Raw genomic sequence first — 288,358 nt, 5'->3', positions numbered from 1 at the left:
CAATCATTATAAGTAATAAATAATCTATTTTTCTCTTGATTACATGCTTCCAAATATTACTTTAAACTTTTCCACATTACATTTAAAGCAGTCATATTGTTGTTGTGGTGACTCCATCTAAAAATAGTAATATTATGTTCCAGATGCTTTTGAAGTATACAAAATAGTTTAGAATCAATTGCTTAAAAAATAAACAAATTATGACAATTTTCTACTGTGAATTCAAAAGTCATTTTAAATGAACCAGGATTTTATGAATTATAACAAGATATTTATACATTTAGTGTAGTAATATGCATATATAAATATGTGGGAAACATACTATTTATTTATCTACAGACTCATATTTGGAGCAAATGTTGCTTCCTGGACACGTTAGATTCCAAACAACTGATAAGCGTATGGAGAGCAAATGAAACAATAGGGTGTGATCAGGGAAAGAAGAGTGGTGTTCACAACACGAAGTAGGTCAAAGGAGGTAGAGATGGTCAAATTCCTCTGTAATAAGAGATGCCGGCTTTTGTTCAGGAATCCACACACCCGGCATTCCTCAAATTAAGAATGCAATGGACATTCCAGATCAAAGGAAATGCTCTGGTAGTTAATGTGTAGCTATGCATTCTAACTTGTGTTTGTGGATTCCCTGTCACTGGATGGAAACAGACATTGCAGCACTTTTGCAGATACGTTATAAATTTGATCAGAGTTTGTGTTTTCTCTTCTGGTGGACTTTTTACTAGAGTTAGCCTACCACTAACTGAACTGACCGCAACACTATGCTGCATAGCACTGAAGGACATATAGCACAATTAGTAGATTTGTGGCACCTCCATGTAAAATCCAAGGAACTCTAGAAATGCAGCCAAGTCAAACAACATGAGTTGTGAATGCTATGTGAAAATAATTCCTCAGACCATTGAATGCTACTTGGCATTGAATAGCAACGATTTGCTTTATATTGGCTTTATGTTTTACAAGATCAAACTCCTTTTTTAAAGAATTTTTTTTTCAAATATACTTTGAAGAACAATAAGCAATATTTTTAAATTCACTGAGGAAATGTTGGAATAGCTCTTGTGCCAAACTATTCAAGGCAAAGGGTATAAGCTTTTTTCTGCTTTAGACTGTTTCATGCTTTGATCTCAATTATTTTTTTCTCTCTTAGGCATTTAGCCGAAAAAGGATTTAATTACCCCACAATAAATAATGTCCCTATCTCCCTGAAGTTTTCAGATACTATTATTTTTCAATTTATTTCTCTTAAGAAAGATATATTCTGATTTACACATGATAGGGTGCATTTAAAACAAGATGATGAGGGATAGTTTAAAGTGGTGGAGATTGGGATAATCTTCCCAAATTCTGTCTTCCCTCCACCCCTAGTCTATTCTAATTATATAGTTTGGATGTTTTGTCCTCTCCAAATCCCATGTCAAAATATGATCCCCAATGTCAGAGGTGGGGCCCAGTGGGAGGTGCTTGACTCATGGGGGTGATTGCTCATGAATGGCTTGGTGCTGTATTCATAGTAATAAATGAGTTTTCATTCTGTGAATTCACAGGAGATCTGGTTGCTGAAAAGAGGCTGGCATCTCCTCTCTCTCTCTCTCTCTCATTTCCTCTCCAGCCATGTGATGCACCTATGCCCCTTTTGCCTTCTGCTACAATTGTGAGATTCCTGAGGTTTCACCAGAAACCTGACAGGTACAGGTGCCATACAGTACAGTAAGATGAATAAATCTGTTTTCTTTAAACATTACCCAGCCTCAGGTATTTCCTTATTGTAATACAAAAACAAACTAACACATCTAACATACATTTGAAGAACTATTGATTGGCTTGGCTGTGTCCCCACCCAATCGTATCTTGAATTGCAGCTTCGATAATCCCCATGGGTCATGGGAGGGACCCGGTGGGAGGTAATTGAATCATGGGGGCAGGTTTTCCCATGCTGGTTTTGTGATAGTGAATAAGTCCTACAAGAGCTGATGGTTTTATAAAGGGCAGTTCCCCTGCACACACTCTCTTGCCTGCCATCATGTAAGATGTGCCTTTACTCCTCCTTCACCTTCTGCCATGATTGTGAGGTCTCCCCAGCCATGTGGAACTGTGAGTCCATTAAACTTCTTTTTCTTTATAAATTACCCAGTCTCCAATATTTCCTCATAGAAGTATGAAAATAGACTAATACAACTCAAATATTAGATATACATTTTATCAATAATATAGCATAAGGAACACACCTGCAAAATATTTAATTTAAAATCTAGAAAAAAGTTTTGTTTAATCAAGGTGAACAGGTATAATGCTGTGCAGTAGTCTTTAAGGAAAAGGAAATAGGTAAGATTATGTTTAAAAGCTTTTTAAAAATAAGAAATGCTATATAAATTTTGAGAACCACTAGGGTTTTCTCTTTTAAATATTAAATTAACCTCATTTAGTCAATGTGACATATGGGAGCAATTTAAAGCTGAAGAATCATAAAGTATAATATCTTGCCCTAATATTCTCTGCACCCAAGTCCTTCCTCAGAGGAACATATTGTCAAATCTTTTAGCTATTTTTAAGACATTTCCTTTTGTATTCATACATGTTATGCTACTACTATTATTACTTGATTTATCGTGTGTGTGTGTGTGTGTGTGTGTGTGTGTGTGTAGAGAGAGAGAGACTCCGTCTTGTGATATTAATAATTTAGACCTGTTATATAGACCTTCATGTTAGTTTTCCATTCTCATACAACATTTTGTATGTTCTGGAGTTAATAATTACTCACTTCATCTGGTGTTTAGTTGTCAACATACCAATCTCTAATATTTTCTTAAATGTTCCTATATCAATCTCTACTATTTTCTTTAATGTTCCTTCTGATGTGTCAAATACTTATCAATAAATATACTGAAAGTTCAAACACATTGAATTATCTATTAGTTACATTTCCTCTCCCAACCCCCAACGAGAGTTTCTCCTTCCAAAGCCTTCTGCTGCCCAGTTCAAAACAGAATTACTTGTTTCTAGGAAAGAAAATAATTCTTAAACCAGGCATGCAATCCCTATCTGCAAAGGAAAATGTTAAAAAATTGGACTGGAATAAAACCAAAAATTGTTTATCAAAAGATAGCATCATGGGCTTAGACAGATAAGAGACATATTGGGAGAAAATATTTGCAGCTTATTGATTTGACGAAGAATAGAAATAAAGAATATTGAAAGAACTTCTAAAAATAAATAAGCAAAAGTTAGCACCTCTAACAAGAAAACAAACAAAGACTTGAACAGGAAGACCACAAAAGAAGACATCTAAATGATCAAAATACTTATGGAAAGATGTTCAACCTATTACTCATCAGGGAAATGCAGATGAAAACCACAGTGAGCAATACCACTGCAAATGTACCAGAATGGAGTTGCCAAATTTAGCAAAGAAAAATATAGAACTCCTAAATATATTTGAATTTTAGACATAAAGTGAATAATTTGTAGCATAAGTATATCCCAAAAATTTCTCATGTAAGTAGGCAGCCTGTATTTTACATCTGGTAATGCTAGCCAGAAAGTATGAGATTGAAATAATGAGCAACACCAAGTATCAGTGGCAATGTAGAACACCTGGAACTTTCAAAGACTGCTGAGTGGAGTGGCAATTGGTGCAATGCCATTTTGCAGAACTATTTGGTAGTATTGCTTAAAGTGGAACATAGTAAATCCTAGAACTCAGCAATTCCTCTCTAAAGGTGTACGAAAAGTCATGTAGAAGGATGCATACTATAGCACTCTATGTATTAAAAGTCTTTAAAAAGATGTTCATGTTAAAAAGTTCATTAATAATGTAATAAATAAATAAATGTGGTGTAATCATATGATAGAAGATCAAATAGCAATAAGGAAGAGAAAACTGTGTCTATACTCAATAGATTCATGTCACCCTGAAACATAAGGTTGACTGAAAAAAGGCAGACACAAAATAGTACATTTCATATGGTTTCATTTGCATAAAGTTTAAAGATAATCAATCTACAGTGTTAGAAATTAAGAAAGTGATTACCATGAGGAAAATAGTAATTGAGAGGAGGCATAGTGAGAGTTTTGATAATGTTTCATTTCTTGACTTCGATATCGGTTGCATGGGTGTATTTGTTTCGGAAAATCATCATGCTGTACAGCTTTTTTGTTTGTGCACATTTTGTGTATATTATACATCAATAAAAAGTTTGTTTAAACAATTATTAACAAACAGTACTTTGTTTTCAGTTATATGATATTATTTGTGATTCACATGACAATTGATTTTGACTGGTGAGTCATGATGATGCATTTGAGGACAACTGCTGTGAAGAGCTCCTATGTCTATGCTCAGGAGCAGAGCGTCTTGACATTCTTCCTGTTGCAACTGGGTACGAGCAAACAAAAATGACCGTTCTGGGAAAATACACTGAGATGCATGTGTTAGCTTTGTTGGGAACAACTGTTCACAGGCTCAGGGCATTTTACTCAAGTCTTTTCTCTCTTACTCACTGTTAAACATTGCCTCTCTGGTAGACTATCTCTAATATGTATTGTTTGTCCATCTTCCTAGCAGTTGGCTGGGATTTGGCTTTGCTTTAAAAATTAAATGTTTCCTCTTCATATGCCATTAGCTTCATGCTTCATATTTTCTAACACTTAGGATTATCTGGACCAATAATACCCCATGCCTTGCCTGGATCCTGTGGCTTTGGATTGTGTTTTGTCTAGGATGCAGATAAAACTTAAAGCATTTTATTATAAAGAAGTGACATTACTGTCTAGCTATATGGCTGAGGGGTTCCTTTATCTCAGAACAGGAAAGTGAGAAGTTACCCTTGAGATTCATCTATATTTATCATTATCACAAACAATGATAATGATTACATAACTCAAAGTGTCATTGTTCCTGATACAGGGGCTTGGCCTCTTGTCTGGTTGAAGACAAATTCCTGGTCTCCTGTGGGTTCTTCTTAAAATACCCTAGACTTTACTATTATTTTTAAACTTAGAAATGGACCCCTAATGTTTTATGCTCTCCATGACTCTTTCTTGATATTCTGTAAACTTGAGTACAACTCCTCTGGAACACATACATGTTCTTTCGTGTGGTGGAAAGAATGCTTTGGAGTCAGACAGACTTAGCTTTGTACCCAGGCTGCGCCACTTACTGGCTGTGTGAACCTAAGCATGTTATTCTCTGAGCCTCCGTTAACTCTGAAACCAAAGACGATATTGTTGTCTAGAGCCTAGAATTATGGTTAGATTATATGAAGTGTGAGACACTTATCACTTTTCTTAGAGTACAAGAAACTTTCAAAATATACTAGTTTCTTTCCTTTCTCTTCCATCCCTGCCATTACTTTCACAGTTTACCATGTCCTTCCTAAATTAGTTGATCAAAGATCCAGAAGTGCATCAATTGTGCTTGCATAACATCACCACCATGTACATATCTGTTTGAACATTTATTTCCTAGAGGAATATCAGAATGATAATCTTTGAATATCTTCATTGAATCCCATGCAGGAAACATAAGCAAACTGCAGTTGACTAATATGATGAGAAATATTACAGACAGTTAGATCATGTGGCTGATGAGGACACTGAGTGATGCAGGGAGGAGGAGGAGAGGTCAAGTGAGTGCAAACCTATCCCTCAGGAGGGTAGTGTGAAGTATAATCAACTTCCTTTTTAGCTCTTCTTAGGAACTTCGTAACTATAGTTTCATTTTCCGCAAAAACTCTCCTCTTACTCCCTCTCTATGACAGAACAAACAGAAAAATTATAGATAAGTAATCAGTTTTATTTGTTGACTGAGTGTAATAAATGAATGCAATAATGAGCAGTACCATGTATAAAGAGTATAAATTTTGGTTCAAGACAGCACAGTCCCGAATCCATGATCCACCACTTACTAGCCACGTAATGTTGGAAATTTAATTCAGTTATACTCTGAAAGACTCAGTTTCCTATCTGTCAAATGGAGATAATATCTGTCTCATAGGATTATGCTAAGAAGTAAGACAATGTTTGTATGATCTTCAGTGCATTGCTTGATAATGTTTATGATTAATATTACTATCACTCTACAACTCCTGTTACTGCTACCTTATTTAAATGTCTCATCCAGACATTTCATGTCTTACGGTCAACACAGTCCCATTCTTGCATATAAAGGGCTCAGAGGCCCCAGGCTTCAATTCCAGAAAGGACACTAGGTTGCTTTTCAGAGATACATGCTCCCTCCCTCTGCTGCTTCCAAGAGTCCAGGTTTGTTGCCCCTTTCCACTAAGAGAGTTGTTGGAATTGCAGCTTCTCTCCATCTCAAGCTTCTGGGATCACATAAGTCTTCTCCTCTGGAAAAGTGGAACAACATTCTCCTCTTTCATATTCAACATTTGTGCCCATGACATAGTGGATTTTACTGAAATAATTTATATACCTTTCAATCTATAGATGGAAATAATAAACACTGGCAGGTCTGTTCAGTTATCCAACATCAAATTCCCCTGGGCTATGAAAATCAGATGTCTATGTGCTTTATTTTTGTGTAAATAGATTGTAGTTTGTTCCTGAAACTTGTTTTTAATGGCTGAGCCTCATCTTCCATCACATTTATATAGGGTATATGTTTAATAACAACTGTGGTATTGTACACAAGTATTTTTTAAAACCAGAACACGTTTTCTCAAAATATATGCCTCCCCTGATGAAATCTTCTGTTGCATTTCACAAAAAAATAAAAAATAAAAAAGGAGCCTTTGCAATAAAATCTGTCTAATTGTTTGTAGTATAAACCCTTTTTCTCTTTTTATTTTTTCCCTTATTTGGAATGCTTTTGTTGTTGTGTAAATGCTTGTGCAACCAGTTTATTGCATCAGCAGGATTTCAATAGGCACAAACATAAAGTAAATTTGTTCCTTCTCCCTAAATGCTCCCTTTGACTTAATCTGCCAAATTGTTCTTTTCTATCCATGGATATCCATGGATGAGGATTCCACAGTTTTGTCAGCTACTCTCTGGAATTAATGAGTAGTGTCAGTTTCCAGCATAGAAAGAGCAGCCTAATAGAAAGTGATCCATATGTGATCAGATTTCTTTCTTTTTCTTTGTTTTATTTAAGACAGATCTTGTTCTGTTGCCCCGACTGAAGTGCAGTGGCATGATCATAGCTCACTGCAACCTCCACCCACCAGGCTCAAGTGATCCTCTTGCCTCAGCCACTCAAGCTGCTGGAACCACAGCCACCCACCACCATGCCCGGCTAATATCTGATCAGATTTAAATCTCCCCTTCCCTAGCTCAGTCCTGCTTCTGGAAAATCTGCAGTAAAAAATAGGTTTTGTTTTTGCTCTCTTTCTTCATCTTTTTCTTCCACTTCCCCTGTATTTACTATGCAACTTCTGACTAATGGTTGGGTGTGAGAGTAGAGATTGGTTAATGGGGAAGTGATACAGGGCACAAAACTTCTTGCATGACTGGCATAGTTATGATCTCCTACTGGAGTCCTCTGACATGGCAGATTCCAAATGCTGATATTTATCTCATAAGGCAATCTGTGGGTTCTTTGAAGTTCCCCTGCTGGGAAGCCGCATGGGCAGTTCCTGAGGTAGGCCGTATGTATCTCAGCTGCCCTCTTATGACTCTGACCTCAGTCCTTGACTTCTGTTGGCCACCTACACTGACGCCATCTGTTGGGTCAATTGATTCTATATAGTACTCTCAGATATACTCTCCTTTTCAATATAACACAATCCCAGATCCTTTCCGCGGGCCCTCCTCTGGCCTATGGAGAACATGACTTGCAGCCATGGAACAGCAGACCGTGCTCATAGCACCCCCTTTGCATTTTGCCACAGGTTGCTCTATAAGCCTCTTGCTTCTAGACTTCTCAAGCATGCATCGGGTAGCAGACACTGCATTTCTCAAATCCAGAGCTCACCAGACCATCCTCCATTCATTCCTTTCACTTAGCTTGGGGATTTGGTACAAAGACCCATTCTTTTTTTCCCCAGCTTTATTGAGGTCTGATTGACAACATTGTATAAATTTGTGGTATACAATGTGAAGATTAGATAGATAGATTGATCATTAGGTAAATAGCTAGACAGATATATGATAGTGAAATGATTACCACAATCAAGATACTTACATCTATCACCTCAGTTACTATTGTTTTTTTTTAATGCTGAGACAAAGACTCTCTCTCTTATACAAACTGTAGCCAGGCTTCTCTGAGCCCTCTTCTTAACTAGACTTCAACCTTGGCCTATTAAGACTTAAACAACACTCATATAGTTTCTAGAAGCTCAAATTCGCATCTGCAAAATAACCTTTGTCCCCCTTAAAGTGCGTGACTGAGAAAATTCAAGGCTGCTGAAAAAATGTATTATTTGTTCCAGCCAACACCTGAGAATAGGGTCTCTGTCTCTGAGTCTCTTGGGGAGAATAGACTCCTACCTTTGATAATTGTCAGTTAGTGGACACAGCTGGCATAATGACATTTACACTAACTCTTTGTAATTTTTGACTTCCATGACTCTGCTAAGCCCCCAGTTCCGTCTCCTTACTCATTCACTCTCCCTTTAAAACACTTGTCCATCTCTGTACAAATTGGAGTTCAGTTCACTCTGGACCCTTTTTTCTACTGACATAGTTATTACCGATGAAAATCTGTCCTTACCATTTTAACTAGTGTCTAGGTTTATCTTTGACCTTGGGGCTGGGAGTAGGAAAGGAAGTCTCCAGGATGGTCTTTATCTCTTGACCTCGTGATCTGCCTGCCTTGGACTTCTAAAGTGCTGGGATTATCACTGCCCCCGGCTGAGATAATTTTTTAAAAGGGGACAGCATTTTGGGAGGCTGAGGCGGGTGGATCACGAGGTCAAGCAATAGAGACCATCCTGGCCGATATGGTGAAAGCCCATCTCTACTAGAAATACAAAAACTAGCTGGGCATAGTGTGGCAGGCGCCTGTAATCCCAGGTACTCAGGAGGCTGAGGCAGGAGAATTGCTTGAATCTGGGAGGCAGAGGTTACAGTGAACTGAGATTGAGCCACTGCACTCCAGCCTGGTGACAGAGCGAGACTCCATCTCAAAGAAAAAAAAAAAAAAAAAAAAAAAATTATCTCATTAGCAAGTTCCACATAGATGCTGGAACTTCTCTTTAGATTATATGGGTTTTTACAATCCTTTATTCTATGCAATGGATGCTCAACTGAGAGTAAGACAACAAAATGTGTTGTATATTTATAACAAAGTTGTACACCATGAATAACATAAGAGCTTATAAACAGTTTCTGATAGGTAGCACATTAACTAAAATTTATTTTTAAACTTAATATTATAAAAGGAATATTAAACAAATTGTGGAGGTCTGAAAGTATTGTTGTTTGATATACCTCATAGTAAGCTCATATTCAATTGATATCACATGATACTATCACATAATGTGATAGTAATGGTATATCAATTGAATATGAGCTATACTATTTTCTTTAAAGTGTGAGGATCTTCCTTTTCTATTAATTTTGCCTATTTATGTGGGTATCTTATTTTTTTATGATGGGATGAAAGTTATTAAGCCAAGGCTTCTATACTAGCTGTATTTATCAATGATATGAAAACACTCATTTTTGAACAGTATAAACATATTTCAAAAGCAATCTGTAATAACTTTAAAACAGATATGATCATTAAAGTGGTAAATGTTTATTGTAGCAAAATGAAAAATACAAACATATATGAACAGATAGAAAACACCAATAATTGGTGAAAAATCATGGGTATCTTATTTTAAATTTTGATGTATATTTTCTAGTTTCTACATCCAGAGTGCATATTTTGTTTCTACTAATGAGATAGTTTTGTGTATTTGCAGTTTATCCTACTTTAAAATTTAGTATATATCAGAATTAACCAATAGTATTTGAGAACATGGCAAATACGTTTTAATGGCTGAATAAAAGTCTATCATGTAGTTATAACATCACATATTTTATTGTGTGTCTACTATTGCATATTTACATAGTGCCCAAGTTTTATTATAATAAGTATATCAATACATTTCTTTATATATAAATCAATGTATAAAGCTCCTTTTATTAGAATGTAGATCTGCACTGACTGAATCAAAGATCAAAGTTTGAACATTTTGCTCTTTTTGAAAAATATTTACAGTTTATTTTCTAGATTCTGTTAGTAATGTATGAGTGCCACTATTATCAGATGCTACTAGATTGAATATTGCTTTCTAAATATCAATGCTTTTACATGTAAAGATGGTATTTTATTATTTGCATTTTTGTTTTGCTGATAATCATGACTTTTAAGTGGGTTTCCATTTTCATGAATGTCTAAGCCAATTGAAATATTCAATCTGAATATGCCTTACTCAAAATCAGATATTTAATGAGAATATTTTCTAGTAGTGAACAAATAATTTCCTTTTCACCATGATGGTGGACTGGTAACTCTGTGTCTGGAAATCTGGGCCAAAACCATGTCAACTATGAGTTCTGTTCTAGAACTTTGTAGCCTTGACTTTTCATTTATTTTTTGTGTAGCAGGAAACCAAACTACTTTCCAAATGCAATTCTGGCCCTATTGTCAGCCCAGCCTACATCAGTTCTATGTAAAGTCAACCCTTGCTTTTCTCGTGAGTGTCATCCTAATGGCCCTTTTCACCCTAGTGACGCAACACTCCTGCCTCCTCACAGCAGGAGCTGAATCCAGTTTGCAGCTTCCCCAACACTTGCTAAACTAGCTCCATCACATCTCATCTCACAGATTTTGGCACCAGCCAGCAGGCAGCCTGTCAGCCAAAGCTGGAGTGTCAAGCCCAAGGAGCCCTTCTGCAAGCTCTCATGCACCATCGTCAGTTGAGCTGCAAGCACTTCTAACTCTGAAGTCCGAACTTAACCTTCATGAGGTTGCTCCAAGTTTCTAGGTTTTAATAACATCAGCCACTTCTCTCTGTTTCCCCAGCCCCAATTAGCTATTTCCTTTAATTGTTACTCATCATGGTCCCTTTCAATGCCCCTTTTATCCTTTTGCCACCTTGTTAATAAATATATATGTAGTTAAAAATTCTGTATATTATTTTCTCTTTAAATAACTGATGAGATTTCTCTCTCAACTGAACCCTGAGTGATACACTTAGATAGAGGCAATAACCAAAAATACAGACTTAGTTCCTTTATTGAAAAGTATAATGCCTATTATGAAAAGGGCCAGACTTTTATTAATGTTCAGGAACTTTGAGTTATATTCAGGTTGCATAGTTTGAGATATGTAAAGTATTATAGAACAACACCTTTTAAAGTTGAGTAGATGAAAACGGGAAAACTAAAAAATTAGGGCGTTTCATAGGACAGAATATTTTTCATCCACTTTGAGATAAATTATTAAAATTAGATGGTTTGTGGATAAAGAAATGGATGAAAATATAATTTTTCAGGAGAAATCTAGGGCAAAATAATCATTCTCTGTGCTCACTGGTTCAGATAAATTCTATGCTCTGGAATGCCAGAAACCTAAGTGATTCTTATAGCTGGCAGTCATCAGTTTAAGACACAATGACATTTCATTCACTTATAAAACTGACACCATTGGCTTTCTGATACAGTTTGCCAGGAGCAGTGTTGAATTTTCCCAGATGAAGTCTTACTCTTTCGTATGACCCAATATACACTAATAATTGGTTGAAGAACAAACAGAAAAGAGTTATTTGATCAGGACCAGACTGAATGTGTAATTTTGCTATTTTAGTATTGTGCCTTATCCGATGTAACTATTTTAACATTAACTCATAGAATTTTAGTACACTGAAGGACCAGATCAAATTTCTTGTATTGATTGATGTTTGCCATCCTAGGAAGGCATGTTTAGTCCCAGAAGAATGAGAGACAGGTTAAAATAACCTTTTAGGTTGACAGTTGACATAAGCCACTGCCCATTTAAGAAATAATAGAAAATAAAACATGTGGAAAGAAGTATTCCTAAGGGTACTGTTGCCCAGAAACTATGTAGTGACCAATCAGCACAGAGGAATAGAACTCAAAAAGCTATACAAACCTGTTGAGGGGGAAACGTGAAAAGCAATTCTTTAAGTAAGAACAGGCAGCTTTTATAAAATGTTTGATAAGAGAAAATAATATGTAAATGGCATAGAAACAGATTAAAAATGAACAAACGCATTTATATTTGTAATGCGTTCTCATTTCCGAAAACCAGATGATTTGTGCTGTGGATGGCCCTCTGGCGAATTTTGTTTTGCTTTGCTGCTGTTGTTGGTTTGGAGGTAGGGGTAGAGCAGGACATGCAGAATGTGAATTTGCAGCTGTGAGTAGCCATTTTGTTTTTCATTTTTATATTTACATGCATGTTAAGAGTGAATATATGGTGTAAACTGTAAGATGACTCTATTTGTTCTTATACTTGAAATAGGTAATTTTCCACTTTTTTATTTCCAAGAACATAACTACAGTTAGAGCTATTACTTCACAACTCCAGAGATGGAGAAACACGGAGATGAAATGATGCAAAAATAGTAAAAATATTCACATAGGAGTACACGTGGTTCACAAAAGCTTACATTTTGAGTGGAGTTTTATAAAACTAATATTTTACCTATTAAATTTTTTTCAGTGCTCTCTAACCTATGATATCTGTGAGTCAAAAATCAGCATGCATGATACAAATATTATTTCTGTAACAATTGTATAACAGCTATTTGGCAGAGTGAATCACTGATTATCTTACTTTAAACTGCTACCGGATTCAAAACCATAGCTATTACCTGCTCCTTAGTACAGCACAAACAGAAGGAGCAATATTGCTATTTAAGATTAGATTGAGTCTAGAACCTTTTGTGACTGGACAGTTATTCATTGTACAAAAGCCAGGTGAATGAAAGTTGCAAATTTTAGAGTCAAAAGTGAAGGAGTAAGAAAGACTCAAGCTTTCCTTCTACATTGCATGTTCCAGTTGCTGAACTGTCAGCAGAGCTGGTTTTCAGTTGGAAATTATCAAGAAACTCTACCCAAGTTTTGGAAATCCTTAGGATCATGGCATCCTCAAGTTACACAGTAGAGTTACATGGATTAAGAAATGTATAAATACAAGAATATAAAGTTTATGTTTGATCACTACTTGTTTACCTGAAGCAAGTAAGCAAATGCATTATGCATACTAACTGAAAACTTATGTGATTTTAAAAAATCTTCTTGAGTGAAATTATTAACCATTTGATCTATCTAATGTATAAATACACAGAATGAGTTATCCTTCCTATTTGTTTTTCTGCTTATCAATAGCAAAACAATACAGAATGCTTAAAAATTAGGAAAAAATTATAAGCAATCAATCCTAAAAACTAACCTATTATTTTGTTTAGTCCCTTAAGGTTGTGTGTGTATATATATATTATATATATATATATATATATATATAATATATGTAATTTTGTTTAGTCCCTTAAGGTTGTGTGTGTGTATATATATATGTGTGTGTATATATATATATATATATATATACACACACAATTACTATATATATAGTAATTGTAATATTAATGAAAATGGCATTTTTCACTGTAATATTTTATAAATTATTATTGGATAAACATTTTATATATCATACTAAAGACAATATAACATGCTATAACTATATACTATATGTTACATAAATTACATAAGAATAATATATGTACTACATATTCTATAATAATTACATACTCTAATGTAACTATTTCTTGTTAGAAAACAAGGCTTCTGATCTTTTTTTCTATTAGAAAAATTGTTTTGCTTATAGACCTTTTGGGCTTACACTTTGAATTCTACCTAAGATGGCAATGATAAAAGGACTGTATGGGAATGAAGCTGTAGCTTGGAACTCATTAATGCCGTAATCTCATTAGCCAATGTAAATTAGCCAGAGTTGCTAATGGATTCTTCAGCTGAGCTGATGCTTTCTTTAATATGTCCTTCCAAGAATTGTGAAAAAAAGAGCGGGAGGCACTTCAGAGCGATTCTACTTCCTGACTCCAATTTGTAACTCCCAATAGTTTATCTTTTGGCTGAAACGTTTTACCTGTGGGGAGAATCCCAGATAAATATGGAAATATCACTGTGGAAAATGAAAACATGGCAATGGTAGACTCTGAAATTGGTGAATATTTTGGGGTAGGATACTAGTGGGCTCAGTTATGAGCTCAGTGTGAATGGGAAAGGAAAATATAAATAAACAAAATTAAGAAATTCTAGCCAAGATAGAGAGTCCACCTTAAAAAAAAACAAAAAACAAAAAACAGATTCTATGAGTTTTTTCTTTCCCCTCAGAGACTCTTAGATTTTATGACCAAAATGGTGTTAAAGGAAGAAAAAGAAGAAGAACATTACTGGTTGCATTGTAGCATATCCAGCTGCCATTGAAGTATTGAGCGTGTGGAAGGAAATGTATTTTGTCTAAATCTAAGAAAAATTAATTTTGATTCAATAGGGACTATTTAAAACAAATATTTGGCTACTTCATAGTGACCTGGGACTAACAAAATCTGTTTTTGCTAGTTTATCATAGCTCAACTTGAATCAAGCCACCAAAATGTTATTTTAATGGATTTTATTGGTCAGTTTTAACTCTTAAGTATAAACACATAAATTCACTTAACCTCAATCTAATCTTATTTATAGTATACACATGGCTAACATAGATTTTTTAAAAAGCATCTTCTAGTCACTGAATACATATTTAAGATAACTTAAACTTGTTGACTAGATTTTTCCAAGAAGGGTGTCCATGGATTTTTGAAAATAAATATGCCCTCAAAAATAGGACATTATTAAGATATTCTTCCTGATCCTCTCTTGACAATTTCCAAAACAAAAATTGAAACTTAGCTTGACCTCTTGTACCGTACTGTTTGCCATGTATTCAAAAACCAAATTGTATTAACATCACAAAGAAAACATTCAATGAAAGAGCTGCCATGGAAAACTGATTTTGAATGGGACATTCCAGAGTTTAGCATTATCTTTAGCATCAAAATCATACAAAACTTGAGCTGTCATTGGGTGTTTGGTACTCAAATGGGCAGTTTTTATACATTTTTGTTTTGTTTACAATTTTATGCTGATTAAAATAGTATTACTTAATTCAATACAAAATAATACCACTTTGTTACTTAAGTGGGGTTATGACTAGAATATTTTTCTAGTGAGAGAATCTAGACAAGAATCCTTTTTTATTCAATTTATACTGCAGAGAAGATACTCTAAACTGACACAATGGAGTCCTGCAAATTTTAATTTGATTCATAAAGAAGAAGCCCTTTTTTGATATAATATTTAGTTTTTTGAGCTGGCTTTAATTCCCCCCATGCCACTACCCTGCAATTGCAGGGAGCAGACTTCATCACATCACACAAAACCTCCTTGTCCCTGCCCTGGCACTCGGGATGCCTCTAAGGGTGGGATAGCTGTCCTCCTTGCAGCTCTTACCTATGGGAAGTCATAAAACCAGGTTGGAGCAATTAATTCACTGAGGCAGGATAATAGTTTTTTGCATTTGTTTTTCTCACTCTTCAGTGATGGGATAAAATTATAAACAAGAGTGTGTCTTTTTAAAGGGTTGTAGAAAGACACTGATAAAAAGTTCTTCTAAATTTCTTGTATCTTCCCAATGTAATCAGGTGACTTTCTCATGTTTTAGATAATATTATCTTAGACAATCATTTAACCTGTAGTTATGGAACTACATGACAACAGTAGCTGTTACAAGTAGCTAACACTTACATGACACTTCCTCTATTACGTATAACAGTATCAACTTAGTACATCATGCAAATCTACATAGCGAGCATTATTGCTCCATTTGATAGATGCGGCAACTTATAGTCCAGCTCAAAGAAGTTTAAATAACTTGCTCAAGCTCACACACAGGATAAGTAGCAGGGTTGAGATGCAAACCCAGGTAGTCAGACTCTGACAGAACATGCTATGATGATCATTGATCTTTGGTAGTTTATCTTTCTTTCATAAGCAGATATTTAAAAAATAACCTGGATTTTTCTATCTTATGTGTTCTATAACTTAAAACCAAAGACTTTACTTCTAAGGGCTGAGTTAATTTCTTAAACAGAACTCACAATATTTCTGAGGATGACTGAAAGCTGTACACTTTTCAAGAGATTATTATACATGAGATGACTTAGAATCTATGGCTGAGAAGAGATAGGGAAGCGGTAAATGTGGTATCTGATCTGGTCCAACCCTACTCTAAATGGGACATTTCCCTTCACTCCCACCCTTTCTTAGTAGAATGATAAATATTTATCAGTACTTGCTAAGTGCTGGACATTGTGCTAAGCATTTTGATAATAATGTATCATGTAATTAATATCCTTTGCATTTTATAGATGAGACAACAGAGGCTTAGAGGGTTATGCAGTTTGCCAACTCCACCATAGTCAATAAGTGGCAAAGGAAGTATGAACCCTGATGAAATTACACCAAAAATTTGCCCCCTGGGCCTTTGATTTTATATAAATTAATAAATTACCTATACTGATTAGGCCTGTTTTTTTTTTATTATTGGCAATCAAAAGCATCAGAATTGACATAAAAATGTATAGCCAATGCCATTTGGGTGTACTTCATAGGAATAGTATAGTGTCTTTCTTATCTTGAGTAGAGAACCTTGGGATTTGTTTTCAAAAATTTACATATGCTTCTTCATTAATATTTAAAATGGTGGATTCAGCAGCAGTACATACTGTTAGGATTATGCTTGCTTCAAAAGGAAGTTGTGATACAGAGAAATTAAGTACTCTTGTGATTCATGCCATAATTATGTAAAGTTAAGAAATTAGAGAAAAGAGTGTGCAGGAAGGTAGAAGAGTTGAATAAGATGTAGTCATTTAAATGAGAAAAAACATAAATGACATGAAGAAAACTCAATCTGTTATTGTTTCCTCTTTACCAAATTAAAGAAAAACATATAGGTAAGGTCTCATACTCAGAGAGAAAACGGTTATATATATTTTTTAGTCTCGTTTTAGTATCTCAAACTCTACAGTAGTTAGGCCCCTTTCAGGCTCAATATATTGAAGTGAGAAGAAGAAACACATGCAGTCTTAGTTGATTGCTGGACACAGGAAGATTTTCAGTAAGATGGTAAGATTAATAATTGATATTAATATTAATTAATATCTTTTCTATTAATATCTATTATTATTAGTTATTATATCTTATTAATATCTTCTCTATTATTTCAGTGATTTGGTTTTGTCACTTTTACACATTATTAATGGATAATGAATAGCACTTTTTTGGTTTTAGTAATCTGTTATTCTAGTTTTTCAAAGAAATTTTGCCACACAGCAAGATTCATCCCCAGCATGGGGCTAAGCCAGGGACATGCCTCAGAATGATCAGGATAATCCTGGATAAAGGGGCTATGGTCACCACAACATTAACCTCCAGTGTTTATTTTTAGCACATGAGTAGCGTCACAGAGCTATGCTTTCAGCCTGGCTGAGTAATGATTCATAAGATGACCGCCATTCTGTTGCTCAAACTTTCCATCCTGCAAATGGAGAAAACTGGAGTACTCACAAGTCCCAGGAATTCTTTCTTTTTTTTCTTTTGAGACGGAGTCTCGCTCTGTCGCCCAGGCTGGAGTGCGGTGGCCGGATCTCGGCTCACTGCAAGCTCCGCCTCCCGGGTTTAGGCCATTCTCCTGCCTCAGCCTCCTGAGTAGCTGGGACTACAGGCGCCCGCCACCTCGCCCGGCTAGTTTTTTTTTGTATTTTTTTTTAGTAGAGACGGGGTTTCACCGTGTTAGCCAGGATGGTCTCGATCTCCTGACCTCGTGATCCACCCGTCTCGGCCCAGAAATTTTACGAAAGGGTTCTCAATTCAAGCTGTACATTTAGTGGATCAACAATCCAGGAAATAACCTCCAGAGAGGATATGTGGCATTTTCTGTCTCTTCTTACTTGCAGAATGTTGAGCCTCAGTTTATGGCCAATATCTAAACTGTCTCTTCACTGCCGCTGTCTGCCACTTTAAATTATTTCCTCATTTATGTTAGGTGGCATTGTTCAGATTATTCATAAGAAAAATCGTATTAAGACATTTTTCTCTCACTTCAGTGCCTCTAAAATAAAAGACACTAAAATTTATTGAAACAGTAAGACCTTTCATGGTTGGCCACATGTAATATAGAATCATCATATTAATATTGATCAATAATAGCTTTCACATTGACTACTAAATCATCCATTATATTCACTGACATTTGCTTCTTGTATAGTTCCGGCCCTTAAAGAGATGGACATATTTTTGTAAAATCTTGTGCTAAAGTGCTTGTATTATTCTCCAACTATAATTCTTATTTCTGACTTTGACCAAAAAGGTTTCATTGTATCATTGTTCAAGGTTGTGGAAGTATTCTTGTTTCTAGTTTTCCTTTATTTGTCTTTTTTGAATGGTTCACTTTGTTACGAAAGATACTCTTACCACTCTGAAAATACTTTTCTCAAGATGCTGTCACTTGAAAAGACAGCCATATGCATATTATCCAACTAGACTGCATAGTTACAAGTCTGAAGCCTGTGTCTTTCTGAGCTTTATTAAGAATGTCAGGTTCAATATGGAAAGGTCGCACTTTCTTCTAGACCTTTGCTAAAGACTTACATTTGCCTAAATTGACTCACTGGCAGCAAATCAGAGACAAAGATAACTATGCATACTCCATCCTATTAGCAAAAGGTTTTAGGGTTGCATATAACATTTCCATTTGGACAGGTAGGAGGTCATTTTGTTTTTAGTGTATGTGCCCTGGCATAAGAGAGGGTACTCGAGATTAACAAGGCTATTTGTAAATCTAGTAAAAACCTAGGCACTCTTGAGGACTTACGTTTGGTAGATTAAAAGGGTACCATTTTCCTTCTTATGCTTTCATGATTTTCCTCATTTGTAGTATCTTGCCACTTATACACACAAGGTTCCTTTGTGGTAGTGATGGAATCGAGATTCCTTCTAGAAGAAATTTGCCCTTATCTACCCATCCCCACTTCCCAGTTGCATAAAAGGAGATTGAAAAATGTGAATACGGCCGGGTGCGGTGGCTCAAGCCTGTAATCCAGGCACTTTGGAAGGCTGAGACGGGCGGATCACGAGGTCAGGAGATCGAGACCATCCTGGCTAACACGGTGAAACCCCGTCTCTACTAAAAATACAAAAAATTAGCCGGGAGAGGTGGCGGGCGCCTGTAGTCCCAGCTACTCGGAGGCTGAGGCGGGAGAATGGCATGAACCCGGGAGGCGGAGCTTGCAGTGAGCCGAAATCGCGCCACTGCACTCCAGCCTGGGCGACACAGTGAGACTCTGTCTCAAAAAAAAAAAAAAAAAAAAAAAAAAAGAAAAGAAAAATGTGAATACTATACATAAAAAGTGAAAACAGGGTATCAATTTCTCATTTGTCTACTTAAAAAACAATGTTAAAAAGACAATTTTATTTAAAAATTAAAAATAATTTTATCAAGAAACCAAAGTACCCCAACTAACATTTTTATCTTCTGCATTCATTTTCAGTTGCTCATATGCATAAATATGACATATGGAATTATCACCAAATAATGGAAATTTCCTTGTTCTGTAGAGTTTATAATTTTTTTCTGTCTGTGTAATATGTTGTCTAATTGATGAAACATAATTTATTTGAACATTTTCATGGAGTCAGATATGTAAGTTTTTTAAATGAGATTTTGCTGTAAAGGGTACTGCTAGGATTAGCATCTTCTTGTATAAAGCTCTTTTGCTTCTTTAAAATAAATTTCCAGGAGGCGTGTTACTAGATCCTAGTGAAGATAATTTTAGTTTTATTTGATCCATTTCTAAAAGAACTGCTTCAATTTACTATGTTTTGAGCAGTAAGCCAATGTTCTGGAATCACCACGTGATGGTTAATATTTGAGTACTGCCATTCATGCTGTCACTCACAAAATATTTATGCCAAGCAGTCTCCTAGGAGTTGGGAATACATCAGTAAACAAAAACATGGAGAAACATCTGCCCTTGTGGAGAAAATAAAAGTGTCTATTTAGCATGGTCCAAGATAGGACATAAAATTGGTTCTAATTTACATTCATTCAATTGTTAGTGAGAATTAACATATTTCTATGTGTTTATTTACCATTAACATTCTTTTCTGTGTGAATTTTCTGCATATTCTGAAGTCAGTCTTCACAGCAGAGATTCCATGGTCATTGTGGCCTACGTGACCTAAACAAATCATTCCAATATTTTAAATGGGCTGAGACTGTTGACAGTCATCTCTGCTCCTTATACCCTGATCCAGCATTTGTATTTCAGGTATCTGGTGACACAAATTTCTGGTAATGCCTCACATCTGATCATCACTTCCTGAAAAAGATAACCAAAGGCAATGTAATAGAAATATTAGCAGCCCCACAGCTCTCAATCACCCAGGGAAATCTACACGTTTAAGCTTTCATACCCGGTTCGGTTTCTTGTAGAACTCACTCAACACGTGGAGTGGATTAAATAGACGATGTAGATTTCAACTGCTTAGAACTATCCATTTCTGCCACATTTCCTGCTGCCTGTTTTACTTATGTGGAGTTATTTAGTCATCATGTTGGATGAGTCTGAGCTATTTTCCCAGTGCGCTGTACTATGGTGTGAGTGCACCTTCTAGTGAAAAGGGCACAGACCGAACAGCTTATCATCAGAATCTGTGTTGACTGAAGGAAGGACGGTAACAGTTTCCTGTCAGATGATTTTGCCTCAGACAAATTGGCTCAGACAATTCCTCAAAGCATGAGGAATAAGTACCCAGGGTGTAGAGCATAAAAGTGGGTGCTATCTATCATTATATAGCATCATTTTGACGACAGAAAAAATGCAAGTCACACTAGGGACCTACAGCCATGTTAGGGTAGATGATTGTACATAACACTTCTCTCAGTTCTAAGAACACCTACGCTCGGATGTATTTTGTGGACTACCGAGTCCATGAGAAAAAACAGTGGAAACGCAGTCACCATCAGCATGACAAGTCTCCTGAAAAGTGAAGACAAAAGACCAAAATATACTAGCTGAACCCACTTTCCTCAGTTGATATTGAGATTTCTGTCTACACTGGATAGCCGAATATTATTCATATTTCATATCAGATTAGTAAAAGTGTTATTTTTAAATGAATATGGAAGGCCAGACTTGGTGGCTCACATCTGTAATCCCAGCAATTTGCGAGGCTGAGGCAGGCGGATCATTTGAGGTCAGGAGTTCGAGATCAGCCTGGCCAACATGGTGAAACCCCGTCTCTACCAACAATACAGAAATTAGCCGAGCATGGTGGTGGACACCTGTAATCCCAGCTACTCGGGAGGCTGAGGCAGGAGAATAGCTTGAATCCGGGAGGCAGAGGTTGCAGTGAGCCGAGATCACGCCACTGCACTCCAGCCTGGGCAACAGAGCAAGACTCCATCTCCCAAATAAAAAAAGAAAGAATAATGAATAATGAGTCTGTCCAGCCCTCTGTCTTGACATTTTCAGCCTGTATGTATGTTCATCTACTAGTGATCCTCTCTTGTCCTGTGTTTCCTGGGCATTTGTGCATTTGCTGCTGCTTCTGCTGTAAAGATGCTTTTATCTTCTTCTGCTGGATAGCTCCTGATCATTCTGAAGCACAGCCTCCTCTGGGAAGGTTTCCCTAACCCTTTTCTCTTCCGTCTCTCCATCTCAGGTATCGGTTGACATAGCAATGTGTAGTGTTTATCATATCATTCTGCATTTTAATATTTTATTCTGTTGCCTCTCTCCTTCACTATACTGAGCAACTTGAGAGAAGGAAATATTTATTTTATCATTGTATTTCCAGGAACCAACTATACTAGGTTCTGATAAAAAATATTTGAAAGAATAAATGACAGAAAAAAGCTAAAGAAGTAATGGCTTTCAGACAATATGGCAATTTCACAACAGAGGGAGCAGAGTCATGTTAACAAAAAGCCTGGTGTAAAGTGATTGCTTTTCTCTGAATCTTCTCTTGCAAGGTTCTTATAGACCTTTTTAACAAATCTTTGATCAACTAACTGATGCTGTCATAATCATTCATTATCTGTTTGTGGACCTCCACAATATAGCACTCCGCTTAAAATGAACAGGGAGTCACCAAACTTAGATTGTGTGATGTCCTAATAGAAAATCAAAGGAAGTCAATTAATAGGAAATGGCAAGTATACCCTTTATCTTTTAGTAAATACATGCATGCCTGTTATTACCTCAAATAAATTGTGATTGAGATGTTGGACTGGAGCTGATTTATAATGCAGTCCTGATGGAATGGTGGGATTAGAGTAGAATTTTTGTCTCTCATTTATTTTCTATATCGCTAAGGTAGTATATGTTAGATTAAAGACTTTGAGTGGACGGGCACAGTGACTCACACTTGTAATCCCAGCATTTTGGGAAGTTGAGACAGGTGGATCACCTGAGGTTGGGAGTTTGGGATCAGCCTGACCAACATGGAGAAACCCCGTATCTACTAAAACTACAAAATTACAAAATTTGCCGGGCGTGGTGGTGCATGCCTGTAATCCCAGCTATTTGAGAGACTGAGTCACGAAAATCACTTGAACCTGGGAGGCAGAGGTTGCAGTGAACGAAGATTGTGCCATTGCACTCCAGCCTGGGCAACCAGAGCAAAACTCTGTCTTTAAAAAAAAAAAAAAAAAAAAAAAGACTTTGAGTCATTTTTTGTTTTCTTAGCTAGCATGGCAAAAGAAAAAACTTTGTGTAAATTATCAAATAAAGAAGTATTATCTTTTACACTCAGATAAATTAGCAATGAAGAGAAAGAAACCTTGAAAGTCAAAACCAAAATACCCCTAACCATCAGATTCAGTAGGAAACATTCATGAAGTAAGAGAAAAAATTTTGGCCAGGATTAAAGGCTCACACCTTTAATCCCAGCACTTTGGGAGGCTGAGGCAGGCAGATCGCTTGAGATCAGGAGCTTGAGAATAGCCTAGCAAAAATGGTGAAACGCTGTTTCTACTAAAAATTCAAAAATTAGTTGGACATGGTGACGAGTGCCTGTAATTTCAGCTGCTCAGGAGGCTGAGGCAGGAGAATTACTTGAACCCAGGAAGTGGAGGTTATAGTGGATTGAGATCACACCACTGCATTCCAGCCTGGGCAACAAAATTAGATTCTGTCCCAAAAAAGAAAAAAAGGAGAGAGAGAAAATTTTATTTGTGGGTAACAACCCAGAAAATACAAGTAAAACTACTTGAAACAAGTGGATAATTCACTAATATAGTGGGTTACTAAACATATCAAAATCATGAGCTCATCTTTTTCTTTTAAATAAATTTTATTGCATATATTTGAGGTTTACAACATAATGTTAAGGAGTACAAATAGCAAGATGGTTATTATGGTGAAGCAGATGAACAAATTAACATATCTGTCATCTCACATAGGTCTTATGTTTGTGATAAGAGTAAATAAAATCAACTTATTTGACAAAAATCCCTAATACTATAGTTTCACTAACTTTAGAACTCATGATAGACATGAGATCTCTGAACTTGATCATCCTACGTATCTGCTATTTTGTATCCTTCAACCTAGATCTCCTGATTTCTTCTCCCTCCCTCCTCCTGCTTGTGGTAACAACTGTTTCATGTTCTATTTCTATATTTGAGCTCTTTTAAAAATATTCCACATATAAATGAGATCATAAAATATTTTTCTTTCTGTGACTGGCTTGTTTTACTTACCATAATGTCCTCCAGGTTCATCTATGTTGTGGCAAATGACAAGATTCCTTCTTTTTAATGGCTGAGTAGTATTCCACTGTTTATTTCTACCACATTTTCTTTCCATTTGTCCGTCAATGAACATTTAGTTTTTTTCCATATCTTGGCTATTGTGAATGATACTGCAATGAACATGGGAGTATAGACATTTTTATGAGGTGCTTCTTTAATCTCGTTTGAGTATCTGCCCAGAAGAGGCGTTGTTGGGTTGTATCGTGGTTCTATTTTTAATTTCTTTAGGAACATCCATACTGTTTTCCATAATGACCCTACCAACATACATTCCTACCAACTGCGCATTTGGGTTCCCTTTTCTCAGCATCCTCACCAGAATTTGTTACTGCTTCTCTTTTTGATAATAGCCGTCCTTATGAGTGTGAAGTGATATCTCACAATGGTTTTAATTTGCGTTTCCCTTTGATTGGTATGAACACCTTTTCATAGACCTGTTGGTCATTTTTATATCTTTGGAGAAATGCCCTTTTTCTTTTTCTTTTCTTTTCTTTCTTTTTTTCTTTTTTGAGGCAGAGTCTCGTTCTGTCACCCAGGCTGGAGTGCAGTGGCATGATCTCAGCTCACTGCAACCTCCGCCTCCTGAGTTCAAGAGATTCTCCTGCCTCAGCCTCCCAAGTAGCTGGGATTACAGGTACGTGCCACCATACCCAGCTAATTTTTGTATTTTTAATACAGATGGGATTTCACGGTACTAGCCAGGATGGTCTCGATCTCCTAATCTTGTGATCTGCCTGCCTTGGCCTCCCAAAGTGCTAGGATTACAGGCACGAGCCACTGTGCCTGGCCTTCTTTGCCCATTTTTAAATCGGGTTTTTTGTTTTTCTACTATTGAGTTGTAAGAGTTCTTTATAACTTTTGGATGCTAGGCCCTTGTCAGATATGTGGTTTATAAAAACGTTCCCAGTCTATAAGTTGTCTTTCAGATTCTCTTTAAATTATTTCTTATGAGGAAACAAAAATAGTCAATTTACAGTGATCAGGGCAAAGGTATCTTTTAAAAACACGTGAACATTAATAGCTACTAAAACAAGTTACAACTTTAGACTTCGGCTTTTTCATAATATAATGCCAGGTTCTCATGAAATGATGATATGACAGGACTGTTCAAACTAGGATACTAGCTTCATTCTTTCCTTTTTAAGTTAACTCAGGCAGTGTATTTAAGACTGAATGCCATGAGCCCTTGTGTTTTGGGCTTTCTTAGTTTTCTCTGCCAATTATGGTTTGCTTTTTTACTATGCAACATTGTTCATCAGGAACAAGTTTAAAGCATTTAGGATCCAACAAGTGCTAACCAAACAAAAGTGAATAATGGAATTCTAGGCTTCGTCCCAGCTTCTCCCATTCTCTCCTCACGGATGACAGATGCTTAAGTAATAAGAATCAATTTTGTGAGTAACTTTTGAACTCCATCTGATTACTGTTAATAGTCACAACTTGAAAGCATGAGAATATATTTGAAGGCAAAAACTTTTTGCTACAGCAAGTTTGGTGTTCTATGCTAACATTCCTTTAACTATTTCCACCAGCTTTACCGTAATCATATGATAGAATACATGCTAGCACAAGAGTTTGATGCATATAAAACATGCTTGAGACTAGGCCAAATACATAATCCAACATTTCTATTCTATGGAAGATTTCTTCTCCTTTGAATTTTAGTTATTTTTGTTGTTTTATAGTCACCATAGAAACTGTAGTATACATAAATTATATACTATAATACTTATTGCCAGTCTCCACGTGTTTCTTTAAGGGGAAGAAACTCCCCAAACATAAAAGCATGCAGTTTCATGAGTTTTGACAAATGCATACACATATGAAACCACGATCCCATCAAGAATAGGATGTGATTATCTCTGGAAAATGCCCTCATACTCTCTTGTGCGATAATTACCACCCTTTCTCCCAGTCTTTAGAGACAGCCAATGTTATGATTTTTTCCCAAACCACAGATTTGCTTATTATAGAACTGTTTTTATTAATGGACTTACCGAGTATGCACTATTTTGTGCCTGGCTTTTGCTACAGATAATGTCTGAGAGATTCTTCTATGTCTTTGAAGGTAATGGTAGGTTCTTTTTTCTTTTTCTTCCTGAGAAGTTTTTCATTGAATGAATACGCCAAAATTTGTTTATGTCTTGTCATATTGATGGACATTTGGGTTGTCTATAGTTTTCAGCTATTATAAATGAAGCTGCTATGGGCATTTCTGTACAAGGTATTGTGGACATATGTTCTCTTGGCTAAATTAGTAGGGATGCAATTGCTCGACCATATTGTAAGTATATATTTAATCTTATAAGAAACTGCCAAACCTTTCCCCAAGTTTGTTGTACCACTTTACATTCCTACCAGCAACATATGAATTTTTCAGTTGCTCCCCAACCTAACATACTGTCAGGTGTTTAATTTTAGCAATTCTCATCCATGTATTGTAGTATTTCATTGTAACTTTCATTTGTCTTTCCCTGATAATTAATGAGGCTGAATACTTCTAAAAAGTGCCCTTTAGCCATTCAGATATCCTTTTGAAATAATGTTTCAAATCATTTTAAAATTCAAATTTTAAAATTTGTATGTTCATTTTGTTAATAGAGTCTTTGGATGAGCAGAAGTTTTAAATTTTGATGAAGTCATTAATTCTTTTCCTTTATGGTTATTGCATTCTATGTCATTCTTGAGAAATCTTTGTCTAACCTCAGGTCAGGGAGATATTATCCTATGATTTCTTCCAAATGATTTCTAGTTTTAGACTTTGTGTTTGGTTTTATGATCCACCGTGAATTAGTTTTTGTGCATGGTATGGAGTTGAAGTTCATTTTTTTTTCTCTCCTGGCATATACCCCATTGCTTAAACACTATTTGTTGATAAGAATTTCCTTGGATTTCAGGATAGCTGAAGACAATGGTAGCTGCTTAGGTCCCTGTCTCCCAACTTTTCCCCGCAAAATAACACAGAAAAACAAGAAGGTAAGAAAAGCAAAAACAAAATAATTCTACCCCAAAGCAATGACCTCAGCGTAATGTAAAGACAGAGAATGCTCATATCTCAAAATAACTTGAAATTTTCAGAATAAAATTATAAATCTCCAGTGAACAATCTCTTGCTCTGTTATCCTACTGCAAGTATTTGTGGCAAGAAAAAGCACGTCATGAAAAACTATGGGAAGAGAGAAGAGAGAAAATGATGGCCATAAGATTAACCTTACCTACTGACAAAAGTAAGCCTGCGGGAGAAAAGACCAGAGCATGGTCTGCAGGGAAGAGACTTAACAGCATGTATGATGTGAAGTGACAGCTTTTGAAACCTGTAGCCTCTGTAGAAGAAAAAATCAAAACAGAAAGAAGTGGCTCTTAGAAATTAGGTGGTCAAAAAGAAGGTAGCAAAGGGAGACATTTTTGAGTAGTACACGTATCACGAAAGACAAAATATGAGGAAACAATCCCTTTTCCTCCTCTGCGGAAATAACCCACTAAGGAATCTGGACTTTGTTATACTGAATGAAGGTAGTGCCACCGAAGCAGAAATCTTGTAAATTTCCCCAGTACTACAAACATATGAAACTGCCCCAATAGTCCCATAGATCGTTCTTTTGGATAGACATAGAAACTGACCTTTCTGATTTTAGAGCTTGAAGCTTACATTTGTTTTCTTTGAGGAAAGGACCTTCTGGTCTCTTAAAAAAAGCATAAAACACTGAATCTCACCAGATCACCACATCCTCACAATGAGATGACAGGCCCTTCATTCATCATGATTGCTTCCTAGCCCCTCCGTAGTTCTTGAACGTTGTTGTATTTCTTTCTTGCTATATAAACTCCTAGTTTTAGTCAGTAAGGGATATGAATCTGAGACAGCTCCCATCTCCTGTAGCACCCAATTAAAGCCTTCTTCCTTGGCAATATCTGTCATCTCAGTGATTGGCTTTCTGTGCAGTGAGCAGCAGGACCTAGATCAAACCTTGTGTGTTTTGGTAAAAAATGAAGTAAGTAATACAGAGTTATGAAAAATTACAAAATGAATTCTGATATACCTCAACTAGGGAAAATCCTTCCTTCAAAAACAGAATTCATGAACCAGAAGAGATGATAATCCCTCAGAGTTATAATTTGTTGTACAGTTTGTGGACTTACAGGAATTTACTATTTAGCACATTTTAAATTTAAATTTTTAAATTTATTTTATTTTATTTTATGTTTTAGAAATAGTGTCTTGCTGTGTCACTGAGGCTGGAGTGCCATGCCACCATCATTGCTCAATGCAGTCTCAAACTCCTGTGCTCAGGCAGTGCTCCCACCTTCACCTGCTAAGTAGGTGGGACCACAGGCATGTACAATCATGACTGGCTAGTTATTTATTTATGTATTTGTTTTGTAGAGATGGGAGCCTCACTATGTTGCCCAGGCTGGTTGAACTCTTGGGCTCCAGTAATCCCTCCCACTTCAGCTTCCTAAAGTTCTGGAATAAAGGCATGAGCCACCACACCTGACCTATTTAGCATGTCTTAATATTGTCCTTAGTATTTAATATTTTAAAGACTCTTTGCATATCTGAACTTCTAATATTCCATTCACTATTGTCTTAAGTTAAAACAATACCTGTTACATTCTATTTTCTAGGAAGATAATGAGGTTTGACTATTTTGGACTGCAAAGAAAGGGGAGAAGAATATCTGTATTGTGACTTGGTACAAAATGCCAAATATTTTCTAACAGTAATGTCAATTTTCCCCTGAAAATCTGGTCAAAAGATTGAATGAGTGGCCAGAAAAGACTCAGATACTGGAATTAGAATTCCAGGACTATAAAGAAGAAGTCTCACATAGGTTGGGATATCACAATTTTATATAAAATAAACTGGGCAGATTTTCATCTAAGAGAACTTTGAAAATTCTGCTAATTCTAAAATTGGAAAGCTATTTATGCATTAAGGGGAATACACAAATCTAGGCTGTAAATGATTAACCACTGTAGATATATATTGGCATTACAACATTGTTAATTCCAAAGAAAAACTAAAGAAGTTTTTATATGGTGTGGGAATACATGAGTGTTTACTAAGAATTTGTCAGCATTATATAATACTGACTAAATGATAGCCTCCTTCCTCTTTTTGGAGGACACAGATGTTCAAATCACTAAGCAATGTGCTCTTTAAGGTGGATGGGCTACTTAACTCAGACTGTCAGGTTGCCTAAGTGACCATTATGTAAGAACACTTATCTTCCTGTGCTGATTCAACATACATTAAACAATTGAGACTGAAGACCTACCAGGACGTGAGCACTTGAAGGTTGGATTTCTCTTATTTACTACAACATCAGTGCCAGGACAATGTCTGGAAACTAGTAGACACACAAAAAGTAGTTCATAAAATAAAGAAGGTTTATTAGGAGCTGCTATACTTTTCATCCTGTATTCCAACACTTGGCAAATACTAGCAGTTCAATTAATGCTTATTGAATTGAATTCCTAACTTGCATTCCTTGAAATGGTAGGCTAGGAGCTATAAAATAAAAATAGACATGTACCATAAAATGTTAGAAGTTGCTCATAGAAAACTACATGGTTTTGTGGGAATCCAAAGATATGACTTTAAATATTAATCTGAACTCACTTATTCTACTGGTGGTTTTCAGTAACGATTGAATTTAATCTTTGTTATAAAGGCATACTTATTGGTATTCCTGAAACTATTTTGATATTTCCTAACCCACAATTCTAAACCTAGTAAAATTAATATTTTAAAATCTGATCAGCCCATGTTATTTTTATGTAAAAAGTATTGCTAATTTTGAGGAATCTCTTCCATTCTTGTGGTTTTATAGATCAGATGGTGTACAAAGTTTGTTATTCTATAAGCTGGTTGTTCTTCAAATACATATCTTTAATTTACACTTCTCTCAAGCTCCGAACTCTTAAATCCTAAAGAAAAATCGACATGGTAACTTTGTTTCTTCAGAAAACCTGTCAGATGTGCCCTACGTGGAATAGGGTATCCTCCTTTAACTTTCTCTGCAGGGCCTGGTGTCTCAGTGCTCACTCAGAGCTTCAACAGCCAGTTTCCCAAAGCTAGTACTTTTCAGTATTTCCATCTTACTCTCCACTGGGCCTACAGTAAAATATATTAATAAAGAGTAATGTGGTACTGAGAAAGTGAGACGGTCCAGGGGTTAGTGCAGGCTTTGCCAGTCACCGCGACTGTATCCTAGCGCATGCGCACAATCTCACTGCTCCCCTCTTTAATTATGCTAAAAGTCAGATGTGCCAGTGGATAACTGCTAGGGTTCTGTGAAAGGAAAACAAATCTTGTGGCCCCCAAATCACTAAGTTAAAGGGGAAAGTCAAGTTGGGAATGGGGCAAACCTGCCTCCCATTCTATTCAAGTTATCCCTCTGCTTGCTGAGATAAATGCATATCTGATTACCTCCTTTGTAAAGACGAATCAGAAACTCAAAAGAATGCAACGGTTTGTCTCACACCTACCTATGACATGGAAGCCCCCTCTCTGCTTGAGTTGTTCCACCTTTCCAGATGGAACCAATGTACATCTTACATATGTTGATTGATGTCTCATGTCTCCCTAAAATGTATGAAACCAAGCTGTGCCCCAACCACCTTGGGCACATGTCATCAGGACCTCCTCAGTCTGTGTCACAGGCGTGCATCCTCAACCTTGGCAAAATGAACCTTCTAAGTTAACGGAGACCTGTCTCAGATATTTGCAGTTCACATTTTGGTAACCACGAAGGGATTCTGAGTTGAGGTGCCCCTGACCTTTGACAAATCTATTGGTGCTTGGTACCAGCTTGAGCTATCTTTATGGCTCAAATCAGTAGGACAATTTGCTGAGGCCTGGAAGCACCCCTCCAGAGCATCCCTGATCTTCCAATATTTGGTCAAGATCTAAAGTTCATTTTGCTGTAAAACTCATTTTGTGTGTGTGTGTGTGTGTGTGTGGAATTTTATTGCTTCCAACACAAGGAAGGCAAGTTTTCCTGCTTCCATGACAATGGAAGGCAGATAACTACTGTATGGAGTTTGAACTCGCTTCCAAGAGGGAAGACAAATTTGAGATTTTTCCTGCTTCTAGGATGGTAGAGAGCAGTCTTAAGTCTGAGACCCATCCCTAGGTGAGTAACTGAATTGGGGTTTGTCTTGGTTAAAGTTAAGATTTTAGCCAAGACAAATCAGCTGATCTTAATTTCACCTTACCATTAACACACTTTGTAATCTTATAAGTTGTACCATTGTTTGTTTTGCTTAATTTTTGTTGTTGTTGTTTGTTTCTGTTTTTGTTGTTATTTCCTTATTTTCTCCATTGGGTTTGATCAACTCTGACTTGATCAAATACAAAGGAAAGTTCCAAATGATGGAGAACAAGGCCTCCAAAGTGGCTAAATTCCCACAAGAAAACAACAACAACAAAAAGGTGGTGTGGTGGGGGGATAAAAACAGACAGCAAAAGGAAAACAGAAAGGAAAGAGTTTGATTTTGATTACTTGAGGGGCTTTATTTACATACCAAGACCACCTTTTTGCTAGCCAAAATGTTAGTTCATGAAACAAACTGAAAGAGCAATGGCTGTCGCCCCACACTGCAGTTCTGTAGCTAAGAGTTCTGCCTTCTGTTTTTCCACCATGATAACCTGGGTTTGGTCCTTAAATCAAGCCCCTTCTGGTTTGATACTTGCACTTCTGAAACAGCAGCAATTTGTCCTAGCTGAAATATGGTAAATAGATTAAAAATTTTTTTTGAAGGAGCTCAGTGGTTAAATGTAAGCTTAATTAAAAACTAACATTCAAGATGTGTGTGTGTATGTCTGCACATGTGTGTTTTTGTATTTAAAAGGCCTTCATCTTTTTGATTTTTTTGTATGTGTTTTCCTTCTCTTAGTGTTACTGGGGGTTCCTTGTTCCCAGAGCTCCCAAGATGGTGGCAGGCCACTTCCAAAATGGCATCAGGTTGCTTCCAAGATGGCGGTAAGTCTCGCGCTCTCTGACCTGGGGTTCTTGGCCTCACAGATTCCAAGGAATGGAATCTTGGGCCATATGGTGAGTGTTGCAGCTCTATTAGAAGCCATGGGTCATGGAAGAGAACCGTGGAACCCAGTGACTAGTGTTCAACTCCATTAGGATGAACCCAGGCACTTAGCCCTGCAGGAACAATGGTGAGCCTCTAGTCCAATCAGGAGCGGCAATGGATGCCTCCCTGGATCAGGAGCACAGCGGACACCCTGCTGGATCTGGAGGGATGGAAGTCAGTGGCAAGTCTGCGATGGCAGCAAACAGCAGTGTTGGATGGCTAGCGAAAGTTCACCTTGAGACATAACAAGCATGGACCAGAAGGCAGTGCAGTTGCAAGATGTAATAGACTGAAAACAGAGCTCCCATGCAAAGGGAGGTGACCCAAAGAGGGTAGCTGTTGCTAGCTGGAATGCCTGAGTTTATATCTCGATCTTTGTCCCTCTCACTGTGCTCTCAGGCCATAGATGATTGGCTATTTCCATACCTCCTATTTTTGCCTAATTAGCATTTTAGTGAGCTCTCTGATTGGTTGGGTGTGAGCTAAGTTGCAAGCCCAGTGTTTAAAGGTGGATGTGGTCACCTTCCCAGCTAGGCTTAGGGATTCTTAGTTGGCCTAGGAAATCCAGCTAGTCCTGTCTCTCATTAGGACTTTGTCTTTTTTTGAGCAAATGTCTTTTTCATCTCAGTTGACTGAATTATGTTTTCTTCATTTACTTCTGCTGTCTCTCCTTTCTCTTGCACCCTCTGCTGCATGAGGGACCTAAAATAGTTTATAATAGCAGGGGGGTTCCTTAAAGAAAACGGGGAAGGTGTCAGACTTCCTTGTGGGGAAAAGAAACACTGTTTTTTCTAATGGAACTCCAAGAGTTTACACAGGCAAGTTCATCTCAGCTCTTAAACTGCTTGCTTTTGTATTGTGTTACCTGACTTTTTTGACTAAAATAGTTATTGCAATAGAGGTTACTCTTGGGTTTTTAAGGAAGTAAAGTTTAGATACTTGTGTTACCTGATTTTTTTTGACTAAAAGAGTTATTGCAGCATAGGCTACTCTTGGGTTTTTAAGAAAGTGAAGTTTAAGCAAATGTGTTTGTTTAATTTTTTTTTTTTTTTTTTTACTGTAAAAGCATCACCTGGTCTAGCCTCATAATAATTCTCCCTTTTTGGAGACCCAGGATTCAGTGTGGGCTCTGCCCAGAGTTCAGAGATCCAGTTAGAAGATAGACAATCCCTATCCAAATAAAATTGGTCTCCTCATACAATTCTGTGATAGATTTCTATAATGTTATGTTTGATTTGGCATCTATCTTTAATCTCCCTCTAGCATCACCAGACCTTTTTTCTCTGTACCTTGAGACGTACATTTTGCTAAACTGATTTTTTTTTATCTAAGAGTTGTTTCCTTCAATATGCAAATTTAGGGCTGTTTACCTGACAACTGCCAGTGTAATGAATCAGTTTATCAAGAGTTTGCAAGTCTAAGATAGGGAAAAAAAAGGAGGTCGTAGGAATTTATAAGATGTACTTTTATCATTATGCCTAATACATCTATGTATTTGTGTGTTCTGTACACAATATTTCACTACTGAAATATGTAAAAGAGCTCTAATTAATTGACTTCAAGAAAAATAAAAGTCCTTAAATCAAATACTTCATCAGAGAAAAATGAAACTAGTCAAATGCTTTTTCAATTTTATGTGAAATCTTTAATAAATAAGCTAGCTTTAACATTATTAGTAAAGTAATATTAGAAATGTCTTAAAAATTGTCAGCATACATTTTTGTTTGAATTTATTCATCAAACAATTTCATACTTATCCCTGCCAAATACTATAAGGTGTCAAAATTTGGCATAGGGGTTATGAAACTATAAATGCAGCCCAAAATGGAATGATTTTTCTTGTGTAATTTTTAATAAATAAGATATTGATATTGGTTTAATGAGAATTGCTACATCTTGAATTATTGAATAAAATTTTCGCAACTTGTAATCTTGTGACTTTAGGCAGTCTAGACCACAGGCAATAAGGAGGTTTGTTTGGAAAAAGACTTACCATCTTTTTTCAAAGCTAAACTGTAAACTAAGCTCCTTCCAAAGTTAGTTCAGCTTATGTCCAAGAATGAACCAAGACAGCTTGGAGGTTAGCAGCAAAATGGAGTCAGTTAGGTCATATCATTTTTTATTATTTCAGTTATAATTTTGCAATGGGGAGTTTCATAACTTTAAATGATGCCTGTCACAGTTTTCATAAGTAATCTTGGTAAATGATTAAAATAAGATAATTAGGTAAATGTAATGGGATAAATACTTGTAAATAAACTTGTCATAATTTGGAATCAAAATTTATATTAAATTAAATAATAGATATTTCATTATTTGGGTATTTTTCAATAATAATATATTGTAGGAAAACATTCTTTTTAAAAAACAAAGCAAAAAAAAACAAAAAAGTTTATATGATCAAGTTGTCTATAATTAAAGGGATTAATAATGGTCTTTCCAGGGATTAAATTTGATGATAAAAACACTTATACACAAAATAATTGATTAGAACAATAAAATTTTCTTAAAGGATTGATTTACTATTAATGAATTATAAGAGATTTTAATTTGTTTTAAGCCCAAAGTTCAACTTGTATTGCTTCTCGATGTTTTCTGTTTTCTCTTCTCTTTTAGAAAATGTGAAATAGTAATGCTCTTCTTCAACTCATTTTCAGGTCATATATGTTTTTAATCCTTCAAGTTCTATTTGTTGTGTGGCCTGATGCTGACAATGTTTTCTTTCTCTCCTTTTTTTTTTTTTTTTTTTGAGACAGAGTCTTACTCCATTGCCCAGTCTGGATGGAGTGCAGTGGTGTGATTTAGGTTCACTGAAACCTCCACCTCCCAGATTCAAGTAATTCTACTGCCTCAGCCTCCTGAGTAGCAGGGATTACAGGCATTTTGCACCACACCCAGCTAATTTTTGTATTTTTAGTAAAGACGGGGTTTTGTCATATTGGCCAGGCTGGTCTCGAACTCTGACCTTAGATGATCCGCCCACCTCAGCCCCCTAAAGTGCTGGGATTACAGGTGTGAGTCACTACACCCAGCCTAACAATGTTTTGTTAAAGGCCTAAAGGAAATATTTTCTTTCAACATAATATTCTGTGCACTGCAGAAGGTCTTTTCCTCTGTCTTTTGATAACTGGCCTAATAGATTTTACGTTTAATCAAAGTAATACCTATGCCATTATCTTTAAGTTTTGGTTTGCTTAGAAAAAACAGATTGAAAAATTTTTTTAAATTAAAGTTTTTGTATCCATGTATCTTTCTGCATGTGCTTTTAAAGTTCTTATGACATTGGCTAAGGGCTTTGACTCCTGGGTCTAAAAAGGACACCAAGTACTGCCAAATCTTAAACATTGACAGCAATTAAAGCCTCATCTGCAGACCCCGTAGAAGATGCCAATCAAAATAAACTGTGTTCCTGAGACACAGGGGCAGAAATTAAAGCTATTCAACTCCTCAAGGCCAAGGATTATCATGGAAGAGGTGGACGGGTGAGAATGTAAGGGCCAACTTTGAGAGATAAAGTAAATTCATTTTCTCTATAAACTAACCATTAACATCAAATGCACCCTGATGCAAGACCAGCATACAGGCCCCTGTGTTGGATTAACAAGATTTTCTTGAAGATTTAACTGACTCCTTAATAAAAGTTATAAAGGCTATAAAAGGGAAATTGTATCTTACGGGTCAAGATGACAATTTTATAGATTGTTTATAAAGTATTGGAAAACAAATATAATTGACTTCATGCTGTTTTTATTGGGGCTTATTGGCTGAAAAATTAAATCTCCTCTCTCAAAGAATGAAGGTTTTTGCCATTTTTTGAAATCCTTGAATTACCATTTTTGTTAAATGAATGACTTATTTTACATTGACTTGTGATCCTATTTTGCGATATCAAGTCTTTTAAACCTTTGATATTTGACAGACTTTCCAAAATCAAATTATAAACTATGCATTTTTCTGACCTAATTAATCCTTTAAGATATTAGGTTCCCTAAAGTCCAAAAATGACATATTTGTCTTATTTAGTATAAAAATTATACAGGAAGCATTGTAAAATGTGAAATGGTGTTCGGTTTTCTTTGGGCTGTATTCGTATAAATGTTATTGGCATATGTTCCAAAATTATGAGGAACTCCTTTAATTCTGATATGACTTAGTGTACATTATCAGTAATAATTATAATTGTTATATTAAATTATTGTACACCACAGAGGAAACAAATTTCCTTGTCAATTGTGTCTTTGACAATGTTTTCTCTAAAACATTTTGTCATCCATAGATGTATTAGTCAAGTTTCTCTAGAGGGAAGGAACTAATGGAATATATATATGTATGTATGTTAATACTTAACTAACTTCCATAGTTAATTAAGTTAATTAAGTATTAACTCACATGATCACAAGGTCCCACAATATGCCATCTGCAGGCTAAGGAGCAAGGAGACATTCCTAGGATCAATACCTTGTATCCTTCAATCAAGTGGACGTTCAGTATTAACCATCACAGTGGACAACTGTCTTTTTTTTTTTTTTTTTTTTCTGAGATGGCATTTTGCTCTTGTTGCCCAGGCTGGAGTGCAATGGCATGATCTTGGCTTACTGCAACCTCCACCTCCTGGATTCAAGCAATTCTTCTGCCTCAGCCTCCCATGTAGCTGGGATTATAGGCACTCACCACCACACCTGGCTAATTTTTGTATTTACTGTAGAGATTGGGTTTCACCGTGTTGGCCAGGTTGTTCTTGAACTCCTGACCTCATGTGATCTACCCAGCTCGGTCTCCCAAAGGGCTGAGATTATAGGTGTGAGCCACTACACCTAGCCTTTTCTCCTCATTAGAAGCTAGTTTCATAATCAGCTATAAAGCCGTAACAGGTTCTCCTGAATGCAGGTTTCTGATAACTATGGACATTGTGACATCTGAATATAGGAAAAACTTTCAGGACTCACAGAGAGCCGAAATGTTCATGAATATTATGCAGAACAGGAATTATCTGCATGAACTGAACTAACAGAAGAATGAACTAATCTTTTTGACTTTTTTCTTAAAATGTTCTTGATCAACTGGACACAGTGGCGGGCGCCTGTAGTCCCAGGTACTCAGAAGTCTGGGGCAGGAGAATGGCATGAACCCGGGAGGCAGAGCTTGCAGTGAGCCGAGGTCACACCGCTGCACTCCAGCCTGGATGACAGAGTAAGACTCTGTCTCAAAAAAAAAAAAAAAAAGTTCTTGATCCTTTGTTTAGTTTTTCAGAGCCAAGGAAATTTTTTTGAGTTATTGACAGCTTTTAACAAGTTAGTGTACTCCTGTGAACAAAATTTGGAACATATTTGTTTCTCTCCACCTGATTTCTCCAGGATTTGGAAACTACTTGTGAGTATTCTTAATTTATGGCAATACAGTTATTTGCATAAATACAAGAAGAATCTGTTTTCAATTGTAACAGGATACAATTATAGAAACTGGTTATTTTACCAAGGCTTTGATTGGAATGGTGTGTTTTCCCTTAAGGAATCCGACTGGACTTATAGAGTCAATAAAAGCCCCTTGGGAAAACTGGCCTCATATCTTGTCTACACAGTTACTGTGAAGGGTTCCTGACCTGTGGTAAGTAAAGAATGCCACTTTCTGACAGGCCCAGGAGCCCCAAGTTATCTTGGGGCCTCAGGGCCTGGGATTGGAGGGGCTGTAGTGAAAACCTCTGACATGCCCTGGACACATTTTCCCCATTGTCATGGGGATTAACTTTTGGCTTCTCATTACTTATGCAAATTTCTGCAGCTGGCTTGAATTTCTCTTCAGAAAATGGGATTTTCTTTTCTATCGCATTTTTAGGCTGCAAATTTTCTAAACTTTTATGCTCTGCTTCCCTTTTAAAATGGAATACCTTTAACAACATCCAAGTCACTTCTTGAATGCTTTGCTGCTTACAAATTTCTTCTGCTAGATACCCTAAATCGTCTCTCTGAAGTTCAAAGTTCCACACATCTCTAGGGCAGGGGCAAAATGCTGCCAGTATCTTTGCTAAAACATAACAAGAGTCACTTTTGCTCCAGTTCCCAAGATTTCCTCATTTCCATCTGAAACCACCTCAGCCTGGTCTTTCCTGTCCATATCATTATCAGCATTTTGGGTAAAGCCACTCAACATGTCTCTAGGAAATTCCAAGATTTCCCACATTTTCCTGTCTTCTTATGAGCCCTCCAAACTGTTCCAACTCCTGCCTATTACGCCATTTCAAAGTCATTTAGACATTTTTGGGTATCTTCAGCAGTGCCCCACTCTACTGGTACCAGTCCATTACTGTACATTACCAGTCTATTTCCAATCCACTGCACACTGCTGATAAAGACATACTCAAGACTGGGCAATTTACAAAAGAAAGAGATTTAATGGATTCACAGTTCCACGTGACTGGTGAGGCCTTACTATCACGGCAGAAGGTGAAAAGCACATCTCACATGGTGGCAGACAGCAGAAGAGAATGAGAACCAAGGGAAAGGAGTTTCCCCTTACAAAACTATCAGATCTTGTGAGACTTATTCACTACCATGAGAATAGTATGGGGGAAACTACCCCCATGATTCAAATATCTCCCACTTGGTGCCTCCCACAACACAAGGGAATTATGGGAGCTACAATTCAAGGTGAGATCTGCGGGGAGAAACAGCCAACCCATATCACCATTCATGAGGGATCCACCCAAACACTTCCCACCAAACCCTACCTCCCACACTGAGGATCACATTACATCATGAGATTTGGAGTGAAAAAAACATCTAAACCACATTATCAGGTTTAACAAAGAGCAGCAATTCTGGAAAAGTAACTAAATTATGTGGGGAGGCTAATGGAAAATAAGAATTATTTTAACAAAGTCTGTTTGTAAAGAATTCTCTTGGCTATGATTCCTTGTCAAATATTTTTTTCTCCTTGTACAGAGAGGGCATTGTTCACATGGGAGTTTTTATCTCCTGTTTTTAGGAAGAAATGAGAAGATCAGAATGTCCTTTTGCTTCTGCTGTTTCTCTGCCTTTATATGAAAATAATCCTTATGTCAAAGTGGTGTATTGGGGGGTAGGGGAAGCATATTCTTCCACCCTTCATTGGTTTCTAAATATGTCTGGCTTATTGGAATCTTAACAGTTTGACCATATCTGTCCTTGTTATATTATTGGACTCTTAAAACATTTAGAACTTCCTTCTTTTGACAAAGCTTTTTATTTAAGTCTGTAATCTTATTGTAGTCTCAAAAATCTCCTGTATCTGAAGCCTGTATATTCACTCTATTTACATTCTTTACTAGCAATCCTAAGCCACCTTGAGGCAAAAGAATGACTTCCATGGATGATGTTGGACAGATCATGTTGATGATGTTGGTACAACAGATGATGTTGGTAAAAAGAAGTACAAAGGAGTAAAAGAACATTTGTACTGTTCTATGACTATTACCGTGATACACTGGTAATGCTATGATGATGGAAGGAACAAGTAAATGTCTCAGGATCTTGATCTTCTGATAATAGAGAGTTAAGTTAACAGGAAAATGTAGGTAGAATTTTAGCAGGGTAAACTTCAAAACTGGTAAAGGCTTGTGTGTTGCTACTATGAAAAAGAACAAGAAAGCCAGCCACAAAAATTAAACACTAAATTGAGCAAATAAAGAAGAAATGCAATATTACTACTGAAGTATTAGAGAGCACTCACTATTTCCCTGAGTATTTTACCTGCATGTATAACCTATGATGCTACTCATTTATTTCTCTGTATGTCATCTGAGAAGTGACTTATGGAGAGAGAATAGATAAAATAATATTCCTTAATTAAATATGGTAGGTTGCAAGGTTTATATGACTAATTTGGGATAATATTTCTTGTGTGTGTGTGTGGCTTTTTTTTCCTTTGGTTTTTTTTTTTTTTTTTTTTTTTTTTTGAGATGTAGTCTGGCACTGTTGCCCAGGCTGGAGTGCAGTGGTGCGATCTCGGGTCACTGCAAGCTCTGCCTCCCAGGTTCAAGCAATTCTCATGCCTCAGCCTCCCAAGTAGCTGGGATTACAGGCACTTGCCATCATGCCCAGCTAATTTTTTTTTTTTTTTTTTGTATTTTTAGTAGAGATGTTTTGTATTTTTAGTTTCACTATGTTGGACAGGCTGGTCTCAAACTCCTGATCTTGTGATCTGCCTGCCTCTCCGTGTGTGTGTATGTCTTTTATTTTGTTTCTGAGATGGAGTTTCACTCTTGTCACCTTTTTATATAAAGAAAATGCATCTAGAACATTAAGATCAGTTCTTGACCATATTAAACAAATCATATAGCATTAACACAAGCCATGTTATCTAAATCTTGGGTTTTGAGCCTAAAAGCCTGTGCCTTACTTTATAATCAAAGGTCAAAAAGGTCAGATCTATAAAGAGAAGGTACAATGATGAACACTAGGTGACTGCTTTGAAAACTTTCTTGCAAATGTAGCTTCCTTGGGGATTTTTGTTAATATATCTAAGTCTGTAAGCCTGGGTGAAGTCTTAGATTCTGTATGACTCAGGAGCCCTTGGGACACTCTAGTGCTCTTAGGGGTAGAGCACCCTTTGAGCAGGATACTAACGAAGAGCTATTTGACTTGAATGGCCTGGCTAGGTTTCAAAATTGTCTGGGGTGTTCTTGGACTTCTATTTTTCTAATTCACTTATGTAGCATCGTGAAAAGTTTTCTGAATGCTCTGATTGGAATCACATTCAACTTATAGGTAAATTTGAGAGGAAATAGAAATATTTGCAACAGTGAATCTTCCTATTTATTGATTATGCCTTTCTCAAGATATATTCACTTTGTTTTACGTCCATCTGTTAGATTCCATAACTTTCTGTATAGCAGTTTTGTACATCTTTTTGCATGTTTTGTTCCTAGAAACTCTGTTTACTGCTGGTATCACAAATGGAATCTTTTATATTATTATATTCTCTAATAGGTTATTGATGTTGTGCAGAAGCATCATTGACTATATTGATCCCTCTGCAGAGCTCCTGCTAAAGTCTAACAGGTTGTGTATACATATTTTTGAATTTTTTATGTAGACAGATGTAGACAGATGTTTACATATAACAGTTGTGTCTCTGTAATTTGTATTAAGAGATGGTGATATTGAATATGATAACCTTAACTTCCTTTTGAAATGAATTGACAAGAAAAATTTGAAAATTGTCTTTTTGCTTCTCTTTTTTAAGAAGTTAGTTGCCAATTAAATCTACTCGCAGCCTGGAAGATCTATGACTCTCACAGCGAACTTGAATGAATGAAATATTTAGGCCAATTTTTACACATAATGTTCTCTTTTTTGATCATAGCTATACCTTGCCTTTTATACGTATTAGTTATCAATATGTTTTCATACATGTTGTTTATTTGGTTTAAATTCTATCTCTGCCCTTTGGGAGGCCCAGGTGGGCCCATCACTTGAGGTCAGGAGTCCTAGATCAGCCTTGCCAACATGGTGAAAGCCTGACTACACTAAAAGTACAAAAAATGGCTAGACGTGGTAGTGCATGCCTGTAATCCCAGCTACACAGGAGACTGAGGCAGGAGAAGCATTTGAACCCGGGAGGTTGAGGTTACAGTGAACTGAAATTGTGCCACTACCCTCTAGCCTGGGTAACAGAGCAAGACTCTGTCTCAATAAATAAATATATAAACAAACAAACAAACAAACAAATTCTATCTCTTCCACTTACATGCTATGTTATCTCAGGCATTTTTTTCCCTCATTTCCAGTGAGGTTGACTATTTCAGGCATTTTACTCAACTTCTCTAAAAGCTTTCATTTTCTTTTCTGTAAAATTGGAGTCTTAACCTCTACTCACATTGTATCATAAAGATTATTTATTTTATTTTATTTATTTTACTTTTTTTGAGATGGAGTCTCATCTGTTGACCAGGCTGGAGTGCAGTGGTGCAATCTCGGCTCACTGCAAGCTCTGCCTCCTGGGTTCACACCATTCTCCTGCCTCAGCCTCCCAAGTAGCTAGGACTACAGGTGCCCACCACCACACCCAGCTAATTTGTTTGTATTTTTAGTAGAGACGGGATTTCACCGTATTAGCCAGGATGATCTCGATCTCCTGACCTCGTGATCTGCCCGCCTCGGCCTCCCAAAGTGCTGGGATAACAGGTGTGAGCCACCGCACCCGGCCCATAAAGATTAGATGAGATAGTGTATTTTGAAAAACCAGTACAATACTTTTCAATACTAACAATTAAAAATGATCATGATTTTATTTGTTTCTAGCTTTTTGATATAGAATATCTGTTTTGGGCAGAATGCATGCCAACCACAATAAAGATGGCTGGATTTCCTTACCTGATCTTCATATAAAGTTACCTTTGACACGTGTGGAGTAAATATAGTACCTTCCTCTGCCTTTAGGTTAGCAGTATTTTACAGTTCCCTAAAGATCATATGGTAGAAGTCACAGTGACTAAAGAGAAAACGAAAAAAAAAAAAACTGGTTGGACCATTTTCTCAAAAGATGATAGTCCAAATGGCAGGCCCCCAGGCTTCTTGAACTCACCTATGTTCACATTGTTAGTAAAGTAGCAGAAGGAAGGCATGCTAGGAGTTGAACTTTGTGTTTTCCAGTAACTATCCTAAAGTCAATCCGTTTAATTTTGTGGAGTCCTAATTGAGAAAAAGGTCAGGCTGACTCCTTTTCAAGAGAAACCAAAAAAAAAAAAAAAAAAAAAAAAAGGAAGCAGGTAAGCTGTAAGTCTGCCTTTCTTCATGGTCCAGGGCGCATAGCTCTCCTGTGCAAATAACTCACAATCTTCCTGTACCCAGTTATCACCAGACCCTTGGCTGATAAAAAATACATGTTAGCTCGCTGCAAACCTTGGCATTGTCAATACTGCACAAAACCATCTTTACCACACAGTACAAACACCCTATTCCCCAGCCAGCCTTTATCTCTTTGCAGTCAGCGCCTCTCTTGCTAGTCTGCCTGTTGCTCCCTTGCAATGTATTTTCTTATCTTCTCTAGTAAATCTGCCTTCCTTTACCTACTACTGTTTTGGTAACTTCTTACCACCCGCACCATTGGCCTAGATAGTCACCACTCACCTGTGACAAACTGGCTTGTAAAATAATTTCTAGGGTTATTATGTACCAATATATTAGATAGGTTTATCATTAAAGACAGTATTTTACCTTTGAAGTAGTATAAAATATGCGAAGTGAAAAAAAAAAAGGTAGAAATAAATGCAGGTGTCTGAGCAGCAGGCATGGTCTAAGCTATCCAGATCTACGTGACCGAAACTTCCCTTTTAGCAGTTCCACTCTTTCACCTGAGCCGGATGCTCTCTTACATTTTTGCTCCCAGCGTCATGGCCTTGATTTGTTCTTCTAGAACTTTCCATGTGAAAATATTCAAAGTGCAGTGTGAGGAGAGCTCAAATAGTAGGGGAATGCAGGACCCCACTTTTGCAGGGAGAACTTTATGAGATATCAAAATCCAGTAAGGTGAAAGGTATCTGAAACTAAAGGGATAGAGGGAGGAAAATGTTGCTGAAAGCCTGCATTTAGAGATAGAGAATTGCAGGACAAAGGAGACACTTCATACAGGAGAGCTCTAGCTGGTACCTGGAAGGTGCCCTCTGGGACGAAGCTTCCAGAGGAAAGATCAGGCAGCAATCTTTGCTGTTCTGCAGACTTCGCTGGTGATACCCAGGCAAACAGGGTCAGTAGTGAACCTCCAGCAAACTCCAGCAGACCAGTAGCAGAAGGGCCTGACTGTCAGAAGGAAAACAAACAAACAGAAAGGAATAGGGCGTCCACTCAAAGACCCCATGTGAAGGTCACCAACATCAAAGACCAAAGATAGATAAATCCACAAAGATGGGGAGAAGCCAGCACAAAAAGGCTGAAAATTCCAAAAACCAGAAAGCCTCTTCTCCTCCAAAGGATTACAACTCCTTGCCAGCAAGGGAACAAAACTGGACGAAAAATGAGTTTGATGAATTGACTGAACTCGGCTTCAGAAGGTGAGTAATAACAAACTCCTCAGAGCTAAAGGAATATGTTCTAACCCAATGCAAGGAAGCTAAGAACCTTGAAAAAAGGTTAGATGAATTGCTAGCTAGAATACCCAGTGTAGAGAAGAACATAAATGAACTGATGGAGCTGAAGAACACAACACGAGAACTTCATGAAGTATACACAAGTTTCAGTAGCCAAATCAATCAAGCGGAACAAAGGGTATCAGTGATTGAAGATCAACTTAATGAAATAAAGAGAGAAGATAAGATTACAGAAAAAAAGACTAAAAAGGAATGAGCAAAGCCTCCAAGAAATATGGAACTATGTGAAAAGACCAAATCTACGTTCGATTGGTGTACCTGAAAGTGACGACGAGAATGCAATCAAGTTGGAAAACACTCCTCAGGACATTATCCAGGAGAACTTCCCCAACCTAGCAAGACAGGCCAACATTCAACTTCAGGAAATACAGGAACACCGCAAAGAAACTCCTCGAGAAGAGCAACCTCAAGACACATAATCATAAGATTCACCAAGGTTGAAATGAAGGAAAAAATGTTAAGGGCAGCCAGAGAGAAAGGTCGGGTTACCTACAAAGGGAAGCCCATCAGACTAACAGTGGATCTCTTGGCAGAAATCCTACAAGCCAGAAGAGAGTGGGGACCAATATTCAACATTCTTAAAGAAAAGAATTTCAGGCTGGGCGCGGTGGCTCAAGCCTGTAATCCCAGCACTTTGGGAGGCCAAGACGGGTGGATCAGGAGGTCAGGAGATTGAGACCATCCTGGCCTACACGGTGAAACCCCATCTCTACTAAAAAATACAAAAAGCTAGCCAGGCGAGATGGCGGGCACCTGTAGTCCCAGCTATTCGGGAGGCTGGGGCAGGAGAATGGCGTAAACCCGGGAGGTGGAGCTTGCAGTGAGCCGAAATTGTGCCACTGCACTCCAGCCTGGGCGACACAGCGAGACTCCGTCTCAAAAAAAAAAAAAAAAAAAGAAAGAAAAGCATTTCAACTCAGAGTTTCATATCCAGCCAAACTAAGCTTCTCCTTTATAAGCAAAGGAGAAATAAAGTCCTTTACAGACAAGCAAATGCTGAGAGATTTTTGTCACCACTAGGCCTGCTTTACAAGAGCTCCTGAAGGAAGCACTAAACATAGAAAGGAACACCTGGTACCAGCCACTCAAAAAACATACCAAATTGTAAAGAACATTGACACTATGAAGAAACTGCATCAACTAACAGGCAGAACAACCAGCTAGCATCATAATGACAGGACCAGAGTCACACATAACAATATTAAACTGGCTAAATGCCCCAATGAAAAGACACAGACTGGCAAGTTGGATAAAGAGTCAAGACCCATCGGTGTACTATATTCAGGAGACGCATTTCACGTGCAAAGACACACATAAGCTCAAAATAAATGGATGGAGGAATATTTACCAAGCAAAGGAAAGTATAAAAAAGCAGGAGTTGCAATCCTAAAATCTGATGAAACAGACTTTAAACCAACAAAGATCAAAAGAGACAAAGAAAGCCATTACATAATGGTAAAGGGATCAATGCAGCAAGAAGAGCTAACTATCCCAAATATATATGCACCCAACACAGAAGAACCCAGATTCATAAATTAAGTTCATAGAGACCTACAAAGAGACTTAGATTCTCATACAATAATAGGGGATACTTTAACACCCCACTGTCAATATTAGACAGATCGACGAGACAGAAAACCTTTAATCAGGCTATATTTGAAATAGTACTCTAGGAATAATGCTGGTGATAGTTCTGAGTTAAGATAATCTGTTTCAATAAATGCTATTTAAGATGTGATGTATGGCAAATTATTTGTGTGAATGAGCAAAATAAAATAGAAGTGCTATATTCAAGTGAACATAGGAAGAGTTTGTTTTATTATTATTATACTTTAAGTTCTGGGATACATATGCAGAATGTGAACGTTTGTTACATAGGTATACAAGTGCCATGGTGGTTTGCTGCACCCATCAACCCGTCATCTACATTAGGTATTTCTCCTAATGCTATCCCTCCCCTAGCCCCCAACCCCCAACAGGCTCCAGTGTGTGATGTTACCCTCCCTGTGTCTATGTGTTCTCACTGTTAAACTCCCACCTATGAGTAAGAACATATGGTGTTTGGTTTTCTGTTCCTGTGTTAGTTTGCTGAGAATGATGGTTTCCAGCTTCATCCATGTCCCTGTAATGGACATTAACTCATCCTTTCTGTGGCTGCATAGTATTCCATGGTGTACGTGTGCCACATTTTCTTTATCCAGTCTATCACTGATGGGCATTTAGGTTGGTTCCAAGTCTTTGCTATTGTGAACAGTGCTGCAATAAACATATGTGTGCATGTGTCTTTATAGTAGAATGATTTATAATCTTTTGGGTATATAACTAGTAATGGGATTGCTGTGTCAAATGGTATTTCTGGTTCTAGATCCTTAAGGAATTACCACACTGTCTTCCACAATGGTTGAACTAATTTACACTCCCACCAACAGTGTAAACACATTCCTATTTCTCCACATCCTCTCCAGCACCTGTTGTTTCCTAACTTTTTAACGATCACCATTCTAACTGGTGTGAGATGGTATCTCATTGTGGTTTTGATTTGCATTTGTCTATTGACCAATGTTGAGCTTTTCTTCATATGTTTGTTGGCTACATAGATATCTTCTTTTGAGAAGTGTCTGTTCATATCTATTGCCCACTTTTTGATGGGATTGTTTATTTCTTGGAAATTTGTTTAAGTTCCTTGTAGATTCTGGATATTAGCCTTTTGTCAGATGGATAAATTGCCAAAATTTTCTGAACATGTAAAGAGTTTTAATAGGCCAATGTGTATGCTATGGCAGAAATTAATTTGTGTTTCCTGTCTTTGGGAATACCATCTTTACACTCTGCAACTGCATCTATTAAAGAATATTCATAATTACAAGAACAGATTAGCACAGAGACACGGGTAACCCCTGACATTTGGTGCTAGTTCTATAAGTTTTTTTTGTTTGTTTGTTTTTTGTTTTTTTTTTTTTTTTGAGACGGAGTCTCGCTCTGTCGCCTGGGCTGGAGTGCAGTGGCGGGATCTCAGCTCACTGCAAGCTCCGCCTCCCGGGTTTACGCCATTCTCCTGCCTCAGCCTCCCGAGTAGCTGGGACTACAGGCGCCCGCCACCTCGCCCGGCTAGTTTTTTGTATTTTTTAGTAGAGACGGGGTTTCACAGTGTTAGCCAGGATGGTCTCGATCTCCTGACCTCGTGATCCGCCCGTCTCGGCCTCCCGTTCTATAAGTTTTAAACCAATTCCATTTTATTTTGGTGACATAACTGATAAATAAATCCCCCTAAATGGACGTTTCATCCCTCTTACAGCTACCCTGGTGGTTGAACTATTTATAAACTTTCTTGACACGCAAGTGGTTGCATCTTACTATTAATAATTATGTTGTTTATTATTTATTGTACTTTAGGGTTCCCCCTTTCCCAAATGAAACCATTTTTTCATCAATTTGTCTTAGATAAGGGAAGCAAACATTTTCCTATTTTGTACAGTTCATTTCTAGGTAGCTTCCAAACGAATGCCATTCTCACAGTCTTCTTAAAGTTTTCTTGCACAAAGATTGCATGCTATCTCCATACTATTTCTGTATGAGATTTCTGTTATCTTGGCCACAGCTAATGAAACCGGGAGTGGTTATCTAAAACAAGCTAAGTCAACTTACAAAGTGGCTAAAAGATTGAGAGGTAGCCTAGATGCAAAACTCTGCCCAACAGAGGGAGGCTATATTGGAATGTGACCAAAGCAATTAAATTCTTGTTTTTGGAGGGTCTGACTAGGGGATCTACTGAGGAGGTTAGAAGTTGATGGTGAGAGAAGAAGCTGAAAGAGACTGTAGAGAAACTACAAGTCAGGAGAAGACTTTCTCCTACTCCCCTCAGTAGTTGCAGAGTAGGAAGTAGTGTATGCTTGCTTTCAGGGTATAATCAGGTAGTTAATTATTGCTAGTGTTTTGATGTTATTTTAAATGAGTTTCTAGCATCTGGAAATACTGGCTTTCCCATGCTTCAATCACTATTATTTACACAAATACTTATCAAGTGCCTATAGGCCAAGTGCATATTCCAAATCAGGATACATAAATGAACAGTAGTGGATTCACCTTCCTGGAGTTTATATCCCAATGGCCAAGATTATTTTCATCATTTTCTCTATATTTAATAATTAACTTGTATTACCTGAATTAATCCAAGCAAACGTTTGTTCTTTGTAGTCTGAATTTAACAAATAAAAATGTGATTTGTTTATTTCCTTTTAATAGGCATTCTTGTATGTGTGTGTTTTACAAATATTGATTCTTTGAATTTTCATGACAATTTTTAAAAGCATCTACATTTTAATAAGGGGAAGTAAATGCAAAAAGAGGTTTAAAAATTGCCTAAAGTAGATGCTGCTGGTAGTACTACCTATTACTAGTAGATGGTAAAACTGTGGTAATATTATTGGTTACCTTGTCACCAGTTACATCAGCAGGTACTAATTGTTCTTTGAAATCTTTCTAGAACCATCGATCACTGTAGAAGCACATATTATCATATACACTGATATCATGATGAATCACAGTGATTCTCAAAGGGATATGTGCATATTAACATATCTTTTATATGCCATAAGTTCTGAATCATAGGGGTGAATTGACATAACACAGCTAGGCTCCAGGTACTACAGTAATTCTTCTGAAAGATGATTTACATTATTATATAATATCACTGAGAAAGTTTTCAACTTTGCTATGTGTAAATCTCTACTGCTTTGGATACACTTTTTTTTTTTTTTTTCCATTTTCTTTAGGTTGTTTTACTATGTGAAATTGTGTGAAAAGTTGAAAATATATAGATACTTGAAACCCATATGCAACATTTTGTTGACCTCATTCTGCCTCCTCAATGTATAACAGTGTGATAAACACCAAATATAAAGTATTATATTCACACTCATTACTGACAAACATATTTTGAGTATGATTGATCTTCCCATTTTTGTTTCAATGGTTGCATCTTGATGTAATTTGCCAAAATCCCAGAATCTACCCTAGATGTTTTTGATATTTACCCACTAGCCCCACTGGGGCAATGATTGTTGAAATTCAAAGTTGCACATATTCTATCGTATTTCATTAGTGTAAAAGGATTAAAATGTTCAAAATGTTGCAGGTGGCTTTCAAAGTTATCCCCTGAAGTGTGAACCCGTTACCAAGGAAACATATTGCAAATGTTAGTAAATCTCTCACAGACTTGCTTTTTACACGTCCCCATGGTTGGCGTGTATGCTGAGCGCATTTAGCACAGTGCTGCTGGCAGCTTCCATTCCTGTTATGTTTATAAATACATCCAAGCCTCACAAAAACATTAGGCAGAATTGCTTGGAGAAAATTCTTCTGGTTTTCTTTTGAGTGAGAGAGCAAAACATCAGAGGATCAAATTGATTAGAAATGGTTTCACCAGCTTAAAAAAATCTGGCGTGATAGAGTTGGAGGGAATTTGGGGGAACACCAAATAGTAAAACAAGCCCAGCAATTGTCATGATAATAATATTTAGACTAAATCATAATAAATCATCTGGATAATTGCAAAATTTAGTGGTGATAATTTTGGGAACATGTGATTAACATATTAGAGATCAGAGTTAAAATTTGCCTTACAATAATATCACTTTCTGGGACAACTAAAATACCATTTTGTATTTTTAAATAATCTTTTTAACCACATGAAATGTTTACTATAAAAAAATTATGGTTATATTGTCATTCAGACTCTTTTTTACTCTCAACTTCCCAACTTCAAGGCATGTGTTGGAGAGAATGTGAGAGATGTGTGGTGCACGGCAATGCATTATTGCATCTGTTTTGAAAGGTATTATCATTCCCTGCAATATGGAAGGACACAGGCATAAGACAAAGTAATAAGCCATAAATAGAATTGATACTTATATCCAGTCAGAATATTTATATTTAATTTTCTTAAGAAAATGATTAAGTAAGCTAGGCTATAGTCACCCTGACAATCCATTACATGGCTCAGTTTCCACTATAACCAACATTTGATAACTGGCTATATTTCATTGATTCATTTATTAAATGACCACATACTACTGATTACTTACTAGATAAGAGCTTAAGGATTCAAAAATAAATAATAAATGGTCCTTACCCTAAGGATTGCAGTTTTAGTGGTGGAGTGTCTACAGAGCAATTACAGTCATGTGGTACTAGACATATGAATTAGAACGTGTAAGTCTTCTGTTGATCTGGATCCTCGTTACTAAACTTTAACTCACTCCATTAATGGAAAGACTGTAAAAACTATCCATCTTGTTGTATGAAGAACAGCTTACTCATGGTTTCAAGCATGGAGTCACATTCATTAGGATTGGATAAAGGTCTCGGTGACTAAACCAGGCTAATACTAGTTAAGAGGCTATGACTTCCAGCATTTCTAAGAAAGGAAAATCCATATAATTTTGACCGCAAGCACTCTTTTTTCCTCTTTCAATTTTTGTTTTTGTTATTGTTTATTCCTCACTAGAGATGACTATAGAAAACTAATGTGGCTTCTAGGTAACTGGACTACTTGAAGCCACCCCTAAGGTTTAGAATGCTTTTCAATGCACTGATTGTGTTATTTAATGTGATATTGTTCTTCCCCTCACATGTGTCCCTCTGGCTCTACTGAACATACTGAGCAAGGAACTTGAACCTAATTAATCTCCTAAATTTTAAAACCTGTGATGACCTAGGGCAAGCATAAATTTGGAAGAAGCAAAGACAACATATTTATCTTGAAACATTTCAATTAAACTTCTGACTTGTTGACTTTATTGTAATAGTTTATTTTTATTTATTTATTTTTTTGAGACAGAGTCTGACTTCATCACCCAGGCTGGAGTAGTGGTGGTGCAAACTTGGCTCACTGCAACCTCTGCCTCCTTGGTTCAAGGATTCAAGTGATTCTTGTGTCTCAGGTTCCCAAGTAGCTGTGACTACAGAACTGTGCCACCACACCAAGCTAATTTTTGTATTTTTTGTAGAGGCAAGGTTTCCCCACGTTGGCCAGCCTGGTCTTGAGCTTCTGACCTCAAGTGATCCGTGCGCTTCTGCCTCTCAAAGTGCTGGGATTACAGGTGTGAGTCACTGTGCCTGGCCCAATAATTTCTAACTTGTCAGAAAGAGTCACACAAAAATTATGTTATTAATTGAAAACCCTTCTTATTATTTCAACCATGACTGTCATTTGATTTATGTGTTTGTTTTCAGGCTTTGAAAATGACTGCTAAAGAGTTTGTAAGCTGCAACATTTTAAGTAAATTTTATTGTTAATGAATACACAGAAATTGAAAGTAAACTCATGGTTTCAATCTTTATACCAAACCTCAAGTAAGCAATAAAAATATCATAAATTTATTAAACAATAAACATGTACTTAGGAAAAAACAAGGGTGAATAGTGAAGAGCAAAGAGGCACCCAAATTAACTTTTAAAACATTTTTCTGTATTTATTGAAGTATTATATTTATTTAATTAGAGACGAGGTTTTGTCATGCTGCCCAAGCTGCTCTTGAACTCCAGGGCTCACTCCGTCCACCTGCCTCAGCCTTACTAAGTGTTAACATTACAGGTGTGAGCCACTGTGCTGGCCAAATTAACTTTTAAAGACTAGCCTAGTTCAAATAATTTCCTGTTCCCTTCTTTTTCCAAAATACGCTTTTCTGTATTACAATTCTAGAAGACTTAGCATGGTTTTTAGGGATGCCAATTCCTATGTTTTTAGACTATTCTGAAATTGGAGAGTCGTATTATTTATATTTTATCTTCCTAAATTATAATTTTACCACGTGCATAACATGTTGATTTACAGTATATTTTACTTTTCTTAAGAAAGACATAAAGGAGAGATAAATCAAGGAATCTTATCCAAATGCTTTTCAAAATTAGTTCCATGCATGAGATAAAAGTTTTTAATATCTAATTGAAATATTTCTATTTTCATTATTAAGTAGAAATTGATATTAAGAATGAAATTTAGCCATATATTGAAAGCCAGAAAGTAACAGTCAAAGAACACATCTAAATTAACAAATATTTGCTTTGTGGTTTAAACATTGGAATTAAGACACTATTGTTACTTTGAAGGTATAGATTTTAAGTCATGCGTTGAAATAAGGCAAACAACACGTCATATAATTGGAACTAAAACTTGGCCATCTTGACAACATATTTTGATATTCCATAGATTATTTCTCTTACATATGTGATATCATGGTGCTAAAATCTTTACACTATTAATGGCTGGTTAACTCAATCAAATAAACCAGTTGTTCTAGTATTTTAAGGTAGAGGTTTTTTATATGCTGGAATAATGGAGAACTAAGCGAGAATTCTCTTTGTCTCTTCATCTTCTTTTGCATGTAAAGTTGTGTCTACATTTAGCATATCCAACCTTTTGGCATTCAGTCAACTGTGTGGAAGAGTACATTGACTTCAAATGAAGCACAGAGAAGTGGAACAGGAACTTCATGTTAGGGATATAAATGCTGATGAGACCCTTGCACACGCTTTCTTGACTTCGTAATTAATATATATGCTCAGCAGTACCCTGTCTTTCTATTTCTTAAATTAGCTCCAGAGAGCAGCATGGTTCCCAGCAGTGGTAAAACATTTCCACCAAGAATCCTTAGTGAAATTGTAAAGTAATTGGAAGACAAAACAGGTACCTATGGCATATTTTCCCTGTAACACTGAAATTTTTTTCTGTTTCTGTTTCAGATTTTATATTCATTCTAATTTTACATTTTTCATATGTATTTCTTTCAAACTTTATAGTAAAATTGTCTCCACAGGACTATATTAACATTTATCTCAGTTTCTAAACCCTCTTACTTCAATTTGAAGATTAAGAACAGAGACTGATGGAGAGTGTAGTTCTGGCTTCAACAGTGACTGGGATCAGTAGTGCTGAGCAAAATTGCCTTATATCCTTAGGCTCCATTTCATTGCTTGTAAATAAGGGTTTTGAGAAGGTTCTCCCACAAAACTGTTTCATGAAGCTGTTAAAGTACAAGGTTTATATTGACTCATTGTATTAAAAAAAATTGAAACACTCTTTTATGCCAAAATCTTGCCCCCAATCATTAATGAAATTAGCCTCATGGTTTTTTTGAATGACATTTACAATTCCCAAACCAACAAGAGGGAGCCCTCTTGTGGTTTAGGCATAGAGTGGCTTATGTTCTATCTACATTTATAAGATACAAGAATGTATAATCTTTGAAAAATGTAACAACCTTAGATACCTTCTGAATATGATCTAAAATTTATAGGAAATTAAAAAATTACAATTTTGGATATGTATAATTGTTCTTTAAACAATTCAGGGGCGTTTTTGAAACTAAAAGTATGCAGTACATACCACGTTGCTGCCTGTAATTATATTCTTATTTAGCAAAAATGTTTCAGTATATACTTGGTTAGTAGTTATAATGATCAGTAAAGATATCAAAGTGGTTCAGGTCATCTCACTTATGAAGTAGAGGACAAAATAATGACATTAAAATAGATAACTGCATATTAAATACCTTTTACACTCTTTAATTGTATTTCTGAGTGATAAGCATCAAACATTTTGATCACTTAGGGATTTAGCATGCTTATAACAGCAGGTGAATTTGCTATATTTTGTTGCTTAAGAATACAATATATAACACATATTAAAAGGTAAGCACTTTGGGAGGCTGAGGAGGGTGGATCACAATGTCAAGAGATCAAGACCATCCTGGCCAACATGTTGAAACTCCATCTCTACTAAAAATACAAAAATTAGCTGGACGTGGTGGCACGTGCCTGTAGTCCCAGCTACTTGGGAGGCTGAGGCACGAGAATCACTTGAACCTGGGAGGTGGAGGTTGCAGTGAGCTGAGATTGTGCCACTGCACTGCAGCCTGGCGACAAAGTGAGATGCCGTCTCAAACAACAACAACAACAACAAAAAAGTAAGCATGTTTAGCACAAGTAATACCAATGAGACAGTTAATAAAATATAAATATGCTAACAATATTAATTACAGTAATGTGCTGCATAATGACATTTCAGTCAACCATGGACCCCATATACAGCAGTGGTCCCTTAAGATTATAATGGAGCTAAAAAATTCCTACTGCTTAGTATTTATTAGACTTTTAATAATTATTTTAGAGTGTATTCTACTTATATAAAAAAAGTTAACTGGAAAACATACTCAGGCAGGTGCTTCAGGAGATGTTCCAGAATAAGTTATTTTTATCACAAGAGATGACAGCTCTGTGCGTGTTGTTGCCCCTGAATATCTTCCAGTAGGACAAGATGTGGAGGAAGAAGACAGTGACATTGATGATCCTGACCTGTGTAGGCCGAGGCTAATGTGTGTGTCTGTGTCTTAGTTCTTACAAAACGTTTAACAAGTAAAAGAATAAATAAAATAAAAATTTTAAACAGACAAAAGCTTACACAATAAAGGTATAAAGGAAGAAATTATTTTTGTAGCATTGTACAATATGTTTGTGTTTTAAGCTAAGTGTTACTACAAAAATATCTTAAAATATTAAAAGATTAAGTAAAAACTTTTATGAAGCTCAGGTTAATTTATTATTGAAGAAATTTCAAAAGTTAAACTTAGTGTAGCCTAAGTGTACAGCCTTTAAAAAGTCTACAATAGTGTGGCTGGGCACCAAGGCTCATGCCTATAATCCTAGCACGTTGGGAGACCTCAGGATAACCTGAGGTCAGGAGTTCAAGACCAGCCTGGCTAACATGGTGAAACCTCGTCTCTACTAAAAAATACAAAAATTAGCTGGGCGTGGTCACGGGTGCCTGTAATCTCAGCTACTCAGGAGGCTGAGGCATGGAGAATCACTTGAACTCGGGAAGCAGAGGTTGCAGTGATCTGAGATCACGCCACTGCACTCTAACCTGGGCTACAAAGTGAGACTCTATTTCAGACAAAAAAAAAAAAAAAAAAAAAAAAAAAGGTCTACAGTAGGGTCATAATATCCTAGGACTTCACAGTCACTCAACACTTACCCAGGGCAACTTCCAGTCCGCAGGCTCCTTTCAAGTTAAATGCCCTATATAGGTGTACTACATTTTACCTTTTATTCCATATTTTTATTGTATCTTTTCTATGCTTATATATGTTTAGAAACACAACTACTTACCATGGTATTACAGTTGTCTGCAGTATTCAGTATAGTAACATGTTGTACAGGTTTGCAGCCTAGAAGCAACACACTATTCCATGTAGTCTAGCCTAGATGTCGTGATCTAACCCATGTAGGTATATAGAAGTACACCCTGTGGTGTTTGCATAATGACAAATCATCTAATGACACATTTCTTAGAATATATTCCTGTAGTTAAGCAACTCATGACTTATACTAACACATTAATATTACTTTTTAAAGTTTCCTTTTAGAAATGAAGTTATATTATCCATTAGGTGAATAAGTCATATGGACATAATTACCCTAGTTGTATTTTTGATGACCTGAAGTAACATCTTTTTTCATTGACCGCATTTTCATTAGTTAACGTATAACTAATTAGTTAATATAAAAAAGATATTTCAAATGTAACCAATTCACAACAGTAAATGAATTCTGATATATTTGATTTAAAGTAAATTGCAAATAACATACCATGTCCATTTGTTTCTCATATTCTTTTTCATTCGAGAAGGAAAAAACACAATTAATCATCTAAGTTGGAAAGGTATTTTAATTTACTATATGCAATGCATCAATATAAGTTCCATCACTTTAGACAAGACTGAGTCTTGCTTAGAGATTATTGATTACCCAGGAGAAGTACTAACCTAAAGTGAAAATAAAAGAAAACTCTTGTCTATGACACACAGCTCCTGCAGATTTTTTCCTGTTTTGTTTTGCTCCTGAAAGTGGAGGAAGCTTTTCTGTTTGCCACCCATTGAAGTTTTCATGGCCTAATAATGTGGAGACTCAAAAAATTTGCTGACAATAAAGAGGAGAACAAAGGAAGCATCCAGAGTATTGCCAGGTAGGTTTCTACCTTCAATTCTTGTGTTTATCAAATACAATGTGATAGAGTAAAGCTGTGTTTCTTAGAAAGGATCTAATAATTTATTATAGATCTTCTTTAACTTCCAGGCAATTAAAAATAAATTTGTGCTTTTGGATTTTCTACTATCTGTCAAATGATTTGGCAATTTGAATAAATTTATTGTTTTCGATTTATAGTTCATTCCCATTTTCTTTGATTACTCACTTAGGAAATTCAATGTTATACCTGTAAGCTTGATCTTCCACAGAATAAGTATTTCAAACAAGGTCAATCTGTAGGAAATTTTTGGGAGGGAGAAGTTATTGAAATAAGACTCTATAAACATAATTGTTTCTGTAACAGATCATTTAGAAGAGTTTATTTTTCCCCAGAATGAAAAGGAACCTGACATCAAAATAGTGATTTTTAATGGCTTAAGAACAGAGACCAGTTTGGAAGATCAAGAGCCATTAGGTTACAGAACTCCAAGTGAATGCCATATGATTTTTAACTAGTGTTCATTCATTGAAGAACAAGTGTTCAGATAATTCATTCCTCATGTCACAGAATGGACTATAGATGATGATAAGATTCTCTCCTGGGTCACGCTCTGATTATAAGCCTCTGAGCTCCCCTTTTGCTTAGGCCCAACTTGGGTTCTGTTCTTGGCCTAGTTAGTTCAATTTGGCAAGAATTCTGCTTGGTTCAGTTTAATGAAAATCCCTTATCCTTGATATCTAATCAAATTTCTTATCCCCCCACGTTCAGTATCTTATCACCCTGCCTGTATTCAGCAAGAATTTTGCTAAGTCAGTTTAGCCGGAATCCCTGTGAGGTTTCCTCTCTAGTAATTTTCCACCCACTGACTTCACTTATCCCAAATCCTCACTTGTCCTAGTATTCAGAATGCAGCCCAGTTATATACTGAGGTCTCTCTGTCCCCAGTGCAATAGTTCCCGAATAAAATTTGCCTTCACTGCTTTAACTTATATCCATCTCTGATTTTCTTTCAGAGTGCCAGCTTCTGCTCACAATCCAGCTTCCGGTTAACCGTTTGCCCAAGTGAATTTTTAGATACTGTCAGAGCAGTATAATGTTGGGTGAAGAGCATCAACAGAGATAACTTGGTAAGACAACACATGAGGTCAAATATACAAATATAAAGAAACATAAAAACAAACTAAATATTTATAGTGTAGTTCAGTAAACATGGCCTCATTCAATTTAGGATTGCAATGAATGTATAATTAAAAACGAAAATTATACAAAATTACAAAGAAGGAATATATTTAGAAAATCAGTTTATCAAGGCAGAAAGCAACTGTCAGCAAGAGTATATTGAAATAAACTATGTAGAGAAAAATAAACAATGTAGTGATACAGAAAATGATGAATATCATGAGAGTAACGATAATATTTTAAACCATAGTAGTGCAAATTGACTTAATAAATCATAGTTTACCAATAAGCTTCTCGTCATTCTTAGTGTGGTCACATTACATTTATTCCTATACCTTTTGTTTAGGGATCTATTACCTGTAGATACCGCTAGCACTTGTACTAACAGATCACTTGGCCCGATTCTATGGCAGCATTTCAGCACAGAGCTTTTGCTGATGTCGTGGTATGAACTACGTAAGCTATTAATGAAGGCCAGTTCGTTGAAGAAAACCATCATGCTGATTTAGCAAGGAATTTTCAATCTAAGATTTTTTCCTGAAATTTGTGCCAGTCAATATATAAAAGTGTCAAAGACTGTTACATATAAATTATAGGTACTTTAAAAATGATGGACTAAGTATCACATACCAAATTGTAATACTTTATTAAATTTCTTGGCCGGGCGTGGTGGCTCATGCTGCTAATCCCAGCACTTTGGAAGGCCCAGGCGGGCAGATCACAAGGTCAGGAGGCTGAGACCATTCTGGCTAACACGATGAAACCCCATCTCTACCGAGAATACAAAAAATTAGCCAGGTGTGGTGGCACGTGCCTGTAGTCCCTGCTACTAGGGAGGCTGAGGCAGGAGAATCGCTTGAACCCGGGAGGCAGAGCTTGCAGTGAGCCGAGATCGCACCACTGCACTCCAGCCTGGGTGACAGAGTGAGACTCCATGTCAAAACAAAAAAAAAAATTCTTATTTCTTTACTAATATTCTATCACTAACCTCCAATGTAACTCTGTGGAGGAAAAAAGAAAGATGAAATTATAGGTTAAAAAAAAGATCAGTATTCCATTTTGAAATAGTCTGTACGGGTAAGTCAAGTGAAAGTGGTTTTTTCAATAAACAGATTTTAAGAAGTCTTTCAAACATACAAACAAAAACTACAAATACACTAATGCCAAGTCATTTTTCTAGTTAGTAACACATCTTCTCTCATTCTATCCTTAGTAGAAAAGTTCCATTCACCATCCTTCTCACTGTGCTTTTCCTATAATGAAATGCATATATTAAGACTTCTCTGAATGATATGTCACCGACAATGTAATCTTAGACATAATAGTTTTCATGAGAACAGGAATGTAGTATGATTTTTGTCAGGAAGACAACATGATTCTTTGGTAAAATTTGTTTTGTAAAAAAAATTAGACAAAAGAGGTATCCATGTTCTTGAAAAGTGCTCATTTTTATTGTTTCTGATCAAATTATCTACAGTTACATGATAAATACTTTATACTGTTCACAGGTTAATGACTCTGATAGAGAGTTTGTTAGTTGCAAAATTGAACTAAATATAATATAATGAAAAACAAGTTGATGAAATCGTGCATAAATTTTTAAGTATATGTTCAGTATAATTTCCTGGAAAAATATGACAGTATCTGGACAAGGAAGACTGATTTAGACATAAGACTCAAGAAGACAGAAAAATAATTTACACCATAAAAACCATAAAATAGCAATACTTTTTTTGGTAGTTCTTTAAACAACTTGACTCACTAATAATGAAGTCACTGTGTATCATATAAAGATGGTACATGGAAAATACATGGCACATTTTCTTTTTGTTTTGTTTTTCATAGCATATCATATCTGTAGAATGTCAGGGTACTTCACTCTACTCCCCCCCCAGTATTATCATTTATCATACATTAAAATACAAATTTAAGGAATGACCATTGAATAATTCATAGAGAAAAAAGTGAAGAAGTGCAAAATTATTCAAACATATTCAAGTATAACTTTACATCTGAATCCTTTCCTGGCATTTAAGTCACAACTCCTTACTATTAACCAGCCAGGCTGGATAATGTGAATATGAGCGGGGTTGCCCAAAGGCACCATTGCTAAAACCACCCCAGAGAAAAAGCAGCCATTAAAATAAAACAACTTAATCTCTTGTACTTTTGTTATAGCTTTACTCTAAAAATACATCATATGGTTAATATGGTTTGCTGCTAGTTTTTTTTTAAATTCATATGACTTTGTAGAGTTTTATATAATATCTTCATATCTGAAATAAATTTAAAAATATTTAATTTAAATTTATTGCTAAATTACAGGAAGACATTAACAGTTACTGAAAATAATGTACATAGAAATTTTCATCAATTTCTATTTATCTATGTAGATAATTCATTTTATATTTCATTATTTTATAAGCCTGAAAATGTGTCATCATTGTTTAACACTTACAATGCTCTCATGAATGGTTTAAATAAGAATAAAGCTAGTGACAAGGGGTTGATTGAACTTAAACACAGACAGCAGAAATGTGAAAATATATGCTGGTTGTCTCACGTGAGAGGAATAAACTTACTTGGTATTTTAGGAAGGAAAAGTCATTTTTTGATGAAGATTAACATTTTTATCTTCTAGAGTTATGTCACAATGGAACAGAAGACGGCCCTCAGAGTAATGAGCTACCAGTTGCTCTTTGGGTGCTCAGAGAATGTGGATAATGTAATAGTGAAGATTCTGACATTGGGAGGAAAGCTGAACTGAAACACATCAAAGGTTTATTTTAAATTCTTTTTTCATTTGTCTGTTTCTGAGACAGAGTCTCACTCTGACACCCAGTTTGGAGTGCAGTGGTGCGATCTTGGCTCACTGCAACCTCCACCTCCTGGGCTCAAGTGATTCTTCTCCCTCAGCCTCCCTCGAGGAGCTGGGATTACAGGCACCCGCCACCATGCCTGGTTAATTTTTGTATTTTTAGTAGAGACGGGGTTTTATCATGTTGGCCAGACTGGTGTCTTAACTCCTGACCTCAAGTGATTTGACTGCCTCGGCCTCCCAAAGTGCTGGGATTACAGGCGTGAGCCACCGGGCCGGGTCTATTTTTAATTCTAAGAATATAAATGAGAGACAACTAAAATTAGTTGCTTGAAGAAAGAAAAATTATAAAACTTAAAAAGTGTTAAATTGATCCTTATTAAGAGAACAAGCTTGTGTAAGCTCACATCAATTCTCTCAGTTTTGGAATTTTTTCAGTCATCCACAATTTCATATCTTATTCCAAAGATAATAAATTTAGCACTTGGGACAGTGCCAGGCACACATAAGGTACTCAATGAATATTTGTTTAATCAGTGATTAAATCATAATCTTCTATGTTGGACACCAAGCGTATATATATATTTTTAAAATGTATAAGGAATTCCAATACATAGCCAGAATTCAGAATCACTTTTGAAAAATAATACTCTATCACCTTAAATTTCTCTTCTTTGTTTACCTGTTAACCATCAAAAGTACTGAGAAAGCCACCTGTTCAGACACTACAAAGTCATCCTATATTATTAGCTGTCTTTTGAAAAAGCTTTCTGACAATTATTTAGCCGTTCTTCAAAAATGGGTCAAATAGTGTTTTAGAATTTGATTGTTAAGGGTTAAAGACTTGATCCAGTTAGCTTTGTTTATGTGTTTTTGAGGCAAAAGATTGTTGCGTGATCAAGAGCTGGCCAAATCGAATGACTGCATGGTTCATATTTTCCACCAGCAATGACTTAATATTGCAAAACATGTCACAGGATTATGAACCTTTGTCTAGGAGAATTTTCTGTCTTTGTATTTTTAATCTGAAAGAATTCATCTCATTACCAATGTGTGTGTATGTGTGTGTGTGTGTGTGTGTGTGTGTGTGAGAGAGAGAGAGAGAGAGAGAGAGAGAAAGGGAAGAGATGAAGGAATTATTAAGATGTAAAATGTAGACCAAAAAAAACAGGTAAGTGGGTCCTAGCTACTAACTTTGGATTGTATCTCTTGGCCTCATAGCTGGAAGAAGCTTCCCCAGGATATTTTTCCCTGCCCTAGTTCCGTTTAAATTGTAGGGAGTTATATTTTATACACGGCCAATAAGTATCTTTGTTATGGAAGAATATGCATCACTTTACTTTTTAAGTAATTGGAGTACCAGGTGTCACCCTATGGAAGTTGGCTTTTTAATATCAGTATGTTTATAAAGAGGAGGGGGGCTGAGATAAAAGTTTAATTTTAAAGTTAATTAAATTAATGTATTTTACAGTGTACACTGCTTATTTATTCATGCAAAGTTTACATAGCAATGAAAAAAATGCAATGGCTATGTTTACCACTGTAGTACACAAATAAGAAAATAAAAACCGGCCGGGCGCGGTGGCTCAAGCCTGTAATCCCAGCACTTTGGGAGGCCGAGACGGGCGGATCACGAGGTCAGGAGATCGAGACCATCCTGGCTAACACGGTGAAACCCCGTCTCTACTAAAAAATACAAAAAACTAGCCGGGCGAGGTGGCGGGCGCCTGTAGTCCCAGCTACTCGGGAGGCTGAGGCAGGAGAATGGCGTAAACCCGGGAGGCGGAGCTTGCAGTGAGCCGAGATCGCGCCACTGCACTCCAGCCTGGGCGACAGAGCGAGACTCCGTCTCAAAAAAAAAAAAAAAAAAAAAAAGAAAAAAGAAAAGAAAAACCAATGTATTTGCTGAGGAAGATGTCTCTTATTCAGGAACAAGATACAATGGGTATTATGGGTGTTTTATTCGCAAGAGGGAATCTGTGTGAACATATATACTATGTCTTCTAATACATTGTATTAACACCAGATTGTCTTGTATTTGGAATGGTTTGCTTTTCTTTGCTAGTTCAATATAAACTAGATGAAAAATACAATATAAACTAGATGAAAAATACTAGATGAATTTTGGGAGTTTATGCTCTTATCTATGTTGCAAAGAGTGTGGAATCACTTTTGGAGTAGAAGATATCATGACCTCAAAGACTGTTAATGCTATCTGTCTAAGGATCATTGGATACATTTTTGTTCTCAGAATGTTGTTACTAGAGTGTTGTAAATTTTTATGGGACCCTTGTGAATCGTGGTGTTGTCAGTTTCTTTCTTTTCCATTTACAATATACTGCAAGTATTTTCTATGTCAATTTTGGCAAGTCTCTTGTATTCTCTCATGTCCATTTCCTGGAATGTGTACTTTATAGATGAAAGAAAAATTTAGCTGCCAGTATAATATTCAGTCCTCCCAAGTAACCAGCAGGTTGAAGTATGTTGTGTTGAGAGAAATAGAAAAGAATATTTTAAAAAGTGGAATTAAATGCTCAGAAAAAGGAATGTATAGTATGGAAGATACATCTAAATCTTTTTTCAAATATTATAACCACTTAAGTTGCACTGAGTACTAAAGTAGTGAACAACTTGCTCTCTTCTGTTAGTTAAACATTTAGATCGTTTCTTCATTTTTTTTCTAAAATTTCCCTTATCTTCCATGAGATCCTGGGTATTCATAAACTAATACATGAATTCATGTCTTAGGGATACACAAATATGCAAGCACTTATAATTGCAAATTAAGATAAAAGTTATTGGAATATATCAACAGAATAAGAACTCATTCTAGAATAAGATGAACAGCCCAGTTGATTCCCTGATATAGCCACCGAGAGTTGGATGGGCTCTCCAGGCAAGTGCCATGGAGAAACTTTTGGAAGGGTTAGAGAAGTTTTAAACACCCTCAGCTTTCTTGCAAATACAGTGATTCTTGAATCTATTTAAAGTTGTGAAGTAAGTTCTAGAGCCTCATTATGGTTTAAGTCTAATTCTAATGGTTGGGAAAGAAAGAAAAGGTTGAGAACGTATATGCTAATGTATAAAATAGCCTATAAATTCATATGCTATGGAACCAGATATTTCAATGATTGAGATACAAATAATGCTTTTAAAGAAAATCATATAAACTGCATACACAAAAATCCTATATTTTCCAATGTGGCTATTTAAAATACTTCAGAATATGCACATTGGAATTCCAATTTGTGTGTATAGTAGTTAATGTATATATACACATTTTTAATTTCTTGTCATTGATAATTTTTTGGTTGGTTTAATTTGAAATATTCTGGTTGGACATAGGACTTATTGAGGCAAATATTATCTCAGGATGCTAATTGCAATGTAATTTTTCAGTTTTAAAAGGTCTATAAGAGTTCATAGGAGGAGACACATTCCTTTAACATATTGGATTCAGCCACATGTGCCCTGTCACTGTTGCCTTGTGAGTGAAAGCTGTTAAAGTATTTTCTTAGTGCAGTAAGACAATCACAAATATAATAGGAAAGGAAAACTATGCCTAAGGAAAGTACAATACTTTTGAGATAGACTTCTAATGCACCAACGTCCTTGTTGACAACATTGTCTCATGTTTGGTATTTTCACTTTCTAAATTTCAGATTTACAAAAGACACATTTTTAATATTCTTAAATATGGAAACAAGTGATGTCTGTGAATTTCTTTTGGAAGTATGCTTGCTTGCATTCATTATATTTCTGTTTGCTCCTGGCAGAATTCACTTAAGCAATATTGGGAAACTTGAAATAAGATGTGGAAAGTATAGAAAAACATTCAGGTATTTCAGATACACGTTGAGATGACGTAGCTTATAATTACTTCGAACTCTCCTGCTGATTCTCAAGGAGTACAAATGACATATCTTGCTCTATCTTTAGCACAAGAATATGTTTCCATGGTTTTGTTAAATACACACCAAATGAAGAAGCATATGTTTAATTTTCACGTTCACAGTCCTCAACGTGGGTACATAGAGAGTAACGAATTCTTTTAGTTGTGGCATTTGCACATAATGCCAAACATAATATTATTTCCTTATACTGTTGTTTTAAGTTACTTATAAAGGAGGGGAACTTGGTATTTTACTAGCAAAAACTGCTTAACATTTACTATTTTTTAAAAGGTTATTTTTAAAAATTACAATTGTATAAGCTGATGTATAATAACATTGTAAAGGTTTTAGTTTTAAATGGTAGTTTTTGCTTTTAATTTGAGAGTGGTTGAAGGGCAGAAAACAGCATCTCGTTAAAGAACTGGCTTTTCTATTGTACATCTGAGTTCATTGTTTTCTTAGTGTTTAAAGTTTTCTCTGTGAATAATTTGGCAGACTGAGTTTGTGCATCTGACCAATAATTAAAATACCTAAAAGGCATTCCAAAGCTTTTCCAAATATATTTATGGTAAAAATAGTTAAAAAAAATAGCAAAACTGAAAAAGAGTCAGAGTCTGGTTCTGTTTACCAAGAACTCTATCATACATTTGCACCCAATTATACTGCCAAAAACAAGTTACTAATGCGCTGTTGTTGTTGAAGTACTCTCATGGGGTCATTGAAAAATTTTAAGTAAAAATTTCATTTAAAATTATTTTCATCTTGCGAATGTCTTAGATTTTGAAATCATTAATTCAGAAATAGAAAAACGGTCCCCACTTTATAGAAATGACTTACTTATATCATTTAAAATTAAAACTTTCCCTCCTTATATTTGGAGATAGGAGTTGAGACCCATAAAACATTGCTGGGAAAATTGTTTATATTAAAAAATCTTTCATGAATCCATTTTTGTTTTCATTGTACTCATTTTTATCAAAATGTAAATACTTGAATCCCACTGAATTTTAAAGTCACATTCTAAACTAAAATATAAATGTCTTACTGAATTTTGTTCAGTTATATCAAATTATTAAACACAATCATACACACTTAAGCAGCTATTAAAAGTCTAACAAAAACAAGGTGCTGGCTTGAATTGTTCAATGTTTGGCAATAACTAAAAATACATAGCTATAACACTTATTTGAAAACAAAGTTGTTTTCCGTATTTCCACCTTTGTTCCTAGAGATATAAAGTTTAAGAAAAGTAGATTGTGATTGTAACACGATCTCTTATGTTATTTGTTTTAAATTTGCACAGAGGAAAATTTGTTATTCTAAACAATTAAATTTAGTATTCCAAACCATTAAAGTATTTTAATGCTCTTATTTAAAAATTTTCAAAATTACATATATTGATTAAATAGTATTTATATGTACAATCCTCCATTAATATGAGTGAATTTCCCACTGTAACTAATTGTTTTCCCATTTCATAACTATACTATAAGAAAATAGTTTTAGATTTCAAGCTATTGGTTTTTATTATCTTTATAATGTCCCCCTTTTCCTTTCATAAAATTTACTGTGCAAAAATTTGCTTTTGTATGATTTAATAGCATTGAATTACAAATTAAGGAATTTCAAAGTAGTTTTTGTGTCTGTTATTATGAGATATTATATAACATATAAACACATTGGCAGTAAAGCTTCCACTTACATGGTTTACTGTGAAAAAACAAATCACCTGGAATTAATATGAAATAGAATCCCCTAATAAATATTTTATATTCATTAAAAGAATCTTATCTCTCATGACTTTGCATAGCTAACCAAAATACGAACCTTTTCCATATGCCATTTTAATACAATGGTCATCATTTATACACCACACACACATATACACATACACACTTATGGCAGAGACACTTTCTTCTGAAGTGACCATTTGCACTTGCATGCCCCCAGAGACTTAATCTTGCTGCTGATGAATATCTTCATGCCTAAGAATTTTATAGATAACCCAATAGAAAATATTAAAAATCAAAAAAGCTAATGGGAAGCAGGCTCGGGAGATGGTGTCAATCTTCTTGGCCCGGTCGATAAAGACCTTCCTCATTTCATCAGGGCTTTTTGGCATTACCTGGACAGGGTGGTTGGGGCCCTTTGGAGTCATGCCGTCCTTTGCTTGTAGACATGGTCCCATTCCATAGGCTGTGAAGCTGAATCGGCTTTCCCTTACCTCATCATCCTGTCAAAGAAAATGTGACAAGGCCCTTTAATAATAGAATAGAGCATGTATAACAGGCATCTCAGAATCATAACCAATTTTATCACAATTAATGTTTACATTAATATAAGGAAAAGGTAACCGAAGCATATAAAGATGAATTGGTTTTGATTCCCCATTGAAGTTTTATTTATTTATCCTGCCGCATTGTATAGATGCGCCCACTAATAAATGTGAAATCCCAAAGGCTATGTTTTAATGGGAAAACTAAACTCTGATATTTTCTACATATTGCTTGAATATCTAAATTAAAACAAGATAAAATCTATTGTGTTATATATATTCATAAACTAGTTTTTTTTTTTTGCATTATTTGTTTAAATGGCTAAATGTGTGATGTCGAGGGGGAGCATACCAGGATCATTGACTGAATTTTTCTTTCTCATGGAGACAAACCTTTTCAAGCTTTTTCTTTCAATTCAAAGTCAATTCTTCAGAAAATACAGTCTAGTTCCATAATACTGCTTGGTTTATGTTATTCTCCTTGTATGCTACTTTTCTGTTTTACACTAACCTTTGTGGAATACTTAGAAGATAGCCATGTATTCTAGTTTATATACGACTACCTTTCAGGCACACTGATTTGGTTGAAATTGTGAATTATATCTGGCAGAAGTTTATTTCATGTTAAGAACATAAACTTTACATAAATTTATTATTACCATGTTCTTCTAAAAAGTATCATTTCTTTTAAATGTGGCAAACTGAAGATAATTTTCCATGTTTGTAAATGAAAGGACTTAAAGAAACATTTAAATAAAAATTATTTAATAATATATAATAAATGAAGTATGCTTATGAAATATAACATTTAATAACTTATAATGCAAATTAATAATTTACTTTAATACATTTATTTAGAATGTAATGGTAGCTGTCTACCAATGAGTAAGAGTTTATTTGATTACTAAATTGAAGGTCTAAAAGATGAGAAGACATTTAAAAACGTTGTTATATCTGTCCTATGATAATACTTTTTCATAATAATATAAAAGATAAAATAATTGGCTTGAACTCTTGAAAATTATGGGCCGGTCACAGTGGCTCGTGCCTGTAACCCCAGCACTTTGGGAGGCTGAGGCAGGTGGATCACGAGGTCAGGAGATCGAGACCATCCTGGACAACATACTGAAACACCGTCTCTACTAAAAATACAGAAATTAGCTGGGTGTGGTGGCATGCGCCTGTAGTCCCAGCCACTCGGGAGGCTGAGGCAGGAGAATCGCTTGATCCCTGGAGGTGGAGGTTGTAGTGTGCTGAGATCGCGCCACTGCACTCCAGCCTGGGCGACAGAGTGAGACTCTGTCTGCAAAAAAAAAAAAAAGAAAAAAAGAAAAAAGAAAAAGAAAATTATGTTTGTTCTGTGAAAGTAGCTCCTCAATGAATAATATATTATAAAGTATGAAAGTAAAAAATAGAAGTTATTATGGATTCTAAAATTAGAAGATGACCAGAGTTGATACAGTAAGGTATAAAATAGTTATTTTGGGAATTATGAAAGTAACATGATTCCACCTGAAAAACAAAAGTATATGATTATTGGAAAATATTTTGACTATAAAATATATAAGCAATTGAATTTTGAGGACACAAGTTTGAAAGTAAAACAGACAGTCCAAACTACCTGAGACTACTGTTGTAAGCTTGCAAAAATTGAAAATCAATTTTCCAGTATTCTTTAATAAGCATGTTCATTTAGACTACCATTTCTTTGGCATCCATGAAAATTTTAAGGCAAATTTATAATTTGCCTTAAAGTTTTCCATATCTTACAAATTGGAATTAAATTGTTCTTATGTAAGTGCTAAAATAGTATCCTTATAACTCAGAAAATCATGCTGGTATGTGCATTTTTAAAGGAAAATGTAGGCTACCCGGGTAATTTGCACTATTTTCTGTATAAATCAGCTGAATGTTGAAGTATAAAATAGGCTTTTAAACTATAGCAACCTATGTGTTAAAAAAATCTATCACAAAATAAGGCAAAAGATAACTTCTCAGGGAGCATTTCCAATGAGGTGTTGACATGTTAACTGAAGCAGTTGAGAAATTCATTATCAAAATGCTCAGATAACAGGATTATAGCTGATGTGCTGAGTAAAGCAGAATTCATTGATTACCTTTCTAATTACCTGTTATGAATAACTTATTTTAAAATCTTTAGAGACCTTAGCTGCTCATCTCAAAACAGAGATAATCTATTTAAAATTAACATATTAGTGAGCAATTGAATTTTTCTCAATTGTATCTTTCCATATACCTGCATATACCTGAGTGTGATTAAGGAGTTAACATCCAGCCTGGGCTGTTACAGGAGTGCTGAGAATGACCCCTGATTCCTAAAGCATCATTTCCTTGAAAACAATAGAGGTAAGCTACAGAGGGAATTGGAGTCGGCCTTATTTACTGGGAGGGGCTGCACCTTCACTGGGGGAGCTGCGCATTGGCCTGAAGATCTTTGGCCCAAGTGACTAGATGGTGTACAAAGGCTGTGATTCTCTGTGTGAAGGCAATCATATACACCCTGACTTTTGTCCATGGCAGCTGTACCTATGTGTCCTGTGTGATGAGGGGCAAAAGAAGCTGTGCTCTTGAGAACTTGCTGAGTCTCCTGTGCGAGGCAGATGCTGGAGGCCTGATGGGTTTCCTGCCTCACGTCCTCCTAGGAGACTGAGTGAACATAAGGTTAGATTAAAGCCTATGGGTGTTCTGAGAGTCTGTATGACACCTGGAACCCCAAATCTCACCAGTGGTGGACAAAGCTGACCAGGCTTTCAAGCTTTGAGACTCAATCTGACCAAATGTTCCAGGAGGGAGTTTTGAGGAGAATCTAATGCTGATCCAACTTGGTTTTGAGGTAGTCAAAGTGCTACAGAAAATAACACGCTGAATCTTACTATTGGAATCTGGATGGCACAGGTTTATCCCCTGTTGAATTGACAGATGGATGATCAGTGAGATAAAACTGAGGGGAAAGTGGGTCAAGAGATAGTTAATTCCTTGTTTCCTCTTAATAATTTTGGGGGCTGGGGGTGGAGGCTCATGCCTGTAATTCCAGAACTTTGGGAGGCTGAGGCAGGTGGATTGCTTGAGCTCAGGAGTTGGGGACCAGCCTGGCCAACATGGCGAAACCCCATCTCTATCAAAATTATGAAAAATTAGCCAGGTGTGGTGGTGGGCACCTGTGGGGTCAGCTAACTGAAGGCTGAGGTGGGAGGATTGCTTGAACCGGGAAGCAGAGGCTGCAGTAAGCCAAGGTCATGCCACTGCACTCCAATCTGGGTGACAGAGTGAGAGATCCCGTCTCAAAAAAAAAAAGAAAAAGAGAAAAAAAATCCTCCTCATGAAACAAACTACTCCGTCTCAAAATCAATCAATCAATCAATCAATCAATCAATCAATCAATTGCTGCCGTGAAGGGAAACTGACTGATGCTCTCACTGCTGTGAAATGTAACACCTCTACAGAACAGTAGATATGTGAAGTATAGCAGCAAATCTGGGCTGGCCATATGACAGTCAGAAAGGAGCCTACCCGAACCGTATCCCCCGACCAAAAGTCAGGTAGGCACTGGGTTAGGAGAGTCCTTAGGCATGTGGCCCTTATTCTGGGAAGGCAGGAGGGTGTTTAGATTCATGGGTACATTAACTCTTGCAGCTGCTACACTAGGTTTTACTGATGAGAAGAAAATCTAGGCTGTTCAGAAGAAAGATCATGGCCAGAGGTATATCTATAAGCTCTCTTTAGGTGGCTGTTAAGACACAAAAAGAACACAGCAAAAACTGACAGGATTTCTGTGAACGATTTCCCAGCACATTATCGCCTGTTAGGAGGATGGAAATCTGTTCCAGTTTTGGCAGCGGACTCTCCTAAGCTCAGAAGTTAAATCCTACGGTGCCAATGGGGAATGGAACAAAGGCACTGACATAGGGTGCTAAATTTACTTCATCAGTTAAGGCAACTGAAACAAAACAGCCTGACTTGAAGGCCAGGATTTCCTTGCCCAGTTCTCAATGGGATGCTATGACTGTGCCGTGGTTAAAGATGAATTGTCATGGGGGTAGTGAACACAGCTTCTTGCAATTACCTGATGCCAGAGCAAAATATGTAGTAATATGCTGGGGAACAGGAGAGCAATAAGAGCAATATAAAGACTGAAAGAGAAACTGCTTGAGCAGGGAAGGAGGCAAAGGATCAGCTATAATAGTAGGTATCACGGTCACACTAAAAACTGTAGGTAGGAAAAAAGAGAGTAAGATATACTCAGTAAGTGGCACTGCTTTTAACCAAATGTATGATTGGAAAGGATGTGATACATAAACGAAGGATCTTGGCATCTCTGGCTTGAGCCTAGTCCTGGGCAAGTCATTCCTTAGCCCAGTTTTAATTGGATGTAATAAAATGGGAGCCCTTAGAATTGCCTAAATCTTCCTTTGTAGGAAGATTACAGGAACTCTCAGATCTGGTTAAGGGAATGGCGCAGGGGTGCTGGTTTTCATTAGTTCTCTCTAGAATAGCCTGTGTGGCCTATAAAGCTATATGGATCCTACAGGCTGACTGCTGACTATTTGGGTTCAGTAAAGAAGTTTCCCAACAGCCTCTACCATGCTGGCTGGATGTGGTGAAAACTATTCAAGAGTTTTGGACACAAAACTCTATCCAAGAGTTCAGGACAGAGATGGCTGGTTGGATTTGATAGACTTGACTGATGCTTTGTTTTTAGTCTCAATGGTACAAAAAAGTCAAACACAGCATGTCTTCATGTGAGGTGGACACAATTATAATCTTACTCTCCATCCCTCAGGGAACCGAAATTCTCCAGTATGTTGTCACAACCGAGTAAGAAACAATTTGGTCCAGATCATTGTCAAAAGTAAGTTGTTTAATAAATGATAATTTCCCTCACCAAGCAGAAAGTCAAGGAGAGTTTGGAAACTAGTGGCACCTTTGACTAGGTACGGGTGGCTAATTAATCCAGATAAGATGCAAGGTCCAGCCCCATGAGTCCACTTACAAGGCATAACCTGGTCTGAGGACATTAGCTACAAGTCACAAACATTAAAGGACAAACTGTTATTTCTTCTGCATCCTACTATTAAAAAAAAGAAAGAAAGAAAGAAAAAACTTGTGGCCCTGCTGAAATTTGGCAGGTACATTTTGGATGTCTACTGGCCCCACTCTATAAGGTAACCAGACAGAATTTCAAAGGGAAACTAAAGCAGACTGTGCGAGATCTAAGGCATGTAGTAGCCAAGCTGGTCTCTCTGAGGTCTTAAAATTCACTGATTGTATAAGTATCCGCTGCTAGAACACACATAGACTGGAGTTTCTGGAAAAAGCTCAATAGTGGCACTCTAAGGTAGCTGCCAGGATTCTAGACTAGAAAATCCTCTGACTCTGTCAGCAGGTATAATCTACATGAATGACAGCTACTGGTATTCTCTTGAGTTCTGGTTAGAAATAGCCCCCAAGACCAAAGGAATCTGAAGGACATCAGTCTATATTTAGGCCTGAGATACCTACCCCATCATGGGTGATGTCAAAAAGGCATCCCAGTCTAAGTGCCGTGACAAAATTAAAATAGTATATTCAAGACGGACTCAATGGGAGTGACTCTGGTGAAGTGTATCCTGTCCATGTAAAAAGCCCCTATGTGACAATGGGCCAATGATGGACCCTGCAGTTGAGTACCCAGAATGGTCTGAACCTCATGACTCTCTTCCAATGGAAGCAAAACAGACCACCTAGTTCACCAGTGGAAAGTCCCATGTTGTGGTGAGAGCTTGTCCTGAGTATCAACAAGAGAAAAGCTGTATGAAAATTGCTTTTGGCTTGAATCTTCTAAGGACAAGTGCTAACACATAGTTGTAGATGAAATACTTGGGTTTCTTGTCCATGGTTTCTGGAGGATTCAGTGGCTTTTGCCTGAAATTGACAGATATTCCATCTTGGGTTTTGTTGTAACAAAACTCATAGCTGAATACACTATTAAGGGCTTGGAACAAGGCATTTTTATATCAGCTTGGACTTCTCAAATAGATATCACTGAAAAACGGAACACATTTTAACCCAAAATGCACAACATGGCCCAAGAGCACAGCATAGGAAGAGTATATCATATCCCATCTGCCCAGAGAGCAAAGGCTTAAGCAGATATTGGAATGGTCAATTAAAACATTTAATTATTAGAGATGAGACAACAAGGACATGCAAAGTCTGCATAGCCTTAATTTAGCTACTTAACTCTCTTGATTCTTGGTTTCTTATTCCTGCAAAATATTTATTATACTACCTATCAGTTCTTTCAGGGTGAGAGAAAATATGAAACACCAGACAAAGCACTCAAATTGCTGCTATTATATTATTAATTTTTGAGTGTAATATTACATTATTCTAGAAATTGCACAAACACAAAAGGAAAGAATACTAATAACAACTTGAATCATTTTACTATTAGATGTTTTAAACTCAGAGTGACTAAACTAGCACTAAAATACTATGTAAAATAGGTCTACCCAGTCACCTGTTCTCCAGGAGCCCTTGCATTTGTGCACTATTACACTAAAACGTTAACCAACAGCATAAAAGTAAAAAGGCCATTCACTCCTCAAGTCCTCACTGTCTTATTGTTACAATACATGGGTTTTGCCATGTGACTGCTAGAATTCCTTGCAAATCTAATTTATGCAAAGAGTCTTTGTGTTTTAAATGTGTTGTATGAAAGAGTGGAGATCATTTTGAGTGTGCCCATGAGATGAGGCATGTGGAGTCATATCAGGGCCCTTTCAGAAACAGATTGTCAGCTCCGTGGGAAGGAAAGGAACAGACTCCTGTATAAGGTCCTGTCTGCACTCGCAGGAAGACATGGGATGAGAGAGACCATGCGCCCCTGGACCTTAAAAACATCAAGGGATTTTTTTAAATGACTGGCTTATTGGGACTTTTTTGAAAGGTTTCACCTAAACAATAATTTCAAGCGTGGATGAAGCTTTTCTATCAGCTTATTGTTATTATTAGATTACTAAATGAGAAGAAGAACTGAGATATTTTATTACTAATTTCTCTGCTTTGCATTACCCAGTCATAAATTATCCTGTGTTTATGTATGCTTACATGTGCAGTGATATTCCTTATTGTTATTAGCACTCAATTTTTTTTAAGATAATTTAATTTTCTGGAAATAGCTTCAGCTTACATTCTCATGGATTATATGTCAAAAAAGCAAGGAATAAAAAATATATCTAGAACTTTTGACTCAGAGACAGTACGTGTTAGCCGATCTTTAGTGGTTATAAAATTAAGGCCCTTGACAACATAAAATATAGGAAGTGGGCAAAATTGCTGATTAAAAAGTTAAAGAAGTAGTTTAGTTTACCTACAAGTAAACCTTCTTACTATGCTTCAAGCAAGTTAGAATGGTAGGCAATGAAGAATGGAGACAGCCAGTTAGCTACCACACAATTCTTTTTACAGGAATATCATTTTTCTGTAAATTTAAAACTGACAAAAAGAACATTTCAGTCATTATGCTTCTATATCATACTGTGAGACTTTGTATGTCTCTTTTCATTTTATTTCAATTATGCCAAGCACTGATTCATATAAAATGCAAGTTGTAACTAGAAATATTAGAGACAGACAGAAAATAGAAGGGTGCATACAGTCACTGAATAAAATTGCTTCATCTCTGTCATCAAACATGTGTGAGGCAAGGACTAATTTTGTATCTTCTTCTTAGTCCTCAAAAATGACCAGAAAAAAGAAAACATACATGGATGTGAGAGTGATGAAGGCGTGAAGATTGCCATTGAGTGTGAACAAAACATTAAGCATCTAGAACAGCATGAAGTATTGATGATGTGAAATGCTGTAAGGTATAACAGCATTAAACACATTATTTGCATCTTAATGTTTCTCCCTTAGTAGGTACCTTTGGGGCAACCTTTATACAATTAAAATATTAAATAGATTATTCCAAATGTCTTTTTGTTAAATACTTTTTTGTAATGTTATTACCAAATGGTAATGTAATAAAGGAAGGACAATTAAGTTGTTATTAATTTCTATTTATATTGTTTCAAAATGTGTGGATTATTTTAAATTGCTAATAAACAGCAATGACTCATTTTATTGGGAAACATCATTGTCCCTTGAGAATATTAAGAACAAATGAAAAATGTGAGTGAATTAAAATTGTTTTTATAAAATACCAGTCTAAAATAAAATATTCAGTTTCATATATCTACACACATTTTTATATCCTTTATAAATGGAAAATCTAAAATAATGCAATTATAGATGAGGTTTAAAAAATACTTTGTTGTTGTAAGTCAATTGTTAATATAAAATTATTTGAAATTTCACTCCAGGCGAACCCTGCATTTATTATAGATGACATCTGAATTCGCTATTAATTAGCCAAGTGTATATTGGCACATTAAAATTAGATTCAGAAATGGTTTGAAGATTGATAAATGGTAAATTTAAAAGATGTAAAAATTTAAAAATGCAAATTTGGAAAGATGAATGTTTTAGATGAAATACTATAGAGGACAGATAAGAAATCAATGGAATGATTTATTTAAAAATCTACGTATCTATTTCTAGCATAATATGTTAGTTCACTTACTGCCAACTCATAATTATGGCGTGACATAGGGTATTACAATAGACATCATATGTTAAAAAGCAGCATTTCTATTTTAATTAACATTGATATAGAAGTCACCAAAATGCATGTAAATTTAAACAGAGATTATATTATTTTGTCAAATATTATTGTCCTGAACAGATTTTCAGGGAATATATAGCTATAAGAAATAGCTGAGTTTAACATAAACTAAATATCTAAATATTTGTTTGCAGGGAATAACTAAAGTCTTACAATTTTTGTCTTATTTGAGAGGATGCAATTTCAACTCCTGTTATTAGAGTCATTCAAATAGAATTTTGTTTGAATCTAAGTTTTTGGGAAATAACTTTTCTTCAGGTATGCATGAAAGACATTTGTAGGAAACACTTAATCTATTTAAAGAAAATCTTAGCTCTAGAACAGCATAAGCTGACCTGGAATGGAAAGATTATTGAATAATCAGTTTATATGGATGCCATATGGCTTTCAAACATGAATCCTTCTCACTTTCATCAAAATAGTATATATGTACGTTTGTATTTATCCTTAGACTATAGACTTGACAAATGCACAGGGCAGAAAATAAATTATTTATTATCCTTAGAAGCTATCTTGAATTATTTTTAAAGTTAGAAAGCATATAAAAACGTAAGTAAATAAAATAAAGTTTGTGTACAGATGGTCAAAATGCAGTCAATGATATCTTTATTTTTTCAAAAGATAACCACTGTGCCTAGCAAAATATAAACTTGGTCAGGATTTCTTAAATCTAGAACTAATGGTCCATTCCTATTAAATTTGCATATATAAATAATAATTAATAAATAATCATCAGTAGGGAAACAGGCACTAGAATACTGTGTGCATATGTTTTCTTGCAGCAAACCATTGCACTATTACATTGCATTGTGGAGGAAGCTACATGAAATGCATTAAAGCAATCCCATTTCATCCATAACTCTCAACAAAAAACATGTTTGGAAATACCTTGGCCTGTCTTTTTAAGCCTCCAGGACTAAAGTAATGATATCATACATGGGAATAGCAACTCTAGCCAAAACACTTCCATATCATGCATACAGACACACACACGCACACACACACAGCACTGGAGATAGCATCCATGACATGGTGCAGTGCGTAATCAGCACACAGCAGGCTGGGACAGTGTGGGGTGGGGAAATTTGGATACAAGAGCAAACTTGTGTTCTTTCAGAATAGACACAGGATTCTCTGGTACCTTCATAGAGGAAAAAGTAAGTTTAAAAAAGCTGTATACAATGCCGAAGTCTATGCTGAGCCTAGTTAAAACTTTCCTAGGAACAATAATTGCATTAATGTAAGGTCCCCTGTTGTGGCAAACTTTCTACAGTGAGACTATTTTATTTACTTTGCCTGTTCTGCCAAATTAGAGTACTGAAGAAAATTCATGTAAACCAGTACTCATGACAATAAAGGGCATAGTACAAACATTGAGACTCATTTTGATTCTGTTTATTTCAAAATTTAGATTACTCATACTGTTTCTAAGCAAAATAGTTTTAAATGACAAATTTGATCAGCCCAGAGCATTGTTAGTTTAGGGAAATAGTTTTCAAAAAGTCAAAGAAGCCAACCACCCCCAAATTTGCCAAATGCTTGAACTATTTTAAAAACAAAAGGGATGTGTATACTTTCTTATGACTATATCTGTGTTATCATATTGTTTCTTCTATAAAAATAAAAATTTATTGACTTTCCATAAGATAAGCCTGTTTTTTCATTAGAGTTTTCATAAAGTAATATTTAATTAAATAGATACCTTTCATACTATAGTTTCTATAAACATTAACTGTTTAGCTGCTAGAGATATAATTATGTTGGTCTTCCAAAGAAAGATTAGAGAGTCTGCTATATAGTCTAATACCCACTTGTATCTATAAATATATATTGCAAACACTATATCTAATTATGTAAATTCCATGCAATGAAAAATTTACAGTTAAGATAATCAAGTAAAAGCAAGTGGATCATGTGAAATTATCTTTCAGGCATGAAAAACAAAGGGAGAAGTGGGATGCTGGGAAATAAGATGTAAATTTTAGTAGCAAAGGACAATTGCTGAGTGATTACATATTATAAGAGAACTTAGCAAGTTCTTTAAAATAATACCAGATCTAGACAATCTGTTATGAGGTTGAGATTACTGCAAGAATTATTTAACATTATGTCTCTTGCAGGGATGCTTACTTGCAATGTACAGTAGAATCATCTGATAGCTACTTTTAGATATAATTTACCCCAGAAATTAAGTTTAGTAGACAGAACTATTTGTGTGTGATTTCCCAGGCTAAATTCTTGGCTTCAATAGATTTCTATTTAATTACTGTATACTATATTATGAACTCCCAAGTCAAACCACATATGGACCAAAACTATCTATTTTATATTGTTTTCCTAATATTTAGTCATTATACTTGGACATGTGTCTTTGTGACCTTTTATTTGACAATTTCAAAGGATGCTGCTATCAAAACTAAACTGTTCACTTGCTATAAGTAACCTCAGCATATTTTAACATTTAGAATGGATTCTAAAGATTCACAGAAGGCACAAAGCATTTTGTTGCCTTATATTGAGGTCTCTTGTGCAACTGCTTTTAGAATTTGTTTGTATAAATAAATTTTCCATTTATTTTCAACTAATTTTGTACAAGTATCTGAGTGTTTCTTCTATGATGATTATTACAAGATATATGTGATATTTCTCTTTAACATACATTTTTAAATCATTTTGACCAATCAAATAGCTCTGTTAAAAAAAAATGAAGGGTAATATTTAAATATCCTTTTATTGATGAGAGAAGACAAGAATGAAGTTTTTAGAAAAAGAAAATACCCTTCTTAGCTGAAGGAGGATGGTGTTTGCTCAGCTTTCAATACAAAAGGGGCTGTGTTTCCCCACCAAACACTGCCTTGGTAGTGCAGAATATGCTGTCTGCTTTTTACTGATGACCACATTCCTCTATTTAGAGTTAAGAAAGTCAATTTACCATATCTGAGAAACGGTAAAACTTCTCCAATGCAAAAGCTTCTGTCTGTGGGAAGGTAAAGTGGACCAAGAGGAATTGAGAAACCAGAGAATCAATTCATATATGATTAAATATAATTACACAATTGGTTGTAATTGCATATACCATTTGAACAGACATAGGTAGCAATTAATAGATTTTCACATATGCAAAGTATCTACCCCAACGTATAAACTGAATTTTAAAAAAACTCTTTTTTTCATTAAATCAAAATTACATTTAATTACATTTCCTCCCTGAATATATCAAGTAGTTATCAGAAAATAATAAGATATGACTGTTTTTGCATTTCTGCATTTTCCCAGAGTACCAGTCACCGGAGAAAATGAATGCTTCCCTCTTTCTATGTGCTAAAGAGGAAAGAGCATCAAATATTTTTATTTCACTTTTACATGTGGTAAAACTGAGTAAAGAGGCACTTTGGTAAAAATAATTTTTTAAAAGAAGGATCTAGAATTGAGCATACAAACTTGTCATCTAATACTTTTTCTACTGGATATTGTGATTATTGAATGTGTGGTGGATGTATGATATGTCTGAGCTTTCACACTTTACCCATTCGGACACCGGATGCATAAAACTTCTCTTTTCCAGAATTTACAGGACATGCTTGATACATTCTAAATTGTATAAGGAGAAGGAAAAAGGTAAGGAAATGGAAAATCAAAATGACAAAAAGCAAATCATAATGATAGGGAATATGCATATTGCTTTACTTCTAATTAATGATACTAAAAGGGAAAGTGGTCTTTATCAGTCACTAATACCAAAGAAAGACCAGAGCATCATCCCTGTGATGCAGCATTTGTACTGTCATTGTTGTTCAACTGGTGCCAGTTATCATGAAAGAAAAGGTGAGAAAGTAGGATGTGGCGAGGGAGAGAGAAGAGGAAGAAAAAGAGATAAAGGCAGAATGAGCAGAAATGAGAAAAATATAACAGACCAGTAGACCAGGGTGAGGTGAGGGAAGAAGATAAAGTTAATCTCCCCATCACAGTATGTTTCAGTGTACAAAAGATATGCTTCTGTTTTCATAAAAATTTGATTAAATGCAAGTCTTAGCACTGTTTTCTGTTCATGTATTACTGAATCTCCGATGCTGAATGCTGATGTTCTTTCCACGCTGCTGTTAATTGTGTGTTTATTGGAGCAGTGATGCTTTTTGGAGGGCCAATTAGAAATGATAAGTAAGTTACTGCTTTAGAATATGTTTAATACTAAGTAGACTCACACACTGAGACGTCAAAGCTTTTTAAACAAGTGTAATAAATACATAAATTGCAGTATAATTTATAAACCATAAAGAATCCTTAAAAAGTTAAACCTTTACATACTTAAAAATGCACACTATGTGAACTATACTATTATCATTAAGGTTTATGTTTTGACTTAAATATGCCAGGATATTGGATCCTTGCCACAATTACACAAAACTTTGACATTACTGTCCATTGCTTTAAAAGACCATTTGCTTTTAAAATGTCTGTTGGCACATTCACATTAGAAGTAAATGCATAGATCTGCTGTTGATAGAGGATCTCTCTTACAGAAAAGGAAAGTGGATTGGTCAAAACCACGTGCATGTCAAGGGAGATGCCATTACAGTTCTGAATAGAGGAAAAACTTCATTTAGGACATCCAAATCCAATTAGGGGTTTACTTCTGAAACTTGCTATGGTCTCTTCCTGATGTTCTAAGTTTCTTCCTGGTTTCATCATTTATCAGATAGTAGCCAGGAAACAACAGGACTTTCTTGTGTTTCCCACAGGGTTTCAAAAGAAATGTCTTTAGTTCATGAAAATATGCATTAAAAAGAGACCACAGAGAGAGTTTTTCATGTATTTATCATCATGGTACTAGTAAATAAGTAATATTTGATGAAAATAATGAAATGAATTAGCTCTGACAAAGGACTTTTAATAATTACATTTGATGACTTACGTCAAGTGAAACCATTAGAAATGCTCTAACATTGCAAGTAAGAAATGATATAATTCATTAATTAAAATAAAATAGTGTCATTCCGGAAGCACTTTAAAAAGAAGTTGATGTAGGTCTCATGTCACCAGATATGCTGTTTAAAGTAGAGCTAGGTGTCATCATTTTCTTCCTGAAGCTATTTTTGACATTTTTCGTTTGGATTGGAAAAAAAATGAAAGGAATATTATATTATTTCATCCCCAGTCCCAATTGCCTCTCTTTTCATCTCTATTAAATACAACAAATTCACTTTCCAGTGAAAACTGGGTGCTGCCAAACCCAAAACATTTAATCACTTACCTTATTCTTTCTCTTTCGTCGAAATCTCAGAAGTTCTTTGTGTTGTCTTGATACAAAATTTACAGCTGCATACTCCAGAAGTGCTGAAAACACAAAAAGGAGGCATACTGCCATCCAAATATCAATAGCTTTGACATATGAAACCTAGCCAAGAGAGAAAGAGAGAGCAAGCAAATTCACTTATATTGTTACTTCCTTTGAGAACAAAACTGAGTTTTTCTGATTCTGAATTATGTCATTCATATAAAGTATTAAAAAATAAAGAAAATGACAATTTTTTCTTGAAGTTTTCAGATAGCCATTTTTGTAAATTTTATGTATTAGTTATGAGTATTCTTTTTTTTTTTTTCAAATTTAGGCAATAGCCCAAACACGATGAAAGGAAAAGTAAGATGAAATATAAATTTACCTTCAGAACAGTATAGTGCTTGAAAAGTGTGAACATTGAAATGTAGATAATGCTGTTGGCTTTTTAGTTTCACATTTTCATCAGTATTTTAAAAGCGTTTAAAATTGTATTTATTAATTCTGTTAAGATTTTTTCTTTCATTGCATTTATAAATAATATATGGTTATTTGTTATATATTTTGAAATATTTTTAACTTTCACAAAGACAAGTTATAAGGATAGTACAAAGAGGCCAGGCTCGATGGCTCACATCTGTAATCCTAGAACTTCGGGAGGCCAAGGCAGGTGGATCACCTGAGGTCAAGAGTTCGAGACCAGCCTAGCCAACATTGTGAAACCCCATCTGTTTTAAAAATACAAAAATTGGCTGGGTGTAGTGGCGGGCACCTATAATCCCAGCTACTTGGGAGGCTGAGGCAGGAGAATCACTTGAACTCAGGGAGCAGAGGTTGCAGTGAGCCGAGATCACGCCACTTCACTCCAGCTGGAGCGAAAGAGTAGAATTCTGTCTCAAAAAAAAAAAAAGAATAGTGAAAAGCACTATCAGCTTCTCCAGTTGTTACTACATTTACTTCTCCACTTTATCTACGTTTATTGTGTGTGTGTGTATATATATATATTATTGTGTGTATATGTGTGTGTATATATATACATGTATATATTCCTTCAAACTATTTGAGTGTAATTTGTAGACATAACACCATACACTCAACAAACTCAGAAATTTAACATTTATAACATTGATAAAATCCTACCACCTAATCCTTAAATCCCTCCCATTTCACCGATTGTCTCAAGAATGTCCTTTTTTATTTAAAAAACAAACGTTTTTGTTATTTTTTTTTCCAGCACAGGATTTAATCCAGGATCACGTGCTGCATTTTGTTGTCATATCTCTTTAGTTTTCAGTGCGGGACATTATCTGTCTCTCCTTGCTTTTTTTTGTGGCACTTGTTACTTTTGATGAGTACAGGCCAGTTATTTTCTAAAGTTTGCCTGATATTTCCTCATTTACATTCAGATGATGGATTTTTAGTAGGGATTCCTAACGAGTGATTCCCTGTTCTCCACAGTGCATCATATCAGGAGGCACACAATGCTGATCCATTGATGAAGTTAATGTCTGCTACGTTGCTCTATTATAAAATTGCGAATCTTCCCATGCATGGAATATTTTGAAACTATATAAGTATTCTATTACTCTTTAAATTTTCACACACTAGATTTAGCATATGTTGATGATTTTTGGCTGAAACAATTATTACAATGATGGTTACTCAGTGGTGATTTTCTAATTTCCTTATTCATCTACATTTATCAATTCACATTCAACTGTGAGAAAAATCCCTGTCTTCTACACTTATCTGTTTATTCCTTTATTTGTATGTGCATAAACTTATGGATAACTATTTTCTTCCAAGTGATGTAATACATTAACATCATTATTTATTTTGATTCTCACATTATCCCAGATTGGGCCATTAGGAGCCCCTAGATGTTAGCACATATATCATTTTGACAAGTCTCCCTCATTATTTGAGCATTTCCTCACTTTCTGGCACAAGACACTCCAGATTCATCTTGTACTTTTCCTGTTCTGGTCTTTGAGTCAGGCCTTTCTCTAAGGAACTCTTCTGAAGTGAAGGGTGGCTTTTAGAAACCAAGATCTGGGCACTGGGTGTACTCACATCTCCCTTAGGGGTATCGTTTCTAGCCCTCACAGTGGACAGAGCTATCAATCACACACACACACATATATTCACACACACACACACATAAAATGTAGCACCTGTATACATTTCTTTATCATCTCTCTCTCCCTATCTCTCTATCTATCCATCTATCCATCAAACATGAGCTTACATTATTATCTCTAAATCTAACTCAATACCACAGCATTCCCTGTAGTCTATACCCTTTCTATATGTACAAAATTTTTCTCTAAAAGTGGGAAACTTGACTCCCATTATCCTCAACATGTATTTGATCATTCACCATGTATGTGACTAATATCTCAATTCTGCCAACCATCTTTTCAGCCTCAGCACTTTAATATAATGGTAAAACCAGATACTGTGATCATTCAGTTGATTTTTGGTTCTTATGAAGGTGCTTTTTGTGTGCAGATAGTTGTTCCATTTGGCATTCCTGTAGGGGGGATTATGGCTGGAGGCTTCTATTTGGCCACCATTCACCCCATTTGGCTCCTTGCCCCTGGTCCCATCCCGCAATGGCCCCACTGGCCTTGATCCTAACTATCTATTTATCCTGCTTATAGGTTCTTGCAATCTGATAGCATCCTTGACCCTGGTTCCACCAGCCCCAGCCAGACTCCTTGATTCTGACACTTGCTCAGCTATGGCCTTACAGTCTCACTGTGTCTTGTCATCTCAAAGGTAGAGAAGGGAAGAGAAGGATAAGAAAAAGAGCGGAAAAAACAGACAACTTTTAAAAATGAACACAAAGGGAAGAGACAGGAAGAGAAGAGTAAAAAGAAAAGCTAGGTCCATATTTTTTAGAAATAGACTTATACAGACCTAAGTCCCTTAGAAAAAGTAATTCAGTAACTTTAAGCAACTGTTTTCATACTCCCCTCAGTTTAATTGGGCAGTGATTTCAGGTTGTAGCTGAACTCGTATCTTTGTATATGTCCATTGCTCAAGGTTGAAAATTTGCTTGAGTATTAGAAAATTACTCAATTAAGGAAATCAATTAGCATTCTACTATAAGAAAAATCCCTGTCTTCTACATTTATCTGTTTATTCATTTGTTTATGTATATGTGCATAAACTTATGGATGACTATTTTCTTCCAAGTGATGTAATACATTAACATCATTATTTTGATGCTACTGTAAGGAAATTTTCTACTCTAAGGAAATTAAGGAAGTGTATCTTGCAAGCAGTGTCAGCAAAAACATACCTTTTGTGGAGTGAGTATGAGATAATTCATTTTGTTTCATACTTTATATGGCCAATTAGGTGTGTAAAATGCTGTCATTTGCCAAGTATTGGAAATAAAAATGAGAGATACTTTTGTTATAAAAGGTAAGATGTTTTTCCACCTTTCACTGGAAATGGACAGCTAGCTACAAGTCTGTTTCCTTGCTATAAAAACAAATATCCTTACTTCTAAGAAGATGTGGGTCTGGGAGAACAGAATGCCAGGCTGGGTTCAAGCTAATTTGCCCTACTTCTTTGGACCCAGTGTATAATTATCTTAAGGATCAACACCCTACATTTTGAGAACTTGCCTGTCTTTGTGCTGTTTATATCTTCTGTATTCTTTCCTCTTTCATCTTCAATATTTAGTGTAGCTATTTTTATGAAACGTTAGCCCGTGGGAATTTTGAACAGATTTAGATAGCAGTTTTAAAGGATAAGTGGCTCAACATTTGGGGGAAAGTTAGAGTGGCAGGAGCGATAAATAAAGTAAGGAAAAAAGCTCTTTCCCATCTTTCCCAGCAGGTTCTTCAGGTCTCAGGCTAGACTTTGCCCAAATCTAGTTCAGAATCCCATGGTACCTGTGCTGACTTGCTGTGTTACCCTAACACATTGCACTGGAATTGTGATTCCTTGTTTTTCTTTTTTTTTTTTTTTTTTCCTGTTTGTGCTGTGAACTCTTTGAGGGCAGATGACATCTCTGTTTTGGTCACCATCACATCAGTGTTTGTCACGTGTACATATTTGCTGAGTCAATGGACAGATAAATGAAGGCATTAAATGGTAAAATACAAGCATGGGGGCAGAAACTGAATCACAGATGACATATGGAGATTCACTTTCTGGAGCAACACTTTCTTAATACCTCCAATTGGGTTGATTTTCTTTTTGAAAGAGTTCATTTCTTGACACTCGGAAGGGTGTCAACTTACATACGAAACATTTCAACAAGGAAGCGCTCTGCATTTCCTCCTGCACTTAAGTGTGACTTCTACTGGTCAGAACCATCTCCACTGGGCAAAGAGCAGTGCATCTCACTTTATTCCAGTGCTGTGTCAAATGCCCATCTGTTTGCAAGTATAGATTTAAATCTCATAAATTCTGTAATTCGGCCGGAAATTTCTGGCTGCTTCCAAATATATACAGTCCTGGAACAAGTAATATGGCTTTCAAAGATGCTGTCTCAAGCCACATTATTCCTGAACGAATATGACTCATAAAGTATGTGTGCATTCTTGAGCATTCTGAATCCATAATGACACGAACCACAGAAATTACCTTAGAAATATAATTTCCAAATTAATTCAATGAGCGTTTTCAGTGACAACAAATACATGGAAACATCATTTGTGCCTGCCAGGGCTCTGCTAATTGTGAACAGCTTATGAGCATTGAGCCTAAAGGCCTACTTTCCTCATCATCTCTTCGACCCCCTTCACCAATTTCAAGTCTGTTTCTCCTCCTCCATTCTAGCTTCCCCGCCAAAGACAGCAAATACAGGACGTGGGAAGTTTGGAACTTTGGGGCTAGTAACTTTAAAATACAGACAGCAGTTCTTACTTCAAAGCATTCACAGCATATTCATGACATACAGCACATTCCCCATGGATTCAGATTCATTACCTTCTTTCCTCCCCCTCCTGCATGCCACCCTGTTAGGCAGTATCATTCCATTCTTGACCACCTTCCCAAAAGACCCATTGTCCACTCGGACCCTAGTTCTATTTTCCGGAAGAATCTCTCCTCGGTATAACTCTCTGAATACAAGTGTCTATGGAAATAAAACCTAAAGGTTGACTTATGAGGTGCACTGGTCAGGGGACCTTTGTCACGGAAACCACTCCCAAGCCATCCTGCAGAAGAATGCTTCCCTTTCAAGGAGTGCCCTTTCCACGGCTTCTGTGACCTGCATTCTCTGGGTTTACCTCCCTTTACTCCACCCTGTTGGTTTTCTGGATTCTCTTTCTTTTCCTGAGCTCCTTAGGGAGATGGCCTTGGTCCTCTTCTATTCTCATTGGGACATGACCCACTAATCCATCTTATCTATCCCTATGGATTCAATTCCTCTTCTGTGCTTATGATCCCCAAACCTCTATTTCCTGACTAGATCCCCCTTTATCCAGGTTCTTCCTTCATGGCACTCTGACTGTCTCCCACATCTCAAACTTAATTTGACTAAAAAGGAGTTAAGAATCTCTACTAGACTACCCCCTCCCCCACCAAAAAAAAAAAAAAAAAAACAGCAAATATGCACAGCTCCCCTCTCTTCTCATTAAGAGACTCCACTCGCAGTTGTTCACCCCCAAATCTAGGAGGCTTCTCACTCTCTCTTTTCAAAGATGCAGCTCTGTTAATTATGTTTTCTTTCCATTTCTCAAGTTTATCAATTTCTGTCCTTCCCGATACTGCCATCACACTGATGGAAGCCACAGTGTGTCCTAGTCCCTCAGCTCTACCCTTGCCACAAGAGTTACTGATTTTTAAATGCAAATCTGATTGCATTGCTTTAGGCTTACAATTCTTCATTTGCTTTCTGTTAATTTAATGTTCAAAATCTGTTTTATAGGGTATAAAGCCCTTCATAATTCGCCTTTCATAATAATTCATATTAACCCTTCACATAAAGCCTAGCTTTCATTTTTGTTTTTTATTGAACATTTACTGAATCCCAATGATGAACCCAAGTTCTGTTGTTAGGTGTAATAGGTATAGAGATGAGAAAGACAGACAAGCTCTATTATTAATGGAGCTTATACTCAAGTTAGAAAAGCATACAATAAAAGCAAACACATATATAAGCTAATTTAAGAGAAATGTAAAGAAAATGCGGTAGGGTAAAGATATGAAGGACTGGGAGAAGGGGGCTATGTTAGATGGCAGTGGCCAGGGAAGACCACCCTGTGGAAGGAATAATTACCACCTTATGCCAGTTTCTTACTTGCTTATTATGTAGTAGCTACATTTCCCTTCTTTTAGTTTTTGAAAACCTGAAAGCAATTGACAAACTCCACTCTGCCTCAGCTGCTTTGTATTTACTTTTATTTGTTTTTTTTTTTTGTTTGTTTTTTTGCTATTGCTTTTGACTGGAACCCTCCTTCTTTGGGTAATGGATGTTCATCTTGCACATCTCAGCTTGCAAGCTACTTCCTCAGGGAAACTATCCTCAAATGCCCAGGCCAGAATAATGCTTCTCGGCATCCCACTTCTACTTTTTTCATAGGTCACTCATTACAACTGTAATTATATTTATTTTTGTGGTAGGTCCTGTAAGATGTCTGTGGCTAGCACCACTTGAATGCCCCCCCATCAGTTAATTACTCTATCCTGCAATTTTTAAATGCTTTCCACTTTCCAAAAACTTTGGTTAGAAGGATGCCAAAATTAGTATGTCCATGAAGATTTGAAGATGAGATGTCTATACTAATATGTTAACAAAATATGTATTGATGGCAAATACCAAATAACTCCATTGTATCGTTGATTTTGTCTCAATGTACTGACATTATCCACTTATGTATCTTCTGCTTTTAGGCTATTACATTCCATGAGCTAAGACAAAGGCCAGACCTTATTCATTTTTGTATCTCTAGGATGCAGCACAGGGTTATGTGTGGTAAAGTCTCTCAGTTAGGTTGACTCCTGTGTATTGACTTGTAATCACTGGCCATTTATTATAAGAAACATAAATATATTAACTAACATGCCAGGAGATGTTCTTAATACAGTAGTGTCCATACAGTAACACTGAAACCTCACAACAATAGAGACAATCATCCCTATTTTAAAGATGAAGAAACAGCTGTAGTGAAATAACTTGCTTAAGGCCACATGGTTACCAAGTAGCAAAACTAGGATTTGAATGTAACTCATACAGTTCCAGAGCCCATGAACTTAACTACTATTCTATATCACCTAGTTATTAGGCTGCTTCCGTTTAAGATACCACTGCAAATCAACAACTGTTGGAATTCCTCTCTGTATCTTAAAATTCCAGGCTTTTAAAATTTCATCTGATATTTAAGAGTAATGTCGGTGCACAAAATACATACTGTAACATCCTCCATATTTGCTAGCTTTGATCCTAAAATCTGACAGTCAACTTCCTAGTAGACGACGTATAAAAAGAAATGGTCATTATATTTAGTAGATGAAAACAACCTAGTTGCTCAGGTGAAGCAAAACTATTAAGAGAAATGTTTTATCCTTTGAAATACCATGTGTGTCCCCCAGCAGTATTAAATATACTAAAGTTGTTTATGAGCCAGGAGCCAGGAGACTATTGTCTACTTGCCATGTAGCAATCCAGGAAGAGATCAGCTTGATAAATGATCAACTGAGTACACAAGCTAGGTTATTGCAAGGCCTAGCCTTTTTCATTCTAAAAAAAGTTTTATAATTTAGGAAAAGTAATATAAACACCATATGTTCTGTAGATTTCTTATATTTTTTCACAAGAAATTATGCAGTTTTTCTTTTTTGTAAAATTTTCATTAGAAATAGAGAAAGCCTGCCTCTTGCATCTCAAGTAAGAAAATATATATATATATATATATATGGGATTTTATTGCTGTCAGTCATCTTGGTTATTACATGGAATCAAGTCACTCTTTTTTTTTTTTTTTTTTTGGCCCTGAGAAGCAGTCATGTTCAGGGAGCTTGTCTAACCATGAGATTTCTCTGTATCTACCCCTCCAGTGACATGAGGGGTTTGGCATAGGGAGGATTCAAGCTAGGACACAAAGTAATTATCAAATAACCACAAAATTTCACTGGCTTGAAGAAACAAAGGTTTATTTTGCCCTCATATTCCTTGTCTACTTTGAGTTGAATGCTGACCCTGGAGTGGTGTTGTCATTGCTATCCTCACTTGTAACACAGCAGCAGAGGAAAACCAAGTCACTGCTGTTCTCACATTTGGTCACAAATGTTCCAGAGTGGTAGTGGAACAGGTTGCTTCTGCTCAAAGTTCATTAGCCAGAACTACTCACAGTCAACCCTGATCACAAGAGCACTAGGAGATGTAATCCTACCACATGACTAGAGGGGAAAGCAACCTTGATGGCACAGAGCATTATGATAACTCTAGAGAAACTCAGGTACGGGCGATTTCTATTTGTCCTTCTGAAACAAGAATCCTCATAAGTACAGAATTAAGGAACATGTGGATTATGATTTGATCACTGTGAAATCTTGAATAGCACATAAAGGCACCTTTGTTAAAGAGAAAAACTCACTGCTTTATAGAAAGAAGCTGTCAATTAATTAGGGTATGACAAAGCATAAGAAATTTCCCCTGATTTTCAGCCAAAAATGTTCTAAAACAATAGTGTCAGGTCCAAATTTAGCAATATGAATTGTAAGGAGGTACAAAAAAGTCGAGTCCAGGTGGTGCTTTGAAGCACTTAACCTAAGACAGATAATCAATTCTCTAGATGCAGAGAGTAAAGACAGGCAGTCTGCAAGCCAAATTTATGTATGAGAAGAAGTTTGTTTGGACTGCATAATATCTGAAAAAAGAAAAAGAATATGCTTCTAAGCATGGAATGCTCATCATCAGTTAACCATACTGCTCATCCCTCCACCCCTCATTAATCATACCAGAGCACTTTGTTCATTGATTTGTGCATCTGACCCCTGAAGTCATTTGACTTTGTGCTCTCTGATCCTGATAATGGTTTGGATCTGTGTCCCCACCCAAATCTTATGTTGAAATGTAATCCCTAGTGTTGGAGGTGGGGCCTGGTGGGAGGTAATTCCATCACGGGGGTGGTTTCTAATGGTTTAGCACCGTCCCTCTAGTGCTGCCTTGTGACAGAGTTCTCATGAGAACTGGTTGTTTAAAAGTGTGTGGCACCTTCCCTTTGAATCTTCTTCCTCCTGCTCCAGTCACATAAGAAATGCTTGCTTCCCCTTCACATTCCACTATGATTGTAAGTTTCCTGAGGCCCCCCAGAAGCAGAAGCCTGTGTAGCCTGTAGAATCATGAACCAATTAACCCTCTTTTCTTTATAAATTACCCAGTCTCAGGTAATTCTTTATAGCAATGTGAAAATGGACTTAAACAAGTTCAGAGAAATAGATGGCTTGCGTATTTCTCACGTAATCCTTCATAAATAAGTTTACTTTTGCACCAACTTTTGATAGGATTATTGAATAGCAATAATTTTGGATCATATTGAGTGAGCTGTATTATTTATGGCAGTACATGCTGTGGTTGAGAGGCCTGCCAAGGTGTATGACTTTACCTCAGTCCACATGGAGGTGGTCAAAAGGATTTTCCTGTGACCAATAAATTCCTGCTACAGCCTATAGACAACAATATATTAATGGGCAAAGATACATTTGATGTGGCTAGCTAAATTATAACCCAGATGACTATTAATCAATGAATTCTAGAAATGGAAATTTAAATGTATTTATAAACAGCATAGTTTAAACTTAAGAAAAAGAAATTGATTAAACCAGAACCTGGAGTTTGAATCACAAAATCTCATCTACACCTATATGTAGGAACCCTATAAGGTAAATTTCCAGGGATCCTTTAGAGAGGTAGTTTGTCAATTCTCTTCTCAATCCAAACTTGTTTTTTATTTGAGGAAAAGGTATAATAAAACAACATAGTGTATGCTTTTGATGAGCTAAAGTAGCCCTTTGAGTAGGGTAATTCGTTCTTCTTTTAATAAGATTCAATCCTGGTGGATTGCCCTAGTTCCTCAGAAATGTCAAGTAAACTGTGATGAATAATTTTGGCTGTGCAGTCGGCAAGTGATAGAAGCCTACAGATAAATGCTTTTTCTCTGGATAAGCTGAAAATGTCTCTGCTTGTGTTATGCCTTCTTTTCTGAGGTTTTAATTTCAGATCTCATTGACTATTCATTTAATCATTCATTTTTAAAATACAAATTTGTAGTACCCTTAATCCTACATTTCTCCTTAGTGCAAGAACCTGCATAAGAATTTTACATTTGGTAACAGGAAAAAGTAATATTAATCTCAAAAGCATTTCAAACTTCATTAAGACCTAAAGCTGGAGATCAAGGAATCTGAACAAAAGGAAATAATAAGTAATGTTTTAAAAACAGGTGTTGAAGTGGAATGAAGCTGGTACTGAAAAGGCAAAAAGAGGTAACTCGAGGACTACTTTCTCGGAGAACGAATAACTAGGCAACGAAACATACAGCCCAGGATATTGTGAGTTTCGACATTCTGACATTTATCATCCTGGAGGGTGACGCGTAACAGTACTGCTGGTGGAAGGTTCAAGATGATTATCATCCTCATAACCCTTAGTAAATGAATGATGCTTCTAACACAATATTTATTTTTCACATAAGAGATTTTTGTTTTGTTTTGTTTTTGTGAAAGGGTTTTGCGCTGTCACCCAGGCTGAAGCGCAGTGGTGCAGTCATAACTCACTGCAGTCTCAAGGTCTTGGGCTCAAGCATTTCTCCTGCCTCAGCCTCCCAAGCAGCTAGGACTATAGGTGTTTGTTACCACACTTTGTTAATGAAAAAAACATGTGGAGACAGAGTCTCACCATGTTGCTCAGGCTAGCCTTGAACTCCTGGCCTCAAGTGATCCTCCCACCTCAGCCTCCCAAAGTGCTGGGATTACATGTGTGAGGCACTCATGTAATGGCTTTTACTTCATGAGATAAAATATAACAGAGAGTCACATAATAACAGAACTTCATTGTTTCCAAAGAGGTAAATTTAACCAATACTTCAGTCACCAGACAAAGAAAGTACAACCAAAAAGGCTAAAGAATTTTGAAAAGTCACAGTTATCTCTGACTCCCACTTCAGTAACTAGAGTTTTACCATCATTTTTTCTGTAGTATCTAGTTCTTTTTCTTATGTTTAACACTTAGGAGAAATTGTGAAACCTAGATGTCACTGAAAATGCTGCATGCTGCATATACACCATGGAATACTATGCAGCCATAAAAAAGGATGAGTTCATGTCCTTTGTAGGGACATGGATGCAGCTGGAAGCCATCATTCTCAGCAAACTATCGCAAGAGCAGAAAACCAAATGCCGCATGTCCTCACTCATAGGTGGGAATTGAACAATGAGATCACTTGGACACAGGAAGGGGAACATCACACAATGGGTCCTGTTGTGGGGAGTGGGGAGGGGGGAGGGATAGCATTAGGAGCTATACCTAGTGTAAATGACGAGTTAATGGGTGCAGCACACCAACATGGCACATGTATACATATGTAACAAATCTGCACGTTGTGCACATGTACCCTAGAACTTAAAGTATAATTTAAAAAAAAAGAAAAAAGAAAATGCTGCATGCTGTTAGACTTCCTGGCATTTCTTAATGTATTACCTTTTTTTTTTTTTTTTGAGCGACTCAGGTTAAATCATATTTGTGACCTCTCTCTTCTGCATTTTTGTAGTGAAGGTTTTGTGTTTCTATAATATCATTTTTTATGGTAATCATATAAATTCCTATTCTCTTTTCCTCTGGAGTTTAAGAGCTTCATTTAAAACTTCAAGTAGGTATCACGAGGACAGATAAAGCCTGTAACGGTGTTTGTTTTACACTGATTTTGGGGCAACGTGTTTTCTTTCACTGGCGAGGTGGTAGTTTTACATCCACTTTTGTCTTTTGGGGGCTCATGGTATGATTCTAGCATATATATGAATGTGATGGATGACTTTATTTACATAAAGTAGTCTCCACATTGAATACATATCTTTGTTTTTAAACTTAGTTTGATGTCAAAGCTGTGGTATTATGCCATTTTAAAAAGGTTTAAAGTTTATGATTTGACCATATACTTTTCCCTAGTTGTTCTATCAGATTTAAGAATTTATATAGCAACCCTGTCTCTATCTCAAGTACAGAGAAAATGCTTGATAATCATTAATCTTTCAGCTTGATGGAATCTAATAATTCTAGTAAAGTAGGTCCTAAGTAGGTCCTTGATGGAATCTAATAAGTCTAGTAAAGGAGGTCCTAAGATGAAATGTAGAGCTAGAGATATCCATCAATCTCTATCCTTCTTATCATAGAACCCACCCATTTTTTAGGACTTTTTTATTTACAAAACAGATAATTTTTTTTTATCAGTAATAAAATTGGATGGTATTCCCATACATTATATCTTGTGATAAGGGTATGACTAAATAATTATTTCATTTTCTGGGCATTTTTTCTTTTTTTCCATTGTCCTAAATGAGTGTATATGGAATTACATTAGTTACTATGATCCATGAACATTTAAAAAATTTAGTTGAATATATTGCTTATATGATGCATTGTATCATAAAGCTAAATTTATTACACATTCTGTCACAGTAATAAACTTAAAATGAACCCACTTGGATCATGTTTGTACTGAACTTGATTGAAGGAATACTGGTTAGGTACATTTTCAGCAAATATTAAAATGTTATATTTAAATGGTTTGGACCAAAACATTACTGACAATAATAACTATTAATTGCTATATTAATAGGAAAACCTGATTACTATGTAGCTCTCCCGACCCCATTACGTTATCACTAACACAATTTACTCTCCTTTAAAATTTAAGGGTTTTTTTTGAGAAGAATAAGAATGTACATTTGCTAATTAGCTATGAACAAACAGTGAATAGAAATCCTTCATTTTTCTTCCCATTTCCTATCTTTTTATTGTAATCAACCTCACATAAATATCTGTGTGCCAACACAATTGTGGTGTTCAAAAAATGTATCAGTTCAATTTATATTTTCTAATAATTATAATCACTTTTAAAATTGGTGTCTTTATGAAGAATGAAAACTTAATACAATATAAAAGCTATCATCATTATTTTTCTTATTTTTTATCTTTTATTATTTTTTGGGGGATGGAGTCTTGCTCTGTCACCCAGGCTGGAGTGCAGTGGCACAATCTCGGCTCACTGCAACCTCTGCCTCCCAGATTTAAGTGATTCTGGTGCCTCAGCCTCCAGAGTAGCTGGGATTACAGGTGCCTGCCACCACGCCCAGCTAATTTTTGTATTTTTTAGTAGAGATGGTTTTTCGCCATGTTGGCCAGGCTGGTCTCAAACTCCTAGCCTCAAATGATCCACCCTCTTCTGCTTCCCAAAGTGCTGGGATTATAGGCTTGAGCCACTGCACCCAGACACCACCTCGCAAAATGAGGACAATTTCACAGAGAACTTCAAAGGGGAAAAATGAGTGGAATTGAGAGAGGTAAAAGGTTCTAAGTAATCGTTGACCATAAACAGCTTTTGGTGAAGAATTTGCAATCTCAGTAGGCTACCAGCTTCTGGGTTTCTGTAAAATATTTAATCAAAAAGCCATATTGAAATTTCAAGTGCTACTCATTTTTTAATGCTTAGTAGCTCTGTTTTCAATGAGATGGCCATAGTGATGGGAGCAGAGAAATCCACATAGAATCTCCCTGGGATTATTCTCTATTTCTTTCCTATCCCTTCCTCCCCTCTTGTTTTTCTGAGCATTTGCTGACAGGCCAGAGTGTGGTCTAAGAAAGGAGACAGAAAACTTAAACAAATAATTGCCCCGAGGTAGATAAGATTATTTACAATTCCTTTTTCCCTTCTTCCGCTCCAAGGCTTCCCTGTGGGTGGAGCACACTCTTCCACCCCACTGACTTTCAGTTTGGCCATGAGACTTGGTGTAATTTATGGAATGAGAACAGAAGCGACTATGTGCCAATTCTGAGCAAAAGCTTGCATGTTTCTGCTTGCCTTCTTGCTCTCTAGCACTCCTCCATGGAAAGAACATCTTACAGGTCCCTACAGCCCCAAAATGAGGAGACACAGGGAGCAGATCTGAAACCCATTCCACAGCCTAGATCCATGCTCACTTGAACAGTCAATCTCAGGGCAAGCCCAGAAGAGACACAGGCACCTCGGAGTCCTGTGAGCAAGAAGAAATGTTGTAAACCATTGAGATTTGGGAGTTGTTATGCAGAATAATTGTGATGCAACTGGATTATCAGCCCCAAGTGCCAAGAATGTCATAATATTAATATATTGTGTTAAGAGCTAGGGTTTGGATAAAGTTGAGTCTAGAGATTCCTCACCCTGCCAAATTTCTATCTGCGTACGTGAATGTGTGCATTGTGTATAATGTGTGTGTGTGTGTGCACCTGTCTGACATGCTATGTTCAAAAATCTCTTATATGACAATAAGTTTAAAAGACTAAAATAAAGTATGCATAGTGACACTTGTGTACTTCTGCAGATGATATGAAACATAAAACATGCACCAGACCTGGTCCTTAGCCAGTCTCTACAAAACAGGATGAAAAAAAAAAAAACATGATGAGGGTAGATCTCTAACAGGAATTAATTGATTGTTGAAATCATAAAAGAAAGGGTAAGGTGTATATAATATTGCTGTATAGCCAAGATTTCTCCAAAGTTCCCTAATGTGGATTCCTTCTAGTACTCAGTGTTTACAAATTAAAATTATGGTTTGTCTCTTCTACTGATTTTCTCTATTCTTACCCATCCCCGTACTTAATTTCTTCACTGCCAAGGTCTTAACTGAATATTGAAATTACATTTATACTAAAAAATAATTGAAATATTATTACGACCCCCTCTTTCACCTCTGATGAAATGAATCCTCCTAAGAAGGACTAGCTTTCCATATCTAACAAAAAGATTACAGAATGCTGAGGTCTCAAAGAATTCAGGAGTAAAGTTTTGGGGTGAGTGGTTCTTGCCTTTAACCAAACTGTCTAATATATTCTGTGTATGGGTAGGGATAGCCCTGGGGGAGGAACAGAGAGAGAAGATATTCAGCTGTAGGAAGAGGGCCAAGCACAAATACATCTTCTTTCCCTGTCTTTCCAGGCTTTCTTCCACTAGAAAAATCACCTCTAGTCCACTTCTCAATTCATTTGTAGTTTATTCCCTAAAGTCTGAGGGCTGGGTGTTGTTGGTCAGAACTTTGGAAGTTCTTAGTTTTTGACAATTCCTTGTGATTATCTTGTAAATGTGTCCACGTTAACATGTTTTAGAAAAGAACCCACAATTAACCTTTCCCCCAACCTTGCCTATTAGTAACTATCATCTCTGCTTGCCTAGTTACTTACTTGAATGCCACTCCTGCATTTCCCTGAATCTTCCATGTTCAATTCATAAGCAAATCCTGTCTGTTTTACCTCCAAATATATTTTTTCAAAAACATTTACTTCTTTCTAAAGCCATCTGCTACTCTCTATCTCTGTTGTTACCAATCTTGCCAGACCATCATCTGCTGTGGACCACAACAGCTTGCTTGGTGGACTCCTTGCTCCCACTCTACCTCTTCCATCTGGTCTTCAAACAGAAGTCAGTGTAATTGCTCCCCTTATTAAAATTCATCAGTGGCCCATTGCTGCACCCAAATTAAACTCAATCCTTATGAAGTCCTATGAAGGCTTCCTTGATAGGCGCCATGGTCATTGCCATCTTTTCTCACTCTGCCCCAAGCACATGGTGTAAGAAAGCGCTCCTAAAGTTACACAACCTTGAAAATTTGCTTGGAATAGAATGTGTATATCACCTTCTTATGGCCACCTGATTCAGACACTGCAAAAATGTGAAAGAGTTCAAGTTTCATGGAATCAGTTACAGGCGTGTTCTTGTTTTGAGAGACTACATGCTTGATTTATCATGACATTGTAGAGGCTGATGCAATAGAAAATATCAGAGAGGAATATTAGCTCTGTAGTTCTCTAGAAGCTGGCTAAAGTACCCTCTTTGAGATTTCATTCTCTGAGTCTTACTTAAGCAATTTCTAAGCTCGTTCTTATCTTACAGGAGATGCATTGACCCAGAGCCTAGACAAAACACTAGGCAAAGATCACAAATTAATGATTTATTGTTTCACTCTCCGATGTTTGATAGTCAATTTTCCTGAATGTAACTTTGTTTTCGTACTTCCTAAAAACTGTCAGTAGGTAAATTCTGGGTGTTTTAGTGACAAGACTTTCAGACTTCTGTGGGTTCTTTTGTGAGACTGAGAGCAGAAGATCTTGTGAGACTGAGAGCATGGTCTCATACATGTGTTTCTAAATGCAAGTTGTAAAGCCCTCACCTCCTGTCTCTCTGGCTCAATAAAGTCACAGAATCAGAATTGTATTTTTAAAGAGATTTTCTACTCTTTCGAATGGTCTCATCCAATAGATTAATTCTCTTTGTTTATCCTGGCTCCTTGGGGTCTGCCCTGCTAAAATTGAATGTAAGTAATTCATTATGCTAAACCTTTTATTCCTGACTTATCCTGAATTTTAAGATGATACAGTCAACTTCTTTTAAGGTATCACTTTCTCAATCAACTCTTTTTGTGGGTCAGAGTCACAACTGTCATCACGTTTTTAGATGTCATTGTCTCTATGATCAGATAGATGGAGAGGTTTTGTACACATGTATGTGTATAGTTGAACTCATGGCTGAAAATTTATTTCTTCTCTAAGGTCTTGTGGAAATTAAAGCCTTTTAAAAATGTCTCCTATTTCTTGAGAAAAAAATATGAAGCAGTTGTAGTCATTCTTCTTTTTTTTAAGTTGTACCTCAATTCCGTGTTTTTAATTTATTGCTTGCTTTATCTCTGCATCCTCTACTCACATTTCCATACAGCCCCAATTCTAGCTTACTCTCTGTATAAAAGCGTCTTTCTGTCCTTTCTTGTAGAAGCCACAGATTCTCTTTTTTCTGACTGACAGCATACAGACAAATGAGCTTTCATTTCTGTTTAGCTCATAAAGATCAGTGAGTAACTGGCGATTTCCTTTACAAATTAACCATGAAATTTCACTATTACCAGATATTACTCTTGCAACATTTATCCTTATGTAAATAAGTATGGAGTCTTATTAGTTTACATTTATAAACAGATTTATAATTTTCACATAAACAATATTTTAGAAAACACTAGTTGATGCGAACAATTTTGAAAATACAATTACTTGTTAATAAAAGTAGTCATTATTTTGAAAGATAGCCATTAAATTTTAGTGAGGCAGAGCGTGTTAATATCATATTTTAATGATTAAATCCTATTTTCAATTTTTATTTATATAGGCATTTCAATCTAATAAATTGAATCACCGAATGAATTAGTAGAAAGGACTAAGGGAGCCATGACAATAGATTTATAATTTACTTGGTGTGGCAAGAAGATAGCATCAAATGCACACAAAAAAAGTTAATGTGATTTCATTGCACAGAAGTACTTCATTTCAATGGAAGTAATAGTAGAGCTTTTTGGAAGCTATGCAGAATTACTTAATTTAGATGACAGAAACTTCTTCTTAGACGTAATTTTAGGGGAAGAAAATAATTTTCCATTTCTATGCAGCTAAACAAATGAAAAGAGTTTTATTTCAGTATATCTTATGCAAAGCAATATTGGGTCTTTTACGAACCTCACAGAAGGAACAATTTTATTTTAATTCTGGCAGCTCAGCATGGATGAAAATCATGGAATTAGATAAGGTCTCCTTCCTATTGACTTAACGGTTACTTAAAAGCAAAAGGGAGGAATTAAAACACAAAAATAATATATATCATATTTGGCTCAGGATGCAGCACTATGGACACTCTGATGAAATACTTGTAGTATAATTGGCGTATGTCTTCTGGAAATAAATTTGGCAATATATATGAATGCACACAGCTATCATTGCAGCAATTCTGTTTATAAGAATATATGCTAAGAACATAACAAAAATATGTGTAAAGCTATGTGTGTGTGTATGTGTTTGTGTCTAAATATAGATATATATGTATATTTACATAAAATATGTGTGTATGTAAATATAGATGATATGTGTGATATGTATAGACACAGGCACATACACACATATATACATAGATACTCATAAATATAACATTTATTATATAAATATTTATTATAATATCAGTCCTGAGAGTGACTAAGTAAATTATGGCATATCCATACAGTGGAGTACTATGCCACCATTTAAAACTACCATGTAGATTCAACTTAAATATTTAATATATTTCTAAATATTTTAAAACCTATTGATACAAATAATTCCATAGTGTATAAGAGTATTATGATATTTAAATAATTGGGAATAATAACACAAAATGTGAATAGTGGGTATCACTGGTTTGCAGAATTTTTTTCATTTATTTCTGTTTTACGTGTTTTCTGCTTTGGTTATACATTACTTTGAAAACCAGTAATGCCATTGAAATGCCATTGAAAAATATCTGACCAAAGCTGACAATGATATGTTTGCAAGATTATAAGTGTGTGTGCAAAGATGTGTATGCTCATTCGGTGCACTTACCTTTGGCAAGGAAGCTCGAGATCCTGAACTCTGTGTCGTCATCGTCAGCACAGTGGTTATCCCCAGAGCTACCCTGGCCGGTGCCGCATCCATGTTGATCCAGAACGAAACCCAGGATAGAATAACGATCAGGAGACTGGGAATGTACATCTGGATCAGATAGTATCCCATTTGTCGCTCCAGATGGAATCGCACTTCTATACACGTAAACTTTCCTAATTGATTGTAAGGTAAATGCAGCAATTAGTACAAATAGGTCTTTATTATGGCATCAAATATCACAATTTCTTTTCTTTTCTTTTTTTTTTTTTTTTGAGACAGGGTCTCACTCTGTCCCCCAGGCTGGAGTGAAGTGGCCTGATCTCAGCTCACTGTAGCCTGCGCCCCCTGGGTTCAAGACTTTCTCCTGCCTCAGTCTCCCCAGTAGCTGGGATTACGGCATGCACCACCAAACCCGGCTAATTTTGTTTTTGTTTTTTTTTTTTTTGTAGAGATGTGGTTTCACCATGTTAGTCAGGCTGGTGTTGAATTCCTGACCTCAGGTAATCTGCCCACCTCAGCCTCCCAAAGTATTGGGATTACATGTGTGAGCCACTGATCCTGGCCTCACAATTTAATTTTGATAAGGCTTCTGTCATAAAACTTTCCATGATAATGAAAAGAGACTCATATTGATTCCTGAAAAAATATTTTTCACTGTTAGCATCAAGAAGCAATGTAGTAAGAGAGTGTACTCTTGCAGGAAATAGTAGTAAACTTATTACTTCCGACTTGAAAAGTGCTTTACACTTGTCAAAATATCCAAATATTTATTATTTCACTTGATTACGACAATTGCTTCTGAGGCAGACAGGAGAAACAGATACTTGTTATGTAAAGATCTTCTTTACTCATTGACTGTTTCTGATGCTTTGAGTGCTTCTTTAAAGCCAGGTGCTATTTGTTCTGGAAGCCTTTCCATTTTCTTTAAAGTAAGTGCTAGAGGATAAATACAATTGAATACGAATGATTCCTTGAATAATAAAGCAAACAAGTAGGAAAATATATGTTTTTTTCCCATTAATACTTTTGAAAATAAAAGCACACTTACTAAAAACAAGTGGGATCCATTTGTAGTAGATACGTATGCTTTTGTGTCTCTATTATTTACCTCTATTTTGGTGAGCAATACGTGGAGGAGTAAATGATGGTTTAATAAACATTAAGTTGATATTTTTTGTTTGTGTCCTGTTCTACTCCCTACTCTATTGATACTGATTTATACTACTCTATGTTATCTCTCCTTTATAAAAATTGTTCTTCTAAATCACCAAGTTCTTGGTTTAATTGTTTTTATTTGAATTATTTTAGGAAGGATGAGGTCAGAAGGTTATTCTGCTCTTTAAGTAACATTCTGTTAGTTATCATGAAAGAAAGATGTTAAAGAGCAATTGCTGTCCTATTGCTAGGTAGGACTCAGTGCGAGGGACTTGGGCCATGCGTGATTGCACAGGTGAGGCAAGGGCACTATATCTGGATGAACCCATGCATGTGTTTCCAGAGCTTAAGTCTCAACAAAAGTTCATAAAGTCTGGGAAACGTAGGTTCCACTCTTAGGCGAATAGTAATCAGAAACATATGTGCAAACCATACACGATCCTTTTATCAATTTGTCAAATATATACAAAATGCCTAAAGATTCCTGAAACATATGAAAATACTTTAGATTTTAAAGTGCTATTAAATATAAAGATTTAAATTTTTCTATGAAAAATAATGAAATGGAATAAAACAAGAATAACTGAAATACATTTATAATATCAGTTAAATAACTCACTAAGTAATCTCGTAGCATAATTTGTAACAAATACTAACCATTCAGATACTTTTGTATAAGTTTTCTAAATTTCGGGTGATTCCTAAGGAAAAAAATAAGCTCCATTGTGTTTTTATTTAAAAAGAATGTTTTTCAAAGTTCAGAATCACTAATCATCAGAAAAATGCAAATCAAAACTACAATAAGTACAATCCCAGCACTTTGGGAGGCCGAGGCGAGTGGATCACGAGGTCAGGAGATGGAGACTACCCTGGCTAACACGGTGAAACCCTGTCTCTACTAAAAATACAAAAAAAATTAGCCAGGCGTGGTGACGGGCACCTGTAGTCCCAGCTACTCGGGAGACTGAGGCAGGAGAATGGCGTGAACTCGGGAGGCGGAGCTTGCAGTGAGCCGAGGTGGCGCCACTGCACTCTAGCCTGGGGCGACAGAGGGAGACTCCCTCACGAAAACAACAACAACAACAACAACAACAACAACAATATGTTCTCTCACTCCAATAAAATAACTACTATCAAAAAGTATCAAAAAGACAGAAAACAACAAATGTTGACAAGGAAGCGGAGAAAGGTGAGTACTTGTACAGCATTGGTGGGAATATAGATTAGTCCAGCTACCAGAGAAAAGAGTATAGGAGTTCCTTTAAAAAGTAAAAATAAAGGTACCATATCAATACTGGGAATATATCCAAAAGAAAGAAAATCAGTGTATTGAAGAGATACCTGTTCATTGCATGTTTGTTGAAGCCCTATTCACAATAGCTAAGATAGGGAACCAACCCAAATATCCCTCAGTGGAAGAAGGGATGAAGAAAATGTGGTATATATACACAATGAAATATTATTCAAACAAAAAAGAATGGCATTCTATCATTTGCAGCAACATGGATAGAACTAGATGATAAGCCAGGCATAGAAAGACAATATCCCATGTTCTCATGCATATGTGGGAGCTAAAATAATTGACTTCATGGTTGTAGTAAAGAGAATAGTGGTTTTGAGAGGCTGAGAAGAAGGCAGGTGAAGAGGTTGGTGAGTGGGTTTAAAAATACACTCAGAATGAATAAGTTCTAGTGTTCAATAGCATAATGAGGATAACTACAGTTAACAATAATTTATCGTACATTTCAAAATAGAAAGAAGAAAAGATTTGGAATGTTCCCAACACAAATAATTGATAAATATATGAGGTGATAGATATTCCAGTTACCCAGACTTGATCATTACAGATTTCATGTTTGTATTAAAATATCACATGTACCTCCAAAAACATGTACAGCTATTATGTATCTATAAAAATTAAAAAATGTTTTTACAATATTGCTGGGAAAGAAAATAAAGGGCTACACACATGAACACAAATATGCACCATTGCTTGTATATAAATAAATATACTCAGTGTATGTGGATCTGAAGAGATAAAAGAACAAGTTGGACAAAAAAACCCATCACTTATGCATGGCAGCAGACCCCAGAAATATAGTGATCAACAGAATCAATATAATACAAACTTAAGACAGTGAAAGAAATATGCAATAAATAAGTAAACATAAAATTGAATGATATAATTTCAGATGGTGAAAGCAGAATTTGGGTGTTTAACACTTATTGTGACATATGGATGTTTCAAGAGTTGGCATTTGAATAACCCTGAAGGAATTGGGAGTATTAGACCTGGAACAATTTTGGGAAGAACTTTACATGCAGAAGGAAGAGCAAGAGCAAAGGCCCTCAGACAGACAGAGATGAGGTTGGAGTATATAAGCAAGCAAGTCATTGTGGCAGGGTACTACGGAGCAAGGGGAAGAGAGATAAAAGATTTTGGAGAAATTATTAGCAGGAGACAGATAATAGGATGCTGTAGCATATAACTAATAAATACTCTGGCATAGTGAAAATACAACTGAATATATCCTCTAATTTTGTGCAATTAATTTGTATATGAAAACATTTTTAACTTAAGTGTATTTCATTTTATGGGAGGAAAGGGAATTTTATAAATTTGGTCTTAGGTAACCTAGTATTGTTGTTTGTTGTATTTTCACAAGTAACATAAAAGGCATATGTGGAATCTAGGCCTATTATTGGAAAGCAAAAGAAGATTCCTGTGCATTGTAAAAGCAAATATGAAATGGAGTCTGGAATCTGAAGCAAATTAACCACATACTTGAATGAGGACTCTATGAGATGCTTTTATTCTCTACATAATTTGGGCACGTTATTCTGTTTCTGGACAGTACAATGCTTCTAGAATGTAAAGTTGTAAGGTCTCTACGATATCTCCTAAGATGTCCCATTCCTTGCTTACAGTAAGCATTCATAAATGTAAGTTATTTTCTTTTAAGCTGTAATAGCTCATTTGATAACTCAAGGGAGTATGCAAACTTACTTTACACTAAGGAAGTGTCTCGAGTCCCTCTGTCATAAAACTTCATTCCTAATTGATGCTTACACCTTCACCTCTTGTTCTGAGTTACATGGTATCTCCCTAAGATTCATGTCCACCCAGAATCTGTGAATGTGAACTGACTTGAAAATAAAGTATTTGCAGATACAATCAAATTAAAATGAAATTGTCTTGGATAAGAGGGGGTCCCAAATCCAACATTACTGCTGTCCTTATAGAAAGAGGGAAATTTGGACACAGAAACATAGACACATGGGGGAATCCCATGTGACTCTGGAGGCAGAGACTGAAATGATGCATCTGCAAGCTGAGAAACAAGGTTTTCCAGAAATAGGTAGTCAGGAAGAGACAGGGAAAAACTCTTCCCTAAAGCTTTGAGGGAAAGCATGGCCCTGCTGACACCTTGAATTTTGGATTCCTAGCCTCCAGAACTGTGAGAGAACACATTTCTGTTAAGTCACTGTTTGTGATAGGTTGTTAGGGCAACCGGAGGAAACTAATATACCTCCGTAAGTCAACTCTAGGGGAGTTTTAACATCTGTCTAAGGGAACTGAGCAAGTACGGTGCTATTGACTTGCCTGCTCTTTATCTTTGTGTGGACATGTTAAACTTGAACTCCCTAATAAGTTAGATATCAGCTTCATCTCTGAGTGAAAAGGAAAACAGTAGTGACTTTTTGATCAGATATTGTGAATTTGCTAAGGAGATAAGAGAGAGTAGGGACTTTGTATAGTGAAAGGTCAGAGCACAGTTCTGAAAAATGCTGAGTCCACGATGAATCATAGTTACTGTAATGAAATGGTAAGAACAGCAGCTGATGCCAGTGTGAGGTCATGTAGTCACCACAATGGAGTGATGCCTCAATCATGGGCCATTTAATGGAATTCAGAGAATTCCATTACTTTCTAACTGCATGCATACATTCTAACTGTATAGTTAGAGTATTTCTTATGGAAATAGCCCATGTTAGTTAAAGCAACTGAAGAGAATTTGCCGATGTGCAGATACCACATTAAGTCTCTAAATTCTTAGTGTTGATAACTATATCTGATATTTATTTCAACTGTCTTAGTGTGAATAGTAGGTGCTTAGGTAAAAATAACAGTGAAATGCATGAAAATATGACAAAGGGAGAAGTTAGGCAAACAAAGTTTTTCTTTCTTTTTTTTTTTTTTTAGCAGAAACAGTGTTTACTGCCCAACATTATTACTATGTAATCATGAGCTTTTCATTGAAAATTATTTAAAGATAATTGAACACCAAGCATTACTTTGGTCTCATACAGACCAATTATTTAACAATATGTAATTAATCAAAGTATTGATAAGTTTCAAATGCATCAATTTTCTGCTATATGCCTATGCAAAACAATGATCTAAGAAGAGTTAAATAACTTAGCATTATAATGAAGAAACATCTGGATATCATAAAACCACAAGTAGTCAGTGTAAAGAACACTACTCAACCCCTACCTGTATTGTAATGTTTAGTGCAGTATCGTAAGTCTTTTTCTTCTTTCAACAGAAACTGGGGCAAAGTGAGTCCTTCTGCCACTTGTACAGGTGCCTCATCTTGCCATTCAAAAATGAGATCATTCATTGTGTACCCAACTAGGCAAAACATAATAAAACTATGAATAGTCTAAAAAGGGCATTCAAAGAAAAGAAATACAAATTACTTTATAGTCACATAGGATGAGAAGACCAAACAGTGTCATCTTATAGTAACTCTATGGATGGAGCTATTCATTGCCCAATTCCATTTCATAAATGTCTGTGGAATCTATTCATGTGGAACTCCCACCAAATAATATGAGAAAACAAAGTGGGCTTATTAAAGAAATTCGAAGGGACATGCATATACATTATTTCCTTGGGATGGGTAGCTACTGGATTAATTTGGTAATTTTCATTTTGATTTCATTCTGTCTGCTTTCTCCTTACTTTCAAATTATTCAGGACTTTCTCAACAAAAACTGAAATTGTCACTTGTTAGAAATTGGCTTTTTATTTTTTTTTTTTTTATGAGACGGGGTCTCACTCTGTCACCCAGGCTGGAGTGCAGTGGCGTGATCTCTGCTCACTGCAGCCTCTGCCTCCTGGGTTCAAGTGATTCTTCTGCCTCAGTCTCCCCGAGTAGCTGGGACTACAGGCACATGCCACCACACCCTGCTAATTTTTATATTTTTCATAGAGACAGGGTTTTACTATATTGGCCAGGCTGCTCTCAAACTTCTGATCTCATGATCTGCCTGCTTTGGCCTCCCAAAGTGCTGGGATTACAGGCATCAGCCACCGTGCACAGCCAGAAAAATGACTTAAACTTAGTGTAAGAATAAATGTCAGAAATCTCTTAATTATATACAGATTGCTCAAGGATTTAGGCATGTTAATTTTACTTCTGTTGTGTTTTGAATCTCTCCAGAGTTGCATGTAGATAGCATTTATTTCTGTGCACTTACACCCAATTAGAAAATATCTATGAAAGTGGAGAGGAAGTGGAAATTTATGTTTTCGTGAAGATTTTGATACACATTTCATCATTTAGTGATTCACCAATTTCTTACATTAATTTGAATTAAGCATTTAATTCAAAGAGAGGGGAGCATTCATTATTGATATATATGGACTTTAAAAATTTCCATCCTTTATAAATAAAGAAAACAAAGTGGACTCATTAAAAGTATACCATGACATGTCAAAACTTGAAGGGACATGCCATGGTATACTATTTATAAATAGTCAAGGTTTGGGCCAGACAAATTATATTTTTATCGTGGAAAAATTTCAACTCCTTAAGCCATAATGTTGAATAGAATTGGAGTATTTTCTTTAGAATTTCTTGAACAGGCAAATAAAAGTTTATTATAGAATGCATGTATTTTCTTTGCTCTTTGGAACATCTACACCAGTATATTGCTGGCAGCTGTTGTATTTTTAAAAAAGTATATTTTCATTATCATAAAGGATTCTCTTTTCTCCCCTCATGAAAATAAATAACTTGGGGGGAAAAACAGACACACAAAGAAAATGACTTCAACTGTAACATCTGTGGGGGGGAAGTACTACCACATAATACCTCCTTGATTTAATCATTAAATAGGGACAGTTTGTGGAGGTGGAAACTCTTGCATATAATATCAGTGAATTCAGGACAGAATTGATTAATGGATTTTGTAATAGGTCAGCAGCCTTTAGGAAACTAAAATTTCCTATTTCTATATGGGCGGTACCTAAGAACTGCAGAATTTTGTCTTTTCCTTCCCTCTGAGTGAGAAGCTGTTGAAATGTATGTTTAAAGACTACTGCAGAAAATGAGTCAAAAGTGAATCGGACCTGTGGGGCAGAACTGTTGTTACTTTGATCAATGAGTTTCTTGATGCACAACTACCACCGAGGTAGAAAGAGAGAGGAGGCATGGTGTGGCCTCTGAACCAAGTCAAATGGTCGACATGTTAAAAGTAGTTGGGTGCAGTGGCTCATGTCTGTAATCCCAGCACTTTGGAAGGCCGAGGCAGGCCAATCACCTGAAGTCAGGAGTTTGAGGCCAGCCTGGCCAATGTGGTGAAAGCCCATCTCTACTAAAAAACACAAAAATTAGCCAGACTTGGTGGTGGGCACCTCTAATCCCAGCTACTTGGGAGGCTGAGGCAGGAGAATAATTTGAACCTGGGAGGCAGAGGTTGCAGTGAGCCGAGATCGACCATTGCACTCCAACCTGGGCAACAGAGTAAGACCCTGTCTCAAAAAAAAGAAAAGGCAGAAGCTCCAGGTCTGTGAAGCAGCGCAGAAGGGAAATGGTCCCAAACAAATTCTCGTGGAAACAAGCTTGTATTGTAGGGAAGAGGCTATGTGAGTGACTGGAAACGGCATGGAGTAGGTTAGGCTGAATAGAACACTGAGTAGGGAAAGGAACTGATCACCCTCCACCCTCCCCAATACCTGGGAAAACTCTCCCAGACACAGTGAAATCTGATCCAGCTGTGGTGGTAGTGACTGGAGCCAGATGCCCTACCACGCTTGACCCTTAGGTATACCTCACAGCATCCACTCTACAGGCAGTGGAAATGGTAGTAGCAAGAGCATCACTGACCAGATCTCTTTGGACTGTATGGGATTCTGCTGCTGAAGTTTTCAGCAGAAATATCATCAGCGTGATGGCTCATTATGAAGCAAGCACTATTTGGTAGAGTTTGTGAAGTCACTGAGATTGAAAGAAGCATGCATCTACATCTGAATTTTGACTCCAGAACAGATGTGAGAACCTGAAGGACTGTCCCATAGGCTGATGGATTTAACATGGTAGGGACTTAATACTTGCTTATACTAGAATACATTTATTTCATTGACCCCTGAAATTAATAATGATTTGATTGGTAATAATAGAAAGCTTTCACTTTCATTCATAAGTCCTTTAATATGTCCATTATAAATACCATTTTACTGAGAAAGTAGATGCACATTTCTCAAAGATTTAAGGATACTAAAATAGGCACCAATTCTACCTCCTGCTAGATAAGACATGTTTCTCATTCTTCCACACCTATAATCACTGAAGACAAAATATGTGAGATTGTGTCCCAATTTAGACAGATGAATGGAAAAATGACCTGAAATTTCATTTTGTTTTTATATTCTAAAATTTTCTCAAGGTGTTCTGTGAAATGAAACTAGCTTTATGAAATTCCTTCAAAGACAAGCTTTATTTAGTTGCTAATACAATTTATAGACAGTATATGTATCTTGCTTTTGTTTCAAACAGTCATCCACATTAGTTTAGGTATGTGTATTTCATATCATACTATACCACTTCATTATGATTCAAAGGTACTTAAGTTTGAAACCGGAAGGAAGATAGTAAGAGACAATGGTTGGGGCAATTCCTTTATTTGAGCAACTTACCGGTTGTTAATGATAACAACTAAGTGGTAATCTTGTCTCAACAAACTCTCAGACATAATTTTTAAAAATCAATACTTTTTCACACAATTCAAAATGTTTTAAGATCCTTATGCTGTTGGTTGGTAGATCTTTATACAAGTCTGAGAATGTTAAAGAGAACAGACTGGTTAATGAGATCAAGATTGTGAGCTGAATTACCTTATACCACAGTAAGCTTCCCAATGAATACTAATTTATTCAGGGAGCAGACATTAACCCTAACCTCGTATGTTCAGTCAACAACCTCGTATGTTAGCTACCATAAAACACATAAACAAATGGCTTAGTGAAACCAAACGCTGGTTTTATCAAAGAGTTCTTCACTGAGTACCAACTGTATGGAAGATGTCCTGCTAGGCTTCAGGCAATGTGATATATTATTGCCGAGTAAAGAGTAAGTGGCATGGGAGACGCAGAAAGTGCTGTTTCCTTTTAGCACAGGGTTCTGTGATATCTACCTAGGCCCCATTTGAGCTGGATCTTGAAAACAAGGCAGGGTCTGCATATAAAGTATGCAAAAGGTGAGGCACTTCAGGCTCAAGAAGCAGCAAAATCATTTGAAAGAAACTGCGAACTCCCAAGGTTTATAATAGCAATGGGAACCGCTTCATTTGTCTAGAGCCAGTTTGCATGAAGAAGCATATAAAGTGACAAATAATGTAAGATGATGTTAAGTTTAAATTTCCAGTTTAAAAGTTTGATCATTGGAATCTTTTGAGCAAGTGGCGAACCACAAAAATTGTAACTGAGTAGCATTACTCTAGCAGGATTCTTTCATGGAATTCACAAGGTCAAAACTGCTTTCACAATCATTTGCCTTTTTCATTGTGTCAACATTTGCCCTGATGTTGAAAAAACAATGGTGGGTAAAACTTCTAGTGCTTTTGCACAAATAAAGGGGCTGGCACCAAACTGTGCTAGGAGTTACTGTATTTTTACTGCCACATCTTGCAGCAAAAATAATCCCATTTTTATTTATGAATGTCTTTGATCCCTTATGAAACAGTAAATATCTTATAGTGAAAACAATGCCACTTTTAATTCAGAATGTTCTTGATCTTTGATGAAGCACTAACAATGATTAATTTTATTAAATTTGGACCCTATGTAAGTACCTTTTAATATTCTGTATGTCAAAATGGGAAGTCTGCACAAAATACTCAGCTGCAAGCTGTAATATGATTCTTTCAAGGAGAATCACTGGTGTCTTTGAGTTCCAAGCCGGGACTAGCTTGGGTTTTTTGTGAAATACTATTTTTTATGTGAAAAAAAATGGGTGGAAACTGTGGTTACTGTGCCTAGGTATTTGGCAGACCATTTTCTCAAAGATGGAGGAAGTGAACTTATCTGAACTTGTCATGTTAAGGGAAACAACAGACAGTATTTGCTGTCAATGATAAATTTTGAACTTTCAAGTCAAAGTTGGAATTTTGGAGAAATTGTTGTTACACCATGAGCTTGATAGCTTTCCAATACTTAAAGATTTTTGATGGGCTTGATGGTGACATCAACAAATGTGATATTTTGATGTGTACAATGAAGTGTGTCAGCTGTTTGGAAGATCTAAATAACTCATCAATCTGATATTTTCGAAATGACCAAAACATGTTTAAAAAGCATACACGACCCATTCAAAGTGCAAGATAGACAAGTTCGTTTTAACTTAAAAGAGTAGGAAGAGTTCATTGATATGATTTCCAATTCCACATTGCAATTAATCTTTAAGAGACTTAAAGTTTTTTGCTTTCATAAGAAGGCAAAACAAAGCAAAACCAAAAAACGAAAACCCTCTCATTCTTCTGCAATGGTCCACAAGGATTATAAGTCAGAGGTAACATTTCAGTAGATAATTTAACCAAAATTGGCACATAATTAACTATGTGTTTAAAGGAAAAAAAGGAAAATTTCAAAGTTTTCAGTCTAAGTCACTGACAAGTAGCTATGCAACAATATTTGCTTGTATGTCAAACCTCATGACATTAGAGTAGCTTTCTTTGACCATCTAATAAAACACATTTCCTCCAGTTACTCTACCTTACCTATTTTCTGTGTATTTTTTCCATAGTACTTATCCTTACCTAACATTATATTTATATATATATATATATATATATTCATCAGGTTTTGACATTATATATATTCATCAGGGTTTTTATTTTGTTTTCCCACTTTGTCTCCTAGAATTTACTCTTTATAGAAAAAGAAATTTATTCTCTTTTAGTCAGTGGCATATTTTCTATTACCTAAAATAGTACATGGCCAGCATATAGCAGGTGCTTGAATATTTGAATTAGAAATAGAGAAGATATAAAGGGGAAGGAGGAAGTGTGTGTGTGTGTGTGTGTGTGTGTGTGTGTTGCTTTATTTTGGGTTGCCTTGAATTTGAGATGGTAGAAGAGGATGCAGGTGTTGAGCCTAAGAAGTCACAACATTGACTTATATGTTGAAGGTAGTTGAAATTGTGGAACTAGATATTGGAAATGAGTTTAGGATTAAAGATATAAGTTAAAAACCACTATCTACATATACTAATTAAAATTATTGATTATTTGGAAACATCAGAGAGATAATATATAAATGAAGAGGAAGAGCTATAAAGAATCTTGGAGAATGCTTTGGAAGAGAAAAGTGATGACAGGAAAGTAATAATCAAAATAGAAAATCCAAAGAGGTACATTTCATTTAAATAGAAATAAGAGTATCTAATGGAATTGTCTGATCATAGTATTTTAAGGTGATAAGTTTCCCAAAAGCAGAGGCTGGGAAATCATTTTTCAGGAATGTTATAAGAGACATTCAATGTTTTAGTTAAAACTAACTGGTTTAGTTAAAGTAGATGAACTCTAACTAAGGCTTTTCCAACCCTTTGGTTTTATAATATACTTAAGTATAGCTTTACAAATCTGTCTAAATAAAATGCACTATAAAATAAAACAATAAGAAGCATTTGGTCCTGTTATAGAAATAGGAAGACTGATCAAAGGAACCAAAGATAAAATTTAGAAATCTAAGTATGTATACACATTTAATAATTGTACTATTTGCAAGTATCACAGTAAGATAGTGGAATATCAAATGGACCATAGCAATGTGAATATCTGTGTAGCAGCAAAGTAAGATGTAGATGTAATCTTGAGAGATGCAGAAAAGGCCTCTGAAGCCTGACTTCTTTTTATTTTACATAAATGTATCGAGTACAAGTGTAATTTTGTTACATGCATAGATTGCTTAGCATTGAAATCAGTGCTTTTAGAGTATCCGTTACCCAAATAATGTATATTATATCCATTAAGTAACTTCTCAGCCTCCCCCTCTTCCTACCCTGTCAGCCTTCTGAGTTTCCACTGTCTATCATTCTACACTCTGTCCATATGTTCTTCAGCACTATTCACAGTAGCAAAGATGTGGATTATTTATGAATATAAAAAATGCTCTAGGCTAACCTTGAATGTAAACAGGCTAAATGTCCCACTTAAAAGGCATAGAGTTGTAAGTTGCATTAAAAAAAAAAAAAAAAAAAAAAAAAAAAAAAAAAAAAAAAAAAAAAAAAGCAAGACCTAATGGTATGCTGTCTTCAAGAGACCTATCTCACAAATAATAACACTCACAGGCTCAAAATAAAGGGAGGGAGAAAAATTTACCAAGCAAATGGAAGGCAGAAAAAAGGAGGAGTTGCAATCCTAGTTTCAGAAAAAACAGATTTCAAACCATGGATCTCCATCAATGGATGACTAGATAAAGAAAATGTGGAACATATATACAATGGAATACTATTCAGCCATAAAAAGAATGAAACTATACCTTTTGCATCAATATAGATGTAACTGGGGGCCATTATCTTAAATAAAACAAGTCAGACAAAAAAGACAAATACTGCATGTTCTCATTTATAAGTGAGAAAAAACATAATGTGTACACATTGGCTTAGAAATTATTTAAACACCATAACTTTATTTGTATATTTTGTTCTCTGTTAGAAGGGCCTACTTCTTTATTATTTTCAAAACTACCTTTGCCGTGTATAGACTTTCATATTTCAGATTAATATCCAATTGAAAATCATGTTAGGATTTTCATTTACACTGCATTGAAATTATGGCTCAATTCTGAGAGAATAACATTTTCACAATAATGTATTTAAATAACCTCAGAAATGCACAATGTAGATAAATCATTTGAAATAGAGTCCAAAATCAGATCTATGTGTGGAAATTTAAGGTAAAAATGACACTTTTTGTTTTGTAGTTTTTATTTTTTATTATTGTATTTATTTATTCAGTTTTAAATTTTAGGTTTGAGGGTACCTTTGAAAGTTTGTTGCATACGTAAACACATGTCACAGGGCTTTGCTGTACATATTATTTCATCACCTAGGTATTAAGTCCAGTATCCAATAGTTGTTTTTTCTGCTCCTCTCCCTTCTCTTCCTCTCCCACTTCAAGTAGATGACACTGTCTGTTGTTCCCTTCCTTGTGTTCATAAGGTCTTATCATTTGGTTCCCACTTATAAGTGAGAACATGAGGTATTTGTTTTTTTCTTCCTGCATTAGTTTGCTAAGGATAATAGCCTCCAGCTCCATCGGTGTTCCCACAAAATACATTCTCTTGTTCTTTTTATGACTGCATAGTATTCCTTGTTGTATATGTACCACATTTTCTTTATCCTTTTATCCAACCTGTCATGGATAGGCATTTAGGTTGATTTCAAGTGTTTGCTATTGTGAATAGGGCTGCTATGAACATTCGTGTGCATGTGTCTCTATGGTACAATGATTTATATTCTTCTGAGTATATATCCAGTAATAGTATATATCCAGTAATATCCAGGTTGAATGGTAGTTCTGCTTTTAGTTCCTTGAGGAATGGCCATATTGCTTTCCACAATGGTTGAACTTATTTACACTCCCACTAACTGTGAGTAAATGTTCCCTTATCTCTGCAACCTCACCAGCATCTGTCATTTCTTGACTTTTTAGTAATAGCCATTTTGACTAGTGTAAGATCATATCTCATTGTAGTTTTGACTTGCATTTCTCTAATGGTCAGTGATGTTGAACTTTTTTTCATACGAAAAAATGTGCTGGCCACTTGTCTTCTTTTGAAAAGTGTCTGTTTGTGTCCTTTGCCCGCTTCTTAATGGGGTTGTATGTTCTCTTATTGTAAATTTGTTAAAATTCCTTATAGATGTTGGATTTTAGGCCTTTGTCAGATGCACAGTTTGCAAATATTTTCTCCCATTCTGTGGGTTGTCTGTTTACTCTGTTGATAGTCTCTTTTACTGTGCAGAAACTCTTAAATATAATTAGTTCCCAGTTGCTGATTTTCACTTTTGTTGCAACTGCTTTTGGTGTCTTTCTCATGAAATCTTTGTCCATTGCTATGTCCGCGATGGTATTTCCTAAGTTATCTTCTAGGGTTTTTACAGAATTGGGTTTTACCTTTAAATATTTAATACATCTTGAGTTGATTTTTGCATATGGTGTAAGGAAGGAGTCCAGCTTCAATCTTTTGCATATGACTAGCCAGTTATCCCAGCACCATTTATTGAATAGGGAATCTCTTCCCCATTGATTGTTTTTGTCAACTTTTTCAAAGATCAGATGATCATAGATGTTTTGTCTTCTTTCTGGGCTCTCTATTCTGTTCAGTTCGTCTATATGTCTGTTTTTGTATCAGCACCCTTCTCTTTTGGTTACTCTAGTCTTGTAGTATAGTTTAAATTCAGGTAGCATGATGTCTCTATATTTTGCTTAGGATTGCCTTGGCTATTCAGGCTCTTCTTCGGTGCCACATGCGTTTAAAATTTTTTTTTTTCTAGTTCTGTGAAGAACGTCATTGGTAATTTTATAGAAATAGCATTGAATCTGTAAATTGCTTCGGGCTAACCTTGAATGTAAATGGGCTAAATGCCCCGCTTAAAAGGCACAGTGTGGCAAGCTGGATTTAAAAAAAAGACCTAATAGTATACTGTCTTCAAGAGACCAATCTCACAGGTAACGACACTCATTGCTCAAAGTAAAGAGATGGAGGAAAATCTACCAAGCAAATGGAAAACAGAAAAAGCGAGGATTGCAATCCTAGTTTTAGACCAAACAGATTTAAAACTAAAAAAGATAAAAAATGACAAAGAAGGTAAAGGGTTCAATTCAACAAGAAGACCTAGCTATCCTAAATAGATATGCAACTACCACAGGGGCACCGAGATTCATAAAGCAAGTTCTTAGAGACCCACAAAGAGAAATAGACTCTCACACAATAATAGTGTGAGACTTCAGCACTATACTGAGAGTATTAGTCAGATCGTCAAGTCAGAAAAGTAAAAAACATATTCAGGATGTAAACTTGACATTGGACCAAAAGGATCTGATAGACCTTTACAGCACTTTCCACCCAAAACCAGCAGAATATACATTCTTCTCTTCACTACATGGCACATACCCTAAAATTGACCATGTAATTGGACATAAAACAATCCTCAACAAATTACAAATTTAAAACTAATGAAATCACACCAAACACACTTTTGAACCACAGTGCAATCAAAACAAAAGTCCACACTATGAAAATTGCTCAAAAGCATGCAAATACATGAAAATTAAACAACATACTCCTGAACGACTTTGGGGTAAATGATAAAATTAAGGCAGAAATCAAGTTCTTGGAAAATAATGAGAACAAAGATACAACATACCAGAACCTCTGGGACACAACTAAGGCAGCGTTAAGGAGGAAACTGATAGCACTAAATGTCCACATCAAAAAGGTGGAAAGATCTCAAATTAACAACTTAACTTCACAATGGAAAGAATTAGAGAAGCAAAAACAAATCAACCCCACAGCTAGCAGAAGACAAGAAATAACAAAAATCAGAGTGGCTCAGATGGAAATCAAGCCACAAAAAAGCCATTCAAAATATCAAAGAATCCAGTGGTTTGTTTGTTTGTTTGTTTGTTTGAAAACATTAATAAAACTAGGCTACTAGCTAGACTAATAAAGAAGAAAAGAGAGAAAGTCCAAATAAATATAATTAGAAATGATGAAGGAAATGTTACTACTGACTCCACAGAAATAAAAACAACCATCAGAAACTACCATGAACACCTTTACACACACAAACTAGAAAACCTAGAAGGGATGCTTAAATTCTGGACACGTACAGTTTCCCAAGACTAAGCCAAGAAGAAATTGATTCCCTAAACAGACCAATAACAACCTCCAAAATTGAATCAGTAATAAATAGCCTACCAACCAAAAAAAAAAAAAAAAAAAAAAAAAAAAAAAAAAAAAAAAAAAAATGCCCGGGAGCTGATGGATTCACAGAATCGTAGCTCTGAATTTTACCAGATGTACAAAGAAGAGCTGGTACCATTTTTACAGAAGCTATTCCAAAAAACTGAGGAGGAGGGACTCCTCCCCAACTTATTATATGAGACCAGAATCATCTTGATACCAAATCCTGGCAAGGACACACACAAAAAAGAAAACCTCAGGCCAATATCCTTGATGAACATCGGTGCAAATATTCTCAACAGAATAATTTCAAACTGAATACAGCAGCACATCAAAAAGCTAATACACCATGATCAAGTAGGCTTCATTCTCAGGATGCAACGTTGGTTCAACATATGCAAATCAATAAATGTGATTCATTATGTAAATAGAACAAAAGACAAAAACCAAATGATTATCTCAATAGATTCAGAGAAAGCTTTCGATAAAATTCAACACTGCTTCATGTTAAAAACTCTCAATAAACTAGGTATTGAAGGAAAATACCTCAAAGTCATAGGAGCTATCTCTGACAAACATGCAGCCAACATACTGAATAGTCAAAAGCTGGAAGCGTTCCCCTTGAAAACTGGCACAAGACGAGAATGTCCTCTCTCACCAATTTTATTCAACATAGTATTGAAAGTCCTAGCTAAAGTGATCAGGCAAGAGAAAGATATAAAGGATATCCAAATAGGAAGAGAGGATGTCAAACTACCTCTGTTTGTAGATGACGTGATTTTATATCTAGAAAACCCCATAGTCTTGGCTCGAAAGCTCCTCCAGCTGATAAACAACTTCAGCAAAGTTTCAGGATACAAAATCAATGCACAAAAATCACTATCATTCCTACACACCAGCAACAGCCAAACTGAGAGCCAAATCAGAAAGGCAATTCAATTTACAATTGGCACGAAATAATAAAATAATAAAATACCTAGGAATAACCAGGCATTTGAAAGAAAGATCTCTACAATGAGAATTACATAACACTCCTTAAAAAAATCAGAGAAAACACAAACAAATGGAAAACATATCATGCTAATGGATAGGAAGAATCAATATCATTAAAAAAATGATGCTTTAAATTAACATGGCAAAATTTTAATAAAAGATGATGAGAAAAAATTCTAGAAAAAGGAGTGATGCAAAAATAAAATCTAATTTTATTTAAAATATAAACATAATTTGTGCTATACAAGTTCTGGATTAAAATACGTGATAATATTTTGTAACATTGGCATGTACAAAGCATAACTTATTAAGAAAAACAAATTTAACTATATGTATATTTAAAACTTTACTGTGAAAGGTATTGTAAAGTTAAAATGTGAATAACATATGGAAAATAACGTGTAACAAATATGATACAATATAATATACTTTAATATAATAATATTATAAAAATGAAAAGATAATTCTATATTAATGGTTTAAATAGGCAAGTTACAGAAGAAACAGCAATAGTTACTAAGTATGTAGGAAAAAAAGCTGAAACTAAAAGAGACGTAAATACAATAAAATACAATTTTATGTCCATGAGATTAGGTAAAAAACCTTAAATCTGACATAAACCGGCAATGTTAATATGAGTTTGGTACAAAAATGCTTTTAAATTTACTGTATTTTGTTTGAAATATCTTTTGGGTTTATAATCATTCATATAGTATATGTATATATACACATATATGTTTATATACACATATGTATTCATAGAGACAAACACAAATGTATATGTATGACAGAGAGAGAGGGAGAGAAAGTAAGGAAGAGAAAGTAAAAGGTAACTGGTAATGAGGCAAACAAAGTAGCTAAGGCTAGAAAGGAGGATTGTGAGTAGAGGCTACTAATGCATTCATTTTGGTTTGTTTCTTTGTATTAAAATTTCCTAGCACAAACATACCAATTTTGAAGAAATCATTCAAATTTATTACATTATCACTTTTTAAAATCATAAAATCTTTAGTGGTTTAAAAATAGCTTAAAAGACTACACACGAGAAAAGAGGTTACACAAAACTTTGCACAGTGGGTAAATATATAAAAGAAGCACTTATTCGAAGGGAGAATGTGGGCTGTGAATACACTTAAGTTGAAAATGAGTTTAAAGATTTACTAATAAATTTTAGATTCACATTTCATTTTAAAAGCAAATCAGAATCATATTTGGTCTGGCTATCTCAAAAGTTAGGCAGCGTTAGGGTGGAGACAGAGAGAGATTTCTAGTTTGACCCAGTTTGCCAATGCTTATGTTCTTAATTAGCAGCTGGAATTCAAAAAGCAGAAGGAAGAAAATGCTCACTCTTGGCACATGCTGACTATTGCTAGGAGAAATATTGCTCAAGTACATCTTATTGACCTGACAAGGAACAACTGCTATGTCAAAATGTATTTAACTAAAACATTTTTATTTATAATTTGTGCATTTCATTTGAATACTCTTATCATAAATCAGGCCGTTACATGTGGTTTCATTTAAATTATTGGTCCGGTAAATTATGTATCTTCTTAGTAATTACATTTTCTCTAAAACTTCTGGTACAGCTGACCTATAACGATTGTCTTATAAGACATTTTAACATATATCACAGACTTAAGGTTTCCCCCTCTCTCTTGGGAAAAGTGTGGATATATGATTTGTGACCCCAATTGCTCTTCTTAAATGACAAACACAACAATAACTTTGTTCATATTTCTCAAAACTTCACAGAATTACCACACTTTGAATGCACAAAGTTTAAATTTTTCTGAGAAATTTCAATTAAAATCTGAAAATGACCTGACCCTGAGCCCATTTTAATGAGGGAAGGCATCGTGGTTGATTGGATTCCACTCTAGGAGAGGTTATAAGAGGGTCTTGCCTGAATACCTTTTTGGAATAAACTTCAGATTGTGAGAAAACTTTCTGTGTCTGCCTCCCAGGATATTGGAGGTTCAGATCTGCTCAAATTTGTGAAACAATCAATTCACCAAATAGGCCCCAAATCATAACCGACACTGTGAGCCAAACCACTTTAGCAGTATCTGAAAGTTGTGTAATGTTTTGAATAGAGAATAGTAAGGCAGTAATGCCTTGACTGGTCTTGGGTTTTTTTTTTTTATCTTTGATGTATTTATATTTTTTTAAGAGATAAGGTCTCACTCTGTTGTCCAGGCTGGAGTACAGTGAAGCAATCATAGCTCACTGCAGCATCGAACTCCTGGGCAAAAGTGATCCTCCCAAGTAGCTGGGACTACAGGCAGGTGTCACCACGCCCAGCTACTTTTTTGGGTTTATAAATTTTTTGTAGAGATGGAGGTCTTGTCATGTTCAAAGTATAGCCATATACAAACATAAAATGTACCATCCACCGTTTTAAGCATTCAGTTCAGTCGTATTTGGTATCTTCACAATGTTGTACCAGCAATCTCCCAAACTATTTCATCTTGCAAAACTGAAACTCTAGATTCATTAAACAACTCTCCATTCTCCACTTCCTCTTTCCACTGAGAACCACCATTCTACATTTTGCTTATATGACTTTAGCTGCTCTAAATTCATATGTAAGTAGATTCATACAGTATTTGTCTTTGTGTGACTGGCTTATTTCACTTAAGAAAGTTCTCAAAGTTTATCTATGTTATAGTATATGTCAGGATTTTCTTCCTTTTTAAGTTTGAATAATATTCCATTGTATGTATATAATATTTTGTTTCTCTACTCATCCATTGATGGAAATGGGTTACTTTCATATTTTGAAACATAAAGGCGGGTAACTTTATTTAGAATTTTCCAGCCTCCAGAACTGTGAGCCAATACATTTGTATCCATTAAAAATGACCTAACTTGTGGTGGTGTGTCACAGAAGCAAAATACAGACTAAGATATGGATTTTACCACAATCAAAAGCTAAAAGAAGAAAAGACTGGTGACATTTTGGGGGAGGAAATAGATGATGGATGCACAGTGTGCGGAAGACCTTGTGGTATCATGACATGAGTTGAAAGTATAACCTGGGTAAACACAATGAATTAGCCTTCAATCGTCTTTGCAGTTATGTAAGAGACGAGAGGAGTCATTCTGAATAACCAACCTGATGTTTTCTTGAATGGATCTTTGGGTGAAATATGGCTACAAGTGAGCTATATTAGCTGCATTGTAAAAAATATGACCATATTATTGACTGTCATTAAGAGAAACAAAGAGATCACTGTCTTAATTTTTGCTAGAATTTCTAGTGATAATAAGTGAGGGATGAGAGGCATTTTCCCGTCTACATGGAACTTGCATGTAGTGGGTGGTGGTGGGGTGGGCAATAAAAATGTTATCAGAAATAAAATAATCACTTCAGATGGTGATATGTATTTTGAACTAAATTTGTAATTTAATGGGATAGGAAGCAACTGGGGAGAAGAGAGCTAACTTAAGAAAAGAGTATCAGAAATGGCCTGGTGTCTTCCGGAAACACATTTTAGGCAGAGAGAAGAGCACAGTTTTATTTGACATAAGGATTATGGTAACCACATCGTTAATAACCACAAAAGCACAATGTTGAAATAAATAAATAAGCATTTCATTTGATATCAAACACCTTTGTTAGCAACTTGTCTGAAAAAGTATACAAAAGTGAAGTAAAGGTGGTAAATGATAAGCCAAACAGAATACTGAAACCAAATATAACAATAAATATTTTCTTGATGTATTCAGGCGATACATTTAATTGTATCTATATTGAAGTTGAAAATGCAAACATGAAAGGGATCCCTGGGTTCCATAAGAATAGGAGGGAATAGGAACACTGCTTGAGGAGGACAAGAGAAAGATAAACGTTTTATCTATATCTTCTCTCTGAAGGAAAATAAAATTCCAGAGCATGAATATGTTTGCAGATGAGATTGCTGATGCTGTATGGAATCTCAGAGGGGTGATAAAGAATTTTGCAAAGCTGCTAAGAGATTAATGTTGAGAATATTTTCAAGTTTATTAACAGGTAGATTCTGTGAATTAAAGGAGCTTAACACCAAATCCATACAATTCTAGAGTAGTTAAGATTACATCTGGGAGCAGGTAGAGCAGGAAGCTGTGGTCAGTAGGAGCCAGAATTGGGGTCATAAAGGAAAAGCCATGCTACATTTATATCATATTATACTCTAATTACCAACTATGCTAGAATATTAAGGGATACTACAGTGTTCTCAGCAAGCTATCTGATGAATTCTAATGTTTTTCTTATAAACAAGGATTTCAAAATGTTGAAATTGATATCAATTTAAGTAGTTCATAGCTGATTGAAAAAGCAGTTGTTGATTTTTTCAGTAGTAATAAATCAAGACAAATACCTCTAGTGCACTGTTGCAAGACTTTCAGTCCTGTCCTTCTGGGAGTGTGTAATGATATATTGTTCAATTCTCTGGGTGATTAACCAGTAGAGACATGGATCATCAAAGTAGAATTATGTACTAAACCTAGTAAGATGATCTTTAACTAGAAAAAAAGGTAAAATACTTTGTATTTATCCAAGGGACCCAATTTAGTAAACATGGAATGGGGGACATAGAACTTAGTTGTAATACTCACCTGACTGTAGATGTGTTCTGAGTTAAGAGTGTTTTGCAGCTATCTCTAATGTATGTGTGATCTGAAACTGCAATAGTAACAGAATGATTGGCACTGTCACCAGTGGGAAGCGCTACTCTGCAGTCTCGATTTAGGCCAATTTTAATACATGGAAAGACGTCTAGGAGAAAGGAAATAGGCAAAGGAGGGAACTCTAAGTCTTTTCACATGAGAAAACAAATGAAATTACTGGGTATGTTTAACTTGCAGAGATAATTTAAGAATACCACAGTTACAATATATAAATATTTGGAAATCATCATATAGATTTTTAAATGACCGATGGTTGTATGAAAAGTTTGTGAGCTATTAAATCATATTGTTTTCTCTGTCCACTTCACAGTTGTGTGACCTTGGGAAAGTCACTTAACTTCTCGAAGCATAATTTGACCATATGATTGACTGTGGTCAATATGCTTAGAATACCTGATCAGTAAAAATTCAACCTAGAAAGATGTGGACAGATTAGAAGAGAATGGCCATTGGTGTTGCATAGGATGGAATATTTAATGTTTAAGTGGGGATTTATTTTATAAGTAGTGAGTTCATTGGTGTATAGTTTTGTCTTGGGAGGACTTCTGTTTTCTAGCTAACACTGTAACTGCAGAGGTTTAAGCAACAAATACTCAGAAAACAAGAACCATCTGTATTTCTCACTAGGCAAACAAAAAACATAATATTATTTTGAACAGTACCCAAACTTTTAAATTATGAAAGAGCTTGGATGACAGTAGAGACTATTATAAAATAATTGTGAAAAATCATCACCAAATCTTATCTTTTGCCTTAGGTAATTTAGCATAAATTCCAGAGTAAGTGATCTGAGTAATGTCAAACATGTTTTTAAATGAATCTGAGAAATTAAAATCATAAAAACCTCTCATCTCTCTTTAGAATTTTCTATCCCAAAACCCCATTAAAGTGTATTCTATCTTTAGATATTTCTATCCAACAATCCTATTAAAGTATATTTCAAGTTTCTGAAAGCTTTTGCTAGTGTTTTTTTTTTTTTTTTTTCAAGTTGACCCTTAAAAATTACTCTGTAATTTTAGAGATTTAGGTTGTTCTTTTTGGCAAGCAGTACTTCTTCACTGAGTTATTTTCTTATATTTTCTTTTCAAATCTAAATAATTTTTTTTTAACTTTTACGCATTGGTGAGGTTTTCCGCTTTTATTGTCTACATTCCTCTTTTTTTTTTGAGATGGAATTTCACTCTTGTTGCCTGGGCTGCAGTGCAATATACTCCTCTTTAGATATGAACTACAGAATTAGACCTTTTAGGGAAACAGTAATAGTTTATGAATCATGTGTCATCAATGGCTCTTAATTGTTATTCTGATTCTAGGAAACTATTATCCAATATTTTCACATGATTAAAAAAATCCTTCATGGCTTTTTTTTTTTTTTTTCCAACTGGCAAATAAAAAAAAACAGTTAGGAATTTTCCTTTTAATGTAAATAAAAAACAGAAAATTAAGTCTTGAGTTTTTTTCCTGCCTCTAGTCCTGTACACCAACTTCCACCAAACATTCCTTAGGGATATAGTCTAGGTCTTAATATAGTCAGTTGTGCCCCCTTCTCTTCTATATTAGTTATTTGTTTTGTGTCAAATAAAATAATTTATAATTGCATTTATGTAAAAATGTATTTGTGATATAAATGAAAACGTATCTGTTGAAAATTACCCCATGTTGCTAGCACTTCATACAGGTTAAAATAATTCAGGTAATGGCATCTGATAAGTTATCAGTAAACTAATGCAATCTAATCCTGAGAAGGAAAGTTAGTGATCACTTTAGTAGTTTATCTTCACTAGGAACTTTCCTTGGTTTCATTTATTACAATCAAGAACTGAACATAAAAATTGAGGCTCAAATTTAAAGCAGTTAGTGAAAAGTCTTCATTGCAGAATTCTCTGTGTGGCATATATGGGTTGATATTTTTATTGTTATTTTCTTAGGTTTCTCCTAATAAAACATGAATTTTGAGAATAAAATGTAAATTTTGGAGATGCATATTGTCATGGGAACTGGCCTATGTCTTCTTACTGACCTTGAGATCGAAAAATGAGTATTAAAAAGAGAGAGAAATAAATGAACGTAACACATTTCCTTCATACCAAAAGCAAACATTTATAATATTTATCCCAGAATGAAGTTGAATTAAGTATGTTCTAGATCAGAGGAATAAATAGTATGTTGAACTTCTGACTGTTATACAAGCAGTTACATGAAACTCTGTTGTGATTTGAGGAATAAGCACATTCCCAGAGAGGCCTTTATAATTTGATAAGGGAAACATCTGAACTTGGAACATATAAACGGGGACACATTCTTTCCTTTGACTTTAGTGGAATTCTCAGTGATGGGTTAGCTTTCTAAATTACTGTAACGGTAAAGATTCAACTTTAGTGTAGTTATTTTATTTTTATTTTAAATCGCAGCAGAGTGAAACACTATGATAAATACCACTTGTGTTGCAGCAAATACATTTTTACACCTAAATATTGAAGAAGACAAAATGTTGATTTTCTATTTTTTTTTACCTTTAATGACTCTACCCTCCATGAATAAACTAGATTAATCATATTTTCCAAATAGCCTCTAGGAAACATATTGTTAAAATATCACAGAGTTCCTTATTGTCTTTCTCTGTTTCTCTTCTTCCTCTATCCCCAATTTTTCTGAAACTTGATGATGCTGTCTTTCTCTGGCTCTCTTTTGGTTGTCATTTTCTGTGCTATCTCCAGAAAGCTCATTGATTTTCATGTCTCCATGCTTATTCGTGTCTCAATAAGCAGTATTTCTAAGGTTATGTCTCTATATTTGCACAAACATTCTTAATTCAAGCTCTATCCTAAAATTTCCCATAGCCCAAAGTAAATTTTTAATGGAACATATATTTTCACAAAAAACACAGCATGGTTAAACAGACATCAGCTTGGACCCACTTTTTCCATGAATCGCCTTCTTTTTTTCAGATTAATGTAGACATAGCAATATTCAGTTCTCCTGATTGAGAGGAAACTTGAGGAAACCATCTTTATGCATAATTCTTCTTTTTATATAGCAAATATTTGAACAGGTTTTCAAAATGTTTTCTGTTGTTCCCATCATTATTATCTCTGCTCTTGGAAATTCTCATTAATTTATAACAAAGTTAGCTATTTACGTGGATGTTTTTCCCCTGGGCTTCCTTCTTGTTTTCAAATAAAGGTTTTGTCTGAGTTTCCTTTCCATAGCTATGACTGAAAAAGATAGAATAGATCAGGATTTTCTTTCATTACTTTTAACCTGGCATACTATGATTGTTTCTATTTCTTCATTCTGTATGTTTTATATTCAATCAATCTAATTTTTTAATTTAAATTATTTCTCCAGGGACGTGTCTAGATTCTGAGATTTTTCAAAGCACCAGTTTTAGGGGGTTTTGTGATTCTTTGGATACTCTGTTGTGTCTTTTTGTTCTTTTTGAATAGAATGCTTAGTGAAATCATTTCTACTAAAAAAAATCTGGCTTAGTTGTATCTAGAAATTTTGATATATTGTGCTTTCATTGTAACAACATCAAGTTTTTCTTAATTTTCACCTTTAAACAAATAGTCATTTAGTACATGTTTTTTATTCCAGTTATGCAAGTATATATTAATATATACTAATGTATGGGAACTTGTAGTAACTTACAGTAATTCTATATTGTTATTGGTTTCTAATTTTATAACATGTTGATTCATAAGAGGTTACTGAAACTTCCTCGGTGGTGTATAACATAATCAATTTTTGTAGATGTTTCCATATGGTAAAAACAAAATTAAACGAAGAAACAGTAAGAATTCTCTCTATGATTTGTTCAAATATACTGTGCTTGTATAATCCAGTAAATTGTTGATTTATCTGTTTTTTATGCAGTTCATCCTGCTTTTGCTTAATATATTTAGAAGTTATATAGTTAAATACTTATATTTTCCTAATTATATATCAATTTTTTTTTTTTTTTTTTTTTTTTTTTTTTTTTTTTTTTTTTTTTTTTAGAAAGACTCTCACTCTGTAACCCAGGCTGAGTGCAGTGGTGCCATCTTGGCCCACTGCAACCTCTGCCTCCTGGGTTCAAGCGATTCTCCAGCCTCAGCCACCCGAGTAGCTGGGATTACAGGCCAGTGCCCCCATGGCTGGCTAAGTTTTGTATTTTTAGTAGAGATGGGGTTTCACCATATTGGCTAGGCTGGTCTCAAATACCTGACCTCAAGTGATCCACCTGCCTTGGCCTCCCAAAATGCTGGGATTAAAGGCGTGAGCCACTGTATATTGATTTTTTACCAGCATGCTACTTCAAGTATTTGTGCCTCATAATTTTTTTCTGACATTAATTTTTTTCTGATTAAAATTATTCTGGACTTTTTCAAGGTACATTTCTCACATATACATTTTTTAAAATTTTTCTTTACTAAATTATTATTTTTTTTTTTGCGTGGTACTCTTAGAAAGTGTCTAGTTGTCAACATATTGTTGGATCTTGGTATTTATTAACATCTAGCTTGAGAATCTCTTTTTTTCCTAAGTGAATTTAACCCTTTTATTCTATTTTTGTTCTTTGATATTATCCTTAACTCATACGTTTTTTTTCTCATAATTTCTAATGTAAGTCTTCTCTTAGCCTGGATTTTCCTTGCATAAGCCTCTTCCCCAGTAATTTCTTTTCCTCTAACTAGGAATTCTGTATCATCTATGGTTTCAATTATAAGTCGTAAATATGTACTTTTGAAGGCATAAGACCATTGATAGTTTAGACAAGATAGTCTTTTCTAAGTTAGTTATTCATTGCTAATTTTGTTCTTCTCTTATTCACTTTCTCCTCTGTTTTAACAGTATACCATTAACATTTGCTTATTACCTTTAATTGAATTATTATATTGGCATAAATATAATTTATATCATTATATTTCAGGTAGGCTCTGAAATTCTTGAAAGCAGAGACTTTTTTGCTTCATTTGTTGTTATACCACCCAACATAATATGTGGAATATATTAGGTATTTGGTAAATATTTTTCAATTGATGCCTAAATGAAAGAATATTTCCCAGGCCACTTGGAACAGTCTTGACCATTGACATATACTTATTGAACTTTTACTGAATTTAAGGAAGTTGTACCATTACAAGCCATTAAAGTGTTTGCTTTTAAATTTGTTTCCTTTTTGCCTGCTTCCCATGTCTTAATATTATTGAACATTTTCTTTTCTCCCTTTTTGCAGTCAGATTTCATTGAAAAGTGGACCCTGGGATTCTTACAGCTCTTGCTTTCCAGTAGGTTAAACATTTTTTGCCTACTTTCCAGTGGGTTCCACTGATTTACAATCTTTTATCTTGACATTTTAGCCACTATTTAAAGAGAAAGAAAAAGATAGATATAAATTTTTCTTAAAACATATATATACACACATATATGTAGATTCATATGTATGAATATATATATACACGTATATGCATATGTACGCAGAAATGTAGGTATTTCTTAATATATATGTATGTATTATATATTATATGTGTGTGTGTATATATATGTAATTGTCCTAAAAAAGTTTTAAGAAAAAAAAGTCTTCAGAAGGTTCTACTTTGACTGACATTAGCATCTGCTGTGGGAGTTTAATAAACAAAGTCTCTATGGTGAGCTAAATTAAAATTAATTCCTAATAAGAGCAGGAAGTACTTAATGACTGAAATATTAACCCCTTGAACAACCCACTCGTATTTCTTATAGAGGAATTAAGAAACAAAGGGGAAAAGAAAAGAGACTCTCTTTTCTTATGTTGAGAAATGTTCTGAGAAAGGCAGACACATGAGAGGTCTTACTATGTCAGCTTTTGTGCCCTGCAAAATAGCACCAGTAAGCTTTCCTTACTCAAAACAGGAGCCCAGTGATCTAACCAACCCTCAGGCACTGTACTTTTTCTCATCTTTCTTTAATAAGTAACATTCGTGGAATAAGAGATTTCACTCACTGCTCCCACTTCCTCATCACTCACCTAAAAAAAAAACAAAACCTTTTTAGATTCCAGCTTTGACCATCATTAGTCTAATCACATTTGTCTTTGTTAACAGTAACAGTTGCTTTTTTCAAGCACCTTACAAAACTTTCTTTGCAGCATTTGATTTTGTTACACTGAACTCCTTCACAGTCCTTTCTCTTCTGAGGTTGAACAGTGTTGATTTTAATCTGCCATCCTTGCCTTTGTCTGGAATTTTTTCCAACAACTTCTAAATGCAGGCATTTCTTAAGGGTCTGTTCTTGTTCATGTTTTGTTTTCCTCTACATTCTCCTCTTCAGCTATTTCATCTGATTCCTTGAACCACTCTGTATATGGCTTTTAATAGTTGATCTCACTTTTCACTCCCTCTTTGGCTTTAGACCTAAATTTCCCAGATCTCAAACATATTAAGATGGATTTTATCAATTGTCCCATCAACATTTGTTTCTCATCCCCTGTTCCCTTTCTTCCTCAGTGCTTCTAAACTGATCCCATTTGTCTAAGCTTTTTCGCTCGGACACACAGGAAGTCAGTGACTTCACATCCACTGTGAATCAACCTCTCCTGTTTCTACCTTCCACATAAGTGTGCTTTATCCTACTTTCTGTTCTTTTTGCTGGAAAATTATGAAAACTTCTTAAATAATCTTGGTTCATTTAACTAAAATAATCTTTAAGAGGTACAGCAAGGACCAAACAATTTTCTTGCCCCTTATGTGTTGAACCATTCCTCACACCTATTGATTAATATCCACGCCCCGCCCCCGGACTTAGTAATTAGGGTGCCACTTAGAGGGTCGTGCACATTTGTTAAACTCTGTGCCCTAAATGTACTTAATTTTTCAACGAAGATATACAATCAGCCTGTCCTCAAATTGCCCTTCTTCAATTTCAAAATCGACTCTGCTGCTTCTCCCCACATAGATTGATTGCTGAGTGGCTCCCCAAATTTTAATTTATTTTATTTCCTCTCATTTACGTGAGTACTTTATCCATATGTGTGATAATTATTTAAGAACTACTTATAAAAATAATCAATTTAAATTTTCTGGGGAAGAGTTATCAGAGAAATTCATATTTCCACTTCTTAAGTAAAACCAAATGGGAGAGGGAGGGCGATAGTCACGTTGCCCCACAAAGTTGGTCCGCCATCTAGTGACAACTCCATCACACTACAAGCCTTGTCTTTGACACCTGGAGTCTGAGGATCGGCCTTCAAATTTTCCTCAAGGAATGTGTCAAACAGTCCTTTTATTCCCCCTCGTATAACATACTGTCATAAGAGAAAATATTGCATATTGCTTAATTTTTATATGAGATTAAACACTGTAAACAATTAATTTAGGTCTGATTATATAGATCAGAGAAAGAGTAGGATGTGAAAATTTCACCTGTATTAACATTAATCAGTGAGGCATATGGGTCTACTTTGAAAGAAGAAATTTAGAGGAATACCTGAAAGTTTAAATAAATCTGTGAGAAAGTGTGAGAAATTTAGTCTTCTGAGATAACATACATAACATACCCAGCAGAGTGACATTAAAATAATAAACATTGGTTATCGGAAGCAGCATAAGTTTGGAGGCAGTTTGTCATTGTCACCTTTGTGAATTGGAGCCGAATATTCAATCATTCAACATGACCATTTTCACATTTGAAAACACAGGGATAACAATATCTTTGTTGTCAGTATAAGAAAAATATATATAGATACTTGGTTGATAAGAGGCTCCCAATAAATAAGTGATAGTTTGTTTTTAATGATTGCCATCCTTTTCACTTCTGATGATGTGTATGGAAACATGTATCTAAATTTCAAGCTTTAAAAATCTGTTATTTCTAGATCCTCGATTTGTTTCTTTCTCATAGCGTAGAGTGCATGTATTGGTAGGTGTCATTATTTTCAGCACCTGGTGAAAGGTTATATGCCTATTCAGTAAATATGTGACCAAAATGATTACAAAATAAATTAGCCATCTTAGGCATTCAAAGTTTGTATCTACTATATTGTAAAAGTATTTTAAAAAGTAGGTGGTTCATACTTACAGCTTTCCAGTTGCATTATACATGTTTGTACATCCATGGGAAAATTCTTGAGATCCATTGGACAGGAAAGTGTTAATGTTAATCTGAAAGTGAAAGTAATTTTTTTAAAGGAAATTTATGACATCACATTAATACTCTATTGTACAGGAGAAACAATGTTGCTTTGGTAATGACTAACTCAGATTTAAGTAAAAATTTCTCCAACTTATGTATCTTACTTACTATAAAATAGCCCTTATACACAAATCTGGCTTTGGTGGACTGGGGGTTGGATAGCTTCATATCTTAGGTTGGTGCAAAAGTAATCATGGGTTTTGCCATGAAAAGTGCTGGCAATACAGCAATTACTTTTGCACCAACCTAAATATAAACATTCTGTCATATTTATATATCTATGCGTTTATTTGTTCAGGTAGAAGGGCTGTGGATGTCTAGAAAATGTCTGTATTCCAAGACAACACCCTCCAAAGAGAAATTTGAGACTGGATCCTATAAAATTAATGCCAAACGTCAAAAGATATCTTTTCTTGCAAATCACATGCAATACTCGAGAGGCACTGGAGTTCTAAACGTGGAAAAGCAGCGTGGAGAGGAGCAATCATATGTAACTTTCAGTTATCATTCTAACGACCCTGACGTTGTCAGTGAACATCCAGCAGTGTATTTAGCAAAGTGAATCTGGAGGACTTAAAAAGTTCAGCCTCACGTTCCCTGGTGTGGGATAAGGGAATCATTAGGGTCAGGAAATAGCCCTTTAGAATATTCATGATCTGATTCTATGCTCATCAAATAAACTTCTGATTTGGCTTCACATGAAGGATAACCTAGATGCTGTATACCAGTATTCTGCTCGTTGGAAAGGCTCTCCTCCAACTTCCAGAGAGAATTAGTATGTTGATATTCCAGAAAATTCATCACCTTTGAATACTTTTTGCTGGAAAAGCATTCTACCCCGATCTCTTCAGGGTAGTTTTTGTAGTTCCTAGACCTGAGAAAGAGCTGGTGGGAACCACTCAAGTTTGTTCAAATGAAGTTCTTTTCTGAGAACTCTTCAGCAAGCCTCTTGTATTGAGAATATTCCCATTGAAATTCATTGTATTCATGAGCACCCTAGGTGGATTAGTTTACTTAAACTTCCTGACCCTAGGCAGATTACTTCAAATCCCCTATTTTGCAGTTTTCTCATCTTTAAAACGAAGATAACAATAGTACGTACTCCAGAGAGTTGCTATGAGCAGTACATGAGTTAACACACATAAGTGCTTAGACAAGTGCTTAAGCCATAGCAAACACTCAACAAACAGTGGTTATTAGTGATTATTAGTATATTCAACCACTCCTAGACCCCTTCATTTACTCATCCCCCAAATTCTATAGTGTGGGCACAAAGATGACTAAATTAAATTACATATTAAGAACTATTTAGCCAGGTGTGGTGTCTTACGCCTGTAATTCCAGAGCTTTGGGAGGCTAAGACAGGAGGTTTGCTTGAACCCAGTAGTTTGAGATCATCCTGGGCAACATAAAAATACTCCATCTCTACAAAAATATATATATATTTTAAATTAGCCAGGTGTGGCATGTGCACCTGCAATCCTGGCTACTCAGGAAGCTGAGGCAAGAGTATGACTTGAGCCCAGGAGGTTGAGGCTGCAGTGAGCTAGGATCACACTGCTGAACTCTAGCCGGGGTGACAGAGCAAGACCTTGTCTCTTAACAAAAAAAAAAAAGGAAAGGAAGGCAGGCAGGAAGGAAGGGAGGAAGGAAAAGGAAGGAAGGGAGGAAGGGAAGGAGGGAGGGAGGGAGAGAGAGAAAGAAAGAAAAAGAAAGAAAGAAGAAAAAAGAAAGAAAGGAGGGAGGAAAGAAAGAAGAAGGAGGAAGGACGGAAAAAGAAAGAAGAAAGGAAGAAAAAAGAACTGTTTAAGCTTTAACAAAAAACAGCCCGCAGGTCTACTAAATACAACCACATTCTTCAAGCTGACACTTTTATGTAGACCATAGACATAAAGTTAGAATGATGTATATTCTATAGAGATTATGCTTGGTGAGCTAGTTTCAATTAACATAATTTGGGACACATAAATGGACAGACAGTGAAGCTGCTGAATTTTTAAGAGTCTTAGGAGGATAACCTGCTAATTCATTCGAGTCAGAGTCCATAACACACTAGAATAATTCATAGAGTTCAATATTCAAAAGGGATTTTTCTCCTGGCCCAGCTAGGTTAAGTATGATTGTGTAAATTTACAAAGTTCTCTCTTAAAAAGGCAATTGTAAAATTAGGTAGACACAATGTTCTTTGCCTTGTGAAAGGGCTTATTAGAAGTGTATGCACACATACATTTTGAAGGTACACACATTAATTTTCCATATATCCAAGGCTCTCAGACAGCCAGTTTCAAACGCTGACTTGCAAAATTAATTCTGTGACCTTTTGTTTGGAAGTAAATAGCATTCTCAGAATCTTTTCCACGCTCTCACCATGCATGTGATGTCAAATTCATATCCTGGCTATTCTTCTGGCATAAAAAAAGAGACATTACATAATTCTAAAAAAATAGCACTTGAAAGGAATTATTTGGCAAAGAAAAACACAGCTTGTAGGACTTCTGTCATAAATCATATCCTGAAAAAAATCTATTCATCGACTTTTCTTTCTTTTTGTTTAAGGTACAACACAATTGCTCCTTTCACAGCATATTGAAAAACATGTGTCAACTTGGTGGGTATGATACTGAATTTCTTTATCAAAACACTATGTATAAAGATATGTCTTGACCACATCAAAAGAAAACTAAATCAAGAGGCAATTAATCACATTCTACTGTTTTGGCAATGAATGTTTACTTGTGTAAGAGGGACACTAAGTTCTCTTTCTGAGACAAGATACGTAACAGGATATGGTGTTTCTTCTTTTCCTTTAAGAAGTCTTGGGAAAGACTTTTAACATTAGTACTTTGTGAAACAGTAATGTTTAAAAAGCTGATAATAATCTGTGACAAACAATTGACCTCATTAAAATTCAATTATTGCACATTTTTGAACAAGCATTGTTTAATGTGTCTATCTCAACCACTAGTTGAATTAAAAAATGTTTGCTGACTCTATTACAGACTTTGTATATAAATGAGTATTTTTATTAGATCCTAATGTTTCTGTTTAGTGTCATAAAAACAATGAACTCAATTAGCAATTTAATCAGTTTTAATCTATATTATCTGTAATATCATATTAGATAACATATCTATTAGACAATGTTTACTGTGCAGTAGACAGTATTTTAAGCACTTTATAAATGTTAACTCATTTACTCGGCACTACAAATTTCCAAGAATAGGTAAATGATATTACCCTGTTTTAAAGATGAGGAAACATAGAGGTTAAGTAACTCACCTGACATTTACACAGCAAAAATTGTTACAGCTGAATTTGCAGCCCTGGGGTTCTAGTTCTAGATTTCGTGCTTTTAACCTTTAAGTATACTGCCTCTCAAAAGCATTGAAGCATTTTCATTAAAATGAGTTCTGTAATTAATATGACATCTTAAATTTTGTATTTCTTATAATATAAGAAATTATACATTGCATGCACATATCAGTTATTAAATTTAAAGTAAAACATGTATAAATAATTTTTATAAAAACCTGCATAAATAGTTCTTCCAAAAGAAATCAGAGAAATGTAGTTAAACTATAGAAAATATAAGGGTATCCCCAGCAATTTGATATATTTGAATGATTTGGTATATCATTATGAATGATTTTGTAAGGAGTAAATCACTCTTAGGAGAGATTAGATTGCTGGAGCACTAGAAGGGAGATTAGAATCAGCTTCTGTAACCTACTTCTGGAGTTTAATTGTCATCGGATCGTAGAGACCATCATTAACTCAACAATCCATCACCAAAGCAATCACAGTATTGTTGATGGTTTCTTTATGAAGCTATGGACCACTTCAGAAAAACATACATAATTACATGTATGCCAAATTCTTCTGATGACATTTATTTTATAGCATTGTAAATTGATTTCCCTTGAATAAATAGCACTTAAAAAAGCAACTGTCAAAAAAAGTTTGCTTTCTTATTTAAAAATTAATGGCTGTCAATGTCAAAAAATACCTATTATCATACAAGTAAACTTTAGTTATTTTCACAAATTTCACAGTTACTCTATTTAGCTTAAATAAAAATTAAAATTATATCATGATCTTTGTCAAGTTGCTGTGCATAGCATCTTTAACATACATTTTCTTCCCATGATTTGATTTTTAATGCAAGAATGCTTCTGTACTATGAGTAGAAAATTTGGGTTTGTTAGTAATATTAGTAAAGTAAGAAAGTATATCATATTTAACTGCCTATGATGTGATTCCATTTTTCTGTGGTAAAGATATTACCATTTTCATTTTACAAGTGAAAAAATTGAGACTGAGACATGTTAACTTGAGAGTCCATATGGTATTGGTTTATGGATTCTGGAAAAAAACAGAATGTATACTTTTCTTAAAAGGTAAAAATAATAACTTTAGTGACTATTGTATATCTGGCACTATGCTGGGTGCTTTATTTAATGTATTTTAATACATTATTTCAGGCTCAAGGTAATTAGTATTGCCACTGCCATGTATCTAAGAAGAAATGAGCCTTTTAGAAGTAAAGAGACTTAACCCAAATCACAGCTAGTCAATAGCAGACCCTCGATCTGGGCTGGGAGATATGTTTCTCCTTGATCCTCTTGTGCTCCTATAACTCCTCTAGCTTGTATACCAAGACCACAAAGCTCTGATCATTCTTTTATCTGAGCCATTTTCCAGGGTTGTTTATGCAGCTGATAATTTGGAGAGATGAGAATATCTTCCACTTGGACAAAGAGAAGGCTTGCTTACAGCTTGCTATAAAAGTAGTGGGTTCCCAAAGTCAGTGGTAGAAAGTTAAATGTACATGGAGTATCATATCAGGGAAATCAACTCTTGTTTTTCCTTTATGAGAATTAATAGACAATTTCAAATATTTTAAAATTCAAGCATGATATTACAGCAACTTAAGTATGTGAATGTGAGTGGTAGACAAATAGCTAAACAAAGGTTACTTCTCTGACAAGCCAGAACTGGGGGTAAGGATGGGCAGGGCAAAAGTACAACTGTTTTTCATATGTTTTATAGAATTGTGTGAACTTTTTTTTTTTTTTTTTTTTTTTTGAGATGGAGTCTTGCTCTGTCATCAGGCTGGAGTGCAGTGGTGTGATCTTGGTTCACTGCAACCTCTGCCTCCCTTGTTCAAGCGATTCTCCTGCCTCAGTCTCCCGAGTAGCTGGGATTACAGGCATGTGCCAACATGTCCAGTTAATTTTTGTATTTTTAGTAGAGATGGGGTTTCACCGTGTTGGCCAGGATGGTCTCCATCTCCTGACCTCGTGATCTTCCCGCCTCAGCCTCCCAAAGTGAGAGCTGTGTGAACTTTTAAGTGACATTCATGAATTATATAAACATTTGTGGTTAAATTAATATTCAGTGTTTACATGTTATAGATGTATAATTCTTGTTCATGATTAAGCTTGCTAGTTTATTATAGTTGTTTTATAACTTTTTGTTATATATAACATATATATACACACATATATAAACACACAAATATAGGTAATAATTATGTTATATATTTCATAAAATTTTAAATATATTTAAGAATGAGGCACTAAAAACTACCTGGAGCTCAGTTAGTAGCAGATGGCTCATTGAGTAATGGTCTTAACTGTAGGATAGTAATGTGGCTGCTCAGAGATTCTCCAAGTGCCAGAATGTAGATCTTTTCTCTTAGGCAAGTTAGTTTTCCAGATACATATATATCTATATATCTAAGACAGATATAAATGTCATACAACAGGAAAAAACAATGTGTGTATATATATGTGTGTGTGTATATATACATATATGTATATGAAAAATACATGTGAGTGTATATATGTACATATGTGTATATATAAAATATATGTATTATATATATTATATATTAATATTATATTTATATATGTATCATATATTATATATTATATATATATGGAAACTAACTTGCCTAAGAGAAAAGATCTATAGATTCTGGCATTTGGAGAACCTCTGGACCACCATATTATCTATACCTGTATCTACATGTATAATCTATCTCTATATCTATCTATATCTATCATCTGTATTCTTGTCTACTGCTCAGTGGAAAAAGTTTAAGTTTGCCTTTCAGCATTTTAGGGCCAGCAAGGGGTCCTGTCATTCCGATTTTCTTGGTATGATGCCTCATGACAGGTACCAGTTGTGCCTGGAACCCCTATGCCTAAAGCTCTTGAAAGTGCCTCTCCAGCATCTTCTGACCTCTTGCTCCCTTCTGAGTTCAAAATGTAAAAAGGCCAGTCTCTAACCTGAGTGCATGGGAAGGAAATCAGGAAGAGAGGGTCCACTTTTCCTACAAAGCTTAAATAAATTATACTCCTTTTAGATCTCTTCTGGCCTCTACTTTCTGAAGTCCCAGGTGCCTTACATTCCTAAAAATTTGAAAATATTAATTATTCTCTCCCTTTTGAATTCCCCAACATTGACTTAGGTTTCCACTATCTCTGTTTAAGTCAGTTTTCACAACTGCATTCATTTTTAAGTTTCCAAAATATGTTATCACTCATCTGTTGCTGTTTTTTCCCCAATACTTTCATCCTCCTGTGTGTTAATGACACTTTTATTCTTTATTCCGTTTATTTCCTTGTTTTAATGGGGTTTCAGAGGAAATACAGATAAATGTGGAAGTTCAATTAGTCGTCTTTGCAAGGACCTGCTGCTTCTTTCTTTAAAAAAAGCAGGAAAGCCAGATCTCTCATGAAACATCACAGATGCTCCATTTGTAAATTCAACAAGATTTTTTCTTTTTCTAGCACAATTTTTGTTAACAAAGAAACTGAAGATTTGAAGCATTTAAAGATTTCAAAGTCCTGTGAGATTTCCAAAAACAACTCAGAAAAAATGAATTTTTTCTTTGATTGTGCGAGCCAGGATATAGCAAACAAAAACTAGGAGCTGAGAAACCATCTGTTTCATTTGAATTCATACTGAAAGACAAAAGATGCATTTCTAAATTATTTCATACCTTTCTTCAAAATATTAGAAGAAATGTGAGCAATTCATAATGGATGATGTCATTTATAAGAGACATAATTCCAGTTTTATTCCAATACTTTAAGACAGAAAATACTTGAACATTTCCAAGGGACATAGTAGCAAGTTCTCATTAATTGTATTTAAATTATTTAACTTTTCAATACAATAATTTAGTATTTTTTAACATAATTCATTTGAATTGGCACAGTTAAGGGTTTTAGTACAACTATCATCTTGAAATCTTCTTAATAACAAGATCTATCCTATTTGACAAATTTTTAGGATGGACAGAGTTAAGCACGTTCGGCTTTGATGTCATATTGTTAGCAAGAAGACCCTCACACAAAAAGTAGTCTAGCTTTTATATTGTAGTTTGCTCAATGATCAGGGAAATACTAAAAGCTCAGTAGTATGTTCGTTATGTTGACATTGTCCAACTCCAATAAGACTCAAAATAAACAAATAAATATTGATAATCTTGTAAGATACGTTACATACAAACACACACAACTTCAATAAATAATCTAGACATTCTATCTTTGCAAAGTGACTATTCCATGCTACCTGGTGATGTATTTTTGCAACCTATGCGACCCCAAATCTGTCTGAAGTGAAACAGTACTTCAAAATATAATTAAAAATAAAATGACACCTTTTGCAAAAATAGTTTTTAACTTAGCAGGAAGGAATGAAACTTATTTGACTTATACCCTGTCATGGGTCCCCTGATAACATTCATGAACCCACAGCACAGAAGAGTGAAGAATCATGACCTCATGCTCAGAGACTTTATAATTTAAAATATATGTATTTAATTCATAAGTAATACATAACTTGTTATGAAAAATTCAAACAACATAAAATTGCATATAGCAAAATGTACAGTTCCCCTTTATTCCTGCCCAAATTCCACTATTCCTATTCATTCCCAAATTGTTTGGGGTTCGTGTAAACTTCTTGTATAGATTTATATGTATGTATATTTTTACATACATAGTTATGCATATATGTATTTGTGTGTGTGTGTGTGTGTGTATGCCTTAAATAAAAATATACAAAACATTTTTCTTGAACTGAAATATATCATGTAGGCTTACATTCAAGTCTATCTCCTGAAAGTTATTTCATAATATGGGGTTATCACTGTGTTCAGTCATGTTCTTAATAGTGAACATATAAAGGCCATTTTTGTTGCTATTTCAGTGTTTCAGTGGGTCTCTTTGTAAAGGTATCTTATCTACACATACGTATGTAATTTAGATTCCTAGAAACAGAAATGCTGAATTGAAGGATAAATGAGTTTCATATTTTTATGTATCTTGACAAATCATCTTCCCAGTTAACGTCAAGTCATGTGACCACAGAAAGGATATTAGACAACTTGAGATCTTCCCGGTCTTGTTAACTTCTGTCAATGCATTTATAAAAAATGTTTACTCATTTGTTTCTTTCATTTTCCCCTTACATCTGTCTTATAATTTTTGCTAGAATTGTCAAATATAATTTAGGAAACTCAAAATGAGTAGGAAAGTCTATTGTATTCACTCATATTTTTGCTTCCTGTGTCCTTTTTTCCTTCTTGATATTCATATGCTCCTTCTTTTATCATTTTCTTTTTTTCAGAAAGCTTCTTTGGCCATAATTTCCAGGTAGATTCACTTGTGATTAATTCTCTGTTTTCCTTTATCCAATAATGTTTTGATTTCCCCTTTATTCCCAAAGGATATCTTCCTGGGTACAAGATTCTCAGATGAGAGTTCCTTCCTTTCAGCACCTAAAAAAATATTTGTAGCTTCTTTCGGGCTTCAATGACATCTAAAAAAATCTACTCTCATTCTAATTGTTTTGCCTTCATAAGACAATATTGATTTCTGGATGCTTTCAGGATTTGTATTTAGTTTTCAGAAGTTTATGGATTATGTGTCTTCATACGGACATCTTTGGATTTATCATGTTTGGGAATTCAACTTCTTGAATCTGTAGTCTCATGCCATTTGCAAAATTTATTAACATTTCAGCCATTATTTTCTCTAGTTTTTTAAGCTTCATACCCTTTCCCCCCTCTATCTGACACTCTGATGACATGAATGTTAGATCATTTGTTGTAATCTCACAGATCACTGAGGCTATTTCCCAGGACCCACCACCAATCTATTCATTCTCTGTTGCTCACATTGAGTAATTTTTGTTGTTCTGTTTTATGATTCACTGATTCTCTTTTCTATCTTCTCCATTTTTTTGTTGTTCCACCCATACACTGAGTTTTCATTTCAATTACTGTATTTTTAGGTCTAAAATTTTGATTTGGTTTCACTTTATAGCTTCTATTTCTTTGCTGAGGCTTTCTAATTTCTCATTTGTTTCAAGCATATGTGTAATTGCTCACTGAAGCAAATTTATCATGGCTACTTTAAAGTCTTTGCCAGATACCTAACATTTTTGTCTTTTCCTTTGAGATAGAGACGTGCTCTGTTACCCAGGCTCGAGTGCAGTGGTGCAATCTGGACTCACTGCAACCTCTGCCTCTTAGGCTCAAGAGATCCTCCCACTGTTAGTTTTTCTAGTCGCTTGGAACACAGGTGGATGTCACCTTGCCCAGCTAATTTTTTTTTTTTTTTTTTTTTTTTTTTTTTTTTTTTTTTTTTGTAGAGACAGGGTTTTATCATGTTGCCTGGGCTGGTCTCAAACTCTTGGGCTCAAGCGATCTGCCTGCCTCAGCCTCCCAAAGTGCTGGGATTACAGGGTGTGAGCCAACACTCCTGGCCTCATCTTTGCCATTTTGATGTTGCCATCAGTTGATTGTCTTTTCCCATAATTATTGAACATTTATGGTTCTTTGTCTGATTTCTGGTTCTTTGTATGATGAATGTTTCTTGGTTGAAGCCTAGATATACAAATATTATTTTATTAGCGCCTGGCTCTTATTTAAATTTTTTTGGTTTTCTCTGACATTACTCTGCTTTGTCAAGAGAAGGTGCTATGTTGTGTCTGTTTCCTAATCACTCTCTATACAGGCCTGTGAGGGGACAGGCTTCTCCTTATTGCTGGATGTCCCACCTGTAAGCATGATGTCCACTGACACTATGGTGGGAGTGGCCTCATAACTGCTAAGTGATGTTGAAAATATTGACTGTCCTCTAAGTCTTCTCTAAAACCACCCCAGCAGGGAGGGAGGATATGCCTTGTTTCTGCAGGGAAAGGGTAGAATTCCTGGCTCTCTGTGTGGTCTTCCTGGTACTGTGAGGTATGAGGCTCACTATAGGATGGTGGGGCATGAAAATCCAGTTCATTGTTTGTGCTTTCCTGACACCATCTTGAGTTAGGTGTGATGGTATCTCAATACCAGCTCGTAAGACTGGAAGTCTGGGCTCTCCATTTGGGCTTGGCTGTCTTAAGTGGGGTTGCATTTCTTCCTGCGGTGTTGGGCTGGAGTAGAGCAGTTGTCTAAAGCTTTTCTGTCTTGCTAGGCTTCCCCTTTCCTAACCTCTAGAGAATGTTAGATTTGCTAGAGAAATTTGGCTTTTGTTGGGACTTTGTTTTTTGTCTGTACCCGCTGATATTACCATGTTGCCAGTTTCTTCATCTTCAAGTCTAGGGTATATGAAGCAAAAGGAAAATCCTGGGAATTCACCTCCACATTGTTTCTCAGGTTCCAAGGTCCTTACTCAGCCTGTGCTTATGTCCAGCACTGGGCATCTCCTTAAGTTTGTTATACATACTGTGTCCAGGGTTTTTAGTTGTACTTAGCAAGTAGAATAGAAAAAAGTATGTCTGTTTCATCTTCCTAGAAGTGAGATTCTTACTATCTTTTGATATCTATCTAGCAGTGGGGTGAGGGAGGGGGGAGATTTTTGGTAATTTTTTTAAAAGGTGCAATATTTTCTTGCATAGACCTGGAATTCACCATTAATTTATTCATTCATATGAAAATATAGGGCTTATTTGTGGTGGAACCTGAAATCTTCCCTTGTGTCATATGCAGCAGTTAATCACTCAAGATTATATTACTATATATTAGTTGTTTTTCAGAATTCTGATGAAAGGATCTATTCACAATAGAGTGATGTCACCCTGTCACTTTTAGAAATCAAATCAATAAATGTATGGAAAAGAAATCTGTTCACATGAAATAGGTAAATGTGAAAAGCAGACATAGTACATTGGGATGCAGAGATGAAGAGTAGACATGGAGTAAAGCATTATTTATAAAACCACTTTGCAGAAGAAAATTTTCAAAATCAGTAAGCTGTTAAGATTACATTTTAGAATCCTGCTATTTTATCCCTGATATTGGGTATATGAACTCCAAATCAAATGCCCCCATTCCTGATGAGAAGAAAAGTTTACAAAAGAGAAGATAAGAGAGAGATAAAATAGAATGAATTAAATTTTAAGCCTAAGACCTCAATATTAAGCCTACCTTGATGCCTTTTAAAACATGTTACTGGAGATAAAAGTATTTAAATATTTGGCTCTTGCTAGAAGTATAACATATTCTCCCTCTCCTAAGAAGCATAACATGAATTCTGTTCTTATGTCCTGTTCTTCACAATTGAACAAAATTAGAAAAACAATTATGGAAATTTTTAAAATAATCACTTCATTTTAGAAGATTTTTTTCAGATGTGACAAAAATCATCAAGTATATCCTGTAAGTAGCTATTTACTGACTCTAAATTTCTTTCATATTTAATGAACTGCTGAAGTTAGATGTATCCTAGAGTTCAACTGTCAAATTTTTTTTATTAGTGTTTATGGTTTGGTATTAATTATTATTCAATATTGATATTATTTTTTAAATGCTATATGCTCTCTTGATAAGTCAATAATGAGGAACATAAATGTAAATAAGATCTTTTCTAGGGATCATGATAAAGGTTTTGTCATCCACTTTCACATAATATAGTGATTGTTTTCTTTCCTGCCTTGTTCAAAGTTTATCAACAAATCACCACTTTGCAGCATGTTAGAAAGGAGAAAATTGAACCGCTAAGGCAAAAATGCAAAAGAATGACCAGAGAAGCTCAAGGATATTTTAACAAAACATGTACCAGAAAAATAATCTATGTAAAATGGATCTCAGATGAGCAAACCTAAACATTTCTTAACGTATACAGATTTGCAGAAGACACATATACATAAAAATATTATCACAATGTATGATTCTGATGCCTTTCACTTTGCCTTTAAGATTCCTGACAACCTGGCTGATACTAAGAATCACCAGGACCGTTTGTTTAAAAAGTGGATTTCCAAGAATTATTTATATAGTTCCTGAATCTGGGACTTGGGTCTGTTACTGTTGATCAGACATATTTGGGAAAGGGTATATTAGAGAAACTGAAGTGCAACAATGATAGCACTTGCTCAAAAATTTCAAAACTGTCACCAAACCAACCAACCAACCAACAAAACATGATATTCTATTTCACTGAAATCGGCAATTTAAGTCTACGACTCACCTTATTGAATAAAGAACATTTCCATTTTTGAAAATTCTTAGCAGTTTGTTGTCTGTAGTGACTTCATGAAAGTTGGCACCCTTTTCATTGGCAAAGAACAAATCGGGTTTCCAAATGGAGTCCAACATGGAGGGGTCGAGGTCTAAAGAGTCGTCAGGATACTCACTGTACGCAAGGCGGGGATCATTCCATTTCTGACGAAGAAAGATATTCACTCTGTAATCCTATGATAAAAGAACAAAAGAAAGAAAGAAAGAAAACCCTGCTTTAAAAAGTTTAGAACCCATAGTGTCAATGTGGTGCCAATGCAGGCCCATCAACCGTAGAAAATGTATCCTTCTTGGGGATGGGTTGTATAGTTAATTGAGGAGGCTATACAAGTGTTGGGACAGAGGGAGGATGGAAATCTCTGTACCTTCTTCTTAATTTTGCTGTCAACCTAAAACTCCTCTAAATAATAAAGTCTTATAAAAAAGAGTTTTGGATCTTGTGTACTGTTCTTTGGGTTTTTCTGAATTATAACAGGAATCAGTGACATTCTTGTGTACTTCCATCCCCCAGGATCCTCACTGATTACCACCTAGAAGAGTCATCCTAGTTCTGAGGTTTTGGTCATATGCCTTCAGTGACCTATATGCCTCCAAAGAAAAGACCACAATTTATCATGTTTAAAATTTGTTGTTCCAGTCCAATTTTACTTTCCTGCTTTGTCAGAATAAAATGCTGGAATGCGATTAGACACTTAGAGAAAGACATTTTCATCTTTGCATTTATTTTTAGAATAATTTCTTTTAGTAGATATCCAATAACATCCAGAATATGTTTAGTGAACTTGTCTTAAAAGCTCTCTGTGTTACCATGACCATATACGCTTCTTCACAATGAAAGCACATTTTCTCATGTTTAACATAGCATGTAAGTTCTATGAAATAAGTAATTTAAGAAAAATAAAGCTGATTTTAGAATAATGAAAGAATAATAAAGGACAATTATTGTCAATAACACTTCAAGAAAATTTGGCTAATGAGATTTCCTAATTAGATCTTTCATAGTTAATTTTAAAAGGAGTCAATGATTTCAACCAAATTCTTGCTCACAATTTTGGAGCAATGTGTAGAATGACAAATGTTGACAGCTGAGTATATGTGTAGTGTTTGTACATACACAGTATATGAAAATAAGTACCGCATATGTCTTTATAAATACTTTTTTCTAGATTTTTGAAATGAGCCAATAAAATAAATATAGATCTCATTGTAAGCATGATCAAAGCAAACATTTGAAGACCACTGCATCTGCATGCAAAATAGCTAAGGCTGAAGATACTCATAAGAACTGAAAGTCAGTTTTCATCTATTTTTCTATTTCTTGAATACCAAATTATGAGACATCAGAATGTAGTAACCAGGCAATCACAACGAATGCTTTAATGATATCAGAGCAGGTAGGTTGCTTATGTTATCGGTAGGTCGAAGTCAGAGTTTGTACTGAATGTTACTCATCTGTACATCACCTTGATCAATATTTATGCTCTGAGACTATCTTCTAACTGCAACTAAGGTTACATACCAGAAAATATTTTTTCTGCTTGCTAGCTGCCCCAGGTATCTTCCAAAGTGACAGTGGAGCAGAGTTCACTTCAACTTTTTACCAGAAAGCTAATGATATTGTGGAAATCTCACCTGCCACAAGGATCTACAGAACCTGTAAATGGGGATATGTGAACAAACGTCTACCAGCCTAGAACAGGTCATCTTCTCTTAGCCTGTAGTCCAGGGCACCAGGAAGCACAGCTCCATGGTTGGTGGCTAGTTCTTGTTTCCTTCGCCATTCTCCAGTGTGTGCCCTCAATACCACTAAAGGAATCAGTGATTGACCAAATCAGTCTCTCTCTGCTTTATAGGTAGGAGAAGACTGAACAAGGTGAAGTTATAATCATACCTGCCAGGAAAGATAACTGACTGGTAAAGAATTTACATTTGTACTGATTTATAAGACACATAATCAAGTTGTTTGAAGTATTTTTTGCTGTCACATTTCTTGATTTAGAACTCTCTGCAGCTGTTCACCACACTTAGGCTAAAATAAGAGTACTCTTTAAGTTGCAGTATATGTAATAAAACTGGGTAGAATCTCTTTATCCTTATGTTATTAGTACTAGTGATAAACTTTACAGACACATTTTCAGTTCTTCCGGGAACACTTTTTGCTCCAAATGTGAACTAGAAAAGATGCTAAGTATCTTTCAGTTTCTATTTCTAAGTAATACAAGGAAAAAGCAACAGTCACCTGTCACCAAGACCAAATGTTGTGATGCTCTATACTCATTGTGATGCTCTTTCTGAAATATCTCTATCTCTTAATACATTTAGATTAGGAAAGTAAGAAGCATATGAGGCCACTGGATGCCATTGTGAAAATGTGTAAACAAAGGGGTAAGTAACCTGACCGTCAAAATAGTACCACCCTAAGAGAATTCGTGACAGCATGGAAAATATGATTTTCTGATCTATTGTACTGCATGGTAAGTACAGTTAATAATAATGTATTGTATATTTCAAAATAGCTAAAAGAAGAAATTTTTGACATTCTCACTCCTAAATTATATTAAGAGGTGAGATGATGAATATGTTAATTAGCTTGATTAAATCTTTCTATACTTTGGTTCAGGGCCAGGGTTCAAAGCAACACAAAAATAATGATGTCCTGAAAACCTTAGAAAATAAGATTTTACTACTCCTTACAGTTTTGGTTTTGCTTTGCCTGCAGATTAGCATTGAGATATAAAGTTATTAAATAACCACATTCAGCATTTCAAAAACGGTTTTTTAAGGCTGATTCTTCATAGCCACAGTATCCCATTATACCCAGCAACCAACTATGTTAATGATTTTTGAATTTTGGCCATTTGTGAAAATGTGTAAAGAAAGGGGTAAGTAAACTGACCGTCAAAATAGTACCTCCCTAAGAGAAGTCCTAGTAACTAGACTTGAAATAACTTGCCTGTAATAAAATTCCCTGGAGTGAAGAAGAAAAGGGCCTTGTACAACACATTTTGTATATGGCAAAAGGTTAAATTACATCTCAACATGATGCTACTCAAGGTGACTTGGAGTGAATTAAAAGTTCAAATATGATGGGTAAAAAATTGTTTTAAAAGAAAATTTAGCAGAGTATTTATGTGGCCTTGAGGTAGGGTAAATTATTTTAAAAGCACAATAATATTGATCATAAAATAAAGGTTAATAAATTCTGCGATGTCAGAATTAAGAAATTCTGTTCATCCAAAGGTCACTTAAGGATAATGAAAACATAAATTATACTGCAAGAAGGTATTTGCCACATATACGACTGACAGTTGATTATTAACATGCTTTAAAAGATTTCATAGCGATAACTGAGAAAAAGAGAAAAAAAAATGAGTAGAAAAAATGGCCAAAACAATCACAACATTTTACTAGGGAGGCATTGCAAATATCTAATAAGTATCTGAAAACATGTTCAACCACATTAGTAAACAAAGAAGTGAAAATTAAGATATTAATGAGGTACCATTTTATATTTACTGGGCTGTTAAAAATAAGACTTTTGATGATATCAGAATTTGTCAAAAATACAGGGCAAAATAATGCTTTATACATTGGTGCGAAAAGCATAAAAAGATGGGAAAAAATGGCCAGGTACAGTGGCTCATGCCTTTAATCCCAGCACTTTGGGAGGCCAAGGTGGGTGAATCACGATGTCAAGAGATCGAGACCATCCTGGCCAACATGGTGAAACCCCATCTCTACTAAAAACACAAAAATTAGCTGGGCATGGTGGCGTGTGCCTGTAGTCCCAGCCACTTGGGAGGCTGAAGAAGGAGAGTCAGTTGAACCCAGGAGGCAGAGGTTGTAGTGAGTTGAGATCATGCCACTGCACTCCAGCCTGGTGACAGAGCGAGACTCCGTCTCAAAAATTTAAAAAAAAAAAAAAATGGAAAAATTAACATTGTAACATAAATTTGATGTGTGCATACTCAGGATACAAACATTTTGATTCAAAATACAAAACTTAAAGAAAACTTTGTGTTTGTGCGACTGAGGACATATACAAAAGTATTTATAGCAACACTGTTAGCTCTAACGAAAAACCAAGCCAAACCAAACCAAAACCTAGAACCAACAAATATCCATTGGCAGAAAAATGCATAATAAACTGTGCGATGTCAATAAAATCAAATATCTAGTAATGAAAATAAATTACCACTATTTCCAATGATGAGGATGAATCTTATAAATGTAAAACAGTATAAAGAAAAGAGCAAATGCTGAGGATATAACGTATGGCACCATTTTTGTAAAATTCAAAGCCAAGCAATTTCTCTCTTTCTCTCTCTCTTTATATATATCTTTATGTGTGTGTATGTATGTGTGTATGTATGTGTATGTGTGTATATATGTATACATATCCATCAATATAGAATTATAACCACCAACTTTATGATAGTGATTACCTAGGGAAATGCTGGGGAATGAGACAGTGGATTATACAGGTATTTTTAATATTGGTAATGTTTTAGCTCTAAGTCTAGGTAAAGGATTCAATAATGTTTATGTTATTAAATTATACTTAATCACATATATATTATGTATGTAATTATATACCAAAAGAAATCTTGTTATCATAAGAATCCTTATAGCTGAAAGAGGAGAAAGAGAGTCGGTGCCAAAAACTCAGTGTGATGTGAAACTGACTGGGTATCTGCTGGAGGAAAAGGGTCAAGAAAGAGCCAAAGAATGTGGGCAGCCTCTAGAAGCTATAAAAGCAAAAGAATGGGTTTTCTCTTAGAGCCTCCAGAAGGAACACAGCCCTGTAGACACCTTGAATTTAGGCTGGCAAAACACACTTGCCTCTGACCTCGAGAAGTGTAAGGTAATACATTAGTGTTGTTTAAGCCACTTGCAGTATAAATATTTTTAAAGTTTTCTGTATGTTGTGTTTTTCTGACATCTTAAAAAACCCTTCTGGCTGAGGAGACACTACCTCTCCCAGTGCTAGTCAAATTTCAGAGATAGCAGAGGGCCCAGCCTGGAGCACATCTTGAGTAAACAAACTAGTAAGCTCAGAATCTTCCCTTCTCTATCAGCCGGTGCACCTGGAAGACAGTGTTCCTGTGCCTTAGTCATCTCTGGGCTAGGAACCAGGCAACTAGAAACCATCTCTATAGCCCAAATCCTGGCAAAATTATTCAAGCTAGGCAATCTTAAATAAACTGTCCACCTTTGCCTTGCCTGCTGCCTTTGCAGAGGAAACCCCAATAAAGGCTGTGGCTTAAACTTTCACGTGCCTACCTTCTGCCTCCTGACCACCATGATGTCTTTCTCACATGGTACTGCATGGGATGCTGTGCCTCTTGTTTCTAGGATCTGTGAGTATAACAAGCTGTGTTTTTTCCTGAGTCTTCTTGTTTCTTCTGTGGCCACGCCTGACTGACCATCTCATAAAAGAACAGAAACACCACTAAATTTGTGGCAATGTGTTACAGTAGCAATAGGAAACTATTATATCTTTTTGAACTGATTTGCATACAATATTATTACCAGTTTTTGAAGACATCTCTAAAACAATAGATTTTTTTGGCCAGTCATTGGAGAGGGTAGAACGCTTAAGGCAAGTACCACTGGATTCATAGCCAGATGGAAAAAGTAATCCAGAATTCTTTTTGTTTTAAAAAAAATCCTAATCAGAGATCTTGGCAAGTTTCAAAATGTTCAGAAAATAACTCACCTTTGTCAAATAAACAAGAATTAAGTTCAAACTCCCTACCAATGTTTCACTGGTTTAGCTGTATAAGCTTTTACAGTTCTGAAGCACTGTACAACATAGGTTCCCACGCGTCAGGAAACACAGAATACTGACACCCAAAGGTGCGATAATTGCTTCTAACATCATCTCTATAATATCTCCCATGTTGCCTATACCATCTGCTCTAACAACCCCGCCACAGGGAGGGTGGTCGTCTGGGGCCACCGATTCTGCAGTAATGGCCCATTGGGAAAATGTCTTTCGATTCTCTAAAGCAACAGGGAAGAAAGTCATTTTATAAGAACTATTTAGAGGCTTAAAAAAGTTATCTTAAATCTCCCTCTGATTTCTCCATTATCCATATGTAAAACTATTCTCTTAGAAAAAAGAAGATTTTAAAATTCCAAAATTTTTTTCAAAAGCAATCTAATTGTGTACCAGTTCTGGAAACATACAATTAAGAGGGATTGATTAGAACATAAAATGTGCTGGATCAATTAAATAACACTCTTCATATCTCATTTAGTAACCTCTAAGTAAATATAAGATTGAAAATTAAAATACTAGCAAAAACAATACAAAGGTATATTCCATTAAGAATACTACCCATTCCGTACACTCGAATGCAGTAATTTCTGGAGAGGTAAACTTAGTTCATGGAAACACTCTTCCAGAAGTTGAAAGAAATTGATTTCAATTAATATAGTTCATTCAGTTTGTGGGTGCCTCGATTTAGGTGTAAACACCTACAAAGGGCCAGTACTCCCAGTAGATGCTTGCTATCAATGAAAAATAGTAATTTTTGTTGCTCTTGAGTTGCACGGTAACAAGTTATTCTCCCCCTAAGGTGCTGCACAGCCGTGCTCCACAAGCCCCCATTCATCCACCAGCCACTTCTGTGTTTGATGCTCACTTAATACTTCTACTCAATTCTCCTTTGTCTGCTAATTGTATGACTAATTTCCAGCCTTAAAAAAAAAAAAAAAAAAAGTCTAGATAACCAGGTGGACTGCACTCTGTCCTTCACAGCAAGTTTCTACATCATTTTTCTGCCCACTTCTCAGCTCTTAAGCTCCAATTCACTCCATTTTGCGTTACACCCACTAGGAAGAGGAAGCTTATCTCCTGGTTTAGACAACATGGACATGGAAGTCCATTAATACTTTTGTTCATGACCTGAAATTTGCATCACAAATCCACTCATTCCAACAGAATATTCTCTGTGGATTGATTTTATTGCTGCTTGATGTTAATTACACAATTTGCATGTTAAAATAAACATAATCATTTACACGTAAGACATTATTTTGCATTTTGTTTGTTTGTTTATTTATTTATTTATTTATTTTTTGAGACGGAGCCTTGCTCTGTCTCCCAGGCTGGAATGCAGTGGTGCCAACTCTGCTCACGGCAACCTCCACCTCCCTGGTTCAAGCGACTCTCCTGCCTCAGCCTCCCGAGTAGCTGGGATTACAGGCACCTGCCACTGTGCCCAGCTCATTTTTGAATTTGTTAGTAGAGATGGAGTTCTGCCATGCTGGCCAGGCTGGTCCGGAACTCCTGACCTCAGGTGATCTGCCCACCTCAGCCTCCCAAAATGCTGGAATTACAGGCATGAGCCACTGCAGCTGGCCCCATTTTGTGTATTTAATATGTGGGCATCCGCTTGCTATTGTTTTTGGACTTCCACTAAATAATTATTCTACTACTGGAACATATGACTTGGCTCTTGAAACAGTGAAAGTTTCCGGGGAAATGACGTATCATTTGGTCTTTGGAACATTCTGTTATCAATCAACACCACAAATGCTCTTCAAATCAGAATTCTAAGAATTTCTTCCCAGTAATGGGAAGAAAATATTTTGAGAAAAGTTGAGAGATACTTCAAAATTTTGAGAAGGATAATAGTGTCATAGAATAATAATTTTTTTGAAGACATTCCAACTAGTGTGTTTCCTTAAATGTCTGATGTAAACTCTATTCTATTTTGTTAATGTGTGTTTTTAAAATTTTAAAAATCGTGGTCAAATACACATAACATTTATCATGAGAGATGTTTTATATATTAACAGTATTACGCAGCCATCACCACCACCACCTAGTTTCACAACATATTTTTCACCCCAAAAGGAAATCCTGTACCCAGTTAGTATTCTCCTTTCCTCCTCCTCTAGTCTCTGGCAACCACTCATCTGCTTCCTGTCCCCATAGATTTGCCTATGCTGGATATTTTAAATAAATAGAATCACACTATATGTGACCTTTTGCATCTGGCTTCTTTCACTTAGCATAAGTTTTTACAAGGTTTTACGGTATATTTAAGAACACAGAGGTCATTTGTTTGTAGAAGCGTGAAGGGCCTTATTGAGAGAATTATATATGTAAGGTAATATAGTTTCAGAGATATATTTTTGGATGTGAGTGCTCTATACATAATGATGTATATGTACATGTATAAGCCATCACAATGCCTGTATATATGTATTATACATAAAACCCACCGGAATCCACAAACATCATAAAAGATGAAAACAATAGCTACTGTTAGTAATATGATACTAACTTTTGGGCATAAAACTAGATGCTTTAAAAATGATTTAGAATTGAAAAAATGATAGTAAAATTTGCCCTGTATATAAAGTTTCAGGATCATACTGATGCTTGTAAAGGCCTAACAGCTTCATCTTGCATACAAGTACTTTTCATGATAGCGACATCTGACACTATCAGGGTTGATCTGTTTACCTCCCACCAATCAGTATTTTTTTTTTTTTAAATATCATATGTAATTTGGGACTAATGTTATAGAAATAACAAAGAAAAAAAGATTATTTCGGACCTGTGTAAGATCAAATTTTACCAAAGTAAACAAATTATGTGAACCAAGTTTGTTTACCTCAAGTGTTTCCAGTTTAAAGATATCTAGATTTTTAGTTATACACACACATATTTAAAAATTTAATCTGTTTAAAAGTTCACACTTCCCTTCACACTTTTAATGAACTATTAACATGTAGTAGCTTGGCATTTGATAAAAGATATGGTTTAGTAAATAAGAACAAAGGAATAGATATTATCGACAAAAAAATTTGTTGTATTTGACATTTGTCCTCAGTAAGAAAACTGAACATGTAAATGTAATTATTCCAATAATTATTCTCAAATTTTTCTGAATGCTAAGGCTTTTTCTTTTTCTTTTGAAACAATCTCTATCACCCAGACTGGAGTGCAGTGGCGCAATCTTGGCTCACTGTGACCTCTGCCTCCTGGGTTCAAGAAATTTTTGTGCCTCAGCTCTGGGTAGCCAGGATTATAGGTGCCCACCACCACGTCTGGCAAATTTTTGTATTTTTAGTAGAGACGGGCTTTCTCCATGTTGGCCAGGCTGGTCTTGAACTCCTGACTTCATCAGATCCGCACGCCTCAACCTCCCACAGTGCTGGGATTACAGGTGTGAGCCACAGTGCACAGCCAACCCTCATGCTTCTTATCACAGTTTGACGTTTTAACTGATACTTCCATTTTCAGAAATTCAAACCACTTATTGTCTTTTGGGAATTTTTTAATTAGTGAGGGCTTATATGTCATATAAGTAACTATGAAATGTGAGAGGTTAGAAATTAAAGGGAAAATGTTCCACTTTGGAAGAATTTTAGTTAATGAAATATTATATGTCAAAGAAAAAATTAAATTGCATTTGGTTTCTTTCTGAGCAATCCAGATAATTCTTAACTAGTTGTTTATTGATTTGGAGATTGGCCAAGGAGATTGGGGAGGCTAAGTGTACTGTAAAGCTGGAGAGGAATTAACTTCTTTTAGAAACTATCATTGAATATTGCTGCCTCATTTAGGATAGCTCTTGACAGTAACAGATGAAATATTTGCTTCATCTCAACAAATAAAATTTTAAAATCCACAATTCACTCTAACCTAAAGACATATACAACCTAAATACATATATAACCTGTAATACATATACAACCTATTAAAATCAGAATTAAAAGAAAAACGTAATAAATCATTAGATATTTTCTACTTAGAGAACACCACTCATTTTAATATTTCTACATTTACAGGTATTTGGATTTATGCATACGTATTTATAAGTATTTGAATGTAGGGTTTCATAAGCAAAAGATAAGTTGCAAAATTTTGGTGTGTTCTTGCATTGTATACAAATATTTGGTAACCCGTGAGTATTACCTTCTATCTGAGCATGTAAACTTGAGGAAATTCATATTTTGTTGAATGTAAATCCTATTGTAGGTTTAGCATAATGTTGCAGCTGAAACTTTTAGAAATAAGTATGATTATTTCATTTCCATATTATAGTTTTGATCTGTTCTGAATCTATTGGTATTTCTTTTCTCTGTACAATTAGTTTGCTATTTATACTCAAATACTTTCATGACAGAAAAATTATTTGAAGTGGTGAGAGCACGTGGACTAAATTAAGCATCTTTACCGATGGTGTATCATAGGACAAAAACAACAACTGAGATCTCACTGATTTTCATTAGGCCTTTTGCTATCAAAATAACTCAGCATGACATATAATATGCTGCTTACTGCAAGTGACACCATCTCATAGACAAGGTCTCTTTTATGGTGGCAGATTATTTTCTCTCAGGGACTATGCTCATATACCAGCTGAATACCACTGAGCAACTTCTGTTCAAACAATGTGGAAAAGGCTTAGTAAAGCCCTGCTCAGATCTCTGGCTTACAAACTCATGGCATGTAATAAAATGTTTGTTTTGTATAAACCACAAAGTTTTGGGATAGTTTGCTATGCAGCAACAACCAGAATAGAACTAAAAAACTAAAAGTGGGTGCTGCTCTAAGAAGAAAACTTAAAACATGTTCCCTTGACTCTAGGACTAGGTAGCAAGAAGTAGCTTGCAAGGATTTGAAGACATTGTTGTGATGGCTAAAGGAATGAGAAGGAAATTCTTACCAGAGGAGAGAAAAGAAAGTCCACCCCTACATTGTGGGGGCAGAAAGCTTGACAACTCATTTCAGTAATGTAGAAAACAGAAAATGCAACTAATGAACTGTTGCATTTGGCTAAGAATATTTTCTGGTAAATTCCAGAAAAATTCCACCTCGCTTTTTTGTGAGCTCCGGGTAAAGATCTCAAGCATGTGGCTACGACACTGTGCCTATACTTCAGAAATATTAAAAATGTGCCTCATAAATGTTCTCATGTAGATTAAAAAGTTTCTAAGAATCATAAGAGCATTATCTCAAAGAATCTTGATTCCCAGCCCAAGGTAGAGAATCATAGGAAGCCCACATGAATGTTAAGAGAATTAGACTAGTAGAAGCACCATTGGCTTCATTTGAAATGGGCAGGGACAATTCAAAATGCAAAGAGCTTGCAAGGTTCCCACATTTCTATGAGCAGGAAGTGGTATGAAAAGGCTACTTTGTAGCAAACGTGGCTCATTTTTACAGAAAAGGAAAGATAACTCAGAAGGCAGAAACAAGAGTCCACATGGTCAAGTCAATATCCACATTTTCTGGGAGCAGGACTGGGCCTTAATAATGTAACTGGAAGGATATGCTTTCCCAGGCTTCAGAATTGCTATGAACCAGTGACTACAAGGTACTTCCCATCACCCCTTCCCTATTGAATGGCAGCATGTTATCCCTATTGCAGTTTTCCTATTCTGTATCACCTCTGTAAGCCGCCTTTGTGTGGGATAGAAAACTTGTTCTTAAATTCACAGGTCTTTTGATCAAGAGGAATCATGAGATCCACCCTTTGGGAACCTAATTTGCACTTGCATCTAATTTAGTTGACACAATTCCAGACTTCAAGACAATGCTACAGTGGGACAAAAAAGCCGGGGTCTTTAGGAAGGGGTGTTTATGGTTTGCATATTGGAAGAATGTAAATAATATCACTAGAAGGCTGACTGTGTCAGATTAAATGTGTCCTGTGGGTTGTAAGAATCCCCAAAGCTTTTACCCTGTCTCTTGAAGTACTCTGAGACATAGCTGGCTGCCATGTCAGAAGTAAGAAACCCCTGAGAAACTACACTGGAGGAGCCACATGTAAGGATCTGGTCAACAGTCCCAGCTGGGTCCAGATTTCCAGGCTTCTTCACCAAGGCACTAGGCATATGAATGAAATCATCTTGAATACTTACGGCAAGCTGATCCTCCAGCTGAAACCAGAGAGTTTATACCAATGACAAGAGGGCCAGAAAAGTTACCCAGCAAATCCCTGCCCAAATTCCTGATCCACATACATGTGAGACCTAAGAAAACTGGTGTTGTTTTAAGCTATTTTATTGTTAATGTTCCTGATTTAACTTGTTTTAAAATTCAGATAGAGCTTACATATAGAGCTGTACAAATGCAGAGAGATGTGTAACCACCATCATAGGCAGGTTACAGACTAGAGCTCATACCCGCAAATATTCCCTGTGTTGCCCTTTTGTATTGAAACCATCTCTACACCTATTCCCTCAAAGCCAGTGAATGTTTCATCCTCATTGTTTTGCCTTTTCTAGAATGTTGTCTAAACGGAATCACACAATATTTAACTTTTTGAGTCTGGCTCCTTCTTAAGTTATTATGTGTGTCAGTTTATTCCTCTTAATTGCTGAGTTGCATTCAATTGTATGGGTGTGCCACCGGGCTTATTCATCCATTGATGGATGGACTTCTGGTGTTTTTCTAGTATTTTGTGATTATGGATAATGCAATATATACACTTGTTTACAGGATTTTATGTAAGCATACATGTTTGTTTCACATAAGTAAATATCTAGGAGTGAGATTACCAGGTCATATTAAGTGCATGTTTACATTTAGAAAAAGTTGCTACACTGTTTTCTGGAGTGGCTATACTATTTGCACTTCCATCAACTGTATAGGAGAGTTACAGTTGTTTTGCACTCTTATCAGTAATTAGTAAATTCAGATTTGTTTAAAAAATAATCTCACCTTTTCTAATATGTGTGTTGTTGTACTCATTGTGGTTTTAATTTGCATTTAGGTAATGGCTAATGATGTCAAGTAGCATTTTCTGCCTATTTGCAATTCATATATCTTTTTTAGTGAAGTGTAACAAACATTTAAATTGCTCATTAAAAGTATTGTTTTTATTTTACTATGAAGTTTTTAGAGTTCTTTATAAATATCCTTTGCCAGACATGAGATTGGCAAACTTGTTTTTTCACAGCAGGTAGCTTTTTTATTCCCTTCTATTAACAGCATCTTTCACAGAAAAAAAGATGTTTAATTGTGATAAAGATCACTTTATCCATTATTTATATTTCCTAAATTGTGCTTTAGGTGTTATATCTAAGAACTCTTTACCTAATCCAAGGTCACAAAGATTTTCTATGCTTTTGTTTTCTTCTAATGATTTTATAATTTTAAATTTCATATTTCTGTTTGTGGTCAACCATGAGTTAATTTTTCTATGAGGTATGAGTACATACTGCAGTTCACGTTTTTCTTCTGCATAGTTGACAAATTATTCCAACACTATTTGTTGAAAAGATTAGAATGCTGTTTTCTTATGATGTATAACCTAGGAAGAACAGATTTAAACCTGTGTGAGGCAAGAGGTTATTTATTCACACCTGAGTTTTGCTCATCTTTGAATCCAAATATATAAAATGTTTTTTCTTTTGCTCAGACACATAGAATAATTTGCATTAGCTAGAAATTCCCTAGCATGGTTTTTGTGAGAGTAATTATTAAAAAACAAAAAAAGTCAGGTATGACAAAACACAATATATCACAACAATTTTGTTGTTAAAAGAAAGGAATTTTAAAAATAATAGTTAAAATTTTAAGAAATATTATTTGTTAGAAAGCTGACAAGCTAAAATGGAATCTGTAGTTCAATATTTTACATCAGTAGAAGCTGTGTGAATGGGTATTGACCAGGGACTCACCTAATTAATTTGAGGGTAAGAAAATGTATTATTCGATGTTTTTAATAAACTATTTTAAGAAACATAATTTGAAGAGTAGGAACACTAAAGCTTGCTTTGCGTATTGTTCAGAATGAAATAATTGTATAACATGTTCTGCAATAGCTCTGGTACTAAAATTGTCAATAGCAAGCAATTTTGTTCTAATATAAGTAATAAGAAATAGAAGCCCCAGAAAGGAAAGAGAATTGCAAAAATATATTGCATTCTGAATCAAATTGCCACTGGACTTTTACAGGGCAAGACACCGCCAAACTCATGGAGAAATTTAAGAAAGAAAAATCTTTCTCCTTTGTTTCTGACGTTTACTTTTTCTTCAGTGTTTTGAGAATAAAAAGAAGATAGATGGAAATTCAGACTTGCAATACGAGCCATTTGCAAGTTGTAAAACTCTTATGATCTCAGTAGAAAAATGACAGCTTTTAAAGCCTGTTCCCTGGTGTTTCATCACCTTTCCCAGAAGGATATAAATTACTGGAAGATAATTGCCGTGAATACATCATTCTTTTTCTTGAGATTCCCTCGTCCTTGTGAAACTCAATCTATGTCCCTAGGAGCAGAGTTGGTGGAGAAGGATGATACCATAGAAGAGAGATGCAAAATTACTGAAGATCCATTCTGATGGCTTGTTTTGTCTTACTTTACCCTTCCCATTTAATAGCATCAAGAAAGGACAACCTATTTGATTATAGAAAACTCTGTATCTGTTGTGGAATATCCAGAGCTGTTGTGGAATAAAAATTATTTCAAAAGGAAATTCAGAATTAAGCTATTTCCTCTCTTTTAAATTTAGTCTTACAGAAAAGTTACAGAAAATAAGAGTTTCTGTAAATCTTTTACATGGCTTCTGCTAATGTTAATATTTTATATATCCATAGTAGTTTTTGAAACCTGAAAATTGACACTGATACAATACTATTAATTTACCTGCAGACCTACTTTGAATTTCACAAGATTATGAAAAAAGAATTCAAGGTTATAAAATTAAAGAATCTAATATCCTCTAAGATCCCCTTTTTTCTGGTCTAGGATCTAATCTAGGATCCCACATTGCATTTAGCTTCTAACTTAGTCTCTTCTAATCTGTGACAGCCATAGCCTTTTTTTCTTTTTTCATTTTTTTCTGTCTTTCAGGTCCTTAACAGGACCTGAAAGATACCAGCCAGTTTTTGAAGAATACCAGCCAGTTATTTGGTTGAATGTCCCTCAGTTTGGCTTTGTCTGATGTTTTCTCATAATTAGATTGGTATTATTCCTTTTTAACAAACATGCTGCAGAAAGGATACTGTGCCCTTCTCATTGCATCATTTCAATAGCACATGATGTTGACTTGTTTCATGGGTGATATTTAGCTTGATCACTTGATTAAAGAATTATCTGCCAGGATGATTCATGGTAAAGCTAAAGTGAAGCTTATTTGGTACTATTTGCATGATATTTTAGGTTTCCTCATAACCTTTGCATTTTGATTGATTTCAACAATTCTTATATTTAGTGCATTTTTGAAACATTTTGTAATTTCTAAAATTGAGATATTACATACAATAGGTGTTTAAGTTGAAAAAAACCCCACAAATAATGCATCTTAGAAGTGACAGTTCTGTGCCTGGGTTTATGAGTACAGGACAGGATCCCCTCTCTTGATCCATATACCACTGCAGCTGAAGCTGTTGCTGTTGCCACTATAGGCTGGAGCAGGCAAGCCAGAGGGCCGCCGGTCTGCAGCTGTGAGTGGTAACTACGTCCCCACTAGTAGCAAGGCCTTTGTGCTTGGGCTCACAAGGGAAGGAGAGGGTTCTTCCCCTACTCTGTATGGCAGGAAGAGGTCTGCCTGGTCCTACTGACACTGGTGCTGGTGTATGCTGCCCTGGGAGCCCAAGAACAGGCATATTCAGTACCCTGCTACCACCACTGGGACCAGGACCTAAAGACTGGCCCACTGGCATCCCTTTCCCCAGCAAAATTTAACCATACCCTCCACTAGTACCTGCACCCTAAACTACTGAGAAAATCACAAATACCACCAATGCTGTTTATAGTCAAGTAAATCATACAAAGATTGCACAACAGTATGCATCCAGAATCAAAGCCAAAGGTTTCTAACCAATTGAAACCACTGATACATATTCAGGAAAAAGTCATTCCTCGTGAATTCAAATAATTGTAAGAAATGACTATTACACCAGATGCGTAGATATCAACATAAGGACACCAGAAACATGATAAAGCAAAGAAATATGACACCTTCAAGGCAACACAATAATTCCTCAGCAACAGATCCCAAAGAAATTAATGAAATTATGAAAAAGGGATTCAAAATTATAGTATTAAAGAAGCATAGTGAGATAAAGAGACTTTGAAAATACAATACACAGAAATCAGAAAAACAATTCAGGATATGAATGAGAAATTTACAAAAGGGATAGCTATCTTAATAAAGAACCAAACATAAATTCTGTAACTGAAAAACTCCCCGAATAAAATGCAAATACACTCAAAGGCTTCAACAATAGACTGAATGTAGCAGAAGAAGGAACCACAGAATTTGAGGATAGGTCTTTTGAAATAACCTGGTCAGACAAAAAAAAAAAGAGAAAAGAATGAACAAAATCTTTATGATATATGGGATAGCGTAAAGCAACCAAACATACAAATTATTGGTATTCCTGAAGGTGAAGAAATGTTAAAAGGGTTTGAAAGCCTATTTAGTGAAATAATGGACGAATACTTCCCAAGTCTAGCAGGATATTTAGACATCCATATACAGGAGGCCCAGTGTCCCCCAAAGAGATACAATGCAAATGGTCTCTGTGACACTTTATAGGCAAACTGTCTGAAGTCAATGGCAAAGGAAAATTCTAAAAACAGCAAGAGAAAAGCATCTAGTCACCCCTAAAGTAGTTACCATCAGACTAACAGTAAGTACTTACTATGTATTTTCATAGTTTTAGGTCTTCCATTTAAGTATACTTACTATGCATTTTCATAGTTTTGGATCTAACGTTTAAGACCCATTTAAGTGCTGACTTTTCCCTATAAAAAGGACACTGGTCTTAGTAAAGATTTTATAGCTAAAACCTCAAAAGCATAGGCAACAAAAACAGAAATAGACAAATGAGACCATATTAAACTAGAAAGCCTCTGCAAAGCAAAATAAACAATCAACAAAATGAGGAGATAACCTGCAGAATGGGAGAAAAATATTTGCAAGTTGCTCTTCTGACAGAGGACTAATATTCAGACCATATAAGGAACTTGACCAACTCAATAGTTTAAAAAAAAAGTGCCAAATAATCCCATTAAAAGATGGGCAAAAAACATGAGTATATATTTCTCAAAAGAAGACACAGAAGTGACCAACACATATCTTAAAAAAGTATTCAACACCACTAATCATTAAGGAAATTCAAATGCAAACCACAATGAGATATTATCTTATGCCAGTTAGAATGCCTATTATTAAGAAGAAAAAAATAACAGATGCTGGTGAGGATGCAGAGAAAAGAGAACTCATACACTCTTGGCAGGGATGTAAATTAGTACAACCACTATGGGAAACAGAATGGAGATTTCTCAAAAAACTAAAAGTTGAACTACCATACAATCCAGCAATCTTACTACTGGGTATCTATCCAAAGGAAAAGAATTCAGTATATCAAGGGGATACCTGCACTTGCATGCTTATCACAGCACCATTCGCAATAGCAAAGATATGGAATCAACCTAAGTGTCTATTAACAGATGAATGAAAAAAGAAAATGTGGCATATATACACCATGAGATACTGTTCAGCCTAAAAGAAGTATGAAATAATTTCATTCTCAGCAACATGGAAAGAACTGCAGGTCATTATGTTAAGTGAAATAAATCAGGTTTGGAAAGACAAATAGTGCACCTTCACATTCATATGTGGGAGCTAAAGAAACTCATGGACATAGAGAGTAGAATGATAGATAGCAGAGACTGGGGAGAGCAGGTAGTGGGAAGAGAGGGTTTAAGAGAAGTTAGTAATATACAGTTAGATAGAAGAAATAAATTCTAGTGTTTGATGGCGGACGAGAATGGCTATATTTAGCAACAATATCATGTATATTTCACAGTAACCAGAAGAGTTACCAAGACAGTTACCAGTAACCAATACCATTCCTGAGTTACCGATACCAATATCTGATACCAATATTTCTGATACCAATACATAAAAATGATAAACCAATGTAAAAATGATGTATGCCCCAGGTACGCTGACTTGAACACTACACATTCTATGCATGAAACAAATACTCACATGTACCCAATAAATATGTAAATCATTACGTTTGGTGCAAAAGCAATTGTCATTACTTTTAATGGTGAAAACCACAATTATTTTTGCAACAACCTAATATATCAACAAAAGAGGGAAAAACAGTGACAGAATCTTAGGTTGACATGTACTCACAGGAAGAATGAAGTCTTACAATGAAAGAATATAGGCTTGTCTGTGTTACACTCAGAATTTGTTTTCTTTTTTTTACATAATTAAAATCAAACTACATATACTATGGATCATTTTATGATGTATTATATTATTGGTCACCAACTATTCTGGCTTCTGCCTTTGTGCTTCTTTCCTTGAAGAAGAATTCTATATCTCTGCTTTGCTGTACTCAGGAGTGGCCATGTGACCTAAGAGGTAAATATCAAATAATTAGACGCTGAGGAGGTAAAGGTGATGGTGGAAGGAGTAGTTGTGGGAGGAACAGCAAATGCAGGGAACAAATGTGAGATAAAATATTGCATACTCTAAAAAGTAAGAGTTCAAAGGGCATGTCTGAAATGCACAGTGGGTTAAGAGATGGGGTGGGGAGAGAATTCAGTCTGATGACTTAAGGTGAGACAGATTATATAGGCTAGTGTAAGCCATGTGAATTTGAATTTTGCTCCAACAGGAATTATTTGAGAGCCAATGAAAGAATAGAAAAATGACAAGATCTTATTTGAGTTTTAGAAAGATCCAGGGTAGTGATTGGGTGGGCAGTAAGGGAGGAACAGAGTTAGATTCTGTGACAGTTCCTGTCACAACAGTGAGAGGTGATCCGCAGAGTGGTGAAAAAGTGACATATTTGGGAAATATTTGGGTGGTAGAATTGTCGTGCCTTTGTAATTCATTAGGTATTGGGCTTAAGAGAGGAAGAAATAGGTCCTCAATTTTCTGGCTGACTCAATGAGATAGCAAACAGGTGAAGCAGATTTGGATATGATGAGCTCCAGGAATTTGTACAATTGAGGAAGATAATCAGCTCAGATATTTGAAAAACCAACTTGCTGATTAGACTACTGTGTCAGTGTACAGTTAATCTTGCCTTTAACATTATAGCATATACATATGTTGTTCCAAATACTGTTTCAGTGTTAGTTTGGTTTGTTTTGTACTTCCCCATGCCTTTCACCTGGAGACACTTGGGCTATAGCTATTGATTGAACAATTACCACTATACATGTGCATGGTCATAAAGCCAAGGGCGAGGATAAATATACATAGAAAGCATGTGTGTAGCAAAGGCCGTGCCTCTGATTGAACAGTAATAATGGCCAGGATTCAAGAAATAGAAAGAAGATAATAGTGCAAATAGATTTGGGAAGTAGTGGCCAGAGAGTAAGAAAATGAAGAGATGGTTGAATCAGAAAAGCCAAAGTAAGACAGTTTTCAAGAGCATAATCAACAGTGGCAGATTCTACAAAGATGTCAAGAAAGTTAAAGCTTAAGTGGTTCATTGTTGTTATTGAATACTTTGGAAATAATAATTTTAGCGAAGCGATTGGTGAAAAACCAGGCCTAAATAAGAGTATTCAGTAAGAAATTGAGGAATAGCATCAGGTAAAACCGTTTAAAGTAATTTGGCTATGAATAGAAAGAGAAATATGGTAATAACTAGAAATAAACAAATCCACAGAACGCTTTCATTTTAGGAGGGTAGCTAGCAAATCAAAACATCAAAGGGAGAGGACACATAAAGAAGAGCTGAAATACGTTGAGTGTGGTCCTGGAGTAAAAAGGACTTCAGGATTTGATCCAGAAAAAATTGGGAACTAATCTTATGCAAAAGGAGGGAAATATGCCTCAATGTATCAGCAGGAACATTATACCCAGGTTAAATTTTAGGTTTGGTGGCAGGTAGCTAAGGTTTCTTGTGTTCTGGTCTCTATGTTTTCTGTGAAGACAAAGGTAAGGTCATCTGCTGAGAATCAGAGGACAGGTTTGGAGGTAAGGGGTAGGTTTGTGTGGAAGACAAGCACTCACCCTCCATTTGACCTGTCTTGTAAACTGTCAGCCAGTAGTGCAGAAATTAGAAAGATAGAAGATATTAAAGCTAGGGACCTTGATGTGATTTCTGTTTAGTCAATTACATGCACTTGTGGGAGATTGAGACAAACCATGATCTCCTCATTCTGAGTTTCTACTTGCAACTGGAGTTATGGGATTTTAGTATCATTGAGTTTTTCCACAGTAGTGTTAATGGAGTTTCCCTGTCATGTCTCTAGTTTCACGATTGTTGAAAGAACAAATGTAAATTATCTAGCAATAATTATAATTGTGGCTCAGTGACTGTGATTGTTCTCTATTCGTAGATTTCAGCAGTGTGTTCCTGGAGCCAATTGTTCCAGTAGCAGCCTTCCCACTTCCTGATTCGGGCAAGGGTAGCAGCTTTGCTAACAAGCCAAATCTGTGATATAATCCTCCTCCTTGAGCTTTCCAGTACTTTTATAAACATCTGACTCCCAGAAATAAATTCCTTTCTGTGAGGTGGCTGGCATGGTTTCTGTTACAATCACTGAACACAACTGGATCAATCTTTGCCCCAGAGAAGTTGTGGGAATAGGAACTTTGTACTGTTCAGTTGCCCGGTTTGTGTTTGAAGGCCAGGCATATCTGAATCCATTAAATGACAGGATACTGGAAGTACATAGAAACCAGCGGCAAAATCATCTAATTTTTTTTTTTTTTTTTTTTTTTTACCCTATGGCCACCTGAAATGAAGTACATGATTTTGCAAACCATGTATTCAAAGCCATAGCAAAGAATAATGTCACAAGCATGAGGGAGTCAGTGACTGAAAAACGGGTTGCCTACTTCTGATTGCTTTAAGGAGCTCAAAGAAAAAATAAAATCTGGCGTAGAAATTTAAATTCTCATATATTAAGGCATGGTCAGAGAACCAGGGATTTTTCATGACTCTTCGGAATGTGTATCTTATCTCTTGTACCTTCATGGATGAGGATGGTATGGCTGAAAACTAAACACAAATGATTAATTTGTGGACTATAAACTAAAAGGTACATTATATTCACTCTCTTGCAGAGTGACATATATGAGTGCTAGCTCCTTGGTTAGGAAAGAGTAAAAGTTCAAATATTAGAATAATAAAATTGGAAAGATTTAGAAAATTCTAACAAAATCTAAGGCTCTTGTGTTAGCAGGAGCAGCTCCTCCTTTCATGTATGATGAGGATGGGGTATACCTATTTTTCTTATATCCCACCTCAACCTTCCATCACTGCCCTCATCGAGTAGATCTCTGAAAGCAGCTAGAAAGCCAATTACAGTCAATCCAAGGAGGAGAAGTCTTCGATCTTAAGGAAGTGCTACATTTTACCATTTTTTTGTGCAGAAATTGTTATATGTGAAATAGATTCTGAGAGTGCTAGACCATGGATTGTGAAACAAAATTTTAGAATTGGCTAAACCGATTGCTATAGGTTTGTTTACAGATATTCTAGATGCTGTGTATTAACTCAGATAGCCAGGAATGGCTCCTATGGGTTATTTGACTGACTGAAAGCTGGGCCTATCATGGGACTATGCTGAATGATGTTTATATATTATACATTTCTAAGTCTGTCATATAGGAGATATTCAAATGCATAGAAAATAAGAGACATAGAAATGAATTTAATATGTATCCTCATTTAATTCTCTTTTCCCAGCTATGTACCCTAAGAGGGCCCATATACCAAGGGATTAAAATCATATTAGTAACGAAAGGCCAGCATCTTAAAAAAAAAAAAAATGCACTGTGATGGCTGTCCTCTGTAAACTGAAAATATTGCTCCTGAAATGAACTCCCAGATTTCAATAGTGATAACTGCCAGGGTGACAGATAAAAACTTAGCAGTACTTAATCCAAGTAGCAAAATGGACCCTGTTATCACAAATGGGGCAGTTTTGGAGTGGTATTCATGACATGTAAATCTTAGTGATCTTTGACTGTAGATGGTTGCTCATGAGGTTAATAGGCTTGAAATAAATGGGTAGCTCATTAAAGAAGATCCTACTTGTTTTGAATAATCAAAATAACACTGGGAAATAAAGGGCCCAGGACATTTCCAGGCTGGAAGCTTTGCTGATAGATAATTTATGATCTTCAAGTTCTTAGTGGAAGTTTTCAGACAAAAGAGTGTCTCATGAAGAACTTTTATATAGGGATCCATCTATGACATAGTTTCGAAACAAAGTTTACCCTGATACCAACTAATCCAGAAAAAAGAGAAGCCTGACTATCTATCTATCTATCTATCTATCTATCTATCTATCTATCTATCTGTCTATCTATCTATCTATCTATCATCTATCTACCTACCTACCTTCCTGTTACCTACCTATCTATCTACAATTTTTAGTAAGTCACACCTTTATAGAACCTTTTTCTGGTTAAAGCATGACAGAAACATCATAAGTATGGTGTAAATTTCACAAAGAATTTGTTGCCATCGAAGGAGACATAAAGAATGAACTCCATGGTAAATACTTTGAGAACAATTTTATCAAATAATGAAAGACAGGATGCAACAATGATTTCATGAGTGAAATGAAAAGATAAATATAATCACAGCAGAAAAAGAAAGTAATATGGCCCTTGTGTCAGATGTGGAAGGTAAATGTGAAACAAGTGTAAATGTATTTTTAATTAGTATACATGTTTGTGTGCAGGCACACATGCAAAGTTTAAAAAATAACATCAAAGAATAAATTCATACAAAAATAAAAGAGGATATAGTTTGATCTCCAGTTTATAAGTATTACTAATTTTGCAAATAGCTAGGGGCATAATCATGAATCCCTTCCTCTTCAGAATACCCAGTGCTCTTACCATTATATGACAGTATTGCTGTTGCATAGCCCACTGAGCAATGAGTACAGAAATATTACTCTTGGGCAAGTTTACTCATTAGTACCCTTGTAAATATACACTTTAGAGCACACATTATTTTCAAAGAGGACAGTATGGTTCCTGAGGGAGCAAAAATTGGTTCTTGGTGGGTGAAAGAATGCTTACTCTTTTAATGTATAAGTCAGAGATATATACAGAGTATATAAATACATTTACAATTCATCTGAAGTACTGAAATTTCAGGGGGAGGGCAACTAGGGAAAAGATGTCTACAAAGTGTCTTTAGGGAGGCATAATGAAAAAAAGTGGTTGAGAAACATGGCTTTAGGAGAAACTAAACAGAAAAGGGATGCAAAGCATAGTCATTTCTTTTTATGTCTGCTGTCAAATTTTGATTAATCATCTTAATCTTATAGTGCATGGATGAGGAATAGCAATTATCTTTATAGCTAGTTATAATATGAAAAGAAGTAAAGTATATTTAGAATCAGAGTTTTTCGCCTTTTTAGTAACTGCTTCTTGGGATGTGTATATAACAAGCATACGATGTAGGGCATATTAGCACAGTGAGTGATCATTGAAAAATGGAGTGAGCAGAAAAACACAAGAGAAGCTGATGCAATGTAAGAAATGATGCTTATAGGGAGAAACAGTGAAATAACAACCTAAAGCAAACAAAGTGACTTCCATCAGGGAAAGAGGTTAAATTCCATCTCAGCAGCTCAGAGAGGCACCTGGCTATTCTCTTATTACCTCTGGTAGAAAGTCTTGTGACAGTCCGGAGGCTTCCTGAGAGACTGGAAGTGAAATAATGTCACAGTCTAGTATCATTAAGGGGTGGAGGCAACTCCACTGGAGAGAGAGAGAAAGGGGTGGGTACTAGTCCTTACAGGAAAAGGTAAAGAGTAATTCTTCACTATTTCAAAAGTTTGAGGATAGAAAACAGTCCCAGAAGCCCTAGAAGACTTAATGGACAAGGAAGCACTCCCAAGTGTCTTCCTTACCTTAGGACGAAATTAATACTTCATTAATGTCCATAGTAAAGTGAATGGATTTTGCAGGTGAAGGTTGCCCAGGATTTATCAGTGAATATATTCAGTGAATATTTCAGTTTAATTAACATTAAACTTAATGTTAATATATGTTATAAGTTCATTTTTGTTAATTATACCTCTTAATATAACCTTGTGACAAGATTATTTGTCTTATGCTTTATCTAGCCTCTGGAGTGTTGGCAATATTCCTAGAAACTACTAAAATTTTTTAAAAGATGCTGCAGATTAGAGTACTACATTTGTGCCAGTAAATCCATGTTTCTATGTGTTCTCCATAGAACAAATAGCTTATGTTATCAAGCCTCCTTGATGAGATTGAGAATAACTTCTCTTTTGTTTTAAAACCAAATTTTAAGAACTAAATTCATTTTGATATACATATGTCATTGTTGAAAAGGAATCTTGCAGTTTCTAATTGACTTCCTAATTAACAAGGAAGGCTCAACTCTTGAGTGTGTCTGTTCTACTTGACAGGACACTTGTGGCACAGCCCCAGATTCTTGTCAGTCTGACACGTTCGAATCCTTCTGAAGCAGTTAGTTGGCTTGTTGTTTTGTGGGTAACCTCGAAGTCTCATCGCAGCAACAGAAATATGCCATTTGTCTGGTCCAGAGCGCTTCAGTGTTAATATTAACTCACACATCTGTCAGAGATTCAGCCTAGGAGCTGAAAAGCTATCTGCAATTTAAATTGGTTGCCAAAAACTTAACACTAATTGACATGCTAAATTCATAACTAAGTAACACATTATGACTAGTGCCAGTCATCTTAGAGAACACAATTCCCAATCTTGCTGCCCATTTTATCTTTAGAGGCTGAAATGACATTTTGGAGAGGATTCTTTCAGAAAATCAAATTGTCTTAGAAAAATGTGATGATGAATATCATGAAGATGAATAGCGTTGCTATGATCTGTTCATGATAATCTGATCAGTTCTATGTTATGAGAAGTGGCCAAGAAAAGTGTTTAATTGATCTCTATGATGCCTTCCTCTAGAGAGATCCTTGACCAAGTAAGGGTCATTTTCCACTGCAAATTAAGAGGAGACAGAAAAGAGAAGAGTTGAACTTGAGACATATCTTTGCCATTACATTTAACTCTATAATCTTTATTTCTCTTTCCCAGCCCAAATATTTCAAATGCCTTAAAAATGCAACTAACCTTTTAATTTACTTATCAAAAGGAAACTCTACAACGATATACAGTCTAATAAGGGAGATATGTTATAGATGTGCGTGCTTGATGACTCTCAGGATACAGATTTTTTTTTTTCTGTTGTCATTAGCACCAGTTTCTCCTTGGCATTTCCCGCCATAGAATTGGAAATGTGCCTTTTAACATTGTTTTAACAACATTCTAGCACAATAAACAATTGTGTTCTCTATGATATTCTGTATGAGAATTTTACTTTTGTGAACAGGATCTGTAGACAGCCCCTTTTTGAGCACAATGATTATAAGGATGATCTGGTGGATGAATTCATTAAGCAGAGATTTATTCATATGTCTGATGGGGTCACCAAAGTGTATAACATTCATGTATACTTATCTTTTGCAAGCATCCCCATAAATAAGCCCATTTCTGATTGATGCTTATACATGATAGATCAGAGCACATTCACGCTGCCAATCACTGGTTACTCATGCATGGAATTAAAAATCTTCCAGATCCATGCCATTTCTATACTTGGTTTGGCTTTACCTACTACTCAAAGTAAGAAAAAAAAGAGGAGGAGGATAAGATGTAAACAAGTATAATTTTAACATTAAAAAGATAGCAGGATACTTTCAGACTGTTCCAAAAGAACTGAAATACCATCAATCTAATAATATCCTACATGAATATTGTTGAATTTGTAAATATGAATGACATAGGAATAGTCACTGAATGCTATTATGGTACTTACAAATGTGAATAAATGTACCTTTATAATAATTTAACTCATTGGCATTAGATACAAAGGACCAATGGCACATTTTAGGAAACATTTACAAAAGAACAGAAAAAAAAAATGGACTTTCCTTCAAATTACACACATTTTATTTCAATTGTGATAAAAATTACTGTAAAACCTGGTCTATTTCTGAAATAGTTGCACCCTAATATTTTTGATTTTGACTTTTGAAATTATTCTTGGATCACTATAAGCACTATATAAACAGGAACTCTAAGTTCTTATCACAGAGACATCGCCATAATAATTTCAGCATTTTTCACAAAATTGTCTTGCTATACATGCATGAAAGAGCAAATGCTTTTAGAGGAAAGATTATAGAATTACATGGAAAGATTTGAATAAAAAAGCCAAGTTCATTTAGGCTATATTATCCAGCATTAACTTGATTGTACAATTAGCTGCTTAACTCATATTTAGAGACTGTAGCATTGATTTATGACAATGATCAGGACTCAGAATGCAGAAACAGATCATATTGCAAAGCAGTAAAAATGGCAGTTTATCCGTTTGTGTCAAGAACACAATAATGAAGTTCTCTTTTTGGAAAAAATTAGTCTTTTTTGGCCAGCATAAATGCATGCTTACATATATTCGACAATATAAACTTAAGAGCTACTTTGTGCTGAGCATGTTGCTAGCTGTTAATGATACAACGAGGAGCATATCAGAGAGAACTGTTGCCCTATGGACACTGTATTACAAAATTTTAAATAAATATTCATGACTTTAAACAAAATATTAAAAAAGGAAAAAGGATACTTAAAAGTAAATTGGATGACATAATAGTATGTCATTGAAGTATGATATATTAGCACAAGGAGAAAAGGCAATTCTAACAAAACCAAAAGCACAGGAAAATATCATCATAGATTGTGAATAAATTGCCTTTATGTAAGTCATTAAATTATTTGCAGCAAAGGAATCTAAAATGGATTGATATGAATTATAAGATATTTGGGATGTTTATTAATTTCCAATAATTTATTTACCAATGGCAACTCTTAAATATAGAAATAGATAGAAACAGAAATATAAAGAGATATTATAGAAGCTCTGACAGAGAGATTAAGGTATGGAGAAAACAATCAGAATATACAGAGTAGTAGGTTCTGCCAAAAGAACAAATGAAGGGAAAAAAATGAAGTATTATTATTCACAGAAGATAAACATTAATTATAAATTCAGAAAACAGCAAAAATATCTAGCAGAACAAATAAAAATACACCCATATATAAACTAATTTAAAAAACAAGTTAAAACCAAATTACCAGGAAGAATAATAAAAATGGAAACATTACAAAGACTTCTCATCTTGCAAAATAAAATGTGGCAAGGGTGTGTAAATAATTTGACGAGGAATGGAAAATTTCATTGAAAAATAAAACTATTACAAAACTGATGCGATGAAAAACCGAATAGTCTTATATCTCAGGAATGGAACTTGTAACTTAAAACCTTTACACAAATAAAATGACTGGCTTGGATGGCATTACTGGTGAATTTTAATAAATACTCATGGAAGAAATAACAGTTCATCAATTATACATGAACTATTTTAAGGAGTAGAGGAAAAAAGAACACTTTCAACTTAGTTTTAGGAAACCAGCATAATACTGATATCACACGCCACTCTTGATATTGTAAGAAAATAATAGTTCAACATCCAAAGTTAACACTGTAGCAAATATCCTAAACCAAATATTAGAAATTTAAATCTAGCAGTATATAAAAAGAATAATAAATTATGGTCAAATGAGGTTTATACAAGGAATGCAAGAAGGATTTACTACTTGGAAATAAATCAATATAATCAATAATATTAACAGAGTGAATGAGGAAAACATAATCATTTCAATGAATGTTGAGACAGCATTGAATAAAATTGAATTCCTTTTCATAATAAAACATATCAGCAAACAATAGTGGAAGTAAACTCTCTCAATTTAATAAGGAGGATTTATGAGAAACCTACAGTTAATGTCATTCTTAATTGTGAAATGCTGCATGCTTTTCAACTGATACCAAAAACCAAAAAGAAAAAGGTAGCCATTCTCCATTGTTATTTGGCATTGTATAGGAGTTCTGAACCGGTGCAATAAGGTAAGAGAGATTGGGAAGGAAAAAGTACAACTGTCTTAACAGTTTGCATTATCATATTCATAGAAAATACAAAAAAATGAATAATTACTAGAACTATTAAGTTATCAAGTTGAGAATATGTCAATATTGCAACATTTATTGTTTGCCCATATATTAATTAGAAACTATTGGTAAATAAAATTTAAAATACAACATTTACACACACACACACACACACACACACACACACACACACACACACACACACTTCCAAGCTCTGTCTGCTGGGAAGCCTAGATGCAATGAAACCTCTGTAGCAATGAACACATCCGGTGATCAGATCTGGGTTTCTAGTACCATTCTCCAATTAAAAAAAAAAGAAAAAGAATTCTTGGAGAAATGACTGATCTATGTCTGCAGCAGGAAAAACACAAGATGAGTATGTAACTTCTTATATTTACAGAACACACAGAAGTGCTCAAACACTGAAGTGGTAGGAATGTGTCAGAGACACAGAGGCTAAGTGAATAAACTCCCAGTGGCCAAACTGGAACAATTTGAGCAACAAATTAAATAACAGAGCTTAGAATTTTAACTCAAAACATAAAATAAATGTGCAAGAGTCTATATTGATGTGAATAAATTATTGTATAAATAAATAAAGGGGAAGGAATAAATCTCTACCAAAGAATCTCAAATAATATGCAGAAATTGTTCCCTCAAGGAGGTGGAACATAATCTCTTTATCCCCTTAAGTTGGGCTACATACACTGACTTACTTTCAAAGAGTGCTGATACAGTTTGGATATTTGCCCCTTCCAAATCTCGTGTTGAAATTTGATCCCAATTGTTGCAGGTGGGGCCTGGTGGGAGATGTTTGGGTCATGGGAGTGGATCCCTCATGAATGGCTTTGTGCTGTCCCCATGGTAACCAGTGAGTTGTCACTATATAAGTTCCGTCAAGAACTGCTTGTTAAAAAGAGTCTGGCACCTTTCCCTCTCTCTCTTTCCTGCACTCTTATCCTGCAATCTCCTAATGCTGGCTCCCGTTCCCCTCCTACTTCTGCCATGAGTGGAAGTAGATGCTGGTGACATGCTTCTTGAACAGCCTACAGAACGATGGACCAAAAAGCCTTTTTTCTTTGTAAATTACCCAGCCTCAGGTATTCCTCTATAGCAATGCAAAACAGACTATGACAAGAATAGCACAGTGAAGGTTAAAAAAAGGAGTTACTTTACAGTGGAAAAATCAGACAGATACCACCTCAGGCCTATAATCAAGCTTAACATATTAAATAATAAGTCATATTGATAGTACATGCTCTTGATAAAAAGTAATGAGAGTGGCAGTTTACTTCTGTGGTCTTCCTTCCAAAAATCTCATAATTCAATCTACTCAAAAGAAAAACATGTGTGAACCCAATTGAGAGACATTCTACAAAATACCTGACCAATACCAGTTGAGGTTATAAAAAATTATGTAAAACATTTTCACAATCTAGAGCATCCTATGGAAACATGGCAACTAAATATAATGTAGTATCCCGGATAGGATAATGGGACAGAAAAATAATGTTAGTAAAAAACTAAAGAAATCCAAAAAGCACAGAACTTAGGTAATAATAATGCATCAATATTTGTTCACAAATGTTGACAAATATATCATACTAACTAATGTAACATGGTAATAATAGAGGAAACTGGGCATGGGATCTAGGAAAATTCTCTGTACTGCCTTTGCAAATTTCTTGTAGACCTAAACTATTCTAAAATAAAAGGATTATTTTAAAAATATAACATTTATAAGCATGCATCAATACTTAGGAATAAACTAAGAGATATGACAATCCCTGAAAAACATAGTTCTGAGTAACTGGAGAAGACAAATTGATATACTATGTTCATGGATTAGAGTACTTAATACCTATTTTATGTTTGTTTTGTATTTAATGCTTTTCATATTCTTCAGAAAGTATGGTAAAGAGAACTTTGAATTTTGATAAAAGATATTTATACAAAACTCAAGTAAACACCATATTTAGTTTGGAAACATTAGAAATATTCTCTTTAAAGCCAGGAACAAATCAATTTCATTTAACATTGCTTTTGTTAAAACATTAAGACAAGAAAAAGTTGCAGATTGTATAAGTACTGACAGGAAGAAATTAACATGTTACTATTCCTAGGTGGTACAATTATATGAAGAAATTATAAAACATGAGGCCTAAAATGAGAGCATTTTGGGCAATGTAAAAAATGATCGTGTTCTTATGTATCGACAATGAAGTGTTTAAAAATAAGTGAAAGATTATGATTTTAAAAGTCCATTTTAATAATGAAGTATAAATAAATCTAAAAGATATTCAAGAAATTTATGAGGCATATGCATTTGTTAAATGATATTAATAATATTTAAATAAAGAGTGTGATGCATTGTATTCATGGATAGGAAGACCCAATATTTTGAAATGACAATTTCCCCAATGCTTATCTTTATATTAAGCTCAAGTTTATTTTGTGGAATTTGACAAGATAATTCTAAACTTTATGAAAAGCCAATCTCCCAAGAACACTAATTAATACTTTAAACAGAATTTTTAAACTGTGTGTTTGGTAGGTTGTCCTACTAAATATCAAGTCTAATATAAACTATATTAAACAAGACAACGTGATATCGGTGCAGGCATAGACAAATAGATCATTAGCATAGAACTTGAAACGGACTTATTAAATTTAATTACAAATTATTGGAAGTAATTATTCAATTATGAAATAAAAATAAATGCCTACGTTACATATTACATGTACGTATACATATACAATTGTACAAAATGCCAAGGGGACTAAAACCTAAACAAGAAAGCAAAACTCTTTCATCAGAGAGTATAAGAAAATATCTTTATGCACTTGGGTGAGAAGAAATTCTTATGGCAAAGAAGCATAGACTTTTAAGTAAAACAAGGTTACATTTTGTGAATTAAAAGTATTTACACATCAAAAAGAATGCCTTGAAGAGTAGAATAAATGTTTAAAACGCATACAGCTGACAAAGTATTCATCTTCAGAATATTGCATGTGTGTGCATACTATAAACAAGCAACTTTAAATGGAGAAAATATATTAAGAGGCATTTTGCATAAAGAACATCTGAATCATTTATTAAAATGCTTAACCTCACTGTTTATCAAGGAAGTACATGATAAGCAGCAATTAAATCGAACTTTACAACCATTACGGAAGTTAAAAAATTGAAAGTGGGTAAATACTAAGTGTTGGAGAACATGTAAAACAATAGGAAATCTCATAATATTGCTAACAGGTGCTTCAAACAGAATGACCACCTTGGAGAACAATTTAGCAATTTGAATGGGGAGCAATTTAGTAATTACCAAGTAATCTCACCCCTAGGTATATACTCTGTAGAATAGCTTGCATAAATATATATATACACACACACACACACACACACACACACATACATACATACACACACACCCACATATAATATTAGAAGGTAATATGCAATGATTTTTCTTTTTTTTTTTTTTTTTTTGAGATGGAGTCTGGCTCTGCTGACCAGGCTGGAGTGCAGTGGCACTGTCTCAGCTCACTGCAAATTCCGCCTCCTGTGTTCAAGCGATTCTCCTGCCTCAGCCTCCCAAGTAGTTGGAATTACAGGTGTCTGCCACCCTGCTGGCTAATTCTTGTTTTTTTTTTAGTAGAGATGGGGTTTCACCATGCTGGCCAGGCTGGTCTCGAACTCCTGACCTCAGGGAATCCACCCTATGCAATGATTTTCAATGCAGAGATGATTTGTAGTATTGAAAACATTAGAAACAACCTACATGTCTAGCAAAAGTAGAATGGATAAATATATTTTGAAATACTGAAATGAAAATGAAAAAAAAAACCTTGTCTACACATACAAGCATGGAGTATCTCAAAAAAACATAAATTTACACCTGAAAAATGAAGCCAACTAAGTTACATGTGGATACTTCAATATGGTCATTTTGATTATATTTTCATACATATAGAATGAACATTTATATCTTAATATCAAACTCAGGAATAAAGCTTACTTTAAGAAGTTTCATGTATTTGTACTGTTTAATTTCTTAAGATGGTGGTAGTTTTTTTAGTGTTACTTATAATCCATGCATCTTGGTATGCCTGTAACTTTTTTTAATAAAAAAATACTTTAAAAAGAATGTCTAGTAGTTTAAAGATTCCATTAACACATATATAGATATATAGAGAGATAGATAATATCGATTTTTATGGTGTATTGGCTTAGGTATCTCTCGAGAATCTAATGACTCAATAATTCAAAGTAGCATTTATATATGTGTGCTTATTGTTGCAAGTAAAATGTGAGCCTATTATTTGTATGGAAAATTGAAAAACTGTACGTTTGGACAATTCTGTGAGATCACACTGGACCCTCAGATCCTCCCTTCCAACATGCCATGCATCTATGTACACCGACACCTGAAAAACTGTTAACCCAAAATGTCTCATCTTTTTTGTTCTCAGTTTATAAAAATGGTTTATTTTATGGGCACTGGTGAAAAGTAATGGTTCAATGTATAAATATTGATTTTAATCACATAGCAGTGCAATTCTTTTTCTAACATATGTGTAACAAGATGGAGAGTCATCTGTTTTTTGAAGGTAGGCAGATAAAACCAATATGTTCATTTAAAAATACTGTACTATTATATCTACACGCCCAAACTTCTTTGGAGACTGTGAGGGGTAGGATTTAAAAGGGATATAAGCAGGCTCTGGGATGCTACTTTTGACTTGAGTGTGGTTACATGAATGTGTGCACTTTGTATTAATTCATTGTAATTCACTCCTATAATTTGTGCACTTTTTTGCATATGTATTGAACAAAAAGCTAGGAAAAGGAGTCTCATTATTTTATCTTTATAATGGAAAAAAGTTTATGATTCACTAATAAGTAAAAAAAGAGATTTGTCAGAATAAAATGATTATATCATCCTTTGTGCATAGCAAAATGTTTGGTTCATTATATGCTCTCACAAAAAGATTCACTGAATGAATGAATGCATAAACCATGTAAAAATATGTGCAGTCAAAACATTTAGAAGTAAATATAAATGCAGCTAACTACTAACACTGCTGGGTTTGTGTGGGGGCATTATGGGTGATTGTTTTCTCTCTTTTTCAAATTTTAAATAAGTAATGGACTTTTAATGTCATCATGGGTTTAGCCAGTCCCATAAGGTGCCTCTATTATGGGCATTTCTTACTTGCTTCTGTCATAGTTATGCTTCTCAGTGTGTATGTATATATATACATGTTTCTATTTTGGAGTTTTTCTTAAAGTTTGACAGTTAGCTGAGAACATTTGAGCTACCTATAACCAGTCCCAATCCCCAGACCACATCAAATGGAATTCCCTTTTACCTACACCATGGAAGTTGCTTATCATCTCAGTGATTTTTTTCTTCAAGATTATTCATTTTTGGTCCTTATAACTAGGCATTTTAAGTACTGGAAGGCACAGGGTTAGAGAAATCTCTAGACATTCTCATGCTCTAGACATTCATAGTCCTGCAGACTGTTTCTGGTGAAGAATAAAAGCTTTCATTGAAAGCTTTTTGTCTAACTTCTAACGTTCTCACCTGTGATCACTGAATAGATACGCTCTGCATGACACATTTGGTGTGTTAAATTTTAAATTTGTGAAGGTTTTTGTTTACTTTTAAATAATCTTTTGAATTAAGATACAATAGCCGTTCATAACATACACAAGTCTGCAGCATCCATTCAATAATTCTACATATGTATAGGCCTGTGTTAGTACTACCCAGATCAAAATATAGAACAATTTTGGTACCCAGAAGCCTCCATAGTACCTCCTCACCATCAGTTACCAGCCAACTCCCACCCCCAACCAAAGATAATCTTTTAGAATTCAGAAGCCTTTTATCAACAGAATTGATTATTTCATGTTATTGAACTTCGTATAAATGAAAGTAAACACATGTTCTATTGTGTCTGTTTTCTTTAGCTCATATTCTAACACATGTTCTATTGTGTCTATTTTCTTTAACTCATAATTATGTTTATGAGAAATATCAATGTTGTTTCTATGTAATATTCCATTGCCTGAATTGTGAAAATTGATGATATGACTTCGGATTTCTACAGTCATACCCAACTAGATGGGAGTTAAGGACCATGGGGAAAAAGCACTCAGTTCACAAAGCTCCTGCTCCAGGAACTGTCTGGCAAGCCCAGCTGCAGAAATAACTTACTATAATCTTAAAATCCATTTTACCTAGTAATTGCTGAAACTACCTTCCATGCCTCTAAGATTAGTTTTACCTTCCACCAAGATTAGTTTTACCTACCACCATCACTCAACAATTACAGCTTGCCAGAGCTGAAAATACTTCTCCAGGCCAATTAACTTTCTTTCAAAACATTTTACAAAACGTTTCTCTTAACCAATAAAACCCCAATCTTTTCTTTTGTTCTGTGGACACCCTGAAGACTGGCCAGGTCTGTGTGTATGCTCCAAATTACAATTTGGTTTTTGTGTATATTTCCAAAGAAAACCTTTGCTTAAGGGTTTTCCTTGCATTTGCATTTCTTTGCATTGTTAAGCCCAATTTAACAAATGCTTTCATCCTGGCACATAAGCCTTATCCACAGCTCAACATAGGTTTGCAGGAGCACACTTCGTATGAGAGCCACTTAATGTGGAGATCTTAAGCTTCCCCTCATTGAAATAGTCATGTGCTCCTTTTGTCACCATAGTTTAAAAGACAGGACAAATGTGCCTCTCTCACCAAGATGATGTTCCCAAATAGCAATGATGATAAAGTAGTTTTGTTTTTAATTTAATATTTTTGAGAACTGGAGTTTCCATTAGTTGTTAAATCATTATCTGTTTAAGAAGAATGTGAACTTAAAATAATTGCGGCTGAACATAGTCCTTAAAGAATCTCATTATATGACTCAAATATGAGAGGAATAGAGAAGTTAAAATTCTCATAATATTTATAGAAAAAAATGTGACTGTGTAAAATAGTGAAACTGTACTCAGGTAAGAATGGTTGGCACTATGTGAAATTAATCAGATTAACAATATTGGCTAAGGAATTTAACAGCTAAAAAGAAATTTGAGTTTATATTGTTAAAAAACTGCACATGCATTTTTAAAAAAATTTGTGCACGAAAAGTATGAAAAATACATTGTTTGAATTAACTTAGTTAACAAAAAGTGACCTAAAAAGTAGAATATCTACTAGAGAAATTTTCCCAAGAATTAAACAATAACCTGAAATGGGAGAGTTGTATTTAAATGAGACATACCAGTTGTAGACTAGACCAGCAGAGGGAGCTCAATATATTTAGCCAGTAAAGACACTGAAGGCTTAGTCTTGTTAAGCAGACACATATGGATGAGGATAATTATGTAGTTTTATTTTAAATATGAATTCTCAGACATAAATATATTCATTAATGCTTACAGATAATTTGAGATTCCATCCTCTCAATTTTAATTGACTGCTTTAGTTGAATTCAATTATTTGTATTATAAGAACAGAAGTCAGCCTGTGCGACAGAGTGAGACTCCGTCTCAAAAAAAAAAAAAAAAAAAAGAACAGAAGTAAACTATATTCAGTGTAAGAAGTGTGAATAAGTTTAAAAAATACATTAACACATATATTAGCATTTGTACTGAATTAAAAAAAGACACCAATAGAATAATGAGATAAAGTTTTGTTGTAGAGTCGTGATAGTGGACCCTGTGAATAAAATGCAGCAACTTAACCAAGTGGGAGCAAAACATTTTATGATTCTTATGATAGAAATATACAAACAAGTTCTAATTTTCTTTGTGCCTATATAGATGAACATCGAAATCACAGCTATTCTAGATGATACCATTAAAAAGTAATAAATATTGAATCTGATCATTTTAATGGAAATAATATATGTTTAGAAATTTGGAAGAATAAAAAGAAAAATACCAAGGTGGACATGATTAGGTTTGTAATACTTAACTTCTGGGATATTTGAACAATGTTCTTTGACACTGCTTAAGACTGTGAAGAGGTGAGTGATAGATGCTTAAAGTGATTTCAGAAGGAATACATAATGATGGAGTACGTAGGTGAGAAAAATGACTTGCACGCTGAAGGAGGGAAATAAAACTGTTATCGTGAGAGTGTGTTTGCAATATTCTGCAAGCTTTTTGTAGAATGTTATTCTATAAAGTCTGGCTAAAATTATTAAGGTAAGAAATTTAACTGGTGTAGGCATCTTATAGATTGTGTTATAACCGTTCTAGTGGTAGACTGATGAATTATGTCATAAAAAAGGCACTTGCAGAAAACTGGCAATCTTTAAGTCTTAATGGGAAGGAAATATGCCTATGCCCTCTGTTTTCTTCCAAATCTATTCCCTCCCTACCCCATAAAGATGGGTAAAACTTTAAATCTTTCCAACTATTGCTGTGGGAAGTATTTCATGGAAGCAATCATGGAAAAGAAAAATATAGAGAAGTATATTTCCAGGTTTTTAGGATTATACATGTATAGAAACAAAATGAGAAAATCATCAGGTCTAGAAATACAATTTGAGAAGCCTAAATAGAATAAAACCAATAGGGATTCCTTCATCTGTGGATTATATGGACTGAATATGTACAAATGTTGGATATAAATGAGGGCCAAATTTTCCACACGAATCTAGAATATATCAAAATCTAAAACAGGATTATAGCCACTGAGAGAAGAAATTGCACTAGAACCGCACTGTTTCTAACCAAATTACATGCATCTTCTCTGCCTTTACACTCATATACACACATTCATGTAACTTAGATTGTATCGTATTGAAGATAATTCTATATAATGCCTCCAAATTTAAGTTCGGTTCTTCTCCACAAATGCTTTATTGTAGTTAAGCTATATTAACTTTGAATGGAACCACAGAGATGCTGGTAAAAGACTTACATTGCATACATGAGGGAAACAGCTTAAAAAAAAAAAAAATGATGCCTGTATAAAGCCTCTTCCTGTTGAGATGGATTCCAACACACACTCACACATACCTCTACACACACTTACACCATCATGTATGTAATAATTTGCATATTAGATTGTTTTTCCTTAGAAAATTTACTATCTGTTTACTGTTCTAAGTAAAGTGAATGTAATTATCTAATATATTTTTTTAAACTAATAAATTCCTAAGTGTTTTATATCATATTTTAGTTAATATTAACTTTGAGAAGTATTGCAAGCTATACTTACTAAATTTAAAAAGATAATTCTAGCTAATTTAAGAATCATCATCTACACAGTTTCAGAAAAAGTAAATTGGCTGCTAGACAATTTTATAGATGTTCAGTGGTTCATGTGTCTATTTCTGCATTTTATTACAGTTAAATTGCCCAATAAAAGCTAAAGGGCAAAGTCGAGATACCATGTGTTCTTTAGAAAAAGCTTTAAAATTTAAGACAGAAGAAATTTGGTCTGTAATGACGATTTTTCTGTTTTTCTTGCTTTAATAACTTGATTATATAAAATGCCTTCAAATACAGTTGATAAAATTTCTAAGTATAAAGTTTTGGCAAATACTGTATTCATTTGAAAAAGTAATCAAATTAAATATTTAAAATAACTTTAAAAAATGTGTAAGTGGGGTACAGAGTAACCATGTAAGTATTTACTACTCTGTTTACGTCTGGATATTAAAGATTACTGGAAAAAAATAATTGCTATGGTGACATTTTAGCTTTAATTCGAAGTTTAATATTAGACTGTCGAATTGAGAAAATCAATGTTGTTTTTGCTTATATTTATATACTCTAATATACCATCTCTAACTGAAAAGTTATTACCTGCAGGTGACTGTAATTTAATTATAATATTATTTTATCTTTTAAAATCTTGTTATATTAATTTGGGTTTTAAATTACGTAAAATGTTGCCATTAATGTAATTATAGATTACTCTAGTGTGAAACTTGTTGCAAAGTAAAATGCCTACCATGGTCGTCTCTGCGATAGAGCCAAAGCTGTTGATGAATATGTTGCATGTGACATTAACTGGAGGGCCTGAAAAAGAGATTAAAACATAAGGGCTGTTTAGAGACTTACCTAAAACATTTTCAAATAATTCCTTGCATTCCATTATTTGTGTGTGTGTGTGTGTGTGTATATATATACACACACTAATATATGTATACATATACACACACACACACAAAGAGATGCTCACAATTGAAGCAATAATTCCACACAACAATATGTATTGAGAATCACAAGGCTCACAAGGAACACTGTTGCTGATCATTTTTTTACCTCTCTTGGTCTTAGTTTTTAAAATCTAGATGTCTCTAACGGTTCTGTAAATGCCTGATGCAGTAAGTCCAATATCTAAGCTCCTTCAGAGATAGTTTCTATTGATCTTTTCCCCGCTGCATGGGCTATGCTTTTCTATTTCTTTGCATGTCTCATATTTTTTTGTTGAAAATTGAATAGGTAACATAATGTGGCAACTCTGGAAACCGGGTCTTCCCATCTCCAACCCACAGTTTGTGGTTGCTGGTTTTTCTTGCAGTTGTTGTTTCTTCTTTAGTGACTTACCTGGACCAATATGGTAAAGTTTTCATTTCCCTAGAGTACACAGCCACTGAAATCTCTGTTTAGTGAGTTTAGTGGTAAACTAATATTTGGTTAGAGATTTCTTTAAAGCCTTGAGCCAATAAATCTTCCACTCTTGCCAAGGGTCTTCCATGGGTTTGGGGACATGTATTCAGTGCTCAGTTATTTACAACTCTACCTTACCCTTCACTTCCTGCTTGCACAGGACCTGAGGTCCACCAGAGGTGAGATACTGGGACTCTCTGAGCACTTCCCTGGTCATGCACAAAGCCCTGTATGCATATGTAAACTCCAGATTGCAAAGATATGTTAGAGCTTTTCAGAACTGCCTAAGAACATCGAATTTTCCAGGTCCTTTATAATTTTTGTTTAGGCTCTTACTTGCCCCAACTAGTGTCACAGGCTTAGGCAGATACAATGTTAAACAATCTTCTGATTATTTTCCACAAATGCCCTAGAGATAGAAATTTTTCCCACCAAGTGAGTTCTCAGTCAAGTCAAATAATGGAAAGCCCTTTGAGTGAGGCTTTTCTCGGGAGCTACCAGACAGGAAGAATAGTGACAAAGCTCTGGGGATGGACCTTCTGAGGAACTCCAAACCTGGTTAGCCAGCTTCTGGTGGTTTTACAACTTCTACTGTTTAGAGGCGACTGGATTGCAAGGCTGCTGTGGAACTGGGAAGGTAGGCCAAATTAATATGCCTTCTGTTCTTACAGAAATTCATCAATTTTTCTTGAATGAACACTCTTAAGGTTGTTGTAAGCTTTCAATCAATTTTAAGAGTTCTAACGGTTAATCTTGATAATTTTGCCAGTGTTTTTGTTGCTTTTTTGGAGAAGTGAACTTACTGAGTTTCTCACTCCTCCATTCTGGAAATTTCTTATTAATGCCAGATTTAGTATTCATCATAAATCCAAGGATTTTCATTTTTATAAGTCCCATTTATTCATTCCTTTACTAAATACCCAAAACCTTTGCACACAAAACTAAAGAAGACACAAAGAGATTATCATCTAGCAGAGAAGGAGGAGCAGAAATCGGTAAATTGTTGTAAGTTTCCTGCTTACAACATTAGCTGATTCATAGATATTTAACCCATAGTAACTCTGAGAGAAGGTAATATTCCATCATTTATGCTTTAGGGAATTAAAGCACAGTGAGCCTACATAAGATGCTCATATTTAGAATGTGAACCATTGCTCTGATTCTAAAAATCATTATTTTCCCACTGTCTTGTTTACATGACATTCAAAACATTTCATTATCTGGCCACAAACTTTGTTATTAGGCAGACACCTACATAAATAGAAACATAAAAATATTTTGGCTAGGGGCTAAAATAGCTCTATCTGAGTTACACTCTACCTAAGTTAGTCAGGGAACACCACATACAGAAACTGATATCTAAGCCTAATTTCTTTCTTTTTTTCAACCTGAGTATAATTTTTGAGTAAATTGATTTTACGAGGTTTGCTACAAAAATGCCTAGTAGCCCCTTGCCTTATTTCTGTTTCCCTCTTTTCAGAGATAATGATTTCAATTCATTTAATCAATTCTTTGGACATTTACCTCAATTTCTCTACATAATATGTTTTTTTCTTTTAGTCACATCTTGTGATGCCCACAAAGAAGATAAAGATTTAGCCTTTTTACATACATCATCCCTACCTCTACTAATACAAGCCTTTTTTTCTGTACTCCCATTATCCAATTTTCTATATGAAAAAAGGCTTGGTCTTTTTTGTTAGCTCAATCATCACTTTTTACATTAATATGACAAGGTAGATATTTATCCAAGCCAAACAATAGAGTATATTATGCTTACTTTTTCCTTTCCTGCGGAACATTTTCCTGAGATTGGCAATTGTTTCATGTATAATATTTCACATAGCTTTCTTCACATGAATTGTTAACTTATCGACAAGTGCTGAAATATCTAAATTTTGGTTCACTATGTACAGATCCATCAGTTACTCTATGAACTTTACCTTCCTCTGGATTTACAGAGGAATGTAATGAGAATGTTTTGCTCCGGTTCAAAGCAATCGTTCTATGACCTCCCAATCATGCTAGGAATTACTTCCATAGCTTTCTGTTGTGGGATCCTCTTTCATGGTCCCACACTTCTTTCTTGGTTCATTTCTTCATTTTAGTGGAATATATGCTTCAGCAATATTTTGACAAATGCTGCATAAGGTTATGAAGCTTTTGAGAGAGTCCCTGTCCATAAATGTCTGTTTTTGTTGTTGTTGTTGTTGCTGTTTTGCATTCACACTTAATGTATAGTTAGTAGAAACTTTTAGGCTGGAAATGTTTTTTTCTTATGAATTTTGAAGATAATTTTTCATTATTTTCTATTTTTCAGCATTGCCATTGAAAAGTCCAAAGCCATTTTGTAGATGACTTGTTTTTCTTTCTGAAAATAACTAGGATGTTTCATTTGTTCCAATATTTTTTTTAAAAACTATTTCATTAGTTAAAATGGTCTAAAATATCATTTGAGGTTGCAATTTACATTTATTTGATTACTGGTTCATGATTTTCATCTTAATTTGCTTTTCAACCTCTTCTCTAGTTGGCTATTTATCTTGCTGCATTAATAAAATCATTTAAAAATAAAGTCTAGGTTTCAAAGTCCTTTAAATTCTGTGCTGCACATTGAAATAACCTGGGGATCTTTACAAAATATACATACCTGATTCTCACCTACTTTGGTTGGTATGACATGCAACCAAGGCATCAGTATTTTTTAAAGCTTCCTAGGTCATTAAAATGTGCAAGAATGTTTGGAAATGACTGTCCTAAGGAATTACCGACTCGAAAATACCTGGGGCCACTATACTACAGGGCTAACAGAGATTTTCTTAGGAATAGAAATATACAGAAATAGAAGTCAGGGCTTGGGAGCATTGAAAACTCAAGGCTATTAATTTCAGTAGAAGAGTTGCCTATTATAAATTTGGTGAACACTGTTAATAAAACAGAGTAGATGCTATGTACTTAGAAAGGGCCTAAAGTTTACTAAACATGGGAATGTCTAGAACATATAATTCAAACCAATATGGAAGTTAAATTGTTTTAAATATGAAGGATGGACATGTAATAAGAACCTAAGAAAAGGCCTGAATCCTAGAGGTGCTGTATTTAGTTACCAATGAGCATTTTAAAATATCTTCATTGCTTATTTCTAAGAGTTTACAAATTTCTAAAATTTGTAAGATGAGAGCAGTGTCTTATATGTCACTATATGAGAGAGGGATATACATAGTTTACCCCATGATTAAAACAAAATTCCATCATAAAAAAGTATGAGGTTACAACTGTCAGAAGTTAATTTTTTCTTAATGTGAGTCTAATAGAAACTCTGAAAAGTATCTGTAGGCCAACTGGCATCCTTGAAAAGCTAAAACCAATCTTTCATATTTTCTAGGTTATTCTCTTGTTCCCCCAGATAATACTACAATCCTACTAATTTTTTTTTATTGGAATAGCAATATGAATGTGAGGAACATTATTTGGCTTGAGATAAATTCTGTCATGCTCTCTGGTAAAAGGAAAACATAAGAACATCAGAATTGGGTTAAATCACCTGTAAATAAAATGCTGATGGGTTACCCCCTTTGGGTGCCATTGGGGAAACATGACCCAGGGGAAGCTACTACTAGAACATGCTAGCTCCATTGGATTGGGATCCTTGTGGTTGAAACAGAAATAAATAAAAGAGTGGGGAGATAATTTTTCTTATTTTAGTTTAGAAAGGGAAAGAGTATTTCTCGGATTTTAATTTGCCACACGCATTGAATAAAGGATGAGGTATTCTCTATAATATATTTTGTCTCGTTTTATAAATTTAATTAGTTTCTATATGTTTATGGATAATAGTGGTGAAAGAGCAAATGGAGGCAAAAATTCAGCATAGGCTTCAAGGTTCTGAAGTTAGTGAAATGCGTTCTGATACATTTCAGTGTCCCCTGGGAGCAAGTGTTGTGTGGCACATCCTAATGACTCCAGGAAGGTTCTGAAAGGAGCAGTGTTAGGTACAGTCTTTGGAGGAGGAAACCTCTGATATTTTTGTTTTCTTTCTAAAATATGGTGCTGATATCCCTAGTTGACCAGAGGCTCAAATCGTAAGGCCGATGGATGAAATAAAGAAAATGACATGTTTCCACAGAAGAATAACGGTCAAAGAATTGACTAATTTAGACTTTCACTAATAGTTGGGATTGTAATGCCTCATTGTATTTGAAACAGGCTCCAGCCTCAGCCTCCATAACAGTCCTCCAATAAGAAGCAGAAAGCTCTTCCTAAAGCTGAAAAGTCATCTGGTTTCAAAACCTAAATTTCATGTGCAAATAAAGTAGCTCACAATTGTCTCAGGCCTAAACTTTATTCTCCACATGGTTATAACATGTTCCTTGCGTGGATATTAGAACATAAAAAAGTGTGATTTCATTCTCCTTTGACTGTTTACTTGTGTATATATTTTCTTCTTCAGCAGAAAGAAGGGTGAATGAATTTGGACATCAAATCCTAACTCCAAATTTCGTAACTATAGTAGACACTTACTTGAAAGGCAGACAGATAGACACACATGAATAAATAAGAATAACTTACAATTTTAAAATATTCAAATAAAAATCAGTTTGGAAATAAAAATGATTTCAGATCATGGAGTCTCTTCAATGTAATAACAAGGTATTTGGGATTTACTTTAAGAAAGCTTTGGAGCCATAACAGATTCTTGACTTTGGAAGTGTAGGAACTAACATGACTCGTGAATGTTTGCATGAATGGGCAAAAGCATAGAGACAGAAAAAACAGAAATTTATGATAATAGTCTGGGGTGGGGACAGAAGCGACTTGACCCCCTAGAACAATGACAGTCCTTGGAGATAGATTACAAAGAATGAAAAGGATACAGCATCATAATGTTTTAAAGGTACCACGTTCTACCCCTTGGGTTTCTGGTCCATGTGAGATTACTGCAGCAATCTTGGAGTAGTCTTTGACTACTTTGACATAGACATTCAAAAATTGTGTAGAGAACGAAGCTCAGAGAAGATTATGAATCTTCTATTGCCATTACAGAGAGCACCTGTTTAGCATTCTTGGCCAATCTGCTACTTCTCTGTGCCAATGTAAAAGCTGTTATATCTATCCAATACACTCCTATGTTAAGCAACAGAGCAAATAACTGCCATAGCATCCATATGGCAAATTGTGCTTTTAAATTGTTCACGACTTTAGGCATAGTCCTTAAAAACAAATGACAGTAGTTGCAGATGTTTTCAGCAGTAAGTTTTCATTTAGATGTTATTTTAAAGAAATAGAAGATGGCCCTTTAGTTTAAGACATGAAGTGATGGCAGAATAGCAAAGTACAATGCAAAATCTTGGCAATGATAGTATTGTTATTCATATTGGGGAAAAATCGTTCACTAGGCAGATCTAGAGCAAGTAAGAAAACAAACAAACAACTCAGTTGTTCATAAAAATGACGAAAGAAGTTTTCATGTAATGTTGTATTAAAGTTTTATCCTTTTTATAGATACAGAATGCAATTAAAAGATTAAATTTCAAAATAATTCTAACTAGAAACTTGTTTTATTTTAGATAAATGCACACACTTGTCACAAGGAGAGATGTTATTTTATTTTTTATTTACAAAGAATATTTGATTACTTAAAATCTGAATTTTAAATTATTTGTTAGGTTCTTTAGAAAGGTATAAATCATGGCATAGAAGCAGAATCCTGTTTGTTCTTCCCCTTTCTCTTTTCCTTCCCTTCTCTTTCCTTCCCCCAAATGCTGCACTGAAGTCATTTGTTTGGGCAGTGCAAAATAGGCTTAAGTGCTGGGATGGCTGAGGGGGTTGTAATAACCTCAGGCAGGAGAGAAGGACATTGTGGAGAAGTTCCACATGCAGGAAATGTTGGAGGCCCAGTGAGAGAGGAGGATGTGCCCATGATAGAGAAGCCTGGTGTTGGGTATTAGAACCATAGATGGGCAAGGTGTATGTCTCCATGGGACCATCCTGGCTTGCGGAGATGGAGTCTGAACAGGCATCTACACAAGGAGATGAACCGGAGGAAGGCTTCAGAGTCCCACCAGGCCGAGGAAGGCACTTGTGTAAAAGAAGAAGTAGCAGCAAACAAGGGAGATTCATTACATATTGATTAAATAAGTAATTATATTGAGGATAATGGGAGCCTGGTTTCTTGCTGTTGGAAGAGGAAGTTAAAGTATGGAAACTTAGAAACTAGACTAAACATATGGTATTGAGATAATCAGTGTGAACTCATGGTTTTCAAAAGATACAGAAGTATAGATGAAATTTGGTGTACAAATGTGTGTGTGTTTGTGTGTGTGCATGCATATGTGTGTGTTTATTTATGCTTATATGTGGGTATATACAGACATATCCTGGCAGGCACCAACTTAATCAGGTAATCAAAGTAAACATAACCAGTAATGGCAAAATCTGACATGGTCCACCATCAAATAGAAGGCAGTCAAAACATATCATCATTCCCGTAATATCCCTGCTAAATGTACTACCTAATTTGAATCATGAGGAAGCATTAGACAAACGCAAAGTGAAGTATATTCTTCTAAATAACTGAATAAGAATATTTTTTAAATGTCAACATCATGACAGTCACAGAAAGAATAAAGTGCTGGTTCAGACTGAAAAATACTATGAGAAATGACCAATAAAATATGAAGGGGTTCTAAACTGAATCCTTTTATCATAAATTATTAGATAATGGATGAAATTTGAATAAAGATCAGCAAATTAGATGGCAGCCATATATTCAACTGTTTTTCTTGTTATATTGGTTAGATTGTGATTATCGAGGAGAATGTTTTTACTTGTAGTAAATACTCAAGTACTGGGACATCAGGTCAACAACTTACATTGAAGTGGTTCAGAAAAAACCTTTGTACTTGTAACACTTCCGTTAGCTTCAGATTATTGCAAAATACAAAAAAGAGAAATAATTACTACAGAAATAATTCATTGGGAGGCCAAGACGGGTCGATCACGAGGTCAGGAGATCGAGACCATCCTGGCTAACACGGTGAAACCCCGTCTCTACTAAAAAATACAAAAACTAGCTGGGCGAGGTGGCGGGTGCCTGTAGTCCCAGCTACTCTGGAGGCTGAGGCAGGAGAATGGCATAAACCTGGGAGGCGGAGCTTGCAGTGAGCTGAGATCAGGCCACTGCACTCCAGCCCGGGTGACAGAGCGAGACTCCGCCTCAAAAACAAAACAAAACAAAACAAAACAAAAAACAAATACCAACAAAAAATACAGGGTTCAGATTCCAACTCCACCAACATTTCAAATGAACATGTATAGTTTTAGAAGAGCTTATTATTCAAGATATATTTCTTGTTAAAATGACTTTTTAAGTAAAAATTCAAATAGAAATGTACCTTTTTCAAAAATAATTGTAAATGTTATTCAAGAACAATAGTATCTTGGTGGATAGGAATGGTAAAAATGGATAAAGGAGAACTTTACAATGCTAACATTTACCCTAATAAAAATACATGTAGAAAATGAGTTTGAGTACACATGCCACCGTTGGCATAGATGATGTTGTAGAATAGAGTACTAGAAAGAGTAAATTCGTGATGAAGAGAGAAAAGGATTAGTGAAATATTTAAGGGTAAAAGACAGAAACCACAAATACATTGTGAAGGCAAACAAAAGTTATATCTACATAAAAAGAGAGTGGCCACTGGAGATAACATAAGAAAACTTAACAAAAATGCAGTAAATACTTGGGAGGAAAACAGAATTGGGTGATTACTGAGACAATACTTTCTGAAGTTGCACTTAAGAGTCATAAGAGACCAACGGAGGGACACCAAGATTAGGATCAAAAGAAAGAAGTAAAATCCAGCAGTGATTGGTAAAATATTCTAGTGAAATAATGTTTTGTTGTCTTATAAATGTACTTTTACTTGCAATTCAGTTGTTTTATGTTAAACATGCTTCTAGTTTCAGATGACATCTAGAAACTTCTGTTTCAAGACAGAGAATTGAACATCATTTTCTTTCTCTCTGAAGACATAAAAATGATATTACATAATCAAATTTTGATGAGAATAAATGTATCATAGCAAAAAGAATAGGAGAAAAATTATAATTAGTTTAATGACATAAAATACAGAGGCAGATAAAAATGGTTGACAAATGAAATGGAGGCAAACGCAAAATAAAAGCAAGCAGGGACTGCATGGAGAGGAGAAGGAGGTGGGGAGTGAGAAGAGGACCCCAGGGAGAGGGCCTGGCATCTGTCTTGAAAGCTTCCTGCTTCCCCTCTGTATTTCTGTTGAGCAACGGTGTCCTGGTATTTAGCTCTATGGAATTTTTGAGGAAATGGAAATAACTTCATTGATGATTAGGGCAAACATAGTACCTGACAGTACATCAAACCTAAAGTCTGCTCTATTTCACCATCTGTAGCACCCAAGAATAAAGCCTAGTCAAATCTCAACACTCACCTAAGCAAAGCTCTGGCCAGAGCAATGCAGCCTGTGTCAGAGTTCCCTTTCGAGGTAGAGAAATAGCAGAAAAATGGCCCTCCTATCCCCACCCAAGCTAATCACCCCTCGATTCTTCCTGAGTCACAGACATTCTATCACACATAAGAAAACTAGTGGTTTAAAGAGAATGAACAATATAAAGAATTTATCCTGCAGGATGACACAACAAATCATTGGGCAGAGAAGAAAAACAAAAAGGGCAGAATGCAATAAACGAGGCATTAAATTATCAGTCTAGTTAGTGCAAAGGAATCTCGTAATGCCTGCATTGTGAAAGGCTTAGAAAGCAATCAAATAGATTGGAACAGACAAGCAACAGAAATACATTTTGTTTTTGGAGTGTTTGCCTCAGAGAAGTGGAACTGTGCATCGTGAGTGTTGAGGGTGAACCCCTGCTTTTCATGACTGACACTTGTAGACATTTTTTCAGCAACTTCAGGTACACGATTGTTACTATTGTAATAATAAAACTGACAAACAAATAAACATACAAATTAACACCTGCGTAGCAACTTGTAACACAATGTCCACAACTTCACATTCAGGGAAAATGGTTTAGGATAAAGAGGATTGTGAAGAGACCAAAACACAATTACAGAGTTAAAATCTCCCTAAACATTCAAAAATTGGATAAATGGTACCCTGTAGTATCAAATCTGTGATTCTGAGGACAAATCTGAACAATTCTCTTTAAATGTAGAGGGAAAGCAGAAAGGAGAGAAGGGGATGAGTGAAATGTGCTGGACACAGATGACAGGGGAAGATAGTAGATTTTTGTTAAAAAATAAAGAAGTATTGTTTTACAGAAATAGCACAAAACAGTGCCAGCATAAGCAGAAATCCTCCTACCGAAAAATGTCCAGAGATAGGCAGAAAAAAAATAGCCTATATATAAAGGAGCAGAAATCAAAGTGAGATTTGACTTATTTATGATATTAAATGTCAGCAGGCAATGAATCAACATCTGCAAACTTCTGAGCTAGAATTCTGCAGCTCGATAATTGTATAAAGTTTCTTTAATGGCAAATGCATGCAAAAGAGATTATCCTGGAATATTATTCAGTGATAAAAAGAAATGAGATATCAAGCCAGAAAAGACGCAGAGGAACCTGAAAAGCATATTGCTACCTGAACGAAGCCAATTGGAAAAGTCTACATACTGTATGATTCTAATTATATGACTTCCTGGAAAAGGCAAAACTCTAGAGACAGTGAAAAGATCATTGATTGCCAGAGACTAGGGGTAGATGAGGGGAAGTGGGAGAGAGAGATATTCATAGCGCAAGCACAGGAGGTTTTAGGGCAGTGAAATTATTCTGTATGATACGGTAATGATAAACACACGTTTTTATGAATTTTTCAAAACCCACAAAAAATGTACAGAACAAAGAATGAACTCGAATGTAAATTATGGACTTCAGTTAATAATAATGTACTAATCTTGGTTCATCAATAATAATAAATATACCACATGAATATGAAGATGCCAATAACAGGGTACACTGTTGGGGAGGAGAGGGCAAATATGCACTTTCCAATCAATTATTCTGTAAACCTATAACTGCTCTTTAAAACAAGTCTATTAATTTAAAAAAATCAGAAAAGCCAGAACTCAGAAAATATATAAGCATTAATCCTGTCTTGAAAATGAAAATCTATTTTAATTTATTTTATTTTATTTTGTTTTTCAGTGAATGGAGACAAGGCTAAAATATCCAACTCTTTAGTTTTCAAGTTTTAATTTATATGTGTGTGTGTGTGTGTATATATATATATATATACATATACACATATATGTATATATATATAAAGAAGCTACCATTTTCAAGGATTATTAAGTCTTCCCTTAATTCTTAATCTGTCCCTCCAACTCTGTAACACCATTAGGCAGTGCCGTCCAGTGAGCACCATGGCCTGTAGTCTGTGCCTGGGGACATGGTACTTTCTCTCACTGGGCCAGTTCTGTTTCTGCTCTTTTCCCTAACCAAAAAGGCTTCTAAAGAGGAAAGATTTCAAAATTCTGAGAAAAAAATGGTGCAATCTACCTATTATTTTCATTTTCAAAATAAAAATAACTATTTCTTTTCCTTTTCTTTTTTTGCCTTTATAATGTGTCATATATTTTTCTCAGTCACATCACGGGATAAAACAATAATAAGCTAACCCGATTTGACATGAGGTTGGTAAAAAAAAAAAAAAAAAAAAACACACACACACACACAAAGAACCCCTGATAACATCAAAACTCAGATGCAAATTCACTGTTCTTACCAATGACCTTTGCCAAAGTGGACATAAAAATAACCATTTGTATATATAACATTTCTCCTCCTTAAGACCAAATTTTTGAAATAATGACTTGGACAAAATTCTAATTTCTATTGCATGATCAACTAGTTGAGTGATATTTGCAGCTTTACTTTCTAGTTCTTTTTAGCAGCTCTCAGAACATTTCTAAACCCATGTATCATTATTAAATGCCTTTTAAATAATAGTTTTTAAAATCATTATATTTAATAGGACTAAGATATAATAGAAATTTGAAGTAGTTTTTATACTTATGTCAAATTATCCTAAAGGCACAGGATCATTATCGGATAAATCTGATTCTCAAAAATGTTTCAGCTAAATTAATACTACTCTGGAGGGGAAGAGAACAGATTAATCAGTGAAAAGGAAAGATAATGTTAATGAGTTAAGCACCTAATTATTTTAGCTTATTTCAGTATTGATTTAAATAATGTTCAATGAAAGAGGCTGTCTTATCCATGGTCAACACCAATTTAAAGTGCTTTAAGAGAATTATGTATTTATACTTTTCTGTGGTACGTTTTAATACCATTAAACTACATAGTCTTCAAGAGGTGAGATTTTTTTAAAGTGTACTTTTTAAAGAGAAGTGACCGAACAATAGAAACAAACACCATAATTTTGGTGTTTATAATTTCGGTTATATAATACTGGAACATTTCTCATTTTTAAATCTTTGAAAGGTAAAAATGCCATATTATTGTTATGCACTTTGCTTTTGCTAATGAGATTAAACATTTCCATTTCTTTTCTGTTAATTGTCTGATAATGTCCATAGTGAAATTTTATGTTTGCCTTTTACAAAACTTATGAATTCTAGAGAGGGTAAACATATAGGTATTTTCCAATGCTTTCATATTTTATAAGCACTTTTCTATCAACTGATCACTTATCTAGGTACGTTATGTTTCTCTGTGTTTAAGAAGAAGTGAGGATCAAATAATTTTGGTTATTGTAATATATTTTTACATATATTACAATTCCCATCCTTCTTGTTTTTTTGGAGATAGAGTCTTGCTCTGTCACCCATGCTGGAGTGCAGTGGCACAACCATAGCTCACTGTAACCTCAAACAACTGGGCTCAAGCAATCCTCCTGCCTCAGCCTCCCAAGAAGCCGGGACTAACGGTGTGTGCCACTATGTCTGACTAGTTTTTGTTTGTTTGTTTGTTTTTGTTTTTGTTTTTTTGGCGAGATGGGTGTCTCAGAACTGGTCTCAAACTCCTAGCCTCAATCAATCCTCCCGCCTCAGCCTCCCAAAACACTGGGATTAGAGGCATGAGCCCCCATTCCTCTTTTAAAACTCTTTTAGATAATCATGCTTATTTAAAAACTTTAATACAATATAATACTACTAATATTCATGTCTCTAAACTCGCTTACTATTAATTCATTGTCTTTGACAATTGAATGGGAAAGCATACATAACACCAATTTTAAATTAGTTCATTTGATGAGCTAACTAGATTTCTTCCAAAAACATTGATGTGGGGAAAGGTACAAAATCAGCATGGCAAGGGATTGTATTTTTAGTCATGTGAGCTACCACAGAGAAAAAAAATGATTGAAATATTGTCAGGAGAACAGGTTCTTCATTTTCTACTTCTGTGTTTGATGAGTTTATTTTTGCCTGAGGTGAGGTGGACCCCTGGTACATGATGACACAAGGGCTGATCCTTCTCACCTCCTTTTGTGTAAATATCTTCTGTTAGGTATTGGATTCAGTTTGTTAGCACCTACATATTCTCCTGTTAGCCATAAGGAAGAAATGGCATGTAAAGACTATTTTATTTATATTCCAATATTGGGCAATGAAATGATGGTCAAAAGATTATGATGTTATTTTATCCAATGAAATGAAACAGAGTTGAATATGCTTAATTAGGAAGTGGAGTTATAAGTATGGTTGCTAAAGTCAATAATGTTTGACCCTTGCAAAAGATGAAAAAGCAAAAAGTGTTAACCAAAAACTAACCTATTAAACTATTATTTTTGTATAATTGATAATATTATTTTTGGTTATTCAATGCAGCCTGCATTTTTTCCCTAATGTTTAGAGCACAATATATTTTGAAAAACAATGAGAGAAAATCTCTGTTTTTCTTTTTCTTTTTCTTCATTTAGTGACACTGGGGTATAAGCATGAATTTTAGTCTCCCCCAAAACCTAATCACCTCTGATCTGGCTTGGTGATCAGCTTATTTTTAGGAATACATTTTTATTTAGAAAAGAATCAGTATTTGTTTTAAGCAACACCAAATCCTTAGGGTCCTTTCCTGAGCTTATGTATAAATAGTAATAATCACATTTTAAAATAGTTTAATGTTTCTATTGTCTTTTAAACTGTTAAAATAATAAACCAACACTAAACTTTCCAATAGAATAGCAAAAGCTCTGAGGCCACTCTTGTGTGGTTAGTAACTTATCTGCAGTTTTATTAAAATATCTGCTGAGACTGTTTACATGATTTTTAAATATTCACAGACGTTTAAAAATAGAATACATTTTCTTCTTTAATTTTCAGTGAAAAGAAAGCAATACTTCTGAATCACTGAATATGGACTCACCATAATGAATCCGCTAATTCCCGATTATGCTTCTTGTGGTTTATTTAAATGACAACTTCATATTTTTCAAGATCAATTACTAATTAGTTCTCAGCGGATTCACAGGAATACTGCTTTCCCTCAATTTGGAAAAGATCATTAAAATACTGAAATTTCTCATTTTTATTTGTATATTGTACCCCGTAAGCTTTACTATTTTTGTTTCTCATTTTCATTTGTATATTGTACCCCTATAAGCTGTACTATTTTTGCACAGCTTGTACTCCGTGTTTTCCTCCTGAAGTTAAAAATATTTATGGTTGAAAAGCTTAAAAACATATCAAGAAGTGTGATCCACAATTTAAATATTAAATTCATTCTAAAATTGAATCCATTCATAATTTTCTACTCAGACATTATCAGTGAGTTTTACTTCTTTTGCTACTGCTACCCAACCTTGATATTTTTTACTCCATTCTAGTTAATTATTTCACCCACTGCTAAGCAATTCTTTTTTTCTTCCATAAGGACAAATTCAAAGAAAAATGGTCATTATAGACAACGCTTTTTAAAACTTTAGCAATGAAATAGCTTAACTGAATCCCTTGAAAAAAGTGTATGTTCTTTAACTTTGTTTATTTTCTTTACTGGGTAAAGTAATATTCAAAGACATGTTAAATAAGTTGGGGTCTGGAAGCAACTTTCTAATATTTTACCATTAAAGTGAAATTGCAGGATATATTGTGGTTCTGGATAAGTTACATATCCTTATATAAACATGTTAGTTACAACTATATTAAACAGAAGAATAAAAAGTGGTAGTCTTCAATAATGGACAATCACATTCTTTCCTAGAAATTCCGGTAAAGCATTTGGTAGGTGGAATAATGTCTTATATATTTCAAAGGCTGTCAGTTAGCAATCCAGCCTATTTCCCAATAGGTGAATTCAACAACGGTTAGATTCCTCACAATATAGAGAGTACTACAGTGGCAGTTTTAAAAAATGGGAAAGTGCATCACTAGCAATTAAAGTAGATTTCATTACAGTTAGTTAGAAAACTGATAGAATAATTAAGTAAAAGATACGTACATACATGTATATTCCTAAAATCATTGGTCGAGACAAGAAGTATTGTAACAGTTAGTGAAGGGGGAAAAAGAAAAACATAGCTAGGTCAAAGAAGGCAAATTATGATAATTGAGAACATGGGAATGGATTTCTTTTTCAAGACACATCTGTGACTAATGCAGTATTTGGAAGATTGTTGAAAATAAGCGTTAGAATTTCTTGTGGAATCAATTTAAAATTGTACCTTGTTGAAGCATATTTAAAACACACATATAAAGTAGCAAACAGAACAATTACCTTTAAAATTGGGTCTGATTCTTGCATCATATCCTGATGTCCTCCCCATTAGTTTATCCAGGAAATCAGAAGGTGACATTGGAGCACTTCGAGATCTTGCACTATCTGTTTCCTTTGTGGCAACCAAACTACAAATAAGAACAAAAATATAGACTTTACAAAAATGAGCATTTCTAATCATTGTTGCCTACAAATACAAAATAGCAATGCTAAGCTAAATATGTTTGGCAACAAAACATAAGACTTTAGATATCATACAGTGAAGATTATAATAAGATAGACATTTATAGATTTATAGTCAATACTTGTAAGGTTTCATATCTATTCAGTCCAGTTGTCAGAGGTGGCATTCTTTTGTATTAAACCTGAAAATAAAGGCCGCTTCCAAAATATTAAGCTTTCAAATCTGTATTTACAAAAGTCTGATATCTGACAGCAATTTTTAACCAAATGTATCCTTATTGTTTTAGGTGTAAGAAAATATGAAAATTCAACTGTGAACTACAATCTTATTGCTTTTATTGAGGGAAAACATCACCTTTCAGGCTTTGTGAATTTTTCTTAGCAGTAAAAAACTTCTTCGAATAAGTTAAACAATTATATTTTTTTCTTCAATTAGAGTGTTTCCTGAATTGGTAACACACCAAGTTAAATTCACTCTACTTTCACCTACATGTCATTAATCTACAATACCTTCTGTTCAGATCTAAAATTTGTGTGTCATGACTGAGAAATTACCATAAATGTACCGTGTGTACCTGGATATTATATTAGAACCTGTGTCCAGGAAAGCTAATGTGTTCCTATATTCTTTTCATCCAAATTTTTTCCTTTGTGTCCAACTACTTGTCCCAGAAACCCATAGTGTAAGCTACTTCTCCTGTCCAGGTCTTCACTTACATAGGCTTCTCCAACAGAAGTTGGGCCTGCTTGTTAAGATCAAATGGTTCTTTTTATCCACAGAGTTTTGCTCAGGAATGTGAAACTGACTTTCTGGAACTGATGTGTTCAAGCTGTTGTCACTTCTTGAAGATCATCAATCATCACTTGCTCCCAGCTCTGTCATTCAACTCAGGACATTGCCAAATCTCAAACCATTTGGGTCACCGTATGGTCATAACAAGATCAATTATTAAATTCCTTAGATTTTTCCTGCCAGAATTTTAGTGTGAAGTAAAATTGGGAAAAAAAATGAGTCATCATCATTAAGCTGTCTACCACAGGGATATATGCAGTGATTCATGGGCACAGTTTTAAAATCTCATCAATCTCGGTGATAATATGAGATTGAGATTTCTGTAAGCACAGAATCACAAGTAACAGTGTCTATTAGCTGTTGCCCTGTTCTAGAGGTTCTGTCCTGTTCTGGGCACTCTGAGTCACTTTTCCCAGTGATTCTCAATCTGTCATTCTTGCTTTCTTCCAGAATGGAAGTGTTTTTCTCCCTATTCTGTTGGCTCTATATGACTTTGTGATCCTTTATCTCTGATTATTATTGCTCAACCAAACTGTCATTGTGGTCACTGGGAAGTTTATTCTAATAAAAAACATTATAATAATAAAGTTATTTTTTTTAAAAAAATCTATCTTCTCAATGACTCTAGAGCTCTCTTCTACCATCTAATTTTAAGTAAGTTTTTCCTGTCCTATCAAGAAGCATTTGTTTATATTCCATGGTTCAAGAATAGTGTGGAAAAGCATCGTTGGAGCTTTTGTAGCTACATGCTGCTGCTTCTAAACCATTCTCTTTATTTCCCTTGGAAAATCTCTCCTTTCAATTATCAGAAAATAAACTTCTACATCCTCCTACCAACAAATATACCAATTTACCTTGATCTGAACCAGTAATACTCTGCCTCCTTCTCTTTTAAAAATACTAGATGACTGTGTATACTGAATCACAATCCTTCACATTGAGTGTGGGAAGATTATCCTAGATTATCATGGGCAGTTCTATATGCAACAACATATAAGGATATTCATCCTTATAAGAAGGAGGAGAATTATATCTGATGAGAGACAGAAGAAGGAAGGCAATGTGACCATGGAGACAGGAATTGGGGTGACATGGCCACAGCGAAGGAATACTGGCAGCCACCAGAAGTTGGAAGATAAAAGGAATGGATTCTTCCCCAGAGTTTCTGGAGGTAGCATGGACTTACTCACACCTTGATTTTGACTCAGTCAACTGATTCCAGACTTCTGGCCTGCAGAACTGTTAGAGAATAGATTTCTGTTCTTTGTGGTAATTTGTTACAGTTGCCATAGGAAACTAATACCAAACTTCTAGTGAATTTTTCATTTCTGTCAGGCTGCTTTTCAACCCCAGAATTACTCTTTGGTTCTTTTTTTATAATCTCTCTCTTTATTTATTTATTTATTTATTTTTTGAGGTTAAATGGATTACATTTATTTATTTATTTATTTATTTATTTATTTATTTATTTATTTTTCAAAAAAAAGATAGTGAAGTTTATTTAGATACAAGATGTCTGTGCCTAATATTAAAAAAAAAAAAAAAATCTCTGGTAATTTTCTTTTCTTTTCTTCCTTTCTTTTTTTTTCTTTTTTTTTTTTTTTTATACTTTAAGTTCTAGGGTACATGTGCATAACGTGCAGGTTTGTTACATATGTATATTTGTGCCATGTTGGTGTGCTGCACCCATCAACTCGTCAGCACCCATCAATTCATCATTTATATCATGTATAACTCCCCAAAGCAATCCCTCCCTCCTCCCCCCTCCCCATGATAGGCCGCAGTGTGTGATGTCCCGAGTCCAAGTGATCTCATTGTTCAGTTCCCACCTATGAGTGAGAACATGCGGTGTTTGGTTTTCTCTTCTTGTGATAGTTTGCTAAGAATGATGGTTTCCAGCTGCATCCATGTCCCTACAAAGGACGCAAACTCATCCTTTTTTATGGCTGCATAGTATTCCATGGTATATATGTGCCACATTTTCTTAATCCAGTCTGTCACAGATGGACATTTGGGTTGATTCCAAGTCTTTGCTATTGTGAATAGTGCTGCAATAAACATACATGTGCATGTGTCTTTGTAGTAGAATAATTTATAATCCTATGGGGATATACCCAGTAGTGGGATGGCTGGGTCATATGGTACATCTAGTTCTAGATCCTTGAGGAATTGCCATACTGTTTTCCATAATGGTTGAACTAGTTTACAGTCCCACCAACAGTGTAAAAGTGTTCCTATTTCTCCACATCCTCTCCAACAACTGTTGTTTCCTGATTTTTTAATGATTGCCATTCTAACTGGTGTGAGATGGTATCTCATTGTGGTTTTGATTTGCATTTCTCTGATGGCGAGTGATGATGAGCATTTTTTCATGTGTCTGTTGGCTGTATGAATGTCTTCTTTTGAGACATGTCTGTTCATATCCTTTGCCCACTTTTTGATGGGGTTGTTTGTTTTTTTCTTGTATATTTGTTTGAGCTCTTTGTAAATTCTGGATATTAGCCCTTTGTCAGATGAGTAGATTGCAAAAATTTTCTCCCATTCTGTAGGTTGCCTGTTCACTCTGATGGTAGTTTCTTTTGCTGTGCAGAAGCTCTTTAGTTTAATTAGATCCCATTTGTCAATTTTGGCTTTTGCTGCCGTTGTTTTTGGTGTTTTAGACATGAGGTCCTTGCCCATTCCTATGTCCTGAATGGTACTACCTAGATTTTCTTCTAGGGTTTTTATGGTATTAGGTCTAACATTTAAGTCTCTAATCCATCTTGAATTAATCTTCGTATAAGGAGTAAGGAAAGGATCCAGTTTCAGCTTTCTACTTATGGCTAGCCAATTTTCCCAACACCATTTATTAAATAGGGAATCCTTTCCCCATTTCTTGTTTCTCTCAGGTTTGTCAAAGATCAGATGGCTGCAGATGTATGGTATTATTTCTGAGGACTCTGTTCTGTTCCATTGGTCTATAGCTCTGTTTTGGTACCAGTACCATGCTGTTTTGGTTACTGTAGCCTTGTAGTATAGTTTGAAGTCAGGTAGCGTGACGCCTCCAGCTTTGTCCTTTTGACTTAGGATTGTCTTGGCAATGTGGGCTCTTTTTTGGTTCCATATGAACTTTAAAGCAGTTTTTTTCCAATTCTGTGAAGAAACTCATTGGTAGCTTGATGGGGATGGCATTGAATCTATAAATAACCTTGGGCAGTATGGCCATTTTCACGATATTGATTCTTCCTATCCATGAGCATGGTATGTTCTTCCATTTGTTTGTGTCCTCTTTGATTTCACTGAGCAGTGGTTTGTAGTTCTCCTTGAAGAGGTCCTTTACATCTCTTGTAAGCTGGATTCCTAGGTATTTTATTCTCTTTGAAGCAATTGTGAATGGAAGTTCATTCCTGATTTGGCTCTCTGCTTGTCTGTTACTGGTGTATAAGAATGCTTGTGATTTTTGCACATTAATTTTGTATTCTGAGACTTTGCTGAAGTTGCTTATCAGCTTAAGGAGATTTTGGGCTGAGACGATGGGGTTTTCTAAATATACAATTATGTCATCTGCAAACAGGGACAATTTGACTTCTTCTTTTCCTAACTGAATACCCTTGATTTCTTTCTCTTGCCTGATTGCCCTAGCCAGAACTTCCAACACTATGTTGAATAGGAGTGGTGAGAGAGGGCATCCCTGTCTTGTACCAGTTTTCAAAGGGAATTTTTCCAGTTTTTGCCCATTCAGTATGATATTAGCTGTGGGTTTGTCATAAATAGCTCTTATTATTTTGAGGTACGTTCCATCAATACCGAATCTATTGAGCATTTTTAGCATGAAGGGCTGTTGAATTTTGTCAAAAGCCTTTTCTGCATCTATTGAGATAATCATGTGGTTCTTGACTTTGGTTCTGTTTATATGCTGGATTATGTTTATTGATTTGCGAATGTTGAACCAGCCTTGCATCCCAGGGATGAAGCCCACTTGATCATGGTGGATAAGCTTTTTGATGTGCTGCTGAATCCGGTTTGCCAGTATTTTATTGAGGATTTTTGCATCGATGTTCATCAGGGATATTGGTCTAAAATTCTCTTTTTTTGTTGTGTCTCTGCCAGGCTTTGGTATCAGGATGATGTTGGCCTCATAAAATGAGTTCGGGAGGATTCCCTCTTTTTCTATTGATTGGAATAGTTTCAGAAGGAATGGTACCAGCTCCTCCTTGTACCTCTGGTAGAATTCAGCTGTGAATCCATCTGGTCCTGGACTTTTTTTGGTGGGTAGGCTATTAATTGTTGCCTCAATTTCAGAGCCTGCTATTGGTCTATTCAGGGATTCAACTTCTTCCTGGTTTAGTCTTGGGAGAGTGTAAGTGTCCAGGAAATTATCCATTTCTTCTAGATTTTCTAGTTGATTTGCGTAGAGGTGTTTATAGTATTCTCTGATGGTAGTTTGTATTTCTGTGGGGTCGGTGGTGATATCCCCTTTATCATTTTTTATTGCATCTATTTGATTCCTCTCTCTTTTCTTCTTTATTAGTCTTGCTAGCGGTCTGTCAATTTTGTTGATCTTTTCAAAAAACCAACTCCTGGATTCATTGATTTTTTGGAGGGTTTTTTTGTGTCTCTATCTCCTTCAGTTCTGCTCTGATCTTAGTCATTTCTTGCGTTCTGCTAGCTTTTGAATGTGTTTGCTCTTGCCTCTCTAGTTCTTTTAATTGTGATGTTAGAGTGTCAATTTTAGATCTTTCCTGCTTTCTCTTGTGGGCATTTAGTGCTATAAATTTCCCTCTACACACTGCTTTAAATGTGTCCTAGAGATTCTGGTATGTTGTATCTTTGTTCTCATTGGTTTCAAAGAACATCTTTATTTCTGCCTTCATTTCGTTATGTACCCAGTAGTCATTCAGGAGCAGGTTGTTCAGTTTCCATGTAGTTGAGCGGTTTTGATTGAGTTTCTTAGTCCTGAGTTCCAGTTTGATTGCACTGTGGTCTGAGAGAGAGTTTGTTATAATTTCTGTTCTTTTACATTTGCTGAGGAGTGCTTTACTTCCAATTATGTGGTCAATTTTGGAATAAGTGTGATGTGGTGCTGAGAAGAATGTATATTCTGTTGATTTGGGGTGGAGAGTTCTATAGATGTCTATTAGGTCCGCTTGGTGCAGAGATGAGTTCAATTCCTGGATATCCTTGTTAACTTTCTGTCTCATTGATCTGTCTAATGTTGACAGTGGAGTGTTGAAGTCTCCCATTATTATTGTATGGGAGTCTAAGTCTCTTTGTAAGTCTCTAAGGACTTGCTTTATGAATCTGGGTGCTCCTGTATTGGGTGCATATATATTTAGGATAGTTAACTCTTCCTGTTGAATTGATCCCTTTACCATTATATAATGGCCTTCTTTGTCTCTTTTGATCTTTGATGGTTTAAAGTCTGTTTTATCAGAGACTAGGATTGCAACCCCTGCTTTTTTTTGTTCTCCATTTGCTTGGTAGATCTTCCTCCATCCCTTTATTTTGAGCCTATTTATGTCTCTGCATGTGAGATGTGTCTCCTGAATACAGCAGACTGATGGGTCTTGACTCTTTATCCGGTTTGCCAGTCTGTGTCTTTTAATTGGAGCATTTAGTCCATTAACATTTTAGGTTAATATTGTTATGTGTGAACTTGATCCTGCCATTATGATATTAACTGGTTATTTTGTTCATTAGTTGATGCAGTTTCTTCCTAGCCTCGATGGTCTTTACATTTTGGCATGTTTTTTCAATGGCTGGTACCGGTTGTTCCTTTCCATGTTTAGGGCTTCCTTCAGGGTCTCTTGTAAGGCAGGCCTGGTGGTGACAAAATCTCTAAGCATTTGCTTATCTGTAAAGGATTTTATTTCTCCTTCACTTATGAAACTTAGTTTGGCTGGATATGAAATTCTGGGTTGAAAATTCTTTTCTTTAAGAACGTTGAATATTGGCCCCCACTCTCTTCTGGCTTGTAGAGTTTCTGCTGAGAGATCTGCTGTTAGTCTGATGGGCTTCCCTTTGTGGGTAACCCGACCTTTCTCTCTGGCTGCCCTTAAGATTTTTTCCTTCATTTCAACTTTGGTGAATCTGGCAATTATGTGTCTTGGAGTTGCTCTTCTCGAGGAGTATCTTTGTGGTGTTCTCTGTATTTCCTGAATTTGAATGTTGGCCTGCCCTACTAGGTTGGGGAAGTTCTCCTGGATGATATCCTGAAGAGTGTTTTCCAACTTGGTTCCATTTTCCCCCTCACTTTCAGGCACCCCAATCAGACATAGATTTGGTCTTTTTACATAATCCCATACTTCTTGCAGGCTTTGTTCATTTCTTTTTCTTCTTTTTTCTTTTGGTTTCTCTTCTTGCTTCATTTCATTCATTTGATCCTCAATCGCTGATACTCTTTCTTCCAGTTGATCGAGTCGGTTACTGAAGCTTGTGGATTAGTCACATATTTCTTGTGTCATGGTTTTCATCTCTGTCATTTCGTTTATGATCTTCTCTGCATTAATTAGTCTAGCTGTCAATTCTTCCACTCTTTTTTCAAGATTTTTAGTTTCTTTGCTCTGGGTATGTAATTCCTCCTTTAGCTCTGAGAAGTTTGATGGACTGAAGCCTTCTTCTCTCATCTCGTCAAAGTCATTCTCTGACCAGCTTCGATCCATTGTTGGTGATGGGCTGCGCTCCTTTGCAGCGGGAGATGTGCTCTTATTTTTTGAATTTCCAGCTTTTCTGCCCTGCTTTTTCCCCATCTTTGTGGTTTTATCTGTCTCTGATCTTTGATGATGGTGACGTACTGATGGGAATTTGGTATAGGTGTCCTTCCTGTTTGATAGTTTTCCTTCTGACAGTCAGGACCCTCAGCTATAGGTCTGTTGGAGATTGCTTGAGGTCCACTCCAGACCCTGTTTGCCTGGGTATCAGCAGCAGAGGTTGCAGAAGATAGAATATTGCTGAACAGCGAGTGTACCTGTCTGATTCTTACTTTGGAAGCTTCCTCTCAGGGGTGTACTCCACCCTGTGAGGTGTGGGGTGTCAGACTGCCCCTAGTGGGGGATGTCTCCCAGTTAGGCTATTCAGTGGTCAGTGACCCACTTGAGCAGGCAGTCTGTCCGTTCTCAGATCTCAACCTCCGTGTTGGGAGATCCACTGCTCTCTTCAAAGCTGTCAGACAGAGTCGTTCGCGTCTGCTCAGGCCTCTGCTGTTTCCCCTGTTGTTTTTTAGCTGAGCCCTGCCCCCAGAGGTGGAGTCTATAGAGACAGGCAGGTTTCCTTGAGCTGCTGTGAGCTCCACCCAGTTCGAGCTTCCCAGCAGCCTTGTTTACCTACTTAAGCCTCAGCAATGGCGGGCGCCCCTCCCCCAGCCTCGCTGCTGCCTTGCGGTTAGATCGCTGCAGACTGCTGTGTTAACAATGAGGGAGGCTCCGTGGGCGTGGGACCCTCCCGGCCAGGTGAGGGATATATTCTTCTGGTGTGCCCGTTGCTTAAAGCATGGTATTGGGGTGGGAGTTACCCGATTTTCCAGGTGTTGTGTGTCTCAGTTCCCCTGGCTAGGAAAAGGGATTTCCTTCCCCCTTGCGCTTCCCAGGTGAGGCGATGCCTCGCCCTGCTTCAGCTCTCGCTGGTCAGGCTGCAGCAGCTGACCAGCACCGATTGTCCAGCACTCCCTAGTGAGATGTCCCCAGTACCTCAGTTGAAAATGCAGAAATCACCGGTCTTCTGTGTCGCTCGCGCTGGGAGTTGGAGACTGGAGCTGTTCCTATTCGGCCATCTTGCTCCGCCCTCAAACTCTCTCTTTATAATTTCCTTTTTGGTGAGATATTATCATACTTTCTTTTTAGCTCTTTGTACATGGTTTCCTTTAATTCTTTAAATGTGCTTAAAATAGTTGATTTGAAGTCTTTGTCTCGTAATTGCAATGTCTTTGCTTCCCTAAGCGTGGTTCTATTGATTGCATTTTCTCTGTGTTTGGTCCATACATTTTTGTTTCTTTGCGAAACTTACATCTTTTATTGAAAACTGTACATTTTAAATAATATAACTCTGGGAACCATATTGTCTTTTCTCCCCAGAGTTTATAGTTGTTGCTCTTTTTTAAAGGGTCTTTTCTGAGCTAATTCTGTAAAGTCTACTTTCTTTATAATATGTGACCATTCTACTTAGTTAGCTTAGAGATCAGCTAGTAATTGAACAGGAATTTTATTAATTTATAGAACCAATAAGTCTCTCAGTATTTGCTGGGGGCTCTGTGTCATGGGGTCATACCTTCAACACTATGTCAGGCAGTTGATTACTCTAGACTTTACTTTCACTTGTGTGAGGCCTAAAAGTCAACCAGAGTTGAGAGCTAAGGGTCTTTTCAGGTCTTTCCTGAGCATGCGCACAACCCTGGGTGTGTTACTTTGCTAGGCCTGCCATGACATAGTATCATGAACAGGTGGCTAATGCAACAGAAATTAACTTCCCCACAATTCTAAAAGTCCAAGATCAAGTTGTCAGCAGGGTTGGTTTCCTCTGAGGGTCTCCTTGTTGGCTTGTAGATGTCCACTTTCTGTTTTTTCATATGATGTTTTCTGTATTTGTGTCTGTTCTAACTTCCTATAAGCACACCACACATAACAGATTAGGGCATATTGTTTTACCTTAATTACCTCTTGGTAAGGTGACAAACCTTACCTCCAAATAAAGTCATGTCTGGAGGTAGTGGCAGGTAAGACTTCAACATGTGAGTTTTGGGAGAAAAAAATTCAGCCCATATGTGTAACTTTCCAGATAACCAGGAATATATGCCGATTTTCCAAACCCATATGGACATATCATTCCAATGCTTTTCCATTTAACATTTTTGTTAAGCATATTGTTTTTCCCAAATATTACTGATTGCCTTAGGCATCTGTGAAGTTAAAAAATTGACTCTAAATGTTTTAAACAAACTTCTCCAGGAAAAGGGCTTTTGGCGGTGGGTGAACTCCAAGTTAGGTCACAGAAAAATAGATTTGCAAATGTTGTATTCCAGAAAACCTGCAGACAAGTCAAATAATGATCATTCTTAAAGAATAAGGCCTTAAAGGAGTTCAGACTCCATGCTGTCTCCTCTGGTGGCTGTCAGGTTGTGGATTTGTCCTGTAATTTGGGGCTATTGGTTTACTTTGTCACCACAGAGCTGAAGTGAGGGGGTGGGAAATACAGCAAATTACAATGTCATAAATCCCACTGTTTTTACTAAGAGAAACATGTTTTTCTTTAGTAAACAACTTCAGGAATCACTACAAGCCTCTGATTAACTGTCAGACTTTTGAAAAATTTGATTCTCACAATTATATTTTTGCCAATTTTCTTGTTGCTTTCATGAAGGAGAGAATTTGTCGATGTCCTTACTCTCCTGTATTTTTCTTACTCTACTATTTTTGCTGATGTCACCCTCTAATAATGCCTTCCTAGACTTATTTTTATATTTGTGTTACTGTATCTTTGCTTTAAATAACCATATTCCTCACAGCTCCATTCTGGAGCTCTTCCTCTGCTCTCTTTGTGAATGATTTTATTTACTCTCATGGTATCAACTGCATACCATGATACTATTTTGTAGGTCTTTCAAAAAAACACCCTTTTTTCATAAGTAATGTCAAATTCATATTTATTTATTTATTTATATATATATTTATTTATTTATATTTAGAGACAGGGTCTTGCTCTGTTGCCTAGGCTTGTGTGCAGCAGCATGATCATAGCTCTCTGCAATGTTGAATTTCTGGGCTTAAGCGATCCTCCTGTGTCAGCCTCCTAATGGGGTCTCACTATGTTGCCCAGGCTAGTCTCCAGCTCCTGGACACAAGCAGTCCTCCTACCGTGGCCTGCCAAAGCACTGGAATTGCAGGCATGAGCCACTGTACCTGGCCAAAATTTGCCTTTAAAAGAAAGGATGCAAAGTCTGTCTTTAGGATTTTCCTATAAATATATGTCCAAAAACTGTAGAGTAAATATTCTAAGTGATTGTTATTCTTGTGGCAGTAATAAAGAAGTAATTATATCTATCTATCTATGATTTCACTTTTCGTATATATTTTCAGATACAGCAAGTATTAGCTAGCACAATGAAGAAAAAAATAAGACTAAGATTTAATTAAGATTAAATCTTAATTAATTTTAGATTTCAGATTCTCACTATCTACCAATAGCTTTGACAAAACAGTAATTTTATTTATCTAGGCAGATCAATGCTAAATTTTAATGATAATAATCTCTCTTGCATTTATACAAGTCATATCTTGCAAAAGTCTATCCTTTTCTAGTTTTCATTAACCCATTTCTAAACTATTTTTACAAATGTTACAATTGAAGATCAATCTTAAAATAGAATAAGAAAATCAAAAAAACACATTTTTCTCATCTCATACTAAGCACTCATTTATCCATTGCAACCAGCTATTATAACAGTTTAATATTTGAATCAATGTGAGAAATAAGGTATTAAAAATTTTCCAATAGTGGATGTAGAGATGTCATCTCTGTATACTTTTTAAAAATATATTACTCCAAATGCAAGTAATGGTAGGGACTGGTATGTTAAGTGCCATGAGATGCTTGCATTTTCTGTAGTCTATGATAATGTTGCTTAAGAACTCCTAGAATCCTGGACATTTATAGGAAAGCAGCAGCATTAAACAATCAAAATACAGCACAATTTTATGCACACACACACACACACACACACACATACACACCACACACCATGCTCACTATAATTGTATTGTCCCAACTTCCTGGTTGAATATTTCAAACTCTGTTAGCAAGCACTCTCAGCACCCAAATATTCCTTTTGAATAACTAAATTAAAAAAGCAAGATTGTTGTTGTTTAAATATGACAAACTCATTCTTAATCTTTTTAAAGGTTAAAAATTGTTATTATTTTAAATCTTATTTCATTTCTTTTGATATATTCAAAAAACAATAATTGAGCTACTGCAATAACTGTGCTTTCCTGAAATTTGATCTGATATTGGTTCTGTAAATATTCTATTTGAAATACACTTTCATTGCCAAAAATATTTGCTTCCAAGTATATTATGGAAAAATCATGACTAATTCACCAGGGTTGGGAATATATACAAACCATTTAACAGAGGACAAGAGTTTTGTGAGTAGTAGCCCATTCATTTATGTATTTAACAGCCATTATTGACAAGTTCCAAAGAGCCTGGCATCATGTCTAGAACAGTCTCAAAGAGAAAAAAAGTATAAATAAATACATAATTATATATATATTTATATTGCATCTATATAACCTCAGTGTTTATCCTTTTTAAAGATCAATTTGTCTCTCTCTAAAACCAAACACCGCATGTTCTCACTCATAGGTGGGAACTGAACAATGAGATCACTTGGACTCGGGAAGGGGAACATCACACACTGGGGCCTATCATGGGGAGGGGGGAGGGGGGAGGGATTGCATTGGGGAGTTATACATGATATAAATGATGAATTGATGGGTGCTGTCGAGTTGATGGGTGCAGCACACCAACATGGCAGAAATATACATATGTAACAAACCTGCACGTTATGCACATGTACCCTAGAACTTAAAGTATATATATATATATATAAAAGATCAATTTGCTGTTAATATCGTTTCTACTAATATATACATTTTCCTTGTTTATGCAATTAGTAATTAAATTAAGCTGGGGGAAGGAAAAGATACTACCTCTTATCACTAACATAGACCAAGATGGAAGATACATCTTTGGTTAATACACTTAGAAAGATGTGAGGTATTTCATCTTGTAGCAGAAAATCTACTAAAATTATCTGCTTTCTCTAAAAACAGTTATATATTTTATAATCAAATGTCTCATTTTTTTTTTTCTATTCTTTTCTTTTTTTTTTTTTTTTTTTTTTTTTTTTTAGACGGAGAAGTCTCACTCTGTCGCCCAGGCTGGAGTGCAGTGCTGCGTTCTCGGCTCACTGCAAGCTCCGCCTCCTGGATTCACGCCATTCTCCTGCCTCAGCCTCCTGAATAGCTGGGACTACAGGCACCGGCCACCGCGCCCAGCTAAATTTTTGTATTTTTAGTAGAGACGGGGTTTCACCGTGTTAGCCAGGATGGTCTCGATCTCCTGACCTCATGATCCACCAGCCTCGGCCTCCAAAAGTGCTGGGATTACAGGCATGAGCCACTGCACCCAGCCTTTTTCTATTCTTTAATACTTAAGTTTAAAAATATATTTTACCATGAATGTGAATTAAACACAAAATTATGGTTCTTTTGACATGGCATTTAAAATTAATAAAAGCACAAATATAATTTGATAAACTTATTGAGAACTATACATGAAATATACATTGGGCTGGGATGGAGGAGGAATATGTAATAGATGATAAACTTTTTAAAATACAATACACAAACTTTAATAAGCCTTTTTTTATTTTTTTGAGACGGAGTCTCGCTCTGTCGCCCAGGCTGGAGTGCAGTGGCCGGATCTCAGCTCACTGCAAGCTCCGCCTCCCGGGTTTACGCCATTCTCCTGCCTCAGCCTCCCAAGTAGCTGGGACTACAGGCGCCCGCCACCTCGCCCGGCTAGTTTTTTTGTATTTTTTTTTTAGTAGAGACGGGGTTTCACCGTGTTAACCAGGATGCTCTCGATCTCCTGACCTAGTAATCCACCTGTCTCGGCCTCCCAAAGTGCTGGGATTACAGGCTTGAGCCACCGCGCCCGGTCTAATAAGCCTTTTATAAATGGAGACAAGTTTACTACTAATAAAATTATAGTGCATTTATTTATTATGTAAAAGTATCCTTTCTTATACCATAATGTAATCAAATGCAAGGTATATATTACAAAAATGATTTTTGAGTTCTTATATAATTTGTTACATGCAAAGCACTGCGCTACGACTCGTAAAGTATATAAAACACGAATCTGAATCTTTAACATGTTCACAATTCAGTTGATTACTCTGTGTGGTCTTCTTATGAAGTGAGCAGGAGCTGAAAAACGAGATGACACGGAAGTGAATGATCAGTTGGTTCCCTTCGTAATACGGTGTGAGCAAAATCCTCACGTTTTATAACAGAATTCAAAACCAAGCTCTACAGATTGATGCCTACAAAATGAGAAAATTCTGAAAAGATTAATATTTAAATTTTCTTTATGAGTTGCTATGGTCTCAATGCCATGCATTTTGGACTCGCCATAATTCATATGTTAAAATTCTAAACCCCAAGGTGGTGGTAATAGGAGTGGGGACCTTTGGGAGGAGATTAGGTCATAAGGGCTCCAAATGAGATTAGTGCCTTTCTGAAAGAGGCCCCAGAGATTTGCCTTGCCCCTTCCACCATGTGAGGTTACAGTGAAAAGAGAGCGGACAGTGTACCAGGAAGCAGGCCCAAAACAAGACAATTTGCTGGTGCTCTGATCTTAGACTTCTCAGCCTCGAGAACCAGGAGAAATAAACTGTGTTGTGTATAAGCCATCCAGTTTATAGTATTTTGTTTTTGCAGCCTGAAAGGACTCATGTACTATTGATGTTTCCTTCAATGACACAGACCCATTCAATTGCTTATGGACAATTGATTTTACTTCTAAAGGTTCACATTTTTTACTCAAAAGAAATTATTGTTGGCAAATTTACATTGAGTTATTGGCTAAAAAGCATTTTTACATAGTGTATCCCTTCCTTTTCTTTTCTTTCTTTACTTTCTTTCTTTTTTTTTTTTTTTTTTTTTTACACAGAGTCTTACTCTGTCACCAGGCTGGAGTGCAGTGGTGCGATATCGGCTCACTGCAATCTCCGCCTCCTGGGTTCAAGTGATTCTCCTGCCTCAGCCCCCCGAGTAGCTGGGACTATAGGCATATGTCACCACACCCAGCTAATCTTTGTACTTTTAGTAGCGAGGGGGTTTCTCCATGTTGGCCAATATGGCCTCAATCTCTTGATCTCGTGATCCATCCTTCTTCTTAGCCTCCAAATTGCTGGGATTACAGGCATAAGCTACGGCGCCCGGCCCCTTCCTTTTCTGAAAGGGGTGGAGGCTTTGCTTACAGAAAGACTTCTTATTAGCTAAACTCTTACTCTAATATATTTCTCCTAAAACTCTCTTCTTATTACAATAATATCTGAGCCTTGTACCACGTGAACATTAGCAGACAGCCCTTAGAAAACCAGTCATTTAAGGGTTTTCACATGCTCCATATAACCAATTTGGCATCCTACTCAAAGTTTTAAATAGCCCACATCATTTGTACATACATATTCAAAAACTTTTTTTAAGATTTTTAAAACTCAGGGTAGGAAGAGACAGTGAAAAGAAACCCGATATTAATTTAGAATGAATTCTGGATAAGAAACTTTACCATTAAAGCCATTTCTATTTTGTTTAAACCTCCTAGTTTCAACAGAGCTGACGTATTTATAGCAAGTTACTCAGATTGTTAGCAAATTAGTTATGATCAGTACTTTGGAAGGAAGCAGCTTTGACTTTTTTTTTTTTTGAATAGTCTTTTATTTATGAATCTCCACAAAATCTGTGGTAATTAGCTTGCCTCTCACGCTTCACTCTTCTTTTCTGTGCTGCACCAAGTATTTCATTTACTATTAACTTTTCTTGGAAACTCTGTGTGGGCTCATACACATTCCCATCAATGAAAGTTTTTAACTTAGGTATTTTATATATTTTTATTTATATAAAGACATGCTACTTGAAAGTTCAGAAACTTTAATTTCATAAATATCGACAGAAACTGATTCATTCAAGTATTGAAACAGAACATCAAAATTTAACAATAATATCCAATAATATAAGGGAGGAATAGCTGGGCACATTGGCTCACACCTGTAATCCCAGCACTGGGAGGCTGAGGTAGGAGGATGACCTGAGTCCAGGAGTTCGAGACCAGACCAGCCTGAGCAACGTAGTGAGACTTCTTCTCTACAAAAAATCAAAAATTAGCTGAAGAGATAGCAAACGCCTCTAGTCCCAGCTACTCTGAGGCAGGAGAATTGCCTGATCCGTGGTGGTCAAAGCTGCAGTGAGCCAGGATTGTGTCACTGTGTTCCATCCTGGGCAACAGAGTGAGACTCTATATCAAAAAAAAAAAAAAAAAAAAAAGAAAGAAAGAAAAGAAAAAAAGATAGGGGAGGAAAATATATTCACTCACTTTTGGAGGATGAAAATAACCAATAAATATAGATGGTTTTATGGTGACTTTAATATAATCGTCAATAAGTATCTCTGCTAAATACACCTTAAAATTGTGAGAGACAATGCGAAAGTTGAAGGTGAGAAACATCATGTGGGCTTGAGACAGACCTTGAGACATGGCGCCACAATGTTCCATGTGTCTATTTCAAAAGTTATTTGCACAGAGGGAAGAATGACTCTTGGGGAACAAATCAGTGCCTCGGCTCCTGAAGCACAGAAGGTTTGGGGTAGGATGGAGAAAGAGAGTTTACTATGTATTCACTACCTCCATGAGCTAGTCCTGTAGAGTTATGGGCCCTGATGAAAAAAAATTTATTATTTGGGCTTTTTTACGTTGTAAGTTACATAAGCAATTGATATTTCTAGACACAGTTTGAAAAATAAGACGCAGAACGGAAGATACGAGCATTTTACCCATCTCCCTATACTTCAGTGTAGGGACAACTGAAGAGAAACCTGGTCATCTGGGAATATGTGATGTTTTGAGTATCTCAAACTAAAGCATAGTGGCTAAGAAAAAGAATCACTGCAGGGAAGACACTACTAGTGAAGCAGGCCCTAAGTTAATTTTTGGACATCAATAATTTTTTTAAAAAGGCCAACATGGAAGAATATTTAAAAGACTTTTAAGGCCGGGCGCGGTGGCTCACACCTGTAATCCCAGCACTTTGGGAGGCCAAAAGTGATCCTCGTCGGATCACGAGGTCAGGAGACCGAGACCATCCTGGCTAACACGTTGAAACCCCTTCTCTACTAAAAACACAAAAAAATTAACCAGGCGCAGTGGCGGGCGCCGGTAGTCCCAGCTACTCCAGAGGCTGAGGGAGGAGAATGGCATGAACCCGTGAGGCGGAGCTTGCGATGAGCAAGGATCACGCCACTGCACTCCAGCCTGGGTGACACAGTGAGACTCCATCTCAAAGAAAAAAAGAAAAGAAAAGAAAGACTTTTAAAACACCTCTGGAGACAGAGAAATAGCTAAAACTTGATGGGCTACTAGGATCTTGAGTCTTGTCACTGTTGGCAATGTGCCAGTGAAATATGATATATGATTATCATTTTGAAGTGATCTCATTTCTACCTGCAGTTGAATAAGGACTTGGGAATTTTAATTTTTCAAAGAGAAATGATAGCTGCTTCCTGATATCTTAGGGACAGGATTAATATACATTTCATTTAATTATCATAATAATATTAGTCATAATTATCTATGGATTACAGATAAAGAAACAAAAGTATATAGAAAAGTTAGTGATTTTTGTAGGCCACTCAAATATTGAGAGTGAAAGCCTACATTTTAAAGCAAACCAAAGCTTCCACTTAAAGCAACTAGAAAAGGTTTTTTAAAAAGTGCCATGGCAGTGCTAAAAAACACAGTGAAAAATTACATGATTAAAACCTAGGTAAAAAGAAACTCGAAAGCAATCCCTATATTTGGAGATGCATTTCCCTTTGGGGTGGCAATAAATTCCTTAAGTAGTAACTGAGAGGCTAACAACCTGAACACCAGTTTTGAAAAGTTTATGGATTTAGTAAGACAAAAATTGCATTCTAGGATTCACCAAAATGGTGAACTCATATGAGTTAGAGATCTAAAAGAATTACAACTTTTAAGAATTCAACTTTAGTAAGAATGACCCAGAAATACAGAACCTTAGAAGAAAGATAAGTATTAATTGAAATCCTCTCAATTTCGGGCCGGGCGTGGTGGCTCAAGCCTGTAATCCCAGCACTTTGGGAGGCCGAGGCGGGCGGATCACGAGGTCAGGAGATCGAGACCATCCTGGCTAACATGGTGAAACCCCGTCTCTACTAAAAAAAAAAAAATACAAAAAACTAGTCGGGCGAGGTGGTGGGCGCCTGTAGTCCCAGCTACTCGGGAGGCTGAGGCAGGAGAATGGCGTAAACCCGGGAGGCGGAGTTTGCAGTGAGCTGAGATCCGGCCACTGCACTCCAGCCTGGGCGACAGAGCGAGACTCCGTCTCAAAAAAAAAAAAAAAGAAAAGAAAAGAAATCCTCTCAATTTCCAAAGCTGAAAGGCAATAATACTCCCAGGTTGCTAGCAACTTACCTCTCTAAATAAATGCCAACATATTAAATACATCATTTCGGGAAGAAGAATACATCACTCTAAACCTCAAATTTTATCTGATTCATATGTACAATATCTGGGATGTAATATAAATATGCAGGAAAAAAAGTAAAAGAGAATTAACTTTAAGATCTTAAACTCAAGACAAATGTGAAATAGATAAACCAAAGATTCAGATGATGAATTTGTCACAGTGATTAAGTTAGATATTTAAGTAGATCAAAAATTAAAAAACTGAGAATTTCAGCATGAATGATTCGACTTACTATTTTTGACTTTCTGATGGTATGGGCCATTTGTTTGTTGTTGTTGTTGTTAAAAAAAAACTGACAATGTTTGGCTTAAAATAAAAACGATTACACCTGCTTTTTACTCTCAGTACAGTTTTCAGTACATTACATGAGTCGAGCAACATCTGTATTTGCTCTTGAATCCACACCAGCCTCTTTCACCACTCCATTAATAAAATGCTCTTGTCAAGGTCCTAATATCCTCCACAGAGCTAAATCCAATTAATTCATATTGAGACATTTTTCTCTAATGACAATTCCCTTGGTGACATTATCCAGTCTCATGGTTTCAGACATAGTATAGAGTACACTGAGCAATTTTAGTTTATATCTTGAGCTATGAATTCCCCTGCACTACAAACTATTGGGTCCAACTGCTTACTTGTCATCTCCACTTGGATATCTGACATTACATCCAAAGCAAACTCCTGTCATTTCCACACAAGTTTGGTCTTTCTGCATTCCTTTCAAACTTGGTTAATAGCAACTCTGTTCTTCCAATTCTCAAGATGAAAATCTTTGCTAATTACTGACTCCACTTTTAACTTTTACATATGATATACATCCTGCTGGCCTTACCATCTAATTTTATCCATAATCCAAGCACACCTTACCATGTTCTCTTTGACTGGTCTGTTCCAACTTAGCACTAGTGATTACCTTTGTCTAAAGTGCTCATTGGTCCTCTATTCATCTCATTAACTCTTACTTATCATTATGATCCAGATTTAAGCATAATTTCCCCAGGAAGCCTTAACTATTCTCTCTGATTTTAGAAAATACTGCTAAAATGTGTCTCAAGTCTGTGTCTTTCATTGGTAGCACTTGTTGCAATTGTAATTGGATTGATAATTGTCTATCTGCCGCCTTTGTAGGATATACTATTTAAGCAAAAATTGTGACTGTTTCATTTGTTTAGATTGCCCTAAAAGTAATCCGAAGCATCTAGAGTAACTCCATAAATATTTTTGAAATGAATTAACTGAATATAATGAGGGAGAAGTCAAGCCTCAGAATTTGATCCTCCGAACCAACCAGTAGTCATGCTTTGAGTACGTGTTTGACACTAGAGAAGGTCTAGCCTTTCTCATCTCTCATCCTTGTGCCCAAGTTAGGAGTGATGCTGATGAATAACTTAAAAATATTGAAATTTGGCCCAATTTTCCCATAGAACTGACATTTACATTTTTTTTTTTTGAATAAGCATAGAAATTGCTCCTCCTGGTCTTAAAACTTGAAATTTACATTTGTCTCATCTGAGTTCCTTTCTCAGAAAACCTGCCATCAGTTCTCCCAGATAGTATCAAGGAACTGAAATGTACCAGATCACTACATCCAGATAATGAGACAACAAAATCCTCATCTATCATGATTATCCAACTGACCACATGCTGTCTGTTGATCAACACTTCTTCTTTACCCCTCCCTAATTATTGTCTTTGTGCATAGTTACATTCCTTCCCTACTATATAGAACTCCAGTTTTAGTCAACTGGGGAGGAGTTGAGACTAATCTGCTCTCTCCTGGCTAACATCACCCAAATGAAGACTTTCTTTCCTGGCAATACTCATCTCAGTGATCAGCTTTCTGTGAGGTGGGCAATGGGACCTAAACTGAACACCTGGTGTTTGGTAACAGTATTATAGCACAAAGATTTAGAAGTAGATAAAAATCAAGTTGTAGAAATCTAAAAAAGAAACTTGAGTCATCAAAACCATAGTCTGAAAATTGTCATTTAAAGTTGAAACCAGAGAGTTGTAAATTGAAATGCTGTCGGTATCTTTTTAACCAGGTTTGATATTGCAGTAGTGTCACTTTCAGGACTTACATAAATTAGTGCTTATTAGGGGGTATCTATATCCAGTGCTTGCTAGTTGCCAGTGATAAATTATATATGTTTGAGTGTGAAGAGTTAATATTGGGTTATGGTGGGGATGGGGTGGAGAAGGAGGATTCCATTCAATAGTGAAATATATGACAAAAATAGTGTAATTATTTGAGATTTCTTAAATCTAATCTTTATACAATTTGTTGGTTTTATCTATAAAATTTATTTTCTTCACTCACTCATTCATTTTTACTAAGCTTTGAAAATGTTAAACTTGAAATTCATGGTAATTGTTACAACTTCATAAAAAACTATCTCTTCTCATGGGTAATAGTTTATTTCTTTATAGATTTGGCATCAGCTTATTTCAACCGAAAGAGCTAAAAGACCATAATGCAGCTAATTAATTCACTGATTTGTAGCTTCTTAATGACTTATTTATTTTAAAGGAAACTAATTAAGTGTTTGAGAATACATTGAAAATTACTTAGAAAAGACTTAATAGCTCCTATTGTTCACACTCAAGATAATAAAATGGAAGACATCACAATACAGGGTTTGAGGCTCCAGATGGATAGTCAGGAAGCTTGTATTTTGTTTTTTTCTGTCATTAACTAGTTGTTTGGCCTTGGGCAAGCCAGGTATTTTACCAGTACACATTTTTCACAGATAAGTTGAGTAAAACAAATGATGTCACATACACATATGTTTAGAAAACTGCCAAGATCTTACGCTGAAGTTTGGCTTTTTCATTGGATGCCATGACTCTTTTGGTCAGAGACATTTTTAATTGAAATGGAGAGAAATCCACTTAACCTAGTTTATGTAAAAGAGCCCTGAATGGTGATAGTAGTATCTTATAAGACTTAAATGTAGAAAAAACAGACAAACTTCAGCCAAGACTGAGCATCACAAAATTAAGAATCTGATTGACTCATCCCAGTTCATGAATTCAACTCCTTGCTAAATTGCTTCAGCAAGAGAGATTCAAAGTCACTTTGCAAACATGTAGTTGTAGGGGCCTTGACTGAAAGACTTGTCTCCTAGTTTTCCTTAAATAATTTCTCATTCATGACATTTGTTTTTTTATAGCCCAACTACTGAATGGATATTTAAAGTATTCTGGGGTTTATATTGTTTTGTATTTAATAGTTTGGTTTTGGTTTTGGTGTTCTAAGCAAGATTTTTAGTAATTCAAAAGAAATCTATCAGTTTATGTAAAACTCAGTGAAAATTTATAGGATGAAGGATTTCTGAAACAGTGCTTCCGAGTTTCAGGCAGGAAAATGTTGAACAGACAGGTGAAAAGAGAAAGTCTCCTAGAACCTGTGATAGGAAAGAGCATGGGAAATACAAGAGACTAGAAAAATGTCAGCATGGCTGGAAGAGAGAAAGAGAACATCAACCTAATAACAAATGAGGCTGGAGAGCACTACAAGTACCTGATCATGTAGTACCTTACAGATCATATTATGGACATGTATCTTCATAGCCCCATTAAGAGACAATTCTAGTGGTCAGGAAGAGAGTTGAGGGTAGTCTTGGTAATTTTAATAGCAGCAGGGTTGGAAAAGAGTGGAACAACCTAAGAGATATATAATTAATAGAATCCACAGAATTTGGTGGTGGTTTGGTACTGGATGTGAAGGAGAAGAATGTCTTCAGGATTGAAGTAGTGTCATTCATCTGGGATAACACCCGCGGTTTGTTGTCTCACGGCCACAGAAAACTAGGACATGGATACACCAGAGTGAGGTTAAGAGTGGAAGTTTAACAGGCGAAAGAAAGAGAATAGCTCTCTGCACAGAAAGTGCAGTCCTGGAGAAAATGTGTTACTGCTTCCACAGTGAAGTGCAAAAGGTTTTATAGATGAGCTTGATGGGGTGGTGTCTGATTTACATAGGGCATGAAAGATTGGTCAGACCAGGTGTGCCATTTGCATAGGGTGTGAAGAAGCTGGCCACCTCACCCTAATCTTTTATTATGTAGATGGCTTCTCTACTTGGCTGGTGCCATGTTGCCTGGTTCTTTACTGTACACGTAGTGACAAAGAAAAGTGAAGACGGGCCGGGCGCGGTGGCTCAAGCCTGTAATCCCAGCACTTTGGGAGGCCGAGACGGGTGGATCACGAGGTCAGGAGATCCAGACCATCCTGGTCTACACGGTGAAACCCCGTCTCTACTAAAAAAAGCACAAAAAACTAGCCGGGCGAGACGGCGGGCTCCTGTAGTCCCAGCTACTCGGAAGGCTGAGGCAGGAGAATGGCGTAAACCCGGGAGGCGGAGCTTGCAGTGAGCCGAGATCGCGCCACTGCACTCCAGCCTGGGCGACAGAGCTAGCCTCCGTCTCAAAAAAAAAAAAAAAAAAAAAGTGAAGATGGAGCCTCCGGGTTGAACATACCTGGCTTCCAGATAGCTCTTTTCTATTGGCACAGCTGTCAGCATTCCCCTGTACAAGCTTCCAGCTTGCTTATCTATGTTTGCAGTTCAGTTTTTCAGGCTGCTCTTTGTTAGAAAAGAAATGATTCAGGGGCTGCTTTTTGCTAAAAGGGAAGCCTTGCCGAAGACTCCTTTAACCTTTCTATTTGTCTAAATAATTTTTTTCTAGCTCCTGTATCAGGATGACTGTGGTGGCTTTAAAATAGTTTCTCAAATGTTTTGCCCTCCTCTCTTCAAAGAGTGCTGCCTAATTTCCCTCCTCTTGAACACTGGTTGGGCAAAGTGACTTGATTGTGCATGAATTTTGTGGTTAGGTCATAAAATGCATCGCAACTTCCATCTTGCACTCTTTTGGATCACTCACTCTGGGAAGCCAGTCATGATGTGGTGAGAACACTCAAGAAGCTACAAGGGAGAAACCTAGGGCTTCTACCAGTAGACTTCATCAACTTCCCGCCCATTTCACTGAGCCATCTTGGAATCAGCTTCTCTATCCCAGTTAAGCCTTCCTCTGACTTGACTGAGATGTTGAAATGAACGTCATGAAAGATTCGGAGCTAGGACACCGACTTAAGCAGCTCCTGAATTCCTGACTAACAGAAACTTTCAGGCTAATAGGTATTTATTGTTGTTTTAAGCCACTTAAATATCAGGGTAATAAAAAATATTTTTTACCAGGAAGTTTCTGCATAATAATAAAACAGGTTGATATGGAATCCATAGATTTTCAATAAATCATAACATTTATTATTATTATGGATATTATAGAAGTCGTGTCTTCAAGAGGATAGTTCAAATGAGGAAATGTTTCAATGATGCTATCTGACAAACGCAGTGATTCTTCAACTCTTCAAACTTTTGTGTAGTTCCAGAGAGCAATAAAAGCACCCTTGATTTGAGTTAGAGTATCACTGCCTCTTTGGGAAGGGATCATGTGGAGCCTTTGTCCGGATACTACTTCATATTTTCAAGGTCTTCCTTGAAAAGATCAAGTGAAAGGTATAGCAAAGACTTTCCGGAAGCTTATAACTCCTGTTCTTATTCCATGTAAACATTTTTGACAAATCACTTTTTTAAATCTGGGATGTTCAACATTAAAAATAATTAAGCTTAAAATTATAAACTTAAATCTGTAGCTTTACACACACATCTCATTATACTAAGAGCTGCATGCATAAGCCTTTCAAAAAAAGCAAGATTTAATTACCCAAAACAACTAAAAAAGCAGGTTTTGAAAATCTAAGAGGAAACCAAACAACAAAATTTCAATATTCTTATAGAAGCACAAAATGTGCAGATTGTTAAGATAAGACAAAGCAGAATATTTGTTCCCCATATTGCATTTCATATACATAAAAGGTAGTCCTCTGTATCTGTCTCAAATTCTGCATCTGTGGATTCAAAAAACCACACATTGAAAATACTCAGAAAAAGAGGATGGTTGTGTCTGTACTGAATATGTAAAGGCTTTATTTCCTTGTCATTATTTCCTAAACAATAGAGTATAACAACTATTTAAATAGCATTTACCTCGTGTTAGGTATTGTCAGTAAACTAGAGATGATTTACTGTATGTGAGAGGATATGGGTAGGTTATATGCAAAGACGACTTTATTTTATATAAGGGATTTGACTATCAGTGAATTTTGGTATCCTCGGGAGTCCTGGACCCGATCCCTTTTGTATACAAAGGGACGGCTGTATATGTATCTGTATATATTCCTATTGATATTAACATGCATACAAAGCACATCTTTGTATATTCATTTAGTTGTGTATATGTGGTAAAATAAAGTAATGGTCGACTCTACATGCAATAGGTGCAATACCAATAAAGTCTCTGTGACCAAGGAATGTATTTTATGTTGGAAGAAACAGAAAATAAACAAAATAAACATATACATAATTAAGATAGAGACTGCTCCTTGTTCTCAGAATAAAATAGCCAGTATGATGAAATAGAAAATAAATGACAGTCTATCTTGAATAGGTTGCTTGAATAGACTTAGAAAGTCGTTACTGAGCTGAGTGTGAAGCATAGGAAAGAAGGTAAAGAGAACAACTACTTCAAACTCATGGTATTGTAGCAATAATCAACCTATTGGAAAATAGTAACATAAACTTGTTCTCTGAAACCATGAAAATAAGTTACAGATAACTTAAATCTCTAAATATATGTAAACATTTAAATAAGATATTCAAAAATAGTTCAAGAGTAAGCACATCTCTATTTTCTTTCCCTTGCAGTGTTCATTAAAAGACTATTAAATGACTAAAGACAGATGCACTTTCAAAGGCAACAGGAAGGAGATATCAGCAATGAGAAAGTTTTACAAGTAAATTTCTGAGAGATGAAAAAGAAAGAAATAATCTTTTTTATTTTTTATATTTATTTATTTATTTTGAGATGGAGTTTCACTCTGTCGCCCAGGCTGGAGTGCAGTGGTGCAATCTCGGCTCACTGAAAGCTCCGCCTCTCAGGTTCACGCCATTCTCCTGCCTCAGCCTTCCGAGTAGCTGGGACTACGGGCCGTCTGCCACCACGCGCGACTAATTTTTTTTTTTTTTTTTTTTGTATTTTTAGTAGATATGGGGTTTCACTGTGTTAGCCACGATGATCTCGATCTCCTGACCTCGTGATCCGCCCTCCTGGACCTCCCAAAGTGCTGGGATTACAGGTGTGAGCCACTGCCTCTGGCCGAAAGAAATAATCTATAAAGAGATTTATATGTATCCAGAAAATTTTGGGAAATGATAAAAACAGGTATTGTCAAAGTTAAATGAGCCTATTTGAGTTCAGAAGAGATTGAGCTTAAATAGAGAACTGTCTAGACCTATTTTTGTAAAACTGCCAAACATTATGAAGAGAAGATTCTGAAAGATTTCCTGAATGAATATTTTGAAAGAAAAAGTAAAACACAAAAGAGTGAGACCGCTTTTAAATTTTCATTTATGGAGGCTACAAGATAAAAAGACAAAAAAGTCTTTCAAAATTCTCAGTGAGCATTATTTTCATTCAGTATTTTCAATTCAGTTTTCCAGCCAATCTATGAATCAGGTGAGAAGTAACTAAGCAGCCATAATACATGGAATCAAATACTCTACCTGTATAAATACTCTCCTGGGAAAATATTTGAGGAAATACTATAGCAAAATGAAGAAATAGACAAGAAGTAGACCAAGAATCCTAGGAGCTGATCCAACTTAGAAAAGTAGTGACGTGATTTCCTCAAATGAAATCCATGCAGAAGGTCTTAGAAAACACAAATATAGTTTTGATCAGAAGACAGAATTCTAGGATGGCCACTGTGCTGTGGAGTGCAGTGAAGTATGGAACGTGTTGCAAAGACGACACCATAGGATTGAGAGTGGGAGGAAGAAAATAAATATATGAAAAAGCACTTAAAGGCAGAAGAAAACAAGTATGGAATTAAAGAAAAACAAAAGGTGAACCAAAAAATAATATAAGGGTATTATTCAGATGTATGGATATACAGTCACGCACCACATAACGACATTTTGACCAATGTCAGACTGCATGCAGAATCATGATCCCATAGGATTATAATGAAGCTGAAAAATTCCTATTGCCTAGTAATGTCATACCCATGGTAACATCATGGGGCAATAGTTTACTCATGTGCTTATTGTGATGCTGGTATAAACAGACCTACAGCATCGCCAGTCATATAAAAGTATACCACAAACAATTATGTACAGTACATAATACTTGGATAATGATAATAAATGTTACTGGTTTATATATTTACTATGCTATACTTTAAATTTTTATTTTAGACTGCATGCCTTCTAGTTATATTTGTAAAAGTTAGCTGTAAAACATCCTCAGGCAGGTCCTTCAGGAGGTATTCCAGAAGGCATTATTTTTGTAGGAGATGACAGCTCCACACATGTTATTGCCTTGAAGACTCCATGGGATAAGATGTGGAGGTGGAAGATGGTGATAGTGATAATCCTGATTCTGTGTAGGCACAGACTAATATGTGTGCTTGTGTCTTAGTTTTTAACAAAATAAAATTTAAAACATGAAAAAAGTGTAAACATAGACAAAAGCTTATGGAATAAAGATATAAAGAAAATATTTTGTAAGCTGTAAAACATGCTTTAAGCATTGTTACAGAAGAGTCAAAAAGTTAAAAAATTTAAAAGTTAATAAAGTAAAAGAGTTACAGTAAGCTAAGGATGATTCATTATTGAAGAAAGAATATTTTTTAATTTAGTGTAACCTGAGGGTACAGTGTTTAAAAATTCTACAGTAGTATACAGTAATGTCCTAGGCCTTCACATTCACTCACCACTCACTCACTGACTCACTCAATACTGCAAGCTCCATTAGTAGTAAGTGCTCTATACAGGCGAGCCATTTGTTTTTGCCTTTAGCAAACATAGTTAGTTTTACTATATCATTTCTACGTTTAGATATGTTTAGACATACATATACCATGGTGTTACAAGTGTCTACAGTATTCAATACTGTACATGCTGTATAGGTTTGCAGGTTAGGAGCCATAGGCTGTACCACATAGCCTCGGTGTGCAGTAGGCTATTCCATCTAAGTTTGTGTAAGTACACTTTATGATGGTCATACAATAACTGTATCGCCTAACGATGTATTTCTCAAAACTTTTCCCTGCTGTTAAGCAACACGTGGATCTAGCCATAACAGTAAGAAAAACGTGAACATTTAAAAACGATTGCTCAGCTGGGTGCTGTGACTCACTCCTGTAATCTCAGCAATTTGGGAAGCCAAGGCGGGCAGATCACTGAAGGTCAGGAGTTTGAGACCAGCCTGGATAACATAGCGAAACCGCATCTCCACTAAAAATACAAAAATGAGCCAGGTGTGGTGGCACATGCCTCTAATGCCAGCTACTTGGGAGACTGAAGTAAGAGAATCGTTTGAACCTGGGAGGCAGAGATTGCAATGAGCCGAGATTTAGGCCACCGCACTCCAGCCTGGGTGACAGGGTGAGACTCTGTCTCAAAATAAATAAACAAATTAATTAATTAATTAATAAAAAATAAAATAAAAATATTGCTTTAAGGAAGCATAACTCAGTATAAGGGAGGTAGGACTAAAGAGTGCTATGAAGAATATTAAAGTGCTATTCTCACCGTTTGATTTTTTAATTTATAAGCAAATTTTACTTTAAAAAATAATTAAAAGTAAAGGATTAGAGATATAAAATAAATTAAGACTTTTATGGAAGAGAATTTTTTAAACAAGACAAAATAAAAAGGCTTAAAGAAAAGGCTGATTTATTTAGTACCCACACTTACTCATTTTCATCTTCAAATAGGTTTTGAAAATATACAATGTGCCAAGCACTGTCTGAGGACTCTGGATTCTGCAACAAATAAAATGGAACAGAACCTTTGGTCTCATGGAGTTTACATTCTAGCAGAATGGAACATTATAAACCAGAAATACGATACAGTAGTAAATTACATGCTATTTTGGAAGAAAGGAGCAGTTAGAGAAGAATGCAGCAAAGGGCAATCAGAAGTGAGAGAAAAGGTAACAAAAGAGGCTGGACTGAAAACTCCCCAAATAGAATATTCACTTCTCTATTCTGTGGCAGAATGGATTAGTGGTGGGGAGAGGCAAGAACAAATTCTCAAGGCAACTCTCTCCCCTTGAAAGTAAAAGAAACACATGGAATGGATATGTAGTATTAATCTCCTAATTAGAACATTTTTTCTTAAATATATATATACATATATAATATACATATTTATTTATTTGTGGTCACATATAATTGTAGAAATATATAAAATATAATCTGGAAAGAAACATATTAAATGATTTCAGTCATCTCTAAGGAGGGAACTAAGACAGTGTTGGCAACCAAGGGAAACTTTTCATTTATCCAAAATATTTGGATTTTTATATTGAAGACATAATTTTATATTACCTAAGTAATTATAAGTGAAATTAAATCCACATAAAAACTTTGAAATCCATTTTAAGTAAATGGCTCTAATGATTAGAGTCAAAATTATAAATGCAAGTTTTTGGTTATATATCGATTACCACAGTAGCAGCTTCATACAGAAGTTTAAAAAAAAAAAAAATGCCAGTTACATTCTAAATCCCTAAAGCAGTATTTCAGGGAAATACTTTGTCAATATTACCTTTCCTTTGTCAAATCCATGAAATAGCAGTTGACTTCTTAAAATAAATCTCAAGCTATAAAATGTTTCTTCTAGGTATTGTTGCTCCTAGCTTCCTTCTGGGAGGGGATAGTCTTTATTTTCTCTCTTGTTCTTTTCATATCCAAAAATACTTCCTCCCTAAGCCTAAGTCTAGACAATTCGTCTTTACAGTTTGTTTTTTGAAACCATTTTATTCTAGTTATGTTCATTCACCACACACATAACACACACACACACACACACACACACACACACACACACAGATGCATGCACTCACACAGACACAGACACAGACACACACACAGACAGCATGCACAAGGTACTTCCCCACCTCTGTGGGTTTTTTTTTTTTTCAAATGAAAAAAAAAAAAAAAAACAGGGAATTTGCTCTGACTCTAGCCTGGAGTGTGCTGTTGGATAACAGACTTCATAAAAACATTCGGTTACCAATAAAATCAAAATTTGGAAGTAAAATTTTCTTGGAATAGCAGATGTTACCTTTTCTTTATTCAGAAAAAGGTCAGGGCACCCCTAGAGTCACAAGAGTAATTATTCAAAATCCAGGATGTGGCCTGATCCCTGTGAATTTGAGTGTGCATTTTTGCCAAAGGGAATTTTCTTTTGCTTAATTAATCAATTCTTTTGCTTAAATGTCATGTCCTCCATATTGCCTTTATTGGCTTAACTGAGCCAGAAATGATCCCTCCTTCACTGAATTCTTATACGCCATAGGTTATGTCACAAATATTGTTCTCATTCACTGGTTTTCAATGTTGATATGTAATACTTACAAGTCGTAATTCTCTTTACTAGCCTGGAAACTTCAGGACTAAGGGCAGTGATCGTGTCATATGACACATTTCATGTTGAATTAGAAAAACAACACAACTATTTTGCTTTTCCATAATTTCTAGAGTTCTTCTAGAACTCAGTTTCATACAGGGTGGATTATTTGAAATTCAATTCAAGAACATTTTCTTCCTTATATTCTAAATATATCTCGATCAGTTTAACTTACCAAAAGGTCACTGAGCATGATTTCAGGTAATTTTTCTAGTCACAATTTCAAAATGATTACATAAAATCAATGCAGAAAGGGTTGATCAAGAATTGAGATTATCTTCTAAATTTTATGTGGTAAAATACTTCCTAGAACTTTAAAATAAGCACAAAGCATGTTTAAAATAAAAACACTATATACATTTTATTTTAATGTATATGTATTATCAGAAAAAATACTGCAAATATACTGGGAAAAAGTAATTTCACCAATCAGAAATAAGCAATACTGCCAGAAATTACCATTTTACTTGGGATTTTTTAAGTTATAGATGTACAAAGGAAAAGATACAGCAATAGTACTAATGAAATGCATTTTTATAAATCTTCAAATCAATAAGATTCAGGACATAAAAGCATGATATTTTGAAGCAGCAATCTCTAGAGTCTCCAGACTTAAAAACAGATGTACACAGAATATTGCAGTGAAGTCATTCTAAATTTATTTTTATAAATAGTATTGAACCAGCAGAGTAGGGACTCATTCAGATTATGGTAGATATTCATGCTTGTATAACTACAGATGTTTATGTTAATATCCCCTTTAAATGGAAGGCTTTCTATCTTAAGTATATTCAAGACAGATTGGGCCTTTTTATTCCTGTGGTGCAAGAAGCCCCACCTCTGCCTGACACTCCTTTATGGAGAGAGAAAATGGCATAGAACAAAGGAGAAAATTAAACAATAAAGCAGAAAAAAGAGTTTATAATTAAAAGTGGTAAGGAGAGATAAATATAGCACTAGGAATGGTGCCATTCAATTTCACTCTACTGAAAATTAAGTTATACCTCAAGGTTTTTATAGAATTATATTCTTTTTAAAAAGTAAGAGAGAGAAGAGGTTAGCAAGATGCAATCACTGATGTTAACATTATTCTTAAGATTAATACTCAGTTTATACTTAAAGCTAATATTCTAGGTTACCCACTCTCTCACCCTTCTCTCCTTTTCTCCCCCTTCCTCCATCCTTTTTTCCTACCTTTCTTCTATCTGTATGCCTAAACTATTATGGGCAAAACATTAACAGTTTCCCAGGAAACAAAAGGGTTCAGACAGCCTCTAAATTATAGAAGTTATTTCCTGTGGCAATAAGAGCACACACGTTCCTTTAATCAAGCCTAACAAAATCCCTAGAGACTGTGCTTTGTACAAAAAAGCTAGGTGTTTTCAACATGTAAAGAAAACGGTTCAAAAATGTAAGTGAAAAATATAAGCCAACAATGCCAACCTTGGTGCTTACATACAGAAGAATTTTTAAAAAGAGTCAAATGTCTGAATTTCAGTCTCATATTTTCCAATGAAAAGATTAAAGATTGTTCTATAATTCTAATTAAATGAATCATATTTTACCTTTTACAGAGTGACGAGATGATTACTTTTCTCTAGAAAAGTCTAATACAGTGCTCCTTTGGAAAAATAAACAGAGAATTTTAGTTAAGTGATGTGGGTCCTATCTTTGACGTTGTCACCAAAATTAGTGGAGCCTTAATAAGTAAAGATCATTCCTTGGCTTCGTTCACTTCCTCTTCAGAGCAATAGAAATGTCTGCTGCAAAGAGGCTAGACTGAATCCTCTTTGAAAACTACAGTGTGGCCACACCACAGTACCAGAAATAACACAGACTTGGCTTTATTCTGTGTTGCCTCGTAACCAGTTGCATCAGCCTACACTGGTCTGTTTCATTGTTCATCTTTATCACACTTGAGATCTCCCACTTCAAAGATATAATTGAGCATGCAACTGATGAATTATGCTGAATTATGAAATTACAACCTCTAATTCTATAACCTGATATATTCTGCCTCTATTCTAACCTCCTTCTATTTAGTTCCAAAGACTTAGCCCTTTTAGATAGATAGATTTTAAAAACTCTATCCTTCAACTATTGCTATTAAAACTCTTCTTTGTCATCTTAATTTAGGTACTTTGCCGTATCTCTCCTGTATCCTTCTTGTCTCTTTCTAAGTATTTCCAAATCTGTTGATGTCTTTTCTCCAGACTATAAACAAGCTCACATCTCCTTCTGAAACAGATCCCTTGGCAGGACTCACAAAGGGGTTAGCTCGTCTACTCAGCCTGCAGCTCTTGAACCCTCATGGGAGGGTAAGCACACAAGTGAGAGGGTGCAGGGATCAGGACAGATGCTTCTGGGTGCTGGCAGGAGTAGAACTCTGTGTGTCTCTGTGGCAGCATCAAGGTGGGGGCGGGGGGTATCCATGACCCCTGGAGCTCCAGAGAGCATGTATTACAGTGTGCTCTTTTAGCTTCGCTGTCCATGGATGGCTTAAGTGTTTAAAAGCTCAGTGGAGGAGGTGGGGGAGTCAGGGTGACAACCTTTTGCACTTGCCCTCTTAGTACCTGAGTTCTTGATGGCATCCAGGAAGAATAAGGTTGCATAAATGAACTGAAGGGTGGTGAATGTAGAGGATTATATTGATTAGTGGAAGTGGCTCTCAGCAGGATAGGGAACTGGAAAGGGGATGAAGTGGGAACGTAGTCTTCCCCTGGAGTTTGGCCATCCCTGACTGAAATTTTCTCCAAAGTTCCACTGTCCAAGCAGTCTCTCTGAAGGTAAGCTGCTTTTCTCTGATGTCCAGCTCCTTCTTCTCCTCTCTCCTTTTCTGCCTCTCTGCTACTCTGCCAGTGGAGCTTGGAAAGCTTGATGTGTTAGTCCATTTTCATGCTGATCATAAGGACATAACTGAGACTGGGCAATTTACAAAATAAAGAGTTTTAATAGACTTACAGTTGTATGTGACTGAGGAGGCCTCATAATCATGGCAAAGGAGCAAGTCCTGTCTTACATAGATTGCAGCAGGCAAAGAAAGAGAGCTTCTGCAAGGAAATTCCCCTTTTAAAACCATCAGATCTCATGGGACTTATTCACTGTCACAAGAACAGCATGGGAAAGATCTGCCCCCATGATTCAATTACCTCCCACCATGTCCCTCCCACGACATGTGGGAATTCAAGATGTGATTTGGGTGGGGACACAGACAAACCATATGATTCCATCCCCAACCTCACCCAAATCTCATGTCCTCAGATTTCAAAACCAATCATGTCTTCCCAAGAGTCCCAACAAAGTCTTAACTCACTTCAGCATTAGCTCAAAAATCCACAGTCTAAAGTCTCATAAGTGATAAGGCATGCCCCTTCTGTGCAGGAGCCTATAAAATCAAAAGCAAGTTAGTTACTTCCTAGATACAATGGGGGTATAGGCATTGGGTAAATATAGCCTTTCCAAATGGAAGAAATGGGACAAAACAAAAGGTCTAGAGGCCCCATACAAGTCCAAATGCAGCAGGGCAATCAAATCTTAAAGCTCCAAAATGATCTCCTTTGACTCCATGTGTCACATCCAGGTCATGCTGATGCAAGAGGTGGGCTCCCATGGCCTTGAGCAGCTCCACATTGTGGCGTTGTGGGTATAGCCCCACTCCGGGCTGCTTTCATGGGCTGGCATTCAGTGTCTGTGGCTTTTCCAGGTACACAGTGCAAGCTGTCAGTGGATTTACTATTCTGAGGTCTGGAAGATGGTGGCCCTCTTCTCATAGCTCCACTAGGTGATGCCTCAGCAGGGACTCTGTGTGGGGGCTCCCACCTCACATTTCCCTTCTGCACTGCCCTAGTAGATGTTCTCCATGAGGGCCCCGCACCTGCAGCAAACTTCTATCTCAGCATCCAGGCATTTCCATACATTCTCTGAAATCTGGGTGGAGGTTCCCAAACATCAGTTATTGACTTGTGTGCACTCCCATGCTTAACACCACATGAAAGTTGCCAAGCCTTGTGGCTTCCGCCCTCTGAAACAACAGCCCGAACTGCACCTTGACCCATTTTAGTGATGACTGGAGTGGCTGGGATGCGGGCACCAAGGCCCTAGGCTACACACAGCGAAGGGATCCTGGGCTGACCCGCAAAACCATTTTTTCCTCTTAAACCTCCAGACCTGTAATGAGAGGGTCTGTCACAAAGGTCTCTGACTTGCCCTAGAGACATTTTCCCCATTATCTTGGTGATTAACATTTGACTTCCCACTACTTATGCAAATTTCTGCAGCCAGCTTGAATTTCTCCTCAGAAAATGGGAGTTTCTTTTCTATGGCATCATCAGGCTGCAAACTTTCTGAACTTTTACTGCTGTCTCCGTTTTAAAACTGAATGCACGTGGGAATTGAAGATGAGGTTTGGGTGGAGACACATCCAAACCGTATCACTTGATAAAATGCACATTCTGAGTCAGTGAGTATGTGGTAGAAGACAGTGTTTGTAGTTCTAATAAGCTTCCAGGTTGATGATTTTCCTTCTGGTTAAAGGACCACACATTGAATAGTTAGGTCCATGGTGGGGAAAGACTTCTCCTCATCTGCATGCCCCAGTTGGTTATAGGTTTTCTGTGTTTTCCATAGCTCAGTATTTAGGGTGTGAGCTGGGGCCTGGCACAGCTGGAGCCCATAGGCTAGAGATCTCTGTGAGTTACCAGGTTTATTTACCCCAACAGGATGAAACATCAAAGTGTGCTTCTCAACAATAAAAAATATTGGAAAGCCCTTTCCCAGAATTCTAGCCATCCAATCTCACCTATTTCCAGGTCTTATACTCCCACCTGTATATTCATTAAATGGATATCTCATAGGCATCATGTTCACTATATATATTGAGAACTTAACTCACGATATTTGTCTACAGGACTGTTCCTTTTCTTGTATATTCTATTTTTGTCATGGCACTATCATTCTCCAAGTTACTAAAGGAATAAATATGATTATCTTACACTACTCTCTCTTTTTCTCACGTCCAATCAATGGACAAGTTTTTTTTTTTTTTTTTTTTTTTTTTTTTTTTTTTTTTTGGTCATTTCTCATTGCGTTTCCTTCTCTCTATTTTTGAAATCTGCTGTAGCATTGATCACGTACTATGCTCTCTGAAGCCAGTTTTGCCCCTCCCCAACAAACAACACATTTTCTTCACAGTTATCTATATTATTTCCCTTTTTTTCATTTGTGTTATTAAATTCTTGACATGCTTTTTTTTAAAAAAATTTAATTTTAATCTTGTGGGTACATAGCAGGTGTCTATATTTATGGTGTACATGAGATCTTTTGATATAGGCATGTGATGTGTAATAATCACATCATGTATAATGGGGTATCCACCCCTCAACTATTTCCATATTACTTCTTTAGTGGTATTTCTGAGATGATCTGACCATGCTCCTTTCCTACCTGCCACAGTCCTTTTTGCTTCAGTGAAGGTCTGAGTTCCACAAGGCAGAATGCATCTGGAGCCTCTGGACATCCTTTAGAGATGCTTCCAAGAAGTTCAGCATGCCACTTCTATTTACAATTTCTTGGCCAAAACTTGGCCACAGAAGTACATAAGCCTGCCAGGAAAACTGCAAAATCTTTAACATCTTGGAAGTGCCTTTAAAGAGAAGGCTTTTCTTTCTAATGGCTAAAAAGAAGCCAGAATGAATGAAAGCAGAGCATCTATCTTCTATCTCAAAGAAGCAATCCCACATTAAGGATGGCAAAACAGCAAGAGAGAAGGACTGGCAACCCTCTATTCCAGCCTTGAGCTGTTCAATTGCTTTTCTTGTCTTTTCTTTTCTTTCTTTTACTCTTAAGAAGATGAAAAATCTTTCTTAAACCAATGTTACTGCGCATTTTCTGTCACTCACAAATGAACCTAATCTGTACTAAAACAACAGTAAGAAGCTGGTCTGTTCATCCCTTATTTACTTTCTTGCCATTCAAAAGCCCTCTCTTCTGCTATACAATGAATTTTAGAAACAAAGATACATATCTGGCATTAAGGTTACTAATATATGTACTTTTTTGAGATGGAATCTTGCTCTGTTACCCAGGCTGGAGTGCAGTGGCACGATCTCAGCTCACCGCAACGTCCACCTCCCAGTCCAAGCAATTCTTCTGCCTCAGCCTCCCTAGTAGCTGGAATTACAGGTGTGCACCACAAAACCTGGCTAATTTTTGTATTTTTAGTAGAGATGGGGTTTTGTCATGTTGATCAGGTTGGCTGGTCTTGAAGCCCTGACCTCTAATGATCCACCCACCTCAGCCTCCCAAAGTGCTGAGATTACAGGAGTGAGCCAGTGAACCCGACCAAGGTTACTAATATTTAATTAAATAAGAAAGTATATATTTTCTGCTAAAGAGAGATCACCAGATTTTGACCATGTTAGTTTTAAAAAATTCTAGTTGGATAGAACAGATCTACACTTTACATTTTAAAAGTAGCATATTAAATATAATCACTCAGTCTATAGAAAGGTCACTCAGTTCTTCAAAGAGAGAACCAAGATCTAATCCTGAGTCTTATTTCTCCAAATTTCTTCTTATCTTCACATGGCACACAAGTGAATGAGGAGAGGCAATAGAATTCAAGAATAGTTAATCTAGAAAACATCTAAAATAAATGAGCTATTTCTTATAAAGGCATATATCTCATCCTTTTACTACTATGTTTTTAAATTTAATTCTGATTTTTCTCTAGGAATTTGAATTTTTTCATATGAATTAAGTGTAATCTTTGATGTGAGATTGTATTTATGATAACTATAAATATACCCACAGGGAATGGTATGCATTCACCCTTTTGAAATAGAGCAAAATTTTATGTTCACAGTTATCACTTAGGGGGAAATATTTAGACTACACATAAAACCTAATTCTCCAGTACAGTCTCAGGAGGCACCAGCAAAGGTCTATAGCAGAGTCAATGACTTTGATGATTCTCACCCTATTTAAGATTTGCAGCAAGAGAAATCCTAAATTTCAGAGATTTAAGGGGAAAAATATTTTAGAATCTTTTCAAGTGTTTTAAGGTCTTTACAAAGAAACAACATAAAGCAGAAGGAAGATTTCTAATAGTTCTATCTTTAATCCTCTGCTGCTTCTATTCTTACCAATAAATAAAACAGGAGGCAAGTTAAGGACACAGAGGTCCATTTATTTGTGCTAGACAGTAGGATACATAAAAAAAAGAAAGGTCTCTTGGTACTTTAATAGACTAAATGTAAGTCACTTCTTATAAAGGAATGATTTAATAACTGGTGGAAAATAGTACATATTAGATTGTTTTGTTATTAATAAGAAAGTAATTTATAAAGACAGATTTTCTCTAAGTTCTTGGGGTTAGGATTTCATTACACACTTCCATCTTTATCATTTATCAGAAATGTAATCACTTGTTTATAAAATCAAGAAAACTTATATCTCTCTTTTTTATTGGATGTTTGTCTCATTTAACCTACTAATAATTTAGTTTCTGTCTTTAAACTTCTGATAAGTAGAACAAACTGATTTTAAATGACGGAAATTAACAAAAACGTGTATGTTGACATCAATTGGATAAGTGAATACAGAATAGCTTATTAAAATATGTTCTTTCCTTACAATCAAGTGTGGACAATGAAAAATTTTGTGACAGAAAAATTATTATTTGAATAAACATTTGCTGATATTTTATAATTCCCTTGAAGAGTCATACAGATTTTCCTCAGCAGCCAGTCCTAACACAACAATACAGCATGGATTTATTTTGAAAGAAAACTTGAGGGCCCATGTGGAAATATCTCCATGAAGTTCACCATATTCTCCATTCCACATGGAAACTGTGGCCTGTGCCAACAATGCTTTTCCTGCCCATTCTAATTCCATCCTCTTTTCTGCCCATTCAAATTCCATCACCTGCTTAAGATTCATTTAATATTTTCTCCTTCTTTTTAAGGAATTTATACTCGTTTCCATTCCAGAACAAAAGGTTTTTTCTCAATATTTATTATTATTACTATTTTGGGTAGTTATTCATAATTATATTTTCAGTTATTATCAGCAAAGAATCATCATTCAACTACCTTTTATAGAGACTCATAGGATTAACACATAAATGTATGTAAACAAAGACATTAAAAGACAAATACAAATGTTCTGTGATACCAATGGTTCTCCATCTATCTAGAGAATTAGAAACTTATTAGAGATTTTGATCCCAGAACTCTGATAGGTGTAAAACTAGAAATTCAAATATGATACCTTGAGAACATGCATCATTTATTTGATTAATATTTAGTGTTGTCATTTAGTTATGCTTTCTCTTTTCAGTGCAAATATCTTTCCTAAACTAGATGATTACATCATACATTGATTTAATGATATGTCTTCTATATGAAATAGCAATTTTCTACAACTATTATGGTAGGAAGCATTATTTTAGTTGAAAATATTTAAGAAAAACCATCACACATGAAAGCTGACTACTGATGAAATAGCAGAGTTGGGAATTGTTTCCAAATAAGAACAAGTAAGGCATAGGTGAGTAAGAAAATGAAAATTTTTAGGATTTTTTTCTAGACATTTTTCTGTGAAAAGGAGAGATAAGATGCAAGTGGGGATATATATTACCACACACACATAAAATTAGGAATAAAGAAAAATAAGCTACACCAAATTCCTCATCGAATGTTCCCCTGAATGTTAGAAGCACAGAATGACAGCATAGTAATTTTGGCGATGCCTGGAGTTATTTATCTGAAATTGTTAATTTGCTTTTGAAAAGAAGAAATAGTGCTTCATACCAGAAATTAGTAAGCCCTTGCAGCATGTTAGACATTCTTTCAAGACCTGCAGATAGAACTGGGAATGTGTTTTGGTCCCTGCCCTCAAAAACTTCACAGTTTGAGCTAGACAGAGACAGTGGCAACAGTCCTGGGAAATGTGGCATTGGCACACAGACAAAGCATCCTCATCTAGACTTCAGGGAGACCAGAGGCTTCTTAGAGAATGTGAAATGAGTTAAAAAGGAATTAGCCAGGCAAAGAGATGGGATTCACATTTTTCTCCCAGTCATTCAATGGAGGACATTTGGGTAGTCATTTCATTGAGACTCAAATCACTTAACTTCTTGCAGGCTTCCACCTAAAGTATTAGATGATCAATCTGACACTCTCCCCCCACCACCCACAGAGAAGGCAAGCATTATTTGCTGGTGATTTCCTCACACCCTACTGCTCTAGTAATTACATCTATTTTCTTTTCATTAGTAGTATTTTACTGGTTGCCACAATTAGCTGCCAATCATATATTTTTAATTTTTTAGTAACATTACTGTGAGATTGTTGTACATATTTCCTAACTCCTGAACTGGAGAACATCCAGAGCTAATATCAAGACCAACTGTTGAAATCTTGCTTTATAACTAAAGGTTAACTTTAAGAAGTAATGTAAACTTTTTACATGTATTTGACATCAAAAACAAAGTCAGCAGAGTCTAAACCTAGTCAGCAGTGTATAGAAAAAAAATGACATAGAATTGAAAATATATCCAAGATTATTTTTAAAGGTATTTGAATAAAATTATGATATGACATTAGTAAGAGCAGCAGAGTCTACAGAGAAAGTCCAGTGGCTTCTTGAAACCATATGCATTTATGGAAAAATATACTGCTAAAGTTCTCTAATGCTTTTAAGACTAACTTATTTTACAGACTGTTTTACTTGTTTATTATAAAAAGCTATAAAGTCCTAGTAAAATTCAAAATAAATGAATACTTTTTTATGTATTTCTATGCCATGACCCAAAATTATAAGTTATATGGCCCTAGTCAAAGAAGCATCATAAAAGCATAGCAACCATTATAACAAGGGGTGGTATCATCCCAACGTGGGTGGGCAGAGGATTTTTTCTTGGAAGGATAAAAAGTCTTATTATTTTTATTTTTAAAATAAATATGTAGAGAGAGTACATAAGAAAATACATGATATATCTATGGTATTACAATTTCATGGAAGTCAGTTACAAAAAATGTCTATGAAAGGTGCCTTAGGCAATAATGAAAACAGTTGAGAAGTATACATTACATCACACAATACAAATGCTTTACACAATACAAATGCTTTACACAATACAAATTCAGTTTTTCATGGGTCAAAGAATCAAACCTTTCTCTTTTCCACTAGATGCTGCCAATTGTATCTGTTTTACAACCTCTTCTTGAAGTAGATAATATTTTCTAAGAAGACTGTTTGATCCTATAAACTTTATGAGATCTTAAACATAATACTTACTTTTTACTCCACATGATAACATAGACAATGAAATAGAATTCAAATCTAAAATCCTAGAAGGATGTGACAAACAGGGGATGTTATCTCAGTGCTTATGTATTATTTGTTGAGCATGCATGGCATTGAAATAAACATTATGGAGGTAAATCAAAGGTCAGAAATGATTCTATCCCCATGGGAGTTAAAATTTAGATACAGAGAGAAAACTTGCATGAAAATCTAAAACACAAATTGGAAACGGATATCACAGGTTCTCCTCTCCACAGTGATATAGTGTTAAAAGTTGGGGTTTTGTTTCCCCAGTACCTAACACAATGCTTTGCATGTAGCCATTGCTCCCTACATTATTATATAAGTTATAGAGATATTCAGGTCGAATGCCATGGGCTCTCTGAAACTAGAGAATCCAAACTTCATGCATGGAGTGCCTGCATGGAAAACATTATCATTTAAAACTATGGCTCAAATATAGGCACAATTTTTATGAACAGGAAGATCATCATACATGGAGAAAAACCCCCAAAGAACACAGAAACAAATATTTGTGGAGGTACATACAGGAAAAAGTAGTTGACTTTGTCTAGGAGAAAACAGAAGACATTTTAGTTTTTGCTAATTAAAAACAATAAATATTTTCCTTCTGAGTAAACAAGTCCTTATCACAGGGAATTTTAAAGTTTAAGGGATGACCACCTGTTGAAGGTGTTCGGAGATTCTAAAATTGAGTTAGAATATTGGATGGACTAGTTACCTCCGTTGTAAGCCCAATCATTCTGTGTTGGCAATGGTTGTATAATATTATCAGAAACATATCAGGGTTTGTCCATAATTCCTAATTGGTTATGACAAATGTTTGTATGCACTCATGGAGAATTCTTCATTGCTTACATCGGAAATCCTTCCAATCAGTAAGCTTTTTCCAGAGACCTTTAAATTTTATGCTATTCCTAATTGTACCACTGAGGTGATTGCTTCTGTGCATCGTGTTGCCTACAAGGTACTCCTAATACTTCCTCCTAAAAGCCTCTCTAGTAAGGAAAACATTTCAGAAATACGCTATGATGGAGCAGTATTGTTTTACCACTGTTTTCCCTTCTGATAACATCTCAGGATTTAAAACTCTATTTATTGAAAAAGTGTGTTGTTGCCATGCAGTTGTTAGAATAGCTTCATTGACTGTCACTGAACAGCTCATTCCGTTTATACACTGTCTGTTGCTAAACAGTTAGTTCTATCTTGGAATTTCTACCTTCACTCCAGAACCAGTTCTCTGGAGGAGTCAATCGTCTCTCTTGGCCATTTCCCCAAGCAAAATAAAGCCACAGGATATACCATCCACCTAATAAAAAAACAAAAAACTAAAACTCAAAAAATAAAAACCTTGTATTTCCACATATACATGTGCATACATATGAATTTGAGGTGAGTGGATCACGAGGTCAGGAGATAGAGATCATCCTGGCTAATATAGTGAAATCCTGTCGCTACCAGAGATACAAAAAATTTAGCTGGACATGGTGGTACGTTCCTGTAGTCCCAGCTACTCAGGAGACTGAGGCAGGAGAATCGCTTGAACTTGGGACGCAGAAGTTGCAGTGAGCTGAGATTGCACCACTGCACTCCAGCCTGGGCAACAGAGCGAGACTCTGTCTCAAACAACAACAACAAAAAAACCCTGTAAGTACTGCTAATGCAAGTATATAAATAATCATATAGAAAAGGGTAGGAGACAAGTTTGATGGGAAAATTAAGGCGGCTTTACTAGACGTGTTTCAGGATATAAGGAAAAGTAGATGATGTACCTTTTCCAAAATAATTCCCTGAAAATGTCCTGAGAAAACTTGGGTAAAGTGTGTTATCTGTAAATATGGACTAGTTTATTAGATTAGCTAAAATTAGAGAAATGCTAATATTAAGGTTCTCTTGATAGGTGATAGAAAGATATTAATATGTGCCATTAATAAGAACTGGCCCTTGAGATAAATAGCATAAAACTATGATAAATCTGTAACTTCATCATTTGGTTCTGATAAGTCTCATCAATACAGCTGAGCTCAGGGATCTTTGAGTACTTCTCCTTGTCCTACTCCAAGTGTTCTATCCTCATCATTGACAGATGTATTTTCCATTCTTTCTTTTCACCACAGTATGCTCACCTTTATAACCTTTTGTAAATTCATGCTCTGGCAATTAAATCTATGCAAATATCTGAATTCCCAGCTGATGGCAAGAAATCTAGCTTTTCTGCAAGCATCTTAACCTCAAAATACCCCAAACCAAATTCAATGTCTTCTTTTCTTCCAACTATGCAAATCCTCTACTATATTTCACTATTTCTTTTAAGAAACTACATTTTGAAGAAATATTCTCACAGTTTCCAATTCTAAAACAATCGGAATAAACTTTTATTCTAGTAGTTGTGCCATTGTTTCTTTACATAGCTCTTATATAGTTACTATCACCAATCCTATGACTAATTGTAATTTTGAGGTAAACATTACCTCTTAAGGAAAAGAACTGATAGGGATATTTTGAGTCAAGTTATAAAACTATTCCTGTAATGATGACTTCTCAGTTACAATTAAATTACTTGCTTCTAAGTTTTAGCCATATTTCATTGTGAAGCAATGCTGTGACTCCTCCATATTTTTGTAGTTTTATTCATGTAGCTAGCTCAATAGTTGTTGCTAGCAGAATACAGTTTTGAATCATTAACTGTAATTTCAACAGATTTTGACAGCCACCATTTCCCAATCACATACTATGTATCTGTATCATTCCTTTTGCATAGAATATTCCCTTTATATATCATTTTGCCCCTTGAACAAATATCTTACAAGGCCCACCACAAATACCAGGGCTTCTTGATAGTTTCGCTTCCTTATATTCCCTAAAATATTGCTATCTGTAATTGTTTCTTTTGTTGTTTGACCCTTTTCAGTTTATTCTAGACTCTAAGTTGCTAAATGGAAAAGGTAATATTTGTTCAACCATCCATAGCAAAATTGTGCTTAGCACAAAAATTTGTGCACAGAATTTCGTGAATAAATCTTGTTGAATTGCTTAATCTTATACAGTAAACACATAATTGCTGATTGGTTTGCCTCAGCATACAGTTGTGTGTTTAAAGGAAGAAAAACTATAAGGAAGAGGAAATATTTTTCAAGATGTTCTTTCAATTGGCAGCGCAAATTGCTCGAGGCATGGACTGGACTATGATTCTTCCATACTTGTGACAATTTATTGTTATTTTCAGAGAAAAAGGGAAGAATCACGTTATATATATCAAAGATTTTTTAAAAACTATATAGAATCTTGCTACACCTGCATGTAGTAAATCATAACAATAGTAAAAGTTTATTCCTAGAAATACAGCTTTCTTCAATATCTTACACAGAAAAATAGAGACAACATTAAATATTATTCCTCTCATCCTCCAAAAACATACCAACAGCAAAACCAGTAAGTTCCATGCTAAAATATTTTACTAAGGCTTTGAAGTAAACCAAGAAAATATTACATTTTTTATTGTTATAATATCTGAAATTCACACATTCAGGTTTTGACACAATGTGCCCTAATTTATTCAAGTAGCAATCCTGTGTTGATATCAACATGTAAAGATGAAAATTTAAATGATATGGCAAGAAAGTAATCAACTTAAATGAAATATTTTTGGCTGTTTCCCTGCTTTTGGAAGTTGTTCTGTAAGCTCTTCATAATGATCACTTATCTGCATTTCAAAGAAAGCTGAACACTGATGTTTTGTTCTTTATTTTATTAATACGATAACTAAAATCCAAAAGTCATAGAAGAATTATTTCATAAAATAGCAATATCCAAAGCAAGTATGAAAGTTTTAGAAACTTTTTTGCAAATATTTTGTAAATATTTTTCTGCTGCTTTTGCCTTAATAATGCTTATTTACTAAAGTATGGATGATACTTTAGTGCTTTTAAAAACATAAAAGCACTAAAGTATCATCTGTAGTTTTATAAAAATATGCTAGAAATACTAAAAATTTGTATATTATGATAACATTGCACTGATCAAATTGTGTACTAGTAGGCAATAGAAACTCTCATACATTACTGATGTAAGTGTAAAAACATACAACTACTTTGGAATACTGGCAGTATCTACTAAAGTTAAACACAGCCATGCCTATGTTATGCTTAGCAATTCCCCTTCTAGAGAAAGTCTTGGACCTTAACTTCATGATCCCAAAATGCATACATGTATTCACCACAAAAGATGTTCAAAGATATTCACAGCAGTACTAACAAACCCTAAGAAATACCCAAATACTCATCAACAGGATAATAGGAAAGTTAATTATGATGTATTCATATAATGGTTGGTACCTGCAACAATATGGTTAAATCACATAAACATAAGGCATATAAAAATAAAGCAGACTCAGAGTAATTATATAAAATTCTAAAATGGAAAAAAAACACATTTATTATATGAGTGAGGAGAGTGATTTACCTTTGACCAAGGTAGTGCCTTGGAAAGGATTATGGTGGAGGAAGAGGGTGGGGTGGGTGCTTCTGTGACAGTCACACTTCTACTTGTTGAACTGTAGTCTCTTCACTTAGGTGTGTTCCCTTTGTAAAACTTTATCTAGAGGAAAATGTATTATTCGTGCACTTTTCTCTGTGTATATTGTATCTCAAAAATATGTTTTTTAAAAATCTTCAAAGCCTATGAAATAAAAAGTCTGTACCAGTAAATTATCTACTTATAAATATCTGTGGTTTCTGGTTGTTGTTGCCTCCAAATTGCCCTGGTAAGCTGTTTTCAAATTTAAAAATATGTTCGGAATTAATACCATGACTTTCTTTTGTCTTTATCTTTTTTCTTGTTTCCTCTGTGCTCAACACATCAGGGTTAGAATTAGAGAGTAAAGAATCATTTCCATGAAGACATTTATTTTACAAAATATTTCCAGTAGAGGGAGCTTCCTTTTTTTCCACAGGAAATTCTGTTTTGGGTGTCATCACTAAAAGTGAAAATGCTTAATTTTTTACATATAATTAAAGTTCTTCATAGAGTGATAACCCACTCTCATCTAAGAGTAGTCATGGATAGATAAAAATTTATTTGATTTATGAAAGGAGAAAGAAAAACTTGATGAAGAATATAAGTTAAGAAGTAAACTTTTGTATATGTCTTTTCAAAGAATTACATTTTTGCGCTACTCATAAAATTTATTTCTAACTACAATTATTTAAGATTAATGAAGATAAATTCTTATAATCACAGTCATCCATTTGAAATACTTTTCATAGCTTTTAACACAATTGAACAAAAATCAGAGAATCTAGTGATGAAAATTATTTATCTCAGAACATGTTTTAACAAATATCATAGTGAATTGCCATTATACAAATTTAACCTCATTGACCAAAACATTTTGGTTTCTGACTTTAGATCCTAAATCTAAGTATCTATCAACTAAGCTAATCTGATTTCTTTGAAAAAATGCATTTTACCATCTAAGCCATGAAGAAATATATTACAGGGAAATTATCAATTTATATTTTAAGATGAAGTTTGTACTCCTTTACATAAAAATTTCATAAATATAAAAGCTCCATATACTTTGCTTTAATTATTACAAATACAATTTCTGACAATAATAAAGTTACAAAAATTTACTAGATCATATGAAAATGATTTTCATTGAAAATATTTTGGTTAAAAATAGTTGAATTTCTTATTTTGGGAAAAAATCAATAATTTCAGAAATAATAACCATCACAATCAGTTTCTATTCTATATAAGCAAACCAAAAAAATTTAAGTTTCTATAAGGTAGTTTGAGATACACTACTGGTTTTTTTAAGGTAGCCCAAAGATGAAAAATTGCCATAACCATAAAGAATATTTACATACTCCTAATAGAAATCAGTATACATATAACTTGGTTACTGTAGTTATTTGACTTCAATCCTCCTTTGAAAAACTTGCAAGCCATAAAAATGGAAATCCTATGGTAATTAATTGTAATAGTAAAATAAAATTTATATTGATGGGTTAAAATTCTATGTGAGCAGTACCTTATCTTTACACATTCATTAAGAACAGGGTAAGATTATCTGATCCTTTGCCTAGTTCTCTTACACTCTTTAAATTATTTTTTAAGCCTGCCAAATATGACAGGATTATGATAAGAAAATGACGTTATAGAACAATTTCATAGTTTAATGGCTTTGTTGTAATATTACTTTCATCAAGAAGATTATTCCTGACATAGAACATATCTAATAATGTATTTATGATTTTGCTTTCATGTATTACCTGAACTAGGTCATTAGAAAATAGTACTTTCAAGGCCCTTATTTTGATTCATTTAACTTAACCTTTGCATATACCAACAATGTTTGGAGTTTCTCTCATCAGTAAATGACTGTCTTCTATACTTCTGCATTTAAGAAAGTAATGTCTCATTTCTAAATAGTAAATGTTTTGTAACTTTCAAAAAGAGAGTAACACCCAAATTATATAATTCACTTAGAAAAGGGGAACTTTAAAAGCAATTTGAGAAGGAAAACGTAGGCTTTTGAAATAATTTGTATTTTTTTTTCTCAGCTGCAAATAACTCAAGATGCCAGTTGCTAAAATGCACTAATTAATGAAAAAGCAAATGAGTAGGTCTCAGTAGATAGACAGCTAGATAATTTAGATAGACAGCAATACTATTAAATTGATTGTTTCAACAAGTCAATATAGAATTGCAAATTTCCCGGTTTCATCAATAACAAGTGGTTGTAACGTAATACACAGGCTTAATGAGTTCTCCAACTGTTAAATCCAAGCGGACTCACCTGAGTAACAGTGCTGCTTCCCAGAAGTAAAATCCCGAAACTAATGTCCGAAAGTGTCTCACGTGGGCCATGATACGGAGAGATATTCACGATCCTGAAAATAGTCTTATCCAAGGCATGGGGAACCAGAAAGACAGAATGAAAACGTGCAATCTAACCCCGCATGGTGTTGGTGTAGACTGATGCTTGGGAAGCTTCAGCACCTTAGACAGCTCCCTGCAGTATGCGGACCCCTTCTCAGCATTGAGCGGAAGGGGAGAGTCACAGGGTTATAAATGCGCAGGTGATTTTTAGAGTGAAATTACAAAAATGAATGAGATGAAATGTCTGAAGTGCCTAGGTGCTGGGCAACAATTCTCTAAAGCTCCAGCAGCAAAGGAAGAATGTTCGTCCTTCCCTGACTGAGACCCAGGATTGGAGGAAGAAGAGCAGCAACAGCCGGAAAGAGGATGCCTCTCCACCTGCTACAAGCGCCGCCCGCCGGAATCCCGCTCTCCACCTTGGGCTAAAACCCGAGACCTGGAGCGCGGCAAAGGGAAGGGGGGGGGTGGGGCCGGACGACCCGTCCTGCTGGCCAATCACGACTGCACAGCGGGACGGAGTGACAGGCCACTTACGACGGTAGGCGGGGCTTAGCATTTCACCCTTTAACAAATCCCAAACAAACCAAAAGGCGACTGGAGCGAGGTGGGCGGAAAAAGCCACAGGGAAAAGTCAGAGATTTTGTGATTTAGGTAGTGTAACCCCGCGGGAGGGACCCTTTAGTATTCCCTTCCGGAAAAAGACACACTTTAGGTCTTTTCGGATGTGACACTGTCTCTTAGACTCTACACCGAAATGCAAGAGTCAACAGTAAACCCAGACCCTGGCGGAGGGCTGGGGAAGAGAAGACAATGTGGTGCATGAACGCCCGTGGGACGGAAGAACCAGCTGCTTCTAGAATCCTCTCAAGCCTGGCCTTCTGGCCAGAAAGCATTGTTGACTGGATTTAAGTTGGGTTTCCTTCAGTAATAGTAAGGGTTCTAAAAAGATGAAAGTGTGAAGTCTAAAGAGATGGCTACTAGAGACGCAATCCTTCCCACTTGTTTTTGTTTTGCTTTGTTTTTGTTTTGTTCTGTTATGTCTTTCCCGTTTTACATCTTCATAGTAAGTTCCAGTGAGAAGAACAGCTAGGTCACATGGTACCATAAGGTCCATCTTTTCTCCATCATGTCAGCCTTTCTGTCCTTCTTTTTCTCTATTTTCCCCCTCTGCTTCTCTGTCCCTGTTTTCCTCCCTTCCCACATTTATTTACTTTAGGTTTTGGATAGAAGACTGGAAAAGAAAAGTGTGTGTGTGTGTGTGTGTGTTGTGTTGTTTATGTATTTCAAAGTAATCGAATTTTTTAAAAATTAAAACTTATTTGATCTTTATAGTGGCTTTTATTTACTATCAGCCATGATCAAAATATGCACTCCTTGAATCTTAGATTTTCCCCAAAACTTCCTCAGATATTTATTCTGAAATCCTTACTTTCATCTCTTAACTTAGTCTATTGACATGTCAAAGATGATTCCTCATCTCGACACATTAGTTATTCCTGAAATTCTGTGTTTAACTGGAAAGCATAAGTCACCACCTTCCAACCCTCTCATATGAAAAATCTCTCTCTCTGCGCTTTAGTAAAAAAGTTTTATTTACATTCAGCGACAATAAAGAGTTTCCCAGATTTATTTCTAGATGTTCTTATTATACTTGTCTCTTTTCACATAGTGGTTTTCTGATTTAAATGATAAAGTGCCAGAAGTTTCATAAGGAACACCATTGATTCTGCCCAGGAATATTTGCACCTGGAGAAGATTCATATCATTTTTATTAACTTAATTATTCACGATGAATCTTTTGAAATCTTACTAAGCACAAAAGCTTTTTAGTTGGTCATTCTTTGAATAGCAGTAATAATTGTTTAAAGTCGTACACCGTAAACAACTTCAAAAGTTTATTTGAAGAATACATGGATTCCTTGCTCTGCTTAACCACTGATTGGGTACTTTTAGAAAAGCTATGCTCTTTAAAAAATATTTTTTAATATATATTTTTAAAGTATATTTATTGAGAAAATTAGATTAAATGACCTTGCAGATTTATTCTCTGGCTTGAAGGAGACAACTAATGTATGTTTAAGTCAGTAAATTAATAGATAATATTAAAACTCTTGATAGTAATCTGGAAAATTAAATTACACAGTAGCTTAAAAGGCAGGATAATTTTAACTACTTCATCTTGCAGTTAACATAAAATGTAGGAATATACTTTATAAGATTAGTATGACATAAAATTAGTATGGATCTAATCCTTTTTTTTTTTTTTGATATAAAGGTCATGTGAGAGAATGGCTGGAATCCTCATAATACTCATTTTTCCTAACACCATAATTATTTTCTTCAAATTACTTATCACTCTTTGTTATCATCCTCCTCATTTATTTGTTTGACTTTTTCACTAGAGTGAGGACCGTGGCCTCTATTTAGCACAGCACTTAGCATATAGTAGATACTCAATATTTGTTGGATGCATTAATTATCATATTGGAAACACAATATGCATTTTCTCTATTAGTAAATGAATGAACTTGTTGCAGTGCATTGGGAAGTAGAGTAATTACGTATATTAAAAATTGAGTTGATTGTGGTGCTCTGTTTCAGATAATATTTGATGTTTAATTTTCTAGTGTATTTTTGTTGATGAATATTTATATTATTTGTTTTAATTTATATAAGTTCAAATGGAATATTATGCATCTACATATTTTTGGTAGCTATCTTGTGTATCTTACTCTTTTCAGAATAATAGTCCTGATTGAATGGGTAGGCAACTGAATGTATTTCTGGGGCGGGGGGAACCTTCTGTGGCTGAAGAGTAGCTGATCAGCCCATTCATGTACAACTAAGCTGGATTCTAACATGGCCAAATCTCAGCTTTACCCTTTGTGGCCTTTATTATTGCTTTCTTGCACTAACAAATTCTACTTCACATTATATAGGACATGGGACTTTGGAGCTTAATGAGATATCAATCTTCATCATGCTTAATTCTTACTTTTCAAGAGAAAGCAATTGTAGACCAGTGTGGTTAAGTGATGGTTACAAGCCCTCATATCCAGTAAGCTGAAGATATCAAACTTGAATTTGGGACTTTAGGTTCATTGTCTACTTTTTCTTTTGTTCATTACCATGGAGCTATTTTTAAGGCACATTTAATCTATTTTTTCAAAATATATGTACATTGCCTAAGCTACAGAAACATCAATTTCAGTATAATGATAAAGGTGCTTCTTTTATTTAGCTTTTTTTTTTTCATTTTCTCAGTTGTTTCTACCAATGATCTAAAACCTATAATATTTTCCACACATTATTGAGATGCTTTGCTGTTTAATGAAAGCCCCATATACTCTTTAAGTCAATGTAGTATAGAATTAGTGCTAGTTTACTGAGAGTTGATTGGATTCAGTAGCATTGAATCATTCTAACCATCTCATCAAAAATTGATAGACAGCACAAAATGCCAGTTTAAACACTTACCAAAAGTAATGTTACCTTTGAAATAATTAGAATATTGGCATATTTGAATTAACACTCTCTAAGGTTGAAAGAAAGTTTTAATTTCGGGATCTATCAGAAAGTTGCTTATTTAATATAAATCTAGTAGAGAATAATTGGCCTATGGCAGGCTTACATATTGTCACTGAATATATGAGCCTAGTGAACTTACCTTTTGCATAGATATTGACTACTGAGAACACTGGAATAATCATGAAATGTTATTAGTTGATTAGGTGACACTCTGTTTTGAGTAGTGGGAGAAATATCCAATAATTTATTCCCATTTGCTTGTCTAGGCTACACAATTTTGTACACGAATCTCAGCAATAGCTTCCTAATTGTTTCTCCTGCTAATCTAATTGAAGTTCCATTATAAATATTAAGTTTTTTTTAAGTAAATCAAACGATGCTGCTTCTATTCCCAAAGTCCTTTATTTCCAATGCAACAAATTGAAATTCATGCTCCCTTTTATAGCTCACGAGACTCTGAATAATATCCCATTGGTAATTTCCTGAGCGTCATTTTTTAAAATGTGAAATTGTATTTATTTTTTGTACCTTTTGTAGACAGTTTTAACTTTTCAGAGTATTTAAATGAGTAATTTATTGTAAAATACACAGAAAATTTATTTTGCTTATTTTTAAAAATATTTATTAAGAGATGATTGATGTTCAAAATCTATGGATATTAAATGTGCACATCTTAATGTGTTCAGAGATAAGGATACACCTTTGAAACCATCAACACAATCAATGCTATAATCCCATCCATGACCTCCCTAAGTTTTCTCCCACTCTTTCGATTGTTTTGTTTTTTCTTTTTGTGGTAAGAGCATTTAACTTAAGATTTATCTTCTCAACAATTTTTAAAGTATACAATACAGTATTGATAATTATAGGACCTTTGCTGTACAGGAGATATTCAAATTTTTTTTGTCTTGTATAATTGAAACTTTAGAACTTTTGTCCAATCCTTCCCCAGTTTCCTCCTCCCCTATCCTCTGATAACCAACCCTTTGCTCTGCTTCTGTGAGTTTGACTGTTTTAGACTTCACATATACTTGAGATCATATAGTACTTATCCTTCTTATCCTTCTGTTGACTGGCTTATTTCTCTTAACATAATGTCCTTCAGGTCCATTCATGATGCCACAAATGTTCAGATTTTCTTATTTTTTAAGGCTAAATAACATTCCTGTGTGTGTATATATTACCATGAATCATGGTGTCACAAATGATTTCTTTATCCATTCATCCATCAATGGACACACATGTTGTTTCCATATCTTGACTACTGTGAATAATGTTGCAGTGAACATGGAAGTGCAGATATCTCTTCAACAAACTAATTTCAATTCCTTTAGAAATGCACCCAAACGTAGAATTTCTGGATCAAATGGTAATTTTAGTTTTAATGTTTGAGTAACCTTCATCTTGTTTTCCATAGTGGCTCTACCAATTTACATTCCCATCAACAGTATAAAGTGTTCTCTTTTCTCTACATCTTAGCTAACACATGCCCTGTGTTTTTTGATAATAGCCAACTTAACAAATATAAGCTGATATCTCATTGTGGTTTTAATTTGTATTTTCCTGATGACTGGTAAAAGCCATTTTTCATATATCTATTGGCTATTTTATGTCTTCTTTTGAGAACTGTCTGTTTGGTTCCCTTGTCCATTTTTTGTTTGGGTTGTTTTATTGCTATTGAGTTGTTTGAGTTTATTATAAGTTTTAGATATTAACCCCTTTTCAGATACGTGGTCTGCAAATATTTACTCTCATTCTATAATTTATCTTTTCATTTTGTTAACTGTTTCCTTTGCTGTGCAGAAGCTTTTTCATTAGATGTAATCCCACTTGTTTGTCCTTGCTTTTGTTTTCTGTGCTTTAGTGTCACATCCAAGAAATCATTGCCCAGTCTAATCTGTAGAAGCTTTTCCCCAAAGTTTTCTTCTAGGAGTTTTATTGTTTTATGTTTTACACTTAAGTCTTTAGTCCATATTGAGTTGATTTTTGCATATAGTGGGAGATCAAGTTTAATTTCATTTTTTTTTTTTTGCATTGAATATTTGATTTTTCCAAAACCATTCACTGAAGAGACTACTTTCCCTCATTGTGTATTCTTGGCACCCTTGTCTATTCAGTTGGTCTGTATGTGTGTTTTTATGCAAGTGCCTTGTTTCAGTAACTGTAGTTTTATAATACATGCTCAAATCAGGGAGTGTGGTACTGTCAGCTTTGTTCTTCTTGCTCAAAATTGCTTAGGCTTTTTTTCTTTTTACTTTACTGGTTTCCCTTTTCCCCACCATGTGTCAGTCATATAAGCTGTTTCTTTTCTCAGAATTTGTCTACTTTAAACACCTGTCCTTTTGGGCCTTTCTATCTTTGGTCACCTTTCAGCCTTTAACTCACAGGACGGCTATCAGTTTCTTTCTTGAGCACAATATATAACAAAATTTCTCCTTTACCTTTAATTCAGGATGTTTTTTTCTTCACAGATGAAATATAATTTGATGTTTGCCCTTGTCTGAATACTCCATGAAGATGAGGAAAATACGTTTGTGTCTAACAGTGTCTGGCATGTGGTATGTGGTCGGTAAATGTATGTTAAATCAATGATTGAGTGCATAAATATTCTTTGTTCTTTGGTTATCCCTTTTTTAAATTCCATGCTTACTAACCTCTTTAACCCATTCTCACTTCGTAAAATTATTTAAGATCTCTAGATTGTAGTGTGTTTTCTGTGGCCATCGAAATGTATCTTTGGAGTTTTTATGTGTGTCCTCAGTTCATTCTGAGAGTACTTTATTTATTTATTTTTGAGACAGAGTTTCCCTACGTTGCCCAAGCTAGAGTGCAGTGGTGTGATCTCAGCTCACTGCAATGTGTGCCTCCCAGATCCAGGCAGTTCTCCTGCCTCAGGAGAGTGCCTTGTTTATGAAAAATAAGTTAATATTATCCATTATATTAGAATTTTTACAATTTTAGCACTTGTTAAAAATATTCAAGACATTTTTTAGAGACAGTATGGAAGAGCTTATTCAAGCGAGAATATTGTGATAGGTATAGGGATTGCTGCAATGGGTCTTATAGTGTGGTAGAGACATTGGTCTTGACTCTGGTTACATGAGGAACAAGTCTGAATTTATGGTCAAGGAGTAGGGGTCAGTGAATGAGAAATTACTAAGAGAAAACATCAGGGATGGGGGATTCTTTTTACACTGAGTTGACAGGATTTTTATTGAAGGCAAAGCAGCATGACAAGATATTGAGGGTAAGGAATAAGGAATTTGATCAGATATCAAGGTTGTTTATGTACAAAGGGCAGGGGATTTTCACTAGACTAGCCCAGCAAGATTCTTGCTAAAAGTGCGCTAAACAGGCAGAGACCACTGGAACTAAGGACAAAGTCCAAGGTAAGGGTCTAGTTAGAAAGAAGACTCAGAGGAGCCTGACTCGGGTTTGAGCAATAGCTTAGACTTTTTTGAAGTCTAAATATGGCAATTCTATTACATTGTAGTGTAACATGTTCATGATGCATCTATTCATGTCCACAGCTTTGGTCAGAAACACATTAAAAAGAAATGTTAAGAACTTACCCATTATAGCATTTTAACTGGATAACAATTAGACTGCATATGGAATCATCACAATATCTAATGATATGCTACAGAATTAATAATTTACCTCTATAGAAAAAAATTATAATCAGTTAATTTGTACAGCTAATAAATGTTCTGAGTTTTGACTATTAATTTCTAATATAACAACTATCACATGTGTAAGTATTTTATAAGACAATTATCACTTCCAGCTTCTTCCTAAATCTCATTTTCTTAACTAACATTTACAGTATTTTTACCAGAGTAGACATCCTTTAAAAAGTGCCCATTATCAAAATGTCTAAAACACTGGAAATATATTTCTTTAAAAAACAAAAAACTAAATGCTTAGCTGAGATTTCACAGATAAATAATAAAAAATACCCACAGGACCAAACTACTGAAAAGGAATGAAGCACAAAAAGCAAGTGAGGACTGAAGCTGAAAGGTGCCCAAGGGAAAACAACTGATCTCTCTTCGACTAGAGCTTCCGTTTTAACTGGAGGCCCACAGAATTGGAGCAATGACTGCAGCCCAAACAAAGACCTAAACACTATGTCTTTTAAAGCCAGCAGTCCCTGGAGTTAATAACCACAGGACACAATCGAGAAAAACTATTTATATCCTAAAGGAAAGAAGGAAACTTGTCTGTCTCAACTGTAGCTCTGAATGAGGCCAGAAAAATCTCGCTAAAAAGTCATTTACCAAAAACATGCACACAGTTTTTGAGCCAGAATTAATACCACCTGTGGCCACAGAAACACCAAGTTACAAATACACATTTAACTGTTGCTGTGATTTTAATGTCCCAGAAATCTGGTAGAAACAACCAAAATTCTCCCTGGAGGACTATATCTTAAGTTGGAGTCTGAAGGGAAGAATTCCCACAGATAAAGTTCCAAACAACATGTGCTCAATATCAAAAACAGAACACATGAAGAAACAAGCTACTATGAATTCAAGTCAACAAAGCAGGTAAAACAGAATTTGAAGTATAAAGATTGTAGATATTGGAATAAGTGGCTAGAGAATATAACGTAAGTGTGTTTGTTAGAAGAATAAAAATATGGCTGGCACTATTAATTGGTCAGTTAGATTTTTAAAATAACCAGGAGACTATGTGGAAATGAAAAATATTGTAGCTAGAATTTAAAAATTATGGATATTTTTAACAGCAGATTAAGCATGCTGGAAGATAATAAGTGGGTTAAAAGATACATCTGGGGCCAGGCACAGTGGCTCACGCCTGCAATCCCAGCACATTGGGAGGCGAACGTGGGTGGATCACAAGGTCAGGAGTTCTGGAGCAGCCTGGTCAATATGGTGAAAGCCCATCTCTACTAAAAATACAAAAGAAAATTAGCCAGGCATGGTGGCAGATACCTGTTGTCCCAGATAACTCGGGAGGCTGAGGCAGGAGAATCACTTGAACCAGGGTGGTGGAGGTTGCAGCGAGCCGAGATAGTGCCACTGCACCCCAGCTTGGGTGACAGAGCAAGACTCCATCTCAAAAAAAAAAAAAAAAAAAAAAAGAGAAGAAAAGAAAAGAAAAAGATACATCTGAAAATTATACAATGTTAACCATGCAGAGTCAAAGATATTTACAAAAGCAGGCTTAAAGATATGGAGAAGATGTTTAAAGACATGGAGAAGAGATTCATGACTTCTAGCAAAAATTAGATGCATATTAAGAAAAAATATAAATTAAATGGGGATAAGTAAAATATGAAGAGACAATAACTGAAAATGTTATCAAAATGATTAGATATGAATTTTCATATTATGGAAGTGAAAATTATCCCAGCAGGACCATGGAGAAAAACTATAGCTGGACTGCATAATACTAAGCTGTGTATGCAGTCTAGCCTAGACTGACTAGTATTTCTTATAAAACACTTATATATGTGATAGTTTTTAATGTTGGAAATTAACAGTTACAACTTACAGACTGACTAGGCTAGGCTGCATTATGCTAACGACAAAGACATCTCAAAAGCTGCTACAGAGGAAGCAGCTTTTATTATTTTAAAATAATAAAAATAATGAATAAGAGCTATATACAGTTTATAAGAATCAAGAATAAATCAAAGGATATTTAGAAGCATAAAAGTAAAAAGAGAGGAAAACACATCAGGTGAATGCTGACCCCTGCAAAAGTAAAATCAAATATTAGGCAAAGTAAAGAAATTAACATATTTACACACAAACCCACAAAAAGCATCTTTATATAATAAATAAACTTTTACCAGATGGATAGGAAATTTCTAAATTTGCATACATCCAATAGTATAGCCTTGAAACATGTAAAGCCAGAAAATCTAAAGGATAAATCTATCGCTATAGCAGGGTATTTTAATGTGCTATTCCATAGCTTTTATGATATGAATTAGGATATCAGTTTTCAAAAATATGTGATATGATTAACAAATTTGATCTAATGAGAATAAACAACGATACAACCACAATTTTGTCATAAACTTTTCTTTTTTTTGAGACAAGGGTCTCTATGTCATCCAGGCTTGAGTGCAGTGGCATGATCATAGTTTGCAGCAGCCTTGAACTTCTGGGCTCAACAGATCCTCCCATCTCAGACTGCTGAATAGCTAGGACTACAGACATGTGCCACCATGCCAGACTAATGTGTTTTGCTTTATTTTTTGTAGAAATGGGGGTCTCGCTATGTTGCACAGGCTGATCTTGAACTCCTGGTCTCAAGCTATCCACCTTGGCCTCCCACAGTGTTGGGATTACAGGCCTGGACCACCGGACCCAGCCCATAATAAGCATTCTTTTTAAGCATACATTAAGCATATAGATGCTCAAAGTATAGAATTTGAACATATAGACTATACACAAAGTTCAACTAATTTTAAAATGTGCTGTCATCTCAGAGAATGAATTTAAAATTGAAATTGAATTAAAATGAATAATTATATATTGCAAATTAGGAAATATTTATAACTTAAGGTGATAAGAATACTGCATACTAAAAGCCTCTAAAACTGTGATTAAAAAGAAATGGGTATCCCTAAATTGTCATAAAGGCTGAAAATTAATGATGCACACATAGAAATTAAGATGTTGTCATGAACAGTTCAATAAATCTCATAAATATGCAAGGAAGTAAATACACATAAGAGAATAAGTAATTAATAAAGTAGAAAACAAAGATGAAATAGATCATTATAAAAGCTAAATGTTTTTCAATAGGGTTTAAATTAGCAAAATTTCTCACAATAATAAAAAAGCAGAAAAAGAGAGAAGCAGCAAATAAAGAGTATTGAATACTCAAGTTTGGAAAATAGTATGATAGTCAATTATTGATAGCCAGGGTATTTCCTAAAAAATAAAAAAGAAAAGTGACAATCTAATAAAAGACACATATGGAAATATTGCATTAACAGGAGCTTAAAAATATAAAATAGGTGTTTGTATAACTAAAGATGTTAAACTTTGACCAGGCACTGTGGCTCATGCTTGTCATCCCAGCACTTTGGGAGGCTGAGGCAGGCAGATCACTTGAGATGAGGAGTTTGATACCAGCCTGGCCAACATGGTGAAACTGTGTCTCTACTAAAAATACAAAAATAAAAATTAGCTGGGTGTGGTAGTGTGCACCTGTAATTCCAGCTACTCCAAAGGCTGAGACACAAGAATTGCTTGAATCCAGGAGGTGGAGGTTGAATTGAGTGCAGATTGCACCACTGCACTGCAGCCTGGGTGACAGAGTGAGACTTTGTCTCAGTAAAATAAAAAAAAAAAGACGTTAAACTTTATTTGTAACTAAGGAATACAAATTAAATTATGGGTGAAATTTTAGAGCTGACATACTGACAAATGTGTAATCATAATACCAATTGTTGCATGAATGTGGATCAACAGAAACTTATATAGGCTTAATGAAAAAGTATACCAATTTTAAAAGACAAGTTTTCTCTACATTAACTATAATCAAGAATGCTAATCTTAATTATATATCATAGGAAATAATCTGGCATTGGTAAAATAGGAAGAATGTACAAGAATATTCATAGTTTTTAATGGGAAGTTGGATTGAAATAAATGAAATGTCTATCAGTAAACAAAGAAACAGTAAGTAAGTAAATGAGTGAAGTATGTTCATGTAGAAGAATATGATACAACAATGAAAATGGATATAATTCAGCTACTTATTTCAACATGAGTGAATCATAACAACACAAAGAAATACACTGTAGAACATAGAGAATTCCACTATAGAAAGTGTCATTGTTTCTGTCAGTTGATTGATAAGTAGCTGTATTGAATACTTTACTGTATAATAATCCCTATATTATCTGTTCACTTGTGATTCGAAACTTTAAAAATATTGTTTCTAGAGTTTACAATATTATTGGAGAAATCATACTTATATACCCAAATAGTAAAGACCAAAACAAAACAAACAAAAACATTAGAGGCAATGTCTAACCAACAGCTAATATGCTTGGTTCAGATAATATGGATTTTAGGAGTCTAGAAAAATGTGAAGCCAGAATAACAGGGTGCACTCTATGAGGAGGTAAGTGAGAATACAGTGAAAAAGTTAGATAAGTTGTTGGAAGGCATATAAAAGACACCAGACCCAGTTTATGTGCCGTAAAATTTGAGATTCTGCCCCAGTACTTCAGCTAGTAAATTGCTCCCCTGGTGGAGTGATGTACGCTTTTAATCCTGAAGGATGTGAAACCTTGGTTACCTTGTCCTTGTTCCGTCATGTTTGATGGATTTGCCAACTTATCTCTAATCTCTAAGCATGAAGCAACCAAGAGACAATGCATTGGATCTCCTGGATTCTCAAATAGATACTGTAAATTGTATTGTATAGCAGAAATCTTAGTTTCTCATTGTAATCAAGGCCGATTACCATGGCTACATGGCTACTGAAGTGGAGTGACTCTTTTTTTCTTTGTCTACAGATCCACTGGCATGATAAAGGCATGGTGATTGGCCAGATGGTACATGCAGTTTCTAGTTCAATGGAACTCTTCCTGTATCTCTAACAGATGAGTTTTCCCTGGACACCAGGAACTATTGCCTGTTAGAGACAAACGTTGTGAAGCTAGGAAGAACAAACTCTCTAAATAAGTGGAGGTCAAAATGAGAAGGTTTGATGCTACTTGTACTCCTAGGTTCCTGAACTCCTATGTTCTCAGCATTGGTGTCTGTATTCATTTGCTAGGACTGCCAAAACAAAATACCACAGACTGAGTGGCTTCAACAACTGAAACTTATTTTCCCTAAGTTCTGAAGGTTAGAAGTCCAAGATCAAGGTGCCAGCAGGTTTGGTTTCTTCTGAGGCCCTTCTCTTTGGCTTGCAGATGGCCACCTTCTCACCTCACCTCACTGTGGTCTTTCCTCTGTGCATCCACATCTCTGCTTTCTCCCTGTGGGTCCTAATCTCCTCTTCTTATAAGGATGCCAATCAGATTGGATGAAGGCCCATCCTAAGGGCTTCATTTTAACTTTATTACTTCTTTAAAAACCCTATCTCCAAATACAGTAGCATTCAGAGGTCCTGAAGGTTAAGGCTTCAGCATATGAATGTCTGGGGAAACACAGTTCAGCCCAATACACTGGCAGCTGATTTGGGGAATGACCTGCATTGTGAACAGTACTACACAGCCACAGGGTGTTGTCCTAAAGCAAGGATATTTGCTGAACCTTCAGCGGGGTACTCAGCCATTCTATTAGGCTAAATGTGTATGATATAAGACCAATTAATCTAATAGTGGTGAGCTCATTATTCTGTATTTTGCTGGCAATAGAAAATGTTGATAAAAAGAGTCAAACTCTGTGAAATATTTTAAGAGATTTATTCTGAGCCAAATATGAGTGACCATGGCCTGTGACACAGTCCTCAGGAGGTCCTTAGAACATGTGCCCAAGGCGGTTGGGGTACAACTAGGTTTTATATATTTTAAGAAGGCATGAGACATCAATCAAACACATTTAAGAAATACATTCGTTTGGTTCAGAAAGGTGGGGCAAATCAAGTGGGGTCTTCCAGGCTATAGGTAAATTTAAGCATTTTCTGGTTGATGGTATAGTTTGCCTAAAAACCTGGGATCGATAGAAAGAAATGTTCAGGTTAAAGATAAAGGACTGTGGAGACCAACTTTTATTGTGCAGAGGAAGCTCCCAGATAGGGGACTTCAGAGAGAGCAGGTTGTAAATTGTTTCTTAATTGGACTTAAAAGGGTGCCTGGCTCTTAATTGATTATCTCCTGGATCTGGAAAGAAAGGAAGGAAAACAAAGAGGGTAGGGGATTCTCTACAGAATGTGGATTTTCCCCACAAGAGACCTTGCCAGGCAATTAAGGTAGGGTAAGGAAATATATTTTGGGGTTAAATATTTTTTCTTTGTCTCATAATATTATGCCAGAGTCAGACTGAGAGGTAAGTCACAATACATAGGGTCAAATAAAACCCATCTGATGAGAATAGTTTGTAGGGCATGCCTCCTTAGACCCCTTAGGTAGGAATTTGGGTAAGATAAAAAATCAGAGCTTAGTCCTCAAAAATTATCTATTTTCTTTTAAATTGAAAACATTTAAAAATCCTTTTGAGGGTTATATTTCAGAATATTTCTTTTTAAAAGTCTATTTAACTTTCTCATACACACATATTCACCAACACTGAGAAATTCTGTTCATGAAATGAAAAATGGCATTGTTTAAAATGATTTACCAAGTCATATAAGTCTTCAAACTAAAACATATTATTCTCTCTGTAGTTCCTTTTCCTATTGCTAAATGTATTTGGAATGCTATGTGTTGTTTTACTGGAGAGCGTCCCACGTGGTTCTTAAGTGATTAGACAATGACTAGCCATTAAGCCACTTTTTTGCTTATTATTATTTTAAATTTTGAAATGGGAATATTATGTGATTATTTTTCACTGAAATGAAAATGCAAATAAATTACCCAAGAGGTGGCTTATAGAGGAGATACTTTTGTCTTAGGTATAATACCTTTTAGAGTTTTATGAAAATCCTCATTTGTTTCTCAACTGGTAATGTGTCAATAGGACGTATGTGTGAAATTCTCGAGTTGCTTGTGATAATGTTCTCTTTGTTCCCATGACCCCAGCAGCTCCTCCTGTGTAGCCCTTCAGGCTAGAGTCCCTTTATTATTCCATCTACCTCCAGAATGTTGTTCTGCCATTTACCCATTTTCATAGCATATAGGACCATGACCAAACAATCTAGAGTTTATTTAATACATTCAGTAGAGTATTCGGGGTAGACAGTTTACCTAAATATGACCGTTTTAGGTTGGATTTTGTCCTTCCAAAAGAGATGTGTTGGAGCCCTAACCTGGGGTATCTCACGTGACCTTATTTGGAGCTAGGTTCTCTATAGAAGTAATCAAGTTAAAGCGAGGTCATTATGGTGGGCCCTAATCCATTATGACTGATGTCCTTATATAAAGAGGAAAGTTGGACACAGAGATAGATAAGCATAAAGGGAAGCTGATAAAAAGAGAGAGTAGATGATGGCCATCTGCAAGCCAAGGTAAGAGGACTGGAACAGACACTCCCCTCACGGTCCTCAGAGGTAACCAACTCTGCCATTGCCCTGACTTTGAACTTTTCACCTCCAGAAATGTGAGGCAATAAATTTCTGTTGTTTAAGCCACCCAGTCTGTCATACTTTGTCACAGCAGCTCCGGAAAACTAATAAATTCAGCTCTCTACATCTTCTATTCAAATTCCTGATAATCTGCTTGTCTTTTCTAAATCAAATTGCCACTGGAATCAATGAGATAATAGGCATGAAGATATTTATGGAAAGAATAGATAAGGACTCTTTCCTCCTTGGGCTGAAGGAGAGTTTCCAGATTCTTGGAAGAACCTGTCACACAGAGACTCTTAGGTTCTTAGAAGGAAATTTGACATTGGTAAAAATTTCTCCAGTCAGTATGACCTTAAGGACTAGGGAGGAGCTGGACTACGTCCTCTGCCCCTGAGCTTGAGTATCTGCCTGGAGACCTGAGAACAGGAAGGCTTCATCCTGCTCCTCAGCAGTAGGTGCTGGCAGCCCTTCTGCTCCTGCACCACTAGCTCAGTGTTGTAGAGAGTAGTTTGCCTGCTTCCACTTGTTTACCCCCACCACCAGATCTAAGGGCTGATAAAGAAAATAACAAACAGGGGTTCTAACAGCCAGAGAGAGGATCAGTCAGCACAAACAGATCTCATGACAGCAAAATAGAGTTGCTGCAGGAGACAGAACATACTTGAACAAACAAATAATAAGAACTCTTAAGAAAACTCAAGTGCACCCAGTCACACATGCTTTCTGGAACTAAAATCACATGATTTTCCAACTAAATATTTCAGTAGGTAAACTGAAGGATGCTTTAACATGAACCCATTCAGAGGTATAGAAGATCTTATAGAAGAAATATGTCAAAGCACAGAGGTACAAGTTATAATAAACAAACAAACAACTAGCCATTTGGAGAGTAGATGAAATAAAAATAACCTGCAAAACTTGGACTTATATAAGAAAAAACATGACAGAAGCTTAATAAACAAACACAAGAGGAGATAGCTTGAATTGAGACAAAATTATCAGAAGAATGAGTCTTACTAAATTTTAGGCAATTTTAAAGTGAAATAAGGAAAGCTAGCCATACCCTGTTATAATTAAGTTTTCAAAAAGAAAATAAGTTATAATGTTTCACACAAAGATTCTAATAGAAAAATCTAAACAAACAATTAGAGAAAGAGAACTTAGCTAATTTATCAAATAATAAAATGTACTCTACAACCAAGGAGGGTTTATAGCAAGAAGACAAGACTCTTTCAATATAAAAAAATTGCCAACATAATTATCAACAAATTTAAGAAATAAAGCACATGATCATGTATGAATTTTGGCAAGCATTGGGTAAAATGTTTAAATTTCCAATTAAAACGGGTATGTTTGTAAAATACTTGAATTTAGTAAATATTGTCAAAAATGCTGCATAGGCTGGGCATAGTGGCTCATGCCTGTAATCCCAGTGCTTTAAGAGTCCCAGGTGGGAGGATCTGTTGAGGTCAGGAGTTGGAGGCCAGCCTAGGCAACAGAGTGGAGACCCTGCCTCTACAAAAAAAAAAAAAAAAAAAAAAAAAAAAAAAAAAAAAAAAAAAAAAAAAAGAAAGAAAGAAAGAAAAAGAAAACAATAAAATAATCAAGTATGGTGGTGCATGCCTTTAGTTCCAGCTATTTGCAGACTGATGAGGGATAATTGCTTGTGCCCAGGAATTTGATGCTGCGGTGAGCTATGACAGCACAACTGCACTCCAGTCTGGGTGGCAAAGTGAGTCCCTATCTTTCCCCCCACCCTCCAAAAAGGTGTGTAGACTATAATGTTAAAAGTTAAGGCACTAAACCATTTCAATCAAACCAATTATTCTTCTACAATGCCTTGGAGATTCAGTGAATGTAATGAAGTAATGACGTATAAAACTCAAAAGAAGGTAACTAGTAAAATAAACTCATATAGGCAATGAATATAAGATAAAATATTTAAGTGTAGGTAGAGGGAATTGAAAACCATGTACCAATGGACAAAAAATCCATAGAATCCCTCAATGTTATATCTAATATCATACATTTGCATTTATAGAAAATGATATATGGTGTGTATACATGCAAAGAAAAGAAATTGGCAAATTTTTCAATAACTACTAAGATTAGCAAATCTTATTACCCACTGTTCAGGAGCTATAATTGAAAAAACATTTTTAGACAAATGTTCTTATTTGGTATTAACAGATTGTTTTACTTATATTATTCAAATTATGTAAGAAATGTGGAAGCCAGCCATTAGAATTCGGTTTGTCACATGCAGTTTTGCCAGAGCTTTTTCTCTCATGTTTATTGGTGGAAGTTTAATACTTACTGTATTATTTACCATAGATAATATTCATGATAGGAATCCTATGCCTTATAAGCACAACTTGAGTTTGTATTTATTTTATGCATTACTAAAAAAAAATTACATTCACAAATATTGACTGAGCCTCATTCTATGTAGTGTTAAAGAAAATAAATAAGGGAGTTTTATTTTTTAAAACTTATTATTTACTGGGCTGTGTCCTTTACATTTTTGAAGTTAAAAATATATTACACAGTTCATTTCTTTTATACTCAGAATATTATGCTTTTTGCCTTTATAACATTAATTTAAAACATACAGATAATTTTATTTGAATAGACAATAAAATGCTTACATTAAAATTATATATATTATGTATTTCTTTTTTAATTGACTTTTTTCTGTCACTATTATGTATGCTTTATTTTGACATTGCATTTTTTAAAATTTAATTTAATTGTTTTTAACTTCTAGGTTACATGTGCAGGATGTGCAGGTTTGTTGCATAGGTAAACATGTGCCATGGTGGTGTGCTGCACCTATCAACTCATCACCCAGATATTAAGCCCAGTATGCATTAGCTCTTTTACCTAATGCTCTCCCCCACTGCCCTTCCCTGAGAGGCCACAAAGTGTGTTGTTCCCCTCCCTGTGTCCATGTGTTCTCATTGTTCAGTGCCCACTTATAAATCAGAACATGAGACATTTGCTGGTCTCTTCCTGCGTCAGTTTGCTGGGGATAATGGCTTCCAGCTTATCTATGTCTCTGCAAAGGACGTGATGTCATTCCTTTTCATGGCTGCATAGTATTCCATGGTGTATATATATACATTTTCTTTATCCATTTTCTCATTGATGTGCATTTGGGTTGATTCCATGTCTTTAGTATTGTGAATAATGTTGCAGACATTGCATATTTTACTGTTTTTCCTTTTAGGTAAACATTTGACACATTTTCATTGCAAAAGATTTTCTCCACTCAGATCATTACAATGACTTTCCTGCTAATTATTTCTCCTTTCTTCATTATAACATAATTTTCCTATATACTACTTTAAGAACATTTCCAAGTGTATTAGTTGAAAAGTACTGTAATATCAGAAGAATTGTGATAATTTATATTACAGATCTTCAAATGATACCCAAGCTCTTAAATGTTTTGTTTTATGGATGATATATTACCTGTTGGGGGGATAATGTTTCATTAAACTTATGCCTAATCTTGTGTTCATACCTCTCCGAAAGTATATACTGAATTCTTTTCTGTAAGTACAATAGTTTGGTTTTAGCTGGGAGTTGCTTTTAACTTGAAGTCTGGAATTGTTATACTCTCAATAATTGTCACAAATTTTTTACTTTGTAAAAGAAAGTTAACTTTTCAATTGAGAAACTTTATTTTAACCCCTCTATTTATTAACACCCTTAACAAATTTAGGCAGCCCTTTTCTATACTGGATGATTATTTCAATTACAGAGTTTGTCATAAGTATTGAAATTTTTATTTACATTCTTGTTTCTTCATTTTTTAAGGGCAATGTCTTGTTTTAGTTTACATCACAACCTTAAAACTTACTGAAGTGCCTGACACAGATAGAGGATAAAATTAATATTTAGAGTCAATGAATAAATAAAATGTATATTTCCATTAACAAGTGATGGGGCATCTTTTTCGGTAAGTTGGAATTTCTCTCCAGTGTGATTGATTTGCCTTCATGTGATGTTAACAGAACTGATAAATGGCCAACATAACAATTCAGCCTGTTTTCCTAGGGAAGAATATTTTTCATATTAAACAGATACCATTGAAACAGATGTTCCTGCATTAGGTTCTCAAAACAAATGAAGCATGGCCTTGAGTTCACACATACAAAAACAAGTGATTCGCAAAGACAGTTTCAAATTTGTGGTCACAATGATTAGTGTTCTACTTGTTACAAAGGATTTGATTAGTCATTTTCTAGACATTTTGAAATTTTAATTATCTGGAACACTTAATATGCATTTTCTTTTCTTATGCCCTGTAAATGTTTTAAGAGGATGAATTTTTAAAACCTTGTAGAATTTTTGTGTTCTAGAAATATGATTTAGTGTGACAAAGATCTTTATTTGCTGAGATAGCAAAATGTTTAAGAAAACCTCAAGAGCAATGAAAATATTTTTAACATTGGCTGTAACTGGCTTGAATTCAACTCCCAGCATTGGCACCTACTCTCTTATTACCTTGCAAAAACTCATTTTATCTAAGCTTTAGTTTGTCATCTATAAAATAAAAGTTGCAATCTGTTTCATGTTCATATTTCATTTCATACATTTTTCTTTGCTCCCAATTCCTTCCAAAAACTTTGATTTTTTTAAGAATTCCCTTTAAAACTTCCAATGTTATTTATGGGAACATTTGTTAACTGTAATACCATTTTATTTCTTCCACAGAAAACCCCAACAATTTAGAGGTTAAAGATAATATTTGTATTTTATTATTAATACAACTTTAAAATAACAGCTTTGTTGAGGTATAATTTACATTCATACCATAAAATTCACTCTTTGAAAGTGTACAATTTAGTAGTTTTTAAGTATATTCATACAATTATGCAACTATTACCACTCTCTGATTTTAGAACATATAACCACTCCAAAAATAGACCCCACACCATTAACAGTCACTTGTCATTTCTCGCTGCCTCTAGCTCTTGGAAACCACCAATCTGCTTTCTCTCCACGGACTGACCTATTCTAAACATTTCATATAAATCAAATCACATATATGTGGGCTTTTGTGACAAGTTTCTTTCGCATAGCTTAATGTTTCTCAGATTTGTGGTAATACCCTTACGTGTAAAATTAGTTTTATGTCTAGCAAATATATGTGTTTATGGTTCTATTTTTAATTCAGTTGACTTCATTTTTCTAGAGCAGTTTTAAGTTCACAGCAAAACTGAGTGGAATGTACAGAGGTTTCCCAACTGTATGAAATTATAGTCCCCTACTTCCACAAAAGTACAGTCTGTATCATAATCAACATCCCCTATCATATAAATACCTCCACTCCCACAAATATGTAGCCTGTGTCATAATCAACATCCCTTACCACAGTGGTACTTTTTTAATTTTTACAAATGATGAGCCTACATTGATAGATCACTGTCACCCAAAGTCCATAGCTTACATTAAGGTTCATTCTTACTGTTGTACATTCTATAGGATTAGACAAATGGACAGTGGAATTTATCAACCACTGTAGTATCACACAGAGTAGTTTCACTGCCCTAAAATTCCCTTGTCATCTGCCTATTCAGCCTTCCCTCCCTCCACCCCTGCCATCTACTGATCTTGTTATATTCTCCATAGGTTTGCCTTTTCCATATCTCATATAGTTGGAACCACACAGCATGTAGCCTTTTCAGATAAGCTTCTTTTACTTAGCAATAAGCATTTAAGTTTCCTCCATTCTTTTTATGACTTCATAGTTCATTTCTCATTGGTGCTAAATTATGTTCCACTATCTGCATAGAGCACACTCTATTTATCCATTTGCCTACTTTTGCAAATATTGGAAATTATGAGTAATGCTTCCGTGAACATATTTGTGTAGGTCGTTGTGTGGACATAAATTTTCCTTTAAGTAAATAGGAATGAGCATGGTTGCTAAATCATATGGTAAGAATATATTTAGTTTTTGTAGAAACTGCCAAACTGCCTTCTAACCTGTCTGTCCCATTTCACATTCCCACCAGCAATGAATGAGAGTTTCTGTTGCTCTACATCCTTCCCAACTTTGGTAGTGTCAGTGTTCTGGATTTTGGCTTTTCTCATAGGTGTGTAGTGTTACCCCACTATCATTTTAACTCCCATTTCCCAAGACATGTGATGTGGAGCAGCTTTTCATATGGTCACCTGCTATCTGTATATCTTTGGTGAGGTGTCCATGAAGATTTTTGGCTCTTTTTAAAATTATATTTAATTTTAAATTGTTTTCTTACTGTTGAGTTTTAAGAGTTCTTTGTATATTTTGGATGCCAGTACTTTATCAGATAGGTGTTTTGCAAATAATTTCTCCCAGTCTCTGGCTTGTCTTTTTATTCTCTTTACAATGTCTTTTGTAGAGCACACTTTTTACAATTTTAATAAAGTCCAGCTTATTAATTCTTTCTTTCATATATTGTTCCTTTGGTGTTGTAACTAAAAAGTTACCACCAAACCTGAGATCATTTATATTTTCTTCTAGGCTATCCTTTAGGTGTTTTATAGTTTTACATTTTACATTTATGTCTGTGATTTATTTTGAGACAAATTTTGTGAAGAATATAGGTACTGTGTCTAGTTTCAACATTTTTTTTATATGGATATCCAGTTGTTCCAGCATCATTTGTTGATAGGACTGTATTTTCTACATTTTTTTTATTGCTTTTGCTCCTTTGTCAATGATACGTTTATCATATTTTTGGGCTATGGGCTTTGGATGCTGTTTCGTTTATCTAGTTATCTATTTTTTTAATACCTCTCTCTTGATTACTGTAGTTTTACAGTCGTTTTGAATTTGGGTAATATTAGACATTTGACTTTAATTTCTTCAGTATTGTAATGGCTATTCTGGGTCTTTTGATACTACATATAAACTTTAGGATCATTTTATCAATATATGCAAAATAACTTACTGGGATTTTCATTGAGGTTATGTTGAATATATACAGCTGACATCTTAACAATGTTGAATCTTCCTATTCATGAACATGGAATATCTCTCCATATATTTAGTTCTTTGATTTCTTTCATCAGCATTTTGTGATTTTTTTCATATAAATCTTATGTAGGTATTATTAGATTTCTACCTACGTATTTCATTTTTGGGTGACGCTAATGTAAATAGTATAGTATTTTTAATTTCACACTCCGCTTGTTCATTGTTGGTATGTAGGAAAGTGGTGAATTTTTGTATCTTAACCTTGCATACTGCAATCTTGTTATAATCTTACTAGCTCCAGGACCTTTTTCATTGATTATTTTGGATTTTCTACATGGACAATCATGTCATCTACAAACAAAGATAGTTTTTTATTTTTTATCTTCCTAATCTATATACCTATTATTTCCTTTTTCCATCTTATTGAAATAGCTATGACATCCAGTATGATGTTGAAAAACAGTGGTTAAGAGAACATCTTTGACTTGTGTTTTAATGGGAAAGCTTAAAGTTTCCCACTGTTATCATGTTAGCTGTAGACTATTTGTAGATATTCTTTATTAAGTTGAGGAAGTTTTCCTGTAGTTCTAGTTTGCTGACACTTTGTATAATAAATGGGGCTTAGATTTTGTCAAATGCTTTTTCTGCAATGATTAATATGATCTTGTAAAATTTCTTGTTTAGTCTGTTGACCTGATGGATTTATATTAATTGATTTTTAAATATTGAACCAGCCTTTCATAACTGGGATTAATCCATTTGGGTCATTGTGTATAATTCTTTTATACATTGTTTGATTTGATTTGCTAATATTTTTAAAGATTTTATAATCTATGTTCATGAGTGATATTGGTCAGTGGTTTTCTTTTCTTAATGCTTGTGGTTTGATATCAGTATAATGCTGGCCTGTTATGAGTGAGGAAGTGCTCTACCTGATTTTATCTTCTGAAAGAGTTTCTAGGTAATTGATATTATTCTTTCCTTAAATGTTTGGTAGAATACACCAGTGAACTCATCTGGGCCTGATACTTTCAGTTATCCAGTTATTAATATTGATTCAGTTTTTAATAGTTATGGGCCTATTCAGATTGTCTATTTCTCTTGTATGAGTTTTGGAAGATATGTCTTTAAATAATTGATATATCTCACCTAGGTCATGAAATTTATGTGCATAGAGTTATTTACAATATTTTATTTTATCCTTTTAGTGACTATGGATCTGTGGCAATATCTCTTCTTTCATTTCTGATATTAATATTTTGTGTTATTTCTCCTAGTTTCTTAGCTGATCTAGAAAATTATAGATTTTATTGATCTTTTTAAAGAACCAGCCTTTGGTTTCATAGATTTTCTTTAGTGAGTTTCTATTTTCAATTTCATTGATTTCTGCTCTAATTTTTATTTCTTTTCTCCTGCTTACTTTGGATTTATTTGCTCTTCTTTTCCTAGTTTTGTGAGGTAAAATTTTAGATTGTTTATTTTAGATATTCCTTCTGTTCTAATATAAGCATTTAATGCCATAAATTTCCCTTTGAGAACCGCTTTTTCTGCATCCACAAATTTTGATAAGTTGTTTTTTCATCTTTATTTACTTGGAAATACTTTTAAATTTCTCCTAAGGTTTGTTTTCTTTTTTTATTTTTTTTATTTATTATTTTTTATTATTTTTTTTTTTTGCCCATGTATTATTTCCAAGTGTGTTTTTTAATCTCCAAGTAATTTGGGATTTTACAACTATTTCTTTTTAATTGATTTCTAGTTAAACTCCATTCTGGTCTAATAGCAACCACTATATAATTTATATTCTTTTAAATTTGGTAAGTGTGTTTTATGGCTCAGAATGTGGTCTTTGTGAAGCTTCCATACAATCTTGCAGAAGAATGCCATTGTTGAAAGACTTAGTCTATAAATGTTCATTATATCCAGTTGATGATGTCACTGGTGTGTTCAGTTATGCCTTAATGAATTTCTAGCTGCTGGAACTTTCTATTTGTGAGAGAGGGGACCTGAAGTCTTTAACTGTAATAGTGGATTCATCTATTTTTTTCTTGCAGTTCTATCAGTTTTAGCCTCATATATTTTGATGTCTTATTGTTAGGCTCATATATATTAATGATTGTTATGTCTTCTCGCAGAATTGACCTCATTATCATTATGTAATGCCCCTTGTTATCCTTGATAATTTCTTTGCTCTGAAATCTGCTCTGTCTGCAATTAATCTCTCTACTCACAGTTTTTTTAAAATTAGTGTTAGCATGGTCCAGTAATCCCCCCTTATGCACAAGGGATATATTCTGAGACTCCCAGTAGACACCTGAAACAGCGGATAGCATCAAACCTTATATATGTTATGTTTCTCCCTATGTATACATATCTATGATAAAGTTTAGTTTATAAATTAGACACAGTAAGAGATTACCAACAATAACTAATAATAAAACATAACAATTATGACAATATACTGTAATAAAAGTTATACAAATGTGATTTCTCTCTAAAAATATTTTATTGTACAGTATTCGCCCTTCTTCTTGTGATGATGTGAAATGATACAATGCCTACATGGCAAGACAAAGTGACATGAATGACATAAGCCTTGTGATGTAGCAGTAAACCACTGTTGACCTTTTGTATTCTTAAATCTGTGTAACCATCTTTTAACTTTCCATTAATGTCTTGATGTCACTCATATCAGGAGATCTCTTTATAGAGTCTTTGCATAGGTTCAAAACTTTTTGGCACAACATATTGCTGTACTTGAATATGTTTTCAGTTCATGTCTTCCATCTACAAATTAAGTGCTTTTTCTATCTTAACTAAGTACTTATCATACAATGTGGCTAGAACTTTTGCGGTTTAAGGTGTGACAGAAAAGTGCCATACATTTCTTTTGCTTCTTCATAAGTTTATGGATAGAATATTCATTCTTACTGTAGATCTTAAAAACATCAATATATGCCTTTTTGTCTTTCTTTATTAAGTTGAGGACTTTTACCTCTTCACCTAAAAGAATCACTTTATGTCCTTTCTTCGGCATGTTTGAATTTTCAGCATCACTATTATTGCATTTTGGAACCATTATTATGTAAATTAAGAATTAACCTGAACACAAGCACTGAGATATCATGACAGTCAATCTGATAACTGAGACGGTTACTAAGCAACTAATGGGCAAGCAGCGTATACAGTATGGGTATGCTGGACAAAAGGATTATTCACATCCCATACAAGATAATGCAGGATTCATGGTGTGAGATTTTATCACACTACCAAGAATGGCTCACAATTTAACATTTATGAATTGTTTACTTCTGGAACTTTCCATTTAATATTTTTGGACTGTTTGTGGCTGCTGTTAATGAAAACCATAGGAACTAAAAATAAAAACAAAAACAAGGGTAAGGGGAGTCTACTGTATGTCTTTCCTCATCCATTTACCTGTAATCCATATGTGTCCTTATATTTAAAGTGGGATTTTTGTAGACAACATATAATGGGGGTCTTTCAAAAAATCTTTTGTTTAATTGCTGCATTTAAATCATTGATTCAAAGTTATTAGTGATATAGTTGGGTTAAAACCTAACATATTTGTTAGTTTCTGTTTGTTCATCTTGGTTTTTATTCCTATTTTTGTCTTACACTATTTTTCTGTCTTTTGTGGTTTTAATTGAGCATTTTATATGATTTCATTTGCTCTCCATTCTTAAGACTTTTTAATGTTTGGACAGAGTTTGCAATATAAATTTACAACTAATCCAAGTCCACTTTCAAACAACACTATGCCACTTCCTATGTGAGTATCTGATAATAACAAATAATTCATATTTGTCTCCCATCCTTATTGTCATTCATTTGATTCATGCATAAGCATAGATAAGTCTATGTACATGCATAAGCATACATAATTGAATATATTATTGCTTTATTTTTGAACAAACATCTCTCAGATCAATTAAGAATAAGGAAAATACAAGTTTTTATTTTTCTTTCACTTATTTCTTTTTTTTTTTTTTTTTTTTTTTTTGAGACGGAGTCTCGCTCTATCGCCCAGGCTGGAGTGCAGTGGCCGGATCTCAGCTCACTGCAAGCTCCGCCTCCCGGGTTTACGCCATTCTCCTGCCTCAGCCTCCCGAGTAGCTGGGACTACAGGCACCCGCCACCTCGCCCGGCTAGTTTTTTGTATATTTTAGTAGAGACGGGGTTTGGTCTCGATCTCCTGACCTCGTGATCCACCCGTCTCGGCCTCCCAAAGTGCTGGGATTACAGGCTTGAGCCACCGCGCCCGGCCCACTTATTTCTTAAGTAATGCTTTCCTTTCTTTATGTAGATGTGAATTTCTGAACTATATCCTTTTGTTTTTCTTTAAAGAACTTCTTTTAAAATTCCTTGCAAGTCAGGTCTACTGGCAACAAATTTATTAAATTTTTATTTACCTAAAAAAGTATTTTCCTTTACATTTGAAGAGTAGTTTCTCAGGGTACAGAACTCTATCCAGGTTTTTGTTTTTGTTTTTTCTCTCTGTCTCTCAACATTTTAAATATTTCACTCCACTCTCTTCTTGCTTGCATGGTTTCTGAAGGGAAGTCAGATGTAACTCTTACATCTGTTTCTCTACAAGTGTGGTAGGAGTTATTAAGAAATTATTTTAGGCAGATAGAGATGAAAAGAGGTCCTTGGAAGGCTTTTTGCAGCTCTAAAAAAACGTTTCTTGTCTAGCATGAAAGCCCTGGCTCTTAGACCTGGGCTGGCAACCTTTAATATGTAAATGCCAGCCGTTAGAAACTGGTTCCACTCAACATGACAATTCCCACCGTTGTCCTTTTGCCCTTGCCCCAACAGATGCCTGATAGCATGGCCACCTCCATATATACTCACTGTAGAACATCATGGCACCCTGCATTTGCATATTAAAGGGCTGGGATGGGAGGGCCAGTTTTCTCGCGGGCTAAGTGAATAACACACCTGGTCAAACCAATTCCCTGAGCCCTGTGCAAATCAAACACCGCCTCCTCCAGCCATGGCATAAAACTTGCTGGTATCCTCCAAATGTGGGGTCTCCTCTTTCAGCTTTGGAGGCCCCTCCCTCTGTCTCTGTACTTGTAAGGACTAAATTCTGTGTAAGGACTGTGTAAGAACTAAACTTTGACCTTTGTTCCCTTTCCTGCCCATACTCTTATCTAAGTACCTGGCAAGTCATGCCTTATACACCATAAAATCTCTTTAGATGAGTTTTTATTAACCCTATATAAGTGGCTTATTTTCCAACCTGACTATGGGATGGCACCACATGACATATAGCAGACTGAAGGAAATAAAAATACTTTACCCCTAAATATACTTATTTGACATATTTTGAAATGACTGTCACAGGCCAGCAGACTGAAGTAGGAGAAATTTGCATCTGTAGAGAATGGAGATTAATGCAGCCACATCTCCCCTTTCTATCCCTTTCCTGGATCTAGGAGAAATTGAGAGTCTGACACCTTTGAAAGTGAGAAGACACACATTTACCATCTATTCTCTCTGACAGTTTCCACCTTTGAGGATCTATCTACACAATAAGAAGCCTCGTCTCCACAATCCCATTAATCTTAACTCAGTCATTCTTTTGTACTGGTTTTAAGTCTTTGGATAGTTTCTTAATTCTCTCAACCAATTATCAACTAAAGAATCCCTAAAACCCACCTATGACTTGTAAGCCCGCATTTTGGGATGTCCCACATTTTCAGGACAAACCCATGTATACGTTCTGCATATTGATTTACGATTTTACCTGCAATGTCTGTCTCCCTGAAATGTGTAAAACCAATGTGTAACCCAATCATCTTGAGTACACTTTCTCTCGGGACTTGTTGAGATTGTGTAACCTGGGCTGCAGTTACTCATATTAGCTCAGATTAACATCTATTCGTATATTTTGGCAAAACTGTTTTTTTCCATCATCATGTGGTTTGGTGTCTGACATTGATTTGGGGAAAATCTTGGTTATTATTATTTCAAATGTTCTTCTGTTCCTTTATCTCTTCTCCTTCGGATAGTGCCCTTACACATACATTACAGCTTTGGTAGTTGTCTCACAGTTCTTAAATATTGTGTTCTGGCTTTTTAGTTTTCATTCTCCTTTCTATTTGCTTTTAAATTTCAGTGATTTCTATTGAGATGGACTCAGTCTCAGAGATTCTTTTTTCAGCTGTGTCCAGTCTACTGAGAGGACCGTCAAAAGTACTTTTCATTTTTCTTACAGTTTTTTGATCTCTAGCATCTGGGGCGGGGACAGTCTTTCTTATAATTTCCATCTCTTTGTTCACATTGCCCACCCGTTCTTACATGTTCTCTACTTTATCTGCTAGAGCCCTTAGCATATTAATCATAGTTATTTTAAATTCCCCATCTGTTACTTCCAACACCCTGCCATCCCTGAGTCTGATTTTAATGCATTTTCTGTCTCTTCACACTGTGTTTTACCTATTTCTATGTCGTGTCATTTTCTTCTTGATAGATGGACATTATGTACTGGATAAAATGAACTGATGGAAATGGGCTTTTAGTAATGAGCTGGTACAGTGTAGGGGGAGGGGAAATGTTCTATACTCCTGTGATTAGGTCTCAGTCTTTTAGTGAGCTTGTGTTCTGGACTGTGAACATCCCAAGTGCTTCTCAGTTTTCTCCACTTGGATGGGATAGGATGACTAGAGGGATCTGAAATTGGGTATTTCCTTTCCTCCACAGGGGATGCTATAGCCAGCTGTGGTTGAATATTTCACTTCCCCTGGGTCAGTTAGGCTCTGATAAAACCAACAGGTTAGGCTTCGATTAAATAATCTCCCCTGAAGGCAGACCTTGTTAAGAATAAATGAATTCTCTGACACATTCAAATGGTTTCTTTTCCTCTGACCCTGCCAAAACATGATGACATTTTTAATCTGTTATTTATTGTGAGAGCCTGGAGAGCTCCAGGAGGTAACATGCATGCAAGTGTGTTGTGGGGGGGCACCCATAACTGGGTTCCCCTGTTTTTAACTCTCAAGAATTGCCCTCACTGAGCCTCCACTGAGCCTTCACAGTTATACTTCGGGTTTTCTTATCCTTGCATTGGTTCCAATGGTGGTTTCAACTCACAAGTCTCTGTTCCAGTATGCCCTGACTGCCTGTATGCACCTGTTTGTCTCTCCAATTTGGGGGGCACTGGTTTGTCGGTTATGGTACTAAGAAGAACTTTCAGTTTGTTCAGGATTTTTCTTATTGTCAGGCTGAAGTGGTGATTTATAAACTTCTTTTTTTTTTTTTTTTTTTTTTTTTGCTCTGTCTTCCAGGCTGGAGTGCAGTGACCGGATCTCAGCTCACTGCAAGCTCCGCCTCCCAGGTTTACGCCATTCTCCTGCCTCAGCCTCCCTTGTAGCTGGGACTACGGGCGCCCGCCACCTCGCCCGGCTAGTTTTTTGTATTTTTTTAGTAGAGACGGGGTTTCACCGTGTTCGCCAAGATGGTCTCGATCTCCTGACCTCGTGATCCACCCGTCTCCGCCTCCCAAAGTGCTGGGATTACAGGCTTGAGCCACCGTGCCCGGTCTATAAGCTTCTTACATGCTGGACCAGAAACTGGAAGTTTCTTACAGTTCTCTCTTTAATTATTTTTAAGACTTTAACTGATACTAGATTTTGGGGGTTTTTTTTTTTTGGTCATTCTTTGTTTTGTAGCTTTGGTGAATATTTGGCCTTTTAAACTTCTGCGTATTGTGTCCTGTAAAAGGAACTTCACTAGAGCCTGAAACACATTCATTTTAAAATTTAGGTGTGTTTAAAGCATTCCTAGAAGACAATGTGGTAGATGTAGAAGATGTACAAATGAATACTAGGGAAAAAATCTTATTCTTTATTTAAGTCAAGTCACACAAGTTAAATGATAAATAAGCTTCATTTCAGTTCCTCAAAATACTTCCCTCTCTTTTCTCTAAAGCATTTATAATTGCTCTTGCCTCTAATTGGGATGTCCAACTCTCTGCATGGTTAACTTCTCTAGTCCTCCATGTCTCAGCTTGAATACTTCCCAGAGAAAACTTCTCCCATCCTGTGTAAAACAGCACCATACCTGTCACTCTATCACATCATCTACTTTGTTTAATTACCAAGTCATCATAATCTGTTTTATGCATTTACTTATTTATTTTGACTCTTGTCTTGTAAGGTATGCTTCATGAGGCAAGCACCCCCTTTGCATTTTTTTCTTTATATTTTCATTACTTAGAATAATCACCGGCACAGGATAGATCCTTAAATAATATTTGAATTTAAATAATGAAGGGACTACAAATTGGAGAGGAGGAAAGTTGCAGGATGCAAAATGGCATTTATAATTGAGATTAGTCTTCGCTTTCCCTTACCCACTTGCATTCTTGTATCTTAGGATCAAAGAAAGAATGTGAGTGTGAAAAACACAAGGTGGTGGGAGAGAGAAAAAAGAGATGTTTTTTATACAATGTGGAATATTGAAAATTTGAGAACACAGACCAGGAACAACATGTGCGCTGATTGATGGAGACAGGCTGGAAAATTTGGCACCATTCCTGGTTTAGTCTGTTCGGTCCTTAACATTGACAGTCAACAGTGATTGGTGTAGACTTAGCACCAAGGTCAGCCTCAGGGGCAGACATTTGAATCTGTGGCAGCTGCAGATGCAGTTGTGCCTCTAGTGAGTGTTAGTAGCATAGTTGACATTCTGAGGAAGGATATTCACTAAGCAAAAGAAGAACGAGAAAGTGCTAAAACATCATGCAGTAGCCATGGAGACCAGCAGCTTCATGGAGCACTGGGCATGACACTTCTAGGAACCTCTCAAGATTATCTAGGAAGAAATTAAGGGAGGTTGGCTTTGTCAAAGAATTAATAGGAGCATGCAGTGCCAGAGAAGTTTTACATTGTGAACTTCTTTTTAATCTTTTCTTATTGCCAGATTGCTGAGGCCTAAGAAACAAAGGTTTGCTTCTAAAAATAATTATCTTCTTTATTCTCCCCTTTGATAGAGAAATCACAAGACAGAAAAAAAAAAAAAGCCCCAAATCCCCCAAGTACATCCAAACATTTTCTGTACCCAAAATGTTACAAACATATAAAATGAGTAGCTGTTTCTTTCTTCTAGCCATATAAATTAAGAAGAAGAATATAGACATTTAGGATAATTAAATTATTTTCCCAAGTTCCTTGTGTTCAAATAAAGTTCTCTGGATTTTAAGGTAGCAAAAAAATCTTGAAAATTATTATTTTCACACACTTCCGTATATTCTCATATCTTAATTATGATATATGAGTTTTTTAACAATGTAAACCACACTTGAGAGTTTTAATTATTTTTTGCTGAATAAAGAGAAATTTATGGCAGTTCAGGCTCACCCTTGGCTGAATGAATGTTGGTAGTGTCCTTGCAGTCTCTTCTTTTAGACAAAGAACTGCTGGTGGTCACTTATGTTCTCTACAGCACTTTCCCATACTTGTAAGAGGGAGGCTCCAGACTGGTCAAAGTCTTACAAAAATAAGTGCTGAGAACATCGATTTTGGCCATTGATCTGTTTTCTGTTCCATACTTTGTGTAAACCCCTGTGGTGATGTATTAGTCCACTTTCACACTACTATAAAGAACTGCCTAAGACTGGGTAATTTATAAAGGAAAGAGGTTTAATTGACTCACAGTTCAGCATGGCTGGGGAGGCCTCAGGAAACTTACAATCATGGCAGAAGTGGCGCAAAGGGGAGGAAAGGCTCTTTCTTGGCAGGGTGAAAAGAAGACAGTGGAGCCCGCAGAGGAAATGCCAGGCACTTATGAAAACATCAGATCTCCTGAGAACTCACTGTCACAAGAATAGCATGGAAGAAACTGTCCCCATGATTCAATGACCTCCACCGGGTGTGTCCCTTGAAACGTGGGAATTATGAGAATTATGGGGATTACAATTCAAGATGAGATTTTGGGTGGGGATACAGCCAAACTATATCAGGTGACTAATAACGTGAGGAAATTTCCTATGTCTTTCTCTAACTTGTAGCATATAGAAGATATTCCATCTCACAATGACTTTAATGGTAGTATGCTCTACTATTTTTTCCTATAGATATTTACTGCGACAGTACGAGAAAATTATGTACTACCTTTAAGGCTTAGGGTCCCATGACATAGAACATAAATTTTTCATCCAAGTCTTGTATCTGTACCTAAATTATATTAAAATGGAATCTTTCCTTAGAGCATTCAGAGACTGACAAAATCTTGAAATAATTTCAAGTAAAATTATCTTTATGTTTATAGATGTACATTAAAAATCAGATTCATCTTTGAATCTTGACATTTATTCAAGAGGACATTCACTTTAGAAATAGCTCAAGGGCATTTCTGAAATTAGAGATCAAGTTTGAAGGTCAATAAAAAGATGATGCTTTACTTTTTAGCCATTTTCTTTGCTTCAGTGTTGCTCTAGGTGTGGGTGTGTGTGTGTGTGTGTGAGCATATTAGAGTTGTTATTAGATTCTCTCCAATTTATGATATATTTTATATTCTTGTAAAACTATCTACAGGAATAGGTTCTACTATATTTAAGAAATAAGAATGACTTTTTTAAACTTAGAAATGATATTTTAAATATAAAATGGTATTTCTTATTCAAAAATATTTCATAAATTATAAAAATAGCAGATATTTAAGCACTTGTTATCTTTCCTTTCAGCTACACTCATATTAAAATAATGAATCTTTAAGCTGCTTTAACTTTTTCTCATACTATTTGGAATAACATTTTCTTATATAAATGTTTTCAACTTTTAGATCAAATATAGTAACATAATATTACATTATGAGGGCATCAAATAAATATCACAGAAATAAGTGAATTAATATTTATGTGCATAGCAATATTTTTTAGTATAATACAGTCACAATTGAAGTATAAATAAATGATCATATGCTGTTTAAATCATAGGTTGTTTAGCTTGAGGACTGCCATGTATTGCCATCTACAGTAACAACTACTTCTTTAACAAACTGAAAGACTGCTATATGTTTCCCCTTCAATTAACCGAGTAATGAGCCTGAACAGATAAAGGAAACAAATTGGCAAATGTGATCTGTATGGCCTGCCCCTGGTGTTAGAAGATTGGACAGATTATATTTCCATAATAAGAGTACTGTCTGCTTGAGAGTACCTAGATGAAGTGGAGTTTTTAACATACCAAATCCTCAAACAAATTAGAACACTGCATGGCAGCAACCAGAGTCTCCTTCCCCTTAATGAGCCCTTGATAATAAAAGTCTACCACTCCTATGATCTGTGTTGGAGATAAATTTAGCACCAAAATATTTTCATATAAGCAGTGGGCTTTAGTTGTTGTACCTAAACTACATAATAGGTACCCTTCCTACTTGATAGACTTCCTTTCTGAGCCTCTTGATCTTGACTCCCAATGCTGTCTCTGAAGCAGAAGGCATGGATGATTATTGCCTTGTACCAAAGACTCTTGTTCTATAAGCTCAAAGATCCTCTAATGTAATGGAATTCATTGTGTGTTCAGGACTCATCTGGCCTCCTTCACATTGCACTGTAGGAACTGTGACTTGGAAAAGTGGCACAGACACAAAAGTTGATACTCTGGCTACTCGAATTGCTGTAATAATTCACTATTTTTTTGTCTCTGACCTGGAAGTCTGGTGCCTTCTGCAAGCACTCATGAGGTTCTGGTATGTTAGTTGGTAAGTGGCATGAATCTCTAATGCTTCAGAATTCTTGGTGGTTTTGGCTATGAAATTGGGGTGCCGAAAGAGACACAAAATTTTGGAAAGAAAGACAAAGGCTTTGTTTTCTTGGATCAGTGATATGAGAAGACTTCCTGGAATTTGGTGGTGAATTCTGTCACCTAAGTGTTAGATAGCGAGGAAGAAGTAAGGAACGGCACAATCTTGCCTGTAAATGAGAGTCTGGAGGGTGAGTGGTGAGAAGTAAGATTGAAATAAACTACACAAATGGTGTCTTGGTCATTCTCACTCTTGTTAGGGCAAGCAAAGGAAGCAGCAGCATCAGAAAGAGGGGGCAGCAAACTTCAACGTCCCATCTGAAAGGCAATGTAGTTGTGCCTCCTGAGTCAGAGTTCTGAAGATGAAGCAGTATTGGCAATGAAGACTTTGCTATCAGTGTAAAGCTTGGTGGTGCCGAAAGCAATAGAAGTTCATTTGGTTGTGCCATGAGTGACTGACAACTAAAACCGAATGTGCCTTGCTTATGAACATGGAGCCACTCTCTTCCTCTTCACCTACAGTTCCCTTATTTATCCTCTATTCTAATTTAATCTGCTTTAAGGATAAACAAGATTAATGGTAAAGTCAAGACTTCTTTAGTTCCACGTAGGACCAAAGGTCATATACATACTGAACTTTGGAATAAAGAGGTATTCAAACTTTTTGTCTATTGGATCAGGCACAAAAGTCACCAATGTACCCACTCCCATGAAGACAGCAGATGCTTTTAAACAGTTAATGTAGTTTGGCTAGGGTTCATATGGTTCACAGCAGGGGAACAAGGCTAATGTGACCTTGTGTGTGAGCCTGTTAGACTAATTCAATGTACTTTTTTGGTTGCTTCTACAACTAAATGTAGAGTAAAAATTAATATGTTACATGCTTGTAATTCCCATCCCAATAATGTCAGAGCATACGCTTTCAGGAGTTGGTGTAGAGAAGTCCTTCTACTGTTGGGAGTACTGAAACCCTAATGTCATTGTTAAATCTCAATGACTGATAATTTTCCTGATTGGAGCCCTATCATGGGTTGAAATGTGTCCCCCCACAAAAATTTATTTTGAAGCCTGACTACCATCCCACTTCTAAATGTAACATTACTTGGAAATATAATCTTTGCAGATGTATTGAAGTTAAGATGAAATCATAGAATTAGAGCGGACCTTAATCCAATATCTGGTGTCCTTACAAGAAGAAAGAAATTTGGACACACATAGGGAGATCCCCATTTGAAGACACAGAGACACACAAGGAGAAAGAACATGCAATGATTGAGGCTGAGTTTGGAGTGATATAGTTGCAAACAAAGGAAAGCCAAGTATTTTTTGGCAATTACTAGAAGCTAGGATGAGACAAGGAAGGATCCTTCCCTATGTCTTCAGAGGGAACATGGCCCTGCCAACACTGTGATTTCAGACTTTGACCATCCAGAGCTATGAGGACACAAGCTGCTGTTGTTGTAAGCGTCTCAGTTTGTGGTACTTTGTTATGGAAATCTTAGAGAACTAATACAGAGCCTCTGTTTTCCACATAGAGTTGCCACTTGGAGTTTTGGATTCATGTCTTCTCTGACATGACTCTTAGGTAAAAGCAGTTACTAGCTTGCTACTGGGCTCTTGTCAAAACTAGACACCTCACTTATGGAGTCATTGTAACTACAAACTGTTATTTCCATTTTAGGATAGTTCAACTTGGACTCAATGCCTAACAGTGTAAGAATGACCTAACAAGTCCCACTTGTTAAATATAAATGGTATATTCAAGAATGCAGCCAGCCTTGTCCCATTGGAATCTTTGTTTAGATGAAAAAATGGCAGCTGTTCCTTTGGGGGAAGCATTCCATTGCTTAAAGCAAAACTGCCAGTTCAATGGGGCCTACAATGCACACGGGGTTTCTTCAGTGCCTGGTTCTGGATCACTAAGGGTATTCACTGGGATTTTGTAGCTGTTCAAGCTCTGCACTGACTATACAGAAGCAAAAGCACAGGTGGTCATGCCACCCAGTAGGCAGAGCTAAAGCCTTTTCTCATCTCTCTTTCTGGTCAATACCCCCACTTAGTAAAACATTTTATTTTACGGATACATGAACAGTTGGAAATAACATAGTTATGTGGAATATCGTTTTAAACATTACAGACTGTCAGATTGAAGACATGCTTCTTTTGGTACTGTGGCCTATGGAAACAAATTGCAGCTACTGTTCATATTGCCTGGTTCATTCATGTAGATATTCATGGTGAGGGCCTGTTTACTGATGATACCAACTGGAATCAACACTGCAATCATAGACAAAGGTATTTGACAGACCTTTCACACTCCCTACTATTCACAACCATCTAACATGCTAGACATTGGCATGGCCTCTTCAAAAATTGACTCAAAAATATTTCTAACCCTACGTCTTTTGTCTCACCCTGATCAACATACCTTAGAAAGAAAGGCGCTATAGTCAATTAATGTGGCTATCTCCAGAAAGGGATTTCCTTTCACATGCTTCCTGGGTAATGATTGGGAGAAAAGTGATGGGAGCCATGTAGAAATATTTTGAAAATTCAGGATACTGTTATGATCATTCCCAAGTATGATGTTTCTTTCTTTCCTCTAGCAACAACTCCAGTCTGTTCTTCATGGTATACTATTAGTGGCAGTCCAGTGAAAACAGAACCTAACTGATTCAAAATTAATTCTGATTTAGACACTTGAATTCTCTTATTAGATATGCATGGTCATTGATTGAAATGACCACTTAGTTGAGTTCACTGCTTGTTAAGTCCCACAGTAGTAGCCCTTGTGAGCCAAATTGGGTCATGTAGAAGGTTTTTGTAAGTTTTCTGAAAATTCCTTTGTCTCTCTTAAACTTGAGCTTTCCAAATCAAAGGTCTGCATGTGAGTTGGGAATGTTTTGAAAAAACAAATGCAGTGATAGCTACCGGAAGAGACTTTAAGGTTGTAGCAGACAGACCATGGAGTGGTCCCTCGGGACCCCCACTTGTTTATTATATAATGCTTGAAAGCCTGGAAAAATTGTCTCCTAATGTTTGTGGGAAGCAGAACTTCTAATGATAGACTTATTTATTTAGCTAAAGAGATGTCCAAACAAAATGTTGAAGGTACCATCTGGTTTCTTCCTCCTGCTTATAGTAAAATGTTTGTGTGTGTGTGGCGGGGGGGGGGGGGGGGGGGGTGGTGGAGCTGGGGAGAGAGAGAGAGAGACTTGAGGAGAAAACTATGAAGCAAAAAGGAACCAGGAACCAAGACTTGATGAATTTGAAAATTCTCATCATATCAAAATGGCAAAAGATGCTAAAATTCAGATATCACTTCTGAAATCTTGACATAGAGAAAAAGCCAAAGATGTAGCTGTGTTAATTCTTGCTAAAACTTACGAAAAAAAAAAAGTTAAAGTTTTCAGTTACACAAAGACCCTTTGAACAGTTTAAAGGTGTGTCTCATAGCTCCTCTCAATCAAATCATAAGACCTACAGGAGGCTTAAGGGCATTGACCCTTACCCATCTCAGCAGGAGGTTAAAAGAGAGAACAGATTAACTTGAAAAGATCTGTAGAGGTAGCTTTTGTCAAGTCGAGTAAACCCCACTTAAAATCCATGGGAGACCTACAAAGTTTTTGTGAAATTTATTTCATTAAAAAAGCTGCTCCATAGACTGAAAGGGACAGAGAGAGTTTAAAATGAAAGAAAGTTGTTAGATCTCTGAAATTCTACTTATAGGAAGCAGGCTGATAAAACCATTTATCAGCAAAAGTTCTACCTTCCATGAAAAAGGAAGACTCCATAGGGTAGATCTTAATGCCATGGAGGGGAATTCCAGGTCTTAAACAGTAATGAAGAAATGACAAACATTTACCTATTTGTATTTAAGTTCTAACTGAACCACTGATCTTTTGCCTTCCATTTTACCTTCTTTTTGACTGAGAATGTCTACAGCTGTTATTCTATTTCAGTCTTACCACTTTTTTTTTTTCTTTTTTGAGATGGAGTCTTGCTCTGTTGCCCAGGTTGGAGTGCAGTGGTGCGATCTCGGCTCACTGCAAGCTCTGCCTCCCGGGTTCACATCATTCTCCTGCCTCAGCCTCCCGAGTAGCTGGGACTACAGGTGCCCACCACTACACCTGGCTAGTTTTTTTGTATTTTTAGTAGAGATGGGGTTTCACCATGCTAGCCAGGATGGTCTCCATCTCCTGACCTCGTGATCCACCCATCTCGGCCTCCCAAAGTGCTGGGATTACAGGCTTGAGCCACCACACCCAGACTAGTCTTACCACTTTATATTAGCATTCTAGGGGTTGAAAATTTGTCTCTTTGGTTTTTTTAGATCCACAGTTACAGAGTAATTGTCCCCTGGGAACTATACTTAAAAGATTACAACCAGACGCCTTATCTGCACCTGGGCCTGGTTTAGATGATGAAATTTTGAACTTTGAGCTTGATGCTATGATGAATGACACTCTTGAGAACTTTGGAAGGTAGTGAATGTGTGTTGCAGGTAGAAGGAACATGAGTCATTGGAGGACAGAAGGTAGACTATGGACTATGGTAGGTAGATCATGGGATGGTGCCCCCTGATTCCTGTCTCCTGGTGTATACTCCCTCATATAATCTCTTTCCATTGATCATGGGCTGGACATTTGACTTACTTATAACCAATATAATTCAGTGAAGGTGATGGGGTGTGACTCCTGAGATAACATTATGATGTGCAACATTCCAGCAAACTTAGTTTAGGGAACTTCTCTGTGTTGCTGGCCTTAAAGCAACATGCTATGAGTTGAGATACAGTAGTTGCAATAACTATGGATGGAGTGTCTAGTTCCTGAGATAGTCTCTCATAAGAAACTGAAGCCTCAGTCTTTCAGCCAGAAAGGAATAAATTCAGCCAACAACTTGAGAGACGCTTGGGACCATATTTCCCCCAGTCGAGCCTCTGATGAGACTGCAACTGTGGCAACACCTGGATTGTAGCCTGGTGAAACCCTTAGCAGAGGACCTAGTTAAGCCATGCACAGATTCATGACCTATAGTAATAATGAAATAATAAATGATAGTTGTTTTAGGATGCTAAGTTTTTAATAATTTGTTACACAACATAGAAACCTAATGCAGGAATGATGAAGGGAGAATAGCCTCATCACCTCAAAACCCAGGATGTAGGGAGAAGAAAGGATAGTGATTTTTTTTGTCTTTCAGATTACCCAATGAGCCTTCTTATGTAGAAAAATGCCCTCATATGCTCTCACAAACTGTTGCAAGCATCTCAAATTTTATTGACTGCTGGGTCTACAATTCCTCACCAGATGGCTCTGAACACAGTTTGATCATCAAGTCTTATTGATGCTACTGATAATTCTATTGGAACAGCAGAAGATGGCTCTAGCTCCTGCACCTCCCACTCAAAACACGTGTCATCACCTCCAAAGATCTTTCCAATCCCCATTGGCACAGTTGTAACTCAATCACTTCACAAGACAGATAATTGCATGTGGCCAAAGGTGTACCTGGTCAACAGGACAGGTCAGACTACCCGCTCTCAGGTAGTCCCTCCAACTCAATGGCTGGACTCAGTTGTTCAAAATCAATAGGAAATTCTAAGGCTTACCAGCAAATTGGGAAGTCATGTTGGAGGTCCTATCAAGCTAGGCTCCTAAAAGATATAGGCCCCACCTGGAGGAGAGGATCAAAGAATTTTAAACAGCTCTTTCATTTTAGGGCCACTATTTGTGCCCTAAGGCTGTACTTCTCATAGAGAAGCTAGCTATTTATTTCCCTCCAACTCAAAAGTGTTTGCTTAAAAACTTGAATTGTGGTTATTAGGGAATTTCAGAGTGTTTTGGGGGACATTACCATGGATCATGTATCCATAACACAACTGTAGAGATCTGTCACAAATGTATCTACCCTTGTTTACTCATGGGAACTTCCTGGGAATGTAACTGACTCATTACATTGTCACAAATGTGGGCAGTTTCCCTAAAATGGGAATCATCCAGTTAGAAAGCGTAGTACAAAATATGCGTCTAACTTTATCTAAAGTCATCAGTGATGCCATCTGACCCTTGAAAGGTATTCAGGTCAGCTGGGTTTAGTGGCTCACATCTGTAATCCCAGCACTTTGGGAGGCCAAGGTGGGTGGACCACCTGAGGTCAGGAGTTTGATACCAGCCTGACCAATATGATGAATTTTTAGTCTCTACTAAAAATACAAAAGTTAGCCAGGCATGGTGGCATGCACCTGTAATCCCAGCTACACAGGAGCTGACACAGAAGAATCAGTTGAACATGGGAAGCGGAGGTTGCAGTGAGCCGAGATTGCACCATTGTACTCCAGTCTGGACAACAAGAGCAAAACTCCATCTGGAAAAAAATAAAAAAGGTATTCAGGTCAGCCTCAACTCACTGGTAAGGATTGCCTTAGATTTGTATCCTTGAGGGTCAAGGATTAGTCTGTATAATCGAAAATATATCCTGCTGGATTAATGCTATGGACCATTTCAATGCAGAAACTTGTGAAAGATACTTTTTGGTTTTCTAAACTCGACCTTATTGATGTATAGGAATTATTCTATAAGTACCTTGAAGGACATGGTTGAGCATAATACTGCAGATTGACCAGATCTACTTGTTTAGAGTACTAGAGATTGTAGCCTTATGGCCAGATTAATCTTTCAGGGTAGCTCTTGAGATTATTCAGGGTAGCTGTTGAGATGGCATAATCTAATGGGAAAATTTGCCAGAAACCAAGATGATGTTGATTAGAGGGATTGCTGTTTTGGGGAAACAATTCTCTATGGATCTCTGATATCTCCATGTCTTTCAAGCAGGAGCACTGACTGCTGTTTGTCCTGGACCATCTTTTAAGTCATATTTGCATAGAGATAGTGTCTTCATGGGAGCAAAGAGCTTGCATGCTTACTGCCCAGATAATGTTTCTCTGAGAGCAAAAAGCAGGCATGCTTCCTGCTCATTACTAAAGATTCATGTTTCTTAAGCTCAGTGCCTCTTTCCTGTGGACTACAACCCACTAAATATGCATGAATCATCTGTCCCTCCTAGTGTCTCCTTATAGAAATGGGGACCTGGGAACAGGTGCAAAATATATGTTGATATTCTGGCTACTGGAATTAGCTTAAGTAATAACCTGTCCTTTGTCTATGACTCAGGAGTTTTATGTCTTCTGCTACCAACCTTGAATACAGATCAGTCTAACTTGTTAAGTTACAAATAGGGTAGAACTTCAGATCTTTCACAATTCTTAATAAGGTGATATATGCCACATTTGGGCCAAGGCAGAGAAAAAAATGTGTATGGTTCCCATCACCTCCCATCGCCCTTTTAAACTGCTATTGGATGGAAGCCCACAACGAAAAGAGTTGTTTCTCTGACAGCCCCCTGTATAACAGGAAAAACTGGTTGTTCTATTAGGTAAGACAGCAATCATTTTTTAGAAAGCTAACTTACTGAAGTGGGGTTTATTTGCTACCATGATGGGAGGTGTGTGCATTAATTTGACCAAGAATGACAGACTAACAAATGTGAGTAGCCAGAAATCACACAATCACACCTTCTGAAAATGTCTGTGGAACCAACTGTAGATGAACACTTAGGGCAGGACGTCTTAGTAGGCAGCACAGGTGGTGATTCCATTACTCATCTGCTATGGTATTAAACTTCATCTTCAAGGTCTACAAGCCTCACAACCCCATAATTGGAGGTGTTCTGAGTTTGTCTTGCTCTGCTAGGTCTCTGAGCAATATTCTGGTAGATAATGACCAATGGAAGACTTGTCTAGCAACCATTGGTTTTAAGTCTTTTCTAGTACATGTTGTTCCTGTTGGTCGAGTATATCTGCTGTCTGGGCATTCACCTTTGTTCACTTATTATTTCACACATTTCTAGAATTACTCCATCAACATAGAAACAGTATTGGAGGATGGAAGCCACTCCAACTACTTATGAACAAATGTGCCACTTTATCAGCAGTTGGGCAACAGGCTAAGAAACAGTAAACACTTCAGGACAGAAGGTTGGATAACTTATTATGTGGCAAATATTTCATAAAATTGCTGTGTGCCATAACGTGAAAAGCAGACCAAGATTTTACTGTACCTGTATTTCTTGGGAAATTTTGTTGTAAATATTAAAAACATTTGTGTATGTTGGCTTTACTCCCTCTCCCTGTAAAATGGGACTTTAAGAAATAACAGTTCATGCAATGATGATCTGCTTTGATCACTGAAATGGGAAAGAATAGAGAAATTTACAGCTTAGCAAGATTAAGAAAATCTACAGACAAGAAGGGTAAAACAAGACAGAGAACAAGTTAAGGGCAACAAATACCCAGTAAAGTTTCCCAGTTAATCTAAGTGACTCAGTCCATAAGCAAAGATCAGATAAGGGTTTTACTTTGCCTTTCAAGTGAAGTGTTTTTGATAGTCTCAAAATAGCCACCATTAGGTTGAGATTGAAAGGTGTGGAGGGGAGAAATGAGGTAAGACAGACTTGAGAATTATTTCTAACAAAGGACTTTGATATAGTTCCTGGTACTTAACATTGATTAGAAGCAAAAGCCTCCCCACGTTACAAGAAATTTTTTCTGGGGAAACTGGAGGGCTAGTTTTATGTATCAACTTGACTGGGCTGAGAAATGCCCAGAGAGCTGGTAAAACATCATTTCTGGCTATATCTATGAGAGTATTTAAGGAGGAAATCAAAACCTGACTTGGTAGACTGAGTAAAGATCACCCTTCACCAGTGCAGGTGGACGTCATTCAATCCACGGAGACCCTGAACAAAACAAAAAGGTGAAGGAAGGAAGAATTCACACTCTCTTTTTCAGCTAGGACATCTATCTTCTGCTCTTAGACATCGGTGATCCTGATTCCCAGGCCTTAGGACTTGAGCCAGGACTTTTATCATAGGCCCTCCATTCAGTTCTTGGATTGCAAGCATACCAGCAGCTTTTCTGAGCCTCTAGCTTGCAGAGGACAGACTGTGTGACTTCTCAGCCTCCAGAATAATGTGAGCCAATCCCTCATAAAAAATTCTTTTTGAATATATTGCTCTATACATGTCCTAATGATTCTGTTTCTCTGGAGAACCGTAGCACACCAAAAAAATCAAAATCCCTGAAGTAGAAAGCCTTTTATGTTTGTTCTTCAACTGCTATCAGATCCCAAAACACACACAAGCAAAAAGCATGCTAGTAAAGCCCCACGGTCATCACAGAGGGAACAATGCCAGCATCCACCTCACCTATGACTCTAACAGGAACATGAACTAGGAAATCTATGCAGAGTGCAATGAAGGCTCACAGAGAACAATGATCCTTTCAGAGAGCAGAATTACTGTCTAGTCAGGAACTGCCACCACTGCCAGAGCAGGGCTTCATGATGCCCTCCTAAAGGATTGCCCCTTTGCTTTGAACTGGAGTTGGTGTGTTTTCTTATTCTTCCCTTCTCTGAATGTTCAGGTGGCATATTTGTTTTGCTTTGCATCATGGATGTCTTGTCCCTGCTCTGTAACTATATAATGGATGGGGGAGGAGATAAGGGCATATAGTTGCCTGCTAGTTATTGAAATGCAGGATCATGACAGTGTAGGATCTGTGTTGGAGTTGCTAGAATACAAGATCGGGGAGTGCAATCCTAGATTCTGAGCTGGGATCAGAAGTCCCTGAATCCTTGGGAACTATTTGCACAAAAATTTAGAAACAGTCCTAGTGCCTTAGTTCTCAAGTAGAAGAAAGTCATATCCACAAGTTATGATAGTGTAAAATTCTATTGTGTTAATCCACTGAAATTTGCAGGTTTGTTTCTTAAAGGACTAGTGTTACCCTTAGTTGGTGATTCTCAAATTAGTATTCATTTTCAGCCTCTAAAGAGCCTTTTCAGAGTTTTTTTTAGTAATCATCTTGTATTAAATTTTATGGTCTGTTTATGTCTTATATGTGTATCTTTGCATTATACATAAAAAGAGAACTATTCTCCCTCCACACCAGAATTTTTTTTTCTTTTTCTTTTTTTTTTTTTTTTTTTTTTTTTTTTTTTTTTTTTTTTTTTTTTTTTTTTTGCCCCTTGAGGGCGCAATTGCCTGACTTGAGAACAGGTGCCCAGAATGATGCTAAGATGTGTTCCCTCTCCTGCCCACCTCTCTTTCCTCTCTTAAGGTTCCCATCTATCACTGCACTCCAATGATTTTCACCTTCTTTCAATTTCTTGAACATGAAACGCTCTTTCTAACCTTAAGGCCTTTTTTATTTCTTTACTTTTTTCTTTGAAAACTTCTAATTTCAGTCTTTGTACTGCTGACTTCCTCTAATTTTTTGTGATGTATCTTAACATTTTCTTAAATGTTACCTTTTCAGAGAAACCTGTTTCTAAGGTGATCTACTCTTGTAATTCTTAGTATTCTGTTTTCTTTCACAGCACTTATGATAATTTTAATAATATATTTGACTGTTTTGATATGTACTTATTCTTATGCCTGTCACTCACTACAAGACACTCCATATATACTTGGAATTAATATGCTTGCTAATTAATATTGAAGAGCGGACATAAAAAGGATAATTTAATGAATAAATAAATAAATAAAGGAATGAATAGCAGGTCAATTCCACTATTTTTAAATTAACCTTCTTTTCACTCCATTTCCTCTTCCGCTGTCTAGAGTTCAAAGTTCATATCTGGTTTTGCTAAACTTTAGAGAAATTTCTCATTAATCTGTGAAAGAAATGTTAAGTATAAAATTTCACTAAAGCTGAACAAGTTCGTGCTCACTACTCCAGGTCCATCTGGTAGCTTCTTGCCCCGATTTCCTCCTCCTGAACTTCTCATCTAGAACTTTCAAGATGTTTTCCAGAGGCCCATGATAATACTTACTGATAAATATGTTACAAAAGTTAGCGACCACATGTACTACCTGAAGGTATTTCCAAGGGGAAGATTTCCCCTCTCCACTGCCTTTCAAGGCCATCCCTCACTGAAGTTGGAGTGTTCAGCGAACCCTTTTGTGAACCTGGCTTTACTTTCCTTCTTCCTTTTTCATTCTTCTATTAGCTGGTCACTGGGGTATCACAAAGGGCACAGGTGTAGGTGGAGATAGACCTGTTGATGTAGAGTAGGTAACAGTGGTGGTAGAGGGGGGGTTCCTACTTGTTTATTTAATTTACTTGTGCCATCCAGATCTGCTTGGGCTTAATCCCACATATACCACTTTCTATTTATACTGGTTTGTTGCTAGGTGGCCTAAATTTATGACATGATGAGTCTGACAATGATTAGTGTATGATGGGCAGCTTTAATCTTATGGCCGTTTGACGCCTTACAATCAGACTTTCATTTTCCAGTAAGGCCCCCAATCCAGAAATTGGACTTCAAGTGGTTTACAATTCCCTGCTGAAGAGGAAGGTCTTATTCCATACCCTAGTGGCCTGTGCTGTAACTTTCTTATTAGAGTATTCTAAGGACTCCACACAATGTTCTTTTCTACAGCAGAGCTGAGAATATTATAGCCCACGGGACAAATCTGACTCAGGGCCTAGTTTTGTAATTAAGATTTTATTGGAATATAGACACACTTATTTGTTTACATATTGTCTGTGGTTCCATTTGCACCACCAAGGCAGAGTTGAGTAATTATGGGATAACTGTAGCATTGAATAGTTGTACTACATCAGCAGAGTGTAGTCATTGCACCAAAGACCCTAAGGCCTTCAAAGCCTAAAATATTTACCACCTGGCCATTTACATAAACAGTCTGCTGACTCCTGTTCTATAACTTGTTGGGTCTGCCAGATCATATCACCCAAGTGGCAAGGCTGTTTCTACAACAGCATACACCTGCTGCTAAGCTGACTTCTGCTCTAGGCCACAGTCAAAATTGGCAGTATTCTAAGTAACCTGATAAATGAGTCAAAGCAATACCCCCTAGTACAGTATGTGTTATTTCAAAAATCCACAAATGTCTGCCAAGCATTGCAATCTTCTAGTAGCAGGAAGTTCTGATGTCTTGGCACACACCATATCATTGGACCTTTAAAAGTTTCATTAATATGGCAGGTCCCATGCTCTAGCAAGCAGTCAACTTAAAAAGGCATACATGGCACAGTTGCTCACACCTGTAATTCCAGCACTTTGGAAGACTGAAGTGTGTTGGATCACCTGAGGTCAGGGGTTCAAGACCAGCCTGGCCAACCTGGTGAAAACCCATCTCTACTGAAAATACAAAAATTAGCTGGGCATGGTGGCAGGTGCCTGTAATTGCAGTTACTCGGGAGGCTGAGGCAAGAGAATCGCTTGAACTCAGGAGGTGAGGTTGCAGTGAGCCAAGATTGTGCCACTGCACTCCAGCCTGGGCGAGAGAGACAGATGCTGTCTCGACAACAGCGACAAAAACAAAGGCATACAGAGTATCTGTTACTTTCTGCTTATCAAAGCCTTGAAAAAGAATCAGAAAGATTGTCCATAGAATGTCCAGATAATCAAGATCTTTTCAGACTACAGTGTAACGATGTAGCAGAGTTAATAGCATCCTGAGGCGAGATCATGTACTATTTACTTTCCATCCCAATGAATGCTTCTGAGTCTTTTTCTTACAGGGAATAAAACTAAATTCATTCACTAAATTAATAGCTACTGTATTAATTTTCTGCTGCTGCTGTGACTATGGCAAACAGTAGCTTAAAACGACACCAATTTCTCATCTCGTGATTCTGTAGATCAGAAGTCTGGTATAGATCTCTCTGAGCTAAGATCGAAGAGTTGACAAGGTGCATTCTTTTCTGGAGTCTCCAGGGAAGACTCCTTTACTATGCCTTTTCCACCCACTTTACTTGGCACACGGCCTGTTTCTCCATCATTA

The 288,358-nt window shown here is 35.6% G+C and overlaps 1 protein-coding gene across 2 annotated transcripts; it reads right to left on the bottom strand.

The window, feature by feature from the left end:
* Positions 1 to 65,950: 65,950 nt before the first annotated feature.
* GLRA3 (glycine receptor alpha 3) lies at positions 65,951 to 242,044 on the bottom strand. Of its 2 annotated transcripts, XM_030919270.1 has the most exons (10): positions 241,959 to 242,044; positions 195,002 to 195,129; positions 179,603 to 179,670; positions 141,578 to 141,801; positions 128,982 to 129,064; positions 104,580 to 104,717; positions 98,885 to 99,099; positions 80,251 to 80,394; positions 77,932 to 77,976; positions 65,951 to 66,229 (listed from the first exon to the last, which is right to left on the bottom strand). In XM_030919270.1, the coding sequence occupies exons 1-10, from the start codon at positions 242,027 to 242,029 to the stop codon at positions 65,951 to 65,953; spliced, it is 1,395 nt and encodes a 464-aa protein (XP_030775130.1). In that variant the 5' UTR covers positions 242,030 to 242,044. The 2 variants fall into 2 exon arrangements, with proteins under 2 accessions (XP_030775130.1, XP_030775138.1); XM_030919278.1 differs by lacking the exon at positions 77,932 to 77,976 and having other exon boundaries at positions 241,959 to 242,029.
* Between the last annotated feature and the right edge of the window lie 46,314 nt (positions 242,045 to 288,358).

Source organism: Rhinopithecus roxellana, chromosome 2 (assembly GCF_007565055.1).
Source record: "Rhinopithecus roxellana isolate Shanxi Qingling chromosome 2, ASM756505v1, whole genome shotgun sequence".
NCBI lineage: Eukaryota > Metazoa > Chordata > Mammalia > Primates > Cercopithecidae > Rhinopithecus > Rhinopithecus roxellana.
Note: the sequence above shows the minus strand (reverse complement) of the source record. Positions and strands in the feature narration are given on the sequence as shown.

What these genes read in the sequence shown, in the direction of transcription:
- GLRA3 (XM_030919270.1), bottom strand. Translation starts at nt 242,029, where the DNA reads ATGGCCCACGTGAGACACTTTCGGACATTAGTTTCGGGATTTTACTTC. An exon ending in CTATCGCAGAGACGACCATG is followed by an intron (nt 141,802 to 179,602) that starts GTAGGCATTTTA and finishes CTTTTATCATAG; the next exon opens with GATTACAGAGTGAATATCTT. An exon ending in TATAATGCAACTGGAAAGCT is followed by an intron (nt 104,718 to 128,981) that starts GTAAGTATGAAC and finishes TGTTTTGCCTAG; the next exon opens with TTGGGTACACAATGAATGAT.